Here is a 274,946-nt window from a genome sequence, read left to right as displayed (position 1 = left end):
ATATATGGTATGGAACATCCCTTGGCTCACTTGGGGTCAGCTGTGTCCCCTCCCAGCTCCTTGTGCACCCCGGGACTCCTCACTGGTGCAGCAGTGCAAGGAGCAGCAAAGCCCTTGGATCTGTGTGTGCTCTGCTCAGCAACAACAAAAACAACCCGGTGTCATCAGCACATCCAAAACACAGCCACACAGCAGCCACTGTGAAGAAAATTAACTCCATCCCAACCAAACTCAGCACACCATTTTGTAGCCTTTCACAGATAAGGAAATATCTCCTTCATCTTCTTAGCAAAAATCTCTCCCCCCTCCCCTGCTGACACAGTGTAATTCTCCGAATCTGCAGCTTCAAGTGAAAGCGAATCTGATTTTGACTCAGGCTCCAGATGGGTCTAGCTGTAAAGATATTGTCATGTGAAAGATTAGGCGCTAGCTTAGACAAAGAGGTGTTCAGCTGCAAGCTTAATAGCCTCTGAAACAGCAACTGCCACCAAAGAGCTTCCAGGTACTGATATTGCTATCCATAATAACCACGGGATTGCAACAGATGATGGAAGGGCTGGAAACTCCCCGTGGGATTTGGTGCTCTGCACAGAAAGCTGCTAAGCCCAGCTAGAGCTCGGAGTCCTTGCAGGTTGCTTTGTCCACGCAGCGACAGTCAGAGTGCAGCTTGCTCACAGGGGTGGGATGCTGTGCAGGGACCCCCGTGCAGGTCACCTGCAGCTCCTCAGGGCTGGGGACCTGGCACAAAAGGCATGGAAAATCACAGAATCACAGAATCACAGAATAATGAGGTTGGAAGAGACCTCTAAGATCATCAAGTCCAACCTATGCCTTAACACCTCAACTAGACTATAGCACCAAGTGCCATGTCCAGTCTTTTTTTAAATGCAGGAGCAGAGTTAATCCCACCCATCCAACCCATTGACCACCCACTGCTCTCCTCACTACTCTGACCCTCACACAAGGCTCAACACCTACGAGGCCAAAGCAGAGTTAAGGGGTATAAGTGAAGAAGAGATGGAAAATCAGCAATTGCAGCACCAGGCTTGGGATGAAGTTGTCACCTCCTGCCCAGAAACCCCAGAAGAGGTCCCAGTTTGGGGGCTGGGCAGAATCCCACTGTGCACACTGAATTGGCCCCTGCAGCTCAGAGTCATCACACAGGACATTTTTCCTGGAAACCCTCTGCATCCCAAGTTTGGAGAGGCCAGTTCCACCCAAATCACTGCCCTGAGATCCTCACTCTGCATCCACCTCAGCCAAAATGAGACAGCTTGGCCAGGTGCTGCAACAGAGAAGCCACAATGCCCATATGGCCTGGACATGATGGCCACAGGTTTGAAAGGGAGTCCTTCCTCCCACTCTGTGGTGACACAAACCTGGACCTTTTGAAGCAGTGGTGAATTGACCAAGTGGGTGCATCTGGATAAGCTCTGCTCCACATGGAGTTTGTCAGATGGGTGCCAGAAGTGCTGAATGAAGCTTGTCAGGACCCACAAATCCAGCAGCTGGTGCAGCAAGCCACGCTGAGCCCCCCTTCCAAAAATCCCAAACTAGCACCGTGACACCAACAGTTCTGTGTTAAAAAACCCCTTCCTCCTAAAAAAATACTGCAAAGGGTGAAACTTCTTTGCTACTTGGCACAGCTCCTGGAGAATGAGCATTCTCAGGTCTGTGGACAACAGGGAAAGCTCTGTGTACCTGTAAGATACCAAAGAGAACCCAGTACAACCACCTCACACAGGTAAACTGCACCTGCCAACAGAGCCAGCTCAAACTGGGAGATGCCTCAGCATCCCTTCCACTTCATCCTCCTGGATGAAAAACCCTGCTTCCCTGAAAAAATGCCAAGCTGGGAGCAAAGAGCTGGCTTTGCAGGGCATCCCACCCATGCCTGGAAAGACAACATCCTTCAGAGCAGAGTGGAGGCACAGATGTGACCCGTGAGTCCCAGTCACCATCACTCACCCAACCCCACCACCACCCCCCTGCCCAGCCCACGTCCCCATTTGCTTCCCATGAAGTGTCACTGCCCAGCCCCATGGAAAACAAATGTCCAGGGGGAGGGGGCTGGTAAGGGACTGCCTTTCCTTACCTCAGGTTAATTAATGTGTTCTGCTCCGTAAGGAGCTGAGCCCTGAGGAGCAAGTCATACATTACACGTGGAATTGTGGAGTTCAGCAGTATTCCCTGGCACAGCCATGCAGGTAGAGCTGGGAGCCACTAAATTAACCCTGGCAACCATCTGCAGTAGGCAAACACCATGGCTTTGGGAAACAACAACAATAAAGAGGCAATATTTTTAGGAAATGCTACAGCAGAGCCAAAATGAGGACGGTTTTCCCTCTTATCCATCTTGCCTCATGTCCAAGAAGCCAAAAAGGATCAGGCTAAAGGTACGCTCTCATTTTTTTCCTGATGGATCATGCAAATACAACATTACTACAGACTTACACCATACCAAGCATAATTGAGTTATTTTTACACAGACAGCAGGAGGAAAGTTTAGCTTCCCTAAGTTCACTTTAAGAAACCAGATCACAGATCTGATGAAGTGTGGGGTAAACTTTGTGCAACTCTTCTTTGTTGCAATAGGTGATGAATAGATAATGGGGTTTAAGGGCTCTGAAAAGGTCACCTGCACCATCTCCTTGCCCTAAAACAGGAGCCATAAACCATCCCCGTGCCTCCCCGTGTGCACATTTTTATATCTGTGGAGCATCCAGCACAAAAGAGCTCCTTGCTGATGGACACTTTGATGATTTAAGTGTTAAATAACAGATAGGTGCTATTTATGTGGAAATTATTTGTGTTGGGACAGAGACAAGAAAGCAGCATTTTCTCCAGTGCCTCTGCCTGCCTCACCTGCACTCTCCCTGCTCATCCATCTCCCAGGATTGCCAGGAACATTGCACATGTAGGAGCATTTTCAAACAGCTCACATTTTCTTTAGAAAGTCAACCTGTTCAGTAATGGCTCATTCTGCTCCTCCCACCCCCTGCTACAATACTCTCTTGGGACCAAGAGGGGAGAGGATTCAGCCTGCACTGGAAAACAGCTTTATGTACATTAAAATATCACCACTTGCGAGTCTGATGGCACTGCAATCTGCAAAGCCAGAAATAGCAGCTTTTTCCCAGGGGGATAGAGAAGGACAAATTTCCAGCCTCCCAGAAGGGCTCAAGGAATGCAGGTGCACTTAGTCCTGCAGTACCGCAATCTGCAACAGCAAAAATGTTACCAGGAGGACAGAAAAAACTTGGTTGAGGTCATTATATTTTATATATTGTCCTTGTACACCTGTAAGTGAACCTCCAGCTCAAAGATTAAAATAAAACATTTTACAGAGATCAAAGTAATAATCCCACATTGATCATTTTCCAAAACACTGAAAGAATTTGATGAAGGATTTGGTGGTGTCAGGGACCTCAATGGGGTGCTTGGGTAAGAAGCAAAGAAATCATAGAATTATTTGGGTTGGAAAACACCTTAAAACTCATCTCACTCCAACCCAGGGACACATTCCCCTAGGACCTCATTGCCCAGAGCCTCATTCAAACTGGCCTTTAACACTTCCAGGGATGGGCAGTATTTCCCTGCAATCAGCCATCACCTCAAAATGACAAATAACCACCTCAAAAAATTTAACATTACTTCCTTTCCCATTTTAATCAAAGTCAATATTTCAATTTTCAAACAAAACCAGTTTTCCGTGTCCACAGAGGTGCAGATTTCCTGGCTCTGCCACAACCATCTCTTACAACTAATCCAAATCCAGGTGTGCAGAGGCTTAGAACATTTCCAAAGTTATGCAAAGAATTGGGACAACCAGGCAATCAGACATCTCCAAAAACACTCTGGTGCCTTGTAGGATTAGAAGATGATGGCAGGAGTGCAGCCCATCCCTCCCAGAGGTTAGAGGGGAGGTTAGAGAGGACAGAGAGCTGTCACAGACTATCAACAGGGCTGTTGGCAGTGGGAAGGGTGATGAAAAAAACAAGGAGGAGGCTTGCACAGGCTTTTCCTGCCCACACTGAAGGAATTGCGTGGGGAATATGAGTGGGGATCCTCTTGTGCTTACAGAATTGTGTCTCAAAAAGCTGGAGTGCAGCAAGGTGAGCCACACAGGGCACAGGGAGCAACTCAGTCTCTTCCCTCGGGGGCCAAAAAGCCAGCAGAATTGCCTGTTCCCAACGAGGAGGGACAATTCAGGAGGTCTCTCCAGCCACTCTGAGACACAAATGGAGGGCAAATCAAAGTGAGCCCTCAGTTCACCCCTTCCCCTGTTGCTTTCCAGCCCTTGTGGGCCCCCAGGAAAGCACTGGCAGAGCAGCAGCTCTCTCCAGGAGACAGATCAGGACTGCCAAGGACTGACACCCATTACAGTTCTTCATACACCAAGCTCTGGAGATTTTTTGGAGATCCACGTGGCTATAGCAGCATCAGGCCCACAGAGGGATGTGCCATGTGACTGCATCACCTTTAGGGAAGATTTTACTGTTCTTTGCCCCAGGAAACCTGGAGGGGACAGAGCTCCTTTAACACCACAGCAAACTGAGCCAAAGTAAGCAGCCAGATTTTCAGGCAGGAAGCAGCCAAAAGAGCCCCAGGAGTTAAAACCAAGAGTTACTAACTCCAGCTATCATCTGCCTCTCGGTGCCATCACAGCAGCACACGCTTTTGCATTTTTGCTGGCAAGATGAGAGCCTCAGAGAAGCCAAGAAGAGAGAGGAAAGTATTTCACTGAGCAGAAACCACTGCTGGGTGGCTCTCAGTGACCTTCCCAGTCCTCCCAGAGCCACTCAGGAGTGTGTACACACACCCCCCATCGCTCTGCCACAGCTGGGGTTGCCCCCCTTTTGGCAGCCCCTGGATGCAGCCGGATGGAAAATGCACTGGATGCAAGAGGAGAGCACAGTGGCAGTGCTGCAGAACAGGAGCTGGATGCAGCGGCGGCGGCAGCAGCAGCGGGAAGTGCTGAATTCCCATTTAAATAAAATGCCAAAAGGCAGTCAGCGAAAGTGACATTTATGGTGTTACTACAAATGCATTCAGTGGGAAGCTGAGTAGCAGAAGCAGGTTGGGGGGAAAAAAACAAGCTGTAGTGAAAACTGCCATCTGTATATTGTGCCCCATTTTTAATATTCTGTATTCTCATAAAAAGTGTTGTTTCTGTCACTATTCAATCTCCCAAACTCACATGGAACACTGTTAAAAGTCAGCAGTGTGTGAAATGGTATTTTAAAATAAATGAAACCCGCTCGCAAAGCTGCGGAGGAATATTGCAATGCCAGGGTGCTGACAGACAGGCATTGAAAAGTAACAACCGTTATCATCTTAAAGCAAAGCGGATTAAATAAAAACCCACAGCTAGTGGTGCATTACCAAGTCTGATATTGACACAGCTGCCGTGGTGGTTATTTTTCATTGTCTCATCAAGACAAAGCATCACGGGATATCAATCTTCCCTCTGTCAGGCCATGCCTGCTGTAAAGTTTTTCGTTTACATTTTCATTATATCCCTTTTATCTCAGCTGCCAGCAAAAAATATATATATATGTATTTTATATATATATATACACACGCATCTACATATATATATGTGTGTGTGTAAGTGTGCATGTATGGATGTACTTTTGGGAATGCTGAGCCTGGTTCACCTTCCACATTGCCACAGTCTCCAGCCAGGAGGATGCTCCCAAGACAAAGCAAACCCCAACTTGGTGGGCTGCAAGGCCTGGGTTACACCCCCTCCAGCTGGGGGTGGGGCTGGTAAAAATTTGACATTTTCAAAAGTATGATCCCCTGTGTGCTTTCTAGCCAAGAAATCCAACCCACACAGCTGCCAGTGCTGCCTAAAACCACCCCTCCTGTAAGCACGCTTTGCTGGGTGCACCAGCCACGTCTGTTCTGCCACCCAGCTCAGTTTGGGGCATGGAGAAGAAGAAGAAAACGAAGCAGAAATTGTAATTCTCCTTGGAGGTCACGGGCTGTCTCATCAATATCAGGAGCTGTTACACTTCTCCCTAGCGCTGCATCTGATCACTCCACGTGCTTCTGTCCATCTTTAACTTTGCCAGCCTTGCAGCACCACTCAAGTGTTTTCAGGCAAGCCTTACCAAGGCAGAGAACTCCCCCCCCCCCCGAGCATCCCAGAGCTCACCTGTCCTTTCACTGCCACTAACAACCCTGCTCTTTCGAGGGACACAGCCAGCTGTTTGCAGCTGGCCACAGCATTGGACTGCAGGGAAAAAAAAATAATAAATTTTAAAAAAAGGTTAAAAAAAAGTGTGCCTTCCCTTATTCATAAGAGAGCTCCATCTTCCGAAGCTACCCTAACTACCTGGTGTGCTGCTCCCTGCGCTGATGATTTAATTCAGTGCCGCCTGTGACATTTCTGCTCCTTGCGCCTCCCCGGAGGCGGCTCGGCGCTGCCCGGTGCAGCCCTCAGGAGGGGAACTCTGGGAAACGTAGTTCGGAGTGGGAACACGGGGCAAAGCAGCCACGGCAGGCAGGGGGAGCCCGGGGAGAGCTGCAAAAGGGGCAGAATAAACAGCGAAGCTCCTGGGAAAGGGGCTGCAAACGGGCAAGTGTGGAAGTGACCACCACCAAAACCCCGCACTTCTCTCCTGTGGCCTCTGATACAGAACCACCCTCCTTTCCTTTCCTTTCCTTTCCTTTCCTTTCCTTTCCTTTCCTTTCCTTTCCTTTCCTTTCCTTTCCTTTCCTTTCCTTTCCTTTCCTTTCCTTTCCTTTCCTTTCCTTTCCTTTCCTTTCCTTTCCTTTCCTTTCCTTTCCTTTCCTTTCCTTTCCTTTCCTCTCCTCTCCTCTCCTCTCCTCTCCTCTCCTCTCCTCTCCTCTCCTCTCCTCTCCTCTCCTCTCCTCTCCTCTCCTCTCCTCTCCTCTCCTCTCCTCTCCTCTCCTCCCAAATCCTCTGCAATGCTGGGCACACGCCCTTGCCCACAGGTGTTGTCTCTCTGGTTACAGCCCCCTGTGCTGAGCAGCAGGAGGGAAAGGTGGATCACACCTTCCCTAAGCCAGGGAGGGGCTCTCTGCACTGGCCCAGAGTGTTTTTCCCCGTCCAGGCAGGGATTACCTCCAGAAAGTTCATCAGCATCATTGGCACTTGTCCTGAGATCAGGCCTTTGCTGCTGCAAACCACAGTGCAAGGTAAAGCAATTCCTGCTGCCACCTTCCCTGCCGTGCCTCAGTTTCCCCAGCCCTGAGGACAGTGTCCCTGAGCGCCCCTCGATCCCTCTCTTCCCCTTTCCCCTCTGTGAAGCCCCTGCCAGAAACGTCTGTGCCACCGAAGGGTCTCCACAGCCCTGGCACGTGTGTCCTTGATCCTGCTGCCAGCAGCATTCCCTCTCCATTCCCCGAATTTCCCCCTTTCCAAACAACCACCAGCCTTCCCAAGGTGTTTTCATTTCAAGAGAGGATCATTAACCCCTGCAGAAGGAGAACTCCTGGTGGTTCAGCGATGCTCCAGCCCTCATCCCTGCATCCCTCTGGGCTCACCTGGCTCGCACCCAGCCCAAATTCGCCCCCCAGGTCCCTCCCCTCCAGCCTGGGGCCCCAGGGCAGCAGCATTCCCACCTTCCCCACAGCACTGGGCACAGCAAAGGGTTACAGCCGCTCTTCCAGCAGCCTTCCCCCTCTCTCTCCCTCTCTGCGAGCAGCAGCAATTGCCATTCTGCATCCTTAATAGCAGCGTAATCAAAAGTTATGATGCATTTTTCAGTAATCACAAGAAATGATCCCCACTTAGCGTTAAGTAAAGCAAATTTGCCACTGGAAGGATAAAAAAAAAAAAAAAAAAGAGAAGAAAAAGAAGAAGTCAAAAGCATTTCAATTTTCATTTGAAACGAATGAGTCAGAGTCAATTTGGTAAAGCAGTTAACAGCAGCTGTGCTCCCCTTCCCAGCCCCTTAACAGGTACAATTTGCTTTTAACAAACAACCTCGCAGAGGTCTCTGGCACCATGTTAACACAGTGGCATTCAACCCTTCTCGCTGTTGTGTATTTAAATTGGGTAATAGAGTCAGGCAGAGGAGATCCACCGTGAATCTTAAGAAGTGCAATTTGACAGCATCTTAACAACAACAACAACAACAAAAAAAAGTGGGGGGAGCCTTTATAAAAAAATAATAAATGAGTTTGAGAGCAGCTTTTGTTGGGTTATTGCAAGGCAGCATATTAAAAACAACAGAAGTCCCAGAAAGCCCCAGCATGGCAGCAAGGTCCCAGCACATCTGGTCCCAAACCTGGGGTTCTGAGCTCTCAGGGCACCTCCACAAAGAGCTCTGTGCAGCAGGGCAGGACGTTTGGCAGCCAAAGCTCCCCCAGCCTGGATGTATTTGGGGTACTTTGGCCCACACCAAGAGCTTCAGTGGAAGGCTGTGTGTCAGAAAAGAAGAAAAATAACAAAACCAAAACACAACAGAGCTGCACACCCCATGCTAAGGTTGCCCCAACCCCTCAGGGCATCCCACAATCCCATAATCTGAGCATTTGCTTGCAGAGAGGGGAACTCCTGGGCTGGAATGAAAAGCAGAGATATGTGATGAGCCTCCAGCACCCCTTGTTATCCCTCCTGACCCCAGAGCAGCCCTGTCCTTCCCTCACCCCAAAGTCAGGCCCTTGACGGTGCCCTCATCTCACTTTTGGTCCAGACAGTCGTCATCTCTCATTCATTTGTTCTTTGGAGAAATCTCATTTCATTACTTTCCAGGCTCCTGAGCTTTGTGGGGTATTACAGGAGGTCAATGAAAAATTCATGTTCTCAGTCAGTAATTGGCATTTTTGTTTCCTTTTTCCCTTTTTTTTTTTTTTTTTTAGAGGAAGGAAAGCAAAGAAAAGGATGTGAGTGGGGCAGACAGCAGGGTGAGTGGGTATCTTCTGCCAGTTATTAAGATAAATTCTCTCATATTGCTCGTGGCCACTGTACTCTGGTGCTTGCTCCAAGCAATCCCTGTAATCCCGCATATTGAAATCTGAAAACGTTCCTGGTACTTTCATTAGAGGGACAAGTAATGAAAGCAGACTGGACACACACAATTATTACAGTGTAATCCTCTGGAAATGAAGTCAATGCAATCACCCAGCATTCTGCTTTCCTCTCATTTTTTCGACTTCAAGTAAGTGCTTCCCAAATTCCAGCTGAAGTTACTGTTACAATCAATAGCACAAGGGCTCTCAACATAAGACTCAATTAATATGATGCTTGCAAGTGCTCCCCTATTGATCCCAGGCTGGTCTGAAACCCCAGGCAGCACTGGCACCAACTGCATCATTAGCAGGGAAGACAAATGCAGAATTGGGGATGCCAACAAACTAAAAGGAGCAGCAGAACCTCTTTAAGGATAACCAAGGAGAAGAGAAACCCCTGAAAGCACAGGATGTTCTCCAAAACCCAAAATCTACCTGGCTGCAATCCACTCTGTTGGACTTGCCACCCACGAGCTTGAGACCAGCATTTCACCCACCCAACTTGATGCCTCTTTGGGCTTACCTAAGAACAGAGGCCAGACACAGTTATGGGAATTAAAAGCGGTTCTGTTTATTGAAGGGCCTTCAGGTACATTTCGGGCAGACAAAGCCCCCCAGGGGCTACACCCAAAACGGACAGCGTGTCACGAGTTTTCACACTTTTATAAGTTTGGTCCATTTGCATATTGGGGGTTAACCTTCCAATTACAGGTTCAGGTAATGAAGGCATTTACCCCAAGTTTGCTCCCTCCCCACTCACTTCTGTTTATATTTCCTGGTCCTTGAGGCATTGAGGTGTCCTTGATCGCCAGGCCTAGAGAGGAATTGTTGTGTCTGACCAGAATGGGAGAACAGCAGCTAGCACTGTATGTGGAGATAGAGTTATACACTAAAGAACTGCAGGATTACAAGCAGGTGAAAAATATACAAGCTAAAATCCTGGGGTATCAAAGTGATGGGAAGAGCCTGGGCCCGGCTGCCATGCAGGCCCTGCGCGGCGGTGGCGCGGCGCGTCCCGCCCGGCCCCCGGCGCTGCTGGCGGCCAGCTCGCTGACAGCCCGCAAACAGATTGCTGCAGCCAGCACTGCCAAGGCTTGCCATGATTGCATCTATTAACGCCGTGCATCTGATGCACCCCAAGGCCCCGGCGCTCGGTGACAAATAGGGACGGCCTTCCCCACCTTGGAGCGGGGCCTGCGGCGCTGACCCCCGTGGGCAGGGGGAGCAGCGGGGACCGGGACAGCAGCATCCCCCCGGGCCCTGGGAAGAGCCCCAGCAAGGATGGAAGATTGGCAGCTGCCAATCCCAGGTGGAGGTCCCAGAGACTGTGCCCCAGCAGGGCCTTCTCAGTTGGAGGATATAAAGAGGTCTCCTGCCCTTCCTGCAGTCTCCTGCAGGCAGGGTTGTCCCTGGTCCCACTAGGGAGATCGCCCTACTGGCCCAGCCCCTCCTCTTGATGCCAGCAAAGGCCCTTTCAATCCCATGTGTTCCCATTTACTGCTGCTTGAGATCCACATTTCCCTGAGGTCAGAGGAGGATTTGTTCCTCTGGACTTGTCACCTCCTCCAGGATCACGTCTCCTAACCCACATCCCACAGCAAGGACAGCCTTGGCAATCCCACTGGCAATTTCCTGGGACATGGGCTTCCCTTGAGCTTCTGTGACTCCAATCCCAGGCCCAGGTTCTCCTGGTACCTCCTGTTCTGAAGGGTGGTAAGGCACTGGAGGAGGCTGCCCAGAAAAATTGTGGATGCTCCATCCCTGGAAGTGTTCCAGGCCAGATTGGATGGGAGTTTGAACAACCTGGTCTAGTGGAACACATCCCTGCTCATGGCAGGGAGTAGGAACTAGGTGATCCTTAAGGTGCCTTCCAACCCAAACCATGCCAGCATTCCCTGGTGCCACAGCCTGCCCCATGGCTGTTCCCTCAGGGCAGGGGGAGCATTGCCCTGAGCCTTCTCTACTCAACATCCCCCTGTACTTCCTCAGCACCTGCCTCCAGCTGCCCTTTGTCCATCACCTCCTGCATGGAAAATCAGAGAAATCACAATTTTAGCACCTCGACCCAAGAGGCAAAACATTCCATGACAAAGCAGAACCCTCCCCATTCCCTACCCCAACCTGCTGCCTGAATTTCAGAGATCAGCCAAGCCCCTGATTTACCTGGGGTGTGCTTTTCCTGCCTTAACCTGCTTCCCCAGCCCCACTCCTTGCCCTGCAGAGCTCGTGGCTCCCCTGCCATGCCCATGGCAGGAGAGAAAAGCCAGACAGGCATCGCTCCAGCATCGTCTGCTCCTCAGCCAGGGTGACGTCTCCTTGCCAGCAGCTGCAACCCAGGCTCTGGGCAGGGGGGAGGCACGCAGGCAACCTGAAGGTGGACACTTAGCACATTTATTACCTGCTTATTAGATACCCATTATGATGAATTGGCTGAGTGATGGCTCCCGCCAGCTCCCGGTGCTCAGCAAGGCTCTCTAATTCCATTTTGCACAAGCTGGGCCAAGGCGAAATCGTTTCCGAGAGGAAGGAATGAGCAGTTGTTTTTCTCCTGCATCCAAAACAATCTGACCCTCTGCACAATCTCAGCAGGACCTTTCCTGCCTGCACTGTCTTTCCTCCTGACCATGTGAGTGGTTTAGATTAGATATTGGGACGATATTAAGTTTAGATTAGATATTAGTAAGATATTAGGTTTAGCTTAGAACCTAATTTTCCTTCTTCCTAATTATTAGGAAGAAGTTCTTCCCTGTGAGGGTGGGGAGGCCCTGACACAGGCTGCCCAGAGAAGCTGTGGCTGCCCCATCCCTGGAAGGGTTCAAGGCCAGGTTGGGTGGAACTTGGAGAAATCTGGGATAGTGGAAGGTGCCCTGCCCATGGCAGCTTTGCCCTGTGCAAAAGGACTCGTTCCAAGCTCTGCAGTAAAATATCACATCCATGAGCCTCCCAGTGGAAAAACTGCAGATGGGAACCAGTATCACGAGGTTAAAAAGTCACTAGCTGGTGCAAAGGCTTTTCTGGGAATAGGAACAGCCTTGAAAGACATTCCAGAAAACTGCAACCAGGAGAGACGATTTTGTGAAGCAAAATGATAAGAAGAAAAGGAAAGTTTTAATCATTCCACAGAACCACTGCTCAGCTCTTCTTTTTCTTCCAAAAACTGGAATCCAGGAAGGAGATGATTTTGCAAAGCAAAATTACACGAAAATTCTTAATTGTTTCACAGAACCACTGCTCAGGTCTTCTAAAGGCTGTAGTGAAAGTCACAGCCAACAGGCTGATGGCTTTGGGTGCCTCTCCCAAGGGCTGTCATTCCTTTTGTGGTAATTTCTTCTATATTCCTCAGTTCTGTAGAAACCTGTCCTGAAATCCTTTATCCCTCCCTCAGGCCAGATTAAAAACTGCGTGCAGGGGCAGAAAGTTCAAACAATAAGGAAGCTGCTTTCTCACCCAGCCACTCCCAGGCTTGGTGCTTCACACATTCTTGGGCTTTTTCTGCTAAATTTGATCAGTGAAAGCAATCCCTGGATGATGGGTCCAGCAGAAATCACCAAGCTTTGCTGAGCAGAGGTATTTCATCACCATTCACCTCTGTTGGCAGAAAAGACAATCCCGTGCTGTGGTTTCACAAGTGGCACTGACTGAGGGGAGGCAGCAGTGTCCTGAACGACACAGGGTGACTCCTTGGTCGAGGGACGCTGGCTGGGAGGGGGTTTGTGACCCTTGGAGGTTGGCACGTGTCAGTTCTTGGTGGCCAAGCTGCCTGCAAGCCAAGCAGAGCCACTTGTTGTGTGAACAGTGCCGAGAGAACTGCTCAGGGGCTTTTACCTCCCTGCAGCTTTACCCGACGAGGTCCTGTGGACTCTTTTCCATCGGGCCCCCACCTCACCACTCCAAAGGAATATTCACACAGAGACAGACGGGATGAGGAGCCTCATTCCCAGAGAGCTGAGCACGGAGAGGTTGCTGTGAGCGAGATGAACACCTGCCCTCCTTAGGGATGGGCTCCGTGCTCCAAGTTTCAAGCTTCCCTCCCCTCCCATGGCTGGAGGGCCCCGAGCCCCAGCCCGGGGGAGGACCACACGTTCTACATATCCCTGCTGAACTGTTACACATTTCTGTGTTCCTCAGGCAGAGGACTCTGCTACCAGCAAGCAGGAGAGGAGCTGCCATCTGGGACTGCATGTGCTTCCCAGACAGATGGCTGCCTATTCTCGTCATGTTTTATTTCGAGCAATGGTTCATACAGCAACAGCGCTAGTGTGAAAATGGGATGTGACAAGATGTGTATTGCTTACACCTTCTGGAAAGTTCAGATAAAACCAAGATGTACAGAATGTAAGAATCAATATAATTAGGTAATTAAGAGAAGCGAAAGCCCCCTGGTTTCGTGCTGCATTGTGCTGGGGTGTGTTGCAGGCTGTGTATGTGTGTGTGATATGGAACATACATATGTATGGTTCCACGTTGGTGCATGTACACAATGCTAAACCAATGAGAAATAATGAATGTATACACCCAGCCATTAAAATAAACACAACTACCTGCTCCAGCAGGCGTTTCAGACAGAACTGCTGACAACCACACACTGTTTCACCATTTACCCAGGGCAGGAAATTCCCTCTGTCGTGCTGGAGCAGGACCCAGGGCAAGGTCCTGTTCTGCCCACGTTCCTCAAACGTTTTTTCCTGCATTCTGCATTGCAGAACACCAACATCTAGAAATGTCAGCAGAAAGAAGGACAGCATCACATGCACAAGCTCTTACTGGCTAAGTTGGGTCATTGCCTTGCTCTCTGCAGAGCCAGGAATCCGCTCTGGGCAGTATAGGGACACACATCCACAGAGAGCTCGACACATTCCCAAGTACACAGGAGTGGTGAAACACAGCTATGAAACTCATTTCCAAGTTGTTTTGCAGCCCAGGTTGCAATGAAGGCCTAAAATGAATGTGTTAAAAGGCACTGGTCACACATGTGGAGCCTGCTGGAAGCTGACTTCCACATGGGAGCCCTGAGCAGCTCACAGCTCAACAACTCCCGTCTCCCACACACAGATCCTTGCACAAACTCAAAGAAGAGGAAAAAGATGGCGAGAAAAGAATTCAGGACAAAAGACCTGTCCCCTGGCTGCCCAAGGGCACAAGTTCAGGTGTAATGAGCTTCTGGAAGAGGCTGCTGCTGTGCTCAGGTACATCTGAGGCTGCACTTTCCTCATGTTCTGCTTCTTCAGCCCCAAGAGCACCGAGGGTCCACCTCATTTTGCACCGTGTGAGACACTGTGGGACTTAGGCAGAAGAGCAAGTGAAAGAAAAGTATTAATTGAGCCACTTCTAACATGCAGATCCCAAACAGTGAGGTCCTGTGCTCATGGCCCCAAAACCCAGCTCCTAAGAAGCTCCAGAAGAGCAGAGATATCCTCTAAAACAGTGATGAGGAGCTGTGCCTATTATCAAAATTTGTTATAATGGGCTGATGCAGAGCAGCTGGTGGTGAGAGACCCAAATGGAGTGTAGCATGCTGAGGTTATCAACGTGTAAGGTCCCTGCAAAGTTATTGTCAGGCAGGCAAGAGAAAATGATGCAGCTCTCCTAACATTAAACTGCAGGACTGGGACTCAGGAAGGAGTGGGTGGCAGCCAACACAGCATCCTGGGCCTGTGTGCACGAGTGTCCTGTGCAGGGACACCAAATCATCCTCTGAGATAAGCTCGGGGAGGCAGAACAGGGAAAATTGAGCCGAGGAGCGAGGGGTGAGCCAAACAGGCCAAACCACTCACTGCAGGCAGGGATCCAAGGATCCTGGTCAGAGCAGCAAGTGAAAAACCTGCCACCTCCGCGGCCCCCAGAAGGAACTCTGACTCAGCAAACGGGGTTTTGTACTCCCACTTCCCAAAGCACAGTGAAAAGGACGTTGCATAGAAACCACACCATGGTTTGGGGAGTTTTGGCAACTCTGTCTTTTTGTCACTTTGCAGCTCCCCGGGTGTCACTCCAAGCGGAAACCTTCGGCCCGGTTCCCGCTAGGTGTAGATGTGTTTTCACACTTCTGCCGAGGCAGGTACTTTCTGTGCCGCTGGATGCTTAATTACTCGCGGATGAATCACAGCGCTCAGCAGGGAGGTGGGGCAGGCAGAGTTGGCTGAGCGAGTCTGGAGTGGGGAGGAAAACATCTCCGCATCAGGCGGGTGGGCACACGTGTGCAGGATTCGCCAGGAATAAATTCAGAGAGGAGCCGCAATAAATCTCCCAGCCTGGCCACTGCGGTGGGAGTTTCTTTTCCCCCCTCCCCGCAACGGGGAAATTCTGCTCTTTCCACGGGGGGTGGGAAGTGGCACAGGGCTGCATTGAAATGTAAATTCACTCAAATTATTAAGCACAAGAGAGCAGCTCCTGCCAGCCCTTTGTTCCGCAGTCAGAATGTGTAATCTAGAAGAATAAATATAGTCAGATATCAGCTAAACAAAGAGACCCGGGGCCATGCATATTCAGCGACCCTCTCCCCCAGGACATCCCTTCCCCCTTTATCAGGGAGGCTCTTTCTGCAGTCAACAATTGTAGATCAAAATGCCCTCATTAACCAGGGCTGAGCTGGAAACCTCTCGCTGCTTCATACTGAGGGTGGGTTCCTTTATTTCTCTCCAGGAGCAGAGATCTTCCTAGCCCCTGGTTTCCTCCCCTGTCCCTTCTCCATCCCGGGAGGACAGGGCAGGCTTGTCCCTGAAGCCCATGGGTGCTGCACTCCCGTCAGAGAGATGGGATGGCTGCAGGACAAAGTCCCAGAGTCCAGCAGCTCCAAAAATTGTCCTACACTTTGCTGCCATGTCCATGTCCTAGCAGCCAGGAGAACAACCCCAAGAGAGGGCAGAAGCCACCAAATATATCAAATTCTGCCACTGCAGAATGTACTACCTGGACAGAACCATGACATGGAGGCTCACAGAGATGCTTTTTAAAGAAACACCACCCAGAGAAATCATTTCAAATGCTTTTCCCCCACAAGCTCCTCACTGCCTGCAGCCACCACAGCAGCTCCAGGCCCAGCAGCCTTTGCAGAGCTGCAAGCTCACGCTGTGCTGTGGTCACCAAGGATGTCTTACAGACCAAATGTCTGTCCCCTCTCTGGCCATGCAGGGGCAGGTGACCACACTGGCACAAAGCCATGCTGGGAACGGTGGGGGGGACAGCCCCAGCTCCCCACAGCCCTTCCAGCAGCACCAGGGAACTGAAAACCAAGAATTGCCTCTGCCCCAAGCTATGGGGAGAGGTGGCTGGAGGGGAATAAAGCACCAGGGGAGGAAAAGAAGGTGCTCTCCCCACCACCTAAACACAGCTTCTCATCTCCAGTGCTGTCAGTCTCACACCTGTCACTGCCACGGAGCCTGCTGCAAGGTTTAAAAATGAGGTGGTGGTGGAGGAGGAGGGGGAAAGAAAAAAGAAAAAAATCAATTTGGCTGGTTTTGAGTTATATGAATATAATAAACCCTGAGTGTCCTGCTTTTGGATGCAGTTTGCGCCTCCAATAACTCAGCAATATATTCATTAAACAAAGAGAGGTAAAAGCAGCAAGCCATTAAAAATAAAGCACCAGGAGAGGGAAGGCCACGCAGGCTGTAAATATCTTTGACTCTTTTTCAACCTCCATTTTCTTATCCCTGCTCATTCACTAATTGACCTCTGGATCGTGCATCTCAGAGCTGTTTCCATCACTGCACTTTGTCCTTCAACCACAGATGCAACAAAGGATCTCAGGCACTCTCTAAATGCAGAATAAGCCACAGACCTCCAAAGCAGGAGACAGAGTATGTTTCCCTCATTACCCTGGTGCTGTGATGCAACACCCTCTGCACAAGGCTACAAAACCCCCAGTATCAAAGATCAGGTGTCCCAGGTGAAAAAAACCAGGTCCAGTTTTAATCTGTGTATGCACAGACCTTCTGTACAAGCACATGAAATCCCAGCTTCTGGTGTTTCAGCTCCATTGCACAAAGCCCACCCAGAGCTCTGGAGACAGACTCTTCTTTCTCGTCCATATGGAGCCATTCTGGCCACAGGGCACTGCTCCCTTTCCTGGCCAGGAATGTGGCACATCCATGTGGCAGCCACCAGAGCCCCACGTGCTGATCCAGACTGAGGAGCAGCACAGACACTGGCACCAAACCATCTGGAAAGGAGGTTTCAGCACCACTCTGCAGGTCCTGAAAGGGCTGGTCCTGTCACATGTAGACCTTCCAAGCCTAATTCTAGGACCACCAGCTTCACAGCGTGGCTGCCAGAGGGGTGCCTCTGACCCAGCATCTGAAGTTTTTCTTACCTTGTCCAATCTAAGGGCTCTAACTCCCCAGTTAAACACTAGCTCCACTCACATGCCACAGCAGTGATTCAGAAGACAGCACCTGGCTGGCTCAGCACCCTCCCAAAGCCTTCCTAACAGCTGGGATAGATCTCCCACTGGCAGGGAGGGAAGTGGTTACTCAGCAGGAGGCTCAGCTCCATCTCTGCAGCATCTGGTTCTTCTCTGGAGCTCATCACCCTCTGCGTGGTCTCATTTCTTCACAAGTTTCAGCAGCATCTCAGAGCATCACCCAACGTGACAGCAGAACAGCAAGTGAGGCTTCCCTCACATTTTCTCTGATTAGGAAAACTGCTTGCTGGGGAGGCAGGCTTCAGTTTGGCGAGGGCACATGGGTTTTCCTGCCCCCAAACCCATACGAGATTGCTCTATTCCTTGCCTGCAGGCACTCAGAACACCACTTCTCCTTTCAGGCACTCAGAACACCACTTCTCCTTTCTGTGGGATTTAAAAGAGCAGCCTTCTCATGTTTTCAATCCCTCCCAAAGCTCACAGCATATGGTGGTTTGGAAGGAAATTGGGTTAAGAGCACAAAGGCCATTACAGGAGTTTTGCTAAGTACTGGCTCTGCAAGGGAAGCCACAGGCAAGGGACAGCCTGGGGATGTCACAGACCTTGCTGGGCTTTGTAGAGCAGAAAACAGGGCCAGAACTCTGTATCTTACACCTCTTTGACAAGTTATTTGCATCCAGTCCCTGCCAGTGCTGAGCAGCAGAACAAAGAGCTCAAACAAGCTCCTCTCCCTGTTTTCTCTGAGAAAAAGATGTTCAGTGCAAGGAGGGACAAAGGATGGTGCAGCCCTGTGTTCAACAACGCCTGCAGTGCTGCAGGCTGCAGGCAGAGTGGCTGGGAAGGACCTGAGGGTTTTGGCAAAGCCCGGTGGCCAAGAAGGCCAAGGACACCTGGGCTGTCCCAGCCACAGTGTGACCAGCAGGGCCAGGGCAGTGACTGTCCCCCTGTGCTGGGCACTGCTGAGGCCACACCTCAAATCCTGTGTCCAGTTCTGGGCCCCTCACTGCAAGAAGGACATTGAGGGGCTGGAGCGTGTCCAGAGAAGGGAACAGAGCTGGGGAAGGTCTGGAGCACCAGGAGTGGCTGAGGGAGCTGGGAGGGCTCAGCCTGGAGAAAAGGAGGCTCAGAGGGACCTTGTCACTCTCCACAGCCACCTGAAAGGAGGCTGTGGCCAGGTGGGGATTGGTCTCTTCTTCCAAGAACAAGCACTAGGAGGAGAGGAGATCCTAAGTCACACCTGAGGAAGTTTAGGTTAGATATCAGGAAAAACCTTTTCACCTAAAGGGTGGTCAGGTACTGGAACAGGCTGCCCAGGGAAGTGATGGAATCACTAACCCTGGATTTATTAAAGAAACACGTGGGTGCAACACTTGTGGACATTGCTTAGTACTGGGTGAGTGGTTGGATGTGGCCTGAGATGTCTTTTCCAATCATAATGATGCTCTAATCCTGAATGTCCTTATTCCCCACATGGCCCAAGGCTGATGGGAAACTGTCCATGCAACCTTCACCCTCAGGCACAGCACATTGGACATCTCTGCTTTTAGAGGTTTTTCTCCTTCCTCAGGCTGGGCTGGACTGACTAAAGTCATCCAGGTGCCAATGACATGCCTCAGCCAGCAGCTTTCACTAAACAGCCCATTTTTAACTACAAATCAGCTAATTTAAAGGGAAGTGCCACTTTCTTTCCCTAACAACCACAGCTTTCCTCTCACTGATTTTACAATGGTGCAAGTTTAGCAGAATATGAATCAGAAGCAAAAGAGAGCAGAATCTGGCCTCAGGTACTTGTATTTTGCCCCCTAAACAAAGCCACATTTGATCAGGGATCTCCTTCTCCACCTACTCGTCCCTGGCACTAGAAGACATTTTCAGCACAGCACTTGGACAGTTTCACACGAGATTTCTTCCACTGTATTTTTCAGAAGAGTCCAAAAGTTCATCAAATGCTCCTTTATCCCCAGACACCCTCTGATCCATGCACAGGTGTGTGAACTCCCACACAGATCTGACACGGAACCATTAGAGAGGAAAAGAAAAACCTCTGAGTCTCTCAGTTTGACTCATCAGCGAATATTAATTTCTATTGTCATGCAGTTGACTTGTAAATCAACTGGATCATTAACTCAGACCTTCTCTGCAGTAACATTACAAGTTATTTAGACACCACGGTGTTTCCTGCACTCCCACTGCTTTGAACACAGAGTTGTGCTCCCAAGGAAAGAGGGGCTAAATGGGTCCACACAAGTACAGATAATTCTCCATGACACTGTCCCAGCTGTCCACATTTGCCAAAATAACCACACCACGCCAACCTTGCCTGCCAAATAGTGCCTTCTGCTGGAATTGTGGGATTTGGGGATTAATGGCAATCCTGTTTCTGCCAAGACAAATGTATCCACATTAAGTTTACAGGTCTGGGCAAAAGGCTGAAGTTTTCACTAAGGATTTGTGGCCCTGCAGTTTCGGGGAGTGAACAGATCTGTATCGATTTACAGCATCAAAAGGCTCAGATCTTGTCTCTTTCATATCTATAAATAATAAGTATTGACTCTAATAAACCAATTGAGAACAAACTGCTGGATCTCAGGCTGCTGTGAATACTGAATTAGTGGAGTGATGTGAAGAACAGCCTGTTTACTTCCCAGGTTGTTGCTGCCACAGATGTCCCATCTCGCCAAAGGTTTCTGACCACCCTCCTGAAGAAAAGCACAAGCATCCACAGTCTCTGCTGGAAGCTCTAATTTGCTTTTTCTCCAGAGAGAAGTTAAAATCCAAGGCTCTTCCAAGCAGTAAGGAATGCTGGCAACAAGACGCGAATCCACCCGGGCAACTCGTAGCAAGTTCAGACCTGCGGGATTTTCTGGGGATTCCTGCAAGGGGCTGAGGATTTTCGTGCACAGCCCGAGGTGTCACAGGGCTGGGCACAAAGGAGAGGGAGGGTGGCCCTGGAGAGGCGCAGGGCTCCATTCCCGGTTCAACAGCGACCTCTGCTCTCGGCAGCCTGAAGCGCGGCTGCCTGCCGTCCTCCGGTTTTGGGGACACCTGCAGACACATCGCTTCAGCTTTATCTGTGGGGAATAAGGACACATCTTTCACACGTGGGCAGCCACCGTGACCTTCAAATCCCATCAGATGGAGCCCAGGGCTCCGCGGCCCCGGCAGTTGTTAAAGCGTCCCAGGATTTACCTTTTCCTACTTGCCTGATATTTAACCAGATGCCGAGAGAGACAAGGACACCTGGTTTCTAAATGGATTGTTTTCAGCGTGCCCCAAGAGGGAATATAGATATATGTGCGCTCCCTCACACACACGAGACTTGCATGGAATCTCTGGAACAGAGCCGTGTAACCAAGGCAAACCTAAAGGGAGGTTCAGCTTCCCAACCTCCCCACTGCGCCCTGGGGGCATTGATGGGGCTGGAATTCCATAAGCCAGCGCTGGGATACCACATACAACAGGTCACTTTGAGCTCTCCAGCCCGCAGAACCATCCCCAGTATACCAAGGCTAAAAGATCTGCCTCAGCTCCTCAAAGCAGAGCATCCTTAGCTCTCAGCCCTCCCTCTCCTGCTGGTCTCAACTCACACTTCCAAGTCTCGAGGTTTGGGATGTCCAGGACTCTTCTAATTCTTCACAAAACATCAAACCAGGTCACAGCTCACAGCTGGGAGAGTTCCCCACCCACAGCAGCAGAGGATCCCAGAGAAAATCCCAATTATGCCATGCCAGGGGTCCAGCCCCACAGATCCTCTGTCAGGCTGCAGAAATCAGCGACACTTCTCACTCTATCAATTCAACCAAAGACCCCCTGCCCCGTGTGCCCTGCATGGCAGTGATCCACAGGAGCTGGGATTCAAGCAGAATGTGGTTTCCACACCCTCTGAGGCTCAGCAGAATAAATGGATCCCTCTCCCTGGCAGCAGAAGGATGCTCATGCCCATGCTCATGCCACCCCACCCCAACAAACCCACGCACAGCAGCCCCTTCTACCCTTCTCCAAAAAGCCTCAAGCACTGGAAAAATCTGTCTGGGGCTAAACTAAGACAGCAAAGTGAAAATCTCTCACCTTGCAAGCTCCAGGGGTATTATACAAGCTCCCCAAAATATCAATAACAAGCTGAATATCCTAATGCTCTTAGGAGAAGCAGCTTTTAGGACTGCAGTGTCCTCTGTGTGGGAAAGCTCCACTCTGCTCCCCTTCTCTCCATGCCCACTCATGCTGCTGCAAGTCATTGGGATAATTCTTAGAAAAGGCAGCAAAGAAAATGAAGGTCAGTTTAAAATACCCTCTCAGCCGTAGATTAAAAAAAAAAAAAATCAAGCTAAAAATAACTATTTTGAGCAAGACAGAAGAGCTATTAAGCAACTTTAAATTGCCCAGCCAAGAGTATCCAAAGCTTGGACAGAAGTTGGCAGAAAACAGAGAATAGATCTCTGCAGCTCCTGAGGACTTTGTGTGCTCACTCTACATATAGATATACATATTTTAAAAAACCCAAAACATTTATAAATATCAATTTAACTATAAATATTTTTTAACCCCAAAACATTTATAAACATCACCTTAATTATAAATGAATGTTTTGGTGTTTGTAGGGAGTATTCACATTAATTTTAACAAATAATTTGCTCCAAGTCTGTCCCTTTTTCACAGCTTTGTGTGGCTTTAGTCCTGCTCAGTATAATCCCATTTGTGTTCTCAGGACTGCACTTGCATCCACACCCCATTCACACAGAGCTCCAGAGCTCAAAGACAGAGAGCTCCAAGAGAAGAAGCTGCAGTTCACCCAAAAATATTTATGCACAGACTTCTGTGTATTTCTGGATACATATCTATCTAAAGATCCTACATAAACAAAGTCCTTACAGGGGCATATATCAGTAAAAATAGGGATATTAACCCTTCTCTCCTGTTTTGTCCAAGAGATGGTTTGCCAGCTGTTCCTAGGTCAAGCATTTCTAACACAAAGAGCACACAGCATCAGCAAATACACAGATTTCTTCTTGGGGAAAAGCTGCCCATCACCACCCTGTCACCCCTGTCCCTGTCCCCAAACACAAGTGACATGGCCCTGTTGGGGGCCTGCCCTCTGAGGCAGCCTTGAACTCCAGCCAAAGGCCCAGGAGCAAAAATCTCAGCACCACTTCAGCCTTTCAGAGCTCCCCAGCCAAGGTAAGGATGTTCTGCTTCACCACAAGCAGTGCCCTCGTCTCCAGAGCCCTCCTGCTCTCTGATGGGGGCAGCTATGGGTGCATTAGCATCCATTCCATTTTCAGCACTTAGAAAAAGTGCTTCAGAACTCTGAACTTCATCACTCTTCCCGTTTTGTCACTCTTCATATTTATAAGACATCCTGAAAGTGATTGATTTTCCTTCGGACTCCTCGTCGTTCACAGTTCCTTATCTCCTGCGTGTAGGGGGCAATCAACAGATTTATAACAGCCCATAAAAGTTGTTACCAAAAGTACAGTTTCTTTGTGTGTGATCGTTTCTAATAACTCTCAGGCACGATAGCAATTACTGACAAAAGTCAGCCTCTGTTAATAGAGTTTATCTCAGTTCATCATATATCCTTTGTCAGTGGAAGCATTTTGACAAGCCTGGGGTTAATTAAAACCAAGAAGACAATAAAATACACCTAATCAAACATTACAGGTACAGAAATCAATTAGCAGATTTATGGCACTTTGGAGCCCTCTATAACGTGCAAAATTCAAAGAAACTGTCAGTTCCATCCCCCCCAAGACAGTGTAATTGAATTTCTAATTGAAACTATTTTTCAATAGGTAACACAATCCGCAAAGTTTGATTTGCATTAAAGTGGCATCTGCAAAGGACAGAGGAATCTAAAAAAATAAAGAAATCCCAGGCTACTCCTGTTATTACCAGCAATAATTATTATTATTATTTGCATATTTAACATTTTGCTGAAGCCCTTTAGAGTGGCCAAGTCTTTTGCCAAGACAGCTCTAGACACCGAGATTTGTGTAGGAAGAGTTCATTTGGGTGAAAAGGGGGAAAAAGAAGATTCAGGGTGGGCAGAAACGGGAAATAAGTTGGACAGAAAACAGTTTGGGCCTGGAGATGAGCAGAACAAAGCCCAGGAGATGATGGTACATCCTTAAGGGATTGACACTGGGACCAGTGTGTGGGACAGAGCATCCCAGCAGGGAGGGAACACCGGGACAGAGGGACAAGCTGTGTGCTGGAGGATGCTGCTGAGAGCCTGGGGACATTCCAATACCTTCACTGGGATGTTTGGCTTTTGTCTGAGTGCAGATCTTCACACAGAGCCAGTCTGGGGACAGTGGCCACATCGATCTTCACAGAAGCAGCACAGTTCAGGTCAGACTTTTCAGGAGATCACCCAGCTCCCAGCTAGATCTCGACAAAAATAACAAAATAGGTTCTAAAAGGCCAGAGAAACAGGGTTGTTCCCCAGCTTTTCTCTCTGAAATGCAATGAGACAGAAAGCCCAGGCGAGCACAGCTATACAGCCTAATTGCACACAGTGCAGCTCAGTCTGTATTATCTCTATTTTACACTGCTTCATTTCTTCTGCTGCTTGTAAGACACAGCTAGGAGCTATCTCTCAGTAATTTACTGAGAAATGGGAAGGACTAGAAATGAAAAGTCAGGAGAAATGAAGATACAAGGTCAACAGAAAGCTTTCCAGCACTTGCATCTCTTTCAGTGCGGTGAACCAGATTAACCTCTGATTTCAGCACTCTGGTATCCAGAATCCAATATAAACAAAAGTATGCTATTCCAAATGAAATATTAACTATTTACTTAACTTGTAGTAAAATGTTCATTAAATTTTTTATGTTACACAATGAAACAAAAGGAAAAAAATTTAAATTGGCTTTATTGAAATATTGCAATTCCATTTCAGTGGGTCCTGCTTTGTGAGAACCTCTGCAGGAATAAGAGCAGAAGAGATCAGATTTTAAAAACAACACTCTGGGCAAAACAAAACAACAAAGAGAAAAGAATGAATCAACAGCAAAATGGGGCTTTCTAGTGATTTTCTCCCATTTTAAAGAAACTGGGCAAATGCACAAGGCTCTCAAATTCCACCCAGTTTTGTTTTACTGCTGTCTCAGCAGCATCTCATCTGGAAGAAAAGCACCTGCAGAGAACACATCTACAGGAGCTTCACGAGGCACTAAATCTTATCCCAGAGAGGAAGGGCATTCCCAGGCAGCTGCCTTGGCAGGATAAATCAGCAGGCAAGGCACAGGGACAGGGATCTTCTCCCAGGGAGAACAGGCACGTGGAATGGTGCTCTGCTTTGCAGAGGAGAGATTCCCCACCTTACCACAGGCAGCTTTTCATCGGGATAGCACTCGCTGTGAAATTAAATCCTGGCACATTTGGGAAATGGTCCATGGAGAGGTGATTATTTCTATTAGAGGATGTGGAGGGAACACATTCTCATTTCCTTTGTTAAGGAGCAGAACTGGAATCCAGAATTCAGACTGCAACAGAGCAGATCCTTGAAATGGTCACTGCCACCCTACACCGCCCACCATCTAAACTGTTCTAGAGGTCCCAGTATGGCCTTTGGAAGGGGATTGATCCCAGATGGCAAGGAAGCACCACCTTAACATCAACTCTATGAAGGGAGACAGTTTCTGGTTTCATTGGGGTGTTTTGGGTGGTTTGTTTGTTGTTAGGTGGTTTTTGTTTTGTTTGTTTGTGTGGGCTTTTGTGCTTTTGTTGGTTTTTGGTTGTTTTGTTGTTTGTTTGGTTGTTTTAGTTTGGTTTATTTTGGGCTTCTTTTTTGTTGTTGTTCCAGTTGTGGTTGTTTGTTGTTGGGTTTTTTTCTTATTTTAGGGGTTTTTTTTCCTCCCTCATCTTTCATTCCCTTCCCCTACCTGCACATCTCTTTGTTTACACTGTTCCTCACACACACTGCTTGTTCTAAAAGAATTGGAGGATTTCTGGCACTGAGGAATCAAACCTTTCCTCTGGCCATCACCAGAAACAGCTCTCAGTCCAGCCCCACTGGAATTTGCTGCCAAAGCAGAATAAATAAAGGTAGCAGGGAACAGGAGTTAAAAATAAAAGCAGGTGGAGTTGGGGGGCCAAAGGGCACATCCAGAGGGTTCCAGGTCTTTTCCAGGCAGGCTGATAGGTGAGAATTGAAGGCTGTGGTTAAGGTTTTCCTGGTATCAGCTTAATTCTCTCCTGCTGCAAGTGAAGTTTAATTTTCTCCCTCTGTGAGGCTTGTCATTACTTATCCCCCAGATCATGATTTCCCGGTTCTTTCCCCACTCCTGGCTTTTGAAATGCAGGCTGCAAGGCTGGATACATTCTGCCAGCCTTCACCAAGCAGCACAGAGCAGTCATATCTCTCCCCCGACCCCACAACTTGCTCCTGACACTCCTATTAATGCTTCCAGGAACAAGATTTCTGTTTAAAGGCACATCACTGACTCACTTATCAGTGATTCACTCTGAAGCCAAACCCTTCCCTGCACTACTGCTTGCCTAGGCAGCTGTTTCTCATTTTTTTAATCAGATGTTTCCTCCCTAAAGGTAGCATTTGTCATGAATTTCATCTTATTGATTTCTAACCATTCCTGCTGTATAGATAATATTGAACTCAAAGCCTTCTCTGCAGACTGCTGGTAAACTCACACCTCACAGCATCTTCCTGAGGCATTGCAGGGGATTATTTCCTGTATGAGCCAAGGTATTCATGCAGGAGAACTGAACTCAGTGCAGGGAATTTGCAGAACTAGGGGATATTTTTTTTTTAATTAAAAAAAATTTAAAAATCAGTATTTGACAGTAAGCCAAGGGCAATTGTTCTTTGAGAAATGTTCTTCCAATAAATAAGTGTGATCCCACTTGCTAAGCAAATTCAGTTTATGCTGATTTTACAGTGGTGTCCTCAAGGATAACAACTGCAGTCAATAGAGGCATTGCACCAACTGCCCCCTCCCTCACCCACCCAGCAGCCCTCCAGCCCAGAGGAAAGATTCCCTTTGGATGAGCCCCAGCCCAAGGAGAGAGGCTCAAAATGCTTCCTTGCCCCACCCAAATGACAATAACTTATCCTCCCTATCTGGCATTTCAAAAGCCTTCAGAATCCCAGGGGTGCAGACCTTTCCACACCTAAATCACCACATTCCAGCCCAGACAAAAGCTCTGGATTTTGACTTTATTTCATAGAATCACAGCCTGGTTTGGGTTGGAAGAGACCTGAAAGATCATCCATGGGCAAGGACACCTTCCACTGTCCCAGGCTGCTCCAAGCCCTGTCCAGCCTGGCCTTGGACACTGCCAGGGATGGGGCAGCCACAGCTTCTCTGGGCACCCTGTGCCAGGCCCTCACAGGGAAGAATTCCTCCCTAAATCCAATCTAAACCTACTTTCTCTCAGTTTAAAGCCATCTGACAGCAGCACAGAGTGCCAGCACAGCAAACCCTGACCAGCTGACACATCTCCACTGATACAGGGCAGGACAGCTCAGACAGAGCCAACACGTGCTCTGCAATATGTTCACTGCTGGTTCAGAGCAGCACATTACACCAATGCCCCATTCAGAGGATGTCAGGCTGTGTTGGCACATGGTCACAATGTGTTGTTACATGGTAATTTTCCCCTCAGCCCAAATATCTCTAGCTCACATTCTGGCCAGCCACTGCAAGGTAATCCCAGGCAGAAAAAAAACCACCAAAAAAATCCCAAATTTGCTCCCTAGTGAGACTGTGTACAACATAAATCTGTCTCTTTTTTTCCCCTTGTGTTTCAGCTTTTTGCCTGGCTGCAAGGATACAGAGGTTTAAGAGGAATACATTAAAAAATGCTTTCTTAACACTAACTGCAAATTCACCTGTCTCCTCAGTGCTGATACATTTTCCTTCAAAAGTTTGCATCCTTTGACATCTTTGCAGTCCCTCCATGTTCCCGCTGCTGTTTCTCAGCAATAGATAAGAAAACTTCAAAACCTTGCTCTGCAATAATGAGATTCAAAAGAAAAGATTTTTTCCCAATCTTTCTACATAAAAAGGCCTGAATCAGAGCCCAGCAGTGCACAAATATTACTCATGTCATTGACACTAAGAAAAGGGGAGCTGTGAATAAAAAATGTTAAAAATGAACACAAGGAGCATTGTTTGCATATCAGAAAAATTAATCTACATAGAGAAGTGTAAGAGCCTGCAATTCAGAAAGCAAAGAATTAGGACAGCCCAGCTGAGAATAATTTTCTAGCCAGTTAATTTAATTGCATAAATCATTCCTTTGTTAGCAATAAAGAGATATAATTAAAATGAGATTGCTTCTCATTTCTATTCTCTGGAAACTAAAGGAATTGATTTTGGGGAAAGCATTCTTCCAAATACCAGATCGGCAAATTACATTTACCTTTTTAGAAAGGCTAAATTATTTTGCGCTAATATCATGGAGGGTTTAATTAATTATAGATCTGCCATATGATCTTAAAGAAATAATTTACTCAATGCCCACAGAACAGAAGTTGGTAAGTGTGTGTATCCCTCTGATAGATGGTGTGCAGGTTTTTACAAACAGGTCACAAGTTGAACAGGTGGCTGTCAGGAGAAATAGGAGGAAATGTAATAAATGTTTAAAGAGAGGGGATGGTTTGTGGAGAGATATTAAAGCACTGCTTCCTATTTATTGGCACATACCTGGATTACTGGTCTTTGAACCCCTCTGAACTGGTTTTCTTTTAAATATTGTAATGATGGTTGTTTTCTATTCACAAATCTTCAGGGCTCAATAAGCAGTAACAGGTTAATAACAGAACAACAACAGTCAGAGGGGAAAAAAAACCACCAAAACATGAAGCCCACCAATTAAACAGAATATTGCTTTTGCTGAATATTGCAGGGGTTGGCCACTGCCAGGCCCTTAACAAGGCTGTAACAAACACATCAGACAGAAGAAATTCTCCCCTGTGAGGGTGGGGAGGCCCTGGCACAGGCTGCCCACGAAGCTGTGGCTGCCCCATCCCTGGAAGAGCCCAGGGCCAGGTTGGACGGGGCTTGGGGCAGCCTGGGGTGGTGGAAGGTGTCCCTGCCCATGGCAGGGGTGCTGGAACAAGATAAGCTTTTATGTCCCTTCCAACCCAAACCATTCCTGATTCTGTGACAATATACTCAGCATCCTTTGGGGTCCCTGCCTTCTCTTACCACCCTCTCCTTGTAGCTACTAACCATGCGGGAGACCCCAGAAACTGAGGAAATTCTGCCTCTTCCATCCCATTTCCCTGCTCCAAGGACAGCCCCTCCTGCAAAGCCTTCTCAGAAGGCAGGGAACAGAATCCATTTCCTCTCTGCTGTACCAGGATGGGGTCTCACATCCACTCCCTTCCCTTTTCTCCCCAAAACAGACACTCCTTTCTACACATTTGAGACCAGTAGCCATCTCCTGAACATTTGTGGTGCTGCCCACTCTCTCAGTTGTCCTTTTTGTCAGGCAAAAGCTGCCACCCTTTCACCTTCCTCCATAAGAAACCTCCCCTGCCACCCAGGATTCCCATTCCCCACAGCCGGGGCTTTCAACAGGCAGAACACCAGGTCTAAATTCAAGTCAGGCACAAATTTAAGTCAGGCTGCTTTGATGAACCCTCCAAATAGTGAAAGCCTTCGGCAGATCTCAGGCAGAGCTGCCCAGGATCAGCACACCTGCTAAGCCTTTCCTACCCTCAAAAGCTGCCTCTGCCTCATGAGCTCTTCCTTTTCTGTGTGCTTTGGAGCAGAACAGGAGCAGCCTTGTCTCAGGGATATCATGGAGATCACCGTGGTGTAGTGACAGCAGGGACTGTGCTGTGGAGGAGACAGGTGAGTCAAGAAAGAGAGCTTTGCATGCAAGAGTTAAACAGCAGATAGATTAGATCGCATCATCTGAGTTTTCCAGGAAAAGTATTGTGTTGCTATGGAAACCCCAACATAACCTGGGTTTTCCCTCCTTTTGTTTGCTCATTTTCTACAAACACTGGCCTCTCCCAGGCCTCCCCAGTTGGACTTGCAGCTTGCAAATACAGTGATTTTTTTTTTCCCCTCCAATGCCATTTCTCTTTGCAAGTACATTTTTCAGTGATTGCCTTTCTCAATATCTCTGTCCCAGCCTCCAGACTCTGCCTTTGCAGTGAGGACTGTTTAATGTGCTGCCCATTAGAAAGTCAGCTCCTGAACACCTTGCCCTCTTTTCTACCTGGGGAAAAGGGGACAAAAGCCCCATGGTAATAAAACTTTTTGGTGAAAAACAACATGGGAACTCCTGCATCTGCGACTTTCTCTTGTCACTCAATTTCCCCATTTACAGCATCTCACGAAGCAGCATTCCTTCATTAGCTTTGGAAAAAGGAATTTTGCAGGCGACAAGAATTTGGATGTTCGGCTCCAAGTTTTCTTTGGTTTTATTCCCAGGTATGTCCAGCCTTTTATTTTACTGTATTGCAGTAAGGATTGCCTTCAATGAGTCTGATGGAAACATCAAGAGAATCTTTCCAAAACGTGCCCTAGATACAAGAGACCTTAACACACGGGAGCATTTATCTGCCAGGTTCCTTTACTCTGCGCCTCACAACCTCCTGATTTACACACACCTGAGCCTTTCACACTCCCTCCTAATTCCCCTGCACAAAGAGGGAATACACTCCCAAGGCTCCATCTCCTTCCTCCGGAGTAGCTCCTGGTGTGGCAGCATCAAGGGCGATATCCTGTCAGTAAGTTTTAACTTGTAGCTTACCTGGTCCTGGCTAGTCCTAGAACACACGAGTGTCAGGCTGCAAAGCTGTCATCCTGAAGCTGAAGATTCAGCAGGTTTTCCTTTGGCTTCCTCAGCAGAGCTGTGGCAGGAATGGAACGTGAATCCAGGGCCACTCTCCGTGCCAACATCCCCACCAAGTGGCCAGCACATCACTCCCCTGCCAGCCCCTGCCACTGCCTCAGCAGCTGAAAACACAAACCTGCCTCACCTACTCTCACCCGAAACCTAAAGCAAATCTGACTTTTGAGACAGAGCTCTGTAGATCTTTCCTGCCACGCTCTGGAATAAAAGCAAAAGAGTGATACAGAGGTTTCTTTCCATCCCTTACGCTGGGAAAAAGGTGTCACAATCAACCCATTTCCCACCTCAGGCACAGAATTTAAAAAGCTTGCTTCCAGATTGTTAGTAACTCCACACATTTCAAACAAGTGTGGGCAGCCCAAGCAGTACAACGCAAACTTGCTACAAGCTTTATGTTCTATATGCAAAAAAAAAAAAAAAAAAAAAAAAAATTAAGAAATTAAACTACACTTGGAACAGTAGCTAAGGCAGAAAGATTAGAAAAAAACCCCCCACCAAACCAAACAATAAGAAAATTTTGACTAACACTGCCCTCTTGAGGGAAAGGGAGCTGTATTGCTTGGTAAAGCCTCTCTCCCTTCCCAGTTCTTCAGGCCACACTAAACTCCCCCACTGCCTTGCCATATGGTTCAAGGTGGGTAGAAGTTTTTGACAAGCAGCAGTAGGAATCAATTCACACCTAGGAATCAATTATCTCTAGATAAATCATACCTTGGTTATGTTTTATTTATAAGTATTTTAGGTACAAATAACTGTGCAAGCATAAAAACCTTTTGGAAATACAAAAACCTGGAAATCATAGCTTTTCTTCCTTCATGAATTGCAGCCTTTTATTTTACCCAACAGCTGGTGTGGCAGAATCTCTGAGAGCAGGAACTAGCTTTTTCTTTGTCCTGCAAATTCCTCATCACTGGGATACACAATCACCTCTCTAGCCTAAGAATCTTGATCTGCTGATTGGAACAATCCCCTGCAGTATCTGTTTGAAGTTTTTTGGAATCCCTTTCCCCAGAGCTGCTGCAGTGTCCAGGCTCTGGAGTGCAGCCTCCAACCAGTCTTTAGAACTCAGGGAGGAGATGCTACTGCAATATTTCCAAGTGTAGTGGTGGCACTTGGGGACAGGGTTTAGTGGTGGAGGGGACAGTGCTGGGTTAATGGCTGGACTTCATCTGAGAGGGCTTTGCCAACCTAAACAATTCTGCTACAGTGCCAAAAATAAAAAAAAAAAAAAAAAAAAAAAACCACAAAAAACTTAAAGCAAAACTTTAGAAGGGTCTGATGCCTCCATAAGATCTCCAGAAGGAACAAGCATCTGCTCTTCCTAACTGACTTGCTAGCACTGCTGGCCAGTAAAGAGATGAAGAATTAAAATTTTAAAGATGGCTTGAATCATCCACTTCCATCATAAAAGACTGATCATACCACACATTCCTACACATGTACAAAGCCAAATTTTTCAACTGAAATGTTATACCAAGTCAGTTAGAGGAGTGGAAAGACACAAGAGAAAAAAGGGTTCAATATCTTTTTATTAACTGTGTCAAAATTTACATTTTATTTTTTCCAAATAACGAAAACCACTGTGGCCATCACAAGTTAAGGTACAAAATATCAACCTATAGTTTTTAGGAGCATCCTAACACAGACTGAACACAGCTGAGGGTTCAATACCCCACAAAACAGACACAGTGAATTCAAGCACCGAGATGGAGTGTACTGTTCACTAAAATGATATTAAAATGATACTTCTGAGCGTTTATTGTTATTCTCATCATAAATACTTGTAACTGGGCATTTAGATGGATGCTACTGCTCTGTCAGGATTTCATCTTAATTGAATAATGGTGGAGCATCACCTGTTACTGACTTATCTTGAACATTCAGGCCAGACCAAGGCACCAGGTGTTCCCAGATCAAAGTCTGGAGGACAGTTCCTACCAATGCAGGGTTCTGTCTAAAATGTTGAGCAGTCTGGTGTTAGCAAGACTTGCAATATTACCACTAAAACCAGATGCTGACTGAAACAACAGAAACTGGTGGTTTCTTATCCATATCAGCAAGCTCATGGCATCAAGATTGGTCTGGAAAGTTAAACATGTGGTGACATGGTTTTGGAGAAAGGTGGATTTGCCTGGAATTATTATCCCCCCATGAAAAGCAGAAGCTCTTTAGTTCAGGTATGAGCACAAACATAATGAAAGTGGAACACAAGTGCAGAGAGGCTTAAGAACTACTTCCAGAAGACTGAAGGCTGAACAGCTCTGCCCTTATTTCTTCAACTTTTTCTGCTCTTGAGGCTGCAGAAGTCTTTACTGCCTTAAGGAGAGATTCATGGCACTTGTCCAATACAGCCTTTAAAGTGAGGTGTATTTCCTGGAAAGAGAAGATAAAGAAGGGAAAAAAAATCCATCAGCAAAGTTAAATCTTTATCAAGCACAAATGTCAAGTGAGTGGTCTGGTGGACTCAAATGATTTCACAGGTAACTCATCCATGGCTTAAGCAGCACTCACAAAACACAGAGGAGGCTGTTCAGAGGATGATTGCATTGGAATGTAAGAAGGTTCCTTTGGGTGGGGAGGGTGAAAAAATCCTCACCTTGGCTTTTGCTGCTTTTTCTTCAGCATCATCCTTCAGCTGCTCAATTTTGTCCTTCTTCTGTTTGATTTCCTTGCGAATGGCTATTACTTTGTCATACACAGCACCCCTCTTCTCCTGGACTTTGTTAAAATGTCTAAAGGGGACAGAGACAAAGTTAGTACTGAGCCTTCTGACTCATTCCAGATGAAACTGAATCCCACCATGAGCAAAGCTTGCATTTTATGAGCATAAAACCAGCAGCTTCTAGAAGCCATGATATATAAAACTTACTTTTCTCAGAAATTATTGGGATTTTTAAACTAGAACAACTTGGGTACAAGAAGTGAAACTCGTGCTCAGCAGGAGCCCATATGCACCTTCCTACCTCAAGGCAACAGTCAGGACACATTCTTTTATTCACCAGCAAAAACTCTTTTCTTCCACCAGGGTTACCTCCCTTCCCCTCTTGCTTACCAAAGCAGGGATTTTTATCACTCAAGGGAAATACCTGACACATTATAAACAGAAATTGGCAGCAAGTTTTGATGAAAAGGAGTGTTAGATTACACTGTTTTCATTCCTAAATTAAAAGCTACTTTTCACAGAATCATTTAACTTGGAAAAGACCTCTGAGATCAAGTCCAGCCTATGAACACCCCTTTTGTCACTTTGACCATGGCACTTGGTCTTTCCTTAAACACCTACAGGGGCAGCGACTCCACACCATCCTGGGCAGCCCCTTCCAAGGTCAAACCACCCTTTCTGTCCAGAAATTCCTCCCAATGTCCAACCTATTTTCCTCCCAAACAATCTCCTTTAGCTGGTACAATACACTAAGTGCCATTCTGCACACCACACAAACCTCAAGCGTGACTAAATCCTACTTGACTCTCTCAGCTGTGTGGAAGAAGCTCCCTTCCATCACAGCCAATAATGTTCCATATCCCCTTTCCTATCAATCTGTGCACAAGAAAATTGTTTTCAAATCAATTTTCTCCCTAACAGTTCAGCACTAAGCTCACAGTGAAGCCAGGACCTTCCAGGGCTGCAGTTTGGTGCTGCCTTCAGCATATGGGAAGAAGGAAGAGGGGCTGAGAGGCTTTGATCAAATGACACTTTTCCTTTTGTTTAAGAAGCATCATGTCAGGATAATGCTCCTCCGAGATGCGAGCCCCATTTCCCCATGGGTCTCGAACATCTTTGATAATGAGCAAAAGTGGCAAGGGAAATTATGAAAAATTCATGAAAGGCAAATGGGGCTTTGTTGAAGTCTGATAAGTTGGAAAATTATCCCAATGTGACATTCTCTTTAAGAAGATAAAAGAATCAAGAATAAGCATTATAAATTAAATTAGTGCTCCAATAAAAGAATCGCTGTCAAGTCACATTGCAATTATTGATTTGAGACCCCAACTCCCTGCCTGCAGCGTTACTGGTCTTCATACAGAGCTGTCCCACACTGCTCATTTTCCCCTCGCTGCTAAGCTGTGTGTTTGCAGCAGACATGAACTTTGGCAGCACATAACAAAGACATAAAGCAGCATCAGGCAGAAACATCAATGCCTCCGTACTCGAGCACGGTGCACTTGTGCTGCTCGATATCTTCACGCATCTTTTTGAGCTGTATCTCAGCTGTGGCAAGCTTCTCATGTTTCACAGTGACCGCTCTCTTTAGGGACATTTCATCTGTCTTGGCCTTTTTCAGCTCCACCTGAGCACTCTCAAGTTGGTCCTCCAGGCTTCTGGCCTAGAGTACAGGAGTACAGAAATAAATTAAATAGAAATAAATTTAACGGGAGGGAGGGGTAGAGGTTATCAAGACAGCATACCCTGTAAATGTGCTGGGATTACAACTAGCTGGGTGCTTTTTGAAGATCTGATTGCCAGCTCCTTCTCCCAGTTCACTGGTCTTTATCTGATTATAAATACATCCAAATGGACAAGACCCCATCCCTCAGGATGACTTTCAGAAGTGACTGTGACTTCTGCTATAGCTTTTTGCCAAGGGTAGCTTTAACACATGCTATACAAATATCCAAAAAGACTCCATAACATTTTTCAATTGCTCCTAACAACTGCATTCTCCCAAAACCCAGTAGCAAATAGCAAGGGACTGCATTGTGACAAACATTTCATCAGAGAATGTCTGGCTTAATAATATTAATAAAGTTAAAGGCATTTAAGATGTGACTCTTCCTGAAGTAACAATTTCTTGTTTTTAATTTCCACTCTCAAGGCAGAAGAAACTCGATTTCACTTTTCTTTTCCCATCATTTCCTACCAACAACCCCAAGACAGTTCCAACTATTTTAGGTCAGGTTTCTATGGCAACAGAGGCTTTGACTATTCAAAGTGGTCAATAGCTAGTGCATAGTACATTAGCTAGTGCCACCCAGCAAAGCAGCAGCAATGCCTTACTGACATTTTTAAGAAAGAATTTGGAAACTTAAAAATGTCATTCCTTACAGAGAAGAGGAAAGAGGGGAACATTGCTTAGACATCAAATTCTGCCTAACAGGATATAATTTAGATAATACAGACCTCTGATGATACACTGGCCAGTCTCTCCACATTTTCTCCCTGAATTTCCATCTTCTTTTGGTATAACTGCAATTCCACTTGGCATGATGGCAGAACCTCAACTACATCTCTATAACCTTCGTATTTCTCAGTAACTTCTTGCTTTAAAGAGAGAAAAGGACTATCAATAAACAGCTTTTAGAGTTCTTTTATATAGAATCAAAGCATATTGAACTTTGAACCCTCCCCTCATTGTTTAAAGACACTAGAAGTAATATTTAAGAGTTAGTGAGATGAGCTCTTCACTTTGTAAAAAAAAAAAAATTAAAAAGGCATTTATTTGGAAGCAAAGAAATAAAGATGACATACAAGTGTCTTACACAGAATTAATCAGTAATCAGCTTTTAGGCAAAAAAGCTGTACAGTGGAAAAAATTCTACACTGGCAAAACTTTGTATCTGTATGTAATACGTAAAGCTTTGTATCTGAAATTACAGCAATTGAATTTACACCTTTGGAACAAAAAAACCTTCAGAGGCAAAGTGCAAACTTCACTGATGTGTGAGCAATCACAAACCACAAAAATGAGTGGATATTATAATAAAAACAAAAAGCTAGGCGAGAACTCAGTGTTCAGCATATTAGTAAAGTAAAAAACAACCATCAGTCCCAGAAACAGTAAATGGCAACAGAAGCACTATGAAACACATGTTCCAAATCCAAGGATAATTAGGAGCTGACAAAATATTGTCTCCTCTGGAGAGCAAACAGCCAAACAGGTATAGACTCAAGAGTTCACCACCTGGATTTACAAGTGACTGCAATCTTGCTTTTCAAAAGGAAAAAAAGCCGATCAAAAAGAAACCACCACCTCTACCACAAACCTTCAATTTTCTCTGAGGCTGTGATTTCATTTCAGACTAACCACTGTCCTGCTGGTGTTTTACCATCATTCAAGAAGCAGTTCTAGATGATGACAGTCCAATAAAACATGCTTTTTCTAACAGAATACCTCCTTGTGTGCACAGAGGAAAAAATCTCACCTTAGATCTCTTCAATTTCTTAATAGTCTCTTTCATCATCTCATTGTAAGTTTTCCTTTCTTCTGGACTCTCCACGATTTTGGATTTCAGCTGCTCTTGCTCTTCTTTCAAAGTAGCCATAGACACTTTACACTCATTCTGTTAATGAGACAAACACTTTCAATATTAGTGATTAGGTGAACAAGGAGGAATTGTGTAGCAAAGTTTGCCATGATCTTAGGACTAGACAGGTCCTTTGGCGTGTAGTGATTCCTCATTAGGGAGTTCTAAAAATAAATTCTTCCAAACAGCATTAACATTCCAAATCAAAGCAATTAACAGCCCATTTTGCTTACAGAGGTGCACAAGAACAGCAGTTAACTGGTATTTTATACAAAGAATCTGCCAGCTAACCCTGGAATGGTTTGGGCTGGAAAGGACCTCAGAGATCATCTCCTTCCAAGCCTCTGCCATGGGCAGGGACATGTCCCACTGGACCAGGCTGCTCCATGCCCCATCCAGCCTGGCATTTTGCCAGCAGCTCTCTCCCTCAGGCCTCCTGACCTAGGGACACTGAGGCAGTGACTGCAGCATTCCAGAGCCAGCTCTATCACCCTGGGAGAAGAGCAACAAACTTCTGTGTGGCCCCTCAGAACCTCCTGTTCTGCCTCATCAGCGCACTCTGTGCATGCAAGGTAAACCCACAGCACCTCAGAGATCCACATTTCTGGTGACTGAATGCCAAGAATAATCTGATCCCAGAAAGAGAGATGATCTCTCAGTTGATCTGAGATGGAGGCTGCAGCCAGCTCCCACACACAGAGGTGTACTCACCAGTTTTTGGGTTCTCTCAGCAATATCTGTCTTCTTTTGAGAAGTCACTTCTTGCAAAGCTGTCTGGAAAAAAAAAAAAGGCACCAAGCTTTCACCAAGCACCTGTACAGCTGCAACCTGCCTTATCCTTCTATCCTAGATCTGTCCACAGGAGAAATCCCATTTATGCGTCCTTTGCAATACCATAACCAGCAGACAAAGCTGCAGTCTGTAAGATTTCAAAGACAGGAAAGGAGAATATTGTCACCAAAGTCACTGGCAGCACGAGGGGTGCAGCCAGCAGTGGGTAACTAGGAACAGGGATAAAAGATTGGTCATCCTTATTCTCATTGACCCTAGTAGTCACTATACCCCCACAACTTTCTTTGCCAGGGACCCTGTTCTTCAGGGGAAAATATCATTTAAGGTCCCAAATAATAGTCAAACACAAGGTTAATAATGCTAATAACAGAGACATGGCTTAACAGAACAAAAAAATCCTGACCATAGATTGTTTTCTTTCTCCCAAAGGAGCTAAAAAGGTTATCCAGAAGACCTAAGAGACAAGTTTCCACTGCTGAAGATACCCCTGCAATTAACCCTACTCTTTTTGCCAGCATTCCCTTGGCTGACCCTCCTTAGGCCTCATTTCTTGCCATGGCTCACCTCTAGCTCCAATTCTTTGAATTTAAATGGAAAACAAAGAGGAATGTCCCTGTGTTGCTGTTTGGAAGTGTGATGTGCATCTCCCAAGTCATTGCAGAAATGCATTTCAAAAAGGAGTCGGCTATACTTTTGTATTCCCCAGGTCTGATTTCAAGCACATTTCACATTCCTTACACTGAAACAAAGAGGGGTCTAACAGCATTTTGCTAAAATGGCCATTGTTTTAAATCAGAAAAGTCCCTTTCATCCACTGAGCTAGAGGGAAGGGAATAAAATCAAGAGAAGTGAGGAACCCACAGCAGCTTTTCAGAGAAGCACAGAACAAGATCCTACTTGTTTCCGACGATAGTCCTGCCTTAGCAGCTGCTCCAGCTCCCGAATGCTCTCTGTGAGCTGCTTGATTTCTGCCTCATGCTCAACTGGGACTGTGCTGAGGGAAAAATAAAGAGATTGGGCAGTTCAGCATCATTATAGTCCAGTCAGAATACAGTAGATAAAACAATCACTGTCTCCACAGAGTTTACAGGCAGTAATTTTAGTAATCAGAGCAAGACAGTCTCAAATTAATATATCTTATTTTCCTTTGTTTGTAAGATTTTGAAGTTGAAGCATAATCTAAAGAGCTATTTTGGCGAGAAGTGGCACAAACATAGAGGACCAAGTTTAAAGATCATGTTAAGTAAAGCATGAAAGTACAACACTCCTACCAATTTTGGTGGTGACTTTGATTTATGAAATTTGCATATTCCCTGTCATACAAACAGCTTATATTAGAGTAGACCTATTCCAGGTAGAGAACCTCCCTGAGCAGCACAGACCAAGAGCAGCTGTCAGAAAAAAACCCACTCTGTTTTGAAAGCCCTCTTGGAAACCAGCCATTTCTTCATCCTATTATCCACAAGCAAAAACAAAACTTAATGGTGCAAAGACACAGGCAGTAGGGCTAAATGGCCTGAGACAGAGATTGTGGCAAACATGTCAAATAACTAAAGAAGACAACTTTACTCATCTATTAAGTTAAAGATGGGCTTCCTCCAGCTGTTGAAGGGATAAAGACACATCACTTAAAAGCTAAGGGCAAAAAGTTTCAACCTAGCTCCCCACATACAAATACAGGATTCCCTCAATGCAACCATACACTGTAAAAGGATTTTTCTTTCTCTGGCAGCAGAGAATGAACACCCCCAGCTCTCTGAGCTGCCCCTCATCAGACTTGTGCTCCAGGCACTTCCCAGCTTCACTGCCGTTTTCTGGCCACACTCAGAGTCTCTCCTGCCCAGCTGGATGCAGCACTCAGGGTGTGGCCTCACCAGGGTCCAGCACAGGGGAATGGTCACTGCCCTGCTCCTGCTGACACAGGCCAGGTGCCACTGGCCTCCTTGGCCACACTGCTGCCTCCTGTTCAGCTGCTGTTAACCCAGCACCCCCAGGTCTTTCTCTGCTGGGCCACATTCCAGCCCCTCTTCCCCAAGCCTGTAGCACTGAACCCAGTTATGATGACCCAAGAATGGGGCTCTGCACCCAGACTTGTTGAGCCTCACACAAGTGGCCCACTGATCCAACCTGAACAGGAAAGGCAAGCAGTGCATCTCGCAGTGCTCTCACACTCCTCACACTCACTTCAGTTTCTCCAGCTTCAGTGCTGCCTCTCGATTCACAGCCTCCAGTTGTTGGCTTTTCTCCATAGCTGATTTCTGCAAGTTAAATATTTCATTTTAGACAAATGGGGTTTCTCTCTGGGCCTCTATTAGAGCCTTGCTCATCATTATTTCACATGAAATGTACCATCTCTGACCTACTGAGATGTTCAGAACAGAAGCTACCTACAACTGTTGCACTCAATTTTTCTCAAAACAAATCAAACTCCTTGACTTACCAGGATAAAGTATCCAATAAGTTTTTGGGGAAAAAAAAACAAAAACAGAACCCCTTTTAGTAATATCCTAAGTAATAATCAGTACCTTCCTGAATTACTTGTCTACATTTAACATTCCAATGTGTTACATAAATCCAAAGTTAAACCACAACCTTCATGCTCCTAGTTGTAGGTTAATATGAATTATACTTTCATAGGTATCTGGAATAAAACAGCACCCAGTCTTACATAGCTCAGCTGCAGCTCCAGGTAGCCCGCACGGTGGCATTCCCTGAAGTTCACAAAGTTGAGGATGCCACTCAAGAGGTGAATAGTCCTCTTTGTCTCTGAAACAGGAATTGCAAGAGCTCACTGAGCTGGTTTCCAAAAGCACTGCAATTGCTTCAAAAAAGCTGAGCCAAGCGTAATGCAGAGGAGACAGAAATTACAAAACACAATCCAAATTACTTCTTCCCCCACTCAGCTTGCAAAGATTTCAGACTGCACAAAAACTAGCACCAAGCTGGTTACCAGCTCTTAGCAGTTCTGTGTAATTTAACAAATGAATAATGGCACCTGGGAGAAAAGGCTGTTAACACACAGCCTCCCATTACAGCAGAAGCCAGGCAGAAAGAGTGTCAGTCTTGAACTACAGCTCTGAAGAGAGAACCTCTCTGTAGCTATCAGCCGAACCAAAGGCAGCAATTTGAACTGCAGGGACTTTTTAGCTTTACTCCAAGCAAACTTTCTGAAAGATGATTACAAAAGCTTTGAATGTGTTAGACAAGACAGACCCAGGAGTGAAAGAGTTCCTCAGAGCTTTTTCCAAGTTGTCTGTGTTGTGGCAGAATCACCACAATTGGGTATTGAAAGGAGTGGAGCACAAGCATCAGCATAAGAAATCCTAAAGCATTCCAGAGCTGCCAGGGTAATTTTCATCACCATTTATTATTACACTGCTATAAGTATGTCACAGCCCATCTCCAGACCAGCAGTTCAACAGATTGATAGCATTCAAAACTGCCCTCAGTTACTGGCTGGTGCCCACATAAGGAGTAAGAACTGTTCACTAGAACCAGCTTGTTTAAGGGTGAGAAGAGCAGCAGGAAGTCAAGGACACTTCTCCACATTAGATGCCCATCTGGCTATGGCCAAGGAGAAAAAGCACCTGGAATATCAAGCAGCAGCCCTGGAAACACAAGGATTACAAGGGTTTGCTTACTTGGGTTCAAAACATCAGCGATCTGAAAGTCGTTAACCAGGCACAACGGCAGCAAGCGCTCCCTGCAAGGACAACAGAACACAGCCTCAGCTGAGTCACCAGGGCTCAGGTCCTGGGACCACGGCTCACTCTTGTCCTGCAGCCATATGCTACAAAACAGATCTTGTGCTCTCATCCCAGAGCACTTGCCCAGAAGGCACAAGACTAGCATCTTCTACTTACAAGTGAATATACAGATTACAGATGGGTAGAAAGCCTTCATAGATCTGTGGGTACATTATGTCAACGTTGAGTGGCATCTGAAGAGTAAAGAGAGTCAGTGCATAAGGAGGGAATACTTAAAACAAAAATTAGACAGCATTTTCCACAGTATAAAATAATTCAAATAGATTAAAAACACTGAGGATGACCTTCACATTCACAGGGAGTGCATATTAAAGGCTGAAAAATGTCATCAAGTTAATCAGCACACTATTTTAAGGGTTAACTGTGGCTGGAAAAGACATAAAAATACAATAATAACTAAAGCAGCAACATTACAAACTCTGGAACTCAATCTAAACTCTGTTTAATTTGTTCATAACTTGTGCAGCACAAGAGTCTCTGCATCACACAGCTACCAGCAAGAAGATCCTTCTTTAAACACCCCAAAATTAACACACTCAACTGTTTCATGAAGACAGGAGGAGGATGTAGTGGCACACTGTCCCCTTTTTCTGACATTTCAAACCTCACAGCACAGCATGGCAGCTGATGTCACTGCCTGGGAAGAACAGTTACTTTGTGCACATAATACTCTTCCCTTTCAGTTTGTCCAGAAATGCCATGAGACAAAACCATTTACTCCCACTTTCAAGGACCAGTTCTTGCCCAACAGAGACAGTAGATAAATTAACTGTTAGTCAATTTAGGTATCAGCCTCTCCTCACTTTCCTCTCAGTTAATGGAGGACTGGAGATGATCAAATATCAAAAGCAATATTTACATTGCTTCCAGATCAGTCCAACCTGCCCCAGCCATGGCCAAAGGCAGGAGCCCAGTATGGATTTTGAAGGCATGGTGTCCCTCCAAAAGCTTGTCCAGGCTCTCCCGGACCTTACAGACATTTCTGGCACCCTCAGCATCCCAAAGAACAGGTAAGTCCTATATTCTTTTCCTTTCACACCCCATCACCCCTGCCACAGGCGGCCCTACCATGAAGGCATGCTCCAGTCGGATCCCACACACTTTCTGCAGGATTCTCAGGTAAATCAGGTGTAAAACGTCAAGCTGCAGGAAGAGAGGACATGAATCAGTATTCCACATGTTTGATGACTCAGGGCTCCCGGAGCAGGCCATGAAAGCATTCAGCTTACAACACATGAAGGCTGATTTCACTGAGCCACCACGACAAGCAAGTTTCACTTTCCAACATTTTGCAGTTCAAGTATTACTGGCTGATAATTCAATTTTAAGGGACAACAGTCAGCTCGGGCAATTCCAGCCCTGAATGTGTATACCAGGCATTGGCTTTCATTATACTGCGGCTGGCTGAGCAGTTTCCAAACCAAGCAATGCCAAAAACCTAAAAACATCACAGAAATTATAATGCTGTAGCAACAAGTGCCCTTCGTTAGACTACTAAAATGAAGAGGAAAAAAAATCACAATCCAAACAACTTTTCATCTATAGCACTAATCCATGATTTTGCTTCTTAAAAACCATCTAAACAAGCAGGGCCAGGCTCAAACACAAGCAGTAACAGCACTCAGAGGCATCAATTCCACTTTAAAGCCACTTTTCTTCCACCGAGGGCACTCATTAACACTAAATACTCAGAGTGATGAAAGGGGGTGAAGCAGGGAGGGGCTTAAAAGCAGGACTTGGCCTAAAAGCACTAAATGAATCTGGCAAAATGTTGGAACTAGACGCCTCTTGGGGCTATTTTTACCCAGTCTCCACAGAACTGGGGAAGACAGGCCGGGTGCCGCGGGTGACACCACCGCAGCGAGGAGAGCCCCGAGCCTCCTCCCAGCCCAGCCCAACCCCGTCCCACCCAGCCCCGCGGTTACTCGGGCCGGGGCGGCGCGTCCGTCCCACACGGGAGCGAGCGGGGCCCGGAGCCGCCCCGCGCCCGCCTCACGCACCCTGGGATTGTCGAACAAGTCGCCCTTGACCAGGTTCCGGGCCTCGGCGCCCTCCAGGACGTGCGAGCGGAGGTGGCCGATGATCTCGTCAGTGGTGTAGCGGGGGAAGGTCATGGCCTCCATGGCGGCGGCGGCGGCGGCGGCGGGGACACAACGGCGGCACCGGCGCGCGCCCGCTGCTTGAATGCGCCGCACCCCGCCCCCGCCCCCTCATTGTCCAATCAGAGGTCGTGTCGTCATTGGGGGCGGGTCCTTGCGCGTTCCCGCGCTCTCCTGGCCTATCCGCGGCGGCGCTGTCGCGGTGGGCGTGGTTTAGCGCGCCCCGCCCTGCCGCGGCCGTTGGCCATGAGGGGAAGGGCGGGGGTGGGGTGCCTGCGTCCCTTGGGTTCCGTCAGGGGCGGCTGTCACGGTCTCGGAGAGAGTCATAAAATCCCTGGAAGGAGCATTAAAGCTTACCTAGTTTTCCCCCTGCCATAGGCAGGCATATCTTCCATTATCCCAGTTTGCTCCAAGCCCTGTCCAACCTGGCCTGGAACGCTTCCAGGGATCCACACACTGTATCTGGGCAAACCTGTACCTCATCACCTTCTCAGGGGAGAGTTTCTCCCTAACATCCACTCTAAGCCTGCCCTCTGTCAGTTTAAAGCCATTCCCCCTTGTTCTTTCATTACCTGTCCATGTAATGAATCACTCTTCCTCTTTTCCTAAAACCCTTCAGATGAGTTTTCCCCAGAATCTTCTCCAGGCTGCACAGCCCCAACTCAGCCTGAGCAACTCAGAGTTGCTCCAGCCCTCTGAACATCTTCATGGCCCCTCTGGACCCGCTCCAACATCTCCATATCTTGTCCCGAGATCCTCAGACCTGCACACTCCAGATGGGATAAAACCTCCTGGCTCCTGAAAGGATACAATGGCAGCCCAGCCATTGCCTAACCAGTACCACCTCCTGCACTGTGACACCATTTCTGACAAAATTTGGGCCGTTCACACTCTCCCCACAAAGTTCCCATGCTCCCGTGCCACGCACAGCTTTCCGCGTCTGCACTCAGCTGGAAGCAGGTCAGCAAGGTCACAGCAGTGTCCCCGAAAACAGGCGGCTTCTGCAAGCCACTGACATCACGGAGGTGTCACCTGGCACCGAGTGTGAGACAGAGACGCTCCAGCCACTGTTCCGCACTTGCCGATGTAAAAGCCGGGCTCGGTTTCCAGCTGGGCACTCCGCCAAGGGCTCAGGTGAGCCACGGACACAAAGTGCTTCCCGACAGCCTTGCAGCCAGACACCTCCTGGGCATGGCTGGCAGGGCAGTGCAGCTTCCATAGGGCTGCCTGCAGTCCACAAAGGGCTAAGCTGCCTGGAAGGTGTCAAATCATGTCTCCTTCAGGCAGACCATGGTCCTTGGGCCTTGTGGTTTTTTTGGGGATGGCATCAGAGGGAATCAACTGCCCGAGCAAGTGTAGCTGTCAGTACCTGGAGGTGAACTGCACCGGGCAGCAGTTGCAGGATTTCCCTGTGGACATCCCTCTGGACACCAGGCAGCTGATTCTGGCAGCAAACAACGTCTCGTACCTGCCGGCAGTGGAACTGAGCTTCCTGGCTGATTTGGTCTATCTGGACTGCAGAAAGAACCTCTTGGGGGATGACCTGGATTTCACTTTCATTGGTGTGGCCAAGCTTGTCTATCTGGACCTCAGCTTCAACAACCTCACACAGGTCACCTTCAGCACCTTCTCCCACCTCCTCAGCCTGGTGGTGTTGAAGATCTCAGACAATCCCAACCTTGTGGCCATCGAGAAGGATGCTTTTGCCAACAACACCTGGCTAAGGCACCTGGATGTGAGCCGGACAGGCTTAACCTTCCTGGACACCAGCACTGTCCGGGACTTGCCCAGCCTGAGGCTTCTGGGGCTCAGTGACAACCTGTGGCACTGCAACTGTTCCTTTTTGGACTTCGTCACCTGGATGATGGAGAGCGATGTGCATTTTCCAGGTGAGGGCTGTGTGAGCACACCCCTGCTGGAACAGAGAGAGCCCTCTGCTCTCTTTCCCAAAAATTCACTTCATGGGGCTATGCCACTGCATGTCAACTGTGGGTGCCATTTTCTGCTGCCACACAAACCAGGGGTGGGAGCAGCTGTGTTACACACGCTCCACACATGAAGAGTCCCACTCATTCAGATCCCCAGGGAGACACAGTCTGTAGCTGGGACATTGCTGCTTCCCTAAAACACCTGGATCCAGCCTCAGGTGTCCCTGTCCCTGCGCAGCACCCCATGGATGCAGCACCAAGAACATGGAGCCCAACACGGCTCCAGGGAGATGTGCACTGGGAAAATCATTGCTCTGAATTTCCTGCCTTGTCTCCACCCCAAAATCAGCTGTTGCCCATCATATTGAGAGATTCTGTAACTGGGCCTTGGAGAGGCTGAGGCAGGATAATCATCAGTTCCCTTTCCCATAAAAACACTGGTCCCAAGGGTGATGTTTTTCTTTGCAGCTGCAGCACGTGGACTTGGTTTTTCCAAAGTGGAAAGAGACACAGCACAGCACACATGAACAAGGAGAGCTTTGGTTTCAGTAATGCAGAGCACAATGGTGAGAGAGAAGCTGCAGGAGAGAAATTGTTTGAGAAAGGCTGTCCAGTGAATAAGAAAGGGACACAAAAGAGCCCAAGGGGAAAAAAGAGAAGGGCAATTGGAAGCTGGTGGTAGGAGAGAACTGAATTAAAGACATCTCAGTGTCTTTATTAGATGTAGTAAGCTCCTTATAGACAATAAAGGTGGGGTTTTTTCCACATACAGGCAATTATGGAACAGTGGAATAAAGTACAGCTCTCAGCAGTGAGATTGGAGATAACCCACTGAACCCTGCAAAAGGAGAATAAAGCTCATTGCAGGCTGTTGGGGAGGGGAGGAGTAGCAGCCTTAAACTGAGGGTTTTTTCCGGCCAAAGGGATACAGGGACAAAGCCCTGGAATCTGCTGCAAGCAGAGCTCAGCCTGGCCTTTAGAAAGGCTCCTGACGTTCAGAAATGTCTGCGCCCCAGAGTTCTGAGCTCAGCCTGGGGGCTGACACAAAGCTGCCCAAGTTTGCATGGATTTGGGTAACAGATGATAAAAGATCTCCAATTTTACTCAGGACCAGGAGCAAGATCAGCATGAACAACATCACCCAGTCATATACAATACGGTATAATGCAATAAAATACCTTGTTCCCCTCCACCACTCACATTCCATCCCATGCACTGAGCAGTTCCCAGCCTGTGGCTCCCTCTCCCTCAGGCTCTTCCATCCTGTCCGTCAAGCAGTGCCCAGCCTGTGCCCACCACAGTGACTGTGTCTGTGGGGTTCAAAACCCACAGAGGAAGGAGAGGCACCACATTCATGCTTCACTAACTTGAAAGGGAGCAGGCAGTATCTGTTTTATCACTGCAGATATTGCAATATGACAGGGTATGTTGTTATTTCAGTGGAACTGAATCACTGATGGGTTGCCTCTGCTTCCCTCACAGAGCAGGTAAGGCTGTGCCTGACTGCAAAACACCCTCGTTGTCAAATGCACAGCAGCCTCATTATTCCAGCATAATTTAGGCTGTATCACTTCAGAAGGTATTTGAGATTTAAAACAACAACAAGCACAGGTGCTCTTGTATGAAGATGAAAGTGCTCAATCAGCAGAGATGAGCAGGGTAGGGACAGCAGTTTGCCACAGTGGCATAATCCAGCGGGCAATATTATCCTATGGAACCAACACTGCAAAAAACATTCTGGCAACCTGGGAGTTGTGGTTTGGCAAGGGTTTAGCATAGGTTTGGCACGAGTTTGGCTGTCAGATTTTACTCAAGCCATATGGGGGGGGGGGAGGAGTGAAGTCTGCAGCTATTTTTCAGGCTTTTAGCAATAACTTTTCCACCAGGACTCCTATTCATTAAATTATGATACAGGCTAGAGAGTCCTGCTTCTGCTCATCTCTCTGCAGATGCTGACAACATCACCTGCTACACCCCAGCAGGCCTGCGTGCCCTGAGGATGCCGGCAGCAGAGGCACAGCTGCGTTTCAGCTGCCTGACCCAGCTGTACAAGCAGGATTATGTCTTTCTGGGCCTCGTTGGCTTCTGCATATTCCTTGCTGGCACCATGGCAGCCTGGCTGGCAGGCGTCTGTGCTGTCATCTACGAGGCCCATGCCTCAAAGGGGGAGGAAGAGGAGGAGGAGGAGGAAGACACAGCCACTTAGGATCAGCCCTTCTGAACTCCCATTGTGGGAACCAAAGGCAGGCCCTTCCTGCCTGATTTCCCATGTTGTCCCACCCTAGATTTTTTTTTTTTTTTAAGTGAAATAAAATTGCAAGAGAAGGAAGTATCTGTGCTCCAGTTTCACTTGCTGTTCTATACCCAATCTTCTGCCACTGGGATTTGGGATTCTGGCAAAATATTCATTTTGAGGAGCTGTGAGAGGTAAGCACAGTGCCAGGCATTTCCACTTCCATCCTACCTTGAGACCACAGAACAGCAGGGACATAAGGACTGGCTTGAAAAGGTACTGAAATACAGGAAAGGTCCTGGTACTGTGCTGTAGCCAAGGAGGTCACCAGGCCCTTCCTGGCCAGAAAACCTAGCAGGGCTTACTGGGATCAGCCTACATAGCTGGAGCCCCAGGGAATCACTGGATTGCTAAAGCCCCAGAGAATCCAAGAATTTCTTGCTGTGGAAAGGCAAAGAGACTAAAACCAGGAGTTTTATGAACCCAGGATCCCACTGGTTCTTCCTTTCTTTCCCATTACACTGGTGACAGCAAAAGAACCCTCAGTGCTCCTGCAGTGCAGCCAGACCGCCTGTGCCCCCACACAGAACTGGAAAGTCCAGCTCTGCTTTTGTGTCACATAACCCTAAAACTGGAATGTTTTATAAAGTAAAAATATCGCTTACACACTCTCCAAATATTCTTGGAAACGAGTTTTGTGTCCATACCGAAGTGTCAGAGTTACATCTACAGGGAGATTTAAGATCCTTGTTACCACCAGCGCTGGGCATTGCCAAGTATCTGCTTACATGACCTAGCACATCAACTCCGACACTGCAGGGTCTGGTGAGACAACAGGGGAAACCAGGAGGTTTCAGCAAGCACGGGGTGAATTACCCAACTTAGGGCCATTAAACTGTAGATGCGAATCAAAGCTGAGAGCTCTTAGCTATAACGGGTATGGCAGAAGGGCACGGGGGAAGGGGTGAGGACAAGGCTGTCTGTGTGCGGGGCACGGCAGATTTCCTGGGCAGCTCCCTGGGCACAGCCCGACCCCTCCTCCCTCACAGCGGGCGGACCGATCGCGCCCGCGGGCGGGGCGGGGGCGGGGCGGCCCCGCCTCCCCCGCCTCAGGCACCTGGGCTGCTGCGCCGCGCTGAGGGCGAGTGCGGGGCCGGCGGGCCGGGGACGCTGCCAGGGCAAGGTAACTCCGATTGTCCCGGTGGAAAACCGAGGAGGTGCCGGGGACGTCTCCCAGGCCGGGGAGGCTCCGGGGGAAGGGGGCGGTGGGACGAGCAGGGCGCGGGGCTCTGCCTGGCCCCGCCTGGCTGGGCAGGGCCTGGCCCTGGGGGCGAACGGAGCGCGGGCCGAGCGAAGGCTCTGCTGGCTCGAGGGGCCAAACTGAAATCGGGTAACCCAGTCCGCATCCACCGTGGGGCCGTTCAGAGAGCCTTAACGCCTGCGCTGCCTCACAGCACCTGCAGCGTTGTGGCAGAGTTGGAAAGGACCCTTGGAAAGGACCCTTTTCGTGAGGCCGCTCTGTGCCGTGTCACCCTCCAAAATCTCGTGTCTGTAGCTCCAGCGGAAAAATCTCAGAGTAAAAGGCAGAAGTTGAGTCCTGTGCACCTTGACGGTGCCTGTCAGCAAAGCCCTTGGAGCTGCGGGCAAAGGTTGCTGAAACCCTCTGGGCACCACGATCCGGAAACAACCGTGGGAGTCCTGGCGACTTTGGAGTGCTTTATGTGGCTCCGAATTGTGAAAGCAAAGGCTTGAGGTACACTTTGATATCAGGAGTGTAAGATTAAGCAGTTTTATGACACACCCGGTTTAATGCTTGCCGTGTTCTTTGCTCCCCAGATTATAACTTAGTGCTGGAAGATAAAATGCCTAGTACTCCAACAACCTTGTAATTTGAAGGGGAAGTGTGACCACCAACCTGCTTTACATGTTCTATTTTTAGTGTGTCACCTCTCAGGTGCTAACCTTAATTACAGGTGCATGCAGCTGACTTTTCTTCATTACTTCAGGGTTTTAATATTCTTACTGATGATTGTTAACCGCACTTCCTGTGGACAAAGCCAACTGTTGTCTTCACCTTGCTCCATGGATGATAATCCTTTGCAAATGAAAAATAAAACCCTCTAGTCCCCAAAGATCCCTTATGAGGGATGCAAGAGGAAGACTTTGCAGCAGTTCCCTGAGGTGGCCTGTTTTTCCCCACACTGACAGATTGTGCTGGTAGGTTGGTGCAGGAGGCACCAAAACCTCACTACATCATGGAGACACCATCTGGAGACAGGCACCAACTGGGGCTTGATGGGGAGAATTATCTGGAGTTATCTGGAATTATCTGGTGCTGGAGGAGATCTCTGCTGTCTCCTGCTGTGCTGTGTCATGCAGTTCTCCAGGTCACCCAGACAGGTGTCTGAGGTTTGAGGCTGTGCAGGATGGTTGTGGGGAAGGGCCCTTGTGCTCTCTGGCAGCTGGGAGGGAGCTCTGTGTGGAGCAGGGCAGGCTTATGGGGGCTGGTGAACAGGAAAGAGTGAGAATGTAGAACGTGGGGCAGCATGGCAGAGGCTGCAGGATGCACCTCCTGCCCCATGCTTCTGTCCTTGCATTAGAGAGTACAGAACCATTAAACAAAAGCCACACAGACCCTGGTGTCCCCTGGTTGCTGGTGCACATGTTGGTAAATGCCAGTAGCTGTGTTTTGTTGGAGCTGTTCACCAGTTTGTGACTCTGAGAGGGTCCCTGGGAGCTGCAGGGCTGAGCATCAGTCATCTGGCCAGTGGTGCTTTACCCAAAAGTTCAGTTGCCATTGCTGTGGTGGTGAGTTTTATTAGTATTTTATATAAGGATGACCTTAGCAGTACAAATTAATCATTGATGTAGCCCAGCTCCTTCCAACTCAGGGGATTTCTGAGCCAGGTTCTATTATACTTCCCAATTTACCTCTTATTCCCAGAACTTGCCCGGTTTTCTGTTGAATTTATGAGAACTGCCTGCACTGACAATGTCCCTTGGCAAGGAGTTCCACAGGTCTGGTTCCCAGTGCATGAAGAAACATCTTTCTTAGGGAACAGGCTGGAAATAAACTGACCTCATTTGGTGGCCCCTAGCTCTGGGGCTGGAAAGGCCCGTGAGTTTCTGCCCTGTCTGCACTAAGGTTCTCCAGACACCACTTCTCACCAATGTTTAGGTGATTTTAAGGCTTGACAGGAGCTATGCAGAGAACTCCTGGCGTGTGCAGGCTCCAAAAGGTACAAACTCCTTCAGCCAGCCCTTGTGCTGGTAGCTCGTGGGATCCAAGCTCAGCAACTCTTCCATGCACGCGCATCGTGTGTTGGCACTTCCCCAAAATATTCACAGCTCCCTTTCTCTGGCAGCACCACGATGGCTGTTCTCTCCAAGGAATATGGCTATGTCATGCTGACCGGGGCTGCCAGCTTTTTCCTGGTCGTGCACCTTGCCATAAACGTGGGCAAGGCCCGCAAGAAGTACCGTGTGGAGGTGAGTGCTGGGGCTGAGGGCAGGGCACGGCTGCAGCCCGTCTGCTGACAAGCTAGGTGACACTTGGATCAGTTTGGGGAGACTTGCTGACATTTCCTGCCCCACCACGCAGATGTAGAAGGCATGGAGCTGCCATGGCTCTCCAGAAAGCATAACAGAGCTTATGCTTGTCCCAAATCCCAGAGAGCTTGGGATTTGGGACATCAGGTGCTTGGCACCAAGCTGAAAGCATGTGGCTTTGAGCTTGGCAGCACTGATGGGCAAGAAACTGCTAGGGCCTGTTTCCCTGCAAACAAGCCTTGATGCAGCACTGGGGGAAAGGAGTCACAGTGGCACTAAAGTGACAGGAGGGTTTCTCAGACTCAGGGGGAGCCCTCTCACAAGTCTTTCAAGTGACTTCCCTCAGCATCCATTGGGGAGCCTTTAAGGCAGGCAGAGCTGTGGGCTGGGTGGGGACAGCTGAGTCAGGGCCATGGCCTGCAGTGGCTGCTTGGCTTTAGCACAAGCCACTGCTCCTTTGCTCTTTCACCATTTCACTCATGGAAGTGACGAGCACGGGTGGGCACGAGGACAGCTCCAGCTGCCTGCTGGGGTGATCCCATTCCTGCTGCATCAAGTCAGGATTGGAGCAGATGTACCCAGGGCACGTGGTGCACAGAGGGCTGGATTTGAGGCCTGGGGAAGCCTCTGCAGTCAGGCAGCAGCTCCAGAGTGACCTTGGACACAGGTTTTGTGGGCCCCAGGGCAGGCACAGGCTCTAACCTGCCACTGCAGGTTGGTCTTGCAAGCACCCAGGCAGCCCTGGGCTCCCGGGGAGAGGAGCTGCAGGTCACACTTGCTGATGCTTTGCTGCTGGTCTGTTTTTTGGCAGTACCCAACCATGTACAGCACAGACCCTGAACACGGGCACATCTTCAACTGCATCCAGCGCGCGCACCAGAACACGTGAGTGACGCCTTGGAACGCACAGGGCTGAGGGGCAGGGCCCACAGCCCCAGAGGTGCTGCTGCACTGCTTTGATCCAGGCTCAGCCCTGCAGTGCTCAGCAGGAAGGCTGTGCTGGCTCCTTCCCATGCCTTAAACCGTGGGATGGTGCTGTGAAGCCATCTCCTTTTCCCCACCTCCCGCCAATCTGCTTCCATGGGTAGATCTCAAGACGTGAGAACTCTTGTTTCCAGAAGGTGCTGAGCTGTTGTGCTCCCTGGGGAGAGGCCAAAGTCCACCTAGCTCCTGTGGACAGGCTGCAACAGCACAGCAGAGGAGCGCTGGGAAGCACGACTTCTGGGGAATGTTTAGAGTGGCTTAGGGAACAAAATGGAAAGAGTATCCTGAGAGAGAGGCACAGGCTGGGAGGAAGCCCCTAAAACTGTGTGTGCCCAGCTCCCTTCTTTCCTCAGCCACAGCACTGAGCACAGAGACTCATAATGAGCTCAAAACACCCTTGGCAGGGGATGTTTGCAGTTTCTGCCCTTCTGGAGTTTTGTCTGTGTAAACAACCCAAGCACAAACACAACCTCCTCACTTTTATTCTCAGACTGGAAATCTACCCTGCCTTCCTGTTCTTTTTGGGCACTGGTGGACTCTACCACCCGGTAAGTGATGCAGAACTCTGCTCTGGCTCCCTGATCTGGGCAGGGTGGGGGGCCAGAGGCCAAGACAGCTCCTTCAGTAGCCACATCACACTTAACAGCAGTGCCCCTTCTTAAAATGTAGTTGTAGAAGGTCTTCTGGAGGAGAATCACAAGTAATAAACTTATTACTGCTGTTTCAGCTATTAGAGCCCTTTCCTTCCCCTAAAGGTGCCCTTTTAGACAAAGCATTTGCAGCCTCCAGTCACTGAGTGTGAAGAATCCCTCCAGCCCAGTTTTTCCAAGCCCTGCTAAAGGAAGTCAACAAAAGCCTGGATTATTTTTAACTGAAAACTTGGGAGGAGGCAGGCACATGGGAGAGGCCAAATCCAGTAGCTCTGTCTTTGCCATCAAAAGACAAATTGGATCTTTCCTGAAGACAGTCTCCTTTTCCAAGAGGGAAGGAAGCAGCATAGGCACATCTGGCAGATGGGAGCCACATGGGAGTGAGCTCTAAATGAAGAGTCACGGTAGAAGTTTGGAACACCTGCTGGAGGCAGTGGAGCAGGGCTTGGAGCAGCAGCTGCCTCCAGTCCTGGTCCTTGCTCTGGCTCGCTAGCTGGCCAGGGGTGAAATGAGATGGAGCACTCGTTGCCTGCATGACTTTGCTCAAGCCTCTAAAGCCTTTCATGCTTTTCCTTTCTCTGCAGCGAGTTGCCACTGGGCTTGGCCTCATCTGGATCTTTGGGAGACTCTTCTATGCCTATGGCTACTATACAGGAGGTAGGACCCTACAGCGTGCACAGGGGGCTTGGAGACTCAGGGCTCCTGCAGTGACCTCAGGACTCTGCTCCCAGCCAGGTGGAAGAAAGGGCGCAGCGCTGCAGGCTGCCAACACTGCAGCACGCTCTTCCTGCTGTTGGGAAGAGCTCTGAGCCAGCAGGGATGCCTGAGCTGCTGCCTGCTGTTGTGCCCTGGGCATTTCCTGCTCTCTCTTCAGTCTCCAGGCTGGGCTAGTCTTTCAGTGAACTGACAAATCCTGCCCTTTTTTCCAGATCCCAGAAAACGAAAGAGAGGTTCCTTTAGCTCCGTGGCACTCCTTGGGCTGGTGGGCACAGGCATCTATTCAGCCTTCCAGCAGCTGGGCTGGAGATGCGAGTGGAGCTGCAGCTGCTAAAGGGAGTGTTCTTCTGTTGTCTTCTAGAACCCTTGGCTTTCTGTGTTTTTCTGTTTTCTTACTTAATAAAAGGAAGTTGTTCGTTCTGTATTTTCATCCTAAAGTTACAGAGGGTTTTCTTAAGAAGCTCTACAGAATACTAGAACTACTCTGGGTTTGTGGGACTACAGAAATCTGTCTGTCTGGCAGAGATGTTCCTTCTAGCTTTTATGATTTTAGTAATCAAAAAGCCACCTTGCAGCTCATTTAACCCATACAGCAGCAGCCCCATTTCCGGACCCCTCAATACACATCACTCTAAGATGTTCCAGAGTAAGTATTTATTTGATTACTAAAAAAAGATGTAGGCAAACAATTGAAGCTGTTGCTTCAAAGTTTACAGGAAGGAAGTGAGATAGCTTTCACTATTCTGTGCTGGAGCTCGCCACCACTCTTGTGTGGAGGTGATCCTCAGGGCCATGCCTGGCCCAGGCAGCATCAGCCAACCCTCCCCACAATGTTTTGTCCCACTTGTAAGTAAGGTACAGATAGAAAAAAACAAAACTTGAGGTTACCAAGTGTCTAGAGGGAATAAACAATGCTACACTTAAGGCTTTTATGTGTTTTCAGAAGAGACAGGATCGGGATAGGTACAGGGAATCATTGTGTCCAAGAGCTTATACGTGCACTGAGTAGGGTCCTACCTGTTAAGAAGCCAGAACTGAAGCTGATGGAGGGTGGAAGGCAATGGGAGTCAAGGCACACAGCCTGGGAAGCCTGGCCTTGGCCACTGGCCAGCCTCTGGTAACACCTCTGTGGCCGCAGGAGCTGCTGCCAAAGCCAGATTGGTGCCTCCTGCTCGGAGCTCCCATTGTCCACCAGCCAGGTCAGAGCTGAGCCCTGTGCGTACAACCCCCCTCGCAGGAGCAGGGTGGCAAATGCTGCCCCAGCTCTGCTTCCCCCAGGCACTGACAACTGCAGGGTACTTTATTGCTGTGTACAGGATCCACGTCTCTGGGTGGCAGGGAAGAGCTGCCTGAGGGCCTCTAGAACACGGACTCCACATCGCCCATCTCCACGCAGACCGTCTTCAGCTGCGAGTAGTACTCGATGGCGGCGCGGCCGTTCTCCCTGCCAAACCCTGCGGGAAGGGCTGTGGTGAGGACACGGCTCCGGCAGTGCCCGCTCGCAGCCCCTGGGCTGCCCTGTACCAGGGGAGGTCACACAGCTCACCTGAGGACTTGTATCCTCCAAAAGGCAGCTCCACAGGGCTGACGTTGTAGTTGTTAATGAAGCACATCCCAGCCTTGAGAGCTGCCACTACCCTGTGAGCCTTCTGGATATCCCTGCAGGAAAAAGGCAATTCAGCTGGATCCCGTCCTTCCCTGCCAGGCAACACCCCTCTGGAGGAAGGCCAGCAGGCCACACTGCTTTCTGGAGTCCAGCCCACCCTACTCTGTCTTTGCCTGCTCGGAGGAGGCAGCACCGACTCCCAAGGATGCTCCAAGTGCACTCAATTCAAGGACACCAGCAAGTGAGGCAAGTAGCCAACGGCAGCACAGCAGGCCCCTGATGCATCCTGGAGGTGCAGGAAGGCAGGCAGCAGGCCAAGCCAGGCTGGGAAGTACCCAAGGGACAGCTAGGCCCACCCAACACTTCAGGAAACAATGGGAGATGTGCAGTCATTTACAGATTTCCCTTTTGACAATCCCTTGCTTCAGCTTTTCTTGAAGGGGATAACCAAGCCAGGCACTGCAAGAGGAGCAACAAATCACTGCAGTATTTCCCCTCCCCAGAATGATTCCACAACACTGCCCAGCCATACCTGGTGAAGACACCACCTGCCAGGCCAAATTTGGTGGCATTGGCTCTCTCCACAACCTCCTCCTCCGTGTCAAAGGGCAGGATGGCCATGACAGGCCCAAAGATCTCTTCCTTCACACACGTCATGTCATCCTTACAGTTCCCTGGAAGCGTGGCAGAGCACAAGTGCTTCAGGAGGAAGAGCAGCAGCACAGCCTGTGCATTCAGCAACCCACACAGCCTTGGAAACAGCACCCAGCACGGCAGAGCAGCCAGGCACACCCTGCATCTCAAAAGCACCGACAGCACCATTCCTGTCAGGCCCTCCAACAGCACACATTTCCCTGGATGCAGTTCTTGGAAGCCTCAGCTCTCTCTAGGACTCCCATCCAAGTGCCAGTCCATGCTGGGGACATTACAGAGTCAGGTTACAAACTGAACTCAGCTTTCTCAGGAGAAATCCCACAACATCCACGGTACCAGGACTGAGGTGGATCCTACCTAACACGCAGGGGCGCATGTAGTAGCCATTCTTCAGCTTTGGGTCATCCGGCACATACAGGTCCCCACCACACAGCACCTCTGCCCCCTGGAAAAGAGCCAGGAGAGGAAGGGATGCAGGCAAGTCCAGGACCATCCTGCCCAGCTCTGGCTGGCCCTTGGCCTATCCCAGCAGGCTCTGCTAAAGAGTTTGTCCCCATCTTTCTTACAAGCCCTGGTTATGTACTGAAATCCTGCAGTGAGGTATCCCCAGAGCTTTCTCCTCTCCAGGCTAAACCACCCCAACTCTCTCTCAGCCTTTCCTCGTGTGTTTTTCCTGTGCTGAGGATTCCAGAGCTTGAAGTGGGGTCCCACCAGAGCAGGTCAGAGGGGCAAAATTCCCCCTCACCTGCTGCCCACACTGCTTTGGATGCAGCCCAGGACATTGGGGGTTTCTGGGTGCCAGCACACATGGCTGGGGCACGTCCAGCCTCTCATCCACTGGCATTCCCAAGTCCTTCCTCACAGGGCTGCTCCATCTGCTCATCCCCCAGCCTGGATTGATACCAGAGGCTGCTCTGACCCAGCTGCAGCACCTTGTGCTTGGCTCAAATCACGTCCCTGTCCTCCACGTGCCTTAACACAACTTCTAGGAGGATCTGCTCCACGATCTTCCCACAGTCACAGTGGTGAGGCTGACAGGTCTGTAATTCCCAGGCTCCTCCTGTTCACCCTTTTTGAAAAGGGTGTTTTGGGACTTCACCTGCCTGCCATGACTTTTCAAGTATTATGGAGAATGGCTCAGCAACTACATCAGTCAATTCTCTCAGGACACCAGGGTGCATCCCATGAGATCCCACAGACTTCTGTATCTAGTGGTCCACTGAGTAAATCAAAAACAACCAAAAAAGCCCAGTGTAACTGGGAAGACACAGGGCAGGAGGGCAGCTGGCAGTGTGTTTGTCTGACATTTCAGGGCAGCCACAAGGCAGCATCACAATCTCACCTGCTCCTTGGCCTGCTTGATAAAGCCCTGCACACGATTCAGATGGGGCTTGTTGATGAGGGCTCCCATCCGTGTGTCCTCTAGAAGAGGGTCTCCAATTTTGATTTTCTGGGTGCGTTTCACCACCTCCTTTGTGAAGGTATCCAGGATCTTCCTCTCCACAAACACCCGGGTGCCGTTGCAGCACACCTGGGACACAGCACAGGCAGCTCAGAATAGGAAACACAGCAGTCCACAGTCCTTCCCTGCTTGGCTCCTGCTCCAGGGGCTCTGGGAAAAGCCCCTCCATAGCTGCTACAACAGCTGACTTGTCCCTGGGCACAAGGAGCACAAGGAGATTACCCCGGGCCATGACTGCACTGAACAGTCCTTGCTGCACACAGTGGTTCTGATGCCACCAGGTGGCAAAAACGCACCAGGTCACCAGCAGCAGAGACCTTGAGCTGACTTCTGAACTCCCACAAATGACCCCATGAGCAAATTTGCCAACTGGATTACACAAAACCTGCAGCACAGGTGGATATTGTGGATTTGGGAAGGACACAACCCTGTCCTCAGGCTCAGCACACCAGGCTGGAACCTGCTGACACCCCCAGGGACACCAGCACAGCTTCTCCTGGCCTGTGAGTGCCAGGCTGGTGCCCAGGGCACAGCAGCAGCTGTGCTGAGCTGGGTGCTGGGTGCCAGGGTGGCTCCATGTCTGGGAAGGACATGGCTAAGCGTGTCCTGTGGCTCAGGCACACTCTGCTGGGACACCCTGCCCTGGCTCCTGCAAGGACATCCCTTCTGACACTGGGAAAGGTGTGGCAAGACGGGAGCATCAGGGCATCCCGCACTTACAGGAGGTCACAGGCTGGCCCCAGTGCCCAGTCCTGGCCCCACCCCGCCTCCCTGGGGAGGAGCACTCCTGCCCAGACACTCACCTCGCCCTGAGTAAGGAAGTTGGCCATGAGGGCTCCCTTCACAGCATTCTCCAGATCAGCGTCTGAGAAGATGATAAGGGGAGATTTGCCCCCCAGCTCCAGGGTGACGGGCTTAATCCCTTTGGCTGCCATCTCCATGATCTGAGGGGAACAAGGACACAAAGGAGAAGTGACCCACTGGCCAAGGGGAGGCTGTGGGGAGAGGATCCAAAGGGAGAGCTCCTGCAGGACCATTCACCAACAAGAGAAGCAGCACAAAGGGCAAGCTGAGTTCCCTAGATGTGGTGAGTTCAGACTGAGGACAGCCTCAGACAGTTTGGGGGCTGTTTTTTACAGATAAAACCAACAAAACCTGGGGAGGCATTTGCAGGAAGTCTCATGCTCAGTGTAAGCTGCAGGCAGCTGTAGCTGCCACCTGTCACTGCAGCCCACAGGTACATGCACCTAGGGAGCGTTCACAGGACAACATTTCCCCTCCTTCAACTCAGAATTTATTTCCAAAAGTGTTTAATTTTGGAATAATAAATTGATGGTGAGAAACTCACAGGAACTATCCCCTTGCTTAAAAACAGGAGGTTGCATGCAGCTTTAGTGCTTTATAGCAGCCAGGAACACATTTTTTCAGTGCTGCTGTCTCATGTACTCTCCTCCCAACATCAACACTCACCTGAGCAGCTCAGAGACTTCCCTGCAACCAGGGGCTAAGCAAGTGAAGCTGACCAAGGGGTTTGTCTCCCAAGCCTGTGCCCAGCAGGTTAACTGGATCCCCAGCATGACCCTGCCCGTGCTGTGAGCTCCTTGCTCAGCCCCCAAAATGCTGACCCACACCCAGCCTCTACGAGCCCCATGCAGAGAAGCTCAGGGAGGTATCAATGACAGACCCCTTGTCTCAGGTGCCTTTACCTTCATGCCAGTTGGCACACTGCCAGTGAAAGAGATTTTGGCCACATCTGGGTGCTGGCAGAGGAGCTGGCCCGTGGCAGCCCCACCCTGCACCACGTTGAAGAGTCCCTTGGGCACTCCAGCCTCTGTGAAGATCTCTGCCAGCCTCACCACAGAAATGGGAGTGAAGGGTGAAGGCTTGAAGACCATTGCATTGCCTAAGGGAACCCAGATACAGGCGAGGTTACAGGCGAGGTGGGGTTAACACCCAAACTGCTTCAGGGAAGAAACAAAAACAATCCCCACTCCACACAGTGAGTTTGTCTCAACAGATACCAGAAGTTCCCCACTAGAGCAGAGGAAACACTTTCAGCTGATCACTGCAACTAAGGGTGGCAGTGCTTCTTCCTGCTGGGGAGAGGGCTGGGGGAGATGGGGCTGCTGGTCTTGCCCTGCAGACATTTCCAGAGACCTTCCCTGTCTAGTACAAAGCCAAGCCATCAGTGTTTTTCTGGATGCACTCCTAACCTCTTGACACCTGGCATGTTCCTCCTTCCATTTCCCTTCCCTTTCTGCCAGATAACAGCCTGAACATTCTGCTCATCTTTAAACAACTCAAGGTAACCGCAGGCTTCATCCCAGCAATCCCTCTCCCCCGGAGGATCACTTGGCTTTGAAGAGACACTAGTGTGGGCAGAAAGGCTCCATTACCACAAGCCAAGGCCGGGCCGGACTTCCAGCAGGCAATCTGGAAAGGGTAATTCCAGGCTCCAATCCCAACACACACCCCAAGGGGTTCTCTCCGAGTGTAGCCAAAGGATCCCCCGGGCAGCTGGATGTGTTCACCTGCAAAGAAACAGCCAGAAGGTAGAAAAGAGCAGAGTCCCTTCTTGTCTGATCAGAGCCCCCAGGGGTCATGTCTGGCTTTGCCTGGGAGCAGAGACACAGTTTTAGCCCAGCAAGCTCACAGAAGGTGTGTGAGTGCCCACAGAGCACGGCAGCATTGGGCAGAGACCTCTCAGAATCCTTCCAAGGTCTTCAGGAAAAGGAATGGTCCATCTCTCAGAGAAATCAGCAGCAAAGATGGCTTTGTGCCATTGGAGTTACCAGGGAAGGTGTGACAGGGAGCAAGGAGCAAACTCCAGTAACGTCCTCACCCGCCAGAGATCCTGCCAGCCCTGCGTAATACTCCAGGCACTGCCAAGATATGTCAATGTCCACTCTGGCTTCAAAGATGGACTTCCCGTTGTTGATGGTCTCCATGGTGGCAATTTCATCTCTCTGCTCCTGTGAGAGGCACAGGACAGAGACAACATGTTAGAGAAGCCTGGAGCAGAACTCCACAAGGAGACAGCTGCTTCCCAAGCACACAAGTCCCAAACAAGATCCTGTCATGAGAAATGGTCATCTCTGAAAGGGACCTTCCCAACTGCTGTTTATCCATTTCCCCACGGTGACTGAGTGCAGGGCAATGTCAAAGGAAGAGCTGCTGGGGCTCACTGCTGGCCCAGTCATGTTTAACATCCCTGTTTATCTAAAAGATGAACAAACATGAACTTAGAAGCTGGCTGGCAAACAGTGATTAGAATTCGCAGAACTAAACTGGGAAGAGCAAACAGCAAGATTAGGACAGAACCAGAGGCTGGTGAAGAGGGGCAAAGAAATGCAGCTGGAAAGCATCCTTTAACAGTCCATCTCCCAGGCAGAAACATTACCCTGCTCTGGGAGTCTGGCAAAAGCAAAAGTTTGGCATAAAGAAAAGTTTTCTCATGACTTATACACACTGGGGAGAGAAGGTCTGTGTTCTTACAGATCTGTGCCTTGATGGAGATTAACTCTGATGCCCAAGAACCTGTTATCTCAGAAAGGAGTCTGTGTTAAACCTCTCTTATGTGTGTTATCCTCCCCCATGTGTATTATCTGAGACATAAAAACCAGCACTCCTACTTTCTCTTATTGCCAGGACACATTCCAGTCATGTAACAACAGCCTCCGACAAGCCAAAAGTTCAGCAATGCCGGTTATGCAATTTCAGCTTTGAAACTGTGTGCAGTGAAATTTAATCTTTGGAGCTGTTAAAAGAAGCACAAACCCTGCAGGATGCCAAATGGGTGGCTTCAGCTTTATGTTTTCTCACAGAGTTAAGCTGAGAAAGCACACACTGGCCTTGAATCCAGTGATAAGACCAAAGCTGCATGCAGGGATGCTGACTCCAGTGATAAGAGCAAAGCCCTGCCTGAGGCAGCCTCCTGTCTCTTCTGGCCAAAGGTGAGTTTTAACTCCTGAGCAACTCCTGGAGCTCTGCAAGTCCTGCTGAAGCCCCCAAGAGCCACAATAACCCACAAGGAAGCTCAGAGACAGAACTCAACATACCCGAATAATTCTGGCAGCCTCCAGCATCACCCGGCATCGCTCCATGCCCGACATCTGACTCCATATTTTAAAGGCGGCTTTTGCGCTCTGCACAGCCAGATCAACCTCCTTCTCCCCAGAGCAGGGCACCTTGCACAGCACACGACCTGGGCACGGTTATAACAGCGAATAAACGAGATGGAAAGCTCAGAAAAGGGGCCCAGAACATGGCTGATCTTGCACCAAACCCCACAAACTTCAGTCAAGCCACCTATAGCAGGCACAGAATTTCCCACTGAAACCCACTGATTTGTAATCAGCCATAGAAGAGGTGCTGCAATTCAGCTGGTCCTAATTAAAAGAGCTGACATTCTCCACAGTCCTGTTCTGGTTACTAATTACCACCAGTCGCCACAAAATTCCTGGGTTTCGCAGCTGAGTTTGTTACACTTTTACCCCCCTCTTCAGGATTCTCGTTACACATTCCTCAGGACGATTAAACACTTGGGAGCGATACTGATATCAGCCACACACCGATAACTACAATTACACAATTACAGAGATATTTAAATCGAGGGGTTTTGCCAAAGTCAGACTGCATTTTGTGTCTGCCAGAGTGAGAGCCGATCTCAGTCTAAGGAACGACGATGGCCAAACGCTGTAGGCAGAGCGAAGCCACTACAGCGGGGCCTCCTCAGGAGAACCGGGGCTGCCTCGGGAGCACCGGGCCGGGCAGGACACCCGCACCGGCGGCACCCGGGTGGGCTGGGGAGAGCCGAGGACACGGGGCCCTGCAGGCACCGAGGCTCTCGCTGCCCCCAGAGGTTCCCCCGGTACCTGTGGCCGGCTCGAACACCTCCTCCAGCTGCCCGCCGTCGGCGGGCTGGACGCGGGCGCCCGCGCGGTAGTTGAGGGGCTGCTGCACGGTGACGGTGCCGGTGGCGGAGCTCATGGCGAGGCCGGGAGCGAGGGCGCGCAGCCGGGGCAGGAGGAGGAGGCTCGGTATCCGGGACCGTGCCAACATCGGCGGGATCCCGTCAGGCGCCGCGGCCCGGAGGCGCCGCCTCTCCCGCAGACGCCTTTTCACGGCCAGGGCCCGCCCCGCCCGGGGCGTGCCGGCTGCCAGCGGCCGATCCCGCTCCCCGTCGCCCAATTAAGAGACATTGTTAACATAAATTAACATGCCCATGCCGTTTATTACTCAGAAACAAAGGTCGCGTTATCTTCCAAGAGAAGTTTCTTGGTTGGATGAACGAACAACTGCTGGTGGAATACTCCAAATGGATGATGGTTTCGTACTGCATAGCCTGTGTGTGGGCAGGTGATGCCTCACGCAGAATCCCGTCTCGTTCCTCCCCAAGGCAGTCTTGTTGCACTGGTCAGGCTTCCCGTGAGGGCTGCGCTTCAGGAGAACTTCCCTGCCTGGGGTGGGGGGCCGAGGAAGCCTCCTGCCTGCTTGGTGGCAGCCCGGGAAGGAGCAAGGCCCAGCATCTTCTGGATGTTCTGCAAGAACAACAACAAAGAGCAAGGTAGGTCAGGGTAAGGCAAGGGAAATGAAGAGGAAGAAATCCTGACACTGCTCACAGAATAGCTGGGGGTGGAAGGAACCTCTGGAAATCATCCAGTGCAACCCCTCCCAGCCAAGGCAGGGTCACCTGGAGCAGGTGACAGGAACACCTCCAGGTAGGTTTGGAATGGCTCAGGAGAGGGAGACTCCACACCCCCCCTGGGCAGCTGTTCCAGTGCTCTGCCAGCCTCAATGAAAAGGAATTCTTCCTCACGTTGAGGTGGAACTTCTTGTTTAGTTCACAGCCACTGCTCCTCATCCTGTTGCTGGGCACCACTGAAGAGTTTGGCACCATCCTCTTGAAACCCACCTTTGAGACATTCATACGATGAGATCTCCTTCTTCTCTTTGAACTAAACAGGCCCAGCTCCTGTAGTCTCTCCTCAGCATAGATGTTCCAGACCCCAAAGCATCTCTGTGGCCTCTGCTGGATTCTCTCCAGTAGCACAAGTAAAACCTCCCCACTTGTTTCAACAGATTCAGGTTCTCACCCACACAGCCTTAATCCATGTGGCTACTGTATATTGAACCTCTCTCCCTTTATGTTCAAAACAGCTCAGCATGGAGCCAGACAAGAATGGCTGGGCCATTCTTCCCCACCTCGACAAAAGCCTCTGAACACCAAATCCATATTTTGGAAGAGGATTCTTTCCTGTTTTTAGCTACACACTCCACAGTCAGCTGCATTTACACACACTGTTTACATAAAATCCCATTGCAATTTAACTGCAGGGCAGGTTCCCAGGGCCTGCTCCCGGGCAGACCCCTGCAGCCCTCGGTTCTCCCAAATTCCAGAAGCACTGCTGGTGGTGGCAGGGGAGCTGGAGTCTCCTAATGCAGCTGGAATTTGGGACAGCAGCATGGCAACCAGAGCGTGTGCCAAGGGCAAGTCAGGAGCTTAGTCCCAGAATTAACATGAATGCCAGTGCTGCACACAGAACAATGGGGCACTGGCGACATGCAGGACAACAGGACATATGGAGCAAACCCCAAAACCTGACCACTGGGAATGACCTCATCTGCATCCGAGCGGGGTGCTTCAGTGGAAAACAACTGACAGGGGAAGAATTAATTAGCAGAGACAGGCGTAAGCCAAAAAAATCACAGCAAAACATTTAAATTTGAGTGTTTTTCTTGATTTTTGTGAAATTTCTTTTAAATTGCAACTACAAAGAGCCATCAGTTCTTTCAGTTTCATCCTTCACTGTAAGGAACTCCAGCTCAAGATGCTGCTTTTGCAATGCTGGCAAAACAGAGATATCTGAGATGCAGGGGAAAGAAAAAAACCAACTGTGTCCTCCCTGTGTCACCACCTGAGTGCTGGCTATCGAGACAACAAAAGGAGGAAGGATTCTCTTCAAGCCTGAGTGTCCTCTCCAAAAGAACTGTCAGGATAGGTCAGACAGCAAGGTCACTGAGCTCTTGAACTTTTTTATCGTGGAAGGAGAATAAATTAAAAAAAAAAAAAAAAAGAGAGAAGAAAAAAGAAAAAAAAAAGGCAGATAGTTTTGCAATTCCACAGCAGCTAAAAAAATTAAAATAAAATAAAATAAAATAAAATAAAATAAAATAAAATAAAATAAAATAAAATAAAATAAAATAAAATAAAATAAAATAAAATAAAATAAAATCGGGATTCATTCCAGCTGGAGATGATGAAAAGGAAGGTTTCAGCCCACACACAAGGAACACATGAAGAGGAATTACACCAGGTTTAGTCCACGGCATACATAAACCAGGCACTGGTTGATGTTCAACAACTGAGTATGTATGAGAGCATTAACTCCTTGCTGTTCAGTGTTTCTTCGATCGAGGCACAGACAGAAAGGAGCAAAGGAGCAGCCAAGGGACAGCCCAAGCACGCCAGAGGGTGCTGCAGAGCCAGCAGCCCGCAGGACCGGTGTCCTGTCAGCTTCCTAGCGGCTCCTGCCGAGCAGAGATCCAGCAGGGATCCATGGCACCACGGAAGAGTGCACTGCCTCCTCCCCGTTCCTTTCAGCAGGGAGTGAGAGGAGAACTGTGGTGCTAAAGTTTATTCCAGCTCCTTGAAGAGGAAGGGAGACGACAGTCTGTCTGTCTGTCTGAATTCCAGACTACAGACACTGTCCAGCGTTCCTCTTCCATGCAGTCCCCCCTGCTCTGGAAGGCAGAAAGCACGGCACACTAGCTCCAAAGCACATTTTGCTGGACAGCAATCCTGAAATCTACACCTGGAAACACCAAAGATGGGGCAAGGTCCAGCAGAAGCCTTGTCCCATCTGCTGTGGGTTGCATTGGACAAGGAAATCTGTAGAGTCTACTTCCAACACAACCACAACCATCACCCTCAGGAGTAGGGAGGGAAGAATAAGATCCAGGGATTCAAATCCCTCATCTGAGCTCTGATCTTTCCTCAAATGACTGCAGGAAGCACAGGAGCTGCTCCTGCTTTGGTCTTCAAACCCAGAAGGGACCTCAGACAAGGCAGCAGGTGGCTCCCTGGCCTAAGACCGGGCTCTGTGGGAAAGTGCAGTCCTGGCAGTAGGGATAATTGCTGGCTCCCCTTCCCCCTGGGAACAGATTTCGGTGAGAAGCAGCCTAATCTAGAGTTCAGATGTGTGTGAAAAGGAAGTGAAGAGCAGCAAACACCCCAGGAACAGCAGCGTATCCCTCTTCCCAAAGAGCACAGGTGAAGGCTGCGAGCTCAGAAGCAGGAGCAGCGACAGAGGATGTAACCCTGACACTGCACCTCCCACCCAGCCCAGCAGCAGACTTTCCCAGCTGAAAACCCAACAGCTCAAGGACCCTTGGAAGGCCTCTCCCAGCAACCCTCCTCTCTCCAAACAGGAAAGCAGGAGGAACTAGGGGACAGGATTTACGTGCCAGGGAGAGCTGGGAACGGCGCAAAGGAAGTTACTCACTGCGAGGTGACTATTTTGGGAGATGCTGGCCAGGTCACAGGCAGCCAAGCTTCCCAGTCGGTGTTTGAAGAGTTTATCACCCCCACATGAAGAGAGTCCCTGATGCTGCTCCTGCCTGTCCCACTAATGTCACTTTAATCACCGCCCAGGCAGTCTCCCACCCCCGCAGACTCCCCTGCATTTCCCACCAGGTTGCTGTTTTTTCACACACACCCGAGTTCCTGCTCTACCTCTGAGCTCCACAGGAACATCTCTCTTCCCTGTCTTTGATGGTTTCACAGGCAGCTCCAGGATTTAAGGGAAGACTGAGGGACTATAGTCTCCTTGGTTTGTTCACAGCCTTTTCCCTGATTTTTTGGTACATCTCCACTCCTCCTCTTGTATCAGCAGCATCAAGCCAGACACCAACTCCCACACCACTCGTGCTCCCCTGGGCCAGCACCTGTTTTGAAGCCGACCTTGCAAGATTTCCCCTTCTGCACGCAGTGAAATACAAAGGATCACAAAGCCTTCACCTCCAAGGTCACTGAAAGCACAAAGTGCAGGTCTTTGGCACCATTTTAAGCCCTTAATTACTTTCCTGCCCTCTCTCCCGGCCTGTCACAGCTCTGAAGTCCTCTTCCCAATGCTGTTATCACCTAGGTTCTTTCAAATAGCAATAAAACCAAGAGCAGGATGCCAGCAGCAATCACAGCTTCAGTTCTGACCTCTTGTGCAAACTGAGGTGTCCCTGCCCTTCCCTCTCTAGCAAGGAGGAAGCAGCTGAGCTGCCTGACAGCTGGAGAAGTGCAGGAATTGTTAACCATGATCACGTAGGTAAGGCAGCACTGTAAAGATTGCAGTCTCACACCCTTCTCCAAAGCAATAAACTCACTCTCCTCCTCCACAAGGACATCAGCAGGAACTCTAAAGCACAAGGGCAATTTTTTCCCAGAAGTTTCATGGAAAGCTCAACCCACTGCAAAGAGCTTGGCATTTCTGCCCCTCAGTTCATACTGCCCACCAATTTCACCCTATGAAACATCAGGAAATCCCCAGCATTACAATTAACCACAGGAATTATATTTATGGACAAAAAAAATGAGGGATTTTTCAGCAAGAGAGTTCCCCAATCAACCGAATGGGTGCAGAAAAATCTTGCTGGAGGTGCTATTTGGTTTCTTATCATCATCTGCAACACTGAAAAGAAAGGACTTTCCATGTAACAGGTAAGGCAGAGCAGCAGCAGCCAAGGTTGCCTGAAGGAACAGGATCAGACCACAGCATCCCAGGGATTCTGGAAGATGATCCTAAGAGCTCAGTATGTCTGAGTGCTTTCAAAGCAGCAAACCCTGCTCTAGTCACTGGGAAGTGAAAGTTTGTCTTGCAGCAAAGACAGTGAGGAAGGCCCTGCCTGGCCTCTGGTGAAGCTGGGCCTGCTTGGAGTGCCCAGATGAACCCCAGGTGATCCTTTCAGCATAAATGATTCTACAAGTCATGGTCTGCTTTTGCACAGGACCAGACTGGGATCCATTTCAGCACAAGCACCCACTACAAAGGGCTGTGGAGAATTCCATCCACCAGCATGCACTTTGTGACTAGAGGAACTCTGTGTTATGGAGCTGCTGCATCAAGCTCAGCCCAACCCCTGGCATTACACAGCAGGAGAAAAGCAGCGAGAATTCAGGAAGTGAATCAAAGAAAAGGGAAATATAAATACAGAAGAGAAGCTAATTTGCAGCTAGCTGCACCAGCATTCATCCTGAGTATATTAACTTATCCCCAGCACCCTGTGGGGAAAGTGGAAAACAAAACAGACTTCTCGTTGCACTGAGAAGGCCCTCTTGTCCTCACCAGCCACTTGAGCTGCCAGTGAACCCTCCTGAACAGGTCCCTTATCCTCACTGATATGCTCCTCCTCTTCCAAAAGATGGGACTATGGAGCTTTGCTGGAGAGGTCTGTGGAGCCTCCTCTTGGCTTCCATACCAGACCCCCTCTCTGTGTCATGTCCCTAATGCTGGCAGAGACTTGACACCAAAGGTTCAGTTCTTAGGACTCTGCAAAAAATCAGGCAGCCAGCAAAAACAGGAAGGACAAACCCAAAAAAGCAGCTTTAACTCTTTCCTCACTTTTCTAGAAACTTTACGGATTGATGAAGCTTTCATAGATCTGCAAGCCACCCAGGAAGTTCCCCCTAAAGATGCTGCTGTTTGTAAAGATGCACGCATTGCTGTCAAAGTTGTAATTACTAGGGAGCAGGATTTAGATCAGCTTCTGATGGAGACAATCTCTCGGTATGGCAATCCATGAAATTATCACCCAAGTCAGGAACCCATTTCTGCCAACTCTGCCCCAGAGCCCTGGTGCAAGCCTCCAGCCAAGTCTTCCAGGCCCACCCAGGACAGTGACTGTTTTAATGATCCCAACCTAGAACTGCTTTGAATATGAGGCACAGGAATGAAGACAAACACAGAAACCCCAATCAGATCTAAGATTATGCGTGCAATACTCCTCTTCCTGGATGAGGATATGCTTTCCCTGCTCCAGGGAAGGTGTACTCACCTGTCTGATTGACATGGTGCAGAGAATGTAGAGGAAGATGAAGGAGCAGTCAGTGTAATCCTCACCCAGGAGGTTGCGGTGGGAGAGACCTTGGATGTACGAGAGGGGGATAAAGGGAAGCTTTGCCACCACTCGGCCGTCAAATCTGGAAAAGAGAGCACTGGATCACCACTGGAGACAGCAGAAGAGCTTTTGGATACAGAAAGAACAAGTGAGCATCTTCAACAGGCCACCAGAGCAGGTAAGAGCACACGCAAGGCCAAAAGGCCTTGCTCTCTTCTCCAGTCCCTCTCCATACACTACACCAAGGAGGATGAAGACATCTCTCACTCCAAGCCCCCCACAGGGCAGGATTCCCTCAGGAACACTTTTACCATAATCCAAGTGTTTCCTAGTGATTTAAGTGATCAGCTGGACAAGCTGCTTGTTCGTGAAATCTTGGTGTTTTGCAGTTTTCTGGTGCCTTTTATTTCTAAGTCAGATTTAGCAGATCACTTCCCAGAAGACAGTCAGCACTTCAATAAAAGATGAACGACTGTCACCCTGCTGTACTGCAGTTACTGCAACAAGACAGACCCTTTGCTTCAAGCAAAGCAGCACTTTTTAAACCAGAGCATAAATCAAAGACACCTTTTGCTTCCCCGGAGCAGCTCTGCTCCTCAGGATGCACCAGAGAGCCATCAACAGAACCCTTGATAGCCCCAGTTCCTCTGCATTAGCTGTGGAGATGCAGGCAGTGCAGAGGCAGGATGATACCGCACATTCCCAGCAGCATGTCCTGCTCCTGGAATCCCTCCAGGCCCACATTCCAGGGCATCAGGCAGAGTGTGAATTTTGGCCAGTTCGCAAAGATTTCTCCCAAGCCAGACAGTCGACCCAATCTTTTGATGTAGATGTGTATGATGCCTCATCAGCATGTGCATATTTGGATGTTATTTTCTCTGCATGTGCTGATTTTTGAACAGGTGTTTCTTGTTTCAAGAGATCCTAAATGAGCCTTCTTTCCTGTGGAGATGCATTCACACAGCCACGGCTCAAACACACGCCAACTTTGTTTACATCTCACAGGCACTTTGGCAAAAGAGCTCGGAACGGATGTTTATCTCCCTGGAACATCCCCCAGTGGCTTAAAATTCTGCGTTATTCCTGCTGTGAGAATGACAAGTACTTCAGCAGCAGCACCCTGAGGTACTTGCTCTTAATTCCAGCAGGTTTCACAGCTATCAAGAGGTACCGGAATGCACAACTCTTAGAGTAGGGCAGGGAAGTGATTGCATGAAAAAGTTCCTGGCAAGAGAAAATTGAGACACACAGGAGGTAATTTCTGCCCCAGGTGAAATCCCTGGCAGCTTGGAGGCCACTGCTGCTGCAGATCTCGCTGCCATAGTGAACCTTTTAGGCCAGAACAGTCACTCAGCTGTTTGTCCTGGGCACAGCATTCTGCTCTTTGGGTTTAAACCAGCCTTGCTGACACTTCCACATCCTTCCACCACATCCCACCTGCTGCCCCAGTACTGCTGATCATCCCAGTGATTTCCAGTTTGGCTTAGGGGGCAGCTGGCAATGGTGAAGTGCTCAGACAGAGCAGCAGCATCTGCCATGTACCTGTGCAAAGGGTGCTGCTTCCACACAACTCCTGCTCCTTTTTTCCCAGCACTCATTCAAGAACAGGAAAAGCAGCAAATGTGGCCACAGCCACTGCAGGTGTCAGCCACCCTTTTCCTTCTTTTCCTACCACACCCACAATGTCTCCATGGATACTCCTGCTGCTCAGATTCCCTCTAAAGAGGCAGTTAAATAAAAGATACACCCAAATTCACATCAGTTCTTTGTTCAGTAGTGTGGTCTCTCTGGGTAGGAATCCTCAAGAGAGGACCAAGACAAGTAAACTTGGTAGAAGTTTATTGGTTTCTTCTACCTTTTTATTTTATTTTTTTAAGTTAATAAATATGGAAGGAGGAGCCATATAGAATTTAACCTAAATCAACGCCTTCCTAAAGTTCCTAACAAACTTACAGTTCTGTAGCACTTGTTACTCACAGAATACTCAGAGCAACTGCCTCTTCCCCCTCTAGGAGGGCACAGTGGGGTAAAGCATTTTTAGTTTGTTTTTCAGTTTGCTTCAGGGGCAGGAGCTGGTGTTTGTACTGTACCTGAAGAGCAAGGCAAGCACTTGGGTGTTTCAAATGACCCCTACAAATGCCCCTTCAGACCCCTCGTTGCTCATGATGCACCTCCAGCCCTGCTCAGGGCTGCAGTGAAATGAGACATCACTGACTCAAGACTATACCCAAATTTTAAAATCCTGCAGTGCTGGGTTGCTTTGCTCTGCTCAGAATGCTCAGTGCTGAAGTCTGACTAAGCTGAATAAATAAAGGATCCACACAGTGGCACTTCTGTTATTATGCTACCCCATGTTTGCAATTTATCCACCCACAGATCTCCAGTAAAATAACAATTGATTGTATCCTGGGGACTGCCAGCACAGAAGCCAAAGGCTTTGGTGCCCAAGAATGTAAATTCCTGTTTGCAGGGCAAGGATATTGCCCAGATATCAAGCAGCCTCCTAAAGGTTATCCTAACAATATTCATGTCATCTTCAGATTTAACAGCCAACAGTTCATAATTTCAAGTGAGTCAAGTTTTAAAAGCCAAGCACAGCCTTTCAGATTTGCATATCTGAAACAAAGCTGTCTATAACCCTGCAAACCAGTCTGGGGTTTCTTGTTTGTTTGTTTTTTTCAAACTACACCTATCCCAGGTCACTTTTAAAACTAATGAAGCTTGGAGCCCGTGCCTGGACCTGTTTATATCTGGACTCTGATTACCTCAAGTAGGGCAACAACAAACTGTGCAATTACAGCTCATTTCCAAGGGGAAGGGAGCTGACCCAGTTTTGTTTGCAAGAGCATTCTTTGGTCCCACCATTTCAGCAATGCCAAAGCAGCTGAAGACTGAAGATGTTTGCCTGACATGCACCAAACCTGCCCTAACCAGGATGTTCCCATCCCCAGAAAAGATATCAGAGCCATGTCTAGACTGAATGCAATTTGTTCAGTTTGGCTGTTCAGCACTCAATGTTCCCTCTCGAGCAGAATGTGCATGTGACGACCAAACCACCACATCTTGATATGAAATATGGATCCATTTATTTATTTATGGTTCTTGGCTGGACAGTGTCACTCTTAACTCTTCAAGTGATGAAGGGAAGGTGGAAAATACATTCACCATAAAAATCTCAGAAAAAAATCCAGGAAGTTGATACTTACATGGAGTTGAACATTCCCATCAAGGCAGTGAAGCAGAAGCCGATGGCAAACATGGATTTCATCCGAACCTGCAAGCAGAAAGGTCAGAGATACTTAAAACAGGCCCAAAAACTGAGGTATTATGAGCTCACACCCTTAAAAACAGGCTTTGTACAGATCACTGAGATCAACAGCGGAAAAGGATGACCCAGGAGACAGAGGGGTTGTAAAAGTGACTGGAGAAGCCCCAAAGAGACTGGGTACCAGGGCAGCAGCAGAGTGGGCCACTGATGGGAAGTGCTGCTTCAGGGAGACAAAACCAAAAAGTGTTCAGGAATTGTCCTGTCACCTTGCACAGCCTGGTTTTGTATTTTCCTTAAGCTTATAAAACCCACCAGGGGGATTCCCAGCTGGGGATCATTACAATGACCAAAGTTATGGGAAGCCACAGGAATTATTTCTACTTTGAAAAACATCATGGAGACTTACAAAGATGAAAATCTAATGTTTGGGAAAAAAAAAAGCTAAGGTTTGGCATGAGATGAGGCAGTAACTCTGTGGCCCATACTAAAATCTGTAGTTATTAGAGAAAATCCAGAAGGACCTTTCCAGAGGAAAAGCAGCTTTGTCTGCCAATTGAACAACGTCTTTCTGTTGGAAAACTGACTGAAATCTTCAGCAGTTGGGAACTGGCTTTAAATTGTCATACCATTGACAAGTCCCTGTTGTTATTCTTCAGTTTCTCTTCTTGTCTCTCTGGAAAGACAAAAACAACAGTTATAATCACTTATGTCAACCTAGAAACCAGAGTGTTTTCATTTCCAGGAAAACTTAACCTCTTTGGCTCTCCAAACAAATAACACTTCCAAAATCAACTCCAGCTCTCTTTGCCAGACAGTAGAAAGTGAAAAACTGTCCATAGCCAACTGCTTCTCCACCACAACATGCAGCAAGTCAGGCACAAAGAGAGGAGGCAGCTGGAATTACACATTCAGCACTTCTGAAAGAAATGCACCCAATGTCAGATTTGCTAACTCAACCAACTTACACAGGAGCATGAGCACTGCTGCCAGGAAACAAAAACAGTGCCCCTCTGCCAAAGGGAGCAGTGATCAATTTGCTGCACACTATGATAGATACATTGAATAAGTAAGGATTTCCTTTTCTCAAAAGAGAAAACCATGCATAGAGCTGTGAGCTGCACCTCAGCAACACCAAAATCTTGCTGGGCTTAGTAATGATTTTTCCACCTTTCTCACACCTAGGAGATTCTCTAAAGAGGAAAGAGATTTCCTACATGAAATTCAGTAGTGTGTGTATAACTGTGCTTTGCAGGAAATATTTTGGAAATTCAGTCTGTCCTTAAATCACCACAGACTTCAAAGATACTCAGATTTCCAAGAGGGCATTTTCCATGTCCCTCACTGGAAGGCTGCTCTGGCCCTCAGCATTATCCACCCTCTGTCACCTTTCCTGTCCCTTGGCCCCATCAAGCCTTGTGCTCCTCTCAGACCGAGGATCCACAGGGGCAGCCAGGCCTGGGAAGCAACAGGCAGCTGAAGTGAGGATGTGGGTGATGAAGAACAGCCAAAGAACAGCAGGAGTGGAGAGGGGAGGATGCAGAGGGACTGCCAAGGGCTATCCAGCAGGGAAATTGCAAGGGATCCCTGCTGAAGTTTCAGTACAAGAGGCCCACAGCTCAGAAGCTCCACAATTCTCTCCCAAGCCCTGCTAAGCACAGGGACTCACAGTCAGTGTCATGAAAAGCAACAGCAATACCCCTACCCAATTCCTTAGAACCCTCTCTGCTATTTCCACTTGCTCTACAAACCACCCCCATGGCAGGAACCTTCCAGACACCTGCTTCCTGAGCCAGGTGGAAAGCGGTGTCCTGGGACATTTCAGCAACCACAGGCCAGCTCTTCAGGAATCACATTTGGCACAAACACTTGTTTTTTCCCCTCTGCTGCATAAGTAAGCATCTATTTAGGTGGGCTAAAGGTTACACAGAGGAAAGAACACAGCTCTGGCTGCCCAGTATATCTGATCTGTCTCACCCATTTCCACAAGTTCAAAATGAACATGTTCTGGGTGATCTACCAAGTTATACAAATGGTCTACATCTGCCCAAATTACACATAAACAGCCTGTTAAGCACTTTGCTGCGTAGTTTAGAGTTGGGTAAAGGCACAGAGAAAGAGGACTGGGTTAACAAGCAGCTCTCTGGAGTCCAAAATCATCTTACTCTGCTCACTGGACCACAAACCATGTGAGTACAGGGACAGAGATTTGCCAGGACTGGGGGTTTTTATTTTGTTTTAGTTTTGCTGTCCATCCAGCACTTGTGTGGACTCCTGGGAATGTCACTGTCTTTTCTTCCAGAAGCACATGGACACAGAAAGCAGTAGCTAGGTTTAAGCTAACAAATCATCTCTTTAAACTGAAATGACACAAGGTTACAGCAATGCTAAAGGTGTCCTGTCCCAGCAGTGCCCAAGGTGATTTAGACAATGTGACAATCGGTTCATTTTACAGCTAAAAATAAAGCTTTTTAAGTAGGAAACACCACATTAAGCCTCCCCAAGCAACTTTCCCGTGCCTCCTTGTGCACATGCATGATTCATCCCTTATGAAACCAAGTAATATCATCCACACACCTCCTGTCTTATTCTGTGCAAGGAACAGATGGCAACTGAGGCAGGTCTGTACCACAGCTGTTACTTATCCATAGAGCCCCAGCTCAATATTTGCTTTTTGTTAACTAAAATGGTAGAACTTGGAAGAACTCCAGCACAAGTAGATTTGCTGTGACAACAATGCCCCATCTTGCAGAATGATTTGACATCCAGTAAGTTACTGAGATCAGAGATTTTCAAAACCATTTAACAGCTGTGAGTCATTTTCTGGAAGTCCAGTGTGACATTTAGGGTCTGATTTTTCAGAAACACCAAGAATTCATCTTTGCCTGAACACAAATGAAATACTTAAGTTAACCTGCCCTTAGGGACAAAAAAAAATCAGTGTCAGAATCTTAGGCTTGGCCAGAAAGCATCACAGCAAACAAAATCAGTGGTCGTTTCCTAAGTTCTGATCTTTGTCTCTTTGTCCCTTTGTGCTTTGTTTTTCATCTGCAAAACAAGATTATTTCAGTGTATAAAAATTGGTGGAGCATCTGAAGTTCTCAGATTCTACTGTTTATTGGTTTAGTACAAGCACAAGTAAAATATTGTCTGCTAGAAGCACAGCTTGGATGGTGCCCTGAAAAAAGTCATTGTCACACTTTTTTTATTTAATGTTATCTGCATACGGTCACTTTCAAAGTTGCTTTATCCACCAGTGTTCATCCCACGCAGGGATTAGTCAAGATTAAGAACTGAAATGCACAAGAGGAAGCATTTTGGCTCCTGTCCCTTCAGGAATCTAACGACAACAGGTTTTCTACCTAGGAAGAACTGTTTGAAGATGTGTTTATAATTCCCAAGCTTTGTACAGATCAAATGATTAATCCAGCTACCTGGTGTTACAGAGGAATGAGGAAACCAACTCCCAGGAGCTCTCAGAAGTGTTCCTGCCACGATCTCTGGAACAACTTAACTGAGCCTTGCTGCACGTTGTGAGTCCTGCAGATAGCAGATCTCCCAAAACCTTTAAACATCTCTTTACCCCGTTCTTGCTTAGTTCAGTACTTAAAGAGTTACCCTAACACAGAAAGAATTCACCTGACAATGAAAAAGAATGGGAAAATAAATCACTGCCTAAAATTGACCAAAATTGATTCATCAAAACTGAAATTAATCTAAGTATGGTTACAGTTAACATGAACATCTTCAGCTCTAAAGTGTTCAAATGAAGGGGGGAAAAAAAGACCCAAAAAAAGACCCAAAAATCACAATTAGAGTCCAGCAGGCTGCCCTGCACTGCAGCAAAGACCTTTGACAGCTGAAGTTAGTAACAGGCATGGATATCACAGCTAAAATGGGAGAAAAAGTCAGGGAGCTCAGCAAGAGGTGCTGCTCCTCTCAGTGATCCACCCCTTTGAACAAAACCATCAGGAGGCTGGCTATCTCCTACCTTGGAAGAGCAAGGCAAATGAATAAATAGCCCTGAAATGAAGGAAGAGAGAATCACTTTTATCAGTTTCTCAACTTTCCACCATTCTTGAGGCACCAGTCTTACCTATCTTCTTTTTCTGCTGTCGGCCTGCTGATTCAGTTATCGTTTCCTTCTTCTTTTCCACTGCAAAACAAAAAGATACTCCATCATTTCTGCAGTGATACCACCACTCCCTTTCCACACACCAAACAAAACATTTTATTCCTCTGCAGAACAGGGGCACAAAAGGCAGCTAAGTAGGACTAGAACATGTTCAGAATCAATAAATTATCAACTACCAGGGCTAATTACACCAATCACTTAAGAACTATAACAAAAAAAAATTCAAACCCCTGGATAAGATACAAACATATTTAAAGGGTTAATTTTGAACTCTGTCAAGAGCCCATAACATTGTGGACTGAGCAGTCTGGGGACAATTTTGGCTCAAGTGACCCTTGCTGATTTGTCATTAGTATCAGTGCTTTTGATTCAGCAAGTGGGATGAAAAGAGCTTTGTGGCAAGCTCTGCTCCCAGTTATCTGCAGTGGGAAGCAGAATACAGGGAAGTCTGTGTTCTCCTACATCCCCTCTTCACAGGCAGGCATTCTCAGGGGAAATGCTGTCCAAGCAGGCAGCCACAGCCTCTCCAGCCTTCAATTCATTAGCACTGAAGTATTTCCAGTACTTTAAAGCAGAATCCTAAGGTCAAAGGTACTAAAAGCCCAAATCAGACTTGCACCCAGCACCTGCCACCAGCCACCACCAGAGCAGGCCAGCAGAGCCAGCACAGGGAAATGGGAACACCGTGAATGTGCTGCTCAGCTGCAGAGGAGGCTCTGGGACAGCAAAAAGGGCTTTTCCAGGAAGAAAGAGACATTTTAATTCAAGACTTATAACAGGAGTCTCCAGGAAGCAAGGATGATGAAGTATGACCATAGTCTAACAACAGAGAGCATCCCTTTTTTACTTTAAACTGTCTGCATTTATGCAAACTGCACGTACCACATCTGCTCTACCAACAAAGAGCCTTGGCTCACTGTCAGCCCACAGACTCCTGAGTGCTGGGGCTCCCTCCCTCGTGAAGCACCAGCTCAGCACAGACCTCCCAGCCCTGATTTCAAAGCCCAGAGGAAAAGAAGACAGCCAACCTCCCAAGCCACACCAGGATTTGTAGAGCTGCCTTATGAAACGCCTGTGAGTCAGTCCCAGCTGCTCAGAAAAATCACATCAGCCCAGTCACCTCAACATCATCCCTCCATGGCAAGGGAGTGAGACACTATCGCTTTTCCCAAAGAATGAGAGGATGTCTGGTGGGCAGGGAGGAAAACCGGGAGCTTGTGTCCCTAGGGAATGCCGGGGAGGTGTCAGATGTCACAAGGCACCCAGGGCTCACAGAACACTGTCTCCATAACCTTCCTTACACTAGTTCCACCTGGGGAAAGCCCATCAGCCCATCCCTGGTCCATAACCCCCCAGCTCTAAACCCTACACAGTGCTATCAAACCTTATGCCAATTCCGAGGAACCCCCGGCCCCAATTCCCTCAGGACTGTCAGCACAGGAACATCCACGTCAGCACATCAGCAATGCCAGGGACAGCCTTCAGCCGTGTACATTCACCCCCACATTCACCAGAACCATCCCTGCAGCAGCCTCAGCCAACGCTGAGCCTCTCCCGAGGCAGGAGAGGGCAGGAAGGGATGAAATTCAGGAGTAACAATGTCTGCTCAAGCACACTACCCAGCCCCTTTGTTTTTGCAAATCCTGAGCATCGCTAGCACTCTCATGGGAGAGCTTAAAGGTCTCAAATGTGTTTTTTCCTGTTTCAGATGTGTTAGATAACAGATGAAAGGTGTGGCTCAAGTGGTCCACTTGGCAAGTTGTAAGCCCTCAGGTCAGCCAGCTGTCCTCAGCACCAGAGGGGAAGGGAAAAAAGCAAAGCTGAATTTTTACTGACTCCTTATTCAGCTTTACCTCTTTTTTGTTGTTGTTGTTGGGGGTGGGGAATCAAACAAGGAGATCAGAAACTAATTGAGATGCATGAACCTCACATCACTCCCTTCACAGATGATAGCTTAGATACCAGGAGGGCTATGAAAGCCAACAGCATTAAACTCTTACAGCAATCATTAAGCCCTAGAGATTAAGCCCTGCTAACTGCTTTTGGAATGGAACAGCACAAACACCAGAGGACACCAAGTCTGCAGCTGGGTCTTCTCTAACTTGCTCTTCTGGGGTTAATTCCATCCCACGCACAGGACAGGTGGGATTCAAGTGAGGTAGGCAGAGCTGCAGTCCCCATCTGCTCCTGCCGTGGTGACAAGAGCCCCTAATGTCGGAGCTGTGACACAAACACGACTATCCTTTAATTCCTCTGTTTAAACTGCCCTGGGGAAGGCTGGAATGAGCTGGGTAAGAGCAGTATGTGATAATATTGTTGTCTCATGCATTAAAGAGCACACACACCACAATGAGATATTTGTGAGGTAAAACCAGCTCTGTTTTGGCCCCAGCTGTCGTGTGCTGGCTCTCACTGCTGTAACTTGGGTAGGGTGTACACAGCTGAGGTTAAACGGTTAGGATTTCTCCTCTGCAGCTTGGCTTCAGATGCAGACAGGTCCACTTATCCCTCCTGCTTACCATTTCTCTTAATATTTGATGTACATGTTCTGACTGCTCACCCTCTGCTCCATTTTCCCTTCTTCCCTCATCCCGTGTTTACCCCCTCCCAAACCTCCTCTTTATGGAATGAACCTGGGACTTATTTCATAATATTTCCTAACCTATCTGCTTCCAGTTTACATTAGGATCATTTGGTTTTACATCAGCTGATTGCTCAGACCCTTTTATGATGGCTTTGTCTTTACTCATCCCCCACCATTAATCATCACTTTTAATCTCATTAATCATCACTTTTAATCTTTGCATAAAATGCTTTTTCCTCGTGGTATTCATCATTCAACCCTAGTTCTTTCTTTCTGCAGACCTCAAATTCTCCTCTTCACCCCTGAAAGGCAGAAATTGCATCTTTGAATTTATTTCAGACATTAATTTCAGACACTGGCTGCTCATGTGCAGAGAAAAGGATGCCAGTACCAATCCCTTGCTGTCCTCCATTTACACAAGGCAAGAGGTTTGTGGTTGAGCTTCTTCCAGCAGAAGATCAGAATTAAGGACAGAAACAAGCCCCTGGTGAGTACTCACGTTTCTTGCTCTGCTTTTCCACTTCAGCCTTTAATCTCTTGTATTTGTCTGTCCGATAAACCAGCACCCAGGTTATACCTGAAACAAACACTCAGCCAGTGCCCAGGGAAGGAAAAGCCTCCGGCAGTGATGCAATGATCAGGGAGCAAATCCACGGGCAGGAGTTGAACCCTGTGTCTGCAAAGCCCCGTTACCCCACAGCCACGGGAGCACAGAGCCCCAGCAAACTGCACCATCCCCCCCTTCAGATCTGCACTCCCAGCTCCATGTGAAAGGAACTGGAAAATAAACCATGAAACGAGCCCTAGGTGTAAAACTGGAACAAGTTTTGAGTTTTTACTTTTATTGATAAGCCTGTTTTGCAGGTGTGGGGTGAAGATTTGGGGACAGAGGGGATAAAGGGGATTTTTGGGGTTACAGCACGATGCCAGAAAGGGAACCTGTGACTTGGGACTCCCCCAAAGCACCTATCCAACGCTTCCTGAAAAAGCTGCCCATTTTTCAACCACTCAGGCATAAAGCACCTTTCAAGCAGCTTAAACCACCACCACTGCAAGGTCAGGCGATTTCTTCACATCCCTCCCACAACAGCTATGGGGGAAAACCACTCCGCCCTCCTCCATCCTCCCTCCTGGAGGGAACAGCCCCAGTTCCCAGCACTTTGCACCAGAGCTCAGCGCTCTTCGCGGAGGGGACTCGCCGCTGTCCTCTCCGTGAGGAGGTTCCGGTGACCCCGGGCCACCGAGCCCCGTTTCCCAGCCCGCGTCCCCAGGGCCGCCCCCTGCGCAGCGCCGCGCCCTGCCCGGCTCACCCTCGGCCAGCAGCGCGGTGCAGACGGAGATGAACACGATGAGGAGGGTGTCGGCGAACATGGTGCTCATGGTGCCCCCGCCGGTGCCGCCGCCGCGCACCCGGAAGTGCATCCGCCACCCGGAAGCTGCCTGCCCCGTTGCCTAGCAACGCCCGGAAGCGACCACCTGCGCTTCCGGCGGGAGGGCCGGCTGAGTGAAGTGCCGAGGGAAGGGTGAGGGCGAGGAAGGCGCGGCGGACGCCCCTCTGATTGGGTGAAGGAGCTGTCAATCTATAATCGTAGATGCGAGAGCTGCGCTGATTGGCCGATGCGGCTGCCAATCGTGGCCGTGGGACCCGCCCCCAGCGGGGCTGAGGGAGGGTGTTTGTCATGGCGGGTCCGCAGCCGGCTCCTGCCGCAGCCCGCCCGAGTCCCGCACACCGGGCTGTGCTGAGGCCGCGCCCGGTTCAGGGCTCACGGAGGGGTTCACAGAATCAGTTAGGTTGGAAAAGACCTCCGCGATCAACCCGAGTCCAACCTGTGACCCAGCACTACCGTGACACCAAGTGCCGTGCCCAGTCTTTCCTTAAACAGCTGCAGGGCGGTGACTCCATCACCTCCCCGGGTAGCCCGTTCCAATACCCAGTCACCCTTCTGCGAAGAAATTCGTCCTGCTGTCCGAGCCAAACCTCCCCTGGTGTAGTTTGACACTGGGTGGGTGTCTGCCCTCCCTGCCCCTCGCCTGAACCCGCTTGCCAGGGAAGATGCACAAGATGCTCGCAAAAAAGGTTGGTTTGGAGAAGCCTTCCTGGTTTCGACAACTGCCCTGGGTGAATTTGCCGGTGGTGTGAATGGAAGTGTTCGAGACTGACTTGGGCAGGTTTTGGAGGAGCTGTCTAGTGGAAGGTGTCCCTGCCCGTGGCAGGGGGTGGAAGGAGATGATCTTTAATGCACCTTTCAACACAAACCGTTCTAGGATTCTGATTCTGTGAATACCCTGCTAGTGCATCTCACCAGGAGACACTTTCTGCGATCAAATATTTAGGGATATTGCTGTCTGCAGTTTACCAGGAGCTGTTGCTGTCCTGCACGCTCCTTGTACAGCCAGCAGTGGAGTACAGCATTCTGTGATTCACGGGGAATTAAATCTCCCCCTGCTCGTGTGTGTAAAATATTCATGGAGGGATGGGACTATGAAGTGCATTAACGAGGGCAGTGCAATAATGGCAAGGGTTTGGCAGGCAGGTTGGCTTTTATTGAGGCTCCAGCCATTACGCCTACAGCAGCAGAACTAGACCAAATCCACGGGTTGTGATAGGCTGAGGAGACCTAGAAAGCACAAACCCAGAAAAGGAAAGAGGACAGGCAGGGAAGGGCAGGTTTGTGCCCGTCCTTACGTAACAGAGGAGTTTGCTGGTGCACTGTGGGATTACACGGGCAGAGTTGAGCGAAAAACAGGGAAAGGAGCAAACCTACCGCCCTGAAATTAAACACACCGTGCAGACAGAGGCTGAGGAACTGCAGCTCCGAGAAAACAGCGCAAGCAGCGAGTGAGGGTGTGAGGGCAGAGAGCAAACAAGCTCCCCGAGCCTGGGGCAGGCACATGAGGAAACCAGAGAGCCACGTGTGTGCAGGTGACAGAGCTGGACGTCACTGAGAGGTGCAGCCACACACCGCAGGAAAAGTCCCAGCAGCACGGGGAACTTCCTGCAACATCAGGGCAGAGCAGAACTGCGTGTCAGCAAAACGGGGCTCAGAGCCACGGGGAGACAGGGACGAAACTGAGGGCGGGTGTTTCAGTTTGGGGACAGCAGCAGCGAGATGTTGACGGCCGGTGATGTGGCAGGACTTGTGACAGACAGAAAAATTCTTCCCTGTGAGGGTGGGGAGGCCCTGGCAGAGGTTGCCCAGATGGCTGCTCCATCCCTGGAAGTGCCAAGGCCAGGCTGGACAGGGCTTGGAGCAACCTGGGATAGAGGAAGGTGCCCTGCCCATGGTATGAGGCTTTGAATGAGATGAGCTTTAAGGGCCCTTCCAACCCAATGCATTCTGTGATTCTGTATTATTTTGTGCCACCTCATGCAGTTCCCTGTGCTGTATGCCATCTTCCACCCTCTCTCCCTGTCTTTAGATTTCCCTGGCTATGAGATATATCAGCATCCATCAAAGCAGTATTTTGAAATAGTTTTTCTTATGCTGCTGTGGGAAATGATTCACATGGTATCACTTATTGATACTGAATGGGTTTTTTTGGCAGATGCAGGCCAGGAGGAGATGGTCAGTGACATGAACCTCTATCCTCTGCAGTGCTCCTGCTTTGAACTGGAGGTAGAGGTGACAACGGGCTCTTTGTCATTTCATCCTGTCACTTTGAATCACACCGGGATCCTTATCAGCAGATCATTTTTTCAGACAACACACAGCATATTACCCTCAATGGCATTTCCTTTTCAAAACAGCATTCTGTGCTTTGATCAACGTGTGAAGGACAGATGAGAGCTGGGTGCAGTCTGATTTGATCTACCAGCCTGGGATGTGAGAAAAAGGAAGGCATTTGCATAATACCTCTGGTTACATGAGTCAGGGGCTGGGGTAGTCTACAAACACTCTAGATATAGAAGTGGTAATATTTATGGAGGCAACCTTGAAACCAGATTAGAGAGACAATCCCAGTAGGTTTCATACACTGAATCTGCAAACTTAAACTGAACAGAAGGTTCAGTTGCTTTGCGCAGTGTGTTAGTGACCAGCAGCCAGTAAAAGGCTGTGTAAAATTCTCTGTTTTGAGGAAAGGTGCCATCTAAAACTAACTGGGACTTGGATTTGGTTCACTTCTAGTTCACAGCCCTGGCCTGGTTTTGAAAGAGCCATTAACCTGACCTTTGCAAGTTCTCCTGGTGTTCTGTATGAATAAGCCTTGGATATCCTTAGTTCAAACCCCTCCAGGGCCCATCAGGAGCCATTTACCTCTCCTTCCCTCTGCAGATGTGTCAGCTCCTGCCACATGTCCAGCAAGAAGGGGACCTGGAGGTGAAATGCCATGATGAGCATCCTACAGAGAGGCTCGAGACAGGCGGCACAGCCTGAAACAGGTGCAGCACAACAGAGGGTTTGGACTGTCCCCAAGCAGGGCAGCAGTGAGGGCAGGCACGAGGAGAACCCAGTAACCTGGAGCTCTCCCTGTCCTGAGGGGGTGTTGCCATCCACACAGCTGTGGCAGTGTTGGAGCCAGAAGAAGAGCTGTGAATAGCTCCTGGGTCCCAGTGGGGTGTGCAGGAGCCGTGCCCATGGTCAGCACTTGGAAACTGGCATGGGGCCATGGGAATCCACGGGAATTCATCCCTGCAGGAAGTTCTCAGCCATATATAGCACTTCCTTCCCTGGCAGTGGCTGCAGGCAGTGCCATTCTCCCATGGCATTGCTGCAGAGGAATTGGGAGCAGTGGGCAGAGGGGTCAGGGCTTCCTGGGACATCCTCTCTCACATCCTGCGTGATGAGGGCTGGGACATGGGACCTGTCAGGCAAACACCTCCACACCTGGTTTGCTGTGTTGAAGTGGGAATTCAGGAACCTCAGTGAGAGTTCTGATCCTCTCTGAACAGGGCTGGCAGCAACCTTGGGGCATTGCTTGGGTTGGCTCCTGCCCCAAAACAGGATCAGCACTACTAAACACTTCCCATACAGGAGCCTGTCTACTGGGGGTTTTGTTATTTTTCTTAAATCTTCATATTTAAAAGTGGAGAGTCCTTACTCTCCTTAAACAACCTTTTCTAGGATTTAACCATTTTCAACCCTAGAAAATGTCCCTGAATTGTCCTTGTTACAGTGTTGAGCTGGCAACATTTTGTTTTAAAAGAAATGTATTCCCTTTCTGTTTGTGGCAGCCTTTCATGTATTTGGAAAGGGTTATCGTGTCCCCACAGCCTTACAGCCCAGCAGAGACTTTCCCCTGACTAAACACAGATGGGTCCTGCAGTCCTACAAAGCCAGACCCTGGGCTGTTCCCAAATACCCACTGGAGTGTCTCCACCAGGCCTCTCCTTTCCCAAAACACAATACCTGTGGATGTTTGTCTGCCCCAATGGGATGTTTGCCTTTTTCACAGCGGCATCACCAATTGACTCTTTGATCCAGTCCAGATCTTTATCTGTAAAGGGCCTGGCTAGCCAGCAGGTCCCTATCTCACATTGCCACAGATCATTATCGCATCTGTCTGCGTGGGCTTGCACCCTACATATCGCCAATCCTTTTTCCATTTTGTTGAGGTCATTTTGACTTGGAATCCTGGCCTCCAGAGTGCTCTTCCCAGACAGATCCCATTTGCCAGAGACATCAGCATAATTTTTATCCCTGGATTTGGGTTGTTAATAATAATTTATGAGTGCTTGCAGGACCAGGGCCCAGGTGGGATGGGAAAATCACAGAGTCCTTATGGTTGGGAAAGATCTCCAAGATCACCAAGTCCAACCATTGACCCAGCACTGTTCACCTAGAACAGTGTCCCCAAGTGCCACATCTGCATGGTTCTTGAACATTTCCAGGAATGGTGATTCCACCATTTCTCTGGGTAGTCTGTTCCAACGCCTGACCACCCTCTGGGTGGAGAAATTTTTCCTAAATAGCCAATGTACCCACCCAAACCTTGGAATAAGCTGAGGGTATTTCCTCTTGTCCCATCTCTTGTTACATGGGGGAAAAAGGCCAACTTTCACCAGGCCACAACCTCCTTTCAGGTGTAATGAAGCTCCCCTGAGCCTCCTTTTCTCCAGGCTGAGCCCCCCAGCCTCATGGTCCAGACCCTTTCCCAGCTCTGTCCTCTTCCTTGCACACGCTCCAGCCCCTCAATGTCTTTCTTGTCGTGAGGGGCCCAAAACTGAATCCAGTTTTCAAGATGTGGCCTCACCAGCGACGGGGACGGTCACTGCCCTGGTCCTGCTGGCCACACTATCAGGATCACACTATTGCTGACCCAAGCCAGGATGCCCTTGGCCTCCTTGGCCAGCGTGGGGGATAAATAATGGAGGTTCTGCGGGGGCCCACGGCGGTGCGGTCCCAGCGCTGTGTGGGATGGAGCGGAGCGGCCGGAGAGGCGAAGGGAGAGGCGAAGGGAGCTGCTGCGGGGGCAGCGCGGGGTCCCGCCCGGCGCGGCCGCAGCGTCTTTGTCCGCGGGCAGCGGGCGGGAGGGCGGCGGCGCGGTGCGGGCCCATGCGGCCGCAGTGCCGCCCGCCGGCGGGCTGGGCCGGAGCATGTGCAGCTGCGGCAGCACCTGGCAAGGAGCCGCAGCGCCGGGGATGTGAACCAGGCGGGGAGGAAGGCCCTTGACTCATCAGATAAATCCAGCCCCGCACGGCGAGCGAAGGCGGAGGAGGCGCGGCGGCGAGCCGGGGAGGATGGCGGGGGACAGCGAGCAGCGGCTGGAGGAGCAGGGGCAGCCCAGCGGCGGCGAGCCCTTCCTCATCGGGGTCAGCGGCGGCACGGCCAGCGGCAAGGTGCGGGCGGCGGAGCCCCGCCGGGGCCGGGGCAGCTCCGCGGGGCGGCCCCGCACGCCGGGCGCGGCGGCCACATGGCAGCGCGGCGGGTCCGAGCGGCCGCCCCGCCACGTGCGCTGCTCCGCGGCCCGGCCGCGGCTCGGGGCGGGCGCCGGGGATGCGGATGGGGCCGGGGCTGCGGGTGGAGCCGGGCGGGCTCGCCGGCTGCCCGGGGAACGATGAGCCGGCGGAGGGAGCGCGGCCGCCGAGGCCTCTGCCCGGGCGGCGGACGGAGCCCCGCGGACACGTGGAGGGGGGTGCGGGGTGGCTGTGGGATTTACTCGCTCCTTTTCTCCGGCCGGGAGCCTGTGTCCCTCTGTGTCACCGGGGAGAGGGGGACAGCGGGCAGAGCTGGGGGCCGCGCGGAACAAGGGTGGCCCCCGCTCGGCCGGGGCAGAGGCGGCATCTCCCCTTCAGAATCTTTCCTGTGGCTGTGGTCAGCGCTCCCCCCGTTCCCCTTCACCTGCACCGACCCCAGGGGCTGCCCTGGGGTTGCAAAGCACCCCGGGGGCGATGCAATTTTTTAATTCCCCCTCCTCCCCCGCCCCCAATGGTGTCGGTCGTGCATGGGGGTGCCCTTCTGTGCCCAACTTTCGGGTAGCGGGAGCGGGAATTCTGCAGCAAATGCTGACTCACAGCGGCAGAACGACCTCCTGGCTGCCGTGCCGGGAGGGGCTGGCCCTTGGCAGCGGCAGGTGGGAGCGGAGCGGGCCGAGGGCTGCGGGGACGGGGCAGCCGCCCGCCGGGGCAATGCGGGTGTTCCCCAGGCTGCTACACCCAAACTGCAGCGCAGGGCAGCCTGGCGGCTTCGCAGCCTTTTATTTTCGTGGTTTCATACAATGTGTCTCTCTGAATTTGTTTAACCTCGCTAGGTCACTTTCTTTCTTAATAGGAAAAGAAAATTGCTTCCTTTTTTTCCTTCTTATTTAAGAGTAATAAAAGCAGCTCCACAGCTCATCAGCTCCTATGCAGGGCAGCACGTTATGCCTGGGTTTTGGAAAGGATGAATAGATTTGGAAGTAGCTATACCTGTGAAATATTTCTTGCTGAGGAAACTGAATGTGGGATGGCACAGGAGAAGGATGAGCCTTAGATCTCTGGGTTGATCCGTGTTTGGAGGGAGATTCCTCTTTCTCTTGAAGGGATAACCCAACTGCTGCACCTCAGCCCGGTGTTTTAAGCACGTGTCTCTGAGTGCCTTATTGATTCTTGGACTGCTGTTGCTGCTGCAAGGGAGAAAAATCCAGCTATAACAGGGGAGGGAGGATGCAATCTCCTCCGGTGGGAACCAAAGCTGGATTGTTCTTGCAGTACAGCTCCTGGTGACTCAAACACGCTGGGTTTGTCTGTTCTCTGATGCGTGGGTCTGCCTCTCTGTAGTTGTCCCAATAACATCGTGTCTGGCGCTGCTGAACTGTTATGTCTCTGAACACTGTGTCTCAGGCCCACAAGGTAAAAGCAGCGATTACAGTACAATGCACCACAGTGGTGCTCAACTTCAAAGTGAAAATGCTCAAGAGCAGCAGGCTGCCTTAGGAAAAAAATAGGGAAATGTCCTTTCTAGCAAGGGAGATGTACTAACTGGCTTTTCCTGTCTCTCAGCTTTGATTTCCCCCCCTCCAGTGACTGCTGAAAACCTCTGTGTGGTGTTGCCCATGGAAGGGAATCCAGCAGATCGCTGCAAGAAATATGCTGGCAAAAACCCCCAAACAACAGGAAAAAGGGACCTGGGACTTGTCCCCACAGCCCCTCAGATTCACCTTTGGTGGGGCTGCAAGGCAGGGATGTGGGGGCTGTCCCCCACCTGTGTCCCTCACCTGTGTGGTGACAGTGCCCTGTGCCCGGCAGTGCTGGGCGCTGCAGCGCGCTGCAGGAGCGGTGGGGCTGATGTGGTTTGTTTAGCTAAGGGCTTGCCTGCAGCCACAATCCAGCCCAGGGGCTGCCGTGCTGATGTGCTGGCTCTGGGTGAAAAGTGAGTGCTAGCAGGAAAGCGAAGCAGGCACCTTTCCCACTGGGAAAGCGACACATCCATCCGAGTCGCCCTGGCACCAATTGGGGGTTGTTGTCGCAACACACCCCTTTGGCAGCACACTAGCCCAAAGATAACCGAGGGAAATTGCCTTCCAAGGCCCCCTGCAGCTCCTCCCACTGCTGCTTTTGGGTCTGACATGGGGAGAATGGGCTCCACAGTCCCCTCCATCCCTCTTGGTGTAGCAGCACGGTCAGGCTGTGGAAGGATGGGATTGGGTTTTGTAGCTTGCCATGACTTATGTGGTGTGGTGCCCTGGGGAGGCTGGTGTTGGAAGTGGCCAGCCTTCCCAAAGAGCTGGGGATTGTTTGGCTGGTGTTCCTTAAATCTGTGAGAGCTCAAGTTCAAAGGCTGAGTACCCTTCCCTAGTGAGCAAAAGAGGCTTGAGCAACTTTGTCTGCTCAAATAGGGGTAGAACCTTGAGAGCTTTCCTGGGGTTTGGCTCTGGAATGAAAGCTGGGCTGTATTGGGAGCAAAACTGGGGAGCTGCAGAGCTCCTGGCAGTCTGGGATGCCACAGCATCTGTGAGGGCAGTGCAAGTTGCACAGTGGCTGTTTTGGGACAGGCTCTTCACAAAAAAAAAAGAGCTGTCCCCTGAAATCCAAGCACGGTGCAGTCTGGACAAAGCGTGCTGCGCATTCCTGGGGTGGGAGATGGCTTGGCATTAAGACCCCCATCCTGTGTCAAACGTGAAGAGGACTGCAACTGCCTCATTCCCTCAGAGAGATTCCCAAGGCTGGTTGTCTCATTTTCTTTCACCCTCTCTGTTCTCAAGTGTTCTGCTAGAGTTCTTGTTTCCCTCTTACATCCGTGGCCTTTGTGCTAACAGCTTCTTCCCTTGCTCCTGCAAGAGATCCCTGACTACCGAGGACTCTGCAGCATACGAGGCAGGCAGCCAGGCTGCGGGCTGGAGGAAAGTTCAGCAAACTGCCTGCTGAGATGAGCTGGGAGCTGTTGGGATACCTCCTTGAGCTCTTTCTGTGTCCTCACTTCAGCTTAGCTGCTGGGACCTGGCAGCTCTGCCTGGAGCAGCTTGCTCCCAGCAGCAGCGGTGGCATCTGGTGCTGGGGTGGCTGCAGGGGTGGGGAGAGCTCTTAGAGCTCAGGCTGAAGCATTAATTGTTGTCCCCACGTGAGGTGAGGTGCTGATTGCTGCCTTCCAACAGAAGCTTGTAAGAAAACAGATTTGTAAAGGGCTGCTTGCTTTGGTTGGCTGCTCATCGCTCAAATTATAGTGAGGGCTGAGTATGGGTGCCACTGCAGCCCTGTAGTTACATCATTTGGGTCTTGAGTTAGCACATCGAGTTCCCAATGTCTGTTTGAACATGTAGCCTCAGAGTTTCCAGCCTGCAGAGCACCAAGATTGCAGCCCGTGTTCAGCCAGGTGTGCTCCTCACTTCCTCCACTGGGCACTTTGAGCACTGGGAAGGCTGGCTGAGGCTGGAAGAGGAGCCAGCCAGGGGGCTGGCATTGCCCACCGGGGTGGGACAGCCAGCGCTGGCCCCAGGGAAGGAGTGGTGTGAGCTGTGTGGGGCAGTTCCATCTCTGCCTCTGTTGTGACAGCTCAGTCCTCTGCCACAGCAAGGGCTGAGGTCCCCACAGCAGCCTGGGGGTCACTGCCACAATGTCACCACTTGGATGGCAGTCAAAGAAGCCCAGGGGAGATCCGGGAATGACTTCCCCATGGGAGGGGGACTAGCAGGAATTGCAGCAGCCCTGTGCCGGTTCAGCACCATTTCCTGGTGACGTTCGTTTGTGGCTGGCAGGAGCCCTGCATCACAAGGTCTGACTAGTTAAACACTGGTGTCAACGTGTGCTAGAGACTCATCAAACTTTCTAGTAGAACGTTGTTCTGTGCCAGCCCTGATCAGACTGATCCACAGGACGTTTTGATGGGTCAGCCCTTTCCTGTTACTGATGGAATACGTGCTCATTATGGAGCCTGCTTACCACAGTCCCGTGGGCTCAGCCAGCTCTGGGCTATGGAGTTTGCAGCAGGGGCTCGTGAAAAATATCCTGTGCCTAAAACCAGAGGATTGGGAGGGATTGTGTCAGAGGGTTTGTTTTCCTCCCTGCATGTAATCTGTGTTTGGAGCCTCTGTGTGTGCCTGTTTATGCTCCAGCCCGGGATTGCTGATCACATGCACAGTGTCCCAGGGTGAGTGAATAGAAACCTGCCTATCCCACTCCTGCTCTGGTTGGCCTGTGGCTCACAAAGGGAAAGGCAGGATGGTGAACCTGCCTGGGGGTGCTCTGGGTGGAGGCCCAGGCTTTTGGTTCAAGAATAGCAAGTTTCCAGTCCTAGTGCTGCCACATGTATGTGCTCCCATTAGGGCTGGAGAGGATGGTGTGGGTCATGAACTGGCTGTCTGCAGTCACAGGCATTTGATAGATGCTCTGGGACCCTTCCCAGTTTGCTGTCTGTTCTGTGTGTCATCCCAGTCCAAGCACTTCCTGGTACTTTATAATTACCATAACCTTCAGGAAGAGACCAACATCTGTAACTCCTGTGCTGCTGGAGATAAGGGCAATATGCTGTAGAGGACAGCAGAGGAATTGTACAAATAATTCCAGTGGTTCTTTGTTTGATCTGAGGGAAAACCCTGTCAGAGCACGAAACTGGGGACTGTTTTATCCACAGAGGTGTGATGAGGACACCCCAACCAGGCTGCTGCAGACGCAGAGCCATCGCTAGCTCCTGCCAAGCCAGCTCACAATCAGATCCTACAGGAAGGGCGTTATGGCAGTGCAGTCCCTGGAGATAACCTCTGCGCTCCTCTCCCTGCTGGGATGTGACTGCTGCAGTCTGTCCTTGCTCCTGGTTGTGCTGTGGGCCAAGGGCATTGCTCTGTTGGTGAAGACTCCTCCATGAGCAGCAGCTTGGCTCAGGGCGAGCAGCCTGCAGTGGTGGCAGGAGGCTGTGCCTCTCTTTCTACGCTTTTGTCACAATCCTCTTCCTCCTCCTGAGGGATCTGGCAGCTTCAGTGTTTCTTTAGGGCTGGAATCACTTGATCTGGCTAAGTCACTTCTGCTGGGTGTCTCATCTAGAGTCCCTGGGAAAACGGGAGGTCCTCCCTGCAGCTGGCATGGGATCTTGAACATCCCTCTGCAGTGCTGGGTTCCTTGGGGATGGGCAGACTGCTCTCAGTGTGTGGGTTTTAGCATATCCACCTGCACAAGGCTCAGGAGTTCCTGCTAGCCCAGCACAGGCCTGGAGGCAGCAGCTGTGTCCAGGCCCCTTCTCGTGATGGTTCCTGGTGGGTGACTGTGGCACTGTCCATCAGCTTTCTCCTTAATACCTGTCGGAAGTTGTAATTCACTGTCTGAATTGGAAGTCATAATTCACTGATCAGAGCTACCCAAGAGGGATTGCTGGATAATCTGCATAATAATGTCAGGGAATTAGTCAAGTCCTGAAGAATATTTGAGCAGCTGGCTATAGGCCACGAGTGAATGTGAATTAAATATGTAATTAATATATTCCAAATAAATGTCAGGGGTGCGCCTCCAAACACCCATCTGTTGAGTTTCTTCCCCTGTGTACCATCTCCTTTTGGGAAAATATGTTGGATTTCTTCCCCAGGTGCCCTCTGCATCTTCCCTTTGCAGCAGAATAAAGCTGTACTTCTTCCTTGAACACTGGCTGTCTGTGTGCTTGGTTCAGGGGAGGAGTCCTGCAAGGGGAGCTGCAGCTGCTTCTGCTCAGGAATAACCTCTTGGAGCTCTCACAGGGCTGATACCTTCCTCCCCACGAGCTGGGAGGTGTGGGTTGGTTTGCACAGCTTTCCCAGGGAGCAGCTCGAGCACAAAGCCTGGGGGAGTGCAGCTCCGGGGGTTTGCTCCGACCTGGAGCTGAGTTCCCCTGGCTGCAGCGTGTGGGAAATCATGAGTGATGGCAGGAGCCAGCTCCCTCCCTGACTGCTTGGAAAGTCCTGCCTCAGTTCCCCTGGCCACCATGGGAAAGGTCTGCTTGGCAACCACGGAGGCTCAGAGGCTGCTGGGTCCTGGTTATATTTAGTTTTAACCAAGTTCTGGAGGAGGGGAAGGCTTGTGCTCGAGAAAGCATCCTGTTGCTGGGAGTTGGCTGCGGCTGAATCACCATCAGCGTTGGCTTTGGCTTGTGGCAAGGTCTGTGTGCGTGAGGTGGGTATGGGGAAGGGGCTGAGCAGAGACAAGGAGCTCTGGCAAAGCTCTCCCCTTCCTCCAGATGAGTTGTGTCATGTAAAGCATAGCTAGAGAGGGGCTTCAAACCTTCCAGCTTGTGTGCTGGGATCAAGTCACCTTTTTCAAGTCACCCTCTGCACTCCTGGGCTTCTTGCAGAAGAACCAATTGTCCTCTTCCCTGGGAGAAGCCGTTGGGAATTGGCAAAAGAAGGAATCTGAGCCCAGGCTGCCCCTTCAAGTGGGTGCTAAGTGCACGTTGTCAGCATGTGTCCCCTGCATCCAGACTGCTGCAGCTGGCACAGGACTTTGGAGTCATGCTCTCTCCTTGCTCTTGCTGGGCATCTGTGGGGCTCACCAAAACCTGGCTCTGCTAATTTCCAGTTATTAATGGATCTCTTCACAGCCACACATGTATGCTGTGCTGCTTTGGGAGAAAGGATTTAAGCAGGGAATATGTAATTTATTTGAGGGGACACTTCCTGAGGCTGGGAGTTTCTGTTCCCGTTGTGTAGGGGAGTTTCCAAGCTGTGTGTTTCTGGTTTTTCTTCCTCCTTAACAGTGGGTGTTTATCAGCCAAGGGGAAAAACTACATGTCCAGCTGTGGGAGTTATTCAGACTGGCATCAGGGACTGCCCCTCATGAGACATTGTTGTTCCATCACAAATGATAGAAAAGGAAAAACCTTCTCTTGGACTTCACTGCCCTACTAAGACAAGCTGAACACAGCCCTGGAATGCACTAAGGCAAGCTGAACATGCCCTGGCCCACACCTGCAGGACCAAGGTGACAAGTGTGCCTCTTCCCAGAGCCAGGAGATGACATCCCTGCTCACCCAGGCAGTGTGGGATGCTGAAACTGAGCTCGGTTCTGGGAGCAGGATGTCCTTGTGGTTGTCCTTCTCCACCACTTCTGCCAACTCTCCAGAGCCCACCAGGGAAAAGGGAAGGGTCTGCTGTGTCTGCCAGGCTGCTTTTTCCAAGAGGCGCCATCCACCCCAGAGCCTGGATGGCAAATGCAGCTGGGATAAAATCTGTTCCTGGTCTGGATACCTGGAGGGAGGACGTGTCCCTGTCTCCAGCTGCTTTGGGGTACTTTCTCCTTGGGCTTTTCTCACTATCAGGTGTCTTAAATCGTGAGGTATGGAGCTAGAGTGGGATTTTCAGAGCTGGTGGAGGCTCTTCTCCACCTTCTGGAATCTGTAGACCAGAGATTAGTGTGCATAAGGCAGAAGGAAGACTGGCACCATTTGTCTCAAATGATTTTATTGCCAATACACATGCTGAGGTCCAAGAGGAGAGAGTGAATGCAAATCTGTGTGTTGCTTTCACTGATTCAAAGGAAGGAAGTCCTGCTCCTTCCCCTGGGCTGGGGAAAGCAGTTTCTGGTGCAGATCCACACGGAACCTGTGGATCTGTCTGTGTGGCTGTGCTGAAAGGTGGTTTATTCCTGATGGCAAAGGGCCTGGGAAGTTTGGTGTCCTCGGCAGCTGCAGCCAAGGCTGAACCCTGCTGTGCTGTGTCCCGCTGCTGCACGGGCAAGCAGTGCTGTCTGGGGGAGTGAGTGGGCAGGAAAAGTGCAAGAGAGGCACTGAACACACCCTGGGTTTGCAAAACCTATAGGATACAGCTGGGTAAGCAGTAGGGCTGAGGCAGGCCAGGGAAGGGTTTGGGGAGTGGGAAAACAGAGGAAAGGGAGAGCGGGCTCTGATTTGTGTGCGGAAGGGCAAATGGCTGGCACGGACTTGCAGGGCTTTGTTCTGGGTGAGAGCAGCTTGCTGCAGGGCAGGGCTGCCAGCGTGGCTTGGGAAGCATGACCTGCCTGCTGGGGAAGGCAGGAGGAGAAGGTGGGATGCTCATCCCTGACCCCAAACCCAAACTGGTGCCCAGGGCTGCCCGGACTGCTGTGGGTCAGCTGGAGCCAGTTCTCTCCACAGCAGAGCTGTGTGTGAGCCTCTCCAGCCAGGCTGGGGATGACTCACAGCCCAGTGGTCACAGCCAAGTCAGGTCAGCCTGGCCTGGAGGGAAGAGATGGTCTCTGGAGACACGAATGCTGTCAAATCTTCCAGCTTCTCAGGCAAACAGCCTTGCCCTCTGCCTGCCGGGGTGACCTCCTCTGCCAGGCATGCGTTCCCCTCCCTGTTCCCTCTCACCAGTGCTGTCTTCAGCTCTGCAGCTGGAGGTTGCCAGCCAGGTATGGAGCAGATGGTTGAGCCATCTGGGAGGTGGCAGCATGGAAAGAGCCACTGGCAGGCTGAGGTAGGCAGGTTGGGGCAAGCACGCTGCTCTTTGCAAGGCACAGGGCTCTGCAGAGCACTTGCGGTGACTGGGGCCAGGAGCAGCCAGGGTGGGCATCGGCAGCCAGGGTGATTCCCTGAGTGGGAGCAGCTCCCTTTGGCACCAGGAACAGCTGCTGTGGATGCCATGGGGCAGGAGCAGAGTGCTCCCCAGCCAGTCTGGCCTTGGCTCTCGCTGCCTGCCAGGCAGTGATGCAGCCACCACCAGTGCATTTCACAGTGGCCAAGGACTCCCGTGACTGAGGAGAAGGGACTGCAGCAGGCTGTGGGATTTGTCCCCCAAGCCGTGCTCCGGGTCATGGCGCAGGCGGTGCCTGCCCTGGTGCCAGCAGGGCCGGTGCCAGGCACCCTGTCCCAGCCTGCTCCGTGTGGAGTGCGAGGTGCCCGCTCCCCGTGCCAGCAGCGCTGGGCAGCCAGGGCCACGTGGCTCCTCAGCCGCTGACTCCGCAGTGCCCTGAGCCTCGCTGTGCCAGCAGGCACCAGGACGTGCTGGCTCCTCCCAGCCCTGGCAGCTGTGGCAGAGATCCCTGATGAAGTCCCACGGCTCTCTTCCTCGTGTCTTCCCATCCTGGGCTTTGTTTGCTCTCCCTCTGAGGAGTCTCAGAGGTTTCTGGACTGGAGCAGAGCTGGGGGAGCCAAGACTGCTTTCTCAGGGAGGAGGCTCAGCCCTGGTGCCCCAAGGGGAGCTCCTTGGCAGGCTGGAGTGCCTGGGGCCCCTGGGCATGTGGCTGAACCCAGGCAGGAGCTGACTGTTTTTCTGCTGCCACTTGTGCCCAGAATAGGAACTGTGGGCAGGCTATAGGGGCGGAGGAGGGGGTGGCAGGCAGCAAACTTGGTGCTGCTCTCACACTAAGGAGTACCATGGTGATGCCTCTGGAGCACTTTTCCCTCAGTGGCTGGGGAAAAACACAAACTCTTGGCTGGAGGTGCAGCAGCAAGGAGGCAGGGATGTCACCTGGGGACATCCTCCCTGTGCCACTTAGGTGTAACTTGCTGCTGATGTGCCTCCTTTGCTCTTCCTTTCCCAGTCGTCAGTGTGCTCCAAGATCGTCCAGCTGCTGGGCCAGAACGAGGTGGACTATCGCCAGAAGCAGGTGGTGATCGTGAGCCAGGACAGCTTCTACCGGGTCCTCACCTCGGAGCAGAAATCCAAAGCACTCAAAGGCCAGTTCAACTTTGACCACCCAGGTGAATGGAGAACAGCGCTGGGGCTCTGCCATGCATTGTGGGGACAGGGCTGCAGTGGGAGCCCCAGCTGCAGCAGCCAAGAGCCTGCAGGGACACTGGGGCTCTGGATCCTCATGGGTGCCTTGGTTAAGCTCTTGTGGAGCTGGGTGCATCGCTGGCAGCGTGGCTGGAACCACCTGTGTGTCCCCCCCACCCATCTCTCTTGGGAAGAAAATGGGGTGGAGTGTCTGAGATGAGAAAGAGCAGGTTATAAACCCTCAAACTCCTTAAGACCCTCCTCTTTCTGCAAAAACATCCCCCAGTTTGAACAAGGTTTTCATAGAACTATAGAATTATCGAATAGTTTGGGTTAGAAGGGACCTTAAAGGTCATCCTGCTCCAATACCCTTCACCTAGAGCAGGCTGCAAAGGAACAGAGTGGTTTTTGGTGCAGCTGAGTCAGGCCCAGACAGATCTGGCCTGGCAGAGTCCCTGGAGCCAGCAGCTCCATGTCCCTCCTTCAAGGAGGGATGCAGCTGTGCAGCTGCTCTGCAAACCCTTCCACTGAGGGCCCTGCCCTGTTACGGCAACAGGGGCTCTTTGAGCCATCTCCGGGCTCGGTGGGGAAATTCCAGAGCTGCTGTCCCTTCGTCCCCACGAGGACAATGGCCAGAGGCAGCGAGCACTGAGCAAACAGAGGCCTGTCTGTCTGGCAGCTCAGTGCTGGAACACTGCTCCAGTCTCTGCAAGGGCTGGAGCCCTGAAGATGCCTTCCTGCGCCTGGGCTGTCAGCACTGCTGCACAAGGACAGTATTGATCTCTGCAGGCCGCATCCCAGGCTGCTGCAGAGCCACAGAGCCCCGTGGCTCTGGCAGAGCTGGGCTTTGCCTCATCCCTGGGGAGGTGCAGGGCTTTCCTCCCAAGTCTGTGTGTCTGTCTGTCCCCAGCACAAGTGCCAAGGACTCTGGCTTGGGCCAAGCTCAGCATCTGGCGGGTGGGAGAGGTTGCAAAGCTGCCTCGGGTAACGTTTCCTCTCTCCTCAGATGCCTTTGACAACGAGCTGATCGTGAAAACGCTCAAAGAGATCACAGAAGGGAAGACGGTCCAGATTCCCGTCTATGACTTTGTCTCCCACTCCAGGTCTAACAGCTGCTCCTGCCGTGCCTGCGCTAACGCCCCGCGGCGCCGCACGAGCCCTGCCCTCCCCAAACTCCTGCCCTCTGCCTGGGTGCCTCACCTGCCAGCACTAAGCCTCCAGCCTAACTCCTGCAGCCCCGGGTTACAGCATCCCAGGCAGATATGGGCACGGGCTGAGGGTCTGGAAAGCTGTGTAGCCATCCAGCAATATCCAGGCATCAGAGCCAGGGGGTTATGACCTCCCTTCTCTTTCCCCCATCCACGCCTGCTCTCCCCATAAACTCAGTGTTTGCAGCTTTAACTCTAGCCTCAAACACTCTGCCAGTGCCAGGAAAGGAGGAGGACAACAGTTCTCGCTGCTGTAACACTCCCCTTGCATGTGTTCAGCTTGTTTTTGTGTGCCCTGTTGGTGTGGATGGCGTGGCTCTGCTCATTCCCCACAAAAGCGCTGTGCTGTCAGGGAAGTGCTGCCTGCTTCCCAGGGAAGCAGAGCTGGCCGTGCAGGCTCCCCTGCTTAGGCATTCCTGGGCTTTCTGGCTTGGCACATAACCCTTGTGAGCAGCAGCTGGCCCAGGCAGGGGGAGAGGGGCTGGTGTGCTTCCTGCTTTGCTGTTTATCCTTCCAGGAAGCGTACGTATGCCTTGGATTCCCTCCACGGCGGTGGGGTAGGTCTGCCCTCTCCTCCTGGTGCAGCAGGGGTGTCCCAGGGTTGGAGCAGTGCTTAGGGGCACCGCTGCTCTCCCCTCACCTCTCTTTGTTCCCCACGCTGGCCTGGCAGGCTGTGACTGTGCTTCCCCTGCAGGAAGGAGGAGACGGTGACGGTGTACCCTGCCGACGTGGTGCTCTTCGAGGGCATCCTGGCCTTCTACAGCCAGGAGGTGCGGGACCTGTTCCGCATGAAGCTCTTCGTGGACACGGACGCAGACACCCGCCTGTCCCGCAGAGGTAGGGACAGAAATGCCCCTTAGCTGATCCAGACAGCTGCTCACAGAGGCGGGTGACAGTGACCAGAGCAGAACTGGAGCTGGCACAAAGCTCAAAGAGCTGGGGAGCTTTTCCTCTGCACTGTACAGTGTCACCAGGGCAGCTTGTGGCAGCGGGGAGAGCACCTTGCTCCCTGTCTCCTGGGATTCAGTGGGATTTTTGCTGCCTTGGCTGGCATCCCTCCTTTGATGAGGAGTGTGCCGTGTCCTCACACGGCCCCGTGGCACCAGCCCAGTGCCAGCAGCTGAGCAGCAGCTGCTGCCAGTCAGCAGATGCCAGCAGGGAAGGGTGCAGTGGGCAAGGCAGTTCAGTCAGGAGGCAGTGCCTGAGAGATCCACTCAGGATCTGGGCTGTGCCTGTGCTCCGAGGGTGGCATTTGGGCCATGGAGTCCCCTGTGGGTGGTGCAGATGGGGAGGTTTGTGGAGCCTTTATGTGGTACCTGGCATTGGGGTGATGGTTTGGGGGCAAAGAGCCCTAGAAACCAGTGTCCCTCTGTAGGACTCCCCGTGTCCTGCTGGCTTGGCTGTGGGAGGGACACCCATGCAGGGCCTGCATGACTCGAGATCCCCTTCATTTCTAAGCACCCTCGAGGAGTGGGGTCACTGATGCAGCACCTCCTGGGTGACTAAAAAACCATCGGGGGACTCTTGGGGCAGAATTCCCTTCTGTCTGGACTATTCCTACCCGTGCCTGGTTCTGACAGGCTCTGCAGGGTGCCTGGGGATGCAGAAGATCCCTTAGAGGAGCGGTCCTTGCCAGAGCTCTGTGCTGTGACGAGGGGAGCGCGTCTCAGTGCGTCAGTCTGGGACTGTGGTGTGCATGGGACTGTTCCGCTCTGCAGTGGAGCTGGTCTTGCCTGCCCTCCTGCTGTCAGACTCATGCAGAGCCTCCTCAGCTGCTGGGATGTCATCAGCACCGATTAACATCTCCTTTTGCACAAATCCCTCTTGACCCTGCCCACTGTTCTTGCGTGACTCATCCAGGGAGGTGACAGCACAGTGGTTCCAGGGAGCTGTATTAGCAGGTCCCACTTGCAGGATCCCAAAATGTGAGCCCAAATCCCTTAAACTGTGCTGTTCACGAGCTCAGGGCCACACTCAGCCATGGGGTAGGACACTCGTGGTGTGACCCCAGCCAGCAACTCAGCCCCACGCAGCTCCCTGCTCAACCACCCCTGGTGGGAGAGAATCAGAAGGGTAAGAGTGAGAACACTTGTGGGTTGAGACAAAAACAGTTTAATAAGTAAAGCAAAAGCCACAAGGCAAGCAAAATGAGGATTTTGTCACCACTTCCCGTGGGCAGGCAGGTGTTCAGCCATCCCCAGGAAAGCGGGGCTCTGCCGTGTGTAACGGTTTTGTGGGAAGACAAACGCCATCTCTCTGAGTGTCTTGCCTTCCTCCTCCTTCCCCCAGCTTTATATCATCATGTATATGGTGAGGGACATCCTGTGGGTCAGTCAGGGTCAGCTGTCCCAGCTGTGTCCCCTCCCCCCCGTGGGGTGGGGTGAGGAGCAGCAAAGGCCTTGGATCTGTGTAAGCACTGCTCAGCAATAACAAAAACATCCCTGTGTTATCTACCCTGTTTTCAGCACACATCCAAAACACAGCCCCACACCAGCCACTGTGAAGAAAATTAACCCTATCCCAACCAAAACCAGCACATTCCCCACCCCTTATTCCAAACCACTTAAATCATGCTCAGGTCCCACATTACCCAGTCCATTCTCATTCCTCACCTTTGATATAACACACATATATCAATTTTATGTATATCTGTTATATGGAGCACCCCTGTAACAGAGCTCCTAAGTGTCCACTTGAGTTAATTTGATCCCTGACTTTGGGCTGCATCTGTCCCAGTGGCCATTCAGGACAGGAGAAGGTGGTGTGTACTGTGGAGTTTTTGGGTCACTGCTGTACTCACACTGCTTCTTGTGAGGCCTGTACTTCTCCCACCCACCAACAATCACTTGCAAAAGGGCAGCTTTTGCTGATGGAGGTGCTGCTGTCTCCTAGTTACTGCAGCTCATTGTTCTCCTGGTAGGAATCTGGCCATTTTCCTGCCATCAGCAGTTGGTAGGACCACTGTAGCATCAAATCTGTTTACTGTATGTCTGCCTGCCATTTCTGGGAAAGGAGAGCCTGTGTGGGAGGTGCCAAAGGTATAATCATGTCCCTGGAACGCAGCTGGAGGCAACTCGCAGCAAAAGTTTGGATCCTGTGTTGTGATGTGGCCCTGAGTCATCTTGCTGTCCCAGAAGTCCTAAAGGGTTGCAGCAACTGGGTTTTCAGCTGGGTAGCAGCAGGAGGTGAGGTTCCTGGAAGTGCAGCTGACAGCTCAGTTAATCAGTAGTTCAATATGTGGAACTCACGCTGTCCCCACCTCGGCACCTCTCCCCAGAAATTCTGCTAGCAGAGTGCAAGGGGCAAGGTCTGCCAGGTCCCTCAAACAGGGATCCATGGGGATCAGGGACCTAATTCTGGCTAAGCTCCCTCACTGCCCTGTGCTTGGCCAGTTTCCCTAAAAAAGAAACCAGGTCCCGTGTCACGTGCATGTTGCGGGTCCAGTTTGAGTTTGGACCCGCTGGCTTCAAAGGGGTGCTGATCTGTCCTTGGCACATTTGCCTGCCCCTGCCAGCAACCCCTTTGGACAGGGAGTGTGGTCTTAGCCTGGGCTGTGGGTTCCTGCTGCTTCGGGGCCAGGTACAAGACAGCAGGTGTTTGACTTGTGTTTGTGGGGGGCGATTGTCCTGCTGTGGTGTGCCCTGAGAATGACAGGAGAGCTTTGCCCTGTCAGGACCAGCCCCTGCACCCCAACAAATAAGGTGTAGGACCTGGGAAACAAAAGTGTTATATTTTCCCTGCCTCTTTTTCTGTGTGGTTCAAGCTGGGGCTCGCTCCTGCTCTCTGGAGAGGCTGGCTAGTGCAGCCTGGTCCCTGGAGCAGGCAGGGAGCTGGCACCCATCCTGCTGCCAGCCTTTTCTCCCATCCCTTCCCCCTGCAGGGCTGTGAAAGGCCACGCTGTGAGGCTGCTGGCAGGGCAAACAGAGCCAGGGGGCAGGGCCAGCCCAGCAGCGCCCTGGCCCCGAGAGCACACAGGCAGGGCCAGCCCAGCAGGGCACGAGGCTGGCAGGGCAGTGCCGTGCCTTGGCTCCGCCTGGGACACGAGGGAAGGCTCATTCCAAACCCAGTGCCAGGCACTCACATGCTGGGGGAAAGCCAGCAGCCCCCTGGGGACAGCCAAGAGCCGTCTGCTCAGCCACAGGGCTGCTTTGGCTCCTCTCTGTGGATTGAATTCCTGCTGAACTGGGGCACTTGCCCATGCTGAAGTGGCTTCAGACTGGAGATGGCACTGGCCCAAACAGCTCGTGCAAACAGGCTGAAAGGCCTGAGTGGCAGAACAAACAGGAGGCCAGTTTGCTCTCCTGCCCTCGGCCTTCCTCCTGAGCTGACCTGCCCCAAGCTCCTCCTGAGCCTCTGGTCCCCCAGCTTGGCTGGGGACAGCACAAGGAGCCTGGCAGAGCTGTGCAGGTGGGTGAGTTTTACTCTCCTCAGCTCTGCAGATCTGAGTTAAAGTGCTTTAAATGTGTGTGTCTGAGCCCCGCTGCTTTTCTGTTCTTTGGGCACCTCTGCCCTGGGATGACTGGGAAAATGCCCAGGCAGACAGGACAGAGAGAAAGGAGGGAGGCAAAGGCTGAGGCTGGGAGCACTCAGGACTGGGCTGGCACTGGTTACAGCTGGAAAGTGCACGCAGAGCTGGGAAGGGCCAGAGGCCAAGAAAAGCCCTTGGTCAGGTCAGGCAGCCCTTGGCTCCTAGGAAAACTTGGAAACAGGTTAAAAGCATGGAGCTGGGCTGGGATGTGCTCAGACACATGGACAGCAGCTTCCAGGAATGGAGATCTCAGGCAAAATAGCCAGGTGACTGGCCAAAGGCTGTACTTACTGAAGGGAAAGGGGGTGGAGAGGTTTGAGCCTCAGCTCCTGACCGTGCCTTACACCTTCCCTCAGTGCTACGAGACATCAGCGAGCGAGGGCGGGACCTGGAGCAGATCCTGTCGCAGTACATCACCTTTGTCAAGCCTGCCTTCGAGGAGTTCTGCCTGCCGGTGAGTCGGGGCAGGCTGGAACCCCTGGGAGGGCTGGGGCAGCAGCTCTCTGTGCCAGAGCTCAGGTCAGCCTCTGTGCCTTGCTCCTCTCTGCAGGCTCTGGCCAGGGCAGGGTGCAATGGGGACTGTTTACAGAGCCACTGCCTTCCTGGTGAGATCACCCTTCCCTTGGGGAAGGCAGCATGGCCAGGGGGATCCCTCCCTGTGCAAGGGCTGACAAACCACTGGGCAGCTTAGCTTGGCACGGAAGCTCCTTGGCTGTATTTAGCTGGGGAATGGGGGTCACTGCCCCCAGGCAGCATTTGCTGTGTCTGCCTCCTCTTTTGGGCTGTCCTGCCTGCAGTGCTGCTGGCTTCATGCTTGGGAGAGCAGGGAAGCTTCTTCCTTCTCCCCATGCAGTGGGCTGTGGTCTTGCAGGTGGCATTTGGTGAGTGGCCAGGGTGACAAGGCCTGCCTGGAGAAAGGAAGCTCCTTTGGGAGCTGATAACAGAGGCCAATCTCCCTGGCAGACAGGGACTGTGTGGGGGCATTTACTGCAGTCCTTGAGAGTTGCATGGGAATAGCACTTTTGCAGGATCAGCCGCTGTACACCTTTCCTGGCTCTCATGGAGAGGAGCCTTCATTCTCAAGGCTTTTCAAGCAGATGTGGTAGTTATATGGGGATGGTTTTTTTATTCTGGAGGAAGTGAGCCAGCAGAGTCCTGAAACCTTGGAACTGCTGGCCAGCACCACAGGCAGGAATCAAACTGTGCCTGCCACCTTAGGAGCATCCCTGTGCCTGTCTATCTGGTCAGCTCTGCCCCTTACCTTAAGAGGGACTGGTTCTGTGCTACAAGGTCTTTTCCTGGCTCTTGCACACCTCTCTTTTTCCACTCTCACTCAACTGTGGCTCTGGGGATCAATTTCAAAGCCCAGAAAGGCTTTTCCCCAGAGGCAGGCCCAGCTTGCAAGGCTCTTCTTGCACATCCTCAGCAAGATAAATCCACAGTTTTTCAAAGCAGCAGATGCTGCATCAGGCTCTTCTGATGAAGAGTCTGTAGGAGAACGAAGTGTGAATCAAGGAGGGCACAAAACTGCCTTGTTTCTATCCACAGCTATGCCATGGTCTGCTCCCACTTCCAACCTGGTGTTGGCTCAACTGTAGAGCAGCTGCAGGCTCAGCACCCACTGTAGCTGTTATTTGACTCCTAAAGCAGCTCTGGGCCAAGTGGTCCAGTGCTGAAACAGTCCAGCACATCCTGGTGATTTTTGATATGCCTGGAAGCACTTGGGGGTGTCAGGTGACACCCACACCCCAGCTGGCTTGGTGGGGCTTGGCTGTCAGCCCTAAAACCGACACGAACGGGAGGAAACTGAGACTGGCACCTGCAGGTGAAACTGGGTCAGGGCTGGTGTCCTGAATCACACCTTCTTTGCAAGTGATGTGGTGGAGAGTTCTCCCCTCTTCCCAGGCAGGTCTTGTGGCTGTGCCCAGGCACGCCAGCTCCTGCTCTTGGAGCAGGTCTGGATTGGATTCAGGGGGAACGATGTTCCCAAGAGCATCAGCTGCTGGAGTCGTGTGATTATGAGGCTTCTTAATTGCAGGTTTTCTTTAGGGTGCCTCTTACTGGCTTCTGTATGAGCTCATGAAAATGAGTCAGGGCACAAAGCACAGCCCTAGAAACACAGAGCAGAACACAAATAAGAGCATCCAAAATGTACCATCAGCAATGACATACCCCCCAGTGGGTCTGGGGAGGGCAAGGAGCTGCCCCAGGGAGCAGGGACAAAGCCCCAGCCCGGTGTCTCTCTACTTCCCCTGTAACACAGTGCTCTCTCTCCTCCCAGACCAAGAAATACGCTGATGTGATCATTCCCAGAGGAGCAGATAACGAAGGTAAGCACCCAGCCCCTGCTGCTCTGCCCTGGCAGCCAGCCTTGGCTATTGCTGTTGCACTGGAGTTAGGTTGGAGGTAGCAGGACCTGCCACAGGGGGGACTCAGGCCACTGCCACCCGAGAGAGGGCTGCTACCACAGGGGTGCCAAGATGAGTCTGCTCCCTTTGCTCCTGCTTGGAGCATTAGTGACTGGGACTTTGTGTTCCTCTAACACCTCCAGGCCCACCAGAGGTGTGGGGCTGCTGCCACACCCTCCAGCAAGGACCTGGAAGGTGGTGCTGGGTATGTGGCCATATAAACACGGCCTTTTTAGCAGTCTCAGTTCCTGGCTTGTGTGGGGGCAGCACAAGGGTACCCTCAGCCCCTCTGGAGCTTGGTGGCTGTGTCTGGTGGCACTGTTAGTTGACCCTGGGCTGACCTGCCCGGAGGTTGGCTCTGTTCACCCCACACAAAAGGCAATGTGCAGCTGGGTCAGGCAGGCTGGAATCAGCCTGGCCATCCTGGCTCCAGGAGCAGAGGGATCAGTCCCAGGGGGATGGGAAGGGATAGCAGAGGGAGGCTGGAATCAGCCTGACCATCCTGCCTCCAGGGGCAGAGGGATCAGTCCCAGGGGGATGGGAAGGGATAGCAGAGGGAGGCTGGAATCAGCCTGGCCATCCTGGCTCCAGGGGCAGAGGGATCTGTCCCAGGGGGATGGGAAGGGATACCAGAGGGAGGCTGGAATCAGCCTGACCATCCTGCCTCCAGGGCCAGAGGGATCAGTCCCCGGGGGACAGGAGGGGACAGCAGTGGGAGGGCCAGCAGGAGCACAGCCCTGCCTTGGCTCTGGCTGACCTGCAGCCATCCTGACACCGTCTCTCCCCCTTTTTGCTCACAGTGGCCATAAACCTGATAGTGCAGCACATCCAGGACATTCTGAACGGAGGACTCAGCAAGCGCCAGAGCAACGGGTACCTGAACGGCTACACTCCGCCGCGGCAGCGGCAGCCCTCAGAGTCCAGCAGCCGGCCCCACTGACCCGGGCAGGGGCGCGAGGCTCGGCCAGGCCCCTCTGTACATACTGTCCACTCGTCCCCCCCTATCTATTTAAGAAACCAGACCGAGACGAATGCCTTTAATTTTGTATGTCCGAATTGCCGAGTGAGAAGCAGCCGGCCGCTCGGGAGCCCGGACCACCCTCAGCTCCCGGCCTTGCTCCATAGCTCCTCCAGCACGGAACCGGCTATAAATCTCTATAAATATAGAATTGCTCTATTTTTGTGTAAATGCAGAATAACGGAAAGTTACTTGCCGTAAGGAATTTGCCAGGCTCGGTGTTGCTGGGAGGGGCAGTGGGAAAGGGGGTCCTGGGAGGTGTTGGTGTCAGGATCTTCACCCCAAAGGAAGGAAGAACTGTGGTGTGCATCCTGGGGAAGGGCACTGGCAGCTTGAGTGTTACACCTGTGCTGGGTTTGTCTCTTCCTACCATTGCTGTTCAGGTCCAAGCAGCCTGGTGTTGGCTGGCAGGTGCTGCACAGTGCCTCTGGCAGCTGGAGAAGGATGTGGAGTGCCTCCCCTGACTGTCTGCAGCTCTAAATCTGAGCCTTTCAACAGCATCCCATCCTGTGCCTGACACCCCTTCCTGCCAGAGGTGTGGGGCTGCTGCCACACACTCCAGTGAGGACCTGGAAGGTGGTGCTGGGTATGTGGCTGTATAAACAAGGCTTTTTTAGCAGTCTCAGTGCCTGGCTTGTGTGGGGCAGCAGTGGGTACCCTCAGCCCCTCTGGAGCTGGTGGCTGTGTCTGGTGGCACTGTTAGTTGACCCTGGGCTGACCTGCCTGGAGGTTGGCTTGCAGGTCAGAGGTGTGGCTCATTCCTCACTTGGATTGGTTTTGCTCTTCTATGGGGGATTTTGGGGTTTGTGAGGTATGGTTAAGGGACAACCAGCCTCTTCTAAAAGGAAGGGCCATAGCTGATCAAAGGCAGCTGCTGAGCTGCCTTTCTGAAGGGCTCAGAAGTGTGTGGAGGTCCCTGGGCTGCCTTGCATCCCCATGTGGGACATTCACAGGTCCTGTCTGGGTAGTGTGACACTGGGTGCCCAGCAGTTCTCTGCTCCATTTTCAGGGCATGCTCTTTCCTGTCCGGTGTCCCTTCCACTGTCCTGGGGGAGGACACTGTCCCTGCCATCTGTTGTCCCAGGGCCTGCCTAGGCAGTGCCTTCCCTTGCCCAGGGTGAGAGTTAGACTCCCCTAACCTGGTGGTGCTACAATAGCCGTATCCAGAGGGGCCTGGTGGGGCTGTACTGCAGATTCAGGGATGCCTGGAGAGGTCCCCTGCAAGGTGGGGCAGAGGCCTCGTGGAAGCCAGGGGAGGGGGGTTGGTGTGATGGTAGCCAGCAAAGACCCTTCAGCCAGTGCTGCTAAGACTGACTTGTCCTACCAAACCCAGAATTTCACAGGCATCCCACAAAGGTTGGAGCAGAGGCCCTTAGCCTTGCTCCCTGTGGCTTTTTCAGTCTTTCCAGAGCATTGGTTTTGCTCTGTGGTTAGGAGGTTAATGGACCACGCTGCATTGTTCTCCAGCCTGGTAAGAGCTGGGACAAGCTTTGGTCTTGGAGAGAACAAGAGAGGAAACACCTCCCCCCAGTGACTGCTGCTGGGGCAGACTCACTCCTTGCTCTTTGATGAGGCAGCCTTTTATCCCTCTCCCTGTCTGCCAGCACGTCAGCTTTGCCACATCCAAGGGCTGGCACCGCCTGATTCTGTGTAGGTAAGAGAGACCAAAGCCCTGCAGAACTGCTGAGGCTTCTCAGGGCTCATGCAGAAGACAAGACAAAATACTGGCCTCCTCTCCCAGGTGAATAAAGACAGAATAAATGGATGCTGGTGTTGTCTCCTGTTTGGTGCTGATTGCAGTCCCAGGATAGAAACAGACCCAACCTTGGCCAACCTTGTCTGAGTTCTGCAAGCCTAAGCCAGACCTGGAGCAAAGCTGCTGGCACAGATCAGTCCTTTGGGGAAGAAGGAGGCAGCAGCTCTGGCTTTTGGCTGGCCCCCACACTGTAAGGCCCAAAAAACTCACCTGACAAGGCTTTGATGGTTGTTGATGTGCTCTGTTGATGCACAGGAGAAATACTGGCAAGATACTCTCCAGAGGTCAAAACAACCAAAAAGACCTTACTGGCAAATTTAGAAAATCAAAGAACTTTGGCAAAAGGTTTAGAGCAGCACACACTCAATATAAAACACTTATTTTGGAGCATTGAATTGGCCCATTCAACTCCACAAACTTGAAGCCCATTCCGCTTAAAATTATTAATGAATTTTAAGAAGAGGGAATTAGAGGAAGAAGAAAGCAGGAAAAGATAGAGAAAAGACACATACTGCTACCCCCTCCTGGGTTCCAGAGATGTTTCATCTGATAAAAACTCCAAGAGAAGACCTGTGCTCACCTCGAGTTCAGCTTTAGCTGCTCCTTAGCCTTCCTGGGCCCTTGCCCCAGGTGGGTTTCCAGTCAATTGGAAACTCAGGAGCTTGGTTAGGGCTCCAGGGGCAGGTTTGGAACATTGCCTGTGTCATGCCAGGGATTGGCAGCACTGCAGGGCTGGGATACAGCCTCTAGGGATGGGGGGTGTGCAGAGCAGGGCATTACCTCACCAGGGCACCCCAGAATGTCTCAAGACATCAATCTCACACTCAGCAAGTGGTGTGAGCAAGCACATGTGGCTTGGGTTGCTGTTGACCCCTCTGCTCTCAGAACAGCAAAGGTGGGCAGGTTCAGCCCTTCCCAGCAGGTACCTTGAATAAATGCCAGTCATCAAAAGACCTCACAGGCAGGGTGGCATTAGCACCAGTGGGGTGCCAGGCAAGGAGGGACTGCTTTTAGCAAAGGGATAAATCACTTTGTGGCAAAACACTTGATGTCAGCATGGATGCAAAAAGGGGAAGTCAGGCTTAAACGACCTGAGAACCCTCTGAAGAAATTACTGGCTAGGTGGGTGAGGGAAGAGCAGGGCATGTTGTCTACCTTGGCTTGAGTCAGGCATTTGATAGGATCTCCTCTAATGTCCTTGATTGTATTGATGTACAGGCTGGATAAACCCAAGGTAGATGGAAAACTGGCTGACAGGCTGGTCCCAGAGTGTGGTGATCAGAGTGGTGTCAGGTCTGGTGGAAGAATTGTGTGACTGGGTCCAGCCCATGTGACATCTTCACTGAAGAGCTGCATGATGGAGAAACGGGCTGACACACACAAAAAGGTTTTGATGTTCAGCAAAGGGAATTGCAGTCCTGCACTTGGGGAAGAATGATCCCACGTGCCAGTACATGCTGGGACATCTGGGATGCACAGAGGAGGCTGTGAGGGTCCTGGTTGTCCAGGAGCAGACTGCAGAGGACTAATGGTACCCTGGGCTGCTGGAGGGGAGGTGCTGGGTTAGGGTGATCCGTCCCCCCTGCTCAGGTCTCTGTGCACACCTCAGTGCTGTGTCCACTCCTGGGCTCTCCAGTACAGCAGCCTCTGGTGAGAGCCCATTGAAGGGTCACAAAGATGATAAAGGGATTGGAAGGTCTCTCCTGTGGGGAAAGATTAAGAGATGTGGGATTGTTCAGACTGGAGGAGGCTGAGGAGGAATCCCATTAATGTGTATAAATAGCAGGAGGGAGAGTGAAAAAACAGAGCCAGTGGTTGGACATGGACAAAACCTGAAAAAGAAGGGTTTCCCTCTGAACATCAGGAAACATCTGCTGGGAGAGTAATGGAGCACTGGCACAGCTTGCTCAGAGGGGTTGTGGAGTCTCTTTCTTGGAGATATCAAAACTGCAGGAGTTCATGGGCAACTGCTTTGAGACAACCCCACCTGAGCATGGGCTTGGACACACTGAGCTGCCATGAGCCTTCTGACCTCAGCCAGTCTGTGAATTTGAAATATTTCTCAGCTGGGAGAGGAGCTGGTGCCAGCTTGATCCCTTCCCCTGAGCTTGGCTCTAACCCAGTCCCTCCTCAAGGGGACTTCCAAACCCCTTCTGCCACCTTCCTCTGGTAGTGCTGGAGCTCTTGCAGGTAAAGGTGATGCAAAAGCCTGGTGGCCCCGAGCAGCAGCACAATTTTGTTCCTGAGCATCACCATGGATTTGGCCCTCATCCTGTACAGCTGGGAACACAGGAAGGTGCACTTTGCCTGGCAGTCTGTCCTCAAGGAATGGGAACCTGGCTGTCCCTGTCCCTGGAAATGACAGGGCCAGGCCCTACCTGCACTCCATTAACCCATCCCTTCCTGTGGGTGACTGGTTTACTTTGCTTGCCCATCTCTGTTTTTTCTGCACATTTCTCCAGATGCTGGGGGCACTACGAGCCAGGCCCAGCACGGCCACAGTTCTCCAGGCCCTGCAGGGCAGCCAGGACGTGCCCACCTGGGCAAGGTACCCCCAAAGCTGCCCCAGAGGGTAGGGCAGGTCAGAGGCCATGCTCCCCATGACAGGGGCTGGGGTTTTGTGCCCCAGGGATGACAGCCTCCTCCTGGAATGCGGCAGCTGGGGGGTGCCTGCTCTCCCACCCCAATTCTCCCACGTCTCCCGGAGCACACACACACTCTGGAAGCTCACAGACAGCAGCCTGGCTCACAGACACCTCTGCCTTCTGTGGAGCCCCCTCCCTGGATGCCCTTCATACCAAAAGGACACGTGCCACAGGAACAGTAACATTTATTGATACCAGCCTTGCAAGGAGATTCCGAAAGTCGGCTGCTCCTGGCAGGAACTTTGCTGACTGTCATATTTAGGGGGACAGATTCCTGGCCTTTGGGATGCCCTTGGGCCCTGGGAACACCTTTGGGAGGGTGGCAGAGGGGACAGGCAACAGGGAGAGGGCACAGTCAGTGGAGGAGCCCCTACCACAGGAGGGCTGAGGCACCTTGTGACTGGCTGTCATCCTGGAGGGAATTCACTGCTGTCTGGATGAAAACACTCCAGCTGACATTGTTATCCAGCCCCTTCCAAACATCTGCTGCTCTTCCAGCTGTGATCCCACCAGCCTTGGAGGTTCAAAGGACTCAGGAACCCAGTGGGCCATGGCAGGCACGGGGCACTGTCACCTTACATGGTGACACATGGGCAAAGTGGTCACCCATGTCAAGTGGAAAGCCAGAAATTCACAGAATTATAGAATATCCTGAGTTGGAATGGATCCACAAGGATCATCTGAATCCAGCTGCTGGCCCTGCACAGAACCCCAGAATGGGTCCGGTTGGGAGGGAGCACCGGGGGTCGCCTGGTCCCACCTCCCTGCTCAAGCAGGGCCATTCCAGAACACGGTGTTGCTTTGTATCCTGGCAGCTCTGGGATATCTGCCCAGGGAGACTCCACAGGCTCTCTGGGCAATCTGTTCCAGTGCAATCACTGCACGGATCAGTTCTTCCTTCCATCCAGGTGGAACCTCCCGTGCATCTCATCCCAGTGGCTGGCACTACTAAGAGCCTGGCTCCATCATCTTGGCATCTCCCCTTTAGATATTTATTCACATTAATGGGGTTTCCTCATGCACAGGACAGCCCCACATGTGCCAAGTTCGGCACACAGAAATGCCTTACCCACTGAGAATGAGCAGTGCCGTTAATCTGGAATTGTGAAGGGATAGGGGCACTAGGGAAGTGATCATCCCTTTGTACTCAGCATTGGTGAGGCTGCACCTCGAGAGCTGCGTTCAGTTCTGGGCCCCTCACTTTAAAAAGGACATTGAGGTGCTGGAGTGTGCCCAGCCAAGGGCAACAAGGCTCGTGAAGGGTCTGGAAAACACCTGAGGAGCGGCAGCGGGAGCAGGGGGTGCTCAGCCTGGGGGAGGCGCGGGGAGCTCACCGCGATCTGCAGCCACCTGACAGATTAGATATCAGGGGAAAAAAAATAAATCACAGTCAGGGTGCTCAGGCACTGGACAGGCTGCCAGGGAGGAGCTGGGGTCACCATCCCCGGCCGCGTTTAGGAGGCGCCCGGACCCGGCGCTGCTCCAGCGCTTCCAGCGGCGCTGCCGGGTGCGCGACCGGACTCGGTACCGTCCCCAGAGCCCTCTCCCAACCACGATTCCACGACAGGACCCGCGGGCCGCGCTCCGGGCCGCGGGGCGGGCCGGCCGTGCCGCGGCGGGGCGGAAGGGGCGGGCGCGGCTCGGCGGCGGTTGGCGGGGCCGGGGCCGCTTCCTGCGGCTGAGGACGCGCTCGGGCGGCGCTGCGGGACCGCGGCTCGGCGGCGGCGAGGAGCCCGCGCCCGGCGTGAGTGGGGCGGCTCCGCGGGCCGGGGGCGCGGGGCGGGCCGGGCGGCGCTGCCCGCGGCCTGCGCGGCCGGGGCGGCCTGGGCTCCGCGCCTCGGCTCGGCCCGGCCCGGCTCGGGGTGGCCCTTGGGCCCGGCCCGGCTGAGGGCAGCGCTGCCGGTCCCGCCGGGACCGCCGAGTTGTGCCGCGGGCTGCAGGGCCGCGCTTGGCCGGCAGAGCCGCCCCTCAGCCTGTTGCTGCCCCGCGGACAGCGCGGAGCACCGCGCTTTAAATGCCTTTATTTTGTGTATGTGCGCGTGTGCGTGTTTCCCCCTCCTCCCCGCTTTCGGCGTGGGTTTTAGGGGATTAAATCTGATGCAATCGGGGGGGCTAAGAATAGCCTGGTCCACGTTCGGTGGCGTGTGCGAAGCGCTCCGAGGGCCGCTCGGCGCTGCTGGCACACGGGACAGCCGGCGGGGCGCGGGCAGGGGTGCGGGCAGGGATGCGCGGTTCCCGGAGCTCTCCTCGGAATTGGTATGCGGTGCCCTAACCGGGAGGAATTGCCTTTCTTTATTTGCAGGGAGCTGTGAACCTGAGTAATTTGCAAGTGCGGCAGCCGGCAAGTCGGAGCTTATTCTTCATTAGCTGGCTCCGCTTGTGTGGCTGGGATAATGCTCGCAGAGAGTGCTGCGTGTAAAATAAGGTTCTTTTCTGCACGTAGCCAAACAGAGCTATAACGGTTCTGTAGTTTAATTTGGGTTGTGCCAAAAATGTTTTGCTTATTGTTGAATGCAGGGCTCCAATCTGACAGTCTCAGTCTTCCAAAAATGATCTTGTTCTTGCTAAATTTATGGGGTTTTTTTTCTCTTTTGAATGCTCCTTGTGTTTATTTTGAGGTTTAATTCATTCTCATTCTGTCATTGCTTTTCCCATAGTTCAGTGGTTTCCTGATTCTCAGTCCGGTTCTGGAGGGGTAGAAGCCTGTGACTATCAGTGTGGAAGCAGAACACCCTTCTGTTCTTTTAATAGATTTTTTTTTTTACACGGAGTTAGGCTTATTGCTTTGAATAATAATTGAATTAAATGTATTCCTAAGTGAATAGCTATCGAAAATGAAATTGTGGGAAGCGATGCCCTTGTAAAAAGGGTTAATTTACATCAGAATTAGAAGTTAGTGGTTGAATATGAAAGGCCTGTGCAGTTTGCAACTGCTATTACTCTCAGAAAATGAATATTTGGAGTGGAAGTGTAGTGAGCATCAAGCAGCATCGTTCATCTTTGCAGATGTAGTAGCATTATTAGCATCCCTCTTACCTCTGGGGCACAGTTATCTTCAATTTCCAGACACAAGTTTTATCTTCTATCAAATTCTGGCTCTGCAGTGGAGCTGGTGAGCAGCGCTGGGCTGTTTATTTGGTGCCAGCCTGCCTTAAATCTCTGCTAAATGTGTGAGGGAGAGATACCTCCTGGCTCTGAGCAAGGAGTGAGAGTGAGCACCCTGTTACTTCAGATATTTTTCCCTTTGGTAGAATTAAGGATTCAGGGAGGCAGGCAGTTTGCTGACTTTATAATGTGTGTGTTCTGTTTGGTAAGGAATCTTTGTGCAGCTGTGGTGAAAATATTATTAATGTTGGTGATGTTTTCTTCTGGTTTATCCTCTGCACTCCAGGTGTTGTTAGTCTGGGCTGTGAATTTATAACTGGGTAGGAGCTTAAAGGCACATTAGTACGTGGTTGTGGGCAGCTCTGCTCTCTTAGAGAGAGACTGAGGAGGGGAAAGAAGGTTCTTTTGATTCAGAAATCACCTTTTCTTCTCCTTTTTTTTCCTGTTGGATCAGGTCTTGAAGTGTAGGGTGAAGGTTTCTCTCCACGGTGCATGGACGGAAAGCCAATGCGCAGGTAAGAGACAAAAACAATTGTTCTTCTCTTCCCCAAATAGGATAAATCATGTGAGTTGGTTTTGGACGTGCCTGGACTGTAAAATGTTGTGTGGTTTTGGATTTTTTTTAAAAAAGCCTGGCTGTGGGGAATTAGGAAATAAATCATTCCTCTTTAGTTCTTTCTTAAATGTATTTAGCTTTCAATATTTACAAGACCAGATGTCTTTCAGGAAGAGTATGGAAGAAAAGTTACTGTAATTCTCCATCCCCTTTTCCACTTCCCCCTTTTACTGTCATATTTAACATTCAGTATTTAATCACTTAGGTATTCAAACTGTGGAAAATAAACCACAGGGAATAAATTTAAACTTGCTTTCCAAGGGACATGGTTTTTCCCTTAACAAAAGGAATTTGGTGAGGTCTTGGGTGAAAGGGAGATTTCCTTTTCTAATTACGGATGCCAGCTGCCTCAGTTCTAATGAGCTGGAGATGCAGCTGAAGTTTAATTCAGGGGAGCTCTTGCTGTGGTTGTGTCAAAAACATTCTCCCTCATATAGAGAAAAAAATTGTCACAGTAATTCAGCACGATGACAGGTTTGCAAACAGGGTTCTCTGCTAGTTCTTGTTGATATTCCTTGCTTGATGGCAATCCTACAGCAGAATTTAACAGCAGATACATTGCTGTACATGATACAGGCTGTGTGGAAGCAAAACTGCCTAAAGTTCTTCACCTCTAAATGAATTGGAGAGAACTCTTGGTCTGTTTGTGCTCCTTGGGATGTTGAAAGAAGGAAAACTTTATTGTGGGTAGATCTGTAAACACTCATGTTAGAGAAGGCAAGGCTTTTAACCATGGATGTATGTACAGAGCATTTTTAGCCACAGAAACCATTAAGCTGGGTTCTCTGTAAGGAGGCAAGAGTAGCTACTTAAAGCGTTAAAGAATGGCACAATGGTGTTTTAATTAAATTAGTTTTCGTGAATTTAGTTTGCTGTGCTGCTGCTGCAGTTCAGCAGTGAATAAACCTGGGACATGACAGGGGTATCACTGAGCCTGGGGGTTGTGCTGCAGTTTTGCCAAGATAAGAAATGTGGTTTGGTCAATGAGGAGCTGTATGTGACTTTTACAGTGAATTCCTTTTCCTACAAGATGGGTTTAATAGCAGATGGAGCTCTCTTTCATCATAGCCTTCTTCACTGGAGATTGTTTAACTCTTAACCAGCATAAACCTACAGCTTTTAGGTTTTAATGTTGTTTTAGCAAGAAGTTTTTGCAGAATGACATAAAATGGGTGACTAGCTTGGCTTGTGTTCTTGTTTTCTCCCTACTTTTTGTGTCCCTGGTGGGAAAATTGAGGTTCTAAACTTGTTTCTGTGCCTGCTGTTTTCCGTGTCTTGCACTGAGGCAGAGAATCCCCATGCTGGAGTTTGTGTGTCAGTTTGTGGGTTTGTGGCCTTGGACTTGCTGTTGTGGAATTTCTGTCTGCCACTCAGACAATTTTAGGTTTTGTGGTGGGCAGCAGCACAGAGCTGAAGAAGTGAAGAAATTTTTTATTATTGCTGCAGCCTGGCCTGACAAGCGTATCTCTGCTGTGAGCTGTGGACTCCAGTTCTTGAATCCAGTTGCCTGTTTCAAGGGCCTCAGTGTGGGTTGTTAACATTTCTGTTTGTTCTCCTCCTGTTGCCTGTCTTAGCAGAAAATGATAAAAGGTTCCTGATTGGATTTTGGGCCCAGATCTTCCTATGAACTCTGGCTAAGCAGATGGCAGAGCACTTTCTTTCATCCTTTTACTCAGGGCTCTGAAGCCAATTTAACAGCCCCACGTGGGGGTTGTGGGAGGTCCTGCACGAAGAGGGCAGTGGGGCTTGGCCAGCAGTGGGTTAATAAACACGGTGAGATGGTATCAGATGTGTACAGCATGCAGAGGGGAGGAGGAACAGCTTGAGCAGACAAGGAATTCCAGCTATTCCTGTCAAGATTATAGCAGGGAACACGAATTGCTGCTGCAAACAGGATTTACCCTGCATTAGGAATGAACGGGTGGTTGGGGCAGGCTGTTCTTGCTCACTCTCAGGGAGAAGCAAGAGAATGTGGCTTTGCTGAAGGGAAAAACAAGGCAGCAGGGAGCTCTCAGTGGAGGGCACAGCACCCAGACAAGCAGGGCAGAGCAGATGTGATGGCCAGGGCCAGCCAGCAGTCCTGGACTCCCTGGGCAAGTAGGAGTGAGGAAGGAGGCAGGGAAATCAGCTCGGGATGGGTGGGTGCACAGTCAGGTGCAGGCTTATCTTTAACGTAGCTCAGACATGAGGGCTCGAGCACCTCCCAAAGGAACTGGGGAAGCTCTCCCAGCTCTTTTTCACCCAGCTCTTTCCTGGCAGCCTTTTCCCAGCTTACAGCAGTGCTGTATCAGAGCAGGCTTGAGCAGCCAGACTCGGCAGGAGGAAGGAGGCTTCAGGTCCTGATGGTGCACTCAGGAGCTTATCCAGCTACCTGGACATTGCTCTTGCCCAAAACAAAGTGCAGAAGGCTCAGGAGGGTTTTGGAAGGCTCCAGTAATGACCTCCTCTTTCAGAGTATGGGCATCCTCAGTTTCACCCTGACTGGGATGTTTTCCTCAGTCAGGGTGGAACTGGGTTTTCTGGGCTTGGTCAGTAAAAATCAAACCAAGCAATGTAAACAGGGGCAAATACACCAGATCCTTGCTGTTTTCCTTTTGTGTAATGTAAAATAGTATTTCAGTCAGGTTTATCTGCTTGTTTGCATAACTTTGTTGAGAAAGCTTACTGAAATCTTGCTCGCTAGGCAAAAAAATGAATCAGTGGTATTTTTTCCCTGATAATCAGACTTGTGGCTAACTTAATTCCTAGAGTACTGATGCCACAGTAAAGCATTCCTATTTACTTGGTTGATATGTTGTGGTGGTGACTTCTGTTGCCAAAGGCTGGGCCAAATCGATGGCCCTTGTTCCTGCAGCTCTGTAATGAGTATAGGAAATATTTCTTAATTTCAAATCAAGGCACTGACAGAAATCACTACCCATTTGGTTTGTTATTTTTGTTTGCTACTAAAATCTCTTGCTGCTGAAATCCACTCTAGCAATGTGTGATTTTTTGGATTTCAGTCAATGTTTTTCGCCTGAGATGTGTGTTTCATAAGCCTTAGGACAGCCTGTTGTTTACTGCTGAACTGTGTTAAAGCCTGTTTGTAATCTTGTGCTAAAACACACATTGTCTTAAAAAAATGCAGATTTGAAAGTTAACATGCCCTTATGACAGCATAGGAGAGAATTTTCCTTGGGTGTGTGTTATTAGATATTTTTTTAACTTTGGGAGGAGCTGCTGTAAGGATGGATGTCTCATCGATGCCCCTGTTAATGAATGAAGTTTTGGGCACTGGCATAGCGGAATGAAATGGAGGGCAGAGCAGCCTGTTTATTTAGCTGACTTAGTGCTGCAGACTGCCTGTGTTCCCATTTGTACTTCTCAGCAGCGTGCTACAAAAACTGATCCTTTGTCAGCCCTTTCTTAATCCCATTGTATTTGCTGATTTCCCCAGCCCTGCGTTTTGATGGAAGCTAATCCCAGAATATCTGCATAGCTGGGTGTGAGCGTTTTATCCGAGCACACACACATTTCCTCTGGATCCTCAGCCCTCTTTAATCACCCTGGCTATTCAGGAGCAGCTCTGAGTTCTGGGGGGGGGAGGCAGCTCCCCTGACTTGTGAGAATCAAGTGCTGCCTTCTGTCTTTCACACCTCTAAGCCACTGACTCATCATTTCATTCTCTGTGCATATTTATGCATAATGCACACATAATGCAGTGGAATTATGATCCTCGTGGAGACACAAGCCAGCAGACATGTCCTTTAAATTCACACTTCTGTGCCTGTGTGTAGCAGCAACCCACTGAGCCTCACATCAAGCATCTGGGTCGATCCAGCTTGGAAATTCTTAAGCCAATTGATCACTGGCTTCTGCACCACCCAGAGATAAGTTATGGATGAATCAGGAGTGCTCGTTTGGTTGTTACTCTTTTTTCCATCCATTCAGTCTCCTTTAATCATTAACCAGCACTTTTCTCCCCAGGAGAAAGGAGGCTGGGTACAATGCAGGCTCTCACATAAATGCTGGTGAGAACAATGCAGGAATGACTTTGGTTCTTGCTAACCAGAGGCCTTTTCAGTGAGTTAAAGATGTCTTCAGCAGGGCCTCCCATTCGGGCAGAAAAATCCTTTTCAGTCCTGGCTGGGGAGGACAAGGGCTACTGCATAAACCTGGCCAAGTAATCCCTTGGCACAAGCTGGTACATCCCATAGCCCTGTGTTGGCAGGGAGTCTTGGGCTGGGGGATTGGCAGGAATATTGTGTATTTCTTCTGGCAGCAGGACCTTAAGCTAATCTGTCTGTGCTTAGAGCCTGTGCCACTCAGATCTGCTTTAGGGCTGGTTGCAGTGGGAGATGTCTTTGAGGAAAACCTGCAGGTATGACAGAGGGTTGTGTGCTTTCCAAAAAGGTGCCCTGTCCTGGGTATGTACCATCTCATCTGATCTGTAGTTACATGAAATGCGTTTTGATTTGAAGAATGCTGCTTCTGTGCTTTGACTGACAGCCTGGTCAAGACAAACCATCCAGAACTGTGGTAGCATGTGTCTTAAAAGACCTCTTACTGTGTTCTTTTTTGCCTTCCAAGGGTTGGTTTGACATAGTTCAAAACACTTAACCACACAATAAAATCGACTTAGCTTGCTTAGCAAGAGCCAAACTCTGCAGGGGAATGTTTGTCACCACCTTTCTCCATCTTTTGGTAGAGGGATTAAATTATTTACCTTCTGGCCTTGGCTGCTAAGGACCATTAAAATAAGCCAATTAGGTAAATTAATCTTCAGCCCAAGTTTCTTGGGGTTTTTGTAGGGGTACCATTAATTGTGGTTGGTGTGTATTGCTGCAAGGGAAGTTTAGTTTATGCATTGTTTGTGAGGAACTTGGCAGGGCTTTGAGAATGATTGTCAAACCCCCCAAAGGTGAATTTGGGTTGTGAGGGACAAGAGTGGGTAGAGGAGAGTGAGAGGCAGTGTAACAGCAGAAGGATTTGTCAGAGGTGTCAGGAAAGCAGAAGGGTGATGGATGTAAAAAAGGTGGAGCAGGGATAAAAACCCAAGGCATTTAAGATGCAGAGACTGAGCAGAAGCAAGCAGCAAAACCCAGAGGGGAGCCCCAGCTGGATCTGTGGAACTAAGATAGGAGGAAGAGGTAATGGTCTAAAACATCTGAATATGATGATCAAGGAGAGGGTGTGGAGGGAATGGCAAAGCAGGCTAAGATGCAAGTGAATAATTTGAGTTGCTGCAAAGCGACTGGTTTCCTAGTGCTTAGAAAGTGCATTTGACATAATAATGAGCAGAAAGATGTGAGGTGTTGTGTTTTGTGGTTTTTTAAATTCTTTCCTTCAAACCTGCTGCAAATTACATTGAGCCATGGCAATGCCAAGCTCGATTTTTCTTTTAACTCTTAATGTGAACAGTGAGGTAGTGGCAGCTCACAAATGTCAGTGCACCAAGGAAAAACTGGTAGTAGCCAGCATGTTTTGGGTCTTTCAGTGCATCTCCAATGCTCATAAACCATCAATAATCTGATACTTTGCTCAATGTTCTTTAATTGTTCTCAGCGATGGTTTTCCTTTGATGTGGGAAGAGGCAGCAGTTTCCTGGGTTTTCTTTAATTGCATGTGGAACTGGGAAGAGACTGTTTTTTCTCTGTGCTGGTAACTTAGTTTATGTGTTCTTAAGTGATTCTTCACCTCTGAACTTACCATCCTGACTTCTTGTTCTTCCCTTTTTGCTAGGTTGATAGGGTAGATAAAACAAGTATCTTCTTCTTGTTTGGTTTGGTTTCACCTGCCTTCTGCCATTCTTGGGGAAGATTAACCTTCTTTTGACACGTGCCAGGGAGGGTGGATTGAGTCAGGAGCCTCCATAACTCAAAAATAATTGAAGAGGTGATGATTAAAATGGGTGTTCTGTGACCCTGAAAGATGCTCGTGGTAGTCTGCAGGCTGTCTCGAGCTCCTGAAGTCTGTGTGACACTTCAGTGTGTTCAGACATTACAGTGATGAGTGACCCCATTAAAAGCGTAGGTAGAGGAACAGAGAAGTTTGGTTAAGTCACAGAGCTGGAACTCTTTGCAGTGCAAATCTGTCTCCAGCTCTGTCAAGGAAAGCTGCAGTGTCTGACAGTGGGCAAGTCAGCTACTCTGTGCTTTGAGTCACTCTGTGAAATGGGGATAATGTGCCTTTACCACACAAGGCTACGGTGAGGTTCAGCTCATAAATATGTATGTGTAGCTGGATATTACAGCCGTGTGTCACAGAAAGCGTATAAAAATAGCAATAAATAGAGGCCTGCTGCAAGCTGGCGTTTGTTTACTTCCAAGCAAGCCTTGCTTGGAGATGGATTCCTCTTTCATGTGGTCACGTGCTTGTTTTCACGTCCCGGCGTGGACTTACGGTCACGGCCGGTGCCGGGCGGCGGCTGCGGCGCTCGGGGGCTCTGGGCTCCCTGACCATGGTGCTGTACCTTTACCTCCTGCGCTGCAGGTGTGCCAGCACTCGCCCAGGAGAGACCGGAATGGACGTGACCAGCCGCTGCACCCTCGGAGACCCCAACAAGCTGCCCGAAGGGGTGCCGCAGCCCGCGCGCATGCCCTACATCTCCGACAAGCACCCGCGGCAGACCCTGGAGGTCATCAACCTGCTGCGGAAGCACCGGGAGCTCTGCGATGTGGTGCTGGTAGTGGGGGCCAAGAAGATCTACGCCCACAGGGTGATCCTGTCGGCCTGCAGCCCCTACTTCCGAGCCATGTTCACCGGGGAGCTGGCCGAGTCGCGGCAGACCGAGGTCGTGATCAGGGACATCGACGAGCGCGCCATGGAGCTGCTCATCGACTTCGCCTACACCTCGCAGATCACCGTGGAGGAGGGAAACGTGCAGACCTTGTTGCCGGCCGCTTGCCTTCTCCAGCTGGCCGAGATCCAGGAGGCCTGCTGCGAGTTCCTCAAGAGACAGTTGGACCCTTCCAATTGCCTGGGCATCCGGGCTTTCGCTGACACTCACTCGTGCCGCGAGCTGCTGAGGATCGCTGACAAATTCACACAGCACAACTTCCAGGAGGTAAGGACTGCTGGGGCTGGGGTGTGAAATGTGTCAGCGTGGCCGGTGAGAGCTTTCAGCAGCTCTCGTCTTGTCCTTTTGTCCAAATCCTGCCTTTGCACCTGCTCTGTGCCCTGCTGGTGATGGGTGCCTGATGTTAAGCGGGGAAGAAGGAGGAAAGAGGTGGCAGGACTGTGTTGTACCCGTGGTTTGTATATGATCACAGCATTTCTTCCCTGGAAGATGTGTGGTGAGTGCTCTGTGGGAGGCAAGGTCGTGGGTGCAGTAGGATTTGGCACTGAATCTGTCATGCCTGCACAATGGTTGGACATTCCACTCCTCTTCCAGAAATATTCTGAATTCTACATTCTGGTTGGAGGAGAGGCAGGTGTTAAAAGTAAGGACAACACATCAATAGAACACAAAAACTTTGATGTTGAGCTCTGGGATTGGAAAAGTGGGTGTTTGGGGGAGCGTGAGGCTGCCTCAGGGGAGTCTTTAAATCCCTTGTTGTAGCAGAACTAGGATTTTGCATCTATTATTCAGCAGAAGCTGTCTGAAAGTAATTCAGATGTGTAATATTGCAGCTGACCTTTATAAACTTAAGTTTCTCATCCTTTGTTAATTCTGCCTAGATGATTTTTTGGTGGAAAAAAAATGCCAGCAGCTGGTTCAGAGAAGGATCAACATAATAATTAAGGATTGTGTGAGCAATAGTCAGAGAAGAGTGGGTCTTTACTGAACTGCTGCAGAAAAATCTCCTCTTCCCACCAGCTTCACAGGGAGATCCTTTCCAAAGGGAGGAACTCCAGGAACTCCTGGTGTTAATTTAGTTTCCCCAGAGAAGTAGCAGTATGGAAGTGCTGTGAGTGATGACAGCTTGTCTCTTTTTTTTTTTTTTTTTTTTTTTTTTTTTTTTTTTTTTTTTTTTTCTCTGACATGCAAGAAGCAGATTGGAATTGTATTAATTTCAGTCAGGTAATATTTAAGAAAAATCTGAGCAGGAGCAACACAACAGAACACGACTGTTGGACACAGTGAAGACTGTTCTTGGTATCTAACTGTGGACACAACATCAGGTTCCTCCAAAAGCTGCAATTAAATACATCTTTTCTAATCAAATAGAAGCTGCTATTTAAGATGAGTTTGTTTTTGTTAGAACTTGGTGGTTTCCCAAACCCTACATTTTAGCTGGCCACTTCATGTGCTCTCTGCTTGCTCTGCACTTCTTTTCTTCTGTTTCTTTTTTTTTTGTGGGGGGTGGGAAGCAAGATGCTATCCAGATGGTTGTTTATTTTCAGTGCTTGCTTGTTTTACTGGTTATTAGATCTTGTTATTACATGAGTAGAGCATGCTTAACAAGCCTCTAAATAAGTTTTTAACAGCTTGACAGTTTTGTTTTAAAATGTTTTAGCACTAATACATGCAGCTAGCTGTTAAGAGCTGCCTGCTATGGGCTTCTTTTCTTTTGCAGTCCCTTGAAGACAACTTTGTCTTCCTTATCCCTGTTAAAGCACATGAAGGCAAAAGAGAACACTCTTCCTCGAAGATGATGCAAATTATGATTGCCTTAACTTAAACACAGCCTCTGGAAAACAGAGGCTTAGGTTAGAGCACTGTTTCTTTGGCCTGGGCAGGTTTTGGTGTCCATTGCAGTGCCCCAGGAGTTCTGCAGCTCTTCACCCTTGATAATCACTGCCTTTGCTTCCACTGTTTCTCTGCAGACAGTGTCAGTGGTGCTGCTCCTTGGCATTGTATTCCATCCTGGCGGTGTTTTCCACCTGGAGAGTGGATTGGTGATCCCTGGGGAAGCCAGGCACTTGTCTGTTGAGCCATCCTCCACTGTGGAGGTTGAAAAGTGATAAATTCTGCTTCCTGTGCGGAGGGTGTGTGGTCATCGTTCCTCCAAGCTGGCAGAGAGGAATGTGAGCTGGGAATTTCCTGGGTGGCAACGTGAAATATTAAGCAGCAGGCACCAGGCCAACCCATGCAGTTACTTTGAAGGCAGTCTGAATTGCTTCATGTCCTCTGCTGTGCTAACCTCTGCTTCTATTAATTTTTATGTGTATTGCTGCATTACATCATTAACTTCTCGGTAAAATGTTTTTCCAGTTTTTTTTCCATTCCTCCCAATTTAATTTGTTGCCTGTAACCCCTAGTGGATTTTGTGCATGTAATATGAAATGTTTCTATTAACAACTCCTCTGCACAAGGGCAACCTTTGTATTTTTATTTTTTTTTCTCTCTTGACATTTGTGTTAAGGGAAAAGTTATATTTATGGGTGGACAACTTGTGCTTTTATCAACAGACAAAAATTGCACTCCATGTTATATAGTCTGACATGAATTCTTTCTGTTTGTAAAAGCACTGATGTACAGAAATGCTGCAGAGGAAATGAAATCCAGCCAATTCTTGTCCACTAAGCAAGTCAGTTGAATAGGTCATTAATATTAGTCAGGTAATTATGAGTGTCTTGATTAAGCCAAAATAAGCCAATGCATTTAAAATAATGATTTGTTTTACTAAGTAAACTAACAAGTTGTACAGTAGTAATAATTGGTTTAAAGAAGTGCTTTGAGTGTTTTGAATTTTGTGAGGCCAGCAATGCCACTGGGTGTCCTGAGGGTCAGAGAGAGAGAGAGAGGAGGAGCATCTTTAACTCAGGAATTTCCACAGCTGCTGTTTTCAGATTCTGAAGCTGTTTTAAAAAACCGTCAGACTAAAGTTTACACATAAGCTTTGTAGGAGGAAGGGAGACCATGGAAAAAAGCTGATAAAGATCTTTGCTGACCAACCCAGTTCCTACTTACAGGCTGAAGGAGTGTGTGGGCCAGCCTTGTTGTGGCCTTCACTGTCCCCAAAAGCTCAGAGTACCCAAGAGCCAAGTCTGGTAACTGATCTCGTTGTCCCCTCTGTTCGTTTTTTAACAATATTTTCTGCTGTCAGTAACTTGGTGATTCCTGCATATTTGTTCAGCGCCCTTAAATAACTTCTTCAGGTAATTAAAAGGACTGCACAACTGACTGCTGTTGACATGATCATGCCAAAGAGTGTTTTTCTTTAATTTATGCAGCAAATTATGAAATAAGTCACAGAATTCTAATGTGGTCGCAGATGATAAGGACAAGCCAGCATTCAGTTATTTTCTGTCCCCGAACCTTTTGGAAATTGCAATACAGACTGGGAATGCTTGCAGGGAAGGCGAGCTGGCAGTTACCAGCCAGGCCATTTCTGCAGTTTTCATTTTGATTCTTGCACCTTTCCCATCAACCTGGTGCCTGTGCAGGAGCTGTGGTGGGGTGTGAGCTCTCAGGGCAGTCTGACTGACTCACGCTGTGTGAGCAGTCCTCCAGCAGCAGCCAGGGCCTCCTGAGAAACTTGGTTGCTATCTTGGATGCTGAAGGAATTAATGTGTTTGTCAGTGGCTTGACTTTCACAAGAGATCAGTCCTTAGGGGCTCTGAGGCTCTGATTCCCTCTTTAGTGCATCTCGACTACTGCATACTCCATGTGTATATTTAGAGCAAATGAAAGAGGCAGGATCAGATGAGTCTCCTGAAATATTTTCTATTCTGCCACAAATCAGGCTTTGTGTGTTCTCTGCAATGCCTCTGGTAACTTGTTAGAGATCTTATTTTTGTGCTCTGTTTTGCCTTCCTTGTGAATCTCTGCACTCCAGTGCTGCTTTTTAGTCACGTATTTGTTGCGGTTTTATTTCTGCTTTATGTATTAGACACGGCAAACGAGGAGACTGACTTTAAAGGGAGGCTTTGTTTTTCTTGAATTTTGAAACCTGATCAGTGTCTTCTGTGGTTTAACCCTTTAAAAGTGTTAAAGGGTGTCAAAGCCATGCCCATCCAGAAGTGTCTTTTGTTACTGGGGGCTGCGTTGTGCCCTGTGCAACAAACTCTTCACGTGTGCTGGTGTTGGAACTGATGGGGATTTGGCTTTTTACTGGGTCAGTCCGTGAAGTGCTGGAGTGGTGGATGGCTCTGATGCTTTGTCCTCACTCCCCCCCTTTTTCCCCTGCCTTTCCCAGGTGATGGAGAGTGAGGAGTTCATGCTGCTTCCTGCCAACCAGCTCATAGACATCATATCCAGCGACGAGCTAAACGTGCGCAGCGAGGAGCAGGTGTTCAACGCCGTGATGGCCTGGGTGAAGTACAGCATCCAGGAGAGAAGACCCCAGCTGCCACAGGTAAGCTGGGGCACAGTGACAGTCCAGGCTGCTTTCTCCAGGGGGAGAGGAATGAGGGATGGTAGGGTGGTACCAGAGCGCTTCTGAATGGCGTAAAGCCACTGAAATGCTCTCTGACTCCTGCCTGTGTTAGGTGGCCTGCACTGTCCCTTCATCTAGGCTGGAAGCTGCACTGGCCAGAGCCTTCATTAGGGGCTTTGTTGGATTGTTCCCAGGTAGGACTTGCCAAACGAGCTCACTCCAGCAGTCTGTCTGGACAAACCTGCCTGCACTGCTTGGAGAGTCGTATCAAAACCACAGTGGAGAAGAAAAGGCTTGTCTTGCTTTGCAGTGCTTCTTTAAGCTCTGCTGCTTGATTTGTGCCTCAGCCCTCACGATGTTACAGTGGAGCTTGTCAGAATGGTTTTGTTGGAATGTGATGCTTCATCTGAGCCAAGGCATTTCACGTAGCAGAACCCATTCTGACAAAGCTGTCAGCCCAAAGCCTCTGAAGTCTCAGGCTGGCTGATCAAAAGAGGTGAGCATCTGCCTGCCTCACTGTTTGTGCTTTGGAAAGAGACATTAAATGCAACTTTATTTACTGGAAAGCTTTTGAAAATGATGTTAAGTAAACAAACCAAACTGGAAAAAGCTGCTCTTCTCAAGGCAGCTTTTAATGCTTTTATAACTGTTTGCTTCTGTCTATACGTGCTTGGGCCTTCAAATTCTAAACTCTTGTGAAAGACATGTTGTTTCTTATTGTTCATCTACTCTGCAACACCACTCAGGTTTAAGAGAGCTAAATGGTTGATAAAACCACTAACTTAATCAGTGTTCAGGAAGATGTCTTGACATCTGTCATTTTCTAAAGGTTTCCAGCTGTGACCTTGTTTTCAGCTGTTAATAGATCCGGTGGATGGTCCCTTTCCAAAGACTGATTTTCTGCTGGGTATCTAGACTGGGATATTAAAAAGGCCAATGTGCTGTGAGACAGGCTGCATTGGACTAAAATCCTGTTGTTTTCCATTTGGCTTCTTGCTTCTCTGTGGGTATCTGTGGTTTCAGCATAGGTGTTCTGGTTTGTGTTTTAGGTCCTGCAGCACGTCCGCCTGCCCCTGCTGAGTCCCAAGTTTCTTGTGGGTACAGTGGGTTCTGATCCACTCATCAAGAGCGATGAGGAGTGCAGGTAAATCTCCTCAGCCATTTACAGAATTGGATTATGTTGTCCTCTGAAACTGTGCTCGTTTGTGCTGGTGAACGGGTAATGCCTCACAATTTCATCCCAGGCAGCTGGGAGGATAGGAGAAGCAAGAAAAATTGTTTTCTATTTGCATAATAGTCACTGGTGCGCCCTAGAAGTGGTTTTGTTCTTTCAAGTTTTCAGTGAAATAGCAAACTTTGAGTGTGCAGTTTGACTGTTGGTAAAAGACCTTTCAGCGTATTGATTTTCATTTTGTCTTTTTTTTTTTTTTTCTCCCCTCTAGTCATGGCCTTTTATTGCAGCTTAGCTCTTGCATGGCTTTCATGATGATCTCAATGGGATCTAAAGTAGTTTTTCTGTGTAGAATGTCTGCACTTTGATAACTAAATTGGACTCTGGGATTAGAGTCTGCTCTTGCCCACAAAGATAATGCAGTGAATTTGTCATTTCCTCCTCTTACTGTTTGAGTCTCACCTTTCTGGTTCTGCAGAGTTCTGTATCATCCACAAAGCACATGATTTATCTTGTGCACATTGTAAAGAAGTTCAGGGCATAGGCTAAATTGTTCTCTTCCTCAATATGCATTTATACTGCAGGAATTCCACATTTGTAGAGGGAAGGAGGACTTTTTTGTTCTTTTTTGTTTTATTCAAGGGTTTGAAATATTAGGATTAGTCCAGGTGGCAAGTCATGAATGGATGGACAGTGTGAGCTGGCCAGAGCTGATGGAGAAAATATTCATCAGAAGGGTACTATCTCCATCTATTGGTCATGTGTGGATTATATATTTGTGTGCTTTCCAGCCCTGTTCTCTTCCAAGGCAAAGCCACTGACTGTTGAGCTTTAGCTTGAGGCAGGCTGGATTTTTCTTTTCTGCACAGTAAGCCTGACAAATCTCTTGTCATAGTTGGTGGGTTTTTTTAATCAGTCTTTTTATAGCAAGCTGTATCTGTTGTTAGCTCTGGCCAAGCACTGGTGCAGGTTTGCTGCTGTCAGTGGCTTACAGACAACCGATGAGTATTCAGGTGACAGCGTGCGTTTAACCGGAGCTGTTCATGCTCTTCTCTGTGACCTGTGAATACCTGAGGTGCATGACTAGTGCTGGCTGCTCTTCCCATCCCTTCTGATTGGCCCCCTCTCCTGAGACTCAGCTCTGGGGGTTAATATTTTCCTGTCTTGCCCAGGGATCTGGTGGATGAAGCCAAAAACTACCTGCTGCTGCCCCAGGAGCGGCCGCTGATGCAGGGACCGCGAACGAGGCCGCGCAAGCCCATCCGCTGTGGAGAGGTGCTCTTTGCAGGTGTGTGTCCCTGCAGGGGGGTGTGCTGTCTGCAGGAGATGGTGGAGGGCCTGGAGGGGCCATATGAGGAGCAGCTGAGGCCACTTGGTCTGTTCTGCCTGAGGGAGAGACTGAGAGGAGAGCTCGTCATGGTTTACAGCTTCCTTGTGAGGGGAGAGGAGGGGCTGGCACTGATCTCTGCTCCCTGGTAACTGGCAATAGAACCTGAGGGAATGGCCTGAAGCTGTGTCAGGGGAGGCTGAAGTTGGATATTAGATAAAGATTCTTCACCCACAGTAGAGTCTGGCACTGGAGCTGACTCCAAGGCAGTGGTGACAGCACCAGGCCTGACAGAGCTCAAGAAGTGTTTCGACAACGCTCCCAGGCACATGGTGGGATTCTGGGGACTATCCTGTGCAGGGCCAGGAGTTTGATTTGGATCCTTTCAACTCAGGATATTCTGATTCTATGTACTTTTCCCACTTAGGCCAGGAGACTCCAGGCAGGATTTTCTAGTGGTGGTGTTCCCATAAAGTCTTCACAACCTATTTCTGATGTGACCTGTGCATTAATATTTGAAAGTTTGAGTTAACTTACTCTTTCTTACCCACGTGATTCGTCTGGTGCTGTGAATCCCACAGCATTTCCAAACTTCAGTTCCTGCTCTCGAAAATCTCCCTCTCTTTTGTCATTACAAACCTCAGAAGGAGTGACTTAGAGATGAGTGTGAGGGGTGACCTGTGCCAGGAGCTGGGGCGGTCTGTGTGCTTGGTGGGTGTTTTTGTGACCCTGTTTGTGGTGTGTGGCTGCAGTGGGGGGCTGGTGCAGCGGGGACGCCATTTCCAGCGTGGAGCGCTACGACCCGCAGACCAACGAGTGGAGGATGGTGGCTTCCATGAGCAAGAGGCGCTGCGGCGTCGGGGTCAGCGTCCTGGATGACCTCCTCTATGCTGTGGGAGGCCACGACGGCTCCTCTTACCTGAACAGCGTGGAAAGGTAGGTCTGCATAAAGCCCCTGGGCACAATTCCAGCTCTCAGTGTTCAAACCTGCGTGCAGCCTTAGGAATGAGTTGATTTTGCCATTTCCTCCTGCCTTGCACCCATCTGGTGTAAAACACTTTGTGTCAGGTTATCCCCACCATAATGGGACAAGCCAAAGCCTCTGGCATAAGGAAGGAATCTCTAGGAGATGGGTCTGGGTGTATTGTTGGAAGGAGTGGTGATCCTGGTTAACCTTCCTTGCAATTGTGGGTTTGTTTCCTGAGTTGTTGAGGAAGGTGAGGTTACAGTGAGCATTTCTTAGATGCTGGGGGAAAAATCCTAGAATTTTGTTGTGTAGTGGCAACTTGAGAATTAAGGAACCTTGGCACATAGACAGAAGAAGGAAAATAGGTCAGTTTTAGGCCTGTGAAAGAATAAAGTTGAACAAGTTTTACCAAGCTTCCTATTTCTGGGAGCTGCGTAGGGCAATCCCCATGGCTGAAAGCCACATGACTCAAGCTCTCCTACTACTCTAAATCTTGGCCCTGTAACAAACCCATCGAGCTTTACAAACACCTCCTGCCACCTCGAGCCTCCCCTTCCCACTCTGAATGCTCCCAACTTCCCAAATCAGGACCCTAGCATTCTGTCTCCCACGTCCTGCACCTCCTTGCTGTGCACTGTATTTCTTTGTCTCTGGATTCCCAAGTCCATCTTGTTCCTCCATATTTTATCTGGAAGTCCCAGTGCTGGCTGAGTTCCTGTGTGAGCTGCAGGGAACAGAGCAGAGTTAACCCTGGCTGCTGCTCTTTGCTGCAAGTTACCACATGCCAGCCAGTCTCTCTCAGGCACCTGCAGCTTTGATCTTCAGCTTGATTCATCCCACCCTGCAGTTTGAACACCCCTGGAGTAGCATGTACTGGATGCATTGTACCACTTCAGGCCTTTTATCCAGCCTACAAAGGGCTGGCTTGCAGCTGAAGCTCAGGATAGGCAAGTTTTACAGCCTGAGTAGAGCTCCCAAGCATGGGAGAGTCTGAAGCAGACTGGGCAGGTAATTTGTGCTGTTTGGTGTGTTTTTCTCCAGGTATGATCCAAAGACCAATCAGTGGAGCAGTGATGTTGCTCCCACCAGCACCTGCAGGACCAGTGTTGGAGTAGCAGTTCTTGGAGGCTACCTCTATGCTGTGGGTGGCCAGGATGGTGTCTCTTGTCTCAACATTGTGGAGAGGTACTTTTTAATTACAAAAAAACAAAGAAAAGTGGGGCACAGCAAGAAAGAGGATCTCTTAAAATGTGCAGCTGATGCAGACAAGGTGGAGAGGAGATAGGAACTGCACAAATCTTACAGGGATTTTTGTTTGGGGAGAATAAAGTCAGTCTTCCTGCCCCTTGGTGAAGATGTCAGCACTTCACTCACCTCCAGTGTTTGTTCTTTTGCCAGGTATGATCCCAAAGAAAACAAATGGACTCGAGTGGCTTCCATGAGCACCAGGCGCCTGGGAGTGGCAGTGGCTGTGCTGGGAGGCTTCCTCTATGCTGTGGGAGGCTCTGATGGAACATCTCCTCTTAATACTGGTATGCCTCTTGCTGTCCCTTAATCCCAGCCAGCTCCTGCGAGCCCATCATGTCCCCTAGTGGATGCTCAATATCTCAGTAGTCAGTTTGTGGACGTTTTTTTTTTCTTCAAGTAATAATATCCATACAATAACTCACACTCAGACTTGTGAGCCCCTGTTACCTGGTTGTGTGGCATATTTTTACTTTCTCGGTGCTTCATTTGGCAGTATGTCCTCAATACAAGGCTTTGATTGTTTGCATAGCAGTTGAAAGCACTTTTGTTTGTTTTAAATTCCTGCAGCAGCCATTTTTGCTGTGGGAAGGAAGGTGCCAGAGGTAAAACTGCTGCAGGTCAGTTTGTAGCATTGCCAGCTCCCTCTTATGTGTAGATCTGAGTGTGATTGATGCTGGGGACAGGAGAGAGATTAGTGAGAGTTCTTTGGAAGAAAAGAGAGAACAAACGGGTTCATGGTGTGAAAAACAAGGTTTACTTTCCTGGTGAAATGTAAAAAGTTTAATAAAAAAGATAATAGGAGCCAGAGATAAAGTAAGGGTTAAACAGTCGGGTGCCTGGCATTTAGCTAAGAGCACCCCTACTATCTTTGGATAACTTTTTTAAATACTTTTTTTTATTACATTAGTTTGTTGCATGTTCATAGGCTATTATGTATATTTATATTTTTCTAAGAATTGTTTAGTATAGCTACTCCTTGGGTCCGCTTTTTTAGGGCATGCATGTTTTTTGGTTGTGGTTTTATTACTCTTCTAGTTTGGGCTGTTTGTACTTTCTTTGGACATCAGGTGCTGATAATTGGCATATTAATAACAGGGGTTTTTATCAAATGTTCACTGGATGTTATTTTAACTAAGCAGTTCAGTTACAAGCATTACTATATATCAGCTCTCTTACTAGTATGTTTAAGCAAAAATATGAAAACTGTATCCTTACAGCAGAGTTATTTTAACATTTTACATATAACATTCATCTCAATCTTTGCGAAAAGCCAACTTTATAATATTTTTATTATAAAGTAATTATAACAATGGCATTTTCAATGTGTGGAAATTGGGTCCAGAAGCGCTCTACCCCCTTTGCCAACCGTGCTGACCAAAGACCTTCCCTTCCTCCACAGTGGAACGCTACAACCCCCAGGAGAACCGCTGGCACACGATAGCGCCCATGGGCACGAGGAGGAAGCACCTGGGCTGTGCCGTGTACCAGGACATGATCTACGCCGTGGGAGGCAGGGATGACACCACGGAGCTCAGCAGTGCCGAGAGGTACAACCCACGCACCAACCAGTGGTCCCCCGTGGTGGCCATGACGTCCCGGCGCAGCGGGGTGAGTGCCGTGCCTCCAGCTGCGGCTGTCGTGGTTTGCAGACTCTCTGCTGCAGTGGGGTGTGGCTCTGAGCTTCCTATAAAGTGTGAGCAGAAATGTAAAGTGTGAGCAGAAAGTTCAGTCAGACAAAACAATCCCTTTCCAGCTTGGGGACCAAGCTCACCATTGCAGCTTCAGGCATGGAAATTATAAACGAATCGAGGAGAGCAGTCTGGAAGGATGGGATTTCATTACCTGAAGCTGGGATTGGACAATTAACCCAAATATGAAAATGGACCAAAATTTACAAAAGTGTGAAAAGTCATGACTTGTGGCCCCCGTCTTGTGGGCCCCTCTTGTGTGGAGCCACAGTCAGGCTCTTGCACTGCCCAAGGTGCCTCCTTTGAAGGCCTTTCAATAATTGCCTACATTATTCCTTTAACTCTGTCTAGCCTCTGTTCCAGGCAGCCTCTCTGGGCATAAAGTGGGGCTCGGTGGGCTCTTCCATGCCACAGTCACCGTGTGGGGACAGCGTGGGGCAGAGTGTCAGTCTGTTTGTGGTGGGCTCGTCCATGCCACACTGTCACCATGTGGGGACAGCGTGGGGCAGCGTGTCAGTCTGTTTGTGGGGAGGGCACAGCGCAGGGTGTCATTGTCACTCTTGCTGTGGGGAGAGCACATGGTGGTGTCAGTCTTATCACGAGGCTCTCCTGCTTCCTCTGCGTCTTCACTTCTTTTCTGTGAGGGAAGAAGTTTGCAAAAATCTCTCTAGCAAGACTGGAGGGTGAAGAGATAGCCAAGTCACGCCACAGACAGCTGTTTAGGATGGGAAAATGAGTAATTTGAGGGCATTTTTAAATATTTTTGGGCCCTTGTATGTGGTCAATTAAGCCTGAAGCCGAGGAGCTTTTAGGTGACATAGCTGTACTTGGTATGAGATACCATTAAAGAACGCTATCAAATTAGTACCTGGATCTCTCTGGATGAATAAGGAGGTGAAAACACCCACTTGCTCAGAGGAAAAAGCTGGGAAACAGGGTTAGCACATGTTTAGGTACATAATGCCAGCAGACTCTCATTGCCTTGAGGCGTGTGTGGGAACAGGGTTCCTGGGCTTTCACTGAGGCTGTTGCCTCTCCTCACTGCACCCTGTGGGTGACAGCATGTTCCCATCAACTGCTGATCGTGGTGCTTTCTTGTCAACAATAGATTACTGCAGTGATTTCAGTAGTCATCGTGGCTGGGGAGGTGTAAATGATCTGGATGTTTATCGTTAGGTACTGGATTATGTAGTAAAGAGAGGATTGGTTCTGTCTGTGTTAGTGTTCCAGGGTCTGGTGAGCCAAGTGTGAATCACAGTCTGAGCAAACACGGGTTTTAGAGGTAGAGAACACACATTTATTTCTGTTCTAGCACAGAGTGAGCTGTCCAACACTGTCCACTTTGGTTTCTCATTAGATATTGACTTTTTATCAGCTGCTTCTGTATTTGCTTTCTGTAGAAACTGCTAAACACATGTTGCTGTATCTGCAGCTCTTCTGACTTCCTCAAGCCAGAACAGGGACCATGTTACATTGGGTACCTTCCCTTTTTTCTGTTATACTCCGTGTTTTCCAGTGGAACTGATCATGTTTTGATGTTTCAGTGATTTTGTGCTTCTGCAGAAAGCCTACATAGAAAGTCTGGAGGCCAAGGTGCTTACAGATGGTCCAAGCCCCAACCTGAGAGGTTTGGGACCAGGGGCTTACCTGTGCTTCTGCTACTTTAACCAAGTGTTGTGGGCTGGTAGATACTCTTCTTGAGGAAGAATTTCAGTCCAGAACATAAGTTTTGTATGAAAAAGGTTTAGATTCTAATGTATTTATCATCATTCAGATGGTTCTACTTCTTGGAGCTGGCAGTAAGGGGAACCCTCTGCTTTTTCTTTGAGAGAATCTCTATTTTGAGATGCATATTTAACTTTCCATGTCTCATTTTATAGGGTATTTTATTTTGCTGTGCCCTAAAAAAAACCCACAAAACAACTCTCTCCTGCAGACTGCCTTTCACCAAACATAGTTATAAAACAGTTCTATTAATATTTTTGTTTTAACCCTTCTTTTCAGGACATCCCTAAGCTAAGTAGCTGCTGTCTGGCTGTTTTGCAGGTTGGCCTGGCCGTGGTGAATGGACAGCTGATGGCAGTGGGGGGCTTTGATGGCACAACGTACCTGAAGACCATTGAGGTGTTTGATCCAGATGCCAACACGTGGAGGTAACTTGAATTTGTGTGACAGTCAAACAGTGAAATCCAGCTGGAGCTGTCCCAGGCAAATTAGGAAGGTGGTACACACCATAACAGAGAACTTGTGTGGGGTAGAACCATCACAACTCTTACTCTGGCTTCTTGCCTTGCAGGAAAGAATCACATCTTGAAAAATATCCCAGTATGCCCTTTCTGTTCATTTTGGGCTGAGTCTCTCCTGCTTCCCATTAAAACTGAGCTTGTCCTTAGCAGAAGGAACTCAAGCCACCATGTAGAATTTGGCCTGTTCACTTCTTGCTTTCAAGCTGAGGCAGTGATTTCTGAATCCTTTTGGAGGAGCTGAAACACTTCAAGCACATGATATTATTCCCCTCTAAATCAGCAAGATTCAGCCACTGGAAGAATGTTCAAGCTGAGACAAATAATACGAAATTGCTGATCAAAATATGTACACTGAGCAGAAGAGAAAGAGGGAAAATAGCCCTTCTAGTCATAACTATCCTTGAAAACAATTGCTTGTGTATTTATTCCCAAATGTAATTAGCATAAAGTATCCAGCTCCTGTGGCTATTTTTGCTACTGTGGTAATCTGGCAAGGGGAGGAATAGAGAGAAAATAATGTCCTTATTCTTACTAGTGATAGCAGTAGTTTAACCCTTCTCTGATAAGAATGGGTGTTGAGCAGCAGGAGGAATTTCCCCTGGTTTGGTGAGCCATGGATCCACAGGATCTTTGGAACTGCTGAGGAAACCAGTTGAGGAGAGAGTAGTACATTCATCAGATTCCTTAGTGGAATCGTTTCAACTACTGCCTGTGACAGTCCAGAGTCAGGGGTTACTGCCTGGCAGCAGTTCACACAGTTTGGGAGATTATTCAAGGTGTTATTAGCTTGTGGGTTTTTTTCTCCACTGAACTCAATATAGGTGACCAGTTTCTGTGGTCTTCCCTTTCTTTTGTTTCCTTGTATCTTGAAGATATTTTTTATTTGTGCAGCCTGACTGAGAAACGATTCTGATGCAATTTGGCTTTAACAAAGCTGTTTGGAGAACTTGCTTCTCCTGCTTCTGACAGCAGACTCCAGTGGCACAGAGGGGAATCTGCATCTGGAGTCTGTAGGGATCTCATATCCCTGTGAAATGCAGACACCATTGCAGTCAACAGATGGTGCTTGGGATGTGTTATATCATGGTGGGATCAGCTGAATGTAGGGGTTTAGAAATAGGAATTAAATTAGTTGAATTGTGAGGACTAAGCCTAGTCCCGTGTTAAACAAAACGTAGCCTAAGGTCAGCTGCAGCCTACAAAGTTTTCTTGTATCTTGCACATTTTACCAGACAGGGAGCAGAAAGTATTTATTTCAGGAACAGATTTTGATGCCAAAACAAGCAGCAGTTTCTGTTCTGAGAGAGAAAGGCATGAGCCAATACAGTTGTTTATTTTTGAAGTAGGTAAGATGGGTGCTCCACAGCTTCTTCAGACAGTAGTGATGGTACCCCGGGCTGGCTCAGTGCTTTCCCCCGGCAGTCCCCAGGGGCTGGTGTCCCCGTGGAGGATGTGGCCCATGTGTGACCCTGGTGTGTTGTCTCTGCAGGCTGTACGGCGGCATGAACTACCGGCGGCTGGGCGGAGGCGTGGGGGTTATCAAAATGACACACTGTGAATCTCATATATGGTAAGCTTCCAGAGGGAGGGAGTCCCCTGCCTTCTCATTCCTAGAAAAAACTGAAGAGACTTGTTGACACTGGACCTCTTTGCAGCTCTAGTATGCACGGTCTAGATCCAATGTAACTCTTTGCCGGTGAACTCTTTCTATGGAATTACAAAAATTGACTTCTGTGAGAGCGTGCCCAGCGGGAGACCACGTTGTCAGACTCCAGGGAACCACTGGACAAAAGTAGAAGTGTTGCTTATGTCCGTATTTTTTCTAAATAGTTCTACATTTTTTGAATAAACCAAACTGTAACGGTTGTTGTAGCGTAAAGGATGCTGATGTAGAGCCTACACTCTGTACTGGGAGTCTGGCCAGGAGGAGGGATTCCTGCTTCCCCTCCTGCTGTGGGAGCAGTGGATGTGGCAGCTGTTTGGTGGGCGAAAAAGTGATACAGAAAACATTGCTTTTGCCTTATTTACAGAGAGCTTCAAAAAAAAGTACTTGACCTGCAAGGTGCCACCTTTGCACAGAAGCTTTTCTGTGCACAGAGTATATTTATTTTTTCATTTGATTTGTATCATGTATTTCCTTTGTATCGCTCACAGCGATGATTCCAGCTTTTTATATACATCTGTGTGTGCATATATATATATATGTATTTTATATATATATATATGTGTATATGTGTGATTTGCATTTTGACCAGCTGGTGGTTTGGGCAGGGCTGTGTCCTGCCAGCTGCTGTGGTTCCAACCCTTGTGGTATAATTTGGGGTCTTTTAGAGGACAGGAGAGCTGTGAGGATGTGTTGTGCCCTGAGTGTCCTTTCAGAACTGGAACTCTCATCGCTCGACTGAGTCAGTGAAGTGCCCAAAAAGGGTGAGAGGAAAAGAATTTCAAACAATGCCTTTTTACTGTACAAAAGTTCAGCTTTTCTCTCCTGTATGTGAACCTGTGCTGGTTTGAAGGTAAACCAGCGGGAGGAATTAACCCCACTCAAATACCTTGCGAGAGATTTCAAGTCAGAATTACAATTCAGTAGAAAGATGACAACAAATATAATGAATACAAAAAGACTGGCTTAAAATCAGCCCTGGTTAAAAGGTGGTTGCAGTGGTTGGAGTGATGGATGAGGGCTTGTCAAAAGCCCTGGTCCTGTGGAAAGCCCTGATCCTTCTCTCGATGTCCAGTGGTGGTGGTTGTGTCCAAATCCCCAAACCCCAGATCATAGACCCTCGAAGTCCGGGCAGGAATGTTGAGTCCCTCCCCCAGGGCAAGGGATTTCACAGTGAAAAGATGGAATTCTTTGAGTCATAGGAGATTTTGGGGGGTCCTTGATGGCCCGTTGGCAGAAGTGACCCATCCCTCAGGCTGGGTGTAGTTGTCACTGTGAATTCAGAGAACGAAGCTGTTACAGAGCAGCCACCATTAACAGTTCATCAGGAATAACGCAATGGGTGTGGAATACAGGGTTAGGCTACACCCACACCGGTACTTTCTCCTGCAACCACTGAGAACCTAAACCCACCTAGTTCTAGCTCACTGCTAAAAGCCTTTTCCCTCCTGTTGCCTGCTCGGTATCAGTTCTTGTCTGAAGCAGGGTGCAAGTACCATCTGTTAATTCTGACACCCACTTCTTGTGTTCCTGCTGGAAGGGCAAACCCACAGCCAGCTCCTTCCTGAAAAAAAAGCTCAGACCAGCCTCACCTCAGCTGCCCTCTTGCCTGTGTCTGTGGAATTCCCGACCACGATGGATGGTGCCCTCTCTCTGAGTGATTTTTGTGCACTTTGCCTGTGTACGGTTAGAGCAGGGAAAGGTGGGAGGCTCATTTATGAGTTTGGAGGGGAAGGGCAGTTTGCTGGCACTGTGAATAACTCCCCCCCAGGGGCAGGGGAGAGCAGGGAAGAACTCAACACTCAACAGTTCTGTTTGTACTGTAATTTCTATTGAGTATGGAAGAATGACCTTTTGCACCTAATCTAACTGTGGACCTTACTAAATTTGATTTTGAAAAAGAGGACTGTAAATTCTTGAGATGAAAAAGGCAGTGCTGACATCTTAAGTTCTTTAACTTCATAGTTTGATTCATGTAACTCAGACTTTAATGTGCTTGAATATAGTAAAAAATACACTACAGTCATAAATGAGACATCAAAACTTTTTTAAAAGCCCCTTTCCCCCTAAAGGTCGGTATTCTTGTGTTTACATATGAAGATCATTTGCACCTTTACAAGGAAAACAAGTATTCTGTAAACAAATGTTTACATGTATCATTTATGCTTTTTTCTAGCATGAGTAACTTGTATAAATAGTGCTATCTTAATAAATTTCTTCTACGCTGTTCTTGGTTTGTTCCTTGGGGTGAAAGCAGTGGGGGGTGGTATTCTGTGGTTTATGTGGACAAAGATGCTGGAGGGGTTTTTCCAGATAAATCCCAGTAAAACAGGCACAAAACTCTGCTGTTTATTGCTGCCCTTCACATCACTCAGAACCAGATTTTTCTGGAAGGAAGCATCTGTGCTATCTGGCTAAATCCTATCTCTGCTCACTTAACTGCATTTATCAATGAGGACAACACAGGGAAGAAGTTAAAAGGGGCTATAAGAATTTAGGTTTTTAGAGATTATTTATGCAAATCTGTTGGAAAGAGCTGAGCATTAGATTTAAAACTTAGCCCTGGGTGTAATAGTCCTATTTCCAAACCAAATACAGGTGCCAGTTATTTCCAGACCTTCTATTCCTTTGTCCAGAGATCGTCTGACTCCAGATAGCAAACTTTGTCTGAAATACTTAAAAAAAGGAAACCAAAGCACCAGAAGTGATAGTTTAAGTAGCTGCTGAGCTGCCAAGACCTTCAGAAGATCACTTAACTGCTTGTACCAGGGTAACAGTTACCACAGATTTCAACCTTAACATGCAAAAATAATCTATCTTCAACTAGTAAAGAATCTGAAACCAAGTGCATGTTTCTTTGTTTAATTCTGGAAATAGGTTAGGAATTAGTTATGTCATGTTAGGCAGTTTTACACTAGGAAAATAAAGGAAACTTGCATCCCTATTTAGGAGGTTATAGAACAAATCAGCTCCTAGAGATGCTTGCACAAGTGTGAAGCAAGAAACTAGACTTGGAATTTTGCTGCTCACAGAAGCATTTAGTAAGTAACAAGTGGTGGTTTGGGCAGGTAAGCAGCAGTTGGAAATAAGCTCCATGCAAGGATATATTTAACTAGACATGGGTGTCCTTTCCTTAAGAGAAAAGATGGAAATTATTTTCTTTATTTAGTACTGTATTACAAAACTACTTGATGCTCCCTAAATGCCTATCCAGACACTGTGCACTGTCCCTCTGAACTCCTGCCTGCTCCAGAAGGGAGGGACCCAACATCAAATTACAGCACAAGCTCCAGCCCTGGGAGCTCTCTGGCCTACAGGATTACACCCAAGATTACAAACAGCAGGGCAAACCTATCCACACCCCACTTTCCTATGTGTTAACTTGCCTGGGAGGACCAAAAGGCTGACAAGTGCCTTGTGTCCAGTCTCATGCCCAACTGGAACATAAATGAACGTTATCAACATTATCATATTACCAAGTACCCTTAACAAGCTAAAAAGGGAGTTAGAAACCTGGACTTTTCTGCCCTGGGCTGTAGAGCATGCACCCTTTCTCAGGTGTGCTGAACTTTGCATTTAGACTAGCCCAAGAGTAGTCACAGTTTAGCCAAGGCCACAGCTTAGGCTGTCCAGTGAAAACCAACTTTGAAACAACAGAAATACCTCCCAGCAAGTTGCATCAAGAATCTGCACTGTTTGTCTCTGAGCTGATACCTGCACATAAATTAAATTAATGACTCTGAGAAAACAAAGCTGCTCAGGAAGCTGTCACAAGTTTGCACTGCAGCCCCTCCTCAGGGCCCAGTGTCTGCTTGACTTTGCTGTGCACGGCATGGAGTTACACAGCCAAGTGCTGCAGTTACAGTCTGCCTTTGGACAGCCGGAATGAGAGGAAAGGGGATGCTGCAGGAGTGAGTTTCTGGTGGTTTCTCAGCACAGATTGTCCAAACAGAAAGCCTTTTGAGCACAAGAACTACTGCAATGGCTGTCACTGGATCTGAGAGATTGCGAGTTCAGTCAGTAGCATCAGCACTCCAGGCAGGTATTGGCTGTGTAGAATCTGCAAGAAAGAGAGAAAAGCCTGTCAAAGCAACAATTGCAGCTGCCAGATCTCCACACCCTGAAGCCCTGGTTGGAAGGAAACTACCAAGTGTTCTGTGTGTTTATTCAGCTGCTCTGTTGCTTTTCAGATACCTCTATTTTTCCCATACTGAATATACATGACTTGAATTCATTATGAATTTATTCATAATGAAAAGCCATAACTGAATTTACACAACACACATTCCACAAGAGCACCCTTCAGAAAGCCTGAGATATCTTTATATACTTGCCTGCAACAGAAAGTTGTTTCAGACAGTTTTAAGCTATTACAAATAAAAACAAGCAATGTAACACTACCATCTGCCAAGGCCCATCATAGGGTAAATTTAAACAACTGCATTTACCCAAACTGTTCTTTAACTCAGAAGGAAATACTGTATTGCTTAAAGAATAAGTGTTCCATGGTTTGAAGGGTATTAGAGATAGCTCCGGAGAAAGACCAGCAGCTTTATGAAAAGGGTTACATGTGAAGGAGTCTTCTGCCTGTGTCTTAATAACTACAACAACAGAAAGCTAGTGAACTTTTTTTCAGTTTGGGATATTTTTAAGTCCAAAAGAAGTTTTTTTATGGCCTAAGAAACTTTCCTGTTCTGACCACAGCTAACACACCTATTTCTGGCCCCAGGCAATTAGCTTCTGCTGCAACACAGCAGTAAAACACTGCACTGGCAGCTGCCCCAACTCCAGAGCTAAGTATGACTAGTAAAAGCTGAGGGTTTAACAATTCCTTGTAGGGAATCATGCAAAAGAAAGACGAGACCTTCAGGTAGAGCTGTTTTATTTGGCCAGCATTAGGACAGCCTGCTCCTTGGGGCCTCACCTTTACAATCCCATCACAGTGTGCCGAGGCAACCACGGTGGAAACCTTCACCAGCTTTGCAGCTGACAAGTGGATCTTGAAGTGCCTGTGGAAGTGGGCATAAAGGCAGTCCATGAAGACATCCACCTCCTTCTGGGTGATCTCTCCTGGCGTTTTCTGCACCGTGTCCCACAGCGCTTTGGCATCCTCCGGGTGGATGGCGTACGAAATATCCAGGGGCTGGGCCAGGCGGGGCACGGAGAAGACGAGCTCCACGGCGGAGGCAGCTCTGTCCAGCTTGCAGCCAGCCCACATGGCCACCATCCAGCTGAGGTTCTGGGGGCTGATGGCCAGGCGGCGGAAGCAGCAGTCGAAGGTCTTCTGGAACCAGGTCCCCACCAGGGCCGTGTACCTGTCGGCGCCGTGGCTCAGGAACAGCGGCAGGCTGGTGAAGTCCTCGGGCGTGTTCTCGGAGAGCTCATCGCCGAACACGGAGCAGAAGCAGCCCCACCACACCAGTTTGTCTTCAGAGTTCTTGGAGGAACCTTGTGACCTCGAAGAGAGCTGGGATGGGGAGAAGAAGCATTTCAACACTGCAGAGCAAGAATGGCTTGTTTTTTTCATCAGCTAAAAATATTTTTTGATTTAAAGTTTTAACTGTTTGGCAGAAGTAGTGTTCTTTTCCTTAGGACCTTGCATGCAATGCTGTTTTCTGTCAATATATATATTCAGTCTATCCATTACATCCCTAAAAGCTGAGCGCAATTCTGTTGAAAACATCAGAAAAAGGCCATTTAACTTCCTTAGGAACAGTCCTGACATCTGAGTTTATGCTGCTTAACTCCTATGGTACATCCTACAGCCACAATGAACTGGACATTTCAGTAGCTTATCCCACTTGAGGCAAAGCATTTCAGAAATATTCATTAGACCTGAGCTCTCACAAAGAAGTGGGATTATGGCAGCTTTTCCAGGAAGTTAAATAACCCATCCAAGTCCTGGCAGTAAATTGATGGCTGAACCAAAACATCAGAGATTGCTCTGTATACTCGTACTCTGATGCTGTTAAAAAGTTGAACTCAAACTTGCTGTATTTACTGTATGCATTGCTTAGGGGATCACAGAATCAATTAGGCCCAAAAAGGCCTCTGAGGTCATCAAGTCCAGCCTGTGGCCAAACACCGCTCTGTCATTAGACCAGGGTTTTGACAGTGTCACATCCAAACACCACCAGGAATGGTGACTCCATCTCCCAGGGCAGCCAATTCCAATGTTTAATCATCCTTTCTGCTAAGAAATTCTTCCTAATGTCCAACCTAAACCTCCCCTAGCACAGCTTAAGGCTATAAACGTTCTGTTCCAGTTAAAAACAGACAGGATTCAGTTTCATTAAATCACAGTGCATGCTCCAGAAGTTATTCCAAACACTTACGGTTTAATTTTGAGGTTCCCTTTCAAGACAGAGCGTTTCATCACAGCAAAAACAGCCCGCTCACCTGCACCAGGAGGGCCGCCTGGTCCAGCTCGCTGCCCCTGAGCTCGGCCAGGCTGGACAGCTCCACCCTGATGTCCAGCTCGGCTCCCACCTCCACCGCCAGCCCCCTGTGCCGCTCGGCCGCGATGAAGGCGCTCAGCAGCCGCGCGTAGTCCCTGAGGCGGGCGCGGCGGAGGCGGTACAGGGGGGTCACGCTGTACAGCGCCCAGGCTTTTCGCAGCAGGAACGCCGTTTTCTGCGGGTCGACGTCTTCCTAGGGGGGGAACGAAAGGAAAGGAATGAGGTGAAATGAAAGGAATAAGGTCAAAGCCCGCTTTTCCCGCGCGGCCACAGCGGAGCGGCGCGGCTGAGGGGACACGGAGGAGGCAGCGAGGCCCCGCCGCCCTCGCCCCGCCGTACCTGAGAGCACAGCGCCGACACGAAGGGGCGGCCGCTGGGGCTGACGCCGAGGCGGCCGTGGGTGCGCCCGAAGGGCAGAGCCCGGGAGAGGCGCCTGAGGCTGGGCAGGGTGCGCGTCGCCCCGTCCTCCGGCGCTTCCGCCATGGCCGCCGGCGCCCGCGGGCGCGTTCGAACTGCCTTCCCGTCGGCCCCCGCGCGGGCGCGCCCCGCCGCCATCTTTGAGGGGAGGAGGCGGTGGCGCTGCCCCGGGGGATTCCCGGTTCCACCTCCGGAGCTGCCGCGTTTCACTTCCGCGGGCCCGGGGCTCTCCTCCCGCGGGTCCGGGGCGCTCCTCCCGCGGGTCCGGCTGAGAGGCGGCTGCGGGATGGCGCTGCCCCGGCTGCTGCTGCGGGCGCTGCACCGGGCGGCCGCTGCCGCCGCACCCGCGGCTCCAGGTGAGGAGGAGCGCTGGTCTCATCCCCTCGAGATTTGGGCTCCTTTTCTCTCGGGATACAGGTCACGGTAGTCCAGACAGTCCTTTAATATCACGCTTGCGGCAAGTTATTTTCCCTGTATCACATTGTTTAAAGTCTCTTGTCTAAATCTCTTGTAATTCTAAAGGCTGTGATGAACGTAGTGAGATTGGCTCATAAAATTATTTATATATGTCCACGTAATGGTGTCCTTCGGGCTTCTCCTTGCAAGCTGAACCTCTTGCACATATTGTAAATGGTGTGCTGGGTTCTGTAACTAGGGCCGTGATTGCAGGCACACGGGGATCTGCGCAGAGCCGTGGTTCAGCCTTTTCCCAGTTGTTTCAGACAGGAACTGTTCCATTTACACCTGCACGGTGGGCGTGCTCCGGGTGTGCTTAGTTCTTTGGTTTGTTAAACCCTGTTCTGCGGTGCCGCCACCACAGCTGCAGGGGCAGGGCGAGGGGGAATGGCTTTGAACTGAAGGAGGGCAGGGTTGGATGGGATATTGGAAGAAATTCTTCCCCGTGAGGGTGGGGAGGCCCTGGCACAGCCCCAGCTTCTCTGGGGCTGTCCCATCCCTGGAAATGTCCAAGGCCAGGCTGGACAGGGCTCTGAACAACCTGGGATAGCGGGAAGTGTTTTTGCCTATGGCAGGGGGACAGAACGACATGAGCTTTAAGGTCCTTGAAACCCAAACTATTCTATGATTCCAGATTTAAATACGGGATTGTCAGCACCCCTCAGGATTGATCTGTGACTTTGCTTCTCTTGCTCCTGAAATTTGCAGGGCAACAGTTTGTAGCAAGGCTGTGTTCAAGTACCTTTATGAAAGTTTAACTGAGAAACATAAATTATCTCTGTTTAAAATGCACTTAGACTAGCTTCATTGCATGTTTACGACATAGTATCTTATCTTCATATATAGATAACATATGTATATATGAAGTAATTTCTCTGTATATGTACAAATTGTATTGGGAGGGAAAACTCTTATTATTTATTCTGTCTCATCTGGAAAAGCCATGTGAGATTTTTTATTTATATATATATAAATATATATATATAATTTATGTTTTTTAATTTAAGATTTCAACAGTTTTGTCGCTCGGACCAACACGTGTGGAGAGCTGCGTTCTGCTCACGTGGGACAGAAGGTGACCCTGTATGGATGGGTTCAGTATCAAAGGTAGGTGCAAACCATGGTGAAAATGGAGATGGTTATTTGCCAGATGCAGTCTAAGCTGTGTTTCATCCAGCATTGCTCTCCAGCGATGCTTTGCATGGATTTTTTGATTTTAGGAGGTCCTGAGTGTCTCATCTTTGAGCAGTTGTGGAGACCCAGGAAAAGGAGTTAGGATTATTGCAATGTGATTGTGGTGATCTTGTTTTTAAAGACACCAGAGCACGTCCCATTGGGCAGTTTTTTGATGGATAAAGCACAATGGCAGCTGTGCCTGCTGCAGCTTGAAGAAATCAAGATTTATGGTTCTGGGTCTGGCAGTGTGGACTGTTCATGTGGAACTTTTTATGGGACAAGTGTTCCCCTTCTTGACTTATGAGTGGATTTTGTTGTTGTTGTTTTTATTCCATGTGAACTTTAGTTTTATTGCTCATTTAATTGTTTTTAGCTGAATGATGTTTCCCACCAGGAACATTCACGTGTCCAGAATCCCTGCTCTGCGTGCATGAAAGCTCAAATTAAAATCCTGCCTCTCCTGGTTATTTGCATGTTGTCTGAGGCTGGTCACAGGGTGAAATAAATTGTTCAGGTTAGGTTCAGGTGTGGGAAAAGTGTCTATAATTCAGTTCTTGGAAGTGCTGTGGGCTGAGTTGCAGGGTACTGAAAGTGTAGCCAGTTGCCATATGCTTTAAAAAGTAGAAACTACTAAATTTGTGAAAAATCTGTTCTTCCTTTTGTGCTTTTCATGGATCAGACAAGGCCTGTTTCTGGTTTTGAGGGATTTCCAGGGACTGACCCAGGTCATCATTCCTCAGGATGAGGTAAGTGCTGCCAAACACGAGCCTGTGTTTGCATTTTTGCTTTGGTAGCTCGGCTCCAGCAGCCACAGAGGGAAGGAAGGGCTTTGTCAAACTGCGTGCTCTGACTCATGAGTAGATGGAAGTGTCATGAGCGCCCTGACCTGGCACTGCAGCAGTGTTAGTGCTGCTTCCCCTGCCTGAAGAGTGATTTTGGGTTGAGGTGCTGCCTCTGTGCTGTCCTCTGAATGTCTGAGGCTCTGTGCTCTCCTGCAGGCGCATTCCCACGTGAAGGAGCTGCTGTCCAGCGCCCCGCTGGAGTCCGTGCTGCGAGTGACCGGGACAGTGTCCCCTCGGCCCCTGGGCCAGGAGAACCCGGTGAGGATGGGCTGGGGGCCCCCAGGGCTTTTATCCCGTGAAGGAAACATCCCTGGAGGGTGGGATCATGGTGGGCTTTGTGCCAGAGCATCGCCACTGGCTCTGGTTTTGTGTGATGTGAAATAAGGGCTGTGTCAGATAACAGCAGGAGCTCAAAGCACATTACAGGCACCCACAAATTAAACTGATCCCAGCCCTTTGCAAGGATTATCCTGGCTTTTCCAAGGCTTTCAAAGTGTGGTGGGAATTTCTTTTGTTTGACAATAACAATTGTAAATTCTTTTCTTTTCTTTTCTTTTCTTTTCTTTTCTTTTGACAATATTTATTTGAAAATAAATATTGTCATTTCGAGTTCCACGGCATGTGGTGACCTGTTTATGGATTTTGTTGGTCTCCTTGTATAGAAAACAGAGCTTCAATAATTATTTATGTTCTGGATTCCTCAACTGTCATTGTAATCAGCTGTAGATTGATCTTTCAGGATTGTACATATAACTGGCAGGTCTAAAAAGAGGACTATATTTATGATCATAACTTCTTTTTGCTCCATCTTGTAGATGTCCACTTAAAAGCCAGGCTTCAAGCAATGCCTTTGTTTCTTTTATTAATTTCTCATTTTGTGGGAAGGTTTTGTGTCCTTTCCCCTGGTAAACAGCAAGAGTCCTGCAGGATCAAGTGAACTTTGCTGTGCCTCAGTGCTACGTGAGGGGAGCTGCCTGCCCTCCCTCAGGAGAGAGTCAAAAGAAGACCAGTTCTGAGAACTGGTGTTTAGAATTGGAAGTTCTGAGAAGTTCCTCATAATTTGCCTTTTTTGACTTGTATGAAGGGCTGCTGCTGCTCATGCTCACTGAAACCTGCACTGTGTGGTTTTGCTGAGAATAATGTGTTTAGAGACCAGTATGCTACTGGGAAGGAAGCTGCCATCTTTGGTGAGGTGACTTGTGTTTCTCTGAACAGAAGAGAAATCTGTCCTTGAGAGAAGCTCTCTGACTTGCACACTGTGTTAGAAGGCAGGGAGGGTAATCACATTGCTTCTTTTTTTCCCTTTGACCATCTGTGAATTGCTTTTGTCCAACTGTTTTGAGTTTAATTTTTTTCTTGCCTTTTTGTTCTAGAAAATGCCAACAGGGGATATTGAAGTGAAGGCAGAGACTGCAGAGATCCTAAACTCCTGCAAGAAGCTGCCTTTTGAAATCAAGGATTTTATCAAGGTGTCTGTGTTTTTCTTTTCTTTTTCTTATCAAAATGATTCATTAAATTGGGAATTTGCCCAGGGTGATGGCAAAACATCTGAGAGCTGAGTCTGGTTCTCCCCACTTCACTTTGGAGGAATGATGGTATTTAAAACAGGGGTGCTGTTTGTTTGCTGGTAGGATTTATTTCCAATTAGAGCTAAGCAGAAAACAGGGCTTGAATGAGTCCAGATTTCTGGAAGAACTGATGGTAAAGGAAAGAGTGAAAGAAATGGGGCTGTGCTGAGTTTTTTGAGTGTGAAACGAGGCTGTTTAATTTGAGCTGTGGAATCCCAGAACGGTTTGGGTTGGGAGGAGCCTTAAAGATCGTCTTGTTCCAACCCCGCTGCCATGGGTAGGGATGCACCCCCTGCACCAGGCTGCTCAGAGCTTCATCCAGCCTGGCCTTGAACGCTTCCAGGGACGGGGCAGCCACAGCTTTTGTGGGCAGTTTGGGTTTTGTTTCAATGATTGCCCTATTTGTGTAGCTTGTGGGTGACGGGCACGTTGTGGCAAGCGAGCACCATCCCCTTTTAGCTTCTCCCTTTCTCCCTGTGGCTGTAGGAGCACCCTCATGGAGATGCAGTTTGAGTTCTGTCCCTGAGTCCCCATTCTCTCCCCAGAAGTCGGAGGCGCTGCGGATGCAGTACCGGTACCTGGACCTGCGCAGCTCCCGCCTGCAGGCCAGCCTGCGCCTCCGGTCCCGCGTGGTGATGAGGATGCGCGAGTACCTCTGCAATCTCCACGGTGAGGGTGCTGCTGCAGACATTTCAGCTCTCCCTGCTGCTTTTCCCTGGTGCTGGCAGAGATTCCTAACCAACTTGCTGCCCCAAACTGGTCCCACTTAATAAGGATATCTCTGCTTGTGGAGGGCTCTCTAGAGGGATGTTGTCAGGCCCGAAGAACAAAGTGTGTTGAAATCTCTTGGCATGCTGCAAGCCAGTTGTTTCAAATCAGCTGTTTCCAATGAGAAAAGACTCTTTGCAGGTGGTTGTCCTCTTTTGGTTACCCAGCTGAGGCATGTCGGAGGGATGGATTTTGTTTAGGGCTTTTGCTTCTCTTAAAATCAGGAAATGCTTTCTGGAAAATCAGTGCGTGGTTCAGAATAGATAGAGAATGAACATATTTTCAGCCTGTTTGGAGTCCTCTGTCATCAACAGTCCTGGCAGGACATCAGAGTAGCTCTGAGCCTTTAGATCTGGCATTACAGGAGTAATTATTAGAAGTAGTAAATTGTGTTCATTTTGGAGAGCCTCCATGGTGTGGTAGATGACCTATTTTGCTGACTAACCCTATTCTAGCCTACTCTGTCATGTTAGTTCTCCCTCCTCTCAGCATATTCTGTGTTTGTTCCCCAGGGTTCGTGGATGTAGAAACTCCAACTCTGTTTAAAAGAACCCCAGGGGTATGTATGTGATGCTTTTTGGCCTCCTGCAACTGCACAGTCAGGGCTGAATCATTTCCAGTTGCCACTCAGCCTTCATTGCTTTTCCCTTGCTAAATAACAGCTTGTGGAACTGCTAATATCATCCACAGATCCTTTTCAAAGTAGAGGGAGAGAAAGGGGAGAGGTGATAACTTCTGTCCTAGTTTTGAACCTTCAAACGAAATAAGCTTCTGCCTTGTAAAGCACATGTTGAATGCAAGTCTATCCTGGAATTACAAACCCAAAACACTTTGAAGCACTGTCTTTTCAGCATTTATCTCTTAACCAGTAGGTTATTGCAGAGGTCATACGCAAGTAAATTTAATTTCTGATCTTATATTCCTTTCTTTCATTTCAAAAATAGTTAGAAGAGAGCTGTAGCTGAGGAATTGTTGATGCAGCTGACCTGGAGATCTTGTATTTAAACCCCAGTCTTGGATGGTCTATTATGCATTAGTCTCTCAGTGAAGAAGGTAGAGAATTCTTTGGGGTAATTTGGACCAGGTTGGTTAACAAATGTTAAGTGTAATGTAGAAACAGCCATTTCCTCACCAGTGGGATTTCATCTTGGGGAAAATAGGTCCTTTCCTCTTGCACTTCCAGTGTTTGCTCTGTCAGGAATTGGGGTCACTTACTTGCTGAACTCTGTAGATTTTCTTTTCAATGCCAGGGAGCCAAAGAATTCCTTGTGCCCTCGAGGGAAGCAGGCAAGTTCTACTCTCTGCCACAGAGTCCTCAGCAGTTCAAGCAGCTCCTCATGGTTGGAGGCCTGGACAGGTAAGACTTTCTGGGACTCCTGTTCTCTGCATGTCCTGTCTAGGGTTTGATTGCTTTATCTGTGAAATTTTAGAATCTTCCCCCAAAAAAACTTACTGCCAAGGATTTGTGTGTGGGAGAGGAATCCTTAAACACTTGGGACTTTATAGTCAGATGAAATGTATCCTTCTGGAAAGCTGAAATCTTTACTGCTGTGTTAAATGCAAACCTGATCTGAAGCAGAGCCTGCCTGAAGGGCAGGAATACTAATGTGTGATAAAAGCTGCTCCAGGGGTAACCTACAGAACTAACTGAGGTGAGGCTGGGCAGCTGAGCACGACTGAGCCAAGGAAAAGCATGTCAGGGTGCCCAAGTGCAAAGCTTTTAATTGGGCTTGCTTCTCCAAATCAAAGGGATGGACAGGGAGACAGACAGTCGTTCACACGGTGAGCTGCAGGCCAGCTCTTGTCTGAGAGTTCTGCGTGGCTGTTAGCAGAGTTCTGCAGTGCAGTGGAAGGTGCAATAAAGAGCTGAGTGTGCTGCCCTGGGGGACAGCTCACCTGGCAGTCTCCAGTGCCTCTGGAAGATACGGCTGGAGATGGATACAGCTGCTGGTGGAGTTGCTTCCACTCAAAATTCCATCCCTTTGAAGGGATGGGAACAAAGATCACCTGCTGTGGGAACAGAGCACTCCTCTCTGGTTTACTTCTTTTTTCCTTGTCTTTTGTATGATCAGTTCTGTAGCCACAGTGCAGTTCAGGATGCTGCCAGTTGCTCTCTGACTCAAAGTGTCCCTGCAGGTACTTCCAGGTCGCTCGGTGCTACCGCGACGAGGGTTCACGGCCCGACAGGCAGCCGGAGTTCACCCAGGTAACCAGCCCGTGCTGCCCTGCTCCCTGCTCCAACCCAAATGCCTCAGAGCTGTTTTCCCTTCTTAGTCTGTGCCAGTCTGGTGCTGCTTGGGGAGTAGAGAGTTGTTGGGTGTGTGTTTCACAGACACAGTCCTTGGAAACTGGTGTGGGATGACTGCACGATGCCTGTCCTTGGCTGGCTGCAGTGCCCCAGGTGCAGATGTGGGAATTGCAGCAGTGATTTTGCTGTGATGATGCAATCTCCTCCTGTCCTGCTAGGTCAGATGTCCCATTGCTCAGCCTTGAAATCCCAGGCTGAGTTAGCCTGGTTCTCTCAAGGCTGCTTCTCATGTCCTTGTCATCGTGTCCTTGTCATCATGTCCTTGTCATGGTTACCTCATTCACTCTCTGAGGAGGCTGTTGCCTGAGTCATCAGCCTGGAGGGTGATCCTAAGCATATTCCCAGCCTAATGCAGTCATGCTGTGATGTCATTTTGTGTATTGTTTCGTGTTTTGCTGGCTTTGTATTCACAAGTAACAGTGAAAACACAACCTGTAGCTAATGTGGAATTCCCCCCTCCTTGTTCTCTGTTTTAAGATAGATATAGAGATGTCGTTTGTAGATCAAGCTGGGATCCAGAGGCTTATAGAGGGCCTCCTGCAGCATTCCTGGCCTGAGGAAAGAGGCTCCATTACGACTCCTTTTCCTTCCATGACTTACGAGGAGGCACTGGCTGAGTATGGGACTGATAAACCAGACACTCGCTTTGGGATGAAGGTGAGGGTTTGCCCATTGGAAACTTGCACCTTTTCCTTTCAGTCAGTGTTTTAATAACCTTTGGATCATGGATTCATGGTTGGCTGAGTGCTGTAATTTACCCAAGGTGCCTGTCCCATTGTTGGTGCTTTGTGCAGTCTGCTGAAGAAGAGAGGATTTGATCAGATGACTGTGAAAAATGCATGTTCTAATAAAACTTTATTTTAAAGGTGATGTAGTGTTAGGGAGCAATGCATCTGGACTGTTTCAGGAGCAAAAGCTCCTAAAAGAGAATAGTGTTGAAGGTGTTAAGACAAAGGTGCAGGAATTTTTGCTTTGTATTCCTACCATCAGTGCTTTTTCCTGTGCTCTCTCCTTTGTCAGATTGTGGATATCAGTGATGTTTTTCGAGGCTCAAACATTCACTTTGTGCAGAATGCCCTCAGTTACCCACATGGCTCCATCAGAGCCATTTGTATCCCTCAGGGAGCGGTAAGTGATGCTCTTACATCCTATTTATGCTTTATGTGGAATGAATAAAATGACAATTTGAATTCCTTTGTTGGTATGGAAATGTGCCTTGCTAGTATTGGTGTTCTTAAAGGAACTTGGGATTGCTTGTAACCCATGTCAGGTTGGGCTGAGTGGTGTTAGAATGATAAGGCAACAGGAAGAGTATTTTATCCTTAGGAAGAGGAGGAAAACAATAAAGCTGCAAGATCCCATGAGGATAGGGAGCCCTCACAGGGTTTCACCTTGCTTTTTGTCACCTTTTTGATGTGTATCTCATTAACAAATTGTGCCTTGTGATGGGAGGTTGAAACAGGGCTGGGACAGGCAGAGAAGGATCAGGTGGCTCCATGTCCTTCTCCTGTTTGCTTTAGCTGCATTTTTGGGTACAATTCATGTCTTGTCATGAGATTGTCATGGACTAAATCCAAGGCTGACAATAGATGTGGAAGATTTTTGACACAGCCCTGCATTTTGGCAAGGACGCAGATTTAATTCTGGCTGTAGGCAACTTTGTAGCTTGAACAGCATGGAAAAAACAAATCCTCTAAATACTGAGTTTTATTTGGGGAACAGGGCTTTGTGGCCGTGGTTTCCCTTGGGATTCCTTTCATTTTGGCACATAGTGCAATTTAGTGGCTTCCCACAAGAGGGCACAGAGTTGTTTGTTTGAGCAACACAAAAGTGGCATCTAGACCCACCCTAAACACTGGAGTAGATGAAAAAATTCAAGATCTTGATGCAGGTCCTCATTTACTGCATGGGTTTACATGCAAGAGTCAGCCCAGTTGTTTTCAGTCTGTTTTTCCTCCAGTTTGAGCTCTGCATTTCCCATCTATAGTGTGGTGGTGTAACCTTGTTACTGCAGGCTGCAGGCAGTGATCTGACCCCGCTGACCAGATACACTTATCTGTGAGAGGGGAAAAACAACATGTAGATGCAGAGGGGTCTCTTCCTGAAAGGAGCCCTCAGAGCAGACACCCAGCCCTGTGCTAAGGACCCTGTGCTGTTCCACAGCCCTCATAAGAACTTGAACTAGAAACAAAAGAATTGAGAAGTTTGGAACCAGCTTAGTCAGTAGATTTGATACCTAGTCAGGTTTTCCAAGCTGATCTTTGCTGTGTTTTCTCTTGCTCTTTCCCCAGAGGTATCTTACAAATAAAGACTTGGAATCATTGAAGGAATCTGCAAAATCCCAGTTTAACCAGGTGAGACAGAAACTCTCCTGAGGCTTTGGGGAGGGTGAGTGACAAAGTGTGATGAAGGCAGGGGAAGTAGGAGAGCAGTTTTTAACAGCTGAGAGTCAGAGTCTGAGCGTGTGATGCTTCAAGGCGAGAGAGGGCAGCACTGCACTGAACATATCCTTACCTTTCCCCAGGAAATCATGGAAATTATCCGCAGACCTGATGGAAGCTTGAAGTCTCTGCTTACCAAGTTCCTTGGTGAGAAGGAGAAGTCAGAACTTATCCAAGCACTGAGCATGCAGGAGGATGATGTGGTGCTGCTGGCAGCTGGAGAACACAAGCAAGTGGTAGGAGGCATTTCTTGGGTGGCTCTGTGAGTTCAATGTTGCTGATGATGGTTCTGATGTTATCTAAGCTTAGTCTGATTCTTATTATTATTAAAATAGGTCATCATCTAATTTTCTATTTCTCTGGAACGGCAGCTATAGCAACAGCAAATAAAGCATGAAATGTACCTATTACTTTTATGGCCCCCAGCCAGATTCTGGGCAGGACTTGTAGCTGAAATATAAAAAACCCTGCAACACATCAGTGCCTTCTTTTCTCCTAACTCCATTTTTAACGCATCAAACAGATTGGAAAATGAGGTCAGCTAGGTAATTGTGTCTCCCATAAGTGCATGACTTATTAGCAGCAGTGGTGGGAGATTCTATCCTTACCCTTCTGTCTGTTCTTGCCAGCAGATGTTGCCTTCCAAGCACTGTTTTATTATAAGGTGTCACGCTTTGCTCAATAAGCCAACATTTTGTTGTATTCTCTTCTGTGCCTTCATTTCTCTGTCTTGCAAAGCGTGAATCTTACATGTGCTCCCCCAGTTAATCCAATGTGTGGAGCTGGAGGTTAGACTAAGACAGTTCTGAAGATGAAATAGCTGGAAAAACATGGACTTTGTGGAAAAAGTAGCTGGAAAAACAAGGACAAGCTCCTTACTGCAGTCTCTGTCAAACCCTGGTGCTGCTGCTACCTCAGCAGGAAGGTTATATATTTCAGGGTATGAGCAAAAGTGTTCAAGGCAGCAGTGCATTCCAGCTGGTGCTGTCTGTGGTGCCTCCTTTATGGACCTCTCTTTCCCTGGCTGGTGTTTGAGTGACTTCCCTGGTGGTGAGATCACCCTGTCTCTTCTCTCCCTTCTCTGTTGCAGTGCTCTGCGTTAGGAGCCCTGCGCCTGTTGAGTGCCAACCTCCTGGAGGCAGCTGGGCTGGCACTCCGTGATCCCACAGCCTTTCACTTCCTCTGGGTGGTGGATTTCCCCCTCTTCCTCCCCAAGGCTGAGAATCCCACTGAACTGGAATCTGCTCATCACCCCTTCACTGCCCCTCACCCTTCAGATGCCAGCCTCCTGTATTCTGATCCCGCAAAGGTAATCACTTCATGCCTGCTGTGCTGGCTCTTCCACAGCTGCTCCCATGGAAAAGCAGGCAAGCAGCAGCTGGGTGTAATGTAAAAAGAGGTGTTGTTTCATGGGACTGACTGCACAAGGAAGATGTGGATGTGTTGGGATAAGTCCAGAAGAGGCTGCTAGGATGATCAAAGGGTTGGAGCACTTCCCCTATGAGAAAAGGCTGGAGGAGCTGAGGTTGTTCAGCCTGGAGAAGAGAAGGCTCAGGAGCAACACTAGAGGCCTTTCCAATGCCTAAAGAGGCTACAAGAGGCCTGGAGAGGGACATTTTGCAAGGGCAAGCAGTGATAGGACATAGGACAGGGGGAAATGGTTTTAAACTGAAAGAGGCTGGACTTAAATTGATTGGTTTTAGGAAGAAGTCTTCCCTGTGAGACACTGGTACAGGTTGCCGAGAGCAGCTGTGGCTGACCTGTCCCTAGCAATGTCCAAGGCCAGGCTGGACAGGGCTTGTGGCATCCTGGGATCGTGGAAGGTGTCCCTGCCCATGGCAGAGGGTGGGAACTAGAGGATGTTTAAGGTCCCTCCCAACCCAAACCACTGTGTGATTCTATGATCTTGCACATGTCTGGAAGAGATGGCTTTCTGATTACTGCAGATGGCAAGTATTCATGTGTGCCCCAGCAGAAGGAGCTTATAGGAAACAGAAATCTTATATTCTGACCCATCCCATTTGCTTCAGGTTTGACAAACTTTTCAAAAGGATTGGTTCTCCTCCCACATCAGTCAGAGGCAGTCCATGCCTCCAGCATGGATTGCAGTGTGCCCCTGAGAGAAGAGTTTTACAGAGTTCCATGCTTCATTCCCAGTGTCGTTGCCATCTCTGTGCAGGTTGTTTTTGGGTGCAGCTTGGCCCAGGCTCAGCGAGGTGCCTGTCCCTGTGTCTCTGCAGGTCCGTAGCCAGCACTACGACCTCGTGCTGAATGGCAATGAGGTTGGAGGTGGCTCCATCAGAATTCACAGTGCAGAGCAACAGCGGTTCGTGCTGGAGAAAGTGCTGAAGGTAACACCTACAGCTGCCTCTAACGCTCTCTTGGAGATTTAAAAGCACTAATTAATTGAAATATTAGTTGCGTATTCTGAAAGAAACACTCATGTGCTTCTCAGAGAGAGGTGTAATTCCTGGCCCTGAGCAATGGATGATTTCATTGTACCTTCATCTTGTGATGCTAATAGGAAGAGCATTGCTTGTCCAGTGACACCTCCTAATGTGATTTTGCAGGAGGACTCCGAGGTGCTTTCCCATCTGATTGAGGCTTTGGAACTTGGAGCTCCACCTCACGGAGGAATTGCTTTAGGTAAGTGATCAGTAGCTCTATACATGCAGGTCTTTAGTGATTTTTGCATGCTAGATCCCAGGAACAAGGCTCATGGTTAGGAAAAGCCTTGGTGCTTCCATCCATGCAGCAGCTTTGTGGAAGGAAACAGAGGTCTGATCACCAAGGGCAGAAAGTTGGGATGTTCCTCCCCAGAGTCACAGTGGGATTCAGGTCTTAAGCAAGGACATTGGTGGTTCTAAGGCTGGTCCTTATCTGCTGAGCTGCAAACCCTCTATTCAGTGAGGTTGGGTCAGCTTTGTTCCCTTCCTGTGCAGCCAGAGCAGGATCCCTGTGCTGCCTGTCTGAAGCCATAGGACAGCAGTGGCACTTTGTGTTTCACATCCTTCCCCTCTGCTGCCCTCTCACTTCCCTTCTTCCTTACCTGTTTTGCTCATTAATTCAGAAAATGCCAGGGTTTGGTTTTTCCCTAGAACAAAGCAACTTTGTGGTTTAAAGAAAGAGGGGGAAAAACTCAACCAACCAACATCACCCTCCCTACACCCACCAATAAAAAAGCCTACAAAAAACAGAAGTAATTTAACCTGTGGTCTTCCAGTTTGACCTTCCTCCATCCAGTGACTCAGAAGCCTTTTTTCCTCTTGAATTCTTAGTGGTTGTAATCCTTGCAAACTTGTTGATGAAGAGCTCTGAGCTGTAAAGCAGAGCCCTGCCAGTGTTCTGCCATTCAGCTGCCCGGTTTTGTTATGCTGTGTTTGCTGTCTGTGTCCTGCAGCCCTTAGTGTGTTACAGAACTTCTGCAATATTGAAAAGCTTTATTTTGGTAGACATTTCTGCTCTCGAGGCAAATCTGTTTCTCTGCTACCAGCTGAGATTAATTTTTTTTTCTCCCTTACTTGCTTCACTCTTTTTCTTCAAGCTCAGTGATATTACCTCCTCAATCTTTCTGATTTTTTCTGACTCAGGGGAAGTAATACAGAGCCATAACTCAAGTGTTTCACCGATTTGTTTTCTGCTTGTAGGACTTGACAGGCTGATCTCTCTCATTGTTGACGCTCCAAGTATCCGGGACGTCATTGCCTTTCCAAAATCCTTCAGGGGACGAGACCTGATGGGCAATGCTCCAGACTATGTCACTCCAGAAGAACTGGAGCCATATCACATTCAGGTTTCCTGGCCTCTTGAGGAAAAAGAGGCAAAGAAAAACTGACTTCACGCCAGTGGTGTAAGCTGATCTGATCAACCAGAGGTGGTTACGGCTTCTAAAGGCTCAGTTCAGAAAATATTCAGTTCAGAAAATGTCAGCTGTTGTGGCAGGGTGGGGGGCAGTCCAGTTCCACTGTACTGTGGCAATTCAGGATGGACTGGGAAGTAGATAAGGGGTCTTCCTAATGGAATTCACCTTTGGGAGGTCATGGGAAGGATATGCAAAAAAGCAATAGAAAATAACATCATTTTATCATAGGATATCGAGACTGTTTGCTTTAGGGTGTCATATTGGAGGGAAGATGGGATCTGTTTTTTCCCAACCCTCAATTTTTACATATCCCTTGTAAAGTATTCCTCCTCCCATCTGGAGGAGATAGTCAGCTTCCCTGGCAGGAATTGAATCGTGATCCTCATTAAATCATGTCAGCTGAGCACTGTGAGAATGGAACTGTGCAGGAGCTCTGGACACTGCACAGCCAAACTTGTGTGGTGTTGGAGGATACCAGATCATGCAGAACTTTGCACGGGGAGTTCACACTCAGCTGTGTTTTCCCTGCAAAGGAGAGGGAGAGCAGAAGCATGATGATGTTTGCAACAGTTGTCCTTGTAGTACTCATCAAAGAGGTGTTGATCTGTCTTTGGGGCCTGTGGTCCTGGTGCTTTCAGCACAGTCATTCTGGAGTTTGTATGTTTATAAATAAAGTTTACCTGGCAGTGTGGTTTTGCCTGGGTTTTCTCTCCAACAGCAAGCTGCCAGTTTGGCTTTGTGAGTCCCTCCAGGAGATGACACAAAATCTGTGGGAGCACAGCACGGTTCCCAGTCTTCTGTGAGCTCTGTCTGTTCCTGGAGGGGAAGGTGAAGAAACTGAGGAAAAGTTTCCGTGATGAAGGTGAGAAGATGGTGCACAGGAAGAAAAGGGAGAGCTCCTGTGTCCCAGCTGGGAGGGACAGCAGGAGGCACAGGCCAGAGGAGGTGCTGGAGGACAGAAGGAAGTTGCAGTTCTTGTCTGAGCTGATACCGAGCTCCAGCTTTCTGCCAGCGAGCTGTCCTGCAGGCTGTCACATCCTGGTCTGCTCCAGGGGTTAGCCACTCTCAGTCTCTGCACCATGGGATAACACTGCGTGCTGGTGTTCACAGTTGTTTTTTAAATACTGAACTGTCCTGCTGATTAGAATCAGAAATGCAGGTGGCTCTTCTCCCTAGGGGTGGTTTTTGGGGTTTTTTTGGGTACCATCCATAGGAAGTGACACCAGAGCTGACTTGCTGCTGCTTTGCAGATTATAATATGGTGGAGTTACACGTATAAAAGAAAAACGCTTTCTTTGCTTCTGGCATGATTGTTATTTTCAGTCTCAGAGCTGGTTCAATATTATTTAAAACAGAACAGTCCTGGACTTGTGTTCACATTCATTTTAGCCAAACACTGAATTCCTTCATTTTTTCCTCATATGGACTATTCATTCCTACTTGAAATCAATTCATCTGTAGTTAACATTTTTTTTTCTTTCTCTGTGTAGAAGGTGTCAGTAATGGAGTGAGGGTCAGTTTTCAGAGAGAAGCTGACCTGAAAAATGGATCCCTAAGCAGATCCATGGTAAACTTTATGACCTCTGTGGGACTTGTCCAACTGAGGACATTCTGTGATTTGAAGAACAATTATTTAATTTTTGCTGTTGTTTTTGCAGGGAGGAGAGTCACCCTGGGGCAGTTATACCAGATATTTTTGTTCTCATGACTTGTCAGTGGTGATGCAAAGTACAGCCACTGCAGGCTATGTGTTGTATTCAGACTGCTGGTTTAGAGGATGCTGGATTTTCTGATTTAGTTCCTTTACTGGTAGTGTGATTAGGATTTGCATGGAATTTGCTTGAGGATCATCTGTGATCCCAAAGCAGGGATGTCATAGGCTTGTTTTAGGTCATGGAACATAGGAAATAAGTTACTCTCAAAAGTTCCTCACTCCCTCCAGGCTTTTATTTATAGTAACTGTAAACAAAATGTGCTGAACTTTGCTTTTTAATTGTGAAATCAGGAGTAGTGTATCCCTTGCTTAGTACCTGCTTGCAAAGGCAAATGCTGTTTACCTCTGATGAGTCCCAAATTAGGATTATCGAGTGTTCAAGGGGAAGATGATGCTCTGGGAGGCTTAGGCAGAAATGTAACCCTGCCTGGAACATTCTTTTTGAGAGCACTTGTTAAAAAACATGTGAGTGAGCTGTCTCCCAGCCATGCACATCCCTCTTGTGCAAACAGCTTTGGCTGCTGGTTGTTTACCCACTGCTAGGTGAGGGCCTCACTGCAGTTAGAAGTAAAAAGTACAATAAAACACCTTGCCTGAGCTGCTGCTGTCCTGCCACAATTAGGTTAAATGTTGAAAGGTGTGTCCCAAATCCAGGCAAGCCATTTGTGATTGGATTGGTGAATGAAGGCGGCTTCCAAGACAAGTGTGAATTTGCCAGGCTTGTGTGAATGTTGCTACAGAGAAGATACTAATATTTTTTGTTGTTGTTTTATAGAGCATTGTGTAAGATTTTGCTTGGGCTTGTGGAAGCCAAATGTGCAGAAAATCCCTGAAACCACGATCTGCTTGGTACACTTAGCTGCATGTTTTGGTAGGAGCAAGAGGAGACAGGCATTACAGAGAAATCCATGGAAATCAGGCTGATCACATTGCAGACCAGTATCTCCTGCTGGCTGGAGAAACAATGCTGGCCTGTGATCCTGAAAAGGGATGTTGTAAGCATTCCTTCAGCACAGTGTTCACCAAAAACACCTCCTGCTAATAATCCAGACTGCTAATAATCCCTTGTTGCTTCTGCTCTTCCTTCTTTTCCCTGGATCAGACAAACCTGTGGAGAAATGCTGCTCTGTCAGCTGTGCTAGAAGATGCCACATCCTGGGCTCCTCTGTTAAGAATTATTCCTTAGGTAAGAATGTGAAGTTGAATGTTCCCTGACATGATCTCTCCACTCCAGAGAACTTCATGACTAGCACAGATGGGATGTGAAGATCAGGGTGAGCAGTAGGATTGTACAAGGAGTGCTCTAGCAGGAGCCAGGGTTTGATGTGAGGCCTCTGCACTCTTTGACCCCACCTCTTACTGGTTTTCTTCTGTTGGGTATAAAGAAAACACTGGTAAAACGAGGGACAGTTTATTCCCCACCTCTAGGAGAAACCTACTCTGTGTATGTTTCAATAGGTTTGACCAGAACAACCCTCTAGTGAATTTATACTACCCCTTTGTGGAAGCAGAGATCAATTTCTGATGTGTTTCAGTGTATTTTTCCCTCCTCCAAAAAGGAATGTAGCATCCTGGTGGGATTCTCAGCATCCAAAGTGCAAGTTGTTACTTTAGTTTAATTTTTTGTTTTCTTAAAAGTTTCTAAGCCTATCCAGAATATTTCAGATTGGGCCAAGCTGGGGAGAAGTTGCAGCCTTTGATTTCAGCCATCCCAGGTGGTTTGGGTGAATTTAGCTGGAAGGGTTTTGTATAAAGTGCCACAAACACAGAAAGTGTTCCCAGAATTTAGGATGGAGTCTGATCCTGTATTGTGCTGGTATCTCTCTTGAGATTAGCTAAATTACAATATAATTTACTAAATTGCAATGTATCACAGCGGCTTTGTGTAGTCCTGTGCTGCAGATACCCAGAGGTTCAGAGTGCTGATTAATTCCCAGTTCTGCTGCAAACAGACTGCTGCTGTATGAAAATATTACCATCTGTAACAAGTCAACTGAAATAGTCCAAGAATGTTTCAGCTGTTTGCAGCTGGATTTGTACCCACTGTTTTATCCTGGGTGTGAGCAGGAGGTGGGGCTTTGAACATTCCCAATCCCAGGAATGCCTCTGCTGCTCTGGATTCTACCTGCACCTCTCCCATTGTGAGAAATGGAGCAGTGATGCTGCACTGAATGCAGGCAGCTCCAGAAAATGAACCTCTCTTGATAAAAGGAGATGAAATAAGAGAATTTATGCTCTCAGCTGTATGGATTTCCATTTTCCCTGCAGTTATTTCTCACCTTTGCTTGCCCTGGAGTGTGTTTGGAGTACTCTCGGTGTGTTCTTGAGCCCCTGTGCTCACAGCAGCAGAACAGACAGACACAACCACAGCCACCTAAACAGTGCCAGATGGAAATCCCCCGTGTCAGCTTCACATGACTTCACCTCTAAATGTTTGGGCTCCGATTCCAGGCTTGTGCTCTAGTTTGTTGTGCTCCTTTGAAAGCATTGTTTTCTGTAATTAAAAAATGATGATTACATGCAGTCACCAGCTGTGCCAGGCACAGTTCTGCAGCGAGCAGAGCTCCGTGACAGATACGTTCAGATGGATTGGTCACATTTTTCTCTAAGAGCCCATCAGGAGCCAGCTTGCTTTTTATGTTTTGATAGTCTTGGTGTTCTCTGCAGAGCTGAAGAAAAGCATTGTGGATGGTTCCCCCATTAATTTGGTTATATTTTAACTATATTTGTATTTCATAGAATCACAGAATCCAAGAATGGATTGAATTGGGAGGGGTCTTAAAGACCCTCTAGTTCTACCCTGGGACAACTTCCACTATCCCACGTTGCTCCAAGCCCCATCCAACCTGGCCTTGGACACTTCCAGGGATCCAGGGGCATCCACAGCTTCTCTGGGCACCCTGTGCCAGGGCCTGCCCACCCTCACAGGGAAGAATTTCTTCCCAATATCCCATCTAAACCTGCCCTCTGTCACTTTAAACTTCTATCCCCTTGTCCTGACACTACATGCCCTTGCAAAAAGTACCTCCCCCTCTTTCTTGTAGACTCCCTTCTGCATTTTTATAGCCTTGAGTTCTGTTAAATTATGTGTTATTCTAAAAACTACTTCCTCATGCTTAATTTAAACCTCTCACCTGATCATTGCACAAGGCACTTTCCCATGTAGCTTATAGAAGTAATGATATTCAAATTTCTTATGTGTTTTCTGTTCTGCTTATAACTTCATGAATTAATATCCTATTTTTTCATTCCTCTATTTTAAGCTGTATAGTTTTAGGCAACTTCACCTACTTTCCTGGGGAAATCCCTGCATGCCTTCTGTGCAGTGACTTTCCTGCACCCGTGGACAGCTGGATGGCCAAAGCTGAATACTCTTGTTGGTTCTTTTGGTGGTTTTTTTTCCCCCACATCTTGCTGCTAGTATTTACCAACCTTCATTTCCGGTGACTAGGTACTTTTTTGGTGCAAAAGCTAGTATTAAATCACACATTTATATATATATATTTTAAAAATATTAACTGCTGAAAAAGATCACAATCTACCTGAAGAAGCAAGAAGCAGATTTGGACAACACTTTCTACTTGCCCAAGTGGCAAAGTAAATAGTATAAAAGCATTTCTTAGAACAGCTGGAACAAGGAGCCTGTTTGGTGGCAGTTTTCTCTGGAACAGCAATCACAGTGTACTCTTGGATTTTTTTAATATTGCCCTCTACTTGGAGAAGAGATTTAAAATACTCTCAGTCCTGAGAATTTTACTTGTTTACTTGAGCAATTTGAAGGGAATTGTAGTTGAAGTCCCCAGCTCCTTGATGGTGTTCCTTGAAATGCAGGCTCCTTGTTTATCATCTATTCAATTTTCCTTGCCATTATTTTTATTGGTATGTAAAGGAAAAAGACATCCAGGGTGGTTCTGGGAAAGAAAAGCCTTCAATAGATTTTCCTGCAGCATGAACAGAACTAATTTGACAGCAATTACAGCAGCAGGGCTCTGAGGAGAAGGACTGAGCGACTGCCATCCTTTCACACAACATCATTTCACTCCGAGTGGCAGAACAACAATGGCCAGAGCCAAACACTGCCCAGAGCTGAGAGTTCTCTTGAGGATGGCACAGCCCCTGGTAACTCTGAAATTGCCCTTTTTTTGCAGCTTTGTACAAAGCTACCAGAGAACCATGAGGAGATGTGGGTGGATGACAGGCTGAGTAGCTCAAGGTGCCACAGGGTATTGTCCCAGAGGGAGCATCCCAGGAATAGCCTGGAGAAGAGACCTCATTGTACTTCCAGTACTTTTTTTCCCTGTGAGGAAGCCTTGCCACAGGGTGCTCAGAGAAGCTGTGGCTGTCCCTGGATCCCTGGAAGTGTCCAAGGCCAGGCTGGACAGGGCTTGGAGCAACCTGGGATAGTGGGAGGTGTCCCTGCCCGCAGCAGGGGGTGGAATGAGATGTTTAAGATACCTCCCAACCCAAACCATTCCATGCTTCTCTGAGTACTTTAAAGCTCACATAGGAAGCTCACTCATCTCTAACCTCCCATGCTTCTTTTCAAGGAAAGAGTTTAAATAAAAGCTATCCTGTCATATTCATAGTAAAAGATTAAAAACGCAATTATGGAAGGCGAGAGCTTGATTTGGATGTTTAAGATGTCTTGTAAAAATCCTGAGAATTCACTAAATAGAATTTAAACTGAAAGCATATGAAGCCATGAATTCTCAGCTCCTATTTTCACTGTTAATATTGTATAACTAAAGCCAGATCCAGCAAAAAAAGGATTCTTTTAATGGGAGGAGCATAATTTTAGCACAGCTGCCACAGAAACACACAGGGCCAAGCTCTGCCCACAGTTGCCTCTGGAGATAGCTGGGTTTAATGCATTTGCAGGAGCCATGTGGAGAAAATCTCTGGCATGCTGTTACTAATTTCATTTGTGGAAGATGAGATAAATATTAATGAATATAAACACCTATTAAATGTAGACTCACCAGTTAAATAACTGTGCTGACTGAATTAATGTGCAGAGAGCTACTTTGTAGTCAGGAATGTTCAGCTGGAATGATGCTTTCTGAAAGGCAATTTCTGCGAGTTTATAATTTTGTTAATGCTACCTGAAAAACCTCCTGTTGAAGTTGGGAGCCTGCAGACATTTTTTTCTTCACATCAAGGTCATTTCCATCCCTTTTTTCTGCTCCTGGCTGCTTCCTTGGCAGCGCCGAGGAAAGCATCTGAGGGGTGCCCAATGAGCAGCCCCTCATTATTTCAGCCAGGACCAGCTTTTGGACCCAGAACACTGCATGGCCTCCTGAAACAGCTGCTGCAGTTCTGGTGAGGAACAGGACTAAATAACTGAGCTTTGGGGGATATAGAATTAGCTGACAGAAATAAAATAAGGTGCAGCTAATTCGTGCTGCCTCCCTATGGCTCCAGCTTAAAAAGATTTAAAAATACTGAAAAGTGTCAAAATAATCAGAAGCTATTATGCAACAGTAGGAAATACTGAAGCTGTTCTTTAAATAGCCAGTGACACAGAAGATTTTTGTGTGCTTTCCTGGGGGTTACTGTTCCTTTTGAAATCACAAAAGAGGTTGCTGCTTTTTTCCTTAGCCTTTCACAGTAGCGGGAACTAAAAGCTGGAGGTACAAATTGTGTGTAGATATATAAATTCAGTGATACTATGCATCCTCGAGTGAAGAATAGGCATCATATAATGTGCAATTATAGAAAACTAGTCATTTTAATAAATTTATAATCAGGAAATGTCATTTAACACAGAAGTCAATGTATGGTGCTCATTTATTTATTAAGTATACCAGGAGGATATGGAAAATTGAGGATGAGAATTCTGCTGGAGGCTGTGTCGATCATTAAAGAGGATTAAAGTGCTCAGGAGGGTGAGTTGCTTCACTCACCTTGCTCTCAACAGTCAGGACTTGAACATGGGATGTTTCTAATTGACCTGAACTTGAATTATGACCTCTTTGGCAACACTTGCATTTCACTTGGCTTTGCTTTTGAACTGCTGCAGGTTTTTGGGGGGTTTTTCTCCCTCCCTCGAGCTGGAGTTATAAATTTGCCATCTATAATTTCATGATAGATGGAGTGTTGGACTGTTGGGAATGAGCTTTTTGTGGCACTGACCTAAGGTGCCACTACTCAGTGAATAAAAACACTTCTCCCATTGTAACCCTGGGCTTGGTTTATTCTCTAAACCTGCAGGGAAAATGCGTTTTGCTTCATCATGATCCATTAATGTGAAAAGTACTTGTTCTGACTGTGACAACCCTTCCTTTCAGTGGTCCTGGTAATCACAACAAATGAGGTCAGCATTTCCCTTGGTCCTCCTCAGGCTGTTAATGTCCACATGGGATAATCATGGGGACAAGAAAGACCTATCAAAAAATGTCAAGAAGGCCAAAATGATTATTTTTCATAGTTGTCATTGTTAGAAAGTTCAAGAGAAAGAAGTGCTGAGTAGCACTGCTGGTGATAATGACAAACAGTGAGGGCTTTGCTTAGAATAGAGGGGAAAAAAATTACATTCAAGAGGGCTCTTGGGAAATCAGGTGGTGTCAAGCTGCCTGGGTGGCAGGAATTTCAATAAAGAACTTTGAAGTGATTTCAGAATAATTTGTGGTGTTTTCAGATAAATTTGGGTGGGTAGGTGAGGAACCTGACTGCTGTAAAACTCGCTCAGTACCTGTCTCTAATAGGAAGAAAGGGGACCTGGGTAATTACAGATCAGATTAATTTTCACTTGCGGGAGGAAAAAAGCCTGTAAAAAAAGCACAGGTCTGGAAGGTGCTGGACGGATAAAACCATGTGGTTGGCTGGGGAAGTGTCATCTCAAACCAGAGTACAGTCATCCTCTGACAAGATTAAAAGTTCTCTTTGCTGGGAGAGAGACATTATGTGACAAACACCAACTCTTTTGGGCATGGTCATACTGTGTCAGACTCAGGATGAAACTGGGGGCAAAATGGTTGGATGATCACAGAATAGTGGAATGGTTTGGGCTGGAAGGCACCTTAAAAATCATCTCACTCCAGCCCCTCTGCCACAGGCAGGGACATCTTCCACAGGTTCCAGGTTCCCTAGGGCCCCATCCAGCTTGGCCTTCAACACTTCCAGGGATGGGGCAACCTTCCCCACCCTCACTGGGAAGGATTTCTTCTTAATATCTAATCTAAATCTATCTTCCTTCAGCTTAAAGCCATTCTCCCTTGTACTGTCACTACATGCTGGTGTGAAAAGTCCCTCTCCAGCCTTCTTGTAAGCCCCTTTTAGGTACTGGAAGGCTGCTATGAGGTAAATTAAAAGGATGTTTTCAGGTCATTCAATTCAGTCTGGGATGGTGAAAATGTTGTTACCTGTATTTGTGAACAAAGTAGTACAAATTTGAGAATCTGTAGGCTAGTGGGAGAGGTTTCAAGCCTTGATAAATTGAGACATGGTCATGGAAAACGTGGGCAAGGCACGCAGTGAGTGTGAGATGCTGGATTTGGAGGGAGCAGCCCTGCAGGCAGCAGCAGGCAGAGGCTGTTGTGCCAGCAGAAGCTGCTGTGCTGCCACTGGGTCACAAGCTGAACATGAGTCAACAAACTCGGCCCATTGTGCAAAGGCAAACACCACGCTGGCTGTAACTGTGGTGCAGACAGCAAAACACGCACTGCTGGCTCCTCCTGCTGCTCTCACCCCGAACACCCAATTTGGGGGCTTGCAGCAGTGCCCCTGAGGAGCCCCTGCATGCTGCCCTAATCCCCATCTGTGCCGGGCCAGAGCAGGGCTGTTCACTGCTGCCTGGGGGCTCAATGGGCCTGTGTGACACACAAAAGCTGCTTCCTCCTGCCAGCAGGGAAGGCAGGGACTGATGTGGGTGAATAAATGGGGTTCTCTTTTGGGGGCTGTGCGTGGTGCTGCCCTGGGCCACGCAGAGGTGACCTGCCATGCCAGTGTGCTGTGACACTCTGTGAACACTCCAGCCTCTTTAGCAGGTTTTCCAAGACAGAGGGATGCTCATACTCAGGGAGTTTTGGAAGTCCATTATTATTTTTTTTCTTAATCTCATTGCCTATTTCTCTTAGTTTTAACCATTCAGTCCCCCAGGATGACCATGTCCCCAGCAGTGGATTTTAAGGGAGCTGTTATTCACACAGTGCCTTGTTGCATTCTGTGGGTGCTGCCTGAAGTCCCCAGGACTCCTGGGAATTGCATCCACGCTGTCTCTGCAGCCAGTCTGAGCTCAGAATGGATCTGGATCAGCTCCTCTTGTCCGTGCAGCTGTGGGCTCTCAGGAACATCTCATCTGCCTGCTGCTAAAGGCAGGTACTGGGGCATCCTGAAATATAACCCCTTCTCTGGGGGTCACTGTGTTTACACGTGTTTGGTCATGTATAAGGGGACTGCAGGACATGCAGAATTTGGGCAATAAATACGGATTTATGGCTTTATACCACAGTGAGGACAGGTAGGTTTTGACAAGCTGCTAGACCAGGCTTTATAATGTTTCTGCCTTCCTCTCCTGAAGACATCCAAAGAATCTTTCTTGGCTCTGTAGCGTTGCCAGGAGCAGAAGGGTTGGTCTCCAATGCTCCCTGCAGCAGATGCTCAACAGTGCTCAGTTGCTGCCTTCTGCCTCCACAAGTATTTCCTGGAGAATTTTCAGACCTTCCCAACTCATGGCTTTCTCTAAGGGACTGTCTGCTGGTGCCAGCATGGCTCTGGGTCTCGCTGGGCTGCGCCGATGGTAATGTGAAAGATGAATTAACATGCAGGTGCTTAGTCAGAGCTGGCGTGTGGTTTTCCAGGCATGGGAGCCAATTCCCAGGGTCAAAGTGTCTGCACTGCGTTTGGCCAAGTGTCTGGAGGGTGGCCAGCGTCACGAGAGCGGCTAATTGCAGCAGGCTGGGCAGGGCACAGGCAGCACTGGGTGCTTGGCCTCTCCTTCTTTGCCAGACAGTGCCGGGGTCACACCGACTTCCACAGGGGGCACAGACACACGAGTGCCCCTGCACTTTGAACAGAGGCTCAGCAGCATTCCCAGCTGCTCGTTTAGCAGTGCAAGGGCTAAACAAGCAGCAGCAGATGGGATGGCCCCGTTGTGGTGCTCCACAAAGCCCAGACAGACCCCAGGACACGTTTTGCGGGGTTGCTGCTCACAGTGGGTCGGTTTGAGTGATTGGGGAGGAAATGAGGCAGCAGCAGGATCGCTGCTGGATCCTTCTCAGTTCTGATTAGGAAGGAGCAGTGGAAGATGATGGCTCACCTCTGAGCTCTGTGTGCTGCTGCTGCAGCGAGGGTAAATACAGAATCAATAGCACGTTTTAGAACACTTTTTATTTTCTCCTCCAGAAATGTTTTGCCAAGACAGATGCTCCCAGGGGCATTTATTTTAGGAGAGAGGTGATCTCAGGAGTCATTTCCCAAGAGACTTCTCTGTTATGTGATGTTTTAGCAAGAAAGACCTTCTCCAGAGACTGTGCTTTCTCTCGGGGGATTCTTGTTTTGCAGAGCACTTCCTTGCATGTTTCAAAACCCCAGTTTCTGTCCCCATTTATTCAAAAGCACCTCATATCAGTCGTAGCCTTCAGTCTGTGATGTGGTGGTCTCTCTCACCTCCCAGGCTGGACTTCAGCTGGACAGGAGTCACCCCACTGTCTGCAGCCAGTGCCTGTGGCCAGTGCTGCCCTTGGCTACAGGTCCTCAGAGCCCTGGGTCACCATCCTTTGTAGGAGTCTCATCCCTTGCTGCTTTAGGATAAATGTCCAGGAATATGGCCCCAGGCTCAGGGAATGGTGGAGAGAGGGGCCACAGAGGCTTCCACAATTCAGTCCTTTTTCTCTTGGTTTCCCCACAGGAGTGACTTTGCCTTTGCTGCCATTTGCAAGCCCAGTTCAGCCCTTAAAGGGCTTTTCCAGAGTCCCAGGGTGACAAATTCAAAGCCAAACAAGGAGCAGTGTCATGCTGCTTCCCATCAGTGCCAGCCAGCACGGCCACATGATGATTTCTGGAGCTGAAAGACCTCTGAAGTGCAGGCTTGTCTGAAAAACCCTGGAGCGACTGTCTCTGGGGTTTCCATTTCCAAGGCTGGGATTGCCGGATTCCCAACCTGGTTTAAGTAGGGCAGAGAATGTGAGTGGAAGGGGAAAGAAATGTCACAGGCCAGCGGGGAGCTGTCTGCCCCTGTGGGGACCGGGCTGCCCGAGGTGGATGCAGGCCATCAGGCTTCACAGCCAGGACGAGCTGCTAATTTCAGCCGTGGCACTGCCCCAGCCACCCCGCCTGGAAAAACGCTTGGGTTTTGTTTGTGCACAAGGGAGTCGTGTTTTGCGGGTGCCCCGTCCACCGCGGGGGACGTCTCTGTGAGCAGAGGGCCAGCACTAATGCCATCCTGTGTGGCTGGGAATGAATTCACCCTTTATTCCCTGCTCTCCATCCCTGCTGGGCCCACAGCCCTGCCCTGGGAGATGCTGCCATTTGCAGCTCCACACCCTGGTGCCTCTAATCCCGGACAAAACCCGGCCCGGGGAGCAGCAAACACAACAAGACCTCTATTCTTAGCCTGGAAAGCCTCAAAGCTGGTTCTCTGGGATGTGGGGCGATGAATATGCAGTCGCTGGAGCTCTCACAAAGCCCTGAGCTGGGAGCAGACTCTCCTCTCCCGTTGGATCTGTAGCCTTGGCTGCAGCTTTTCACAGTTACATAAATATGGCCTATTTTCCCCTCGCAAATTAACATCTTGCTCGCTAAGTTTAGGCTTTTGCATGCACACAAAACAAACCTGCTTTTCCTCATGCAGCTGGAAATCCTGGGTCACCCAGGGAGAAGCTTCCCTGTCCCTCTAAAGCTGGGGGCCACCTTCAGTGGTGACACAAAGTGGCATTGACAGTGTCCCCTTGCAAGTCCTGGACACCACACTGCAATCAAATCATCAAATTGCCCTTTTTTCCCTCTGGGAGAGTCAGATCCCAGCCTACAGGGCTGCCAGAGGGTCTGCCCTCCTGGAGGCTGGGAGTTTGGCTTGGGGCACAGAGCAGACAGCTCCTCACTCCCCATGAGACACAGATGTGGGGATAATTTTCCCCAAAGATGGTTCTCACCCACCCTCCCCAATGACTCTGCAGTGTATCCACATTAAAAACACCTCTACAGAGAATGGATGTCACCTGGAAATCTCCCAGCCCTGGGGTGTAGGAAAGCTGTGCATCCTCAGAGACTCCTGGCAGCTTTGTTAGAGGTTTAAGTAATACAGATGCAAGAGGGATGCCCATACCCCCCTTTGCAGTGGTATTGCTCCTGATTTTAGCATCCTAAAGGGATCCAGCTCCCCAGAACCACTGGGATCTCTCTAGGATGGACACACAGTCGTGATCTTGACATGGCATCAAACCTCAGCTTCTCGCTCCTCTTGTGGTGGGAATGAGGATGGGATGCCTGGTTTCAGGCCCTGCAGTGATCATCCCTTGGGCCCTGGATGTGCTGCTCCAGGCAGAGAATCCATCCACAGCTACGGATCCACAGCGAGACCTTTTCTCTTGCAGGGCTGATGGAATCCTGAGACTTGAAATATGTTCTGACAGCTCCTGGCAGGGTGACCTGTGAGGGGGAGGTTCCCTGGAGCTGGGTGCCAGCATCCTGAGGCCAGTGGAGCAGGCAGGCAGGCAGGGTACAGGATTTTGGCTCTGTAGGACCGATCCTATCCTCTGCTGTGGGAATGTTCATCGTTTTAGGTGAGTCTTGAAGGTTTGTGACTGAACACAGCCACCCAGAGATGGGGATGGGCCTGGTGTGCTCCCAGGTTAACTGCTGGGGACAGTATTGACTTGGAAATTCTGCACTTGCAATTCCCTGCATCACCCATTGATTTCTATCATCAGCAGCCCTGTGGCTAGAGATCCATGTGTCTGCAAACAGCAGTGGGAAACCTCGGAGCAAAACGGGAGACTGGGGGCTTGGGGGAGGGTAGAATACCTCAAGCATCTGACTTGACTTTCATTTTAATCCTTCTGACCAAACTGAGCTCCCCCAGACCCTCTGAGTGGCAAAGCAGAGGAGGAGAAGAGATCTGGGAGCTTTCAAAAAGCTGAAAAAGGCATGAGGTACAAAGCTTTCACTTCCTTCCAGAGGATCACACGCTTCTAAGCATGCAACGCTTTAGAGAAATAAAATCTGTGGAGTGAGGAACTGGTGCCCCTTTGGGAAGGATTCTGGCTGGATCTCTGGTTCTGGGTCTGTCATTGCAGCAGAGCAGCAGGGTCAGGGACTGCAGGCTCTGCCAGCAGCCTCCTGACAGCATCCAAAGGGGAGGTGGCATGGCTGGAGTGTCTTTCCACCCCCTCAAACTGCCCTGCCAGCCCTTTGGATCTGTATCAGGACGATCCAGATAATGGAACAAGAGGGGGAGGATGAGCTTTACACAGCCCTGGGTCAGGCCAGCCCCACGCCATCCCTGGGGAGCGCTGGGCTGGGGCACTTTGTCACCTTCCAAGGAAGAAAGGAGTCACCCAGGAAGAGCTGAAGCAGCACTGCAATCCCCTCCTGCTCTTCCCCTGCCAGGTACCAGCAAACAAAGAGCACGGGGCTGCCCGTGCCCAGGCACTCCTTTCCTGGCTCCTCATCCATCTCTCTCCTGTCCCTTTCTCCCGTGCCCGTGGTCAGCAGCGGGGCTGGCCAGTGCTCTCCGGGCAGCAGTACCGAGAGCAAGGCAGGCAGTGCCACCCTGCACAAGCCTCCGTGTGCTCTGTGTGTGCATCTGCGAGCGCTCTCCCTTCTCCCCCTTCCCTCTCCTTGCTAACCCCCCTCCTCCCCGCAGCTCTCGTTCTTGCACACATGCGGGGCCGGGGCGGTGGCACTGCTGTCGCTGCTCTCGGGGACACGGCCGTGCCCCTCGCCCTCCCCGATGCTCCGGGACCCCGCAGCTCCCCAGGGCCCCCCCAGCCGTGTCCGCCAAGCACCAGGAGCCACGGAGCACAGGTAAGAGCCTGGAGGGCCTTGCAGGGTGATGACAGGCCCCGTGGTCCTGCCCTTGGCTGCATCCTTGGGGGAGGAGGGATTCTGGCTGGGTGCTGCCCCAGTTTCCTGCGGGGAAGGAGGACTCTGCGGGCAAAGCGGGAGGGGAAGGGTGCTGCTGGGATGTCACCCCTGTTCGTGCCACTGCAGCGCTTCTCCCCGTGCATTAATCTCGCCGTGGCATCTTGTGAATGGTCAAAGGGACACGGGCACGGCTTGTAATTAATGAGCGGGCGGGGAAGGAGCAGCGTTCCTTAGGCTCAGCCCAGCCTGGCTGGGGAGGAGCGGGGCTGGCTCTGGGGTGATCTCCATTGCAATGGGATTAGCGCTGGGCCTTTGATGCTGGGAGAAAACATCAGCCTGTGCTTGTGCCTGCACCTCTGAGATCCTCACCATCTTGGCATCTTCCCCCGCTCCTGCTTTGCTACTGTCGTGGTTGTAAAATGGTGGCTCGCGTTCACTTTGAATATTGGGTGTCTGTGACATTGTGACTGAGCTCTGGGGCCGAGCTGGTTAAAAATGAGACTAATTGGAGCGAAAAGAGCCCGTGTTGGAGGCGACAGAGCCGCGCTGAGCCCAGGCTGGAGCGAAAACTTGCAGATGGCAGAGGCATGTGCACTCTTTGGGGGAAGAACCCCGTGAACTGGGGGGGTTTATTCTCCTCCTGCCGTGGCTGGGGCTGCTGTAACACCCCCACAGCGGTGAGGGTCAGCTCCCTGCTGAAATAAACTGGTTATTTGGTACAGCTGGCAATACAAGGGGCCCGTTGTGCTGGCATCTTCTCCCCGTGGCCGGTGGCGGCTGCTGTGCCCCATCCCTGCGGAATGCGGGAATGTGCTCCAGTTCCTGCATCCATGAACGGGCTGAGCTGGCTCTGCCCTGCTGTGCTGCCCCTCTCCCGCCCCTGCAGCCCCGGGGCAGCGCTGGGACAAGCCTGGCGGCTCTGGGGACAGTGCCAGCCGGGCTTTAGGGCCCAGGCTTTGGCACAGCGCAGGGGACATCTCCCTCCAGCCTGGCAGGACACGGGCACTGCTGGCAGCCGCTCTGCCGAGGAGAAACTACCGCTGGATGCATCCGATTTTTATTGTCATTTTTATGAGAGAACCACTGGCTGCTGGAGAAAGAGGAGTCGAGCTCACCTCCTTCATATTTTAGTTCAGGCTACAGCAGCAGCCTCCGGAGACAGATGAAAGAGAAACCCCAGCTCACCTTTGTGGCTCCCTCTGTTTGTGTTTCACCCTACACACACCCGTGCAGTGTTCAAAGTCAGGCACGTGTTTTGCTGTGGTGCATCCTCGGAACAGCAAACGGCCCCAGGAAATCCCTGCCTGGGACCTGGCTGCCCTGCAGGCCCCAGCCTTGGGAATAACAGCGATAAGAGCAGAGCAGAGCAGACCTTGTCCATCATAAATGGCTTTGGGGCTGCAACCCCGAGGCCCGGGGCTGATTTTTAACACTCAATAAACAGCTCGTTTGCAGGAGTCAGCTCGCAGAGCGCACCTCGGATGATCTCCCAGCAGAAAATTAACCCCGTTTGCAGCCAGCCCCGCTCCCTGGCCCGCGCCGAGCATCAGAGCTCAGCGCAGCCCTGCGAGGGCGCAGGGGATCCGCGGTGGGGCTCTCCGTGGGCTGTGTCTGCAGGGTGGGTCCGTCCCGCCGGCCCAGCCGCTGCCATATTGCGAGCAGCAGCGATGCCGAGCGCTGGGAGGGCTCCAAGGCTGCACAGAGCAGCTCTGTGTCAGCTCCAATCCTTTCTGCATCCCTGCTCCTCTCTCCGCATCCTCCCCGGCGCGCAGCAGCTCCTTCCCACCGAGCTGCTCCCGGCACGGCAGCGCCTTTCCCCGGAGAACAATTAGGAAATTGTAGTAAAGTGCTTTAAAGGGGAAATTCTTCCATTGGATTCCTGCCTGCCCTTCTCAGCCTGGAGCTTCCTGCCCTGCTTTGCTGTTGGTTTTGTGTCTACCTGCCCGGGAGGGAGCAGGCAGCGCAATGGAAGCATCTGTTCTGTGCAGGAGCCACCAGCATGGCCAGGAGACGCTTTTGTCATTGCCACAGGGGACAGTGTAAATAGCCACCCTGCTCTCGAGCTAAGCCACATCTGCAGGTCTCACTCTATGTGACTCGTTTTTATTTTGAGCGTGTTCTTTCGTTTCCAAGGGGAGTTTGGCTCGATGGGTGTCTCCCATCTCCTGCCCTGCCTCGCAGAGGTGGCTTCCACACGTGAGGTGCCTGCCCTGATCAACCCCCAGGCAGCTGCTTGGCCTCCTCACCTGTCCCTGAAACTCTGGCTCTCCTTGTTTCACCTTTCAGGATTTCCTCCCTGCCAGGCCTGACGTGGAGAATGAGTAAAACAGAGAATCAACTCCTTAAAATCATTCTGAGCTTCATCTGTGGATATTTGCTGGTGCTACTTGAGATTTTTTTTTTTAGAAGTGGGTTCTGCTTGCAATTAAGACAAACGTGTGGTTTGTTTTGTAGTTTAGCAAGCGATCTGCACCAATCATAATTCCTTCCTTCCAAGGCAGTCACCTTGTGCTGGACCAAGTGTGCTTTGAGACAAGGCAGCAGGGCAGCCTGGCACGGTGAGCAGAGTTGGATGCAAGTTACAAGTAATTTCCTCCCAGGTTTAATTGCAAACGGTGGTGGAGAACAGCAATCTCTGGAGAGTGATTAATTAATTACTAATCTGAATTCCCTTGGGCTTGGGCCCGTATCGGTGCCGCTCTGGATTCTGGATAATTTTTGAATGACCGTGAAGGAGAACAAATGACATTTTATTCCTTTCAGGAGTCCAGCAAAAGCCCGAAGCCCCCTGGGTTAGAGCAGTGTGGCTGCAGGTTGGTGGCTGAGCCGAGGGCAGGCTGTGCAGCTCACCTGAATCCCCAGAGCCAGGACTGCTGTGGGAGGCAGCCAGCCCCCTGTGATTGGCATTTTGCAGGCACAGAGCCTACACAAAACCCCAGAATGGTTTGGGTTGGAAGGAACCTGAAAGCTCTTTGAGTTTGGGGCAGGGGCACCTTCCTGTGGTTGCTGAGCATCCTCTGGAAAGATCTCAGAGGCAACAGAGTCTCATGGAAACAACCAGGGAATGACTTCACCTGTGGGGATGCAGCTGCCCAGCACCACAGCAGGGTGAAGAAATGCTTTTCTTGTCGGGGGGAAAATCCTCTTGGACCAAGAGGTTGTGAAAGCTTGAACAGGGCCCTTGGAGCATGGCACCAGGCAGGAGAGATGCTGCCAAAGACCTAAGAAAAATCACAAAGTAAAAGCAACTGAAGCTGGTGGAGCTGTTTTTTGGATAAAACCCATTTGAGTCATCATCGATGGTCAAAACCCCTGGAATAGGCAGGGAGGCATTGAAAATACTAAGGACCCTGGAGAGGGAGATGATGGTGTAGGGGAGAGGGTGGCAAATTCCCTTCTGCCCGTCCACAGTGACAGCCAGCACTCCCAACGCTGCACGTGTTCACTGCTTGTGTGTTTGCTGCTGCCAGGTTAGGAGGAAATTGCTTTAGAATAATTTTTGGAGAGATTTAAATTTTTGGATGGGATTCAGGCCTAATATCAAAATGAGTTATTTTATTAAAAGCATTTAAATAGAAACTAAAGAGTGGTCAGAAGCAGGAGAGCTATTTTAGAAGGAATTTGCTATAAAGCTATTGCACAGAAGCTTTCTAAAATATTACCCTGTAAAAACCCCATAATTCTCTTTATCTGCAATTTAATTACATTTCCTGTAGTGCCTGTGTCAGAACAGTTAACTTATTCTTGTTCTCTATTAACTCACACCTGCCCCAGGAAAGGAAAGGAAGGAAAAATCGTTGGCATTCAGAGTCATTTGTGTGTTATTCAGGATCTCACTGAGCTCACAAAGAGGGTCTAATGGGGTACTGGAGAAGTAGGAATTGGGAGTCTCATACTGGTGATGGCTGTGAGCTGGCAATGCCTAAAACTGGTGTGAAAGCAGAGGGAGAAGTGGAGCACTCCCTGATCCGGGGGTTTGTCCCATCCAGTGTTAGTGGACCAGAGTTTGGTCTGTTTGGGACTGCAGCAGTGTCTGAGTATCTGAATAATGGAGCAGAATCACCCAGAGCTGTGTGGATGGAACACCCCAGTGGCCTCCTCCAGCCCACAGCGTGAGTGGGAGCTGAGAGGTGTCCTGGGACTGCTGGAAAACCTTGTCACTTGTGACCCCCTGCAGTGCCCAGGGGGAACCTGGGGCCGTGGAAATAACATATGAAACCAAAAATGACATGTTACAAGCTAAATCTGGCTTGAGTTTTGGGGCAAGGGCTGCAGCTGACTGTTATTTAACTCGGACAAACCAGCCTGGGGTGACAGAGGCAGAGGATGAACCTCAACCTTTGACTTGGAGTGGTTCAGAGGAGATTTCACTGGCCACGGCATTTTTGCTGTGCTTGTCTTCTGATAACTGGAGATGTGACTAATCCCAGTCAGGGTGACCTGGGCTCTGCCAGGGGACGATGAGAACAAGGCAAACATTTCCAGGCTGGGAAGGAGGGGGTCTGAGCTGACGGGAGCCGGGATCTTTGCTGCAGTGCTGCTAATCCCTGTGTTTTTCTAGGAGGTTTTGCAGGACTCTGCCTCTCCCCAGGGGTGGTGCCTGGTGATAATGTGCTATCTCAAGGCATGTTTCCTGCGTATAGCACCAGGATGCCAGGGCCAGCAGTGTCTTAGCAGAGAGGAAGGCGACTACAAGTTTCCAGGGAAAAGGCAATGACTTGTTAAACTGCAGAGGACTTTTCTATTATTAAGTCTTTTCCTTTCTAGTGTTTTTTTTTGGTTTTGTTTTGTTTTTTTTCATTAAGTCAGTCAGCTTTGTCAGGATCAAAGAAGCAATGGAGAGAGACCCCGTGGCTTGAGCTCTCGGTGAGCCTGTGAGCCCTGCCAGTGCCTGTGTGACACTGCGTGTTGTCACTGCTGGCTGTGCTGAGCCCACAGCACGGTGGGTGACGTTGTTATCACAGTCACTGTGGTGCCCTGGACATCCCACACGAGTTCCCTGGAGGATGGAGGTGGGTGCAGGAGAGAAAAGGGGGATTGGAGCCCATACACTGGGGTGAGGGCACCAGGAGCTGGCAGGGATGTACAGGATGTGTCCAGGGGTCTGCCACACCACGCGTGGATTTCTGCTGCTGCCATCCCGTGCCCAGCAGTCACACCCTCCTTTGCTTTGTGCCAAAATGCGACACCTGGGACTCCTCAATGACCCCGCTGACACCTGGGACTCCTCAATGACCCCGCTGACACCCGGGCTCTTCAGCGAAACTCTCCCACCCCTCCTGTCTGTGGCAGCTCCTGCAGATGTGAGGGTGCCAACCCTCCCTAAGCTCCGGGGAGCCCTCGGAGCGAGGCGGGCGGGGGCTCTTTTCCAGCACAGCGAGCGCTCTCGCAGGCATCCCCCCCTCCCCGCCCCCCGATGCTCCCCGGCAGCCTTTGGCATCCTCCGCCCGTGCGCTGCGGCGCCCCGTCCGCCCGCGGGGAGAAGCGGGGCTACTGCTGCCGGCTGGGTGAGGCGGGGATGTGCTGGGATGTGCTGGGATGTGCTGGGATGTGAGGGGATGAGCGGGAATGAGCGGGGGATGAGCGGGGATGCGCGGGAATGAGCGGGGATGCGTGGGGATGTGCAGGGATGTGAGGGGATGCGCGGGGGATGTGCAGGGATGCGCTGGGATGTGCAGGGATGCGCGGGGATGCGCGGGGCTCCTGAGCAGAGCCGGCGCTGAGCGCTCGGAGCCGGCGGCGCAGCCGGGCCGGGGCTGATGCCAGAGCGGCTCTGAGCTGCTGCTGCTGCCGCTGCTGCCCGGGGAGGGCTGGGGAGGGGAGGGGAGGGGTGCCGAGGTGTGACTGGCACCCCGAGCAGGGGGCTGGCTCTGAAGAAGCCCGCTCTGCTCTCTCCCCAGAGCCTCTCTGAGCGCGCTGTCGGCACAGACCCACCGGCAGGGAGGACAGGTCAAAGGCAGTGAGTATCTTTTCCTCGGTGTCTGTCTGTCTGCAGTGCCTCTGTGCTCGTTTTTCCCCGGCTTTCTCTGCATGTGAATGGATGGTCTTAATCTCCTGGAGCCCCCGAGAGATCTCCTGGTTTGCTGTTGTGTTTATTTTTCGGTTGGGTTTTTTAAGCTTTGTGCTGCTATTTTTTTTTTTTTTTTATTGTATTGGGATGGCTTCTTATCTTTGCTCAGGTGGTTTGATAACCTGAACGCCCTGATCATGCCCCTCCCTTGCTGTTTCTCAAGGAGAAACCCCCAAAACACATCCGTGATGAGGCTGGTAATTCTCCTTGACCGAGTTCCTTCCACAGGAGGGGGAGGCACGATGAAGGACGGAGCAGGGGAGGCAAAACCCCCCACCAAGACCTTTATTGCAATTTAGCAGACACCACAGATTACATTTGAAAGCCACGACTGACTGGATTTGTTTGCAAACAGAGGGAACGTCCATGGCTATGCCAGCCGGGCAGTGGGATTGCCTCCAGGGGAGATGCAGGTCCCAGCAGCCCTGAAGTGGGACAGACTTTGGGATCTCAGGGAAGTTGGGTGCTGCTCAGTGGTGCTGTGGGGGCTGAGTGGGTGGGAGTGGGGGCGAGCAGGAGGCTCTTTCATAACAGCACCCCAAAATTTGGGCTGCTGGAGGAGGCTGCAAGGGAGAGGGCAGACAGCTCTGCTTCCAGCTCGGAGCAGCAGTGGGAAAGAGAAGCAGGAGCTGCTGGGCTCTGGGAAGTCATGTGCTGTGGCCCCACATGCGGGTGAGGCTGTTAATGAGGAAATTTAAAGGGGCTTAAGGAATTACAAGGATTGATTTCAGTCAGAGCGCAGCGAGGCAGCGGCCGGGGTGGGGATTAAGGGAATGCACTCACTGGCAATGCAGCCCAATCCCAGCTCCATTAATTTAGTGGGGAAGAGGCTTTGTGCGTTTTTAATGTAATCAGGTTTTAAGAGGGATGTTGCATTGGGCAGCCCAAGCCTCGGGCCAGAGCAGGGTCCTGACTCCTTGCACACCCTCAGAGATCTCATCAGCTCCTCGCGCTCCTTCTCGGTTGTTCCCAGTTGGAACATGACATGGAGGGTACCTGGAGCTTGGCAAATCTGAAACCTTTGCCTTTGCTCGTTGTAGAGTCCTGTTCTCTGTCCCCTGGCTCTCCTGCCTGGTGCATCTCATGTTCACTCTCTGTTGATGTGAGAGTTGTCAACCAGTTGCTCCCCAGCGTGCCAAGGCTCACGAGGACCCCGCCATCTCCAATCTCCCTCTCTCCCTCTCTCCCTCTCTCCCTCTCTCCCTCTCTCCCTCTCTCCCTCTCTCCCTCTCTCCCTCTCTCCCTCTCTCCCTCTCTCCCTCTCTCCCTCCCTCCTTCCCTCCTTCCCTCCTTCCCTCCTTCCCTCCTTCCCTCCTTCCCTCCTTCCCTCCTTCCCTCCTTCCCCCCTTTTTGCAAGCTCTGCATCTCCCTGGTGCCTCCCTGCAGGCTCCCACCGCCCCATCGAGGCCTTGCTTGCTCTGAGTTATTTTTGTGTGGGTGCTTGAGCCTGTGCTGGTGAGAGGAGCAGCACGTGCAGATGGGTGAAGTCCTCCTGTTGTTCTGTTTGCAGTGCCAGCTTTTCCATGATGCCTGCCCACTAACAGCAGCCATGACCTGGAGGGACAGGCACAAGAGGTAGTTTGGTCTTCTTAGCGAGGCCAGCCCGGAGCTCTGCCCCTTGAGGAGAGACCTTCGGAGGTGTTGAAGGATGAGTGGGGTAATGCCAACCCCTGCTGCTCCCTGGTGAGCTGGGACACCAAACTCAGACCGCTTTAGACCTGAAGCTGGACTTTTCCTGCAGTCCTGGCCTTAGAAGGAAATGCTGTCTCTCCTCTGTGACCGTCCCTCAGCTCTCAACGTCTTCCATTGAACAATTGACTTTCCACGCTAGGAGGCAAGGATCAAATGGGTTGAGGACAACTGGCCCTTCCTGGCTTTGGCAGAGAGGATTCTTTGGTGCATTTCTAAGCACCAGGACATGAAACAATAAATCCCTTCCTCCTGCACTCCTGCCTCCTGCAAGCAGCCCCGCCTGCGGTCCAAGCCAGCCAGTTAAAGGGTTAAGCATAGCTGGATGCCTGAATGGCTGCCTTACTGATCCCACGGAGGTAACTGCAAAGCCACGCTGCACCCCTCACCCCTGCCCGCCCTGTCGCTGTCCACCTCGTCCAGCAAGCCCTTCAGCTCACTGCCGTGTCCCCTCTTCCCTCTGCCCTTCCCTTGCCTCTCTCCACCTCCTGCAGACCCAGTTTCTTTGCCCCCACTCTCTCTCCTGTGTCCTGTGTTGGAATCCTCACTGAGATAACCATGTTCCGTGAGGAACAGCTCCCTGCCCTGCCCCTCCACCCGCCCTGCTTCCCTGCTGCAGTCCCTTGATCTCGGGCATCACGGGGGAATCTGAGCAGCGCTGCGGTAACGCCTGTCACACCTCTTGCTGGCAAATTCGTGAGCAAACAGAGGAGGGAACAGAAAGGCTGGGGGGGAGGAGGCCTCTGGAGAGGCACCAGAGGGATCCTGGAGGGCTGGGTGTCCACTGGAGCACAGCTGGGAAGGTGGCACTCCCTGTGCTCCCGTCTGGAGTTCGTGGAGTGCAGCACCCTGAGCCCACGGCCGTGGGGCCGGAGTTGGAGGCTGTGCAACAATTCCTGTGGCTGAGGAGTTCCTGGGGTTTGTGCTCGTTAAACGCTGCGAGCTGCCTCTGCTGCACCAGGGAGACACTGGGTGCATTTAATTAACATTTAATTTGCTTTAAGATTACATTAAAATGTGCAATAATAGAAGCTCTCCGAAGGGCGGGAGGAGAAGGGGGAAACAGGCGCGCTGCAGATTGGCTCATACACTGGTGCTGGAGTGTTCTGCAAGGATTACAGATGGAAAGGGGAAAAAAGGCTGTACTTCTGCAGCCACAGAAAGTCTTCGGCATCTGTGTGGCAGCAGGGCTCAGAGAAGTGCTTTCAGCAGCTCCAAAGCAGGTCCAGCAGCTGAGAAGTGGAGCTGGGGTAGCTAAATGCTCCTCCCATGGTCTGGAGGAGAGAATGGCCTGGTTGGGCGTCCAGGGAATCTCGTGGACTGAGAGGAGATGCCCTGGGGCTGGAGAGGCAGGTCACAGAGCCCGTGCAAACCCATGAAACAGCCCCTAGATGTTTTTGGGGAGGGGGTGATGCCAGTCCCATGTGTGTGCTCCACTGCCCTGCCCCTGTGTCCCTGCCCATCCCGGGTTATGTAATGAAGGATGCTGCGGCTGCTGTCCTGGGAAGGGGCTGGGCAAGGACACCAGGGGCTGGCACAGCATCAGAGGCTCTGGGGCTGGGCTGAAATTTAGAGGAAAAAAGCAATAAAGCCATTTTCTGCCTGGGTAAGCGTGTCAGGAAACAGGCGGTTTGATCCTGCTTATGTAATCCCGAGTCTAAAGGAGCCGCTTGGGATCGATCCTGGTCGGGAACTCACGGAGCTGCAGCACCTTGCAGGAGCCTTACTACCCCTCTCCTTCCTCCTGCCCTCTCCTGCCCTCCACCTCTGGTATTTGTGCTGTTTCTGGTGCTGCTGGAACGTGGTGACTGATTTCTTGTACTGCTGCCCCTTGCTCTCCTCCCACACCTGACCAGAGCAGGACTTTCCAAGAAACCATCCCAAGGCCCACCCTTTCAAAGCCTTTTTGGCAGCCCAGGCAGCTGAATGCCTGGTGTGAGCGAGCCTTCAGCTGCTCTGGTGCTCTGCTCACCCTTAACATCTGCCTGGAGATGTCTCAGGGTCCCTCTCACGCGTGAGGGAACCAAGGACACGGATCTGACACAGAGCCACCGAGCTGGTTTTATTTTGGGTTTGTTCTTTTTCTTTTGCCAAGCTGGCTAGACTTATAATCATCCTCTTCTTTGGTTTTCCCCTGCTAACACCCCTGCTTCCCCACCTTGACCACAGGAGCAGAGGGATGAGGACTCGCCTGGGCTGCCTGTCTCACAAATCAGACTCATATAATGATTTCACAGCTATTCTTCCGGACAAGCCCAACCGGGCTTTGAAGTGAGTATAGCTGCAGCACCCCACCCACCCCACTCCTGCCCTTCCCCTCCCCACCCCCCACACCCCCCTCCAGTATTGTCCTCCTTTTGTCGTACTCTGTGTGAGCTGTGACTGCTTCCACGAGGAGAACCAGCCGGCACTGATCCAGCAGGAAGAGCCTCAGGGAACACCTGGATCTTTGACACCAGCTCTGCCGTGAGCCAGGATGTGCCCACAGTCCCCACTGCTGTGTGTGGGACTTGTCTGCACCTCTTTGGGGGTGTAATTCACCCCTCTGTCAGCACAAATCGCAGTTGGCTTGGTGTAAGAGGTGACCAGAAATTTCAGGTCATCTTCAGCTCAGCCTTGTACTTAACCCTGCCAAAATTCAGGTGGTGGTTTGCACAATGCTTGAGGGAGATGCTTAAAACCCTCCAGAGTCCTGATTTGAGATGTGTGGGATGGGACTCATCTGGTCACAAGTCCCTGCTTACACCTGGGCTAAGATCTGTCCTTCCCCTGAAAGGCAAGCGAGAGAAATAAACATTTCTGCAGGGCTGAGTTTCATTTCGCCTGACTTTTGGCTTTTACAATGTAAATGTCTGAGCATCTGAGCTTGTTCCCTGGGCCTCTGCTTAGAGTCAATGAGGAAAAATTGGTCCCTTTTTGGGTATGATTCATCTGGCCTATTTTACCTGCCTGCTGGGGATGTGAGATGAGCAGAGATGAATCCCTGCACAATTGCTTGGCATCTCCTCGGTGATTCTAAAGGAAGCCCTGGGTCACTTGGCTCAGTTCTACACTGTAGACCTCCAAAATCAGGTGAGAAGAATTCCAGCCTTCCTCGGTGTCCTCATCAAACAGCTCCAGAGCCATGAGCAGCCGTGGGCTGTCAGTAACTTGCCCCTTCCTTTCTTTACAGGAGACTGTCAACAGAAGAAGCGACAAGATGGGCAGACTCTTTTGATGTCCTTTTGTCCCATAAATGTGAGTAGAGATCAAATTCTACCTTTTTTTCCCTTCCCCTGCCCTTAACCCTTGTCCAGGGGCATGGTCCCCTCAGAGCTGCTCACTCCCCAGCAGTCACCATCCTTTACAGGCAGGGAAAAAAGGAGTTTTGTGTGTTCCCTTCACATCTTTGCTCCTGACCACAGGGAAAACCCCAACTGCTGAAGCCATCAGCCCAAGGCGCTGCCTTTTCCAGCTCAGTACCCTTGAGCAGCTTGCCCTGTCACAGAGGAATCACCCGTGGTGCCCCTGAGCAGAGCCTGATTTGCTCAGTTCTCACAGCAAACCCAAAAATTTCACATTCAGAGACCTTATGCCAACCTATAATCAGCACCCCCCTGCTCTGTTCAATCCTGTGAGTTCTGTTCAGCAAATATTGCTCTGCCTCACCAGCATTTTCACACTGAGGAATTATAAACAAAGCAGAGCTCCCAGTATGGGTTCATTTGTGGGCTTCCATCGGAGGATAGAACCTGAATCAGTCGAGGTTGGGGAAAAGCCAGCGTGGGTGCTGAACTGTTCCATGGCAATAGGAGCTGTCTGGCTTGCTCATAGTCTCAGGCTTTCCTTACATTTTACAATATAAGTGTAGAATTATATTATTAAGCAAAGGGTAATTTTGCTGGGTTTCTACTGAGATGACAACAGTTTTGGCAGGGAATTAAGTGACAACTTTAAACAGGCTGGCTGACCAAGGCAGGAAAAGCAGGATGTAATTTTAGCAGCAGTAACTAGTTGAGATCATTGCTCTTGCATCCAATAGGGGAAAAAATATATGGTGTAGCTGGGTATGGCTAAAAAGGAACATTTCTTTTGTGGGAATTCAGAACAAGAAGGGGAAAATGAGCCAAAGAGATTACAGGGTACCTGGGGCATGGAGAAAGGGAAGGGCAGGATATTCACATCCCTGTTATCATCCTCAACTCAAACCCATTTCTTCTTCACTGGTGTACAAGTAGAAATCTTCTTTATTAGACTGCAGAAGAACTGGATTACAAACCCCAGTGAATTTGTCCACCTATGTCCTGATGTTATACAGATCCTTCCCTCTTCAGCTGACTAAAAATGCTAAATCAAACCTTAGTTCAATTATTTTGTCCAGCAGCCTTCACCACTGTGTCTGGTTTTATTAATAAATTAGCCTTAGAGAGTGATAAATGAATTATCAAGATCGTTCCCAACTGTTAGAATGGAGAATAATTCTGATAACTCTCTGGCACTAATGAAAAATATTCAGTTTCTAATGAAAAATATTCAGTTCCTAATAGCAACAGAAGGTGATCTTTAAAATTTAAATTAATCTTTTTTTATCAGCAGTCACGGTGACATTGCCTGGTGATTGGTGACAAAAAAAATTGTTGTTCAATAAACTGCTTTCTAAAGGAATATTTTATAACCGCTCTGCACCTGAAGTTTCTGGAATTGCCAGCCTGGCAGTCAAGGGTTATAATGATGCAAATACAAAAAGTTCTGTTGAAACAGAAGTGTTATTTTAGTTACACTGGTTTAAAGGAGAGAAGAGCACGTAGTCATAGAATTAATTCTATTGTACGAGTTGCATTTTTGCTGTTAGGATGTGCTGATGTTAGGCAGGTAAGGGAGCCTTGTGCCTTAACTGGCCAAAATCTGGGAGTAAATAAAGCTGTGCCTGGCCTGCTGGCATCTGTCTGTAGGGAAGCTGCCAGCAGAAATTCTGTTTTTAGTGCCAAGAGGAGGACAGAACTGTCCCAGTCTAATTTCCCTGTGACTGCTCAGGTGAACAGCATTAGCCAGGGAAAATTGGAATTCATGCTTGGGGGCATGGGCTAAGCAGCAGCTGGGCTTGGGGAGAATTCCCCCAGGGCTCACTGCAGCAGCAGGTAGAGCATTTCTGCATGACACATCTGTCAGAAACTGTCTTCACTAGATGGACAGTTCATTTATTTTGGAAAGGGGATTGTGATTTCAGGGGGCTGTGTGGTGCTTTCTGCTGCAGTCAGATGGTTTCATCCCTTCCAGCCAAACTGTTCTCCAGGGAAAATAAACCCCAAAGTGCTGCAGCAGGGCTCAGGAACGGGATGGAGCAGCTGAAAATGGGGCAGACCTTATGGGCAATATTGCAAGGGGTTGGACAAGAGGCAAAATTGCTCCAAGGAGCAAGAATGTGGATCAGAGCTCCCTAAGAGGCCCAAAGTGCCCAGCTGAGCAGGCTGCCCTCGCCCACGGAGGAGGCTCACAGGGCTGCAGTACTTTGTGGGACAGGAAAAACTCTCCTTCCCCTGTCTCCAAAAGGTCTCTAAGTGGAAATGACATGAGGAGGTGCACAGACTCCATGGAGAGTCTCATGAAGCCAGGCTGGCTGGGGCTTGGAGCCTCCTGCCCTAGAGGGAGGTGTCCCTGCCCAGGCACACGGGTTGGAAGGAGAGGCTCTTTAGGGTCCCTTCCAGCCCAAACCATTGTGTGATTCAGGGATCACCTTTGCCAGACATCCCTTGAACAGTGATGGCCCTGATCTCCCCTCACCCTTCTAAGGAATGATTAATTGTGCAGGTAATGTTTGACCCTGACCTGCTGCTCTGGGGCAGCGCCAAGAGGAGGATTGAAATCCCCTGGGGTTTGGAGCAATTGTTTTGTCTTGGGAGATTCCCAGGCTGGGTAATGCCCCTCTGCATGGATTGATTCCCCAAGCCGTTCAAAGGGGAATTGGAGTTGATTTAACGAGAGATTGAGGGTGGGAAATGCGGGGGGCTCTCCCCACCTGGCTCTTGTGGGGACTCTGTTCCCTCATCCCTGCTGGAGTGAGCAGCGCTGAGCAGCAGCTCCACACCGACAGGTCCGTGCAATGATATCCTAATTGTTTGTGCTAATGGGTGAAGCAAATCAGCTCAGGAGCCCTGGGGTCAGGCAGACAATCCCTGTTTGACACCAGGAGCCCTGTCTGAGCTCACTGCCAGACGCAGGCACAGCGTAGGCGTGTTCCCTGGGGTCAGGGCTTCTGAGCAAGCAATGGGAGAGGGGAGCCTGACGCTGCTCTTGGGAATTTAGAGTAAGAGGCAGACAGCGTGCAGCGTTTCCTTGGGTGCCCAGGGAGGAAAAGCAGCGTTGTTAACACGCTGGGGTTTTGGCAGATGAAGTGAGCTCAGCGTGGTCCCCAGAGTGTGAGTGCGTGAGTGTGAGTAACTGAGGAGTAATCCCCTCGCTGTGCCCGTGCCCAGGAGGCACAGGCTGGGCAGCCAGACGAGGATTTCTTTTGACAGGCTGCTGGAGGGAAATACAAGCAGTAGCATGTCTCATTCTGTGTCCCTCACGGGGCTGGGCACATGGCTTGTCCTTTGTCCAGCATCCAGCAGGACAGGCTGTCCTCAGCCCTTGGTCACTTCTCAACAAACACCCAGCACCAAGAACCTTCATGCTGAATCCCCACTTTTATCCCAAGGGTGATTTTTCTCCAGATTCTTTGTGATCTCCGTGCTCCTCCGCCCAAACTTTATTGTTGTTCTCCCCCTTCTGTTGTCTACACATTCCTTCACTTCCTACACAGCACAGGAATATCCCAACCTACTCCCAGCTCTTTTAAAGCCAGAGCAGCAGCAGCACTGTGCTGGTGGCAGGCAGCCGAGGTGCTCAGCAGCAGTGAGGGCATGCTCATGTGCTGTGCAGGGCAGTGTCCCTTGTCCCTCCAGCCCCGGACCCAGCACCTTCCCTGGAGCCAATCCATCCATCCACCAGCCACAGGGACTCCACTTTTACTCCCTGCATGAAGTGGCTGCTGAGGAGGTGAAACACGTGCATTAAATAAATGATTGTTGGTTGCTTTCTTGCTCCGACAGTGGCAGGTGCTTGGTTATTACGCTGCCTGAATGATTTAGAGCCCACTAATCTGGGCTCTCCCTCATGCTGAGGAAGCTTGGTTAAGACCTGCCTTGTGTTTTGTGGTCCCCACTTGCTGGAAAGGATCCACCCTCCATCTCCTGAAGGGGATTTCAGGAGTGCCTGTCCTCACACGGCCCAACTGCCTGGCACTGCCCATCCATAAAACACAAATTCCTGTCATTGCCTAAGCCACAGGTGACCTGCAGGATCCTGAGTAATGTCTGAGCACTGGCACAATGCCTCCTGCACGTTCCTCAGTGTCTGAACGGACAGCAGGGCATTTTGAAGCTTACATTTACTCTGTAAATTAAAATAGCAAATGTCTGCTGCTTCTCCCTCAGACTCAGCATTCAGTAAAGAGCTCTGCTTCTTTGCCTTCAATTTATCTGCTCCATCAGGATCCATTTCCTCCTTTCAGGCAAAGGACTCTCCAGTCAAATTCCTGTGTAATTGTCCAGCAGTTGTCCTGAAGGGCTGTGCACCTACACCAGCACATCCTGTCCTCAGGTTAGGGATTACCTTGTGCTGCTGCCTCTGCAGGCTTCTAACCCTGCTTTTAATTGCCCTGCTTTCTCTGTAAAGCATCCCTTTGGAATTGCACCCTGGGGTGTTTCAGGAGGTGAAACCTCTCTCCTGCTCGTATCACACTGCACTCCAGCGGTGTTTGCCCTGGGAAAAAAGACATCCAGTTGTGCGAGATGAGCTTTTAAATGATCATTCCTTGAAAGCCTTCTTGTGCTCTGAAGGAGGGGAGGAGATGGAAGCCAACATCCAGGTCAAATTCCAGCTCCGGTGGTGGCAGCTCCCATGCCTGATTGTCCTCCTGCCCTTTCAATCAGACTTGTCATTGTTCCACGACAAACTTTTGGCAGTGATTGCCCAAACCCGGCTGTCAGGCACAGCTGGAAAGGCTGGCAGGCAGTCAAGGGCTCAGGATGAAAACTGGAAAGCCAGGCAGTCAGGGATGACCTCTCCTGCATCCCAAGTGTCCCCTGCAAGGTCCCCACAGCTCCAGCCTCACCACTTGCAGCTCCTCGAAGGCTCTGAGGACTGCATGACAGGAGTGTATAAAAAAAGCAGAGAACAGCCAGACACTATTATTTATCACTCACTGTCTAAACTTATTTCAGGATAAAAAGGAGCTGATTGACATTAGAGCAGGAGGCAGAGCTCATGGAAACCTCCTGGTCCCAGGGGAACCTGCTGCAGCTGCTCTCTGGGGCAGGGCTGTAACAAACACCTTTGTCTCCTTGTCACTCACAACATTCCATTCTCTGAGCAAATATTATATTTTTCAGATATTCTATTTTTCAGGTATTTTGTTTTTCAGGTATTTTATTTTTCAGGTATTTTATTTCTCAGGTATTGTATTTCTCAGATATTATATTTTTCAGCTATTTTATTTTTCAGGTATTCTATTTTTCAGCTATTATTTTTTCAGCTATTTTATTTCTCAGGTATTATATTTTTCAGATATTACATATTTCAGGTATTTTGGGTTTTGGGTATCATATTTTTCAGATATTATATTCTGCATCAATGACCTTTTGCAGATGTGGTACTTTCATGCAACACTGCTATTCCTGCAAGTGATCCTTTGTCAGTGCTTCAGCTCTGGGTGTGAGAGAAAAAGGGGGGGAAAAAGACCAGGGCAGAGACAGGGGAGCAAGATCTGAGCAGAGACATAGCAGTGTGCTTGGGTGCTGGAATATTTAATGTCAAGCATCCCAGGAGCTGATGATTTATAAAATGACATAGATCTTGAGGAACTGGAACTTCCTCCCTATTTTATGTCCTTCTTTCTGAAAACTGTCAGCCTGCAAAGACTCCCTGTCCTCTTCTCCAGTCCTTCCCTCACTCTCACACAGGTCCTGTGAGTTTCAGAGGCACTAAGGGGGACACAGGTTTTGGAAAATGTTTCTGTATCGCAGATCTCAGGAAGGGGAGCAGCCCTACAACACCCCTCACCTTCACCATGTTTATCCACCCCCAGAGATGCTCAAAGCAGCCACGGGCAGGGTGATCTGCAGGTGCCCTGCTCCTTTGGGGCTGATGTCACAATATTGCCCCAGGCTTGGTGCCACAATTTGCAGCCTTACTTGGACGAGAGGCTCGGTTTTGTCTGCCCTAGCAGTGCAAAACCCTGATCTCCTCCTCAAATTGCTTGAATGAGGAAGTGTCAGGACGAGCTGGAATAATGCAGCTATTTCTGGGGCTGACAGCAGGAGGGAGCATGGCTGAGATGGGATGGATCCATTTTTATTGCTGATAGCAGACTGCTGATGGAGCAGTCAGTGCAAAAAAACCCTAATGAAGGAGCTTTGAGGAACGCAGAGCAGAGAGGTTTAGCCTCTAATTTGGGCTTGTCTGGCCTAACATCTCTTCTGCCTTTGCCTCTGAGGATCTGGGCAGTCAGACATCTCCTCTGACTGACACAAAGACAGAAATAGGATTGTTTGTTGCTTTTCAATACCCAGGGCCACTGCTTGGGGCTTGAGGCTTCAGCAGGAGCTGGAAAATATCTCCATGTCCTAAGTTATTACCAGAAACAAGAGAAGCAGGAAGAAGTTTAGGATGTGCAAGGGAGATGCAAGGAAGTGTTACATTGCTATAGATCTGTAGCACACATAGCATATAGATATAAACAGCATATAGATAGCATATAAACAGCATATATATTATATATAGCATATATACACATTTGCATATAGATAGATAGATAGTATATACAGCATATAGAAGGAACTGTCTGAATAGCCTGCTTGAGAAACTGTTAGGAATATCCACAGGGATCTGGACAAGCTTGAGTAATGAGCCCATGGAAATCTCATGAGGTTTAATACGACCAAGGTGCTGTTCCTGGATTACCCCCAATATCAATCCAGGCTGGGGGATGAACAGATCTAGAGCAGCCCTGCCCAGAAGGACTCGAGGATGCTGGTGGGTGAGAGGCTGGACATGCCCTGTCCTTGCTCCCTTCATCCTTCCAAGAAGCCTGACCTCACCAGGCTCGTCCCCAGTTCCATCAATATTTTCAGACAGTTGCTTGCAAGTAGCCAGTGCTGACTCAAGAGCTTTCCAGTCATGAACTACAAAAATCTGGACCCTATGGCAAAAGACCAGGAACAGTTAGAAACACATTACTGGGGAAAAAAAAACAAAAAAGAGAGGCTAAATTTATCCCGAGGAGAAAGGGTATGTGTGAAGCCTTCAGCTACTTCAGCTCCGCTGGTGCCGTTCAGGGAAAGGAAATAAAAAACAATGGCTGTGTCCATAAATAGGCCCAGGCAGGGGTTTAAGAGGACACAGATTGCCTAATAAATCTTTCCATATTTCTAATCTGCCCCGGCTGAATCAGATTGCATTACTGAGATGTCACAATTGCTGAGCATTAGCAAGTGATAAGCACACTTTTACCACGGACTAGACAAGCCGTAATTACGCCGAGTCTTTTCCCTCTCCCCTTTAGTGGAGCTGTAACAGACTCTAAGAGAGCATTCCTCTGTTTAAATAAGAACTAAAAATGGCACGAGGCAATAAAGCAAAATGACAGAAAACATAGGAGACAAGTCCACAGCAGCCATGTTTTATTAAAGGTTTTTCTTAGTGACAGGGTGTTACAAAACATTGCGTTGACATGAGTTGAAGCCTGATAATTCCATGAGTTACTTTCCAAAGGGTGGGTGTCCCAGTCCCGAGGAAAGTGTTTGGTTGGAAAACACCTCTTCAGAGTTACAGCGAGTGATGTTTGGCTTTGTGGCAGCTCTTGGGAGCTGATCAGTGGTGGAAATTATGGGCACATCCCAGGATGGCGGAACCCGGGAGGAAAAATCAAATGGTCTTTGGTAGGCAGGGTGGATGGAGGGATGTCTGTGAGAGGAACAGCTCCCTGCCTTCTCCCTCCTCCCTTTGTAACTGTCCTGCTTTAGGGCAAACTTGGGAGGAAACCCCAAACAGGGGTTTCAAAAGGCCCCTCCCTGCAGCCGGTCTGAGAAAAGAACTTCCTCGGAGGAAAGTGGGAAAAACTATTTATTTAACAAACAAAATGCCCACAAGCATAAAGAATGAATAATGTGAACAATAAAACCTCTTGCTGCTCCGAAGAGAGATGGCAAACTTGGGAAAATCCTTGCTGTGAGCAGCTCAGCTCACTCAGTTTTCATCAGTCCCAGTCCCTCTGGAGGCCCAGGCCCCGCAGGTACCAGCCCTTGGTGCTCCTCTGGGGTTTTCAGTCCAGAGCAGGTTTAAACAGTCCCAAGAAAAAGGGAAAAAAAACCAGTCCAGGGAACTTCTCTCCCCTAGCTAGCTAAACTAACTAAAAGCAAAAAAGATCTCTGTCCCAGCTGCTGGTCTGTGCTTTAGACGAGTGGAGAGGAATGTGCAGGAGCGAGAGCTGTTCTCAAAACAAACCTGGCGCTGCTTCTTTCCCCGCTCTGCTCTCAGAGCCAGCCCTAAAGGCACAGCACTCACCATCCAGCACAGACACAACAGGCTGGGGATCCAAGCTCCATCCAGCCCCTGGGACAGTAACTCCCTGTGTCTCCCTGGCAGATGGGCTGGCAGCGTTCCGGGCGTTCCTGAAGACGGAGTTCAGCGAGGAGAACCTGGAGTTCTGGCTGGCCTGCGAGGACTTCAAGAAGACGCGCTCGGCCGCCAAGCTGGCCTCCAAGGCCCAGCGCATCTTCGAGGAGTTCATCGACGTGCAGGCCCCTCGGGAGGTGGGTATGGAGCACCCCGGGGTGGCACCCCCAGCTGGGTGCTGTCCCTGTCCCCCTTCCCTCTCTGAGGAGGGCGGTGAGGCCGTGCTGCCCCCCGGCTGCCTCTGCCCGCCGTGGCTCAGCCCCGATGAGGGCAGCCTCTTTGGTGGTACTGAATAGTCACAGCCAGGGAGATCACTGGTAATCTCAACCTACATTTGCTCACCCACCGAGCTCCCCAGGATGTTTCACCCTGCTCCTCTTGTTTGCTATCAACCCTTGGGCTCTTCCCTTTGCACAGGACCATCCCACCCGTAGTAACTTGTTGAGTCCCAAGGGAGGAGAGGTTCTCTGCTGACAAACTCCCCCCTCACCCAGACCTCCCCAGAGGTGCAAGCAATAACTGCGAGCTGAACAATAAAATGGGGTCACAATCCTGAGCCTGGGATGGTGAAATCCTCTTCCAAGCACTTCGACAGGCTGATGGCACTGTCAGAGCCTGTGGTGACGACGCTGGGTTGTGTTCCTGCAATCACAGCACAGCCAGGGCTGCTCTCACTGCAGGCAGCCCCTCCTGCTCCACTGCATGCATGCCTGTCAGAGCCCAGAAAAGCTCATTTTTCTCCCTCTCCCAGCTAGGAAGGCCCTTGCAAGGCCACTGGGAAGGACCCAGATTCACACCGAGGTGTGTGGGTGTCTCAATGCCCACTGCATTTTGAGCATTTTCTCACTGGTTATTCAGGAAGCTGGATGGGATTTTAAGGACTGGAAGGTTGATTTTGGACTAGAAATGGGAATGCAGGTAGGATGAGGTCTTTCCTACAATTTGGTCCTGTGGTGAAGTTTCTTTAGCACTGTTACATAATTTTGGCATGCTTAGAATTTGTAATTATTAAGCAAATGCAGAGAGCTAATCCATGCTGCTGACATCCATGTTGAGGCAGACAGCTTTGCTCTCCAGGCTCCTTCAAGTTTGAACACTGAGTTCATAACAACAAATAACATTTTTCCAGCCATTTTTTTTCTTCCAGACAATAACCCTAAAAAATGCTGATTACTCTGCTAGGGAAGGAAAGCAGGAAAGCTCCACTGGCTGGCTCTGCAAACAAATGGCAGTCATAACACAAGAGGGTGGTTTATTTTTTTCAAGCCTCTCCTCCAGATATCGTAAAGTGAAGCTGCTATGGGAAAAATCAAACAGTTTATTTTACATCAGCAGAGTTTAGAAGCATTTAATAAGAATGTCCTAATGGTTTAAACACGGTTAAAAGTTCATTCACCCATCTATTGGGCATGTGGAGAGGAGTAGAGGGAGCAGGAGAGAGGTTAGGCTGAGGCAGCAGTTTTAGGTGATGTGCTGCCTAAGAGTCTGAATAGAAATAATGTGATTTCAGAAGTGCTCAGATCACTGTAAATCCAACTCCTCCAGGCTGGGGGCAGGACTCACAGCCCTGGATCACTGAACCCCCCAGAGCTGTGGGGGCTGTTGAGGCATGGATGGGGGCAGGACCTTGGTTCTGCTGCTGGTTCACAGCCAGGGCTGAGAGGGATTGTGCCATTTGGAGGAGGCCAGCTGCACACTCAGTGCCCAACTCTCTTCTGCTGCTTTCCCCAGGTGAACATAGACTTCCAGACACGGGAGCTGACCAGAAGAAATGTGCAGGAGCCCTCCCTCTCTTGCTTTGACCAAGCTCAGGGGAAGGTGCACAGCCTGATGGAGAAGGACTCGTACCCCAGGTTCCTGAGATCCAAAATTTACACAGACCTGCTGTCTCAGACCCAGAGGAGGCTCAGCTAGAGCAGCGATGGGGCCCTCAGAAACCACGTGCTTCCCACAACAGCCAAAACCCATGTCTAAATGTGAAACTTCCTTGGTGTTAAAAGCAGTGGGAATGGGAAAAGAGGGAGAGGGGGCAGAGGAAGCTTCCAGAGAGTGATCCAGGTGTGGTGTTAAGACTCTTTGACTTTCTGTGCTGGTTTTTTTTTTTGGTTAGCAGTAGCACCTTGCAGTTGTTGCCTCTCTATAGCACAAACCCACAACCCTCTCGAGCCACGGGATCGTCTGTGGGCAGGGCAGGTTTCCTTCAAAACTGCTGGGTTGGTTTGTGTGTAAATAACGCCTTTCCATCCTCCCACACATCCCCCTGTCTCTCACCTCTCCCTTGTGATCGGAAGGGCCCCAAGGGCAGTTCTGACACTTGTGAAGCCACGTCCAGCCCACGTCTCACACGTTGGGTCCTGGGGTCTGCACCCAGAGACTGAGGGGAGGGAGAGAGGAGACAAAGGCACAGGATTCATTCCCTTTCCTGGAGTGGAAACCATCAGCAAACTCACCTCCCCGTTTTGTTTGCACACCTTATACCACGGCTGCTGCCCTGTCACTGCCCCTTTTCCTTCTGGGATGGAGACTCCGAGTGTTCTCCACAGGACTGCCGAGGAGCTGAGTTTTCCTCATGAGGAAGGTAATCCCAAGAGCTCTTGCTAGGCCTGGGCAGGCAAGCTCTTCTAATGTGAATGATTGTTTTTCCTGGCTGTTATTTATTTGTGTGGCAGCTCAGTCTCAGGGCCCCAGTCGTCATTCAGGCTCTGCTGTGCTGGGCTCTGGACCAAAACCTTGCACAAAGGGGCTGCCACAGGCTTGGTGGCTCCTCAGGAACGACCTGTAGGGAGGGAGTGGAGGCAAGGAATGTCCCCTCTGCCCTTGCTGAGGTGTAAGAAAAGCACAAGGCCCGTCTGCCACAGCAGATGGCATTTTTGATCTGGTACCTGGCCGGCGCATGGCAATGTGAAAAATGACATTTCCATTTTTTGTGATTCCCTGATTACCGACTGTTCCTTCCTACCCACTGCCCACTGTGGGTTCAGGCCCTGCAAAGAGCTCCCCGAGACACAGAGCCTGCTGCAGGGTGCTTCCAGTGGGACACAGAGCAGGGTGGGTGTCTGGGTGTGAGGTGTTCCTCAGGTGTTCCCCCAGCCTGGATGGCCCCTGCAGGAGAGGACTCTGTGCAGATGTCAGGGGTGCAGCACCTCCTCTGTGCTGGCCAATAGCTCCTACCATCTGATGGCCCCATTTCCATGGAATTGCTCTTCCAGCTTGGCAGATTCTTGCAATATTTTTGAGGGGAGGAGCAGACAGGCTGTCTGTGGATTTGAGCCGGCAGACCAGAGGTCTGTTTTCTTAATTTAATGAAGGCCTGGAAAGCGACCCCATGGATCTTTTCCTTCTCTCAGTCACCCCCAGACCAGAGGCTGTGAATCTCTGCTCCAGCCAAGGGTGGTGGGTGGGTTTGATACGTCAGAAAGCTGCTGATAAAGACTTTGTGCAATGTGGTGTGAATGAGGTAGAGTGAATTCTAAAGCCAAGCATAATGTGTTTGGAACAAGATAAAAAAAAAGTCTGGTTGGATATTAAAATTTACTGTCCATTAATTAAGTAGGAAACAGCTTTTTAAGGCTTTTTGCAAGGGCGATGTGCAGGACAGTAGGACAAATGTGCAGGACAGTAGGACAAATAGGTTTAGGATCAAGACAGAGGTGGTAACCATGCTGGATTTATTCTGGAGGTGCATTCCTGTGGTCTCCAAGACACTGAAGTCTAAATACAGTGCAAGTGCAAATGTTATGTTCAGCAGGGAAACCTGCTTTTCTCTGGTCAGCAGCAGGATCCTCCAGCTCTTTGGAAGGCAAATCCCATCTCCAGCTAACTTTCTGTGAGGAATAGCCAGAAAGGGCAGCAGTGACCCAGCATTCCTGGCTGTCCCCTGCCCTGCAGGGACACCCGAGGAGCAGGGGCTGTGACAGAGGTGGCATTCTGCAGCCACACCCAGGCTCAGTGACAGCTCCTGGAACTGCTGGGGCACGGGAGGGCCCTGATGGGACACAGGAGACACAAAGCTCAAGGTGTGGATGTGGCAGTTTGGCACAAACTTTGTGCTGCTTGCCTGAAAGCAGTGAGAGAGCAGTGAGAGACATCTGGAAAATGCTCCAGATTAGCCATGACTTCTCCAAGGGCTCCAGACCATGCAGGAGCTCAGTGTCCCAAAGCTTTATGGCAAGCAAGGTGCAGTGAGACAGGTCTGGGGAACCTGAAAGGACATGGAAGGAATCAGAGAAGCAAAGAGCCACACATCCAGTGTGTCCCTGGTGCTGTCTGGGCTGTAGGAAGGAGCCACATCACCTCCACAGCCCCTGCCTGGGGTAGGGAGTGAGGAGGGCAAACCCAGCCAAGATGCAGTGAAACACCAGGGGCCTGACCTGCAAGGGAGGATGGAAATCTTCCCTCTCTGGCTGTGAGCAGAGGCTGGAGGAACTCCCCTTTCCCAGAAACGCTGCCTACCACACCTGTGTGACACAGGACACGCTGGGATCTCCCAGGCTGCTTCTGCAGTTTCCTGCCCCATCTGGGTCACCCAAAACTGATGCCTTGGAGTGGTTCCCTAGAGCAGAGGCTAGCCAGAGTTAAGAGGATAAACTGGGTATTTATTAAAGGCCCTCAAAAGATACAACTTGGGCAGACAAAAGCCTCACAGAGGCTACACTCAGTATGGACAATGGTCAGGAGTTTTTCAGACAATTATAAATTTGGTCCATTTACATATCAGGGGTCAATCCTCCAATTACAGCTTCAGGTAATGAAGTCATATTCCCCCAGTTTGCTCCCCAATAATTCACTTTTATACTTCTAGGGGCCTGAGGCTGTAAGGTGTCTTTGGCTCACAGGCCCAGAGGGACTGTTTTGTCTAACTAAAATGTGAAGACAGTTAACTAACACTTTACATGGAGTTCAGAGCTATGCACTAGTATAGCATTTGGAAAATATAAAAGCTAAAACAAGACATCAGCCTCTTGCCCCAGTTTTACCCAGTGATCCCAGTGCTGCTCAGCTTCCCAGCACTGTGGCATCAAACAAATGTTGCAGGTGGTGAAGGGAGGTCACCTTGCCTTCCTCCCTCCCACCCTCCTCTTGCCTGCAGGTGCAAAGAGCAGCCCAGGATGCCAGAGCCAGCAGCCACAGCTTTTAAAGAGAAGGCAGAAGACCACGACAACTGCCTTGTGGTACTTCTCTCCAGACAGACCTTCGAGTGGCTTGGGTGGTGCTGAGCTCTAGTGCCAGCTGAGACACCCCAGACAAGGCTCTGCAGCCCCCTGGGGAGGGTCACAGAGATGGCCAGGCCAGGGACACAGCAGGATGAGATGTTTGTGTCGAGGAATGTGAGTGGGGACAATCCCCAGGCTCCCCTGGTGGCTGCAAAGCCTGGTCCTGTTCACAGTGTGACTCCCTCTCTCCCAAACATCCTCCAGCAGCGTTGGTGCTCTTGTCCTTTCATTCCATGCAAGAACTCATGGGAAAACTTCAAAGGGACCAACACCCTGTAAATCCAAGCTCCCTTCTCTCCTCCATCCGCCTGGGGAGTTTCTGGGAGCAGGGCACATCGGAGATGCCGTGGTGACAGGAGCAGGAGTCAGGCTGGCTGATGTAGGAGAAGTGTTTTCCCCATTAAATTGGTGCCAGACAAGGCCCTCCATTGGGAACACATCCTAGAACACAGAATGGAGCAAAAGTATTGTCTGAGGCATGTGAGTCTACCACGGTTATTTGTGTTGCTGCTCCTGTAGTTTTGTCTCTCTGGAAGGAAAGCAGACTAGTTATTTAAAGTAAAATTCTATTTTTCTTAAACAAGAAAATGGCACCAGCTGCTTCTTTTATGACAAATGCCATTCTGAAGTGAATCAAAATAAGCAGCTTGTAGCTCTACCCCTTAAACCAGGGGCTGATCAAGGAAATAATGACTGAGCCAAAGCTTTGGAAAGAGCTGAGTGGTGACTAATCCCCACCAAGGACGAATACCCTATCCTTGATTCATCTCTTCCTGGTGTGAAAGGGATATTCACAACCTACAAACCCATTTCCCCTCTCCTCAAGCACACACCTCCAAAATTTTCCTCCTGTTTGGAGCAGCATTAAAGTGTGCCATCACGTGAAGAGAGGGGAAAGAAATTGGTTCACTCAGTTCTTTTTATTCTGTTTGCTGGCACATATCCAGTCAGCTCCCAGATAGTTTGATGGCAGAAGGGAAAGAGTTTACAAATTTCCTTTCCCTTCTCTATGAGCTTCAGGTGGTGTTAACTCCAGGGTCAGATGCAGAACTCTCACCTGTCTAAAGTTTCTCCTGCTTTGGTCCATCAGCCAGGCTTGGGATGATTTTAGGGGACTCATTAATGCACCAAGGGGTCCCTGTTGTCCATACTGGGGAGGTGTGAAGGGCAAAGTCTTGCCAGTCTAAGCAGGGGAGGAGGAAATTGCTGTGAGTGTCTGGGGGTGTGGGTGGATGAGAGTGCATGTGACTTCATCTGTATCTTATTTAGTGTCCTGTACTAGAGAAGCTTTTCTGAGACATAGATGTGCATGTTAAAATAGGAGAATTAGGCATAAACGACATAAACTGAGATCTTTAGCCAGTGTTGTGTTTGCCTCGTGTATAAGTCTGAGTAGTAGTGAGAGATGTAAAACTCTGCTAGGCTTCCAGTTACCCCTAAGAGCACATGTATCAAACTGAACTGAATGTTCACTGATAGACACAAAACCAAAATGTTTACAGCATTCAGAGCAATAGCAAAGCATACCTCATGCCAGTCCTGGAGTGCCTCTCACCCGTCAGTGCAAGCTCTCCCCTCCCTGGGGGCCTCTGGCTTCTCCCTCCAAACTCCTCTCTCCTTCCCTGTCCCATCCTGGTTGTCTTCCCTCCTCCTCTTCCTCCTCCTTGAAGCACTCCAAACCTTCCTGTCCACCAGCACTGTTTGTCCTCATCTCTCTGAGCCTGGGACTCCCCTAACCTCCCTCGATTTGTGTCTCCTCCATCCCCCTCCATCCCTCCTCTCTTCTTTGCCTTTCCCTTCCCCAGACACTTGCCTCTGGTCATGCCATCTCCCTCCTACACGCCTCCTACTGCCCCTGTAAAGCTCCTACGAGCTCATCCCTGCCTGTTATATAAGAACAAAATGTTTCACATCATCTCTGCATTATCTTTCATCCCTGGGGCTGCTGCAGTTGTCGCCTTCCTTGGTGCTGTGCTCTCTCCAGCATCGTAGCATTATATCCCAGAACTGGAATTAAAGTTCATTTTGCTGCTAGACCAGAATGCTTCTCTCTACCACGCACCCCTTGGGCTTTGCAGAGGCTCGTCTTGTCCCCAAGTCTTTTGTCTTCCTTCTTTTTCTCCTTCTTCCCTGCACGCTGCACACGCAGTGCTCGTGCCTGGGGCTGGCTAGGGTAGAGGGCAGCCGTGCTGGGGTCACTCCCAGCTGGGCACCCCCGTGGCTCTCTGGTTTATCAAAATAGTCTCAATAAAGGTGTGTGGGTTGTATTTGCTCGGCAAAGTCAGTCATTGTGCTCTGTGCCTCCTCCTGGCTTTACAGGAGGATGTGAATCTGGGACCGCCGTGAACTCAGCGGGAGTTCAGGGAACTGAGGCTGTGGGAGGGAGGTGGCAGAGGGGGATGAGCTTGTTACCAAAAACATCCAACCTTCCTGGCAAAAAGGCACCGGGGAAAAGGCAGTGCCTGCTTCTGGAGGGACCAGGGAGCTCTGGGGACCAGCTGTGCTGTGAATTGTTTGCCTCAAGTAGCCCCACTGCTCCCAGTTTGCCTCACGTGCTGTGTGCCCCAGGCTGGCTCTGAAACATGAGGGATGAGGAGCTGCTCAGCTCTGCATTCCCAGGGTAGATAACAGCGTTATCCTGAGAGAAATGTCTTCACGTTGCTCTGTCAGTGCCTGCAGCTGAAAAGCACTGAGGGGAAGGAGGCACCTTGTGCTGTGTTTCCTCCTGCAGACCTGTGTGGGACTCCTGGCATGGAGAGAGCAGGGTACAAGCACACCCTGGATCCCTCTTCCTTAAAAACCACGATTGGAGAGCTCATCTTCTCATAACCTTTCCCCCCAACTGCTCTGTGGGTTACCCAAATCAGAGCTCAGATTTGTCCTTAAGCTCCTTGGCACCTCCACCTTGGTGGGGTGGCAGTGTCCCTTAGAGGACCTGACCACAAGCCCAAGTGCCCAGTGAGGCTGCTTGAAATAACAAATATGTCTCATTCCTCTGGAAATAAACCCGTGGGTGGCTCAGAAGAGACTGAGGATGGCTCTGCTGCACGCAGTGAACTCAGAGGAAAGCCACCAGGTAGAAAGAACAGCTCAGAAGTTCTTCCCTCTGCCACATTTTTATTTTCATGATGTCCTGCTGGGCAGGGGCAATTTGGGCTCTTTACTCTGATCCCTTCCTGCTCAGGGAACGGTGTGGGCTTGGCTCCCTGGGTTCCCTCTGCATTAGCTGCTTGTTTGCTGGGCTCCCCTTCCCTGAGAGGCTGGAGAAGCCACAAATCCTGCCAGCAATGATACCCCAGAGCTGTGTCACCACCTCGTGCAGTGCTACACCCGTTCTGTACAGACACCCTGAGGACCTAATAAACAGCCTGAGACGATTTGTTCTCTGCCTGAGTGTCTGAAAAACTGCAATCCTGGGGATGGAGGGGTGTCTCCCAGCCAAATTGCTGAGGAGGAGACTGGAGAAGCTGTTTCCTCTCCCTGTGGTTTCACTGGTGCAGACACGCTGGATGGGGCAGCAGAGTGGGGCCGTGTTGGTTCTGACCTGTCGATGGCTCAGCTGGAGCAATTTAGAACCAGGCTTCCCGGAGGTCCAGTTGGGGGAGATGAGTCAGAAATGTGTCAGTAGGACCTGCAAGGAAGGAAAATCCCAAGAGCCTTCCAGCAGCACACTGCTGTCCTTCTCTGAGTTCACCCCACTGATGCCTGTGATGGATTCCCTGCCCCAAATCCCAAACCCATCATGGCCAGAGGTGGAAACAAGTGCTGAGCCTGCTCCCTGCACCAGGAGCAGCAGTGGGGGATGCACAAGCTCCTGGGAAAAGGGAGCAGTGTGGATGGATCGAGCATGATCAGGTCACGAAGAGCAAACAACAAATGAAGAGCTATCTCCAGACCATAAAAAGCAACCCTGTGCTCCAGCAGGCAGCTCACACCCAGGGCTCAGCCTGCCTCATCCTTATGGGATAAACCAGGGAGGGATGAGCAGGAGCAGGGTGAGAGTCACCACCATGGGCCAGTTTGGGGGGGCTGGAGGGGGCTGGGATTGCTGGGGAAGGGTCAGGCAGCAGCTGAGGACAGTCCTGGGTAACAAAGGGGGAAGGGAGGTGTTAACAGGGGCAGAGAGCAGGGCAGTTGAGGCAAGGCCAGGTTTTAGTGGGAAATTGCATGGTGAGAGATTTACTGCAGAAACCCTGTGGGGCTTCAGTGAGGAAGGGCTGAGCATCTCCTGAGCAGGGCTGGCCTGCAGGAAAGGCAGTGACCTGGATCTGCTCTGGCCCTGGGCACTCTGAGGGCTCTCGCCTTGCCTGGAGCATGACCCGCTCTCCCTGCGAAAGGTGAGTGTCTGTTCTGCACGGGGTTGCATTTAAAAGCAAAAATTAAATGGGCTTGTTTTCCTCTGGGAATGGGTGTAGTGGAACTTATCAGTCCCTCTGGCTTCTTTCTATCCCCCCTTTTTTTACCCTCTAAATCCCTTCTTCTACTGTTTTTCCTCTTCATCTGCTGCTTCTTCCCTTAGCCTGTCTCCAAGCCAAACCAATTTGAATGCATCCAAGGAAGGATCTGCCATTAGCGCTGCTCTGTCTCTCCTCTTAGTTAGGATATATTTAGCCATCATCTTTTAGCTTTTTTTCTGGCTGTTCAGTGGCTTTAAAAAGCAGGTGCTGGGAACGGAAAGAGAAGATTAAAAGTACCTGCTGTCAGCTACCTCTCTCTGCCTGTGCAGCTGTGCAAAGCGAGCACGTGAGCAGCGTGGATAACAGCTGCCCCTCGAAAGCCTCATTTGTAATTCTAATTATTATATATTTTTTTTTTATTACTATCATTTCAATAATCTCTTTCCGCACTGCTACGGATTTCCAGAGCAGCCATTTCCTCCCGTGCCACCCGGGCGTGTTGGGAATCCATCAAACGCCCTGGGGCTCAGGCTGAGGGATCCTGGCATGGGCTGGGCAGGCACAGACAGGGCCAGGCTCACCTGCAGCCACACGGATATGCTGTCCCACAGCTGTCCCACAGCTATCCCTGCCCCATAACCTGTGCCCATGGTTGAGACCCAGCTGCAATGTGGCTACTCAGGGACCACTTGCAAATGCCTGGCTGCTGTCTCAGCCTTGGCTGCCTCCCTGCTCCTCCCTGGCACCATCACAGAGTTTCTCAGGTTGGAAAAGACCTCTAAGGACATCAGGTCTAACACAGCACTGCCAAGCTCGCCACTTATCCCCATTACAGCACTCCTGCCTGCACAGCACCAACCTCCATCCCATTCCCAGCTCCTTGGCTTGCTTCCCTCCTTAAAGACATTAACAGCTTGCAGGTGGAGGAAGGGGCTATGCAACATGAGCAGGGCCTTTAAACCTCCCATTTCTGCTCCTTTGCATTCAACACCTCCCTGGTTTCATGGCAGGCTCTGCTGGAGTGCCTTCAGGTTTGACCATTCCTCACTGCCACCTCTGTGGTTCCCCACTGGTTCAGGAGAAATCAGGACTGACTCCTGGATGAACCTGCCTGGTGATGCAGTGAGACCCCAACAGCACAGCTCGCCCTGGCCCTTCCCCTCTTCCTTCTCCCTGCCTCCCCTTCCCAATCTATTTCTGTATCTTCCTCTTATTCCACTTGAACTGTACAAAAATACAAAAATACCTCTGCCAGAATCCCTCCTCAGAGCTTGACTGTGCATTGGGACACTTTGCACCCTGTCACCAAACCCTTGTTTTCCTTTTCCCTACCCCATTTCTGTCGGCTGGGGTTGAAACCTTCGCTGTTGTGTTTCCCAGGGCTGCTGGCATTTTGCAAACACTAACCCAGAAATACCAGCAGCAGTCCCTGGGGCTGATGGGGTGTGAGTGTTTTGCTGCTGAGGGTGAAGCCAGCCAGGCTGACCCCTCCAGATGCTGGCTGTGGGTGCCTTCACAGCCCAGCCAGCTCCCAGCCTCAGCAGGCAGCACAGCACCTGCCCGGCTGCCAGGACCTTCCTGGAGGAAATGGAGCTGGTCTGCATGGATGGGAGGTGGGTTGGTGCTGGCCAGGCTGTGGTTCTGGGGAGGCAGCCTGGCCCCAGGAGTTGCGACACGGATTTCTGTATTTTTTATTTGAGTGTTTCGTATTCCAAAACAAGAGCTGATAATGGAGGCAGTGGAGCCGGAGCCGCAGGAGGCTGCTGAGCTAAATGAGACAGGAAGCACGTAATTAAATTAGATACAGAGCAGCACGAAGACATGTGAGTACACATACAGGGCTGGGCTGAGAGGCTATTATTGCATAACCCCGGGAAGAGCTCTGCAATATGAAATATCTCACCTAGTGCAGCCCATGCTGGCCAGCTTTGAACAGCCCCATCGGAGGGGAGAGGCAGAAAAGTTGCCCGAGGGAGCAGAGGGGGCAGGTGGTGGCTTGTGCAGAGGCATGGTGACTGTGGCATGGTGGGCAGAGAGTATGTCCCAGCCTTGGTGAGGAGGACTCTGCTGGAACAGCTCACACTCCTTTTCAAGGGCTCAGACCTGCACACATGGATCTGGCACTGCCAGAGCCATGCTCTGGATCAAACAACCCAGTGTGAGCATGGATCTCCTGTGCCTTTGTGCCTCTTCTGGCTGAGCTGCTGTGGTACCCAAAAAGACACAGCCTTTGGCTGACCCTTCCCTTCCCTTCCCTTCCCTTCCCTTCCCTTCCCTTCCCTTCCCTTCCCTTCCCTTCCCTTCCCTTCCCTTCCCTTCCCTTCCCTTCCCTTCCCTTCCCTTCCCTTCCCTTCCCTTCCCTTCCCTTCCCTTCCCTTCCCTTCCCTTCCCTTCCCTTCCCTTCCCTTCCCTTCCCTTCCCTTCCCTTCCCTTCCCTTCCCTTCCCTTCCCTTCCCTTCCCTTCCCTTCCCTTCCCTTCCCTTCCCTTCCCTTCCCTTCCCTTCCCTTCCCTTCCCTTCCCTTCCCTTCCCTTCCCTTCCCTTCCCAGCACCCCAAAAGCTGCCCCAGGGGCCGAGGTAAATCCACCCACCCTTTCCAATGCCCTTTATGACTCTGGGGGAAGCAGCAGGGAGGCAGGGCCTGAAGCAGAGGTGGGGGTCAGCGGGCTGTAGTCTTGAGGCAGAGATGTGCAGGGCTCCTGTGCTCTGGCTCACATCCCCCGTGCTCCTCAGCAGTTGCTGTTGCTGCCATCCCAGCTGTGCTTTTTGCCAGAGCCTCATTTGCCTGGCTGCTTCAAGCAGCACGTGGTTCCCAGCGCAGGGGCTGTGCCAGGCACCGTGGAGTGCCAGCCAGAAATCATCTGTCCCGTGTGCCTGCGACACGTGTCCAGCTCCTGGAGGCTTTCCTCTTGGCATGACCTGCTCAGACCGTGCCTCAAACACCAGGGAGAGTTACCAGAGCATCCTGTGACTCTGCAGATCTGCCAGGGGCAGGAGGGGCTGCAGTTCCAGAGGGGAAAGGGGCAGAGCTGGACATTTCCGCAGCATTTGTGTAGAAAATGGGGGGAGATGGAGATACAGGTGATGAGGAAAAGGGGCACTGCCCCCTAAACCCTCTGGTCACCTGCTGCAGCTGGCAGGTGAGTGCCAACCTGCTTCAGCAGAGGCTTGGACTGGAAGATCTCCAGATCCCCTTCCCAGCCCTGCCCACTCAGTGACTCTGTGGAGGAGCTGAGGGTGGCCCTGCCCTGTGGGCACCAGGACCCTGTGCCCCCGTGGCACTGCTGCTGTGACACCAGTGCTCCCAGCACAGGGCTGAACTGGGGTGGAGCCCCGGGCTGGTGTGGCCAAGCACTTCCAAAACTGAAACCAAGCACTGTCCACGCTGTGGGTGTGCACTGACCTCAGCAGCTGCACAGGCAAAGGCAACCTTACAGTCCTCTCCGCTTTGCTCTTCCATTTCTTCCCTTGAATCCACAGCAAGGATCACAGCTCTAATCATGGTTTTAAGGCACAGAGAAGACATGAATAAGAGTTTCATGTAGCTCCAGCCATTTATCTGTAGCTGAATATCTGCTAACCAAGAAGGCTTAAACGTGATTATTTGAGTGAAAAACCCCAGAGCCATTGGCAAAGAGGCTGCTCTTACATTAGAGCTGAGACAGGAGCTAAAAGTGTGTGTTCAGTCATTAGTCCTGATGCATTTTTCTTGTCTGTCCATGAGCAACACTGTTCTGTAGCTTTTTCTAAGTGATGAGGGAAAGACAGGACTCTCCTTTACTGCTCAGTAGGGCCGAGGTGTCTCATGCTCCTCCCAAAGTCTCCCATCCAGACATCCTCATGCTCCTGCTCCCAAAGGCAGCTTGAGAGGAGCTTTTCTCCCTGGCCCAGGGCCGAGATGGCTTCGTGCTGCCACTCTGCTGGCACAGTTCATCCCTCCTGGGAAAGATGCTCTGGCAAAGGGAAAGACGCTCTGGCAATGTGCTGTGTGTGATGAATGCAGGCAGCAAGGGTAGGAGACAACTGGAGCTCTGCAAAACTGTCGGAGCTGGGAATGGCAGGGAGGAAGGGAGAGGATGAGGAGTGCAAGTGGCAGCTGTGGCCTTGTGGGAGGTTTAGGGTCGCTCCCTTCCAGAGCCACTGAGCTGGGGGATTGCAGGGAGGGCAGCTCTGGGCTCCTGTGTGAGCCTGGCCTCACCACTGGGGCCTGTTGGTTCTCATGGACCTCTGGTTCTTGTAGCATCAGACCTGGGGTTTGCTGCTGTGCACTGGTTTAACCCTTTCTCTTCACCTTTCTCTTTTGCTGGCTCAGTCCTTCCCCTCCAGTTTCCGACCTCTGCCCGGCCTTTGATCTCCCTTCAGGTTTCAGGTCTCATCAGGATCCTCTGTTATCAGCTGCTTTCCCAGGTTTTGGCTCTCTTTGATGCGCATCCCTTCCCTCCTCTCACCACGCACCCAGCAGGGAATTTGTGATGAAGAAGTGCAGCTTCGGCCAGCACATGGGGCCAGACATTATATTATATATTATATATTATATATTATATATTATATATTATATTATATATCATTATATTCCAGCTGTGAACTGGCAGTACCATTGGGAGGGAAGCAGAAACATGTCACCCTTCTGCTCCATCGCTGCGGGAAGCACAAACCCCTCTGCCCCTGCCGGGGCTGGCACCCCCTGCCTACAGCACTGGGGCAGAGCCTGCTGCTGCCGTGCTGCGAGCGCGGGGGTTTGGCAGCGGGATGGAGCAGCGGGACGGAGCTGACGACTCTCGGCGCGCTCTGCAGCGTCTGTGCTGTCCCTCGCCCTCCCACCCACCGGTGGTTACTCAGCAGGCTCCACACGTCGCTGGAAACGAGCCTGTTCTTACCCTGCTCCCGAGGAAGCGGCTATGACTGTGATGCTCAAGGACGAGCCTGGGCCTCCCACTGTCCCCTCCCTCAGCAGCACACACAAACTTACCTAAGCTCTTATCTTCTCGGGCGCTGCCTGAGCAGCTTTTGGTTGGCTGGAGGCTGGAGCGCTGCTGGGGCCCCCTCCCCGCTCTCCCGCCTCCCACCCGATATAAAGCGCGGCTCCGCGCCGCTGGAGCAGCCGCCGGCGCAGACCGCGGGCAGGGGGTGCCTGTTTCAGCCCGCTGCCACCCCCGTGAGGAGCCGATGAGTTGCTGGATGCCCCGGTGCCCAGCTCTCAGCATGTGCCGGGGCTTAGCCGCGCTCCCCATCACTTGCCTGGAAAGGTAAGGCGCTTCTGGGAGGCAGAGGGTTCGCTGGAGAAGACGCGCCTGGACCAGCCCGTGCTGCCGTGGATGTGATGTTAGGGCAGGAATCGGGGTGCAGGCCTCGAGCAAACACGCAGCATCCCTTCTGCTGCATCCCCTGCCAGGGCTGCACCCCTTCTGCTGCATCCCTTCTGCTGCATCCCTTCTGCCCCCCACGAGGTGAAACGAGCGGAGGGAGACGAGGCTGCACAGGGCTGTACAAACACACCAGGCTTTCTCCGGCTCTGCCTCTGCACAACTTGCTGCGAGTTGGCAGCAGCAGGAGTGTTTTTGTCAACACGGTCGAACTGTTAAGTGACACGTCGCTCCTCCTGCAAAGCCCCACGCTGCCGGCTTGACATTTAAACCCTTCTTTTTTTTTTTTTTTGTATGGGCGCCTTGGGACGCCTGACCGAGCCGCGGCATCAAACAGCGGCGGGGCCGAGCTCCGCCTCGGGGGCACCCTGGGGACGGACAGGAGCCGCTTCTGCTGCCCTGCTGCCGCAGACAGCTCCCGGCAGGGAGGTGCCTCCTCCGCGGAGCCGCGGGGACAGGCAGGAGCATCCCAGCCTCTGGCACAGGAGCGTCAGTGCTGCCTCTGCCTCCTGAGGGCATGGGGTAGGTGGATGGCGCTGCTGCCCTCTCCACGGCCCGGTGACAGGCTCCTGGGCACGCAGGGGCACCCCAGAAAGGAGGGCAGGGGAGCAGCAGCCTGGCAGCAGGGAGATGCTCCCGCTCTGCCCAGCGGGAAGGAATCGCTGTGTTTTTCCAGCGGTTTGGGAGCAGCGGAGCGCTGCCGGGAGAGTGGGGTGGGAAAAGGAACCCAGGTTCGCTCCGGGGAGCTGGGGGGGCTCCAGCTGGGCGCTGCTGTGTTACCTGCCCCAGAGGAGAGAGCTCGTCGTGCTTTATATTCCATGTGTCTCTGCCTGGCAAGCGAGCAGGAGAAAACAGTCCCCCAGGCTTAATGCGCTGCCGAGCGCGGTTGCCAGGGAGCAGGAAAAGCAAGTGGGGAGCATTTATTTCACACACCAGAGAGCAAAGAAGTGGCTGAAGCTGGGGAGCGAGGGCTTTGCCCCCCAGGCCGGGGGTGCAGCCCCTGCCAGCCGTGGGGGTGGCGGCAGCAGACTGACGGACCAGCCATCCCACCTCTCCCCTTCCTCCCTCCCTCCCTTCCAGAGCCAAGGATCTGAAGACCCGCTTGGGCATCCTGCTTCATAAACCCGAGCTGGGACACAAGATCGGGAGCTCCAGCAAGCTGCAGCTGGGCTCTAGGCGCAGGTAAGCCCAGCACTGCTCTGTCCCAGGCTCAGGCCGGGTCCCCCTGGAGCAGCCTTTCCACGGCAGGGATGCTCCTGCCCATCTGCGCAGCAGAGAGCACGGCTCCCCCTCCACGTAGTCCCACCCAGGCGGGCCGGGAAGGCGGATCACTTCCCAGCTCCAGCGGCTATAAAATCCGACGGGGGGACGGATGCTCTGGCATTAGGCACAGGGAGCAGGGCCTTGGCAAGAGGCAAGGAACCCGCGGGGCTCCTGCGCTTCCTGGTGCCTCACACCAGTGGCTGAGATCCCCGGGGAATGCAGGCAGCATTAAACACAGAACACTAAATATTGCTGTTGAGGGCAGGGGGGCTTCCTGCACAGGAGGCACCAGTGGCAAAGGAGCAGTCCCTAGAGAACCTGCTGGACTTGTATCGGCAGGGAAGGGTTTTTCTGAGCATCCCCTAGAGAACCTCCTGGCCAGCAGCATGGAGCTGAGGTCGGGTGAGCCATCACGGAAGGTAAAAGAAAGGGAGGAGAGAGGCAAGAGAGCCCACAGGTAATGGATATTGGCCTCTCCTTTGGCTTCCTGCTGAATGCCGCTCTCTCCCACTAATGGAGCTGCACAACTGAAGTGCTCTCAACCCTCAGCGCTGGACAGCGAGCCTTACATTCTTTTATCTTTTCCAGAGACTCCTCCCAAGAGGTGCTGGAATGGAGGGAGTCGTTTGACCAGCTCCTCAAGAGCAAAAGTGAGTAGCATCTCGTTTTCTTCTCCCGGTGAGAGCTCGTAGGACAAATGTACTCGTGGTGAGCGGTACGACTGAAGTTAGCGTACGATGAAATCTCGCCTCCTCCTCAAATGAGGTGTTTTAGGATTTAGAAAGAGGTCTCTTTCCTGCCCAGATCTGAGGCACAGGGCTCGTTGCCTGCCCCTTGAAGCTGTGCCCTTTCCTCCTGGGTGGGTGTTTTTGGGGACAGAAGTGTTGTCTCGCTGCTGCCTTGGGACAGGAGCATTGTCACGGGCATCCCGTGAGGAGCAGCCCACCAGGGGCAATGTTATGGTATTCCCAAGCCTCCCCTTTCTCCACACTCGGGAGAAGGCAGTGTCTGCTCTCGGTGTCTGGTGGAAACAGCAATGCAGCCACCTCCCCTCAGGCTTGTCCAAACAACTGCATTGCTGCCCTCTGTCTGTCCTGTCCCTCCGGGGAGGGCTCCTCCACAGGGAGAAAGAATTCACCTGTTTTACTGAACAACCGTGGCCTTTTCTCCCTCTGATATCAGCTGTGATGCACAGGGCTCCTGTGAGATGCTCTGTCCCTCTCCCTATGCAGGCAGCTCCTCCAGACCCAGAGATGGGACCTATTTTCTAGTCCCACACATCATCCTCTCCTTACCCTGGGCTCTGCACAATGACAGAAGCACCAAATTTTAATCCAAAAGTAGTTGTCTACCTTAAAAGCTCTTCCCCAGCCAGATAAAGTCCTTCCACAGCGCCAGTCTGGGGCCAAGTGTATTTTTTTCCCCAGTCTTCCTCACGTGCTGTGATGGCTAATGAGCATCTCCAGCTTTGTAACTTAATCCACCCTCCCAGCGCAGCTTTGAAATCCTTGCTGCAATTACTCTCCCGCCCTCAGCATCTCGTTCCCCCCAGGATCTCGGCTGAGAAATCAAAATCAAGGCACCGCTGCTCGGCTCCTGCAGCGTTCCGATGCGTCAGCGCGCCTCTCCTTAGGTAGAATTAGCTCTTTTCCAAAGCTGTAAAGAGAATACTCCGAGGCCTCATTACAGAAAGGTCAGATAAATAAAACCAGAGGATTACTTGTCTGTGGGAAAGGATTTTATTGGAGTCTAGAGGCCAATTAGCAGTGTCTCAGAGGGTGGAATTTGCCCGGAGGGAAAGGAAATCGGCAGATGTCACGGTCTGAGCTCCCAGGGTGACGCTGCTCGCCAGGCAGTGTCTGCTGCTGGTCCTCCTCCTCCCTGCCTTCTGTCTCATTAACTGCTCTTCTGTCCCCTCCCCAGGTGGGGTAAACGCCTTCCACACGTTCCTCAAGACTGAATTCAGCGAGGAGAACCTCGACTTCTGGCTGGCGTGCGAGGACTTCAAAAAGACCCGGTCAAAAACCAAGCTAGCCTCCAAAGCCAACAGGATCTTCGAGGAGTTTGTCCAAAATGAGGCGCCCAGGGAGGTGAGAGCAGTTTCTGTGGCATCAGATAGGGTGGGAAAGGCACAAAAATATCCTGGTGGGTTTTATTAAGGTGCTTTTGGATCAGGGGGAAGATGTGCTCTTGCTCGTGAGAGCTTTAATTTCTAACATCGTGTGGTCCACCACAATTGGCTGGTTAATGATGGAACAGAAATTGAGTCTAACCATGAAGGGATAGAAAGGTTTGTGAGCACCTTCACCCTCATCTGCAGGCGGATTACAAACAGCTTTTGGAGAGGAGTTAACGTTTGTGGGCGCTGCTGCCTTGCAGGTGAACATCGACCACGAAACCAGGGAGATCACCCGCAAGAACCTCTCGGGGGCCACCTCGGCCTGCTTCAACGAGGCGCAGGCCAAGACCCGCACGCTGATGGAGAAGGACTCCTACCCCCGTTTCCTCAAGTCCGCCTCCTACCAGGACATGTCCAGGCAGGCCGCCAGCCGTGGCTCCAGCAAGCGCTCGCACACCTGACGCGGGCCCGGCGCGCCGCGGGGGGACGAGCCGGGGCCGGCCACAGGGTGGGACCAGGTTTGCCAGGGCTGAGGCCCGCGTGGCAGGGTTTTGGCTGGAGTTCTGGAATTTTGGTGGAATCCCCAGCGCCTCGAGCCGGATCCGGTGTTCGTCCCTCTCCGCTGGGAGCCCGGAGCCTCCCCTTGCAGCTCGGCCGGAGACCTGCACCACTGCGGGCACGGAAAGAAACCGGGTTTGAGCTGCGAGTCCGGGGAGAAGGACAGGATTGCCCCAAGCATCCACAGCCGAAGAGCTCCCAGCTGCTCCCCGACCTGCGGCATCTGCGGGGCCAGCACGGGGGACTGCCACTCCCACTGCAGGGAATGGACGGGATAAAAGCCCCGGGGCTACGTGGCATTTTCAGCTGGAGGGATCCTGCGCCTGCCTTCTCCTGATCCCAAGATCCTCCAGCTGTATCCTATGCATGCTCTGCATCGAAGCTTTCCACCTCCTTCCAGTGCAGTGACGCTTTTATCCCTCGCTTGAGCTCCACGACCTTGAGACTGCACCTAATCTTAGGTTGAGTGCGTGGCGTTTTACTCCTATTATTGTTATTTATTTTATCGTTGTGGTCATTATTATATCTATATTTATTAGAGGAGCACTGCTGAAAGCACACACGCATGTCCCTCGCCCCGAGGAGCTTGTAAATTAAATTATTTTAGCTGTTGTAGCACTTAGCATGCCTCCCACCTTTTCTGTGTAATGATTTGAGAGGACCAGACAGATTTGTAGCACAGTTGTGGAGCAAGGTACGGCGGCAGCAGCAGGGAGAGCTGCCAGAGGACCACAGAGGCAGTGCAAGGATGCTTTGCAGCCCACGCTGTTTCCTCTCTCCCCTTAAAGGTGTGGGAGGCATCTCAGCAGCTTGTCCTAGGCAGGGAACAGAGAGGTCAAACAGGCACTTTGGGGAGCAACCCCATGGAAAACTTGATTTTCACACATGGGAGAAAAAACCCTGGGCTTTGCCTGGGTTTATGATTTGGCTTGGTGTTCCCTTGGATGGTGAAACCAGTCTGCAGCCACAGCACTTTACCAGAAACCCGTGGAGTGAGCAAAATCAGTGCCGTGAATTCAGTGACTCAGAGGAGTGGCAGGACACATCAGCCCAGCCCTGGGGGCAGCTCTTCAGAGGGTCCCTCTCAGCAGGAATTTTGGGGTCCTGGAGAGGTGTGGATCCCACTTGGCAGCAATGGTGGCAGCAGCTGCCTGGGTGGGTGATGTGGAACCTGTGCTGGGAATGTGCCACCGGCACTGCTCCCTGCTGAGGGCTGCTTTCCAGGGCTCTGTTTATCCCAAAAGACCAAACCTGGAGATCCTTATCCCACTGGTCCTCACTCCTTGCCAGGGGAACTCTCTTTTGCCCCGCTGTCTCAGCAACAGCCAGAGCACAGCATCCTTTGGGCTTTTCACAGCTGCCTGAGCAGAGCAGGGCACCAAGGACCAGTTTGGGGATGTTACTCTGAGTGCCCTTCCACCATCCCCATCCTGGTCCCACCTCTGAGCCTCTGGCTGTTGTCCTGGCTGTGTTTACAGGGAGATACCAGCTGCTTTCTTATTTATTATTTATTTCTACAACTGGAACCGCCCTGGCTGTGTTACTGACGCGAGCGATGCACAATGGTCTGTTCTCATTTCCGACGTGACGTTGTCATTACAAAATAAAACGTAAAGAGAAAAACACCCTGACAGCATGGCCTGGGTCTGTTTTTTTTTTTTTTTTTGGTTTTTTTGTTTTTTTGTTTTTTTTTTTTGTTTTGTTTTTTTTTTTTTTTTTTTGGTTGTGGACTTTCAGTTAAATTTTATGTTCTAATTCTGGATGCTTAGCAAAGCTGCCTGTGTTGGGTGACTCAGGGAGTGCTCCCAGTCGCTTTAAAAGTGAGAGTGTCAAGAGCAGAAAAGGAAAGGGGAAGACTTTTGAAGCATAAAAGTCTTTTTTATCAGTTTATTGATAAAAACTGAACAGTTTATAGAAAGAATGAAAGCAGAAGTGAAGTTTTGAATACATGAACTGCTTGTATTGCTGATAATTTCTGAGCCATTTACAGGACTGCAGTTCCCAACATCTGCTCAGTATCAGTAAAACACAAATGTCCTAAAATTGAGAGGATGCAATTCTTTTTGCAGTCACTGACATAAATAATACTTGATTTTTGTCAGTAACACACCTGATGATTGAATTCATTGACAAGGGGGAGATTCTCTGTTATCAGAGGGGTTAATAAAAAACATCCTATTCCTGTGCAGAGCGAGTTCCCTGGGAGGGCTGCATGGAAAAATCTTTCTGTGGAAACACCCAGGGCTGCCTGTGGCAACACAGGGAGAGGAGCACCCCAGTGCAGCTCGAAGAAGTGCTTGGGATAAAAATCCAACCGAAATATGGTCTTATTTCAGTTGCCTTCTTTCTATTTATTGCGTGTTCTGGAAGCCAAAATTAACTGGCCTGCGTCAGCGGAGGAGAGCGTGAGGGGAGTGCCGAGGAGGAGCTGGAATCACGGGGGAATAGCTGGGGAATCTGCATGTTCCAAGGTGTTACTATGAGCACCAGCCACCCCCTGCCATTCAGATGCATTTTACAAACACCTGCAGCTGCAACAGAGCCTCTGTCACAGCCATGCAGGGCCCAGGGGTCAGCAGGCACTGTAAAATGCATCAACTCTGCTCCATCCCCACCTATCCAGAGGAAAGCAGGTTGAGCTTCCCCTCACCTTTCATTTCCTTTTAAATTAAGCATGGCCTTGTCTTACAAGCCAAGTGATTTGGGATCATAGCAGGTTGTGTCTCTATCTGATCTTTGTCCGTGTCAGAGGGAAGAAATGAGCTGAAAAGTATGCAGGAAATATTTAAATTACTTGTCAGGAAGAAGAGCAGTAAAGCAGATTAGAAGCAGCTGGAATCAAAAATAATGTTGTTGCTGCCTTTTTTTTTAAGTGCAGCTCCTGAATGAAAAATATGAATACTTTGTCTTGCACACCTTGAAGTTAATTTAAAACTGATTCTCCATTAAAAAAAAAATCAAACATGCCAACAACAACAACAACAAAATAAAGAAGTAATAATAATAATAATAATAATAATAATAATAATAATAATAATAATAAAGGAAAACCCTCTTGAGCCTTCTTTAGAAGGAAATGTGAGGCTGTGTCCATTCTTGCTGCATCATGCATGGCCCAAGCTGAGCCTCAGCCTCGGTGGCAGCTCTCAGACCCCACAGCTGATCCTGGACAATCCCATTTGCAGCCCAGTTTCCACGGGGATGCTTCCCAAAGAGAAAACCCAGTCACTAAAAGCGAGCCTTGCATCCAGCTGTGGCTGCTGCCAGAAGCCAGTGGTATGACAACAAAACCTTAAAGCCTCGGGGCAGGGGGGATAAAAAAAAATCCCCAAACCCATAAAGCCACGTTTGAGAAAGAGGAGCCAAAGCTTCCCTCGGCCGGCTGTGGTCATTCCCAGTCAACCCTGGCTGAAGTTTCCCAGGGTTTGCAAATTTGGAAGCAGCTGGGGGGATCTGAGCTCCGGGGAGCCACCGTGGGGGCTGGCACTGCCCTGCCCTCCAGGCTGTGAACACAAACTTGCTCCGGGGCCAGGTTTCCATGAGCCGGGATGAGGTGGGGGGGTGGTGGTGGATTTATTTGGTGGAAAAAAAGCCATTTCCTCATGCCCTGGGGGCTGGAGCATTCCCAGCTGCAGCTCAGCCAGAAGGGCCCTGCTCCAGTGGGACCAAGCAGCTTTGGGGTGGTCTTAGGCTATGGACATGGATGCAGGAGAGCACTAAGACAAGGATCTAGGCAGGTGGATGCGCAGATATTTAGGTGTAGGAATTCTGAGCTTCACTTTCCATGGATACACACACACGACAACGGGCTGCACATGTGTAAATCCCTGATTTATTTCTCTTTTTAAAGAAAAAACGCTGTAAAAGGCCATCTGCATGTGTATTGGAGGGAGCTCAGCAGCAGAGAGGATGCACTGAGCCATTCCAAACACGCCAAGCGCCTCGCCCCGTGCTCTGCAGAGCCCTGGCAGCCCCGGGGCAGGCAGCAGGGAGGGAGCAGCTGCATGGCATCACTGCAGGGAGGGAGCAGCTGCATGGCATCACTGCAGGGAGGGAGCAGCTGCATGGCATCACTGCAGGGAGGGAGCAGCTGCATGGCATCACTGCAGGGAGGGAGCAGCTGCATGGCATCACTGCAGCTTCCACTCACGGCCTCTGGCTGAACCAAGTGCCAGAAGTCACAGCTGATGCGCTGGCGCTCGGCTCGCCCTCCCCTGACACCGGCAGCTCAGCGCCAAGGGTGCACAAGGATTTGTGCCCCTGGGCTGCCTCGGGAGCTGGGAAAGGATGAGAGAGAATTGTCCTGCTTGCTGCTGCTGCTGCTGGGGTCTGCAGCCCTCCTGCCTCCCCAGGCTGGGCTGCCTGTGCTGCAGGGGAGCTCCACATGGTGCAGCCACGGCCTGGGGGCAAGGATGGGGATGAGGAGAAATCCTGCTGGGGATCCACCTTGGGAGAGGCATCTAAGCTCAGGTGCTCAGCCTGACTCCTTGTCTGAGCTGTTTGGGCTGCTCTGGGCTGTTTTAAATGGATCTGCCCTGCCCTCCTTGCTCAAGGACTGGGATGAGCTGCCCCTCTTGGTGAGGTCCCTGCCTGCCTTGCTGTTGCCCTCACCTCTCCTTCCCTGCTGGCAAACATTTCTTTTTTGGTGGTGATGAGGATTGAGCAGCAGTCTAAAAAACTAGAAAATAAAGTTTTTAAAAAAGTAAAAATACTCCATGAGAGGCATACATAAATGGGGGATGTGGCTCATCGGTGGGCTTGGCAGTGATGGATGATGGTTGGGCTCAATGATTTTGGAGGCTGGGCTCAATGATCTTGGAGTCTTCTCAAACCTAAATGGTTCTGTGGGAAGTGGTTGATGCTCCTCCAGGGGAATCACCACCTGCCATCCTTCTGTGGACTATTTTCCAGGGTTGTGTTCCAGCACTGAAAGTCACATCAGCATGGCCAAGCACATAAACCCTGGGATATTCCCACTTGGAAACATTATAGGAAAGCACGTGAAGGGAACAGGAAGAAAAAAACTCATCCTACTATTCATAGCTCCTTTAAAAAATTATTTTACCCTTGGCAGGCAGTTTTTGTTGCCACATTTTGCCTCATGTTTATTTGTGGCTGCTGGGAGGACAAGGATTCTCTGGAGATGTCATCTCAGGGGAAGAGATGCAAAAATGGGTGTAAGTCCCTCAGAATGGAGGAAAAGGGAGATTTGTTGAGCTGTGCCCTTGATTTCCCTGCTGTCTGTGTCTCAGCAACTCATCTCCTGAGTCCCTGGGTGCGTGGGAGCAAATAATGACTCTGCAGATGTACAACTACAGCAGGAACTCCATAACCCAGAGGTTACAGAAGGGTGGTGCAGAGGAGTGCTGTTACTCCCCTGCTTTAGAAAACCTTTGAGAACCTCTAATTCCCTGGAAACTGTTGCAGGGACTCAGAGTTTAAACTTATGGCTCTGTGAAAAGCAATTTGGATCAGGAGAGCACTACCAGCAAACCCTTCTTGGCTGGGATGCAGGAACAAGACACTCCTGCCACAGCCCTGCTGGCTGCAAACACCTCGTTTCCACCACCACAGGGCTTGGGTTCCTACCATCCTAGGGTTTTTCATCTTCCCACCACAAAATAATTAATGACTTTAATTAAACCAGCAAGCCAAAGAAGGCTCTTGTACTTGGCTGGATGGGCGATGTGGTGCTGTTATACTGGCTTTTTTTAAATGCCTTTTGGCTTTTTTTGGATGTCTTTACGGGCTTTGAAGCTGAGATGTGCCCTTGCTGTGGTTGTTTATCTGTTTTGCAGCTGCAGATGGGTACTTGAACACCAGCAGCTGCAGCCACAGCCCTGCTCAAACCAGGAGAGATCCTTCCTGCGAGTTAAAATGAGATCCTGACAGCCTTCAGACAGACTAGAGGTTGCTCCCTGAGCTTTCACAGTCTCTGTCCCTGTGGAGCTGTGTCAAGGTCTCCTGTGGCAGCACAAACCCGACAAAATTCCATGCAGAGACCGTGGGATGTTCCCAGTCCCTGTGGATGCTGTGGGAAGCAGGATGTCCAACACCACAATGAGGTATCGGGCTGCAGAGGCAGAGTTTAGTGAAAGCTGGCGTGGAGCTGTGAGCCAGCAGTGCAGGCATCCATAAGGATTGGGATATCTGTGGAAAACAGCTGCAGGGCTGCATCCACCCCGCCCTCTGAAGGCTTCTCTGTGCCCTGTATCAGGCCATGTCTCCGTGTTCACATGCAGATCCCCAGTTTGTGCGTGTACCAAGGCACTGTGGAAAGCCAGGAATGATTTGACTGGCACAATTCCAGCCCTGTTTCAGACGTGAGCTGAATCCTGCTGCTGACACAGTCCAGGGGAGGTGGCTGAGGGAGTTGCACAGGCTCTGCTGAGCTCATCTCACGTCACAGGGCAGTGAAGGAAACTGGGTGGGACATCACAGCCTGGCTGTGATGATTTCCTGCTCTCCAGGCAGATAAGGAAGGCCTGGCAGAGCAGGCTGGGTGTTTACAAGGAGCTGCTGACAAGAAGCAAGGTGCCAGGGTGGTGCCAGGGAGCTGGCAGTGAGGAACCCACAGATCTGCGCCTCGGCGATTCCCTGGCTGTAATTCAGCAGCACTTAGTTCCCTCTCACGGATGGATTTACCACAAGGTGAGGAAAAGCTCAAAATGAACCCCCAAATGTCCCCCAGTCCACGCCCTGATGAATCCAAGGCCTCCAGCTCCTGAACCACTGCTGAGCAGATGCTTCTCAACAGGGGCTGGCGGTGTGGGGAGAGCACTTTGCTCACGACTTCTCTGCTGCCTGCTGAAAAAAAGGCTGCCAAACACTTTCCCCAGAACCCCAGAAGCATCTGATGACTTTCTGTGTGGTTTTAGCCCCACGAAGGTGTGTCAGGCTCTGAGGGTTGACCAGCAGCCTCTCAGAAATGCCTTAAGAATAATCAGTGAGACATGGGATTGGAGAGGGTTTGAAAAAGCAAAAAGGTTTTCAGCGAGGAGAAAACAACAAACTGTACAAAACAAAAACCCTAAAAACTATACAAACTAAAAAAACTATACAAAACAAAAGAATAAAAGCCATACACAGTGCAGGGAGGTCCCTTGCACCTGCTGAGACACCCCGAAAATGCACCGAGAATCTTCACGCTCTCTCAACTATTCAACGATCTAGGAGGGTTTTTTGCATGCTGCCCCATAGAAAACAGACACATTCCTTGAGGAATAGCTCAAGGATCCAAGGGGTGCCTTTGTCCTGGCACGGGGCCAGCTGTGGTGAGAAAGGCATGGAAGTTTCTGCTTCTTCTTCCTTAAAAATTCAAGGGTGAAACTGAAACTCTTTCTTAATACAGAAATGCCTGTTAAGGTGTGAGGGTGCATAGCAACAAGCATCCTCCTGCCAGTGGATAAAACCCTCCTCCCTGGCAGGGGCCAGCACGTATTTGGGGACCCCTTGCTGGCTGTGTCACCGTGGGTGGCAGCAGGCAGGGCTGGGTGACACATCGGGACACGCAGGCACGGTCAAAAGTCAGTGGGGCGGGGACGGAAATATTTAAACATTTCCTGGAGTACAAAGCCCGCTGCTCTGCTGCTCGGAGGAGGAGGAGGAGGAGGAGGAAGGTGCTCAGCCCTTCTCTTCCCTCTCCCCGGGGTTCTGCCATGCTGACAAGGGCGAGGAACTTGAGCCCCACCGTGCCCAGGGCATGCTGTGGTGCTTTTCAGACCAGGAAAGTATCGCTATTTATTTATTTTTCCTGCATGGCAAGAGGTGTAGAAATTAATACAAGGAAATTAAATGCATCTAAAGCAATGAAATACTGTGTTTATTTCCTGCTGGGCAGGGAAATAAACCATCCAAAACCCAATCTCTGTCTTTCCTGAGGGAAAATTCATGTAAATTTATACTTTGTTTTTGTACCTTAAGGCTTCTCTCTCCCTTTTGCAAATTGCTTGGGTAATTTATTTCCAGTTCAGCTTGTCAGGCAGTAACTCCTGGAAGTGCTGATCAGGAAATGGGTATTGGGGCCCTGCTTTTTCTAGGTACCAGATAAAGGTAAATTAAGTCCTTCCTGATCAATCTCCTGATGTGGGGAAAGCCTAGGAGAGGTTTCCTGTCAGGCAGGGTCTCCTCATGGCCTGCAGAAGCAGGAGGGATGAAGGCTGGCTTTCTGTCTCACTCCAGGGAGTGTCGGATCAGGGGCAGTCAGGACTGTGTGTGGTTGCCATCCAAAGCTGAAGGGGAATGTCCATCTCCACCTGGTACCATGGTTGGGGGATGGCTTATCAGGTAACCTGTGATGAGTCTGAGGTGACATTCATAGCAAAAGCAGCAGGGACACCTCCCTGGGCTGTGAGAGGGGCTGGGGCCAGGCACGGAGCAAGGAGTCTGTGGGTGCTTCTCTGCAGGCCTTGACTCTCGTGGCTGGCACTGGCATTGCAGCCCTCAGCTGCCCCTCACACAGGACATGGAGGGTAAGTGGTCAGCTTCCACAGGCTCATAAAGCAGTATTTTCTGTTCATTAAACAGGTGATGACCACAGAGCCCTTAAAACTGCTCCTCACGGGTTCCATCGGCCACGCCTGGTGCATTCCCCACTCCGAAGGCGCCTCTGCCACCCCTCTGTGGATCCCTGCACCCTGCTGCTGAGCCCAGAGCCCTCCCTCTGGCCACCATGGAGCCCCCAGCTGACAGCCTGGGGAGGGGCTCCACCCCTCCCAGCACGAAGGCAGCAGAAGCCCTTAACTCCAAGTTACACACTGCCGTGAAGAACAGGGATAAACCAGCTGTGCTGGAGCTGCTGGAGCAGGGGGCAGATGTGAATTCCAAGGCTGGCAGTGGCTGGACGCCCCTGCAGAGCGCAGTGCAGGCCAGGCAGGAGGACCTGGTCCGCCTTCTGCTGGACAGGGGGGCTTCTGTGCATGCCAGGAAGGACAACGGTGGCACTGCGTTCACCGAGGCAGGGATAGCAGGGAACGTGGGGATCCTGGAGCTCCTCCTGGAGCGTGGCTCAGACATCAACGACAGGGACATCAACGGCTTCACAGCTTTCATGGAGGCTGCGTGGTACGGGAAGGAGGAAGCCTTGAGATTCCTGTACAGCAGAGGGGCAGAGGTGAATTTGAGGAGGGAGACCAGCGAGGAGAAAGCCAAGCTGCACAAAGGAGGTGCCACAGCGCTGATGGACGCTTGCAGGGAGCGCCAATTCTCGGCTGTGAAAATCCTGGTCCAGGAGATGAGGGCTGACGTGAACATCCGTGACAACAGGGACAGGAATGCCTTGATCCACGCCCTCAAGAAGGATTTGGGCAAAAAAAGGTACGAGTCAGTTGTGTCCATAGTCCGCTTCCTGCTGGAGCACGGTGTGGATGTGAAGAGCAAAGATGAATGTGGGAAAACTGCCCTCATCCTGGCTGTTGAATTGGAGAGCCTGGAGCTGGTGACAGCTTTGCTGGAGAAGGATGAGATAGACATTGATGACGCAGATGAGGAGGGCAACACAGCCCTGATGGTGGCTGTGGAGAAAGGTGACTATGAAATAGCAAGGCTGTTGTGTGAAAAGGGAGCGAGGACTGATCGTGGGAACCTGCTTGATGTTGCACGGAGAAATCGTTCTGTTAGCATGGAAAACCTTCTCTGTGAGCACAATGCCAGGTTTGTTCCAGAGACCCCCAGAGAGTGGGAGCCAAACAGCAGGCGCTGGAGGGCCCAGCTGAAAAAACTTGATCAAATGTATCGCCCCATGATTGGCAAACTGAAGATATTTCCATACATCCAGCAGAAAATTCAGGATGACACCTACCTCGGGCTCCATGGGGGGACAGAGGTAGCCGTGAGAATAACCCGCAGTGCAGAGGGTAACAAAGAGAAAGAGTTCTTGGAAGGATGTTCTCACTGCGGGCATCTGCTGAAGCTCTTCCAGTCTGAGAAGAAAAAAGACTGCATGTACTTGTGCTTCCCACTCTGGGAGAAAAACCTCCAGGAACACCTGCAGGACCCCGAAGGCCAAAAGGATTACAAAGGTGCTCTGAAGATGATCTTCCAGGCACTGAGAGAGCTGCACTCCCTCAGGTTTGCTCACCAGGATCTACAGCCCAGGAACTTCGTGATCGGTTATGTTTTGCTTTCTTTCTGTTTTCATTTTGTTTTCTCTGTAGTTTAGAGGGGAAGGTGGCTCACAGCTGTCTGTAAAAGTAGAGATGTCTTTGTGCTGAATAGGGTGGCTTTAGATCTCCTCTTTAAATAAGTACAGCTACCTTCACAGAGAGAACAACCTTACACATCTCATTAGCTCTGCCCCCCTCTCCAGGGTTCTGCAGGCCCCATCACAGATGCCTTCAGAGAACTGTTTTTGAAAGAAAGGGTCATCCAGAAGTCAGCTATGGATTGTATGAAGGTTTACTACCTTTATTTGTTAACAATTTCTCTTATTTCCTCAGATTTAGGTGGCAAAATCTACTTGGCGGACTTTGGTAATAAAAGAAGGTCGATTGAAGGCCAAGAGGAACTTATAAACTCAGATTTAGAGGCAAGTTCTCTGTGAACCAACCCATGGTTTAAAATTTTGGGTGCTCTGTAGCTGTGGGTCCTAGGGAAAGGTTTTTTGTGTCCCCAAGTAGAAAATGCCCTGATTTGTGGGGAAGCCCACGTAGTGACAGATGTTGCACTAAAGCAGTGTTGGTTTGGACACCCATCTCCTCTGTCCTTGTGCACACAGCCTCGAGGTTTGTCTTGGGGGTGTATTTTACACTTCTGGGCACCTGCAGGGCTTGGGGAGATGAATCCACTGGTGTGATGGTTCTGGCTTCTTTTTCTCTGCCAAGGTCGGGATTAATACATGGGAGTCACAGTTTCATGTTCAGACTCAGTGTTTATTATTTCTTATCTATATTAGAGTCTCACAAGCCATGAGCTCTAACTAGCAAGTTAGAAAATGAAGGTAAAATCGAGTGCCTCTAACTCTCTCCAAGGTTATTTAAGCAATAATTGCCCAATAGCCAGGTGACAGCTCTATTATTTATACTTTTGACCCAATAATGACCACTCAAAGCCTGCAATGTGGACCTTTTTCACCCAATTTCAGAAAACCACCCAAACTCATGAAGAAGAAGGGAGAAGAAGCTGAAGAGGGACCCAGACAACACCCAAAGTCCTCCATCTTGCCCCATATATTGTTATATACTAAAATCTGAAATCTAAGTTTTTCACCCTGTGAGATCACACAATACTATCCAAAATACACACCCACAACCCCCCTGCTACCACTCAATCTGGGGAGCCTGTTCCAAGGCTTCAAGTCAAATGTGGTGCTTGCTTGATGGTCAGCATCTTTTAGAACAGAAAGCCTGAAATTTTCAGCCCCAGAGTTCCAACACATTGGGTTGGAAGCTGGGTGCCTGTGACAGTGATGTCTCTTTGCAGGCCCTGGGCAGGCTCGTGCTCTACGTTTTAACAGGGGGTACAAAACCCCTTCAGCAAGTTGGGATCAAGGATTTGGCTCCCAATTCCCCTGATTACATGGAGGCTCTGGACCTTGTACAAAGCCTGTCCTCTCGTGATGAACGAGGCTTGGAAGGGTTGAGCAAACACCCCTATTTCTGGAGCAATCAGAGGTAAGTCCTGGGAGTACAAAGGAGGTGGAATTTTGGTGTGGGAATTGCCTGTAGTGCTGGGAACAGTCCCATTGCAGCTAATGAAGCTTCTCATCCCACAGCAGGTTCAACTTCCTGAAGACTATATGGAATGAAATCAAATACTACCCAAAGTGGAAAAAAAAAAGGATTTTTCAGGATTCTAATGTCACTAAGAAAACTTTTCCTTATCCACAGTGGACCAGAATGGTAATCCTCTTCAATTTGGATTGGTATCAGGTTTGAGCTAGACATTCAGGCAGATTTTCTGAGTGTTTCACGGGCTCTGTTTAAAAATGGAACTGGAACAAGTAGCCCCACACAAAATACAGGCAACTGGGAAAAACAATTCAATCAAAGGCATGTTGATGCTGGAGGGAGCTCTGCTAACTGGGGTGATAAAATGGGTTGATCATTCTCAAATTGGCTGGCAAAACTTCAAGGTTATTGGTTTTTGTGGGGTGTGAAAGGCAGGGAACAATCTGCGTGCTTTCTTTCAGATTGACAAAGATGTTTTACACATCATGGAAAATCCTAGGAATGCAAAACCAGTCAAATACACAAATGATGTCATTGACCTCCTCAGGCTCATGAGAAACATGGATGAACACAAAGATGAGTGGTACGTGTTTGCATCCTTCCCCCTGCCACGGGTGCATAAAATCAGAGAATATCCTGAGCTGGAGAGCACCCACAAGGATCACCAAGTCCTGTCTTTGCACAGGACAAGCCCAAGATTCAGAGAGCTGTCTAAAGTGAAAGGCAGATGGAGATGCTGGAAGAAAAGCCAAAAAAAAGAAAAACAACAACAACACCACCACAAAAAAAAAAAAAAAAAAAAAAAAAAAAAAAAAAACCACAACCCCACAAAAAACACCCCAAAAAACAAACAAACAAAAAAAAAACAACAACAAAAAAATTGAGAAGTAGAAAACTTGCAGCTCTGGGGTTTCTAGGAAAACTTCCCATATTATCAGAAAGCCTCTGGAGTGGCTTTTTCTCTAGGGCATCCTAGAATATTGACCCCTTGGACAAGCTTTAAAAATCCTGTTTGCTTTTGTTCTCTTTCAGGATCAGCAACAAAATAGGAGACTATGCTGAGTATTTCCTGAGAGTTTTTCCAAAACTTACCATCTATGTGTACAACAGTTTACGCCAGAACCCCATGTGCAGTCACTTAGCAGACTTCCAGGACCCTTCTCTGTAGGATGTCACTGCCTCCTGTCCCATGTCTGACTCCATCACTCCTTTTATTTCTTATTTATTCACCTGCAAAAGAGCTGAAGATGTGGGTAAAGAGATGGGATAAAAGGACAGAGCATGAAGGACTTAAATTAAGAAAGTCTCCAAAGAGTTTGGTGGAACAAAAAGGAGCTTTGGATGCTCTGATTTGCACTGTGATTATATGTTGCTTATAGAAATGTTTTCCAGTTGTTGAAAAGGTAGAAAAGCTGTTGAAAAAAGCTGGGTTTTGTGGTTGTTTTTGGTTTCGTTTTTGTTTTTTCAAACTGGGATATTGTTATTCTTTCAATGACCCCACAGAGAAACAAACATGAAATAAACTTGACTAGAAAACTGACTCTGCTCTCCTTTAGGAATGAGGTTCCCCCATCCCCTCTGCACAGGATGAGAGGTTCTGCAGCCCTGTCAAAGCACCACCTGCATCAGTGCTCCTGCCTTGGAGCAAAGTCCTCCTGAGGGTCCTGGGAACCTTTGAAATACATTATGGAAGTTTGGCTACGCAACTGTTGATGAAAAAATGTAACCAGGAGAAGGCTGACTCCTCTTGTGCCAATAGTTTTGGGTTTTTTACCTTTCCTCCCTGCTCTTTTTTATTTTCCTGCTCACTGTGCCTCTGTCATGCCCAGAAGGCAGGAGGACACTCAGAGATGCGTGCTCAGGTCTCAGCAGTGTGGGGAGCAGGGGGCTGTGGGGTGCCCTGTGCCACGGCAGCATTTCTGCTCTTGCATGAGGAGAAAGTGAGGCCACGGGCTGGGCTCCTGCAGCCTCCTGTAAAATGCCACATTTCCAGCTTTCTGTGTGACTTTTGCAACTTCTTCCATCACTCTGCTGCTTCACTGAAGGGCTGGGACTCGGCAGCCTCAAAAGGCGTGCCCGAAACCGAGCAGAGATTAAACCCAGGGAGCCTGTGACTTATCTCCCTGGGGCAATCTGGCTGCTGGCAAGAATTTCCAGGGACGGCTGCTGTGCCCTGTCCTGCTGTCAGAGAAGAAACCTGATCCATGCAGGGCATCTGCAGAGCACATTGCTCCCGCAGCATCGCCCCACGGGAGGAAGGACTGCAGGGCTGCGAGCAAGGCTGGGGTTCCAGGCTGCCTCTCCCAGGAGGATGGGCCAGAGAGAGCCAGGCAGGATGGAAAGTGGTGGGTGTGACAGTTCTGGCTTCTTTTTCTTGCCAGGGTCGGGATTAATTAGCCAGAAATGCAGGTTTCGTGTTCAGACTTGGGTGTTTATTATTTCTTATCTATTTACAGACTCACGAGGAGTGAGCACTGACTAGCAAGTTAGAGAAGTGAGGTAAAATGGAGTGCCTCTAACTCTTTCCAAGGTTATTTAAGCGATAATCCCCCAATAACGAGGTGACACCTCTGTTATTTATACTTTTGACCCAATAATGACCATCCAAAGCCTGCAATGCTGACCTTTTTCACCCAATTAGAGAAAACCACCCAAAACCATGAAGAAGAAGGAAGAAGAAGGTGAAGAAGGAAGAAGAAGGTGAAGAAGAAGGACCCAAACAATGCCCAAAATCCTCCATCTTGACTCACATCTATTACTATATACTAAAATCTGAAATCTAAGTTTTTCACCCTGTGAGATCACACAATACTATCCAAACCTCACACTCACAATCCCCCTGCTATCACTCAATCTGGGGAGCCTGTTCCAAGACTTCAAGTCAAACGTGGTGCTTGCTTGAGGGTCAGCACCTTTTAACACAGAAAAGGCTGAAATTTTCAGCCTCCAGGGTTCCAAGAGGTGGGCAGGGCTGCAGCTGGGTGCTGTGGCAGTGTCTGGGGCACAGCCTGAGGATAGAGGTGTCCTGGGGAGCTGGGGCAGAACCAGCTGCCAGAATCAGTACTGTGGGATATCCCAGCCTCTCCCAGGCTCAACAAGACGGGGGAGATGTTGGGATACAAATCCCTCTGAGCCTCATCCACACAGGCTCAGAAGCACTGAGAAATGTGAGGGCTGAATTAAGACCTTCAAAGAAACTAAAATATATAAATCCATAAAGACCTGAGGTAGAATGTAAGTTTAGTTTTAAATAAGTAGAAAATCCTTTAAGTGCTTTGAGCAAATAAGAAACTGTATTAATTAGTAAGAAAAAGCCCTAAAGCCTAGTTTAAATTTCAGTGGCATCACCTTTTACAAAGTTAACTAAGTGTTGGACATAACGAAAACATCATGTAGCCTTGCTAGCTTTCCTGAATAGAACAGATGGAGAATGTGCATAGTTTGTGTACGAAATTATGATCACTTTTGCACATCAAACTTAGATTTGCCCACCTGGGAGGTGCTGCCTGCCTTTGCCTCAGGCAGCTTTGCAGCCCATGATCAGTGCCCAAAGGTGTGATTTGGCCCCACACGCTTCACTGCCCTGCTGTCCTGCCTGCATTTGCTGTGCCTCTGCCTTTTTGCTGTGCTGGGACCCCCAGGACAGCTGGCTCAGCCCCGTGTGATGGGATCAGGTGCTCCCTGTCCTGGCTCCTGCATGCTGAGGACGTGCTTGTGTGCACAGGGATGCTCCCAGCTCACCGTGCCTCATCTGTGCTCTGAAAAACAAACCCACCAAGCAGCCCACAGGAGCACTGGAGTGGAGGCTGCTCTTAGCTGTGGTTTTGCTGTGCTGAGCTTCAGGCACATCTGTGAGGCCTTAGAGGCCCTGGGCTCAGCTGGGCTTAGGAGTGCCAGTGAAAAGCTCACAAAAACACAGCAACATTTTGGGGCTGAAAGCTTTCGGGGCAGCATCAACTTCCAGCACAGGAGCATCTCTGAGTTGGTCACACTTCATGTTGTAGGGATGGTATCAGCTCCCCAAGCCCTTCAGTTAAATAAATGTTCTTGGGTTTGCGTATTTTTTAATCCTCCGGAGGCAAAGGGTTGATAATCACAACTGAATCACAAACATGAAACATCTCATCTGCCTCAAAATGTACCTGGTGTTATTCCCACGATGCATTCTTCTAGGATCTGGGATTAAAAAGTGGTTAAAAATAGCTCAAAATGACAAAGCTGAGAGCTTGCCTCTGACAAACTGATAAAGGTTGTGATCTTTTCTTCACGGGATCCAAAGAATATTTGTGATTTCTGCAGCTTCCTGGTGACTTGGCAAAATCACTTTGACTCAGTTTCACTTGGGGAAAATTAAGGCCCTTGCTATGATTTGGTTGGTGCTTTGTAAACACAAACTGGCTTGAAAAAACAACAAAACCCAAAAACCTCACCAAAAAAAAAAAAAAAAAAAAAAAAAAAAAAAAAAAAAAAGCAGCAAAGCAAAATCATGCTGAAGCCCCAGTCAGGCATGAGCTGGTTTTTGTTGGAAAATCAGAAAGACTTTGGCAAAACAGGCACCGTCTCAGCAGCCAGCTGAGTAAGTGAACCAAATGGGCTCTCTCAGCCTTGCTACCCACAGGAAGGATTTAATTGGTGTGGAAAGGTGAGGAGCTGAGCTACATTTTGCAGATCCATGTGAGGAAGGAGAGTTGTGTGGTGTTTCAGCTGGAAACACGTGTCACAGCCCGTCCCTGCCACGGCTGCAGAGCTGTGAGCTGCTGTGCTGTCACCAGGTAAGCTGGAGGATGCTGTGAGTTGCTTTATTTTTAGGTCTTATTGCTGAGTGCAAACGATTCCCTGTGTCCAGGCTGCTCAGCTTCCTTGGATCACACCTCTGTGGGTACTGGTGTGGGAGAGCAGCTCAAGGGAGGGCTGAGCTTCCCTTCGTTCCTGCAGGGCAGGGAGAGATGCTGCATCAGTGGCTGATGCTGCTGAAGGCAGGGTGAGGGTGATGAGGAACCAGCACAGGGCTCTGTGCTCCCAGGGAGGAGTTCTGGGCATGGAGGGGGATCAGGGATGCACCCAGGGAGGAGTTCTGGGCATGGAGGATCAGGGATGCTCTCAGCCAGGAATTCTGGGCATGGAGGATCAGAGATGGTCCTAGGGAGGAGTTCTGGGCATGGAGAGGGATCAGGGATGGTCCCAAGGAGGAGTTCTGGGCATGGAGACGTGCAGCAACTGGGAGTTTTCTGTGCCTGGAGATGGTGGTGCTGACCAGCATCCTGCACAAACCCTGGTGGTTTAAGGGGGGCCCCAGCCTGTGCTGGTGGGGTTTGGAGGGGGGTGAACACCTCGGGACCACCTACCCGCCCTGCAGGTCAGGCTTGCTGAGCGAGGGGCTCTTCTCCCCACTGAGTGAGGGGCTCTTCTCCCCATTGAGTGAGGGTCTCTTCTCCCCACTGAGCGAGGGGCTCTTCTCCCCATTGAGTGAGGGTCTCTTCTCACTGAGTGAGGGTCTCTTCTCCCCATTGAGTGAGGGTCTCTTCTCCCCATTGAGTGAGGGTCTCTTCTCCCCATTGAGTGAGGGTCTCTTCTCACTGAGTGAGGGTCTCTTCTCCCCACTGAGTGAGGGTCTCTTCTCCCCATTGAGTGAGGGTCTCTTCTCCCCATTGAGTGAGGGTCTCTTCTCACTGAGTGAGGGTCTCTTCTCCCCACTGAGTGAGGGTCTCTTCTCCCCATTGAGTGAGGGGCTCTTCTCCCCATTGAGTGAGGGGCTCTTCTCCCCATTGAGTGAGGGTCTCTTCTCCCCATTGAGTGAGGGTCTCTTCTCACTGAGTGAGGGTCTCTTCTCCCCACTGAGCGAGGGTCTCTTCTCCCCAGTGAGCGAGGGCCTCTTCTCCCCGCTGGGATCTGCATCTGATGGAAACAACAGCACAAACTTCCCACCGTGGGCTGCCACAGGGAGCCCCCAGGCCCAGCTCCCATCCCCGCAGCCCTCTGAGGGCCCCTCTCAGCCCTGCCTCACCTCCTTGCTCCTCCGAGGGCTCTCTTTGCTTCTTGGGCCGTGGCAGCAGGAGCTGGAGGCCTTCTGACAGTGAGAAGATAAGGACGGGCCTTTTGCCTGGTGAGGGAAAAGATGCCTTAAGTTTTAGCTTTCACATTTTCCAAATTCTGTACTGCATTAGTGTGTAACTCTGAATTTCATATAAATTGTTAGCAAGTTCTCCTGACAGCTTAGTCAGAACAATCCCTTTCCAGCTTGGGGACCAAGATCACCAATGCAGCTTCAAGTACAAAAATTATAAACAACAGTGAATGGAGAGCAAAGTGGGACGATGGGACTGCATAACCTGAAGCTGGAATTGGACAATTAGCACCAACATGTAAATGGACCAAAGCTTACAAAAGTGTGAAAATTCACGGCTCAGGGTCCCTCTTGGGTGGAGCCATGGTCAGGCTCTTGTACTGCCCAAGGTGCATCCTTTGAAGGCCTTTTTAATAAATACCTGCTTTATTCCTTTAACTCTGTCTAGGCAGATGGGTCCCTCCCTGCACACCCCTCACACCGCCCTGAGCATCCCTCAAAATAAGGCAAGGGCACAGCGTGGGGCAGAGAGGGTTTTCTCTGCAGCTACAGGTCTTTTCCCCACAGCAATTTTGGTGCTTTTTAAAAAGAAATAAAACCTTTTTTTTTTCTCCCCAGCTCAAGAGCAAGTTTTTACCTACAGGTTAGAAAAGCAAGACCCTTAGAGAAAGGTCATAAGCTGCAGAAAAGTCTCGGGAGCTGGCATGGACATCAGCACAGTCAGAAACAGCTGCTATTTTGGGCCACATATCTTGTCCCCCACATGCCAGGCAAGCTGAGGGATTTTTTCCTGCCTGGCTCCTGTTACTCAGCCCTGTGAGACACAGCAAGGAGCAGTGCCTTGGGGGCTGCTGTCCCAGGGACAGTCCCTGTGGCATTAATGTCCATCCTGGAGAGATCACAGCCTTTTCTAGGTGTCCAGAGCAGCTACCAGTGCAGTCACTCCCTGTGGCTGTAGTTCAACACGGGCTGTGCTCCTGGACTGTCCCAACCCTTGCAGCAGTTTGCACCAATTTAAACACAGAATAACTCGTCTTGGGAGAGACCTTTCAAGGCCACCTACTGCAGCCCCCAACACCTTCCACTAGACCAGGCTGCTCAGAGCCCCCTCCAGCCTGATCCTGAATATTTCCAGGGATGGAAAGCAGAGCTTCTCTAGGCGACCTGTACCGGTGTTTTACCACCATCTAGTGTAAGAAACGACTTCCTATCTCTAATCTGAATCGGTTTGAATGTCACTCAAGACCCTGGCAAACACTGTCCTTGTCCTGGATAACACAGCCCATAGCTCTGATGTGACACAAGGCTTCTGGCTCATCACTAGCTTGGAATATATGTGTGAAAAACGAGGTGTTTCTGGGGGTCTTGTGTGACTTTTGCATTAAAACAACTACATTTGATAAGCTCTCCTGGAAGAGCAGTGAGGCTCTGTAACCAGGTGGGGACCCAAGCTGAAGACTGGATGTTGTCCATGGGCATGAGGTGGTTTGAGCTTGGCTTGGCACCCCTGGAGCACAGGGCTCTGTCACCTCAGCCCTGCTGTGGAGCAGGAGCCCAAGCACCTGCCTGGAGGCATCCAAATCCTCGAACTCTGCTGCTTTTTAGCCAGAACTTGACAGTGATAAGTGACAGGGAGCAGAACAGCAGCTTGCTGACGCCCACTCATCCATCAAAGCAAGATTAGTATGTGCCTATTTTGGTTTCCCCTTTAATCAAAAATCAATTAGACAATTTCCAAATGAATATTCAGCCAAGGATCGGGCTGTCAGGCCGACTGACAACGCTCAGCATCACTTTGTGTTTTTCAATTTAGAGTTATTAGATGTACCAAACCTAAACAAGAGGATGAGGAAGAAAAAATATCTCTTTCCCTGGAGATGTCACCTCAAATCCTGATGGAGCTTATTCTCCATTCCAGATATTCAAAGCACCCTCCATGGAATGCCACTGTGCCTGGTGTTTGGCTGCACAGTTGTTCTCCTTTTCCTGCTCCCATTTGGCTTGCAAGCTGAAAGATTGGGGGGTTTATTTCTGTTTCAGGGGGTGTGCCTGAGTATTTTTAACTTGGTTATTGAAATAAATAGGAATTATGCAACAGCTCTTTGCTAGGGAATTCTCTGTGCTCACTTCCCTATTCACCAAAGAAAATTTCTAAAATCCCCCTGGACAGTTTTGACTGATTTTGACAGGAAAAAAAAATACATTCCATTCCATTTTCCCAGCAGGCCTGTACCACATACACCCTCAAAGCTGTGTGAAGGAGGGGGTCTTTTCAGGGGAACTTAAAAGATGTCAGGTCTGGGTGTTTCTGCACAGGAAGAACAAACCTGGAGCATAACGTGTAGTAGAGGGAATGGCCACCAGCTTCTTGGGACTGGGGATCTTGGGCTCTTTGGAGGGGGATTTTGCCGGTGAAGAGGCTGGAACCCTGCCCTCTTGGTGGCCCCTGGGGCTCCTGCCTCTCTGGGCCTCCTGAGAGCTCCTCTCCTCCTTCTGGGCCCCAGGGCTCCTGTCCTCAGGGATCTCAGAGCTCCAGACCTCCTGGTAGACTGGGGAGCTCCTCATCACCTTCCAGAGGCAGAACCTGCGTGAGGAACACCAGAGACAGCGAAGCTCCAAGGAGACAATTCCAGCTGAGCTCCTGGCGAGTGTCTCATCTGCACTTTCAGCGTGGCAGAAGAACAAATGGCTAGAGATAAAGGGTGGCATGCCCAGAGCCTCCTCCACCTTGGGAGAGAGGGGATGGATAGGTACCTTCTCCAGAAGTACATCAGGATGGGGAAGAGGGTGACCTTGGCGTTTTGGTAGATGGCCGGGGTCAGTGGCCCCTTGGAGGATAAACGATGGATTAAATCCTTCTCTTTCTCAGAGATGTTGACCTGGGCACAGAAGAGACCAAAGCATTTTCAGCACTCCTGGTGGGGCCAGGTTTCTCTCCCTGACCCCACCTCAGCAGTCTCTAAGAAGAGACCCAAATTCCATCCTGGCTGCTTTCCCCAGGCACAAGGGCAGGATCCCACCTGGATTTCTGTGGGAAGCACTGTGCCCTCCAAAGGGGAGATGGGATGGGTGCAGTGGGGAGGGGATGGTGGTGACACTGGTCTCTGAAGAGTGAAAGGACTGGGTTGGTGGTGTGCAGCACTATCCTGGCACTTCAGCCCTGGCATTTCTCCAAGCAGGAAATGCTGGAGAATTATCCCCATCTCTCCCACTCTTATCCATATGCTTGTTCTCAATTTATCAGGGTCTGGTCGGGGGTTGTTTCCCACCCATCCCAGCCCATGGGGAACCCCCAAACCCCAGAGCATGCCCCGAAGCCCCCTCAGCAGATGCAGACCCCTGCCTGTTCCTCTTTCCCCACCACTGTTCCCAGCTGTGCTGCAGTGGCCTTGAGCAATGAGCAGGCAGCTGCCTCCAGCCTTCCTGGGCGGTCCCACGGCCTTACCCGCAGCTTGGGGGGGATATCAGAGTTCAGGAAAAGTCTGCTGATGATGTCGAGTTTCATTTTCAGAAAGGAATTGTGCCTTTTTAACTGTGCTTTGCAGAGTTTCCTAGTTATCCTGGGGTCAGCGAACCTGGAAAACCTGCAAAGGCATGTAGGGTCTTGCTCTGAGACAAGTGCTGGTAGCTGCTGGGCTAGACAGGTGTGCTCTTGCTTAATTTGGTGCTTGCTTGGCCAGGAAAAGCAATCTTCAAGTGACATGGGAGGAATGAAAAGCCACCTCCCTCTTCTGCCACCCTCGTGGTCACAGGATTCACCTGGGGCAGGTGATGGTCCCCCTTTCTGGGAAAAGAGGAGCACTGAAAGCTGGGGATTCGACGGTTGTGGGGGTGTTGGCTGCAGGGCTGGTGCCCATTGGCCATGGATTGGTCTTACAGGTTTGTTGGGAACACGGACAAAGTCGAGGGAGAAATGCTACCACAGCTGGGACATCCAGAATGGTGTGGGCAAAACATTGGATTGCTTGGGACTACCAAACCAAAAGGATTTCAAACAGGAACCCTGAGCCAGGGGTGACTGCAGGCCGAAATGGGGCTTTGGAGGTCTCCATCAGAGATGGATTCAGGCCAGATCCGAGGGAGGCTGGTGCCAAGTTGGATGGAGCTGCCAGCAACCTGGACCAGTGGGACACATCCCTGCCCGCGGCAGGGAGTTGGAACGAGACGACCTTTAAGGACCCTTCCAACCCAAACCACTCTGGGATTCTGTAGGGGTACCTGAGCACCTGTGGAAGAAGAACTTACTTGTCCATCTCCAGGTAAAAGCGGAGGTCGTCGACGAGGAAGTTGACGACGATGAGCTGTTTGTTCAAAATGCGGCGCTTGATCAGCGTCACCTTTGGTGGCTGGGCTTTGCCCCTGCGGGGGCTCCTCGAGGGACTTTTCTTCTTCTTCTCCTTGATGGGCAAGTCTGAGACAGGGGAAGAGCTGCTCTGTGTGCCCTGCACTGGGTTTGCTCCTTCACCTCACCTGTGCTTCTCATACCTGCATGCAACTTGCTGAGGGCCTTTCTACCTCTGTGGACTTCACCTTCCCTCTGGCTTGATGATCTCCTCCATCCCTCCCCCTCTTTGCACCCACAGAGTGTTTATGTTCACTGTTTCCATAGGGAATGGCCTGTTCCTAAAGCCTGCTGGTCTGTCTAGCTGTTGCCCTGGCTCTGACAGAGCCCCCAGGCAGATAATGAGTGAGGATGAAAGGGGAAAAAAATCTCCTGTTTCCCCCATATACAAGATTCTCCTGATCTAAACAGTGTTTCTGTGTGTTTAGTAGATTACTTTTCTAACTGCTTTTCCAGCCTCCTCTGGAACCTGTGTGTAAACTTGCTGTTTAGGTCAGCTCTCTGTTTGTTGCCCAGAAAACAATTTCCTTTTCTTTGTTTTGCTGGCCTGTCTCGCCTTAGCTCCATTTACTGTTTTCCCGGTTTGGGTTGGGGTTTTTGGTTTGGTTAGGGTTTTTTTGTTTTTGTTTTTTCAAGGCAGGGATGCAAACTTGCATATACATCATTGTTTGAGAGAGATGCAACAGCATAACAGGGCACTCAGTCATGGTGGTGGGAGGTAAGGGACAGGTTTTCCCTGTTCTCTTCTCTACCTGAAGCCAGGGGTGTCCTGGGGAGGGAGGAGGAGGGCTGGCAGGACACAGGACATACTTTCCTTCTCGTTCCTTCTCTCCTGACGGAGAAAATCCACAAACTCTGCACGGCATTTGGGGTTTTCCATCTCCCTCCTGAACTTGCAGAAGCTCCTGACAAGCTGCCGGATGGCATCCCAGGCCCATCCCTGCGGAGACACGGCACAGGTGGCACCAGCAGGGACCTGCAGCGCTGGGGCTGAGCCCTCCTGTTGGGATGCACCACGGTGAGCTGGAGCAGCCTTGGCAGTGGGGGCTGTGACCCAGCCATCACCTTTGCTTTCCAGTATTTCTCAGTCTCCCTGGTGGCCACAGGGGATGGTGTGAGTCGCTCGGCCAGTCCTGACCAGATGTGGTGAGGTCTGCGTGGAGCAGGACTCCAGAGCCTGTAGGAGGGGGCCTTTCCCTGCTGCCTTTCTGCAGCTCTCCGAGTCTGACCCCCTCACCCCTTGCCTCACAGCATCTCCTCTCTTTCTTGCCTGGTGAACATCCTCAGCCTGCCAGCACACAGGGTCTTTCCTTACCATCCTCCGTGTCTCTCTCTCTTCCTGCACGTGCCGACGACACCTAGACCTGGGCTTTCTGCACCAGGGCAACAAATCCTCCTCCTGCTGCTGCTCTTCCTTCTGCTTCTGTTTCTGTTTCCCCTTCTGCTTCTGTTTCTGCTCCTCTGTCTGCATCGTCATCGTCTTCTTCTTCTGATGGTGTCCTTCCTCCTCTTCCTCATCCTCCTCATCCCCCTCCTCAAACCTGTCAGATGGGAGAGCAGAGAGAGCATCAAGGGCAGTCAGAGGCATGAGGAGGGCACTGGTTTGAGGAAGGGGGACTAAGGTGGGGAGCAACTGATAGGGGATAACCCCGGGATTTGGGTCCCACTGGATTTCTGTTCCTGGAAGAGGTTGGGCAGTGGTAGAGGGCACTAGATACCCTCCCCTGGGTTCTCTTTTTACATTTTGTCACCTTGGGAGTGTCTGTCCTGCTTATCTGCCGTGTTTCTTCCTCCAGTCCAGCAGCCTGCAGGCCCAGAAGCTATTTGCTAGCTTTGGGGTGAGGATCTGGATGGACTATCAATGTAGTGGCTGATGGGTCACAGAAAGATGCATTTATAGCAGCTGCTGTCTGGCCCCTTGGGGTGGGATGGATGTTGGGCAGGGTGCATTTGCATTTGCACAGCTGGGATTGAGAAATCAGCTCAGCCCAGGTGCTCACCATCATTCTTCCATTTGCTTTCTATCCCAGTGTGAAGCTGCAAGGACTCAGGGCTGGTCTATTTCCAGAAGGAGAGACACGAGTCCAGAGATTTAAGTATGGCTACAGTGTGATTTTAAGTGATTTTTCTGGGAATCTGAGGGCTGCCCAGGTGGCACCGGGGGTTGATTGAGGATGAAGTGCACGAGATGTGCACAAGGCGTGAAGAGTAAATCTGAACTGGGGGTGGGGAGTGTTAATTTTTCTCCTATGCCTGGTAATTCTGCAGTTTAGACCCACAGGCCACCTATGCCTACATCTGAGAGGGCCAAATGACCAAACAGGGAGCAGTGGCACCACAGGGAAAAATGTGGAAAAGGGGAAGGAGCAAAGCTCTGTGCTGCCAGGTGCCAGACCTGCGTTTTCTAGACGCCTTCTTCCTTGCAGCAGCAGCAGCATTCTCTCTAGCAATCCTCTCAGATGCAACAGCTGTGGGGACAGAGACAGGGCTGGCCTCTCCCTCAGGTGACAGACAGAGCCTGCACACAGCTGGACCCTCCACGTGGTGACTCTGGCTCAGGAGACACTGTGGGAGCTCTTCTCCTCTCATGGCTTGGCCTCCTCAGCATCTGCTTCAGAGAAATCCCCCACTCCCACCCTCCCTGGCTGGATTAATGCCCCAGAACACAGCCTGTCATAGGTGGATAGGCCTTTCCTTCTGGAGAAGTTCCCGCAGATGAAGGGATGCCTGCAGGGAAGCCTCCTGCTCACCCTGTCCCTGAAGCACCCCCAAGGGGGGATCGGAGTTTGGGAGCCCCCCTGGCCTCTTGCCTGCCCAGCCTGGACTCACTGAGTGCTGCACTCATCAGCTGCTGAAGCTCCTCTTCCTTGCTTGGAGTATCCACAGGCAGCTCATCTGACATCATCCTCTGGACTTCTGCATCAGAGAGAGGAGAGGGGACAGATCCCATGTCCACTGCCTCTGGTTACGACAGCCCTTCAGCACTGGCTCTGAGGGCTGGGTTTTGTTACCTTCCCCATCCCCTTGTGTGCCTGTTCCGTGATCTACCTGTGGCACTGCACTGCTTGGGTAAAACTGTGGGCCCACAAGCTACAGGGGTGCTACAGGTGACTGCTGTCACCCTTAGTGCCTAGAAAATTGGTGTCATTCCCAAAGGATTGCATGACAGAACAAAGCAGAGGGTTCTACACCAGTAGCACCAGCACAGCCAGTGCCAGCATCCTCAGGAGAAGGCCAAAATGTGGCACTGGGGTGGCAGGAGCCACTGCTGGCTTTGGGCTTCACTTTGCTGCAGCCTTCATCTGATCTGGTGACCAGGCCAGCGCAGGGACATGACATTTGGTGCCCCTGGTGCTGGCAGGAGGGAATTTGGCCCTTAGGTCACTGCCAAGGCTCCCAGACCCACTGTACCAGCCCCCTCCATCATGTCCATCACCAGTTTAGTGCCACTGGTCACCACCAGAGCATAGAACATGCTTCACTGGCTTCAGCCAGCGAGATCCACATCAGGGACTGAGAGCCTCCTCTTACCAGCACTGCCCAGGAGCACTTCCATCTCAGCCTGGATGGAGCCCCCTTTCTGCAGGTCCTGAGCAGCAAGTACTTGCCAGTGCTTGGAGGAGACCCCCTCCAAGCTCCTGGTGCCGTGCAAGGCCTGGCTCAGCTCCAGGGACTGGTTCATCCTCTGGGACAGGTAGAACTGTTCCCCTCTGCCAGCAGCACGGCCTGGCACCCTGGGCACGGGGACGTCCATCCCTGGAGCCTGCGACAAGAAGAGGGCAGGGGGGTGGCACAGAGCTCCTTCCCCATCCCCAGCACTGTGCCCACAGGTTTACTGTGCCTCAGACTACAAAACTGCCCGGTTGAGATCCCTGACTCAGCTTTAAGCAGTCTGGAAGGAATCTATGTGAACACAAAGCTCAGCTCAGCTGGCTGGGATGGACTGGGGACAGGCAGCCAGAGGCAGGCCAGACACATCCTTGCAGCTTTCCTAAAGAGTTCAGCTTCCCCACAGGAGGGCTGCAAACAACCCTGAAGCTGTTCCCAGCAGCCTCGTAGCCTCCTGTGCTGTTCCGTTGGCTGCTGTCACCAGGGCTGGCTCCAGCTGGTGCCCTGGGATTGCCTCCCTCATTCCCCCAAAACCCTCCTGCAGGTTTTGCCTCCCCCACAGACAGTCAGTTTGCACAGCTCGCCAGGCAGCAGGGGTAGAGTGGCTGCTTTCTGGCTGAGAGCTGAGAGCAGGCACCAAAAATAAGCCTGCTAAGCCCCCAGCAGTTCCCCTGACACCAGAGCAGGAGAGCAGGGAGGAGTTTGGCTCAGGGGATGGTGCCCACAGAGAGCACGGCCCCGACGCCTGCTGAAGTGCTAATTGCACTCCCAGACCAGCTCTGGCCTCGGAGGGGAGCGTTTCTTAACAAGAGATGCCTGAAAACCTGGGCAGCTAATTAACTTCCGACCAAGAGCAGTTAATGAGCCAGGGTCGGGAGCTGCCAGCTGACTTTTCCAAAACGCTCAGCTCTCACTGGCTGAGACTCTGGGAGCCAGGTCTTTGAGGCCACCAAGCCCTGAGAGCCTCTTCCTAACATTTCCAGGATCAGCTGCTGATTTTGCATTTCGTTTTGGGAAAACAGTTGGTTTGAGGAACACCATCTGCAGTGAGAAAAATTGCCTGCATGGGTTGTGCAGGTACCAGTGCAGGTGGGCTGCTCAGGGGGTTCTGCCTGCAAGAAGGTTTCTGGGTGTGATGCTGGAATCTGGGGTAGGTATTATGGGATTCCTGACACCAGGAGGAATAATAGTCTGGGAAGAGCACTTGTGACTCTGACTTCTTGTTTATGGTGGAAAAAAAATATGTGGAAATCTTGAAGGTGGTTGAGTCATAGGCTAAAAGGGTGCATGGCCTCCTCCCCCCCTGTGCTGGCCAGGCACTGGTGCGGGGCAGGGTCATCCCAAGTGTGTCATGCACATGAGTCACATCAATAGCAGTAATAATTACACATTAACAGGGTGGACAAAGGGAAAAGCCAGGGGGAGATCAATTCCCATGAGTGCTGGGCTCACCCTGCCTACCCTAAAAGCCTGCAATTAAGTTTCTCCCTGCTTTTAGGCAGGGTCACAGCTTGTCTCGGGGGAGCTCTTGCAGGTTGTGCCTGCAGTGCTGCCAGCTTAACGGGATGCTGTGCTGGAAGAGCTCAGGATCATTGCTCCAGGCAGCTGGAGCAGGGCAGGATCTGCTGTGTCACCCTGTGGCAGCATTGGCTGGGGATATCATGGGTTATGATAGACCAGACCACTGCAGCTAATGCTGGGCTTCTCCTCCCTCGCCCTCTCTCTCTCTCTCCAACTTTTCACATCCCCACTGGAGCCTGCACACCCCCCGAGGATGCCCCTGTGCATCCCCCCTACCATGAACTGGAGGAACATCCTGTCGGCGGCGGCCAGAAATTCCTCATAGAGGCTGCAGAGCACCTGAGGAGGAGCAAAGGGGGATTGCCCTCAGGCAGGGTCACAGTGCTGGTGCCATGGGTGCCTCACACCTTGCTGACATGCCCAGGACACGCCTGCACACCCAGCTTGCTCCACTGGGCTGGGGTTCTACATGGGTTTTAGTGGGGTTGTGCTGGAGGCAGTGATGGATGCAAAAGGATGGACACTGCCCTGTCATCCCCAGCCCTTGGAGCGTGCATCTAGCCAGGGCCACCAGAGGTATTCAGTGACTGCTCAGCCCTGCTCTGCTGCCCTGCAAACCAGTGAAGATGCTCCTCTCCACTGGCCTGGGGCATCTCAGTCACCGGTCCAGTGCAAGGTGACTGCAAGATTTTCCCTTCCTAATCTCTTTTCCTCTTAGTTTTCCAAATGCTTCACTTCCTAAACATTCCCACAGCCCTCACACCGGCACAGGGGTGCCAATGCCAGCTGTACCACCCAGCCTGACCGCTGCCAGCACCCCTGTGTACCTTGCAGATCTCCTTCTGGGCTCTGAATATCCAGGGGGAGAATTCTCCACATATCAGATGGTTCCACAAACTCACGAGAGTCCTGGTCTCCAAGGGAAGCTTCTCAATGTTGCCCTCCAGGTATGTCTTGCAGATCTTTCCCCCAATCAAATGGCGCAGGAAGAAGCTGTTTTCTCTGTTGTACCTCAGCACCACAGGCAGAAACTCCTCCAGGTCGTGCCACAGGTCCAGGAGATGAGTCTCCATGGGCCGGTTCTGGCTCTGCAGGAAGTCCCTGAAGGGTCGTCCTGCGCAGGCCTCGGCACTCAGGGCCCAGGGAAGGAAATCCAAGGTCTTGACTGGCTTTTTCTTGACTGCCTGGGATGGCAGCCAGGAAAATGATGCAGAGGGAGGCAGGTGAGGGACGATTTTCTCCTTACAGAGGTTTTCTAGATCCCGCTCTGCACTGGACTGAGGTCTTCCAGGAAATGTTACTCCTCCTCTGCCTCCAAAGGCAGGATGTTGTGACTGCTGGGGAATCGATCCCAAAGCATCCTTATCCAGACACAATTCCTCCATGCTCCCAGCTGGCCCTGGCTGCTCCTCTGGTTTCACCCGAAAAGTGGCCATTTTCAGTTCTAGGGTGTCTCTCCCCTGCTTGATCAGAGCCCAGACCTCTGCTTTGGCCTTCTGGCTGCAGTAGGGCCCTGACACGCCCTGGCTCCTTTTGATGTGCATGGTGGGGAAGGGCTCTGAAAGGCCTGGGGGCTCCTGCCAGCAGGCCTGTGATAAACGCTCCTGATATTCCTGCAGCAAAGGCTGGCACCATTCCTCTTCCTCCATTCCCATCTTGCAGTGCACAAAGAATTTAGGGAGCCAGTAAATCTGAATCATCAAAAGGGCCTGTTCCTGCATCCTGCTCAGGATCTCCCTCCTGGTGCTGATGGAGTGGATGTGCGTGGCTTTGGGCAGAGGTCCTGAGATAGATGCAGGGAATTACAATGGGGAGATGGCTCTGTGCAGGCTGGGTTCCCCAGCCAAACCAAGCAGGTGATGGCATCCCATCCCCCTGGGAGCATCCAGGAAAGACCCCCTCTGTGGAAGGACGGTGCTCACCCCCAGCTCCCGGGGCTCTTACCAGCGATGGTGGTGCAGAGGGTGACGACGCTGGAGCCCTCACGCAGATGAGTGGCTCTCAGCCTGAGCACCAGCGACAAGAACAGCTCCCTCTGACTCCCATCTGACTCGTCCAGACCCAGGAGCCTTTCAGTGATGAGCCAGAAGTCGATCAGTTCTTCCCCTGCGGATCAGACAAGGGATGGGAGTTGGGAGGAGCCCCTCAAGGCCCCGAGGATGGATGAAGCAGAAGGAAAGATCACCTGGATGAACCGAGGGAACAGAGCGGAGGAAAGCCATGGTTATGCATCTCCCTCCCAGCTCTGCTGCTGGCTCACCTCCCAAAGCTTTCCCTGGGATCTTACCCACGCCTCCAGCTCTGTGCCAGGCCTTGCTGGCTGGCAGGGGGCCGTGGAGCCCCCCGTGCCCACCTGCCGTTCCTCGGACGAAGGCGCAGAAGTGCCGCATGCCGTGGCTCCCGCTGATGCACCTCTCCAGCAGCCACTGGTCAGCGCCCTGCCAGTTCAGGAGCTCTGCTGTGGGACAGAGCACACTGATGGCATCAGAGATTGCCTGCCAGACCCCAAGGAAACTCAACAGCTCCCACCCTGAAAGAGGCTGCTGGAGGGAGACCAGCAAAGCACCCGGCACGGGGAGTTTTGGGCAGGCTGTGGGATGTACACGAGGTGTTCACCAGGATAACTCGCTCCTGTCAGGGACAGTCTGTCCAGCTCTTGTGCCTCTCTCCCTTGCAAATGTCCATCTTTTCATGCCCGAGTTCGGGGCTCACCCTCAGCTTCCTCCAGCTTTGAGTTTCAACCCGATTGGAGAAGCAACCCGACTCAGGAGAAGCCTTGGTGAATTGCTTATTTTTCTGAAATGAGGATCTGCATTCCTGCTGCCTCAGCTTTCTTTCCAGTGGCAGCTGACACGCAGGATGAGGAAGTACCTGGCCCGACTGAGAAGGCTCATTTTAGGGGCAAAGTGAGCATAATCCGGACTTGTTGTCAGCCTGAGAGACCACAGCATTTTTTCCCAGGGCATCCCTGCACACAGCAAACCCGAAACATCAGCACCTCGGTTCCCCGTGCCCCAGGATGCTCTCCAGCCCCGCTCCACCCCGGACCCCTCGGCAAACCCTGCTGGGCAGGTACTTAGCGAGCCTGTATTACCAGCACGGTGGAATAAATCCCTGCACATCCCATCGGGACCCGCTGCATCCCTAAAAATGGGATGTGCAACGCCTGCTTAGCCCGGAGCAGAGGCACGACCCACTGGGCAGGCACCAGGCAGTGACAGCCCCGGAGGGAGAGGAAGCCCAGCGGAGAAGCCGATCCGATTTCCTCCGTGCCGCGATGACTCACCTGCTTCCCCCGAGCGAATGAAAGCCAGCAGCTTCTGGCAGAGGACGAGGTGGAGGCACAGGCTGGATTTGCAGAAGTGAGGCAGCCGGTGCTTTTCCAACCAAGCCAGTAAAGCGGCGGGGCTGGGATCCTGCGTCGCCCAAGGAGAGGATTGAGCTGTGAGCAAGGAGCCGGCTCCTGCCCGGCCATCAGGGTGAGTAACAGGTCCCTGCTACACGGGAAGGAGGTGGGGAAGGCGCCCTGTTGCTTCACGGCTGTGAAATGTGGCTCTGTGCTGAGGCACACGGGGGATGCTCGAGTCCCAGCCCCTGCTCGTGTCCCCAAAGCTGTGCCTGCGAGCGGGCGAGCCCCGGCGCTGCACGGCTGCCTGCAGCGCGTCCTCCCCCTGCTCTCCTCAGGCATGGCAGCTTCCCGGCAGCTGCCAGAGGAGCAGCTTCCTTTCTGCTGTGGGATCTGAGCGCTGCAAGCGGCGCTGGCGGCTTTGGGAGCGGGGACTGAGCGAGGGGAGCGAGGGCTGAGCCAGCCCGGTGAGCAGCGGGGCTTCGCTCCTGTTGAATCCAGGAGGAATCCGGGACAAGGGGCTGATGTTTGTGTCCTTCTCTGCTGCCACACACGCTCTCCCTCGCTCCAGCTCTCGGTGTTTATAGATAGACCCCATAAACTGCAGCAGGACTTTAAATGGCTTGTGCTCCGCCCAGGGCTCAAAAGCAAAATGACGCCTGGGTTTGAAATGATCGCCCAGCTGCACGGACAGGAGAGGCAGAGAGGGGCCTTGGCACTGAGAAACCGGCTCCTTCCCTCGCCTGCCCCGTGCCCTTCCTCCCTCCTCCTCCCGCTCCTCCCTTCTAACACAAGGGGCACGCTCTCACCAGGTGGCTCGGCAGCTCTGGCCACAGGTACCACCGGCCCGTGCCACTGATGTAAAGGGGTGTCTGGCCAAAAACCTGGATCAAAATGGAAAGGGAGAGCTGAAAGAGATGAACGGTGGCAGAGAAACCCAGAGCCCAGCTGTTCCAGTTAGTTCCCACTACACAGAAGGGCCTTTTAGAATTCCCTTTTAGATCTCTGTCTCTGAGCTGAGATCCTCAGGTCTCCTTCATTTTCCAGCCTGAATGTGGTGTGCTCCCAGTTTTCCTGCGGCCTCTAATGCCACAGAAAGTTCACCTGAGGAGAGTTCTGAGAGGCCCCAGGTTTTATGGTGCAGAGTGGACTTACGGGAAGGTTCAGAAAGGTGTTGAAAAAGTCAACAAAAACATCATCTTGCAGCAGCAGCCTCATGTCCGTGGAGGCTATGGATGCTACAGGGGGAGAAGAGAAAGTTACCTGGGCTCTGTGTTGCCAGTGTGAGCCAAAGGAGGAGTTCTGGGGGGAATCAGCTTTAGGGGATTTGGGGCTGGGACAGTCTGTGAACTGTGTTTTGGGATGGGTGGCACAGCCTGTTTGGAAGGCACCAGGAGCTGGGAAGTTTGAATGGCAGCCTCCTAATCAGCAAAGGAACGTGGCTCATAGAGGCTGGGCACACATGTGGTGGCACCCATAGGGCAGGAGAAGGGAGGTGCTGTGGCTGCAGGGCACAGGCTGTGCCCCTCTGCCCTGCCTTTCCCAGACACTGGCCATAACACAGCTTATCCAGCCAAGACTCAGTGCCCGTGTCAGGGCCCAACACCTCCCACTACCCTGCAAAGTTTTATTCATGTCTGAAGGTTCTGGATGCAAGAAGGTGGGCTGGCTTCACCCTGCTGGTGGGTGGATGTCCTTGGAAATGTCTTCTTCCATGAAGGCACAGCTGTGTTACAGGGAGGACCCTTATTTCAAAGCTTAGTACTGCTTTCCCTCCCCTCTTTTCCCAACTTTTGGGGTATATTTAGAGGGGCTGAAGCCCCCAGCAAAGGGTAACTCACCAGCAGTCATCATGATGGTGCAGTGTTCCGGTGCTGTGTTCCGAAGTGCCACCCTGATTGTGACATGCTTGTTTTGGTGACTCCTGGGGGGCTGCAGGCTCTTGGGGACCACAGGGCTCTCAGCAGCTCCCTCCCGGCTGTCCTCCAGCCTGCAGAGGAGAATTCTGAGAGAGGATCTGACCAGTGTCTGTATGTGCCTGAAGGGGGGATGTCCCAAGGATGGAAGCCAGGCTCTTCCTGGTGATGCTGAACAAAGCAATGAGCAGAAATTGGAACAGAGGAATTCCCACCTGAACGTGAGGAAAACCTTCTTTACTGTGACGGTGACTGAGCACTGGAACAGTCCTGAGAGGTTGTGGAGTCTCCCTTATTGGAGATATTCAAGAACCATTTGGGCAGTACTGAGTACCTCAGTACTGAGCTCAGGGAACCCTGCTTGAGCTGAGATGTTGGACCAGGGGGTCCCTTCTGACCTCACCCATCCTGTGGTTCTGTGAAATGTCACTTTTTAAATCACCAGCCCTGCAGACACTCGGGCAGTCCTGAAATGAAACCCTTCCCCTCTCCCTGCTGGGGCACACTTCTTGCCTTCAAAGCAGGTTCCTGGTGGCACCTCAGCGCTGGCTGTGGTCGCTGTCAGTCCCTCTGCTCAGCCTGGGATGGGAATTTCACAGGAGACCCCACTGTGTCTGCCCCTAACAGACCAAGCCCACATTTCTTATCAGCTGTCTTTCTTCAGCAGGTCTGGGGCTGAGACCCAACCTTGGGACCCTCCAGCTGGAAGAGGAGGAGACGGAGGAGAACAAGAAGGAACCCGTCCTGGAGCAGGAGTGACCTGTTTCCCTGGCGGGAGGAGGAATCTGCTCCCCGGGTGGGTATTTGATCCTGCTCTTTGTATTGCAGAGGGGCAGGACAGTGTCCCACTGTGTCCCCAGCAGCGGGGCCACCTCACGAGGTGGCGCTGTCAAATCAGGAATGCGAGGCTGCTCCCAGCAGCAGCAGGGCTCTGCATCTCGGCGAGCGCCTTGTGACAGCGCCAGGGAGGACAGGGACAGCTCCCAGCTGATCGTGGGACAGCGCTGGGCGGCCGGCACAGCCTCGGGGGGATGTGCACTCACCTTCCTTCGGCCACGGCCCAGCCACGGGGCTGGGCACTGCGCCAAAACCCAAACTGATGTGGGGAAGGGGCAGCCGTGAGCCACAAAACACCTGCAGGTCCCAGGGGTGCCTGGTGGAGCTGTGGGAAGGAGTTCTGGAAGTCCCTGGGAGGAGTTGCTCTGATCACGGATGCAGACAGACAAGGAGAACTCACAGAATCACAAAATCACAGAATTTGGAAGAGACCTTTAAGATCCAGTCCAACCCAGCCCTAACATCTCAACGAAACCATTGCACCAAGTGCCATATCCAGTCTTTTTTTAAACACATCCAGGGATGGTCACTCCACCACCTCCTGGGCAGGCAATTCCAGTACTTTATCACCCTCTCCATAAAAAAAACCCTTTTTCCTAACATCCAACCTATATTTCCCTTGGAGCAGCTTAAGATAAAAATTTATGCTGCTGAGCCCAAGAGATGAGAGGGGGGGTTAGGGATGAACTGAAGTGGTGGCTGTCTCACACCTAAAAGACTCAAAAGTCCTCAGAGAAAGGTCCAAACTTAAAAAACAAAGAGGACATTTTCCAGCTGTCAACTGAGGAGATGCCCAGTGGGTTCCTCAGAGGCTGGGGTGGCTCCTTGGGTGCTCATTCAGCTCTGACTGACCTCAGTGGGACTGTGATGGCTTCTGCCAGGAAAAACCTGAGGTTGTGAGCAGGAATTGGCCAACATGGTCACTGTGGGAGGGCACAGGGCCATTTTCACAGAGTTTCTCCCCAAGAGGAGGCCCCAAGAGGCCTGGCAGGATGGAGCTCTCCTCAGCCCAGCTGCAGCTTCCCAGCTTTTGCCAGGGCACACTATCTCCTCACAAAAGGAGCTCACATGAGCTGGGGGGCTATTTAGGAAAAACCAAAAACGCCTGAAAGAAAGAGGTGGACCCACAAGCACAGCCCAGATTTAGAAGGAAGCTCGGAGTGGTTGGACTCCATAAGAAGATAAGGGCAGGGTTGCAACATCAAACGCGTCAGAAGAGCTTTGCTCCCCCTCTGCCCCAGCCTGAATCACCCACATCCTCTGTCCCTGGCACAGGAGCAGCCCTCCCTTGGCAGCCCTGAGGTGACAAGTGGCAGAACCTCACGTTCCCAGGGCGGCAGAGGGGATGGAGCTGGGATTTTTCTCCTTGCCCAACATCAGCTGGCACTGCTCCCCACGGTGGCAAAGTCCAAGGCTGCCCAAACACAATGTCAGCCTCACTGTCTCTGGTCACTAGCCACTCACAGCCTCCCCCAGCAGCCCAGCCTATCCCTTTTGGGGAAGGTGGGGGTTGTTCCACACCCCCCAAACATCTCAGCACTGATTCTGGTTCTGGGGGATTGTCTGGAGACCCAGAAATCTGGGAAACTCCAGCCTGGGCGCACAAACCCGCTCTCCCCTCTAGCATGAGTATTATACCCCACCATGAGCTTCTGGGGGAAGGTCTGGGATTTTTTTCCCCCTGTACAGCCTCATCCTGTTTTCATCTAAATAGTTTATAGGACATTAGGCCCACAGTGCCTTAAAACTGGAGCTGCCCAAGGCCTGAGGAATTCCAGTTCAGCCTTAAATATTAATTCCTCTCTTGAGCATATCACAATGATTTTTCACATGTGATTTCCATACTTGGTCTCCTGAGTGTGTAAGATCTGCAAGGACACCACTGGTGTTTCCTCGGGGAGCATTTTGGAGCCTGCTGCCATCTGTCTGTGGTTTCCTTGCTTGGGACTGTCCCTCACACCTGCGAGCCCCTGTGGCAGGCTCTGCCTTCACTTGTCCCCCTTCCAGCCGAAGCAGAACCACTGGTGTAACCTTATCCGAGCCTCTGGGGCTGTTGACTTCAGCAGCCCGGGTTAAGTATGTGTTGTGGCAGGACAGGGACCTAATTCAGCCACAAGGGAGGGGTGTGGGCAGTGGCACTTCGCTGTTACCTTTTATAATTTACAATGTCAGGCCCGGATTCACCACTTAATCCACTCAGGCAGCAGTGTGAGGATCTCTGTACTCTTGCTTATGGAGCTGAGAGGTGTGTTGGGCTGAAATGAATGTGCCAGCCACAGCTGACACAGTCCCAGCGTGGCTGGGAGTGCTTTAACAGTATGAACAATTAAAAAAAAAGGAAAATGGGGGGTGGGTGGGGAAGAAATCCCAGTAAAACCAACCCTGCCAGTGCACAGTGTGACCGATTTCCAACTGTGGGGAAAGGCATGTGCTGAGCGCTCCCCGGGATATTCTCCACCCTTGTACAGAACGCACTGAGCCAAGCAATTTCTAGGTCTCAAATCCCGCCTGCCCCTGACGTTCTCATCTTCCAGCTTCCCCCTGGGTCGCTGTTGAAGGCGAGCACGTGCTCGGGGAAGGCGCTGGGCCCCCGGGCAAGGTCTGCAGAGCACGGGGTAGGGGCTGCCTGCCGGGAACGCCGCTGGGTCTGGGCAAGGGGCTGCTGGGGCACGGAGCCGTGCCAGGGGGCACCGGGAGGGGTGGCAAGGTGAGCAGCAGGCACGGGGACAGGCACCCAGGTGCCTCAGAAAGGGGTGGGGAGGGAGGGGGCAGCACCTGGGCTGTCCTGGGGGCCGTGCCCCAAGGTCCCTCTTCCTCTGTGTGTCCTGGCACGCGGTCCGGGGAGCTGAACGGGGAGGGAGGGTTTTTTTTTTCATTCTGCGTGTGCCTCTGCACGTTTGCACTTATTAATCTCTTTCCTAAACTGCCCTTCAGCGCAGCCCAGGTGATCTGCTCTGGAAAGCTGAAAGCCCTCTGGCCACCAGCCCGCGGCCAGCCTTGACCCTGGCAGCATCTTCAAAGGGAGCATGGGCCTGCTGCGGAGCCTGCAATGTTTGCTGACAGCCAGGGCCAGCAGCTACTGCCTGCCCGCCTCGGGGGGTTTCGTCAGCCTCCTGCAGCGCTCCGGGGGACACGGGTCGGCCACTGCTGCTTGCACAAGGTCAGTCAGTCCTAAGGCTAAGCGCTTGCTCAGGCCTTAGGTTGGTTTTTCCAGCCCTCCTGCTGCTAGCCGTGGGTGAAACACGCCTGGGAGCACCTGGGGAGCCCCCCAGGAGCCACTGCCATGCGTCCAAGCAGAGGCAGCTGTGCCCAGGGGTGGGCGGAGATGGAGGTGATGCAACATCAGGACAGCCAGCCCGTGGCTGATGTCACCTGGGGGCAGTTCAGTTCCTCGTGCAGGATGTCCCAAAGCACTTCCCTGGATGTGTCTGAGAGTGGTATAGCTCTTTCAGGAATGCTCCTAACATGCTCACTTTAGGAATGTCTTGACTGCTGAGTGTGGGGAGAGGAGAGATGCTGAAGATGTTCCTGCTCATTGCAGGGGGTTGGACTTGATGGCCTTCAGGTCCCTTGCAAACTAAATCAAAGTATTGTGTGATTCCATGATGTTATGCCCATCCCTCTTCCCTCCACTGCTGGAGGCTGGAGCATTTTGGGTGTGTCCAGCCTCCTCCTGGGACCTAACCCTCACAACATCATGGGCAATTCCTCCCCCCTGTGTGACATCTCTGTTGGAAAAAAAAAAACCCAAACCAACATTCCTTTCTACTTCAGAATTTTTCTTTAGTGCTGGTGAAAAGCCAGTGGGTACCTGGGCTTAGCAGTCTGGGTCTGCAGTCTGCTGGGCTTGAGAGCCCAGGGTGTGTGGTGAGGGGCCACCCTGGGGAAGTCCCAGCACTGCAGGAACAAGGCCATCAGCCACCTGCCCCAGGGCCTGAGCCACAATTTCATATCCTGTCTGTTTAACCCTCAACTCGCCACCCTCCTCTACCCACCCACCCCTCTACCCCCGCAGTGGTGTGACATTTCTGCATTTTAAGGCATTCCCAAATGGAGGACAGGGATGGAGGGGGACACACAGACAAGGGATGGGTAATGCAGCTCCAGCAAGCCACGGAAGGGAGAGGGAAGCTTTGATCCTTTCCTGCCTGGCTGCTGGCTGGAGTTGGAAAAGGGCAGGCATGTCTCATGCTACCTGAGAGAAACTCATCCTGGTCCCCAAACCTTCCCTGGAGAGCGCAGGGCCCTGGCTGGGCCCTGTCCCTGAGGGTTTGCCAAGCTGCCTTCGAGGCAGGAGGCTGCAAAGTCCAGCCTGCCCAACCCTCGTAACTCACCAGCCACTTCCCAGCCTTGGCACTTCTCTCAGGATATCAAACTGTGCCGGCGGGAAGCGCCGGGCCGGGCCAATAGAGGTGTTCCCACGAATTAATAGGAGGAAGAAGGAAAAAACCTGTGCCAGTTGGGACTCGCCCCTGGAAGGGGACATTGTCTCACCCTCTGGCTGTGCGTGTGGCCCTTTGAAGGCGGCTCTCAGCCCACCCGTGGGTGTCACCTGCTGGCACCGAGCCCTCCCGAGGTCCCCAAGGAGGGCTCTGCCGGCGGCTCCGGGGGTCACTGGAGCGCGGAGCTGGGCCAAAGCACAGCCTGAGCAGGCTTCCTCCCGCCAAAAAAAAAAAGAAAAAAAAATGGAAAAAAGGAAAGAAAAGAAAAACGCCAGGCTGGAAGGGGAGGAGGGGAAGGAAGGCAGGCGGTAAACAAGCCGGGTGAGCCCGGCGAGGAGGCCCGGGAGCGCTTCCCGGGAGAGGGCGCTGGGTCCGCGGCTGCCGCTTCTCCGCTGCCTCGTAAACAACTTATGCCGGGCGAGCACAGGGGCTTGGGCAGGAGCCAGCCACCAAACCCTGCCGAGACCGGCAGCTCCATCCTCCCAGCCCCGCCATCGCAGCCTCGGGGGCTCTCCCAGGCTGGGGTTTGCTGCCCGGAGTGGATTTTTGGGATGGAGGGATGATGTTTAGAGTTGCCAAGCTGCCTCTGCTCCCCGCTTGTCTTCAGGGCTGGTTGGAGCTGGCCAGCCCCGAGGCTTGCGGGGGTCACCCCACTGCTCAGGGGCTCCCACTTGTACACATCGGGGCTTGTTTGCAGGCAGAGGGGGACAAAGTTGCTGGGAAATTAGCAGGTACCAGGCGTAATTCCAAGAATTTGGAGCTCTCGGAGCTCTCAGCGTCCTGATTAAAGAAACACTCAACAAACCTAGGGAAGAGGGCTGGACACTGCTTTACATTGCCTGTGGCTTGACAGCTCCCCTTTATGGGAGCTATTTTGGGCACCAGCTCCTGCTCTGCTTCCTTTTGCTCTAGCTGAGCTGTTAGATTTGGGTGACCACAGCTGAACTCGGGCTGAACGTGAGTTCCTGAGCTCATTTCCGTGGGTAAAACACCACGTTTGTTTGTGTGTTGGAACTTTTTCTCTGCGCACAGGGTGCAGGGACTGGGGTGCTGGCAGGAGGCACGAACTGGGGTGCAGAGGGGAGCCCGCTGCAGTGCTCGGTGGCTCTGCCTGCCTTGCCCAGGCAATTCCAGGAGGAGAAAAGCACCTGAATTTCACCTGGTAATGGACAGCCTCGGGGGATTGCCACACACTGATCTGATGGCTGCTCCAAGGTGGTGGTGAGGAATGAGCCAAGTTGTCCCCGCAGGGAGGGTGGGGACCCGGCTCTTGAGATGGGCGATAAATCAAAGCGTGGTTTTGGCCAGCACCTCCCGCCTGAGGACCCGGCTCTCCCTGGCCATTTTCCCTTTGGATTCGGGCTGCACAGTGGCTGTGATGGCCAGGAGGCTCCAGCCTCTCGAGGAGCGGCAGTTTCGGTGCCATCTCCCCGAGGCTGGCGTGGGGCAGAGCAGGATCCTGTGGCTCCGTGGCAGGCGTGTGGGTGGCGTGTGCTCGGCCTGGGACCTGCGTGTGCCCTCAGCGTGTGCCCTCAGCGTGTGCACACACGGGCGGCAGCTCCGTCTGCTCTGCTGGCGTGGCTCTCCCGCCCCTTGGATCCGGGCTGGGAGCTGCACGGAGTTCAGGAGATGGGACAGGCGACCCGACGGGGTGGAAAAATACTGGGCAGTGCCTGCGGTTTGCTGGGGGCTGAGTGGGTGCTCCCACGGTGGGGCTGGGGGATTTCCCCTCCTCCAGTGACAGTGAGCGATCCTGCGCCTTGCAGCGAGGGTCTGCAAATCCAGGTGTGCAGGCTGTGACCTAATCCAAGGAGGAGAAGCGGCGCACCGAGGCTCTTGTCCCCCTCCCGAGAGTGGGCACCAAGCCCAAGCCTGTGCCCGGGGCTCGGTGGAGCTGCAGTGCCTCCTCTCTCCCCCCGTTCTCCCGGGCCGGCCGGTTTCCACCCCTGCCAGCTCTGCCAAGGCAGCCGCTAATGTAAACGCTGCGGAAAGCCCTGCCTGCCCAGGGACGAGGGGTTGTTTTTCCGGTCGGGAGCGTTGTTAAAAAGACCCAAAACCTCGCCAAACCCTCCTCTTTCTGTCCCCTCTTCCCTCAGTTTTCCGCACGCATCCACCCCCTCCAACCGAGTGCGGGGCGAAGCGGCGGCGCTTCCCTCTCTGCCGGGGCCGGGCGGGCCGCGGTGCCGCCGGAGCGGGCGGAGGAGGAGGAGGAGGAGGAGGAGGAGGAGGAGGAGGAGGAGGAGGAGGAGGGGTGGTGGCCCTGTCCCCCCTCCCGGGTCCCCCCCGTCCCGCCCCGCTGCCCAATCCGTGCGGCGGGGCCGGCGCTGCTCCGCCATAAAGGGGCGGCGGGCGCGGCCCCGGGAGCCGAGCGTGGGAGCCCCGCGCCCGCCCGCAGCCGCCGCCGAGCCCAGGTACGGCCCGGGGGGACGCGGGGACAGGGGGGTGCCGGGGGTGCCGCCGCCCGCCGCAGCCCCCCGGGGACGGCAGCGCGGCAGAGGCAGCCCCGGGGGCGTCCGGCGGCCAGAGCTTCCAAGGGAAAATTCCTCCTTTGGGGGAAGGGGAGGATGGGGGGGAGGGAGGAAGTGGCAGCTTGAGTTTTCTGTTGAAAACGTTCCGGTCGCAGTTTTTGTGGGTGTTTTTTTTTTTTTACCCCCGCGAGGCTCTTCAGCTGCTGGGAGGAGATGCTGCCGGGAGATGCACGCGTGGGGGATGCTCCTGGCAGGGCAGCGCGGCGGTGGGAGCCGCAGCGGGGTGGGCTGGGGACGGCTCATCCCGAGCACCTCCGCAGGCGAGCGGGATGTCGGAGCGACTTCCCAAGTCAGTCCGCATTTCCAGACCTGGCATTTCCAAGCTGCCTGGAAAACACGCGCGCAACCCGGTGCCGTGGGTCGGACACGAGTGGGCTGGCTGGCCTTAGCAGCCCGGCTCCCAGGGCTCGGGGGATGCTGCAGCTCCCACCCACTGGTTCTTAGAGCCACTCCAGCCCATCCCGCCTCCCCGTCGCTGCCCGGGGTGCTCAGGGCTCGCGTGTCCTGCCTGTTGCTTTTCTGGTGCCCTGGGACCGGGCTTGGATAACGTCAGCCGGGCTGAGAAGGCAGCTGGGGCAGAAAAGCCTTCCTCGATGATGCAAATTTATTGAGAAAGCCCCAGCTAATCTCTCCTTGCATTAGCTTTGCTCTGGAGCGCAGTGTGGGGGTGAAAAGTTCACGTGGGGCTGAGGAGCCCTTTGGAAGCCCATTGCTCTGGTTTATTAGCAGGAGTTTAGGTATTAATGGGATTCTTTTGAAGGGCTTCTGGAGCAGGGCTCTCCTGGCTGCCTGAGCCGCTGTGTGTGCCTCCGGAGGAATGACAGGGAACCGCTGGAGATGGCATCCAGCCCTGTGGCCGAGCTGTCTCGTGCTCCAGGCCTTGGGAGGGGGCTGAAAATTGTGGGAACTCAGGCAAGGGCTCACAGTTGGGGCTGTTTGTGATTCCCTCCCCGCAGGAACCCCCTCGTCAGGACTGCAGCCATGGCCACCTCAGCGAGCTCCCACCTGAGCAAAGCCATCAAGCACATGTACATGAAGCTGCCGCAGGGGGAGAAGGTCCAGGCCATGTACATCTGGATCGACGGCACGGGGGAGCACCTCCGCTGCAAAACCCGCACGCTGGACCACGAGCCCAAGAGCCTGGAAGGTGAGAGGGGCAGGTGCAGCACTCGCAGCCCCTCACCGGGTGGAGGAAGGATGCCATTCCTCTCTTCCCGTGGCAGAAGGATGGTTTTTAGAAAAGACATTCCTCCTTGCGCCCTCCCAGTCACCTCTCTGCCCAGATGCCGCAGGGGAACGCTCCCGGCTCTCCAGATGTGGAGTTTCAGGGAGATGCCTGGGGCTGGGAGCCCGTCCTTGGTGCTGTCCCTGCCGTGGAGGGGCTGTTGGCAGGGGCTGGGGGCTGTTGGCAGGGGCTGGGCTGCCCATTGACTCTCGAGTACTCGTTTTGGCCGGAAGTAGTTTGGCAGAAGAAAGTGCAGGGGAAAGAATGGAGCTATCCGGTGTAATTAAGAGCTTGTGTCCCTCAGAACAAACAGTCCCAGCTTACACAATAATAGCATTAGGATTTTCCCCAGGTTGCCATGGAGCTGGCTGGAGACAGTTATGAAATGAAAATACTGTGTGTGACTGAGCAGAATTATCTTTTTTCTTTCCTTTTTTTTTTCTTTCTTTTTTTTTTTTCCCTCTCTCCTTTCCCCTTTTCCCTCTGAGGGAGTGGTTGGCACAGCTCCTTTGAAATCTTTGTGCTTCCCATCCTCCCTCTTTCCCCCCAGGATATGGAGGAGATAACATTGCCCGGGTGGAGTTCTGGGCTTTGACCTGGAGGGCAGTGCTCAGGATGGAGGGGTGGGCTCGGGGCCACACTCCCCTTCCATATGAGATTCCACCTCTCTATGATTTGCCTTCCCACCTTCCTCAGGCCTTGTAGTGCGATTGAGGGTATCCCATGGCTCCCCTCATTCCCACAGCTGGAAGGTGGCTCGTGGTCTGCCCTCTCCCAGCCGAGGGGACCGGGTGCTCTGCTCATCCCTGTGGTTGTTGTGACATGGGAAATGTCCTCAGTGCTACTCTGTTCACTCAGGCTTGGCCGGCAGCCCAGCAACTTGTTATTTCCCAGGGTGGCCGGGGAGCTGCACTCCTGTGGTTTTTTGCTTGTTTTGGGTTTTGTTGGTTTCTTTTTGCTTCCCCCACTTGGAACAAAAACAGCTGAGCTGGGACTAAATCTATTCTCTGCTGTGATCTTCACCTCTGTCTTACTGGAGGGCGGCAGGGAGCCCATCCTGGGCACCAGGGGCCCTGGGTCACTGTGGCTGGTTCCTCTCTTTGCTCCAGATCTCCCTGAGTGGAATTTCGACGGCTCCAGCACCTACCAGTCCGAAGGCTCCAACAGTGACATGTACCTGCGGCCTGCTGCCATGTTTCGGGACCCTTTCCGCAAGGACCCCAATAAACTCGTTCTCTGCGAGGTCTTCAAGTACAACCGCCAGTCTGCAGGTGAACGGAAGGACCTTGTCCCTGCTCCTGGTGGAGGTGGTGTTCCCGGGAAGGGGAATGGGAGAGCTGCCCAAGTGCTGTCTGTGCCCTTAGCACGACACAGAAATAACCCCTGCCTTGAAAGCACAGGGCGAACCAAGCGCTGGTGATGGACAAAGAGCTGGCCTTGGGATTCTTCAACACTGCTGGGACACAAACTGTAAAATAAGGTGGAGATGGGGAGTGGAGGTGTTCACGAGCCTCGTGTCGCTTTTCCCTTCCAGAGTCAAATCTCCGGCACACCTGCAGGAGGATTATGGACATGGTGTCCAACCAGCACCCCTGGTTTGGGATGGAGCAGGAGTACACTCTCCTGGGGACAGATGGACATCCGTTTGGCTGGCCTTCCAATGGCTTCCCTGGACCCCAAGGTAATCTTTCGGGAGCCTGGACCAGGGCAGGAGTGTTTGAACTGAAATCTGTGTGGCACGGCTTCGGGCGAGCTGAGGGATCCAAGTGTTCCTAGAACCGAAGGTGGACAGTAGAAAGCGGGATATTGGCAAAAACTAACCATTAAACAGATTAAACCTGTTGCAGAAGGGCTGCGGTGGGGATTGGCCACGTCCAAATTTCCTGCTTGGTTTGCTGGTCTGCAGGGGAGTTGAACTCAGGGGGAGACTTAAACTCAGGGGGAACTTGCTCTCTGTCAGTGTTCTACCCTTTTAGTTCTTCCATGAGAAACAGACCTTGGGGCTTTTGAGGAGCTCTCTGTGTGTGCTGGGTCTTCAGTGGACATCAGAGTTTTTCCCTGTGGAGACTGATGTTGCCCTGTGCTGTTGCAGGTCCGTATTACTGCGGTGTAGGGGCAGACAAAGCCTATGGCAGGGACATTGTGGAGGCCCACTACCGAGCGTGCCTTTATGCCGGCGTGAAAATCGGAGGAACCAACGCAGAAGTGATGCCAGCACAGGTAAATCATTCTGAGACGCCTCACGGAGCGAGGGAGTAGTGTGGAAAAACCCCAGGCAGTGGGAGCTGTGTCTGCCTGCTCCGGGCTGCGTGGCTGTGCCCAGCATCGGGGGGTGGGAGGTGCCTTGTCTCCACCCCACTGAGCCCGTGACGCCTCCTCCTTGCAGTGGGAGTTCCAGGTGGGACCATGCGAAGGGATTGAGATGGGGGATCACCTCTGGATCGCGCGCTTCATCCTGCACCGGGTGTGCGAGGACTTCGGGGTCGTGGTGTCCTTCGACCCCAAACCCATCCCTGGCAACTGGAACGGTGCTGGCTGCCACACCAACTTCAGCACCAAGAGCATGAGGGAAGAAGGAGGTCTCAAGTAAGTGTTTGGGTTTTTACCCTGTTTATCCTGGGCAGCAGGATTTTGCAACGCTTTGGATGACATGGGAGTTGTTGCTCTGGTGCTTGGCGTGACATCCGAGTCTTCTGGATGGGGATTTTTTTTGGTTGTCTTGTTTTTGTGATTCATTTTTTCTTAATATGTATTTTTTGCAATGATACATTCTCGTCTGGATGCTTGGTGGGCAATTCAGCCAGCGGTACAGCTCCACCAGTGCTGGTGGAAGTACAGGATGCAGCTATCCCTAATAGCCTGTCCAGCTCCTGACCTCCCAGTGCTGGGAACAAACAAACTCAGCACAGGGCTTTTTAAATTTCATTTTTATAGCCATGATGAAAGAGAAAGACCATTAGCTTCATCTGGGCATGGCTGCCATGTTTTCTTAAAGATGAACATCCTAAAAATGCAAACTGTGAGTTCCTGCATGGGACTGCTGTGCTGAGTGCAGTCAGGGACCCTGTGTCACTGGGGCTGTGTGGAGGGATCCGTCCTGGCAGCTCTGCTTTCTTGCCTTAATCTTGGTGCTGCCCTGAGATAACGGGACAGCCCATGACTCCATGAGCCTCATGAACAGAAACTCCAGCGTTGAGGGCTTTCCTCTCCGAGGTGGAAGCGGGAAGTTTAACTGGCAGTGTCTCACAGACAGCACTCTAGGGAATCTGTGGGATTTGGCCACAAGGACCCTTTTCCTGGGTCGGCAGCAGGAGTGGAGAGAAACCCTGTGTTGGGATGAACAGCCCAAGTGGGTTGCGGGGCACATCACGAAGTGGCTTGGGGACAGTGATCAATCTCGTTGTCACTTTGACATGATGGTCCGGGCGGGTTCAGCTCGTCCCGTCCCTCACGGCGCCATCCCCTGCCCTCCCTCCCTCTGCAGGCACATCGAGGAGGCCATCGAGAAGCTGAGCAAGCGCCACCAGTACCACATCCGTGCCTACGACCCCAAGGGGGGGCTGGACAATGCCAGGCGCCTGACGGGCTTCCACGAGACGTCCAACATCAACGAGTTCTCGGCCGGCGTGGCCAACCGCGGCGCCAGCATCCGCATCCCGCGCAACGTGGGCCACGAGAAGAAGGGCTACTTCGAGGACCGCCGGCCCTCCGCCAACTGCGACCCCTACGCCGTGACGGAGGCCCTGGTCCGCACGTGCCTCCTCAACGAAACCGGGGATGAGCCTTTCGAGTACAAGAACTGAGAGCAGACTGCGCCCCGCGGACACCGCCTCCCCCCGCGCCCCCAAACTCCCCTTCTAGCTGTAATCCCGAGGGTACAAGATAACATGTTTCGTGTCTCAGTAACTCTTGTTGTCTTGAGGTGGGGAGGAGGGCAGGTTTAGTTTTTTATCCGTGTCTGTTTGTCTTTGACTCTTCAGAAGACGAGAGGAGGACGGGGTGTTAGAGAACTTTTAACCACTGTTTTATTTTGTTTTGTCTAATTCATGCGTACATCCGATGGGATCCAGTGGCTTCCAGGGACAGACTGCACATGCAGAAAGCCTGTAGGAGAGGAGAAAGCTTAAAACAGAGCCAGATTTGGGGGGCCAGCCCCGCTGCTGGCCCTATGCAGACTGATGGCTCTCTAAGGTTGGTGCCTCTGAGGAGAAGGGAAGATGGGAGCTGTGGTGACAGGAGCTGTGCGTTGCTCCTGCCTGTGTGGGGACGTGACGGGGACATCGTCGCCCTCCGGCCACTCTGAGGTTTCTGGGAATCTTCTGGCATTGAGCTCAGCGTAGGAGCGTTGAGGAGAACTCTTGGTTCTGTCACTGGAAGTCAACCGATCTCTGGCTCATAACACAGAGTGAAGTAGTATTTTTCTATTTAAATATAAAAACGGCAAAAAAAAAAAGAAATTATATATGAAAGTGTTTTTTTCTTGAAGAGATGACGTTCCAACGCCTCATCCAGCCGGAGCAGGCAGAGCTCTTGCGGATACTGTCGGAGGCCTCCAGGTGGGACTGAGGGTGAGCTTGGAGGGAGACTCGGATGAGATTTGTTCCAGCACGGAGTGGAGCTCGCAGGAGGGGGTTCCCGGAGTGGGAAGCCTGCAGAAACGTTTGTCACTGTAACTCGGGTGGCCGTGGCCTGCTCACAGTGGGAGGAAGGTGTCCTGAACCAAGAGTTGACTGGTCAACAGTGTTCCGGACAGAGCTGTGGCTGTGTCACCTGTCCAGCAGGGCTAGCATGTCACTAAAGCAGGGCTTTTGATAAAGGTTAAAAAAAAAAAAAAAAGAAGAAGAAAAAAAACAAGAAGAGAAGTTTAGATTTTTCTTTTTTTCATGATGTTCTTAGTTTCTCTGACTGAATGGTTTTACAGAGACCGTTGATGCCACTGTTGTGTCCTGGCTCTCTCGGGCTGCCTGCCATCCAGCCAGGATGGGGGCTAGGAGAAGGGAAGGGAGAGGTCCCCTGTCCCTCCCAGCCAGCCCTGGCACTCCCAGCTCCTGCTGGGGGGTTCAAACGTTCCGGGATTTTACACTTGGGTATCTTAGGTGGTGCCAGTTATATTCCGTTGCATTTGGACTTCTTCCGAATAGGTTTTTTTTTCTTTTTGTAATAAAAAAAGAAAAAGAACAAACCCTTCAATCTGACCTCTGCAGCCTCTTTTTGTGTGTGTGTTGCCTTCACCATTCGAAAGGATTTTGGCTTTCATAGTGGGTTGATGTGACTTTTCATTTGTGGGGTTTTTTTTTTGGGAGGGGGGCAGGGGTCTTTCAATCCATATGTGCTCTCCAGAAAATGGGAATTTATCTGCAGTGGTTGGTTCTGTGGTGAGGGATGGGCCAGCTCTGGCTTGAATGGGATTCTTTTGGGATGAGAAAGGGCCTTGGGCTTGTGAGTGTCCATAGGGAGGATTATGGGGTTGGTACAGATGTTTGTGCATTTCCCAGCCTCCTCCTCACAAGTTCTACAGGATATAGGAATCCTACAGATTTCTTAATTTAATAGCACACTTAATTTAAAAGGGATCTTTGTGGAAGCAGAACCTTTCCCACTCTTCCTATGAAAGAAAATGAAAGAGAAATGAGAAGATGCCGCTCGTCCACCTTTGGCATGAACCCAGTCACTCGGGAAAATAACCAAGGCAGTAGAAATGTGTCACTGCTCTCATGGCCCTTTATTTAGCTTGTGGTGCCATTCCCCATCTCCCTGCTCCCTTCAGGAGAGGATGCTTTAGCCATTCCCACCTTTAAATCTGGATTAACTGAGCATCCTGCTGGGCTGACGAGGCCATTCCTGCTCTCACATTTTTTGTGGACCGACTGTTTTCCTGCATCTCCCTTCTGGGGAGCACTGAAGGCAGCACCTTCCTCTGCACAGCCCCAAAACTGCGCTGGCCCTGTGCCCTGGTGGGGTGGGGTGTGGCTGGAACAGAGGCAAAGTTCTTTTCCTCCTTTCTTTTCCTCCCATCCTGACACAGCCCCAAGGACTTGGGAGCTGGGGTGCTGCAGCCAAAACAAACCCAGGCTGCTCTGGGGTAAATCAGGAGCTCAGAAATCTTAAAAGTTTTCTGATTTGGGCTTGGGGGCAAGGCAGCTGCTGTTTCTTATGCCTTCCAAGAAAATGATGCAGAGGAGAGAACTGGATTACACCTGAATTAAGGGAACTTTTCAAAAAGCATTGGCACAGAGGGAGGGAGAGAGACATGGTTTGGTTTTCTGTTTGTTTTTCCTGAAGAACCTGTACTTCCAAACACTGAATCACTGAAGCTGAATCTCCCTCCAGAGACCCTTTCCTCCTGTGGAATAAAAAAAATGGGAAAAGGCTCAGTTTTGGCCACTAAGCATCATCAAGGCAGGAGGAGCTGATGGGCAGCAGGTTTTGTGTTTTGCCACAGAATCATGGAATGGTTTGGAAGGGACTTTAAATATCACCTCATTCCAACCCCATGGGCAGGGACACCTTCCTTGGGCTGCTTTGGGATAAACAGCATCCCCCTATGCCATTGAAGGGTGTCCCTCAGGCTGATGAGGGGAGCAGGCATCAGTCCTTTGCTCCTCCAGCTGCCCTGAACACAAATTTAGGTCAGGAGCTTGAAGCTTAATGGTTCCTCTTGTTCTCAGCTGAGAAAGCATTTATCCACTCACTGCACAATTACCCGGCTGAAAACAAGGTCAGAACAACATTCTGCTGGGAAATGGCTTTTCAGATCATTATTAAAAGTATGGAGGAAAAAGAAAAGATTATAATGAACTACAGGGGAGAAAATTATTTATTCCCTCTAGACATTGTTTTCTGACTTTTTGCCTAAAGTCTGCTTGATGAATCTGCTTTGTAGTTACCTAAACACCATTTCCCAGCTCTGTAGGGTAGGGAGGCCTTCTCTTAAGGCCATGGGGCTCTTACAAATGGAGCCTGAAACCCTCAGAAGCTGAATTTACGTCTTATGCATTCATAGAAAACATTCTGACTTTTGATCTGAGCCTCTCAGGAGGAAGAGAATCTCTTTTCTCTGTACTCACACATCCTTAAAATGTGAATAATGATATAGCAAGGATCGGTCCCGAAGGGTTTGCTGGGCACATCCAAGCATCAGGAACTGCTCCAAATGAAGCAGACAAAAATAGCAGCAGCTTTTTGAAGTGCCTGTTGGTTGTGCTCCCTTTTAATCAAACACCAGCTCAGGAGACAAGGCTGCCCCTAACCCATTAATATATCTGCTCACATGCCAGGCTTTTCCCCACAGCTGGATTTTAAGGCAATCAAAAGAAGATTAGCCACAGCTCCCTTCAAATACAGCCTGGAGCACATGAGCTAATCAAGACCACACTTGAAGCATCTTTCTGTGCCAGGCTGTGCCAGCCCAGTTATTGCCTGGACATGAGGGATTTTCCCTTTCTGCAGAGCCTGGTGCATCAGGTTGGATTTCTCCTACCCTTTCCCACTCCCAGAGTGCCCTGGTGCTGCTCCAGTATCCACATCCCACTTCTCTCACTGTTTTGTGGGAGTGTTTCAGTGCTATTTGATCTTCCTTGATGACTTTTTTTTGGTAGGTCAGCCTTCACACGCTGGCACAGCCTCTGGCTGAACACACCTCTCTCCCTGAATACATCTGGAGGAGGAGGAATCAGCCAACCTTAGCTGGGGCAGGATTTGCTGAGCTGTCCTTTGGATGCCCTTACCTGCAGGAGAAGAGAGGCACTTCTTGTTGCTGGGTGAAGCTGTTTTTTATTTCTCCAAGTGTGTTTTCCCCTTTCCCTGTGAGTGTCCTGCATCTCCTCGCTGCAGAGGGTGGGAAGGGACAGACCCAGGCACAGACTGCTGAGGGGGTGATTTGCTGAGCTCTGCAAGGGCCTCTGTTTGGGCTTGAAGCTGCTGTTACCAGAGCAGCTTTGTTCTCTTGAAATGCCTTCTGGAGCTCCAGCAGCTCCTCTGGTGTGGGGCCTGCAGGAGTCCCAGCTGAGATCTACACTTGCAGTCCATCAGCTGATAAAAGTGGAAAGGTTTCCACCTTAGGAAAAGTGGCTGGAAGCTCTTTGTCCCCTCAAAGGAGGCCAGGGCATGCTCCAGAAGGGTGCTGGAGGAAGGCCAGGTGTGGTGATTTCTTGTGTGACCCCTTTGAGTGAGGTGGCAGAGCTGGGAGGGGACTCCTGCTGTCACACACATCCGTAACTCAGCCCCAGCTGAGCCAGGGGCTCATCCCACTTGTTCACTTGCTGATTAAACTGAGGACAGCTGCTTAGGGAACAAGTGGCAGCTCTTGAAAGAGAAGATCTCCTTGGGTCTGCCTGGCTTCCCCAGCCAGCTGGATGCAGAGTCAGACCTGGGCTGGCTCCTGAGTGGCTCCTCCACCCATGAGTGGTTCTCCAGGCTCTCCAGCTGGGACTGATGAGCTATTTGCAGCTTCAACACGTCCTGTGTGGATGTAAATTGATCCCTGACTCTTTGCTTCCTGACAAAGGGGCTGGTCCATTTGTAGGATTTGCTTTTTCAGAGGCCGTGCAGGTTGTGGGGGACATCAGTCACTGAGGGATGACTAAAGATGTCATTTGTGAATTGCCTGGTTCGTGAGTGGTGATCTCAGTCTGATCCTCATGACTCCACCCCGAGCCAGTGCTGGGGACTGTTCCTCCTTTCTGTGCAATGATCTCTGGTGGGAACAGGAGGAGAAGGGTTCTGGGCAGGCACAATTCTTCTGTTCTCCACACTGGACCATCTCCAGGGCCTTCATTCCCAGTGGATGATGTGGGTCAGAGCATCTCCAAGGTGCCCTGGAGGTGTCTGTGTTCAGAAGGAATGGAATCTGGGGCTCAGTGCTTCCTGCATGTTAGCCCCCCAAAACCTGCAGTGGGTTGACCTCAATGTGAACTTGCCTGACTGAGGAGAAACCCAGGCTCAGAGAGGTGAGCTGGGGAGGAAAATCCACATTCTGTGAGTCTGACTGAACACTGGGACTGCAGTTCTTCACATTCTTGTAGGAGGACTGGGCCCTTCTCCCTCACTGCTCCCTTCCTTCCCTTCCCTGGTGACACAGCACGGGGGGGGCAGCAAGGCTTTACCTCCGCCAAAAAACATCTTTCTTTTCCTTTCTTTCCTCCCATCCTGGCCTGCCCACGGGCTGGCATGGCCGTGCTATTTTGCTTTCATAAGCTGCATTATGTAAGCCGAGTCTTGAGTGGGGATGTGGTGCCAACTTGGACTCCGCGGCGGGAAGGAGCCGCATTCCTCAGCACCGGCTTTAATCCCTGCCTCCAGCCACAGTTGGTTTGCTGAGAGGAATCCGGGGGGCTGTGCCCAGGTTTCTAATCCCTTCTGCCCCAGGTGCAGCCAGCTTGTTTGCACGGGAGCTCTGCTCTCCTTTGTCAACAGGCTGTGCCCGGGTCTCCTCCCAGCCTGGGTTGGCCCAGGCAAGCACAGCTCACCTTGGGACTCTCCTCTCCTGCCCTTGTTTGCTGAACCCTCTGCCCTCCTTGGCTTCACTTTTGCTTGCTCAAAAACGCTGGTAAGGCAAGAAAATGGAAATGGAAGCTTCCCCAATCCCAGCCCCGGGAAACAGCGGCAGGCTGGCATGGCAAACACAGCCTGGGGGAGACCGAGGAACTTCTCCACCTGTCCCAGCACTGGCCACCCTCCCAGTGTCCTCCTGTAGGACGTGATGCCTGTCCCACCAAAGATCTGGGGATCCTGCACCCAGGGCTCCTGCTGGCACCGCCCTGGCTGGGTGCAGGGCAGCAGTGGGTGCTGGGTGGGGTGTTTGGTGTCTCCCCAGCAGCCTCAGCCCGCTGCCTTCACCCCTGCAGTTGGGATTGATGATCTTCAGGACCCCGTTTGGCCATGAGGGCTCAGAAGGAAAGCTCCTCACCTCCACACAGGCTCGAGATGAAGCTGACAGCAGCCTTGTTTTCACGTCCTGGGGGTGGATGAGGCACCAGACTCCACAGTTTTTGCTGGCAGCTTGCCCCAGTGCCAAACACGTTGTTAAAATGAGAGCTATTAATCAGGCCCAGGGTTAAGCTGTTGTTTCTCATCACAGAGCTGTGTGGCTCGAACCCATCCGCGGCTTGTGGAGATGCTGGGCAGCTGCTGAATTGCCCAGCTGCCTCTGCTCTGAGCCAGAGCCTGGCCAAAATGCCTAAAACACTGGGAAAGCAAGGGAACAGGAGCCTTCTGCCCTACTGAGCTGGATTCTGGCAAGCATGGTGGCCAGCAGGAAACTTAAAAAACTCCCAACAATCTGGGACCATTTGCTTCAACCACAAACCCCAATCTGTCCAACGCCTCTCATTGCCATTCATTGCCATCCAATGTCACTCACTGCACTGTCCAGGATGGTTTCTTTCCGTTTCACTCTCATCTTTTATCACCTGTAAATATCTTGCTAGGTGCCTCTTCTCCCCTGCTTAAATACTGTTTGTAACATTGTAGATGAATCTGTGGTTGGTTCATAAGCACAATGACATGGAAAGTGGTGTGAAAAGTCGCTTAATGTGTTAAAAGGCACTGTCAGAGTGTCTGGGCTCTGGATTTGATGCAAACAGGAAAAGATAGTTTCAGACAAGGCACGATTTCAGCCCTCCAATGACCCTTTGGTGTTGTTCTAAAGGCAGTACATACTGGCTGATTTAAATGCTAGAATGTAATTTTCTGGTGAACTTCAGAGTAAGAAGCGTAAAAGGCAAGTAAGCTTCAGGGGGTTTTGTTTTTAGGGGATTCTGAGCAAGACCACAAGTTTGAGGTGGGAATAGCTTAATCTGAAAGTTGGATTTCAGGCCAAGGCTTCAGGTGGCTGAATCACCAAAAACTATGCACTTGCTCTGAAATACAAGACATTTTCAGACCATTTCCCACCCAGAGAGATAACACATGCTGGGTGATTAACTGGCTCCCTCTTTTCCACCTCTCCCTGTGCCTGGCTCTCCTGGCAGGTTCTCCATCAGCTTGCTGGTGATCTTGGGCTGGAGAAGGTCATGGAACTTGTAAGATGGGAGCTTCTGCTGGAAGAAATGGTCTTGGCAAGCAAAGAATCTCTATGCAAAGGTTGGGACAGGGGGATGGCAGTGAAACCACAGGGGTTGTGGAGGGGAACGGGGTGTTTTGGGTGGGAGCTTGGGACAGCTTTGCCCAAAGAGCTCTTTGAGATCCAGCAGCCCCTCCTGCCCACCTCCCCCCTGCCCACGCAGCCAGTGGGAACTGCTCCCACGAAATCTAAAGCAAGCACAGCAATGCTTGTCTTTTTGTTGTGAATAATGTCAGCCCTTTTTTCCGCCAGCGCTATTGAGGCAGCAGCTGTATTTCACCCAGCTGGCAGCGCTCGGGGAGGAGATCAAGTGTTCTCAGCAGAGCTGGGCCAGATCTAAGGCTGGGGGAAAGTGGTGCAATCCTGAACTGGGCTCCCAGACTGGGGCTTGGGGGGATTCTGGGGAGGGGAAATAGTCCTGTGTGCTCAGGGAGCAGGAGGATGAGGAGCTCGGCTGCTGCTGGATGGGATTTTAGTCGTGTGAGTCAATTGTTGTTGGACAGTCCTCTTCAGAGCCCAAAAAACCAGGGGCACCTGGGGCTGTGTGTGTGTATTTCTGCACTCTGCCTGAGCATGCTGCGAGAGCAGAGCTCCAGCCCTGCCAAAACATCCCGCGCTTCTGGGAAGCGTCCTCGACACCGTGTGCTCTTCCCATGTGACACTCTGTGCCTCCCCCTGCCAGGTACCTCTGGGCAGGTGCCAGCCCTTCCTCTGGGCTTGGGAACAGCTTGTTTGGAACGCTGGTGCCATGGGAAGCACAGCAAGCAGGAGCAGATGTGCTCGTGGGCACTGCTGGCCCACCTCCCTGGCACGGGCAGGACTCGCTCCTCTGTGCTGCTGGACCCCGGGATGAGAGGGACCCCCCTGCCAGACCCCTGCCCTCTGCACAGAAGGGCTTGGGAAGGAAAGTTGTATTAATTAGAATTGCATCTCCTCTGCAGCCTCAGCTGGAGCCTCCTATCCCTCTGCTCTGCTTGCCCACTAATGGGTAGTTCAGCATGGGAGACGGATGAGAAGGATGCTGGGGACAGGGGAAGGCTGGAAGGCAAGGAATATGCTCCGATGAGAGGGTTTGGGTTTGTTTGTTTGGAATATTTCTTTGGGCCATTCATTATATTCCAGTCATGAGGAAACATGTGACTTCTTTCTGTAAGAAAAACCTGATTTTATTATTTTTTTTATTTTCCTTTTAGTTTTTTGTTTTGTCGGTTTGATTGGGCTTTTTGTTTGTTTTATTTTTGTTTCCTCTCTCCTTCAGAGATCTGGTTCTTAGTCCTGAGGGGACCTTTGCTGTCAAAGCTTCATCCTCCCTCCACCTATCAGTGATCTCCCCTTTCTTTGCACCTCCCTTCACCCTTCACTGAATAAACAAAAGCCTCTGTCCTGGCCGTGCTGTTCCCAGTACCTGTGCTGGCTCTTTCCAGCTTGCCAAATCCGCGGGGACCGAGGTGGCTTCTCCAGAGACACGTGGATGTGCCCTGCACACTGCAGCCAAAGGGAGCAGTGGGAGGGAGACCAGGGCATGGAACAAATCACGCCCCTGATGGTTTTGCTGCCTCACATGGTTGCTCTCACCCAGGGTTTATTGTCCTGCACGTTTCTGCTCCATCCCCGGGTTCATTTGGATGTGCTGGGCTCATGGCTCCCTCGCACGGATCTGCTTCTCCAGCCCTGTTGACATCTGCTGATGGCTTTCCAACCATAAAACCCAAGACAGAATGGGAGGAGGGGAAGACACCTCATTAATTTTGACTCTGCCCTGCATCCTTCCCAACTCTTTCCCCTGGCAGAGGTTGGGAGGAATATTATTTTGCACACCCCCTGCTTCCCACTGCCATCCCAGAAATCAATGTCACAGTTGCCACAGCCAGGTCGGGCCCCCAGGTCTGGATTTTTTGGGGGAGTTGTTTTTTGGCATTTTTGTTCAGTCTGGTGCTGTGTTGCAGGTGGTGAGGCAGAACATTGTGCTGCAAAGCAGCTCTGTATTTAGAAGCAGAGGCGAGGCACAGGATGCACGTTTTTAGCATCCCGAATCCATCGGGATCCAAGACAGTTAGCAAGGAAAATGGTTATTGCTATTCCCAGGGTGCCAGAGAAGCCTGGGATCTAACAGCCACAGAGTGGGTGGGCCTGGTGGCTCCTGGCTTGGCTCCTGCTGCTCTCCTGGGACAGGGATGGGGATGCTGCCCTGGGAGCCCTTCCTGGGACAGGCTTGAGCTTCCATCCCAGCCCAGCTTGCTGTGCCCAAACCACCCAACAGTGCTGGGAGCAGCCAAGCGAGGCTCAGGCAGCAAATTCCTCATCAAAAAGGCTCTGCTTTCCTTTTCTATGGCCCCAGCTGATGTTTTATAAGAGCTGCAGGTGCTTAATATCCAAGGGCAACTTTTTTTTTTCCAGGTGGGCTTTTTCTAAGCAGGGAGTCAAGAACATGAACAAGGGACAGGGTATTTTAAAAGTGGTCGTATTTTGCTGTCCCTTAATGTAGCTGCTGTGCCAAATGGAGATTCATTTGTCCCTGAGATTACCTGCAGGAAGAGGGATTGCAGCAGTGCTGCCCAGTGCCTGCTGGGCAGGTTTTGGGTGACGGGCAGGGCAGTGTTTGTCAGGAGAGGTAAAACATTGTTAGACACTGGGATCACTGGGAAACAAACAGTCCACCTGCTGGCACAAGGGAAAGAAAACGAGGAATGTGTGAGCAGAGACGTGGCCAGCTTCAAAGCAGCCATGGGAGCTGGCTCTGCTCCTGGCCAGGCCCTGGTCTGGAGACCTCTTGCTCCATCTCAGACCTGAGGTGGGTTTGGGCCAGCATCTCCTGGGGTTTCTCCAGCTGTTCTGCCAGAGAATAATTCCTTCCCCTCCAGACTTCAAGGACTGGACACCTGTAGTTTATCCACCTTGACTTTCTTGAGTAAACAAGGCTGAAAGGGTCTGTGATTCTGGAAGAGGTGTGAGGCACTTTCCAGTGCTCCTCACCCCACTTTGCCAAGGTGGGAGGTGAGTTCCAGGGACACAGGCAGAGATGGGGACAGGAATCTGCTCCACGAGGGATTAATGCAAGCACCTGGTCGAGCAGATTGAGGCCAAACCCCGCCTGGATCGCTCCTGGCCTGGAATTTTCCTGGGGAAGGGCAGGAGGGGGATGAGCCCGACCCGGCATCTGGGACACGCTGCAGGAGAATTCCTGTGGAAAGCCGACTCCAGCTCGTAGGTGTCCCAGCAGGGCTGGGGTGAAGCAGCGAGCAGGCAGCGGGAACAAAGCCACCTTTGTGGCCCTTCCCCTGCCCTGCAGAGCTGGCCCCAAGCTCCCGAGGTGCGGGGACGGCTGCCTGAGCAGCCAAAGCTTCCCGGAGCCGGGGGCAGCCGCTCTCTCACCTGGAGAAGCAAACCTGGCTCCAAGGGGCTGGGACGGGGCAGCCCTGGAGCTGCTCCAGCCCTCCCCGGTGTGCCGGGGATGCTCCTGTGCCCCTCGAGGTGCGCTGGGGTGGCAGGAGGGTGCGGGGACATCCCTGTGGCACCCAGGGCAGGATTCCCGCGGGAACTGCGGGAGTGGCACTGCGGGGACACTGCGGGGTGGGGATGGTGCCACCTCAGCATCGTCAGAGGTGCCTGTGCCAAGCCAAGCTCTTGTTACAAACACATGTTATATTATTGGCTTTTCCTAAATAGTAAGATAAATGTACATTGTATATAAAATGCAATTGTATATTATATAATATATACATATATGATATATATATTATATTATATATAATTATATTTGTAATTGAACTGTCTACTTAGTTAACATCCAGTAAACATATAATGAAGACCCTGCTACTAACATGTTAGCTATCATCACCTCTGTAGAAAATATAGACCAAAGCCCAAACTAAAAATAATAACAATAAATTAGTATGCATAATAAATATTAATACAATAAAACAAAAATAATAAAATAAACAAAATAATAAAATAATACGAATAATATTAATAAAACCCAACAATAATAAAAATAATACTAATAACCCCCCCAAATCACAGCCAAAAACCACGCATGCTCTAAAAAAGCAGGCCCAAAGAAAAGCCACACAAAATAGTTCCTAAAATAAACTAGTTTATTAAAAGGTATAAATATACATTAAAGTCTATGAATATGCAACAAGCTAATGTAATAGAAAAGACATTTAGAGAGTATCTCCAGAAATAATGCGTGCTCTTGGCTGAATGCCAAGCACCCAGCCGTTTAACCCTTTGCTTTATCTCCATCTCCCACCGTCTTTTTATTAAACCTTTTAAATGTCACCAAACATTTCAGCCCCACTTTTCTCGCTCTGCCGTGCAGAGCCAGCCCCTCCCCGGGAGGAGGGGAGAGCTCGGGGACCCCTGCGGGTGTCTCACTGGATCCCCCCCTCTGGAATGGGAGGAGATGGCTCTCCCGGGTCTAGCACCCTTAAAAATGTCCAATTCCACCCGGGGAATGGAAAAATCCCATCCTTTGGGATCTCGCAGCTGCTGTTACCCCAGGGTGAAACCCGCGGCCGTGCTGCGGGAGGGGAGGGGGGCTGAACCCCTCCCGCGTTCCGGCTCCTCAGGGCAGGCGGGACCCGGCATCCCCCGGCACATTCCCCCTCCCGGGATCCCCTCCTGCCTCCCATCGCCGCCCCTCATCGGAAAACCCCTGGGACTGCGAGAGTTAACTCTTCATCCCGCCTGCTTTCCTCCTCGGGCTCAGCAGGAAGAGGGATTGTGCGAGGGGCACCGCCGCGGAGGGGGAGGAGGAAAAAAAAAGGAAAAAAAAAAGGCAGAAAAAAGCTTCGTGTTTAGACCTTTTACCTAATTTCCAAAGTTTCGGACCTGAGGGCCATAGCAACGAGAGCTGCCGGCGGTGTGATTGGAGGCAGTGCTGGACTCCCCAGCAGCATCCCCACGGATGGGACACAGTCAGTGCTGGGGCAGCGTTGGCTTTCTGCCTCCCCTTCCCCACGGGAAGAGCTCGAACCATGTGGCTCCGTGTGTGCGTGATTTTCTTTTATTTATTTTTTTTTTTCTGATTGCCTTTGCTCATTTCAGTTACATTTTCCCTGGTTTCTGTGGGTTGTTTAGAAAGTTCTCGGGCACTTGTGAAACCAGGGAGGGCTGCCTAGAAATCAGCAGGGGGGTACAAACCCAGCGAGGTGTTGTGTGTGTTGGTATAAACACAGATAAGTGAGCGGAGGTGGCACTTTGCAGCTCCAGAGCAAAGCTTGTGTCTCTTCTGGAGCAACCCTTTCCTTTTTCTGTCAAATAAGTATTTGCAAAAATACCGGGGGTTCCTGCAGAACAAAAGCAAAGATGTGATTTGGGGCATTAAAAACAGCAAATCGTTCTTGTTATGCTTGCAGCTTGCTGATTGTCCTTTCGGGATTATCAGAGGAGCTCAACCCCATCAAGTTCCTCTCCAAGCACAGCCCACCCTGGGGAACACAGAATCACAGAATATCCTGAGGAGGATCCTGGAGTCCAGCTCCTGTCCCTGCACAGGACAGCCCAAAAATCCCACCCTGTGCCTGAGTGTTGTCCAGATGCTTCTTGACCTCTGGCAGGCTTGGTGCAGGGAGAAATCCTAATGAAACTTGGATATGTTTCCCTCCTGAGCGTCCACCTTTGGTAGCAGCATTCCCAGTTATCCCTCAGCAGCACTGCAGGGCTGACACAGCCGTGGCCTCATGGAGATCAAACCCCCCCAGCTCTTCCAAAGCTGCTTTTTTGGGGCAGAATCTCCTCTCAATCTGCAGGTGTGAGCATTTCTGGCAACACTGAGTGGTCGGGGAGAAGAGGGGATGAAAGTGGCTGAAAGGAAAAGAATTTGCCAAGGAAAATATGGGGATTGTGGGAGCCACTGGGCTGATGCAAATCGAGCTGACCTGCATTCCCCAGACCTTGAGGGTCACTCAAAGCTTCAGCAGAGCAGCTAAGCTGGATTATGTCTGTGTCATGGTTCTCCTGCGCAGCAGGCAGTGCCTTCCTTCCACTCCTCATCCTCACTGAGCCACAGGCTTAGCAAAACCTGGGCTTAAGCCACTCCCTGAATCCACTTAATTCTCCTGACACTGGCACCAGGTTGTCTTTGTCATGGGGAAAAGCTCTCCAGCACAAAGCTGTCTGCATTTCTGCTCCCCCAAGCTTGCAGTTCTCCTTCCTGGAGAGGAGCATGTATTTATCTCTGTGTTATGTATTTATCTTCCAGTCTGGATTAGTAGTTAGGAAAAAAGAAGGGTGAAATACCCCAGCCAAAGCTACTGTAGTGGTTCTATGTTCTCAAATTTTGTTTTTTAAAATTAGTGTAGTGGTTTGAGTGTTTATTAGAAATATTTATTCTTAGGGGAAAAGCAAAGCAGGTTTAAACCTAAAAGATATAAAGACAGGTTTATTAATACAACTGTAAAAGAGAAAAAATAATAAGAATTAGAATAAAACTTTAAAAACACTTTTTAAAAGAACCCTTCCCTCTCTCTCATTTTTAACCCTGTGTATTTGCATAAGTGTATCTAACTAATTAGTTAATTAAGCTATCAACTTTAAAGCCAATCACAAATTGATTTTCTCCTATAACTCTCTTAGAAAAATCACTTCCATACTAAACCAGCACAGCTACCTTTGTGTTTCCTGCCATGCCCAAACCTTTCTGTGCATCCCTGCAGCATCTGAACACAGTTCATCCCTAGGGAGCTGTGTGCAGAGACAGGATCATCTTCCCCAGGATTTCAATAAGCTGTGAAATTGGGTATTTCAGCTGTTTTCATTATTCTACTCTTCTGTGTATAAAAGAATCACCATTTTTTTTGACATTCATCCTAAAGATCTAGTGTGATACCCCCATCCTTTGGTGCCCTTTGAATGTCAGGTTCTCTCTTCAGCCAGCCATTTCCCCACCACACCTCTCCCTTCCACCTTATTTTTGGGGTGCTTTTAACACAACACAGTGTTAGCTTTTTATCTTCTTTTCTGCCAGAGTTGGGAATTAGGTAATTTCTACCTAATTACAATACACCACCCAAACCCACGATGAAGAAGGTGAAAATGAAAGACTTAGCTTACACCCTTAAACCTCCATCTTGCTTTATATATATATTACTATAGTCTAAAACCTTAAACTCTAAGTTTTCAACTATGTGATATTACACACTCTATTCAAACAACACACCCACAATCCCAGTGCTGTCACTCAATTTTGGAAGCCTCTTCCAAGGCCTCAGGTCAATGCAGTGTTTGCTTGGGCGTCAGTGCCTGTCAGCACAGAAAGCCCAAAATTCTCAGTGCCCTGGGTTCCAGCAACGCAGGGTTTGTGCAGAAAAGCCCCAGAAGGTTGGAGCACCTCCCTGAGCCAGCATTTCCCTCACAGACAAGAGCAGGGTGGCTCACCTGCACTCAACTTTCAGTTCTTCAGGAACTGCTGGAATAGGAATAGGATCCTTATCAAACCAGGTTCATCCTGAGGACAAGGCCGTAGGAATTGTTTGCAGAGCTCCAGCAAACAAGCAGCGCTCCTCCTGGTTCCTCATTTGCCCATTTTGGTCCAGTGGCCAGCTCAGGCAGAGGCCACAGAGCTCGGCTGCAGGGGGTGACAGCTTTTGGCAAGCCCTGGACCATTCCCAGCTTCCCAGGCGGTGTGATCGAGGATCACGGGGAGAACTCCTGTCTGGAGCCCTTCAGTTATGGATTTGGGAGGTAAAACCCCTGTGCCTCCCCATCAGGGGGTAAAAGTGTAGAGGGGGGACCTGCTGTGAGCAGGGCTGCTCTCCTTGAGGCCGTTTGCTGTGCTCTGCAGTGAGCTGGGGGTGATGGATCCTGGTGGTGAAATGGAAACGAGGGCTTGGCTCCCTTCCCAGGCAAGCACTGGCATCCCAAAGAACCAGAGGCCACAAGCCCTAAGGACTTTCTGTGCCCCAGGAAAGGAGCAGGTGATGCAGGCCATGGCCAGAGCTCTCAACATCTGATGTCTCACGCTGCTGGAAAGTTCTCTTTGTCATTTGCTTAACGAGGAGAGAGAAACTTGCAAGCATCTTCCTTTGCCTCGCTGCAGTCTGGATGGCCCAAAGAGCTGTTATTCCATCCAGGCTGCCCTGCCCAGCCACCACTGCTCTCCAGAGCACGTCTGGGGTGTTTCTCTGTCAGCAATCTGCCCCGTGGAGCACATCTGGGGGCTGGAGGCTCAGGGGCTGCAGCAAGAAGGGCACACATGAAGTTCATGTTGATGCTGGCCAGGCTGCTGGCTCTCCAGAAGGGCTCATGTCTGCACAATTTCAATCTCAGGCTAAATTTAAACACCAAAATGCAGCGTTTCAGAGCCCAGGGAATAGCCCAGCCCTCGTCTCCTGTGGCTGCCTGCAGCCAGCCCTCCCTTTGGCAAGGAAGAAGCTTTTGTTTCCCTTGGACTCTGGGCCAGCTTGGAATAATAACACCAGCAAAACCCTCCCTGCCCCAGCACAAAGAGGCAGCGCTCTCAATTCCCAGATGTGCGGAGGGGAAGTGCCCGGTGTGTCCCTGCCTGATGTTTCCCTTCCAGATGTGGAGTGGCAAGGGGCTGGAGACAGCTGGCTGCCAGCCAGGAGAGGAGTGGGCAGGGGATTTTTGCTCTGGAGATCCTCTGGATCTCACTGCCTGTGGCCAAGGGAAGCGGTTTGGGTGCCTTGTTCAGCTGGTTTGAAAGAGCCTGAGAGTGCTGTGTGCTGCAGGGAGGGAATGACCCACCAGGGAAGGTGAGGATGCCCTCCCTCTCTGATGTGTCTGCATCCTCGAGGAACCCTCGCTCCCCAGTATCTGCCCCTCGAGCACCTCATCATTTCCTCCTGAGCATCACCAGCAGGGCTGGGCCCTGCTAAAAGCCCTGCAGGCAGCTGGATGGGACAGACACACATCCCCTGCTCACTCCTGTCCCCTGCCCTGGGGTCAGCATGGAAGCACCTCAAGCACGAAGCCTCCTGCCAAGGTCATGCTGAGGGAGCCTGCAGGGAGCTGCTGTGGGCTGAATCTGGACATTGAAGTCTGTCCCCCTCGGAGGGGGTGGGGGGTGTCAGATGTGTCAGGTCCAGCTGAAAGGAGCCTCTTTTAGGCAATGCCCGGGATGTGGGCAGCCCAGGAAGGGGCTGCCCATGGGCATAGCTGCCTCTCAGGGTGCTGGTGGGTGACACAAGCCAGGGCACTGCATCCCGTGACCCAGGCTGGCTGTACCAGGCAGTGGAAAATTCCTCCTGCCCATGTCCAATGTCCTTCTGCCTTTATTTTGAAGCAGCTCACTGAGGACACGGCCAAGGCAGGAGATAATAGGTGCTGACAGGGGCCTGGCTGCTACCTGGGGCTTTGCCAGGGCTTCCATGATATTTGCAATTAAAGGAAGCTGGGAGGGAGTAGGTGAAGGAGGAGGAGGACAGCACACGGATGTGACAGAGAGACGGAACCCATGGAGGAGCTCAGGATGTCTGAGGAGGTCACAGGGAGGGATCCCCATCCCAAAGCCAGTGCTGGGATTACTCACACCCATGACATCAGCCTGGGGGCCCTCCCAAGCTGTCCCTCTGCTGGGAAGGCTGGGACAGGGCGTTCCTGTGTGGGATGGGGATCCAGACCTTGCACGGTGTCAAGGCTGATCCCTCCCCGTGTGGCAGCAGTGCTGAGCTCTGAGAGTGTCATCTGAAATTCGGGGGTGCTCATGGCATTTCCCTGCAGTCCAGCAGGAGCTGTCTGCTCCTCCTTCTCACATCCTTCTCTTCCCTTTCTCCTTTCCTCTCATTTTCATGCAGCACTACTGGCTACCCATATTCTAGAGCCCACCCTCCTGACCCTTTACAAAACCAACCATTTATTTACAGAGCTTTTTTTTTCCTTTGCCCAGATTGAATTTTCCACTGGGCAGCAAAGCTGCTTTGTTTGGCTCTCTGTTTAAAGGGGGAAAATGCACACCAGAGAAAAAGCTCAGGAAGTTTAAGTTAACTTGCAGCTTGAGGGTGTTTCGTTTGCCTTGAAGGAATCGTGCAGGTGTCTCGACAAAATGCTTCAGGGGTTTTTGCAAGATTAGATCTTCTAGTTTGTCTTCCTGAATGTGTAAAAATATCCCAGGGAGACCTTTGCCTTAATGGCAACTCAGGATATCTTCCAGTCTAGCTCACAAAGAAATCTAGAATAAAAATAGAAAGATTTGGACACACAAGACCCTCTGAAAGATGTAAACAATCTGTCTCAGGATGTATTTAAAGCGAATCAGAGAGAAAATAGCTCAGGAGCCCTGAGGAGATGCTGGACATGATGCTGGAGGTCATGGGGGGTAACTCAGGCGGGACAGCAGGTAAAGCCCAGCTGTGGGTGCTGCTGTTCCCAAAAGGGAGGGACAAGAAATGATTTGCACCAGGCTGTAAGGACAGGTCTGGGCTGGGCCTGCCCGTGGAGTGCTTCATTGCTTGATGCCACTTATGGGATCCCAGTTCAGAACAGCATCAGGACACATGGAGTGAGGAGAGCTTTGGAGCAGCATCTGCAAGGGTTCACCTCCCTCCAGCCTGCCCTGCTGGGAGCAGAGGCGTGGGGGGGCTTGGGAAAAGGCAGCATGATAGAAAGATTTGGACACCCAAGACCCTCTGAAAGATGTAAACAATCTATCTCAGGATGTATTTAAAGTGAATCAGAGAGAAAATAGCTCAGGAGCCCTGAGGAGGTGCTGGACATGGTGCTGGAGGTCATGGGGGGTCATTCAGGGGTGGTAATGGCAAAAGCCTTGCTATCCTAATGTCTGGGGTTGCAAGTGATGGTCAGACTCACCCCCTGTTTCCCTGCACAGGTAACGGTTCCAGAAACCACTGAGAGGACTTTATTCCCTTCTTGCACGCCGGGGTGGCTGCCTGGGGCTCTGGTGGCCCCTGGGCAGCCTCAGAGCACCGCAGGAAAGGCAGGGCTGAGCCGAGCCCTCGGAGCTCTGGAGACCCCCAGCACCTCTGGCACACCTTCAGCTGAGAGATGGGGAAAATCAGAGCCGAGAGGAGGGGAAGGAGAGTTTTAGAAAGGGAAAAAGGAGGAGGAGGAGGGGAGCAAGGAAGGGGTGGCTGCTCCCAGCCAGCTGCTTGGGAAATGCGGGCAGCAGTCCCGTCAGGAGCCGTGCTTTTGGCACAGCCCGCGCGTTCTGCGGCACGGGCAGGGCCGTGGAATCACCTCCCGCTTCCAGGAATCCTGCCCGGCACGGTAAACAGGAGACAAGCTGGAACCCAACCGGGCCCCGGCAGCTGCTGCTGCCCGCCCGGCCCCTCGCTCGCCCGGAGCTTTCCCGGGGTGGCAGAGCATGGGACAGCGTGTCCCGGGGCACGGGGTGTCACCAGCGAGGGGACAGGAGCCATGGCAATGTCGGGGACAGCGTGTCCCGGGGCACGGGGTGTCACCAGCGGGGGACAGGAGCCATGGCAATGCCGGGGACAGCGTGTCCCGGGGCACGGGGTGTCACCAGCGGGGGGACAGGAGCCATGGCAATGCCGGGGACAGCGTGTCCCGGGGCACGGGGTGTCACCAGCGGGGGACAGGAGCCATGGCAATGCCGGGGACAGCGTGTCCCGGGGCACGGGGTGTCACCAGCGGGGGACAGGAGCCATGGCAATGCCGGGGGCAGCTCGCTCTGAGCCTGGGGATGGGGAAGCTCCTCCGTGTCGGGGTGCGTGGCCATTCCTCGGGTGCAGCCCGGCTCCAGAGCCTCTCCCGAAGCCAGGAATAGCCCCTTGGCCGAGGGCAAACCTCTCCCCACGCTGCCCTTCCCCAGCTCGGCGTCCTGGCAGCGACAGGAGCTGCGGGTGACATCCTGCCCCCGCTCCCCGTGCCGGCTCCAGAGGCTCCCGATCTGCCTGCTCACCAAAACCCACCTCCCCTGGGCTCTCTGCCCCGCTCCTCTGCCTCCTAATCGCCCTGCTCACCGAAATCCTCCTTCCCTGGGCCTCCTGCCGTGCCTGCCCACCAAATCCCACCTCCGCCGGGCTCTCTGCCCCGTTCCCCTGCCTCCCTCCCGGGAGAATTTGTTCATTGCTGGCGGCAGGGGAGCCGTGACCTCGGCTCCCTGCTGTCCCCTGGGCTCCCTGCTGTCCCCTGGGCTCCCTGCTGTCCCCTGGGCTCCCTACTGTCCCCTGGGCTCCCTGTCCCTGGGACATGCCAGAGCACGAAGGCAGGGCAATGCCGGGCCCCCAGATGTGGCAGGAGCAGGGTGGGGAGGGGGTTTTGCAATCACAAAACATCCCATTAATTAAACCAATGCCAGGCTCAGGGGTGGTTTCTGTTAATGGCATCCATGTGGGGGCTGAGTATGGACAAAAGGGAGGAAGGGGAGACCTGGGGAGGAAGGAATGAGGGTGAAATTTGTGTCTGTGGAGCATAAAGTCAGGCAGGTGAGGCTGGGAAATAAAAGCTCCTGCTGCTGCTTTGGGGCTGGTCTGAAGTGGCAGAGGACAAGGACACCGTGAGGGGGGAAGGATCTTGGTGGGTGGGGATGTGATCCCCATGGTTGTGTCCCTGCTGTGCCCCCTGCACCCAGCCTGGCCTGGCAGCAGGATGAGAGGGGCAGCGGGGTGCTCAGAGGGATGGGAGAGCCCAGGGGAGATAGGCTGAGCTTGGCTGGTCTGGCTCAGCAAAGCAGGGAGCGTGAGGGGCACATGGAACCTGCCTGCTCCTGTGCTGGGATGTGTGCTGGGACAGCAGGCCAAGCTCTGTCTCCACAAATAAAAACCATTCCTCGTGGCAACTGCTAGGAAACATTATAGAATGCAGGCTGCACTAAGGCAGTATGATTACACCAAAGAGCCTGATTTTTATATATAGTGTGATAAGCAGAAACATCCTTAACTAAAGCTTGTTCTTCCCCTGTATAATTAAACTTGGCACAAAAGGTCATTTTTACAGAACAAGGATTTCTAATTCTTGGGGGTTAAAAAGATGCTTTGGGAAGGTGAGGAGCACCAATCCCATGCATCCACTGGGGTCCAAGGATCCCATATAGTCGTTCCAGCATATATATCTTGCATAGCTTCATCAATTTCTTTTGGAATTGGCCAATTATTCACTGGCACACCAACTAAACAGGTGGAAAATGGATTTTCTGGGGTTGTACTGGATAAAGTATCTAAACCTGAAGAATCCATTAAAGTCACCTGAACATTTGTTCTAGGTTGGCTCACTGGTAAATCTGTGCTATTTAAAAGCAAGCAAAGCAGGAAAGCAAAAACATAGTGTACAATTGATCTCCATGTTGACTAACAGACCCACGTCCAGGTCTCCTGAAATTTGCCCTGATTTTCAGCCTTCACCTTCATTTCTCTCAGGCAGGGAGGCAGGGCCTGGCCCAGCAGCCCTCTGCGGGACACGGGGTAGGTTTGGGCACCCACTGCTTTATTTGTGTTTTCAGAGCACTCCACAGGCACTGGGTCACTGAAGGGAGTGAAATTCCAGCCTGGAGCAAGTCCTCATCCCCATCCCTGCCCTCAGGGATGGGCTGGGGTCAGCAGCTGAGCCGGGGCTCAGTGTCTCAGCCAGCACAGTGCCCGGCTGGGGCGAGGGGCAGGGGGGGGAGGGTGCCAGGATCTGGGTGGAAGAGCAAGACAGGGGACAGGGACAGCCCTCCCTCTGTTGTCACTCCTGGATGAGTCCCAAGGGAGTGAGGGTGTGGTGGTGCCGAGCTGGAGACCTCTCTGGTGGCACAGGGGGGCTCTGGGTGTAATTCAGGGGGAATTTGGTGGGACAAGAGGCACTCTTGTGCTAGGGGAGCTGGGGGGACTGGGACAAACTGGAGAAGGGTGGGGGAAAGGCCACCCCTACCCTGCTTGCTCAGTAGAGGGATGAGTTGGCAACATGCTGAGTCAAAATCTGAAAAAGAGGGGTGGAAACCTTGAAAAGGAGGATATGTGGGGGCTTAAAACAGCACAGCACGTCTTGAAAGCATAGCTTGGGCTCCTTTATCATCTCCAGAGTGATGCAAGGAAAGCATCTCACCAGGGCTTGGGCTCACAGGGAGTGAGTCAGGAGGGCTGGAGTCCCACCTCTTGAGTCACTGCTGGCAGCACTGGAAGCCCCCCTGCCCCCTACATCTGTGAGTGGTGATGGAGTCACAGTCCCCTTGGGGGAAAATCATCAATTTATCATTGAAGCCTGAAATAAAGAGAGAAATTCTCCCTTGGGATGCTGGCCCAGCCAGCATTTGTGGCAATGGAAGGGCAGTAAGCATCAGAACCCTGCTTTAATGAGTGAGGTTTGCCTGGAAACTGGGCCAGGCAGAATGTGCTGGGAGTCATCGTGTGAGAGCTCTGCCTCATGAGGTGAGAAATATCTGCCTTTTCTGGTGATCTTCTAGGAGGAGATTTTCTCTGCTTGAGCCACCCAGATTCCTGGCCTCAGCTGGTCCAGGTGGCCCGAGCAGCCAGCAGTGATCAAACACACACTGCTTCCATGCAGATGTGCCCACGCTGGTGGGACTGAGCAGCACCGACACTCACACCTCACCTTAAACATGAAAGGCTGTGACGAGGATCCCCAGGAGCAGAGGAGGCCAAGCACCTTTTTTATTGCTGGAAACAGCCAGACATGAGGATTGGGGGCTTTTTTTCTGAGCCATCACACAAGTTTGGGATGATTTTTCCCCTCTATAAACACCCCAGAGCGTGCCTGCACTTCCCTGTGTCCTACTGCCAGCTCATGGCTCTGCTCGGGGCATCCCTCTGCTGTTTTCTTCCCCCTAGGCGTTTTCCTCAGAGATCCACCCCTTTTTTTTTTTCCAAAACAGGCAGTTTCCCCTAACAGCCAGCACCCAGTGGCCGGCAGCTGATGGCTCAGCTGCTTTGCCTTACGCACAAAAGTTTCCACTTGTGCTTTTCATCTGCCCAGCGAGGGAAGTGCTGCTCGTCCCAGCCTCTCTCCTGCAGAAGGGAAACGTCTGCCCTCCTGTGTTCAAAGTCCCCTCCTGAGAGAAGCCCAGGGTGCACTGACCTCATGGAGTAAATATTTTCCATGACATCTCCTCCTGCCATCTCCTCTGGGGCTCTGCACCTACAGCTGACCCAGCTCTGGGTTCACAGCTTTGCTCCCCCACATGTCCCCACGCAATGTCACCCCCCGAAGGTTTCAGTGACCCCTCTGGACACCCCCAGGGACTCTGCTGGCCAGCGAGGTGGCCTCTGGGCCAGTGCTGCTCCCCAGGAACACCAAATCCTCCTGGCTCGCTGTGATGGCATCCCCAAATCTCCCCTTGCCTGCTCAGAGCTCCAACACCTGTGTCCACGGGCCGGTGCCAAACCAGCTGGGAAACTGAGCCAGCAGGCACCAAGCATCCATGGGCATGAGGTGGGATGCAGGGAGGTTGTCTGGAAGTGGGAACAACTTGTCAGCAGGCCTGGGCTGGGGAGGGACACTCCCTGACTCCATCCCTGCTGCTCACCCAGCTGAATGGGAAGGGCTGGATGATCCAAGAGGTGTTTTCCACCTCCAGCCCCTTACTGTGTTTTGGCTGTACAGAGACCCTCCCCAGACTGTCCTTCTCCAGGGGACAGTCACATCTCGTGTCTGGATTTCCTGCACAGGTGCTGCAGAGCCCAGAGCTGCTCTTTATGGTCCAGGTGTTTTATTTACAGCCATGAAAAGTCCTCCACCTTCGTCTTTCTAGGAAAAGGTGCTGTGCTCACTCCTCGGCCAGGGCTTTCCAAACCACGTGGCAGGGCCCAGCTCCA

At 50.8% G+C, this 274,946-nt stretch overlaps 14 protein-coding genes and 1 long non-coding RNA gene across 24 annotated transcripts; 9 read left to right on the top strand and 6 right to left on the bottom strand.

Annotated features, from left to right (window-relative positions):
- Positions 1-31,674: 31,674 nt before the first annotated feature.
- NUF2 (NUF2 component of NDC80 kinetochore complex) lies at positions 31,675-43,178 on the bottom strand. The gene is made up of 13 exons (XM_063406970.1): positions 42,984-43,178; positions 42,052-42,126; positions 41,080-41,156; positions 40,858-40,919; positions 39,885-39,982; positions 39,401-39,474; positions 38,114-38,210; positions 37,136-37,198; positions 36,323-36,460; positions 35,301-35,441; positions 34,331-34,506; positions 32,778-32,913; positions 31,675-32,554 (listed from the first exon to the last, which is right to left on the bottom strand). The coding sequence occupies exons 1-13, from the start codon at positions 43,104-43,106 to the stop codon at positions 32,405-32,407; spliced, it is 1,410 nt and encodes a 469-aa protein (XP_063263040.1). The 5' UTR covers positions 43,107-43,178; the 3' UTR covers positions 31,675-32,404.
- Positions 43,179-44,337: 1,159 nt separating this feature from the next.
- Positions 44,338-47,281, top strand: LRRC52 (leucine rich repeat containing 52). Its single transcript, XM_063406792.1, has 2 exons — positions 44,338-44,971; positions 46,960-47,281. Exons 1-2 carry the CDS (start codon positions 44,353-44,355, stop codon positions 47,214-47,216), a joined length of 876 nt encoding a protein of 291 aa, XP_063262862.1. The 5' UTR covers positions 44,338-44,352; the 3' UTR covers positions 47,217-47,281.
- Positions 47,282-48,301: 1,020 nt separating this feature from the next.
- On the top strand, positions 48,302-53,567 carry MGST3 (microsomal glutathione S-transferase 3). Its single transcript, XM_063406632.1, has 6 exons — positions 48,302-48,426; positions 50,609-50,732; positions 51,604-51,677; positions 52,267-52,324; positions 53,011-53,083; positions 53,356-53,567. The coding sequence occupies exons 2-6, from the start codon at positions 50,616-50,618 to the stop codon at positions 53,475-53,477; spliced, it is 444 nt and encodes a 147-aa protein (XP_063262702.1). The 5' UTR covers positions 48,302-48,426; positions 50,609-50,615; the 3' UTR covers positions 53,478-53,567.
- Positions 53,568-53,782: 215 nt separating this feature from the next.
- ALDH9A1 (aldehyde dehydrogenase 9 family member A1) lies at positions 53,783-61,951 on the bottom strand. The gene is made up of 11 exons (XM_063406628.1): positions 61,740-61,951; positions 60,924-61,069; positions 59,708-59,837; positions 59,262-59,396; positions 58,572-58,768; positions 57,669-57,809; positions 56,746-56,934; positions 55,761-55,848; positions 55,282-55,423; positions 54,690-54,802; positions 53,783-54,597 (listed from the first exon to the last, which is right to left on the bottom strand). Exons 1-11 carry the CDS (start codon positions 61,924-61,926, stop codon positions 54,503-54,505), a joined length of 1,563 nt encoding a protein of 520 aa, XP_063262698.1. The 5' UTR covers positions 61,927-61,951; the 3' UTR covers positions 53,783-54,502.
- Positions 61,952-62,078: 127 nt separating this feature from the next.
- Positions 62,079-79,423, bottom strand: TMCO1 (transmembrane and coiled-coil domains 1). Its single transcript, XM_063406631.1, has 7 exons — positions 79,269-79,423; positions 78,458-78,535; positions 75,336-75,395; positions 71,869-71,915; positions 71,181-71,248; positions 67,912-68,056; positions 62,079-62,405 (listed from the first exon to the last, which is right to left on the bottom strand). Exons 1-7 carry the CDS (start codon positions 79,378-79,380, stop codon positions 62,307-62,309), a joined length of 609 nt encoding a protein of 202 aa, XP_063262701.1. The 5' UTR covers positions 79,381-79,423; the 3' UTR covers positions 62,079-62,306.
- Positions 79,424-84,485: 5,062 nt separating this feature from the next.
- Positions 84,486-103,797, top strand: UCK2 (uridine-cytidine kinase 2). Its single transcript, XM_063406629.1, has 7 exons — positions 84,486-84,736; positions 94,289-94,448; positions 95,471-95,567; positions 96,367-96,509; positions 100,557-100,654; positions 102,482-102,530; positions 103,409-103,797. Exons 1-7 carry the CDS (start codon positions 84,638-84,640, stop codon positions 103,546-103,548), a joined length of 786 nt encoding a protein of 261 aa, XP_063262699.1. The 5' UTR covers positions 84,486-84,637; the 3' UTR covers positions 103,549-103,797.
- Positions 103,798-109,494: 5,697 nt separating this feature from the next.
- KLHL20 (kelch like family member 20) lies at positions 109,495-135,528 on the top strand. Of its 5 annotated transcripts, none has more exons than XM_063406626.1 (13): positions 109,495-109,551; positions 111,587-111,647; positions 118,220-118,793; positions 122,812-122,970; positions 124,041-124,135; positions 125,335-125,450; positions 126,242-126,425; positions 127,498-127,641; positions 127,855-127,988; positions 129,104-129,312; positions 131,439-131,545; positions 133,128-133,208; positions 133,294-135,528. In XM_063406626.1, the coding sequence occupies exons 2-13, from the start codon at positions 111,625-111,627 to the stop codon at positions 133,322-133,324; spliced, it is 1,857 nt and encodes a 618-aa protein (XP_063262696.1). In that variant the 5' UTR covers positions 109,495-109,551; positions 111,587-111,624; the 3' UTR covers positions 133,325-135,528. The 5 variants fall into 5 exon arrangements, with proteins under 5 accessions (XP_063262696.1, XP_063262694.1, XP_063262697.1 ...); XM_063406624.1 differs by lacking the exon at positions 109,495-109,551 and adding an exon at positions 109,635-109,771; XM_063406625.1 differs by lacking the exon at positions 109,495-109,551 and adding an exon at positions 109,804-110,056.
- Positions 135,529-137,289: 1,761 nt separating this feature from the next.
- On the bottom strand, positions 137,290-140,242 carry CENPL (centromere protein L). The gene is made up of 4 exons (XM_063406730.1): positions 140,099-140,242; positions 139,701-139,952; positions 138,226-138,768; positions 137,290-137,361 (listed from the first exon to the last, which is right to left on the bottom strand). Exons 1-4 carry the CDS (start codon positions 140,240-140,242, stop codon positions 137,290-137,292), a joined length of 1,011 nt encoding a protein of 336 aa, XP_063262800.1.
- Positions 140,105-154,288, top strand: DARS2 (aspartyl-tRNA synthetase 2, mitochondrial). 2 transcript variants are annotated; one of them, XM_063406621.1, is made up of 17 exons: positions 140,120-140,532; positions 141,640-141,739; positions 142,488-142,554; positions 142,807-142,908; positions 144,024-144,119; positions 144,764-144,887; positions 145,499-145,545; positions 146,237-146,343; positions 147,123-147,192; positions 147,772-147,951; positions 148,315-148,422; positions 149,586-149,648; positions 149,819-149,971; positions 150,826-151,044; positions 151,976-152,086; positions 152,306-152,381; positions 153,383-154,288. In XM_063406621.1, the coding sequence occupies exons 1-17, from the start codon at positions 140,241-140,243 to the stop codon at positions 153,568-153,570; spliced, it is 2,103 nt and encodes a 700-aa protein (XP_063262691.1). In that variant the 5' UTR covers positions 140,120-140,240; the 3' UTR covers positions 153,571-154,288. The 2 variants fall into 2 exon arrangements, with proteins under 2 accessions (XP_063262692.1, XP_063262691.1); XM_063406622.1 differs by lacking the exons at positions 151,976-152,086; positions 152,306-152,381; positions 153,383-154,288 and having other exon boundaries at positions 140,105-140,532; positions 149,819-149,997; positions 150,826-150,980.
- A 19,462-nt stretch (positions 154,289-173,750) lies between these two features.
- On the top strand, positions 173,751-190,236 carry RGS8 (regulator of G protein signaling 8). 2 transcript variants are annotated; one of them, XM_063406619.1, is made up of 6 exons: positions 173,751-173,833; positions 174,231-174,293; positions 178,263-178,364; positions 179,266-179,330; positions 187,755-187,921; positions 189,516-190,236. In XM_063406619.1, the coding sequence occupies exons 1-6, from the start codon at positions 173,751-173,753 to the stop codon at positions 189,696-189,698; spliced, it is 663 nt and encodes a 220-aa protein (XP_063262689.1). In that variant the 3' UTR covers positions 189,699-190,236. The 2 variants fall into 2 exon arrangements, with proteins under 2 accessions (XP_063262689.1, XP_063262690.1); XM_063406620.1 differs by lacking the exons at positions 173,751-173,833; positions 174,231-174,293 and adding an exon at positions 176,427-176,452.
- Positions 190,237-192,996: 2,760 nt separating this feature from the next.
- On the bottom strand, positions 192,997-201,892 carry LOC134555207 (uncharacterized). Of its 2 annotated transcripts, XR_010081388.1 has the most exons (4): positions 199,985-200,118; positions 199,298-199,533; positions 196,542-199,162; positions 192,997-193,438 (listed from the first exon to the last, which is right to left on the bottom strand). It is a non-coding gene; the product is annotated as an uncharacterized LOC134555207 (long non-coding RNA). The 2 variants fall into 2 exon arrangements; XR_010081387.1 differs by lacking the exon at positions 192,997-193,438 and having other exon boundaries at positions 193,445-199,162; positions 199,985-201,892.
- A 71-nt stretch (positions 201,893-201,963) lies between these two features.
- RGS16 (regulator of G protein signaling 16) lies at positions 201,964-208,356 on the top strand. 2 transcript variants are annotated; one of them, XM_063406616.1, is made up of 5 exons: positions 201,964-202,639; positions 203,837-203,938; positions 204,608-204,669; positions 205,943-206,109; positions 206,399-208,356. In XM_063406616.1, the coding sequence occupies exons 1-5, from the start codon at positions 202,560-202,562 to the stop codon at positions 206,597-206,599; spliced, it is 612 nt and encodes a 203-aa protein (XP_063262686.1). In that variant the 5' UTR covers positions 201,964-202,559; the 3' UTR covers positions 206,600-208,356. The 2 variants fall into 2 exon arrangements, with proteins under 2 accessions (XP_063262686.1, XP_063262687.1); XM_063406617.1 differs by lacking the exon at positions 201,964-202,639 and adding an exon at positions 203,084-203,278.
- A 4,844-nt stretch (positions 208,357-213,200) lies between these two features.
- On the top strand, positions 213,201-219,901 carry RNASEL (ribonuclease L). 2 transcript variants are annotated; one of them, XM_063406613.1, is made up of 7 exons: positions 213,201-213,347; positions 215,223-216,805; positions 217,133-217,221; positions 218,115-218,305; positions 218,407-218,533; positions 218,824-218,945; positions 219,395-219,900. In XM_063406613.1, the coding sequence occupies exons 2-7, from the start codon at positions 215,368-215,370 to the stop codon at positions 219,528-219,530; spliced, it is 2,103 nt and encodes a 700-aa protein (XP_063262683.1). In that variant the 5' UTR covers positions 213,201-213,347; positions 215,223-215,367; the 3' UTR covers positions 219,531-219,900. The 2 variants fall into 2 exon arrangements, with proteins under 2 accessions (XP_063262683.1, XP_063262684.1); XM_063406614.1 differs by lacking the exon at positions 218,824-218,945 and having other exon boundaries at positions 219,395-219,901.
- A 348-nt stretch (positions 219,902-220,249) lies between these two features.
- RGSL1 (regulator of G protein signaling like 1) lies at positions 220,250-239,098 on the bottom strand. The gene is made up of 19 exons (XM_063406729.1): positions 239,086-239,098; positions 238,400-238,482; positions 238,054-238,128; positions 237,185-237,395; positions 236,252-236,356; positions 235,843-236,004; positions 234,726-235,681; positions 234,175-234,237; positions 232,261-232,531; positions 231,598-231,684; positions 230,084-230,499; positions 229,579-229,708; positions 228,672-228,837; positions 227,872-228,010; positions 227,181-227,305; positions 226,754-227,010; positions 224,367-224,462; positions 223,708-224,257; positions 220,250-223,291 (listed from the first exon to the last, which is right to left on the bottom strand). The coding sequence occupies exons 1-19, from the start codon at positions 239,096-239,098 to the stop codon at positions 223,228-223,230; spliced, it is 3,969 nt and encodes a 1,322-aa protein (XP_063262799.1). The 3' UTR covers positions 220,250-223,227.
- A 4,034-nt stretch (positions 239,099-243,132) lies between these two features.
- On the top strand, positions 243,133-253,382 carry GLUL (glutamate-ammonia ligase). Its single transcript, XM_063406615.1, has 7 exons — positions 243,133-243,157; positions 247,924-248,114; positions 249,302-249,463; positions 249,727-249,873; positions 250,285-250,412; positions 250,579-250,778; positions 251,677-253,382. The coding sequence occupies exons 2-7, from the start codon at positions 247,949-247,951 to the stop codon at positions 251,993-251,995; spliced, it is 1,122 nt and encodes a 373-aa protein (XP_063262685.1). The 5' UTR covers positions 243,133-243,157; positions 247,924-247,948; the 3' UTR covers positions 251,996-253,382.
- Positions 253,383-274,946: the final 21,564 nt, after the last annotated feature.

Source organism: Prinia subflava, chromosome 10 (assembly GCF_021018805.1).
Source record: "Prinia subflava isolate CZ2003 ecotype Zambia chromosome 10, Cam_Psub_1.2, whole genome shotgun sequence".
NCBI lineage: Eukaryota > Metazoa > Chordata > Aves > Passeriformes > Cisticolidae > Prinia > Prinia subflava.
Note: the sequence above shows the minus strand (reverse complement) of the source record. Positions and strands in the feature narration are given on the sequence as shown.

What these genes read in the sequence shown, in the direction of transcription:
- NUF2 (XM_063406970.1), bottom strand. Translation starts at nt 43,106, where the DNA reads ATGGAGGCCATGACCTTCCCCCGCTACACCACTGACGAGATCATCGGC. An exon ending in TGGAGCTGCAGCTGAGCTAT is followed by an intron (nt 39,475 to 39,884) that starts GTAAGACTGGGT and finishes TTTAACTTGCAG; the next exon opens with AAATCAGCTATGGAGAAAAG. An exon ending in TGGCCAGTGTATCATCAGAG is followed by an intron (nt 34,507 to 35,300) that starts GTCTGTATTATC and finishes CCTGTACTCTAG; the next exon opens with GCCAGAAGCCTGGAGGACCA.
- LRRC52 (XM_063406792.1), top strand. Translation starts at nt 44,353, where the DNA reads ATGTCTCCTTCAGGCAGACCATGGTCCTTGGGCCTTGTGGTTTTTTTG. An exon ending in GAGCGATGTGCATTTTCCAG is followed by an intron (nt 44,972 to 46,959) that starts GTGAGGGCTGTG and finishes ATCTCTCTGCAG; the next exon opens with ATGCTGACAACATCACCTGC.
- MGST3 (XM_063406632.1), top strand. Translation starts at nt 50,616, where the DNA reads ATGGCTGTTCTCTCCAAGGAATATGGCTATGTCATGCTGACCGGGGCT. An exon ending in GCAAGAAGTACCGTGTGGAG is followed by an intron (nt 50,733 to 51,603) that starts GTGAGTGCTGGG and finishes GTTTTTTGGCAG; the next exon opens with TACCCAACCATGTACAGCAC. An exon ending in CAGCGCGCGCACCAGAACAC is followed by an intron (nt 51,678 to 52,266) that starts GTGAGTGACGCC and finishes TTTTATTCTCAG; the next exon opens with ACTGGAAATCTACCCTGCCT.
- ALDH9A1 (XM_063406628.1), bottom strand. Translation starts at nt 61,926, where the DNA reads ATGTTGGCACGGTCCCGGATACCGAGCCTCCTCCTCCTGCCCCGGCTG. An exon ending in GCAGGTGGTGTCTTCACCAG is followed by an intron (nt 54,803 to 55,281) that starts GTATGGCTGGGC and finishes TTTTTCCTGCAG; the next exon opens with GGATATCCAGAAGGCTCACA. An exon ending in TGGAGGATACAAGTCCTCAG is followed by an intron (nt 54,598 to 54,689) that starts GTGAGCTGTGTG and finishes CCCTTCCCGCAG; the next exon opens with GGTTTGGCAGGGAGAACGGC.
- TMCO1 (XM_063406631.1), bottom strand. Translation starts at nt 79,380, where the DNA reads ATGCACTTCCGGGTGCGCGGCGGCGGCACCGGCGGGGGCACCATGAGC. An exon ending in GGAAAAGCAGAGCAAGAAAC is followed by an intron (nt 75,396 to 78,457) that starts GTGAGTACTCAC and finishes TTTGTTTTGCAG; the next exon opens with TGGAAAAGAAGAAGGAAACG. An exon ending in ACAACAGGGACTTGTCAATG is followed by an intron (nt 71,249 to 71,868) that starts GTATGACAATTT and finishes TTCTGCTTGCAG; the next exon opens with GTTCGGATGAAATCCATGTT.
- UCK2 (XM_063406629.1), top strand. Translation starts at nt 84,638, where the DNA reads ATGGCGGGGGACAGCGAGCAGCGGCTGGAGGAGCAGGGGCAGCCCAGC. An exon ending in GTTCAACTTTGACCACCCAG is followed by an intron (nt 94,449 to 95,470) that starts GTGAATGGAGAA and finishes CTCTCTCCTCAG; the next exon opens with ATGCCTTTGACAACGAGCTG. An exon ending in CAGAGGAGCAGATAACGAAG is followed by an intron (nt 102,531 to 103,408) that starts GTAAGCACCCAG and finishes TTTTGCTCACAG; the next exon opens with TGGCCATAAACCTGATAGTG.
- KLHL20 (XM_063406623.1), top strand. Translation starts at nt 118,188, where the DNA reads ATGGTGCTGTACCTTTACCTCCTGCGCTGCAGGTGTGCCAGCACTCGC. An exon ending in AAGAGCGATGAGGAGTGCAG is followed by an intron (nt 124,136 to 125,334) that starts GTAAATCTCCTC and finishes TGTCTTGCCCAG; the next exon opens with GGATCTGGTGGATGAAGCCA. An exon ending in AACATCTCCTCTTAATACTG is followed by an intron (nt 127,989 to 129,103) that starts GTATGCCTCTTG and finishes CTTCCTCCACAG; the next exon opens with TGGAACGCTACAACCCCCAG.
- DARS2 (XM_063406621.1), top strand. Translation starts at nt 140,241, where the DNA reads ATGGCCGCCGGCGCCCGCGGGCGCGTTCGAACTGCCTTCCCGTCGGCC. An exon ending in ATGGTTGGAGGCCTGGACAG is followed by an intron (nt 146,344 to 147,122) that starts GTAAGACTTTCT and finishes GTGTCCCTGCAG; the next exon opens with GTACTTCCAGGTCGCTCGGT. An exon ending in ACACTCGCTTTGGGATGAAG is followed by an intron (nt 147,952 to 148,314) that starts GTGAGGGTTTGC and finishes CTCCTTTGTCAG; the next exon opens with ATTGTGGATATCAGTGATGT.
- CENPL (XM_063406730.1), bottom strand. Translation starts at nt 140,242, where the DNA reads ATGGCGGAAGCGCCGGAGGACGGGGCGACGCGCACCCTGCCCAGCCTC. An exon ending in TGTCGGCGCTGTGCTCTCAG is followed by an intron (nt 139,953 to 140,098) that starts GTACGGCGGGGC and finishes TTCCCCCCCTAG; the next exon opens with GAAGACGTCGACCCGCAGAA. An exon ending in ACTGTGATGGGATTGTAAAG is followed by an intron (nt 137,362 to 138,225) that starts GTGAGGCCCCAA and finishes TCTTTCTTGCAG; the next exon opens with ATTCTACACAGCCAATACCT.
- RGS8 (XM_063406619.1), top strand. Translation starts at nt 173,751, where the DNA reads ATGCTCCCCGGCAGCCTTTGGCATCCTCCGCCCGTGCGCTGCGGCGCC. An exon ending in GAGAAGCGGGGCTACTGCTG is followed by an intron (nt 173,834 to 174,230) that starts CCGGCTGGGTGA and finishes TCTGCTCTCTCC; the next exon opens with CCAGAGCCTCTCTGAGCGCG. An exon ending in ACGTGCAGGCCCCTCGGGAG is followed by an intron (nt 187,922 to 189,515) that starts GTGGGTATGGAG and finishes TGCTTTCCCCAG; the next exon opens with GTGAACATAGACTTCCAGAC.
- RGS16 (XM_063406616.1), top strand. Translation starts at nt 202,560, where the DNA reads ATGAGTTGCTGGATGCCCCGGTGCCCAGCTCTCAGCATGTGCCGGGGC. An exon ending in CCCATCACTTGCCTGGAAAG is followed by an intron (nt 202,640 to 203,836) that starts GTAAGGCGCTTC and finishes CCTCCCTTCCAG; the next exon opens with AGCCAAGGATCTGAAGACCC. An exon ending in CCAGCTCCTCAAGAGCAAAA is followed by an intron (nt 204,670 to 205,942) that starts GTGAGTAGCATC and finishes TCCCCTCCCCAG; the next exon opens with GTGGGGTAAACGCCTTCCAC.
- RNASEL (XM_063406613.1), top strand. Translation starts at nt 215,368, where the DNA reads ATGGAGCCCCCAGCTGACAGCCTGGGGAGGGGCTCCACCCCTCCCAGC. An exon ending in TTATAAACTCAGATTTAGAG is followed by an intron (nt 217,222 to 218,114) that starts GCAAGTTCTCTG and finishes GTCTCTTTGCAG; the next exon opens with GCCCTGGGCAGGCTCGTGCT. An exon ending in ATCCACAGTGGACCAGAATG is followed by an intron (nt 218,534 to 218,823) that starts GTAATCCTCTTC and finishes GCTTTCTTTCAG; the next exon opens with ATTGACAAAGATGTTTTACA.
- RGSL1 (XM_063406729.1), bottom strand. An exon ending in CTGATGTACTTCTGGAGAAG is followed by an intron (nt 227,011 to 227,180) that starts GTACCTATCCAT and finishes TTCCTCACGCAG; the next exon opens with GTTCTGCCTCTGGAAGGTGA. An exon ending in GCCCTCGGAGGAGCAAGGAG is followed by an intron (nt 224,258 to 224,366) that starts GTGAGGCAGGGC and finishes TGTTTCCATCAG; the next exon opens with ATGCAGATCCCAGCGGGGAG.
- GLUL (XM_063406615.1), top strand. Translation starts at nt 247,949, where the DNA reads ATGGCCACCTCAGCGAGCTCCCACCTGAGCAAAGCCATCAAGCACATG. An exon ending in GTACAACCGCCAGTCTGCAG is followed by an intron (nt 249,464 to 249,726) that starts GTGAACGGAAGG and finishes TTTCCCTTCCAG; the next exon opens with AGTCAAATCTCCGGCACACC. An exon ending in TGGCTTCCCTGGACCCCAAG is followed by an intron (nt 249,874 to 250,284) that starts GTAATCTTTCGG and finishes GTGCTGTTGCAG; the next exon opens with GTCCGTATTACTGCGGTGTA.